We start from the raw sequence: 249,485 nt of genomic DNA on the forward strand, positions 1-249,485 counted from the left end.
AAAAAAGAAAATTGAAAGGAGGAGGAAAACTTATAATTATTTCTGATGTTATGAGTGTCTTTCAGAAAAACCCAAGGAGCAAACTAGTAGAAGTCAGGAAAATGGGTAATTATAAAAGAACCACAAATAGTAAAATACCGCAGAACATGAACTTAGATCCAATTAGAGCCCGTGGTTCTCAAATTTTAACCTACATCTTCAGGGAGGACTTTTAAATGAAGATTCTGGGGTTCCCAGCCAGGATTTTCTAATTCAAGAGCTTGGGGTTGTGATCCAAGAATCGATATTAAAAACAAGCCTCCAGTTGATCCTAACATCAGTGGTCTGCAGGCCACTGATTTAAGAAATTCTGTTTTAATCTTTCATACCAGTCTCCTCCAACTTGATGCTTCTTAATCTTTAGGGGTGTTTTAAATACCTGTGAGAATTATGTGAAACTATGGGCACTCCCCCACCCAATCCACCTGCACACTAAGGAATGAAAGAAAAGCCTCTCACTGCAAAGGATTATTTAAAGGATGGGTTTTCACAGGGCTTTGCTAGAATAGGGGACTTGAGCTAAAATACTGGGTTACAGTTGCTCAAATTTTGAAAGACAATTAGGAGAAATTCTGCAGGGCAGTGAAGTGTAAACAGAGAACTAGCCCACAGTGGTGGAAGTGAAGTCTATCTGTGTAGACCAATCTGGGTCCTCAGGAAGCAACTTTTTCCACCTTTTTTCTCCAACAACGTCCCCCACCACCACCATTTACAATCACAACCACAATATCTCTGTCCCATCTCGTACCTTGCCACTCACTATCTTCCAAAGCTTTATGCTCCTAGAGGCACGTTTAGCTTGTAAGCAGAAAGACCAGGAGGAGGAAGTGACAAATACAACAGGAAATCTTAGGGGACAGAAAGTGAGGGGAAAAAATTTGAACTTTATCTTAAAAATAATGGGCAATATTTAAATGATGGGGCAGATTGGAGAGTAATATGACAAAAGGAGTTTTCATGTCAATATAATGTCTTTTTAAATGAGTGAAGGGACATTTGCATGTTTTTATGATTATTACTTGGGACTTCCTTCACAAAATCTCACAGTTGACTGAACACTCCCCTCTGACCTCTCCCTCCTCTGGGACCAACTCAGGTTTAATTTAAGCTTTTGTTTCTATCTCTGCCTTTGACAGCTGAGAGATTAGCAGGGACTTGGCTAATTAGTATTTAACTGTTCGCTAATGTTCCAGTGAGTTTGTCGATCACAATCTAGTTTAAAATGGATTCAAAGTTTTCAAAATCTTGAAAAAGGATGCTGTGTCAGAACTGATTCAATTTAAGGATTAAAGGATTAAAGCAAGAATCAGATCTACCTTTATCATCTTTTCAGTCACATTCCCTCACAAAACGATATTTTGAGTTGGAAATATGCCCCAGTCTTCCTTAGATGCAGGGCTATGGAATGGGAGTAAGGAGTGAATTGAAGGGTCTCCATGAAGACATGGGCTCTTTTGGATCTCTGTTTAAAGTAACCCTCCTGGGACATGCTCCCACAGGCTTCCCGGGTAGCTTAGGAGACACACCCAGAGATAAGCCTCATTATGTGCTGTTTATCCCCTGAAGTTTACTAAAACATACCATTCAACTTGATTGCCTTTTATTCATTCAGGCAGTCCGACATTCAAAAATACTGGTGTGTGTGTGTGTGTGTGTGTGTGTGTGTGTGTGTGTGTGTGTGCCAGGCAGTGAACTAGTACTGAGAATACAGAGATGGAAGCTGATATTTTAGAGGGGAGTCAGATATGTAAACAAATACCACGCTAAATACCACACACAAAAATAAACCAAAATGGATTAAAGAGCTAAATGTGAGACCTGAAACAACAAAAATCCTAGAAGAGAACACAGGCGGTAAATTTTCAGACATTGGCCACAGCAACATTTTTCCAGATATGTCTCCTCACACAAGGGAAACAAAAGCAAAAATAAACTCTTGGGACTACATCAAAACGAAAAGCTTTTGCACAGCAAAGGAAATCATCAACAAAACAAAAAAGCAACCTATTGAATGGGAGGAGATATTTGCAAATGATGTATCTGACAAGGGGTTTCGATCCAAAATAGAAAAGGAACAGATACAACTCAACACTGAAAAACAAAACAAAACAAAACAAAAAATGTATTAAAGCATGGGCAGAGAACCTGAATAGACATTTTTCCACAGAAGACATACAGATGGCCAGCAGATGCATGAAAAGATACTCAACATCACTGATCATCCGGGAAATACAAATCAAAACCACAATGACATATCACCTTACACCAGTCAGAATGGCTAAAATCAAAAAGACAAAAAATAACAAGTGTTGGCAAGGTGGAGAAAAAGGAATCCTCACGCACTGTTGGTGGGAACACAAACTGGTCCAGCTACTCTGGAAAACAGTATAGAGGTTCCTCAAAAAGTTAAAAATAGAACTACCACATGATCCAGTAATCCCACCACTGGGTATTTACCCAAAGAAAATGAAAACACTAACTCAAAAAAAAATATATGCCTCTCTATGTTTATTGCAGCATTATTCATAATAGCCAAGATATGGAAGCAACCTATGTGGCCATTGATAGATGAATAAGTAAGGAAGACATGCTACACACAAACATAGGAATATTACGCAGCCAATAAAAAGGATGAGATAGTGCCATTTGTGCCAACATGAAGAGACCTAGAGGATATTATGCTAAGTGAAATAAGTCAGACTGAGAAAGATAAATACCATGTATTTTACAATTTTTTACAACCAATGTGGAATCTAAAAAGAAACAAAGACAAATGAACAAACGAAAAGCAGAATCAGGCCTATAAATACAAGAAACACACTGATGGTTGCCAGAGGGGAGCGTGGGTGAGACTTGGGCAAAACAGGCTTCTAGTCATGGGAATAAAAGTCACGGCACAGGGAATATAGTCAATAGTATTATAATAGCAGTGTATGATGACAGATGGCAGTATGCTTGTGCAAAGCAGAGCACAACATAAGAGAGAGGTTGATTCACTATGTTTGTTGCACACCTCAAACTAATGTAACGTTGTGTGTCAACTATACTCAAAAACGTTTTTGAACCAATTACCAAGCTGTATGCACCACAATGTCTTACTAAGGTACATCAGGGAGAAACAGGAACACGGAAGGAAGACCTATTTCATGAGAGCTGTTTAGGAAAACTTCGGAGGAGAAAGTATCTTCAGTGGGTCTTAAAGGGTAGGTGGGTATTTTCTTTTTTTTTTTAATTTTTTTTTTCAACGTTTATTTATTTTTGGGACAGAGAGAGACAGAGCATGAACGGGGGAGGGGCAGAGAGAGAGGGAGACACAGAATCGGAAACAGGCTCCAGGCTCTGAGCCATCAGCCCAGAGCCTGACGTGGGGCTCAAACTCACTGACCGCAAGATCGTGACCTGGCTGAAGTCAGACGCTTAACCGACTGCGCCACCCAGGCGCCCCCTTTTTTTTTTTTTAAGGTGGGTATTTTCAAAAGGAAAAGTAGGGGCCGATAATTCGAGGCAGAGGGTATAGCATTTTCAAAAGCATATAAAACAAAATGTAAGACTCAAGAGATAAGAATAGTTAGATCATGGGTGTTTTGTACACCATGCTAAGGAATTTAGATTTTTATTTTGTTAGAGCAAGATGCTCTAATGTCAAAACATGCCACTTAAGTAGCTGTGTGATCCTAGTTAATTACCTAAGCTTTCTGAAACTTAAGGCCTCATCTGAAAGAGGGGCAACCAAACGTCCAAGTGCCAGCACAGTGTTTCACGTAGGGGAGGTGATTGTATCCTATTGCAATTAAAAGTAACTCAAAATAGATGTTTACATCTCTTCTGCATAAAAGTCCAGAGGTAGGCATTCTAGAACTGATACTGCAGCACTGCGGCCTTCAGGGACAAAGGCTCCATTACCTTAGAATATGGATTCTGTCTTCAGGATCTCCTCACACCCAAGGTGGTTATCAGAGCTCCACTCGTGTCTGAGCAGCAAGAAGAAGGAAGAACCTCCCAGCGAGATCAGCTTCAAGCTTTAAGCAGTGTTCCTGGAAGCCCCACAAGACCCATCCACTTTCATCATACCAGCTTTCATGTGGCTATATCTTGCTTCGGGAAGCCTGGAATATGGAGACTTGGTGGGGGAGGGACAAATTTTCATATGAAATAAAACTATGGTTTTTGCTGTTTAGAAAGAAAGGGAGAATGGATGTTGAGTAGCCCCTAAAGGTCACTGCCGTGGTGCTCAACACGTCTTGGTTTTATTCCATCTTTGACAAGTCAACACAGTATAAAAGGAAAAAAGTGAAGTCAAACACACTTGGGTTCATTCCCTAGATCTGCCACTCATTCACCATATAAACTTGGGAAGTCACTTTTGACACTCTGGGCTTCAGGTTTAACACCTATAAAAGAAAGCAGTAGTGCTAACCTCCCAGGTGATAGAATACTGGACACATGCAGGGTACTCAGCAGATCAAGATTCTTCCCCTCCATGTCTCTCTTACAAATCTGGCAGAAGTGTGGGGCATCATGCCTAAGTACAGCATGTTAGTCAGCTGTGCACTTGTGTCCTTGGGAGAAAAACACCAGAATCAGAATCTTATGAGTGAGCCAAAACCAAAGTCAGATGGAGAGTCCAGGTTCAGGATCTAAAGGGGAAGCCAGAGAAGGAGGCTCAAGGTGTAAGTCAAGAGAATGCAAACCAGAGAAACAAAAGCACAGTGACAGAGTACAGGAGACAGAATCTAGAGACATTCCTGCCTTTGGAGAAACAGGATGCGATATTCCACAGGGTGAGAAACTCTCATTTTGAAATATTAAGGGGCACTGTTAAGTAATAGCTTATATTAACTAAAGCCTAGAGCCTGTGTGGAATGGACCTGATATTAAACGTAATTCTTAGGTTCATGATCTGTCCCTGGTAAGCTCCCAGAAGATGGCTGAGTGACCCAAACACAAAAGCGTCTAATAGTGGCATCTAGGGACTGGTGACTTTGAAGAAGTCTGTAAGCAACATGGAAAATCAGCAATTTACTTCACGAAGTTCTTAGTCCCTGTTATTTGGTTGCAAGAAACAGAAGCCTACACAAAGTAACTCCAATAAAAGGAAAGTTTATGGAAAGAATACAATGGCAATCTCATGACCATCTAAGATCAGAATGGACTTGGATGGTCTCTTTGGGAACCCATGCGGCCTGGGCCTTATCAGCTAGGAAGGAGGCTGCTGCTCTGTCCCTCACTTCCTGCCTCTCTCGGCAAATTGCCCTTTTCTGCTTATGCATAACCTATGAACTCTCTCTTAACCTTAACTGTATGCAGCATTTCATTGCCGTGGTGATGACTCAGGCTCCGACTCCACAAACCTTTTCAGTTCAAAGGTCTGCCTCTTACAGCTACTATTTCCGAGTCTGTTAAATTCTAGAGGTTGAAAGTCTTCTTAGTTCAATGGAACCTAAGAACTGTTCCCCTGAAGTTGATGTCCACTTCGAGTCTAATGAACTGTGGCTACAGGGTTGCCTAGCTCTGTGGACAACCAAGTCTTCACCTGTTCTCCTAAATTCATGATACGTGTGAACAAGAGTAAGCTCAAGACTTAAAGCTGTAGTTGCATAGGTAAGATGTGCCTCCTGGTATGAAACCTTACCTCAACAATCAGTATCGCCACCCCTCCGTTGCTGCTACCCTGCCACAATGACCCCTTTCAACATTACAACCCCCTACCACGATCACCACTATAGCTGCTGCTACCATCTGTCAAAAACCTAGGCTGGGAAACAAGAATTTCACTGTGAATAACCTACTCTGGCAGAGAGAGGAGGTAGAAGTGTGATTGGTGCCTACGAATTTCCCAATCACATCAATCCAATAATTCTCAATAATTATCTAGTCCTGAAAACTTACTGATCTTCTATATACAATGATCTAAAATGTGTCTGATCCTCCATATTCAATCAGTCATTAAGTACTAGAGGTTCTTATTCTTAATCTGCCCACATCTCTTCCTACTTTTCCATTCCTGCTGCCGTCATCCATCATTTCACAAATGGGTGATTACTGCTATTTCTTAACTGGCCCTCTGCCTCCAGTCTATCTCCCCTCCGAAGCATATTTCATGTGCTGCCAAATGAATCTTTGTAAAATATTGATTTCATTGCTTTTCTCCTCTGTTCACAAAAGCCAAAGTTTTCCACAAAGAACTAAAAGCTCTCAATCCAGATTACTTTTCACATCTTGTTTCCTGTGACCCTCCCCCTGAAACACTAGGATTGTTAGGCTAAGGTACTAATTTTTAAACCTAACATGGCTATGCCCATCTCCACTCTGCCACTCACATGTGTCCTCTAGGTGATCTGCAACAATCATCTGTTTCTATACAAATTTGACTTACTTTTCAAAACTGGGCTTAAATCAAACATCTTCCATGGAATTTAAGACTCCTCTAACATTAAGGGACTCAGCTTCAAGATGACAGACTAAATCCACATGTTAGACTCTCCATCTCCCGAGCTGTCAGAAAGATGAGAGTAAGGCAACAAAAAGGCACAAGTAAGCCTATAACAGCAAATGACTAGAAAGTTACTCATCAACAGACAAGAGATCATAACAAATTTCCAGATGATAGAAGGTAGATGCAGAAGCATCAGTGGCTTGAAGCAAAACGGGGGAAACAGCAGCATTGAGGAAGCTGTGGAATCCAAAAGCAGCAGAGCCATAGAACCTCTTGACTCAGAGTGAACACATATGAGAGAAATAAAAAGCAGGTCTAAAAATAAGTGAAACGACTATATACAAAATAGTAAATACCTCCATCCTTATACAAAGCTCAAGCAGGCAAGCATTTACCCCCAGCCAAAAAAACATGGGCATTTTTAAGGTAGGAAGGAAGGGAATAAAGGAGGGAAAGAAGGAAGGGAAGAAGGAAAGGGAGAAGAAAAGGAAAGGAGAGGGAGGGAAGAAAAAGAAAATAAAGAAGTTACAATATACCTGGAGTGAAGTAAGGCAACTACCGAAGGTGTGAATGCCTAAACGTAAAGAAGTCTTCATCCTGGTTTTTGGAGGGCCTTCAGAATAATAGTTCTCTACCTGCTCATGTTAGAGATGGCTGCCAAGAACAAGCCCACACCAATGTACAGAGAATTCCTGATTTATCTTCCTAGTCCACACTCTTTTTTTTTTAGTCCACACTCTTAAATATCAACAAACATTATAAGGTATCAGACACTTTAGGAAAAACAGCAGTTTGAAAGAGAAAGTCCAAGAGAACTCGAACGTGAACATAATTCAAGTTCAGTGATTTAAAAAAAAATCTAATTAATAGGCTCAGTGAGATTTGAGGAGCTATTTAATCCACAAATCCAGAAACAGGAATCTATGCTCTTGAGACCAATATTGCGCTGTATGATAGCTAACTTGAATTTAAATAAGATAATTAAAAAAGAAATAGGAAACTATACAAAGGAATTGTCAGGGTACAAGAAAGTAGTTTCAAAAATTAAAAATATGATAGGTGATATAAAAATGCAATAGAAGCATTGAGGGAGAAGTCTAGAAAATCTGTCAGAGCATAAAAGTAAAGTGGCCAAGGGATGAAAAATATGAGCAATAAAGATAAGAGACATAGAGTATCAGGCCAGGAGATCCAACATCCCATTAAGAGAAGTGCAAAATAAAAGACAACAAATAAATGCAGAGAAAGCAATTATTAATGAAAAAAGAAAACCAGCACTTTACAAAGCTAAAGATAGAAGTAAATTTCAGATTGAAAAGATCTACAAAATACAAAATTGAATGAATGAAAAAACCCACCCCTAACATACCATTGTCAAAAATAACTATCTTTATTTATAAAGTCATATAGGACTATGCAACTTTTGAAATATATATATATATATACACACACACACACACACACACACACACATATAACATATAACATAATACATATATTATATACATATATTATATATTATATGTATACAAATTTAGTATTTATAATATTCATATATAAATATGTAGTATTTATAGTCTATGACTCTGTCAAAGTTCTACTAAGTTTGACAACTTTGAGCTCCCTCTCTGAATCTGCAAAATACTCATAGGAACTGGTCACCTCTCTGAGTTTCCTTCCTCCAGCATCTAGCTCTGGAATTCTCCACTGAAGCATTCAACTATTTTTTGAAAACATCTTGCCTAGGGGCGCCTGGCTGGCTCAGTTGGTTGAGCATTGGACTTCGGTTTAGGTCATGATCTTGCAGTTTGTGAGTTTGAGCCCTGCGTTGGGCTCTGTGCTGACAGCTCAGAGCCTGGAGCCTGCTTCAGATTCTATGTCTCCCTCTCTCTGCCCCTTCCCCACTCATGCTCTGTCTCTCTCTCTCTCTCTGTCTCTCAAAAATGAATAAACGTTAAAAAAAAAATTAAGGAAAAAATCTTGCCTAGTTTTTATCTAGATGTCCTCAGTGAAAAGGTCATTCTAAATCTAGATTGTCATTATTACAAGCAGAGCACCTCCATATTATCCAATTTTTCAACCGTACACTTGCATTATTTTGATTTAAATCAACAACAAACAAAATGGGGAATAGATTTACAAAATCACAATCTCTGTGGACAAAGGCCTAGAAATTTACCTTTTTAAAACAAACATCCTAAGTGACCTTTGTATATAATAAAATTTGAGAAGCACTTTCTTAAACCATCATTATCCACTGGTAGCTAAACACTGTTTGCTTCTCAGATAAATGAGCTGGGAGTAGAGCTGCAAAAGTGGCTTGGGTCACAAGAGACAGTTAGTTTGGGGGTGTGATCAGGGGCCCAGACTCTTATCAGGAAAAATGGAGATGGGGTGGGGGTGAAGGGTCAAGATGAAAGCTCTGGTCAGGAGGAAAGACTGAGTGTCTAGCAAGCGTATGGATGTGTGTACTTCTGTGTAGAGAGAAAAGGCTGCGTTTGTGGGGAAGCACCTCAAAAGACCCAAGTCTACGGAAAGGAATGAGGTCCTTTCCCTAGGGGAATGAAATCTGCTCCCTGCTGCACTTAATACACAAGTGTGAAAGGCAGAGTTTGTATAGTAGTGTACTCTGAAAAGACAGATTAGTCCCCTGCAGGTAGCCATAATTCCTTATGTGTATATTTATTCAGTGGTTCCAATAAAATTTCCATGACAAGTTAACACAGATTAGATCCCAGTTAATGACAGTAACTCAGAACTCACAGATGGGACACTGTAACAATGAGGTTTGGCAGGGAGTGGGAAGCACCCCAAAATAAGACAAAAATAAGCACATATCCATAATAAGTGTTGGATGCCTTAATGAACAGAACAGAGGGTGGCATTTTTTTTTTGCTGACAGCCCCCAGAACAAAGCCCAAGACTGCTGAGGTGGAAATGGCTACTCATTCACTGCTTCTTGGGCTGTGTGCCATATCTGGAGCTAGCCCATCAGTTCTCCTGCCCTTTTTCTTGAAGAAATAAAAACCATAAACAAGGATTCCGGCTCTCTCCTGCATGTTTGTTTTTGCTATGACTCTCTGGGAGACTGGCTGAGAAAGACAGGACATTGTTGGACAATCACTCAGAAGCATATCATTGCTCTGACTTGGCTTATTCCTACCGCTCGGGATGGGGGAGAAGAGGGACGAACTGGTTTTGATGTTGTGTCTAGCAGGAATTAGGTGCAATCACCCTTGGCTTTGTTTTTTTCTTTTCTTTTCCTTTTTCACCATTATATATAGGGAAGAGGTATGGAGATAGGATAAATATCTGTCGTAAAAATCCTATTGAAATTTTTACCTTATATTTTTCATGCGTTGACAAATGCATTCTCATGCCCAGAGACTGAGAGAGAAGGAAGTTTCTCAGCCTGTCACACAGCCTCTGGTCTGCCCCCGCAGCTTACTTGCAAACTTGCACAGCCCTCGTGGGACGTAGAAGGTAAGGGACACAAGACCGTACCTGATTTCACTAATACTCTATGGTGCAAAATTCTGGGCTGAGGGTTGGAACACCTGAACCGCTGTGTCTCTTTACCTCCCTTCTTTAATTAGCTAATACGCCTATTTTGTATAACTACAGAGAATTGTGGGGATATCCTAAAGCAGTGTCTTAACCTCTCTCCAAAAGGTTGGCTAAGAGAAACATTTTTTTTTTAAGAACGAATCCATGAAGAATCTGCACTGTATTTATTCTTTTGAATATTCTTGATCTTTGAATTAAGTCATCTCATTAAAGAAAGCATTTGAGCATTACTATGTAGCACTCTTGCCCCCCCCCCCATCCCTATAGAACCACTCTTACTGAAGTATCCTTTGGTGTGCAACGTCATAGGCTCAGCCTATAATGAGGAGAAGGTGTCAAAATTGGCATCAAGTGTGGTGTGGTCTCTCCTTCAAGGATGGTGTTCATTAAGCAACACCGCATTCATTTCAGAAGAAAAAAAATTTTTTTGCCGGTCTTAGTTTCAGGAGTAGCATATGCTAAATTGTTTTATTGTCCTGTTACTAATGTTGAACTAACTAATCTAGTTTCCATTTTCATGTTGGTTACCAGAAAGCTGAGGTCTAAATTTGAGGTAGCGCAGCATAGAGGATAAAAGCAGAGACTTCTGGAACTAGACCGCTGAATGAGAACTGTGGCTCCACCAACAGTGCTCTTCATCAGCCATAAATGGAAAGGATTATAAAACAAACCTCATAGGATTGTTACCAAGAACAGTGACTGGTATATATTATAGTTTGTTAACAAAATACATTCTTCAATATGCAGCTTTGTGTTAACCTCGTTAATAGTTCTGTTGTATGCCCTTATCTTTGTTTTTATCCTTCTTCTTTGTCACCTAATTTCACCGTTCCAATAGCTAATATGCCATTATGAAATGCAGTGATTTTTAAAAAGAATTTCTTTATTTTTGGATCTTTAAGTTGTTAGTAATGTTTCTCTATATTTTATTGCAGTTGGCATCTTTGTACATAATACCTTTATATTTCTGGTAATTTCCTTGGAGTAGAATGCTCAGAATTGGGATCACTGTGTCAAAACGTATGAATGCATTTTTAAGGCTTTTGATTAGTATTGCCAAAGTGATTTCCAAAAAAGTTGTATTCATTTATTATTGTTCTATCTACGATAAATAAAAGTGTTGATTTTGTCTTATTGCCATCAATATCAAGAATTATCTTTAGAAAATAATATGAAATCAGAAGCTATTTTAAAATGAGTCTTTCTCAGGGTGCCTGGGTGGCTCAGTCGGTTAAGTGTCCCACTTCAGCTCAGGACATGATCTTGAAGTTCCTGGGTTCTAGCCTCACGTCAGGCTCTGTGCTGACAGCTCAGAGCCTGGAGCCTGCTTCAGATCCTGTGTCTCCCCCTCTCTCTGCCAACCCCCTCATGCCCTGTCTCTCTCAAAAATCAATGAACTTAAAAAAAAAAATGAGCCTTTCTTCTAGTGTGATCAATGTTAGTCCCCAACTTCGGAAATTCCAAAGATCCAAGGGATTCAGAACTTTCTTTTTCTCACCTAAGAAGATACGTATAATTCAAGAATACTAGCAAAGGGCTAAAAACTCAAAGGCAATGTTATCAATTGTCATTTATATGTTATAGTTTATATAACTTTCATGTGCTGCTATTTTCTGATAACATTAGTATATTAGCATTTTCCCAGATTACTACAAGGATTTGGAAAAAAAAAATAATTGGTGTTAATGATATAATATTTTACTAGGTGAATATATCACATTTCCCTTAGTCATTCCCATGTTGCTGGTCATTAAAACTTACCCAAGGTTTCATTTTTATATATAATGCTGCAGCAGATGTCTTTGTGCATAAAGCTCTTCCATAATCTAGATGCTTTTCCTCAGACCAGATTGCCAGAAGTAGAATTATTGGGATAAAACATGAATGCTTTCAGGCTCTTGAGTCATCATCAAATTGTGCAAAGATCGTTTGAAAAACATTCTTAGAAACATAAAATCTGTGGTCTGGGGAAAAGGAAGGCTGTGTTTTCATTTTTTTAAGAGGAAAGCATTCCTACAGAGGTAAATTTACAGTGAAGCTAATGAAACACGTCCCGCAGAGCTCCCCGCTTGCACAGTCTCCTTCCTACGCCTTAGACGATCACCAGTAATGTGCTCATATGGTCCTATGTTACTTGATTGTTTTTGAAGTTGCCAAAGTAAGACATTTTAACCCAATTTGCAAGACTGCTGTCTCTTTCCACTCCATCTTCTACTTCATTACACCTCCCATCCGGTTGGTGGTTTTGAAATGTCATGGTCATTTTGGGGATATGCCCAAGAGGAAGTTGAGTACTTAATTTTGTTTTTGTAATATTATATAATTTTTTCCCAAAGACAGCCGTTAAAAATTGTACAAGCTTTCAAGCCTCACAAAACCTGCATTTGGCCCTGTATTTCTACTTAAGATAGGCAAGTTGAAAAGTGCCAGTATCCATGTACTAAACCCAATGGAGTTCACATCAAGCAGAGCTGGTTTTGAGAAAAGCCAAGAGCTGTGCTCTGGGCCAACTCTTGGATGCAAGAGCAGGATAAAAGCTCTGAAAACTGTATTTGTTGAAAGCTGGCTTTCCTGGACAGATGGAAAAGAAGTCTGCCAGTGGCTGGGCCTTTGAGAGGAAGAAAAAGGCTCCATCAAGATCCTGGCTCTGGATTCCAGGGACAGGATCTGAATTCCTTTCATCTGGGTGGTTGTGTTTACAGTCCCTGGCACCATTCCAGTGGTCAGCCTAAAGGCAGGGCTCGTCATGGCACCATTCCGGGGCTAGGGCTCAGTGGCATCGAGAGTGCCAAACAGAGATTAGAGAATTGCCCTAGAGGTGGCTGGGATGGTCAAGACCCAAGGTATGGTCCACTGGCATGCACCAATTACATCTTTCAGGCCTTGATTAGGGAAAGGGAGTGAAGAAGAGACAGAAAACTTAACATTCTCATACATAACTCTATCCCCTATACAAAGTCATTTGTTTTCCCTTTGCTTTCATAGGACAGTAGATATGGGAATGAAGACAGATTGAGGAAGAAAAATGATGATGGGAGGGACATCTAAGGTATCTTGGAGGTGGAAGACAAGGAAGAGGTACGTAAAACAAACCAAAGGGCAAGCATATGCCCTTGATTGGGGGCGGGGGGGGGGGGCGTCTCAATTCTTAATGTTCCCTCATATTGTCTTGATTTGGGGCTTTGAACTGATGGAACAGGCCTCTCTCCTTCTCAAAGCCCCATCTTTGCTATTGAAAGAAGGGCCATTGAAGAGAGAAGGCAGGAACTGAATTTGAGAGGGAAAGGGAGGAAGGGGACTCAGAAAACTGAGGGCCTGAGAAAGAGATCACAGGCTTAGAGAGTGCAGGTACAAAGCCACAACTTCTAGTTCTTGAATTTTGATTCATACATGAAAGCAAAAAGAGACTTCAAGTCTTGTAAGTGAGAACTTTGCATACATAATAATAATCAATCAACACGCTAAAGCCTTCTGGAGGCTGATTTCAAACCTCCACTGGAGAGCAGTCTCCCTTGTCCCCAGCAGCCTGCTCTGCCCGTGCCTCCAGAAGCTGGACTACAACATTCCACCGCCACGTGGAAGGGAGACTCCAATCCAGACTTGAAGGATGCTACATCTTTCCTGGTCCGTGGAATGTAATTACCATTAAGGTTGAAAAACGAGGGTGATGAACAGTAGTGGCAGGTTTTTTCAAGTTTACATAAACACTGGCTGCAGGGAGATGGCTGGGACATTGGAATCAAAGCATCCTTGTCACATCAGTGCTTTAAATCTCTAAGCAACTCCTTGAAGATCATCTGGCCTCTGTGAACATGGCAGCTGATAAAAGGCCCCCCTAAGCTCACTTCTTATCTGCTCCCACAAGCACAGACTGCCCTAAAGCAGCATCCTAGGGAACCCAGCCACCCAATGGTGCTGCGAAGTGCCTTCAAACCACAAGACAGGGGCAGGCTTTGGTGCAGTTCTGGTAGGTGTACTGGGTTCAGGAAGGCTTCCAGACTATGGAGTTGTCCCAGAGTAAATCACACGTCAGTCCCCTCCTAGGCCACATTTATTACATCTGGTCAAATGAACTCCTACCAAAAAAGCTACTAACAAGAAGCAAGAGGGCTACAGCCTGCTTGAGGAGAGTGAGGAGACAGACGAGGAATCTATCTGTGTCCTTTATCTTAAAGATCAGGAGATCTGTGACTTGAACAAAAGCAAAAACTGGGCCCAAGAGGTTTTCCCTAGGTCTTGTCCACCAAGGAATTCTCTGAAGTCCTTTCATTTTTGAACGGTAAATATGGTTGTGATCCCAGCATCCTCTGTGGGCCTTGTTTGGCGGCTCAGCTCTCTGACACTACTTTTGAGTATGATGTTAAATCATGAAGATAAACATGAAAGAGGAGGAGGAGTTTCTTAGCCTCAAGTCAGCAAGCAACCAATGACCAGTAGCCATGTGGATAGTTCAAGTGAGTGATTTCAGCCAGCTAATCCAATTTTCCCTCAATTAAAGGCCATTTCAGAAAAAACAACCAATATAAATTGCATAGTATAGTGCCAAGCATGTCATAGTCCATCAATAAATGTTGGTTCCCATTTAACACCTGCCCTGCATTTCTTCACTGTGCACGGTTCATGAATCATCTATGCTGAAAGGAAGGTATGACATATCGAAAAGCTGGGTCAAGATGCAAGGTTTTACTCCAGCTATCAAGATCTCTATTATTAGATCAGTTACTCAAATTAACCTTGGGAAAATTTCTAAAAATGAGAAAAAGTAAAAATCAGATGTAATTTCTTCACAATGGTGTGGTGCCTATTATTCCTAATAAAGGAACCTGAAAAGTTTCTGATGACACTAGCAAGTAGAGTATAGATGGTATGATATTTGTCCTTGAATCTGAGATTACAGCTTGACAGATTCTATCTTTGTGCTCTGATATCCACCCTTGGCTTTGAGATATTATATCTACGATCACGTAAGAAGCCTCACTTTGGCCATGTTCTTATCCTCTTTAAGAACCACACCAAAGCCATACCAATTGTGAAGACTGCAAACACTGTTAAGCAAAACAACCATTCTAATTTAATCTACTAAGTTAATAAAAAAGCAATGATCATAAAAACAACTTTGAACTGTTTTGTCTAGTCAAAGTGGACAAGCATTGGGGTGCCTGGGTGGCTCAGTGGGTTGAGCAACCGACTTTGGCTCGGGTCATGATCTCATATTTGTGAGTAGTTCCAGATTGATTCCTGAGTTCCAGCCCCACATGGGGCTTGCTGCTGTCAGCACAGAGCCCACTTCTTCCCAGAGCCTGCTTTGGATCCTCTGCCCACCCCCTGCCCTGCCCCTGCTCACTCACACGTGAGTGCATGCTCTCTATCAAAAAGAAATAAACATTAAAAAAGCAGACAAGCATTGATTCATTTTTCATTTACTGATTTATTGATTTAATACATTCTAGGAATTATTTTAGCTCTTGGACACAGAGATAAATAAGACAAAATCTCTAACCCACTGTCTCCCACAAACACACACACATACATACATAGGATTCTATAGTCAGAAGAGGATACGTTCCTATAGGGAATGACTCACAATACCAATCTGATAAATAGCTTAGCAGAGATCTGCCCAAAGTGCTCCAAGATCACAGGAAAAAGGGTTGTCAAGACACCCAATCAAGGAAGGCTTTACCAAAGAGGTGAGCTTTCTGCTGGTCCTTAAAGCAATCAATCTGGTTTGCATGTCTAAACACACACTCAAGTAGCCAACCAAGCTGACCCAGACCTGCCATCCAGAGGGAAGCTCACCTCTTAGTGTCATGAGAATGTGATGGCAAAATGAGAGCAAAGGAAATCAGAGAAAATGTATTGTCATTTTAAAGGTACCCTCTAAGGTGCACTGCTGACTGTACCTCTCTTGCAAATACATCGAAAAGAAAGAAAAACTTATTGGTAAATAGAGGAAAGGATAGATATGAGATAAAGCAAACAGAGTTCAATGTAACTGTCAAAATTAAGTGAGTAGATGGGTGTTTGCTGTACAATTCTCTCAACCTCTCTCTGTGTTAAAAATGGTCATATTTTAATGCTAGGGAAAAATCAGCTGGTATAAATTTTCTTGAATGGTATGTGCAGTTTTAGATTTTACTTATATTTCATTAGTTGTCCACTGCCATGTTAAGTAGTCTATGAAAAAAAAATTTTTAAGGGCTTTATTCTACCTCGTTCTCTTGGAATCCCGTCAAGAGTGGATTAGCGATTTCATTTAGAAACTAAGAGATAATTTAAATTAGAATCTACATACCAGTGACAGTTTCCATTTAATTAGCCTATAGAACTTTAACTGTGAATTAAAAGCAGGTGAAGACTTCTATTTCAATAGGGCAAGCTAAGCACACACATTTGTCTCTTCCCTCTGCCAAAATCTGTTTTAAGTGACACTAAGTATATAATTTAAAAATAAGTTTATAACAACCTGGAAAACAAGAAAGGATACTACCAGTAGACTGTACGTTTTGGAAAATTTCTAGAAGTTAAAAAACTGCTCAGATCTGAAGCATCTGGATGGTTCCATCGGTTAAGCATCTGACTCTAGATTTTGGCTCAGGTCATGATCTCAAGAACCGTGACACAGAGTCCACATCAGTCTCTGCACTGACAGTGCGAAGCCTGCTTGACATTCCCTTTCTCCCCCTCTCTCTGCGCCTTCCTTGCTGATGCCCTCTCTAAATAAATAAATAAATAAATAAATAAATAAATAAATAAATAAACTTTAAAAAAATATTAAAAAAAAAAACCTAATAGAATCAAATGATAGTGAAGCCAGAGTAGAACAAACCATAACACAAAACAGGCAGGGGTGGGGGGGTGGGAGAGGGGGAAGGCTGCTGCAGAAAAGAAAGCTGTTCTTCCCCAAATAGATCTTCAATCTTCAAACTCAGAGAATATAAATGCAGAACTAGAGGAGACCCCGGCCACAGTGCAATTCACAGGTCAATTAAGTAAGGAAGTGCTTGCTGAGCCCCTGGGTCTGTTGTCCCCATCCACCCCTGCAAATGAACAGAGAGGCTCCTTATAGTGTTTGCCTCCAGGACAAGGCCTTGAGAACACTTCCTATGGTGGCAAATCCCTCTTTGGGGGCCAGGAGGACAGGGTGTCCTAACATTTTTGAGTTTGAAAAGAGAGAAAAGTGGAACAGAACTCTTAAGTTCTAGTCCTACATAATGACCATGCAGGGAAACATGAGTATGGAATAAAGGCAGCTCTTCCAGAAATGAAAACACTGAAGTATTCTAGTAGCGGGGTAAAGGCTTCCTCACCTTGGCAAGCGTATGGGGCTCCAATGTGCCTTCGTCCTCTACCCTCAAAGAGATACATGCCCATCACCAGGCCTGATCTACAGTTATCCCTTTTAGTTAGGGAGAAACCTATTATGGAAACAGATATGCACAAAAAAGGAAATCTCACCAACTTTAAATACTCATCATCCAACATTTCATTGATAAATATAAATGAGCTATTAAAGATCACCAAACATTTGAGAAAGGCAGGAGTGACAGAGAGCAAAGACAGACAAGCAGAATGATCGATTTTGAAGAAAATAAAAGATATGGAAAAATGGAAGAGAAATTTTAAAATTCTAACTAGCATCCTCTAAAACTTTCAGGAGGATTCATGAACCAAGAACTAGAACTAGGTGCTATTTTTAAGGTAGAAGTCAAACATATGAAGCAATTACTCAAAAGAAACGCTAAAAATTGAAGCAATTAAAATGGACTACCCAAAGGCCGAATTAGAGATGTGGAATATAAAGCAAAGAAATGTCCCATAAAACAGAACAATAAACAAAGAAATGAAAAATATGACACAAAAGACTTGGGGGATATTTTTAGAAGCTCCAGCATCCACTTAGTAGAAAAGAAAGAGAAAACATACTGGAGAAGAGAGAAACAAGAAAAGAAATAACAGAGGATAATTTTATTTACATGAACAAAGATTTGGGACTTCACTATTGACCATTGAGCAAAAATAATTAATAAAGATGCTTATCTAGACATCTTAGACAATCTGTTAACTCATTTTAAAATGAAAGGAATGAATTACTTACAAAGAAACTAGCATTTGAGCAATGTCCCACTTCTGTCTTACAACACAGAATGCTAGAAGACAACAGCATTATCACTAATGTGTAAGGCAAAACAAAATAAATGTACTTTCATTTTTCAAAAAATTTATGCAAGGAAATTCTTCAGCAAGACAAAAAGTAAAATTACCAAAGAGGAAGCTGTGAAATGAAAAGTTTGGTGATAAGTAAAAACAATTTAAAATACAAGGCTAAAGGATTGTATTGTGGTTATGATCTTGATGCCATTGTTTTAAAATATTGCAGCAAAATATGAAACAAAAGTGAGCAGTCTTGAACTAAAATGAAATATAATTTCAACTAAATATAAATTTGTGGTGGCAGATAAGGAAAGTAAAATAAGCATATCTGTATAGAAAACCATATGTGTATTTATTTATGCATCAATAAATGTGAAAGTGTAATATTTATTAATAACTTTTCCAAGGGTAAGAATGGACATTCACCTTTACTGTTTAGACTTCCATGCTAATGGAATTTTTACAGCAATTTTGGGTTCCTTTTAGAATTTAAGAAAATAATAAATACATTTCTAAAGATGTTCATTAAAAATTTAAGAACAATCACTGGGGTCATAGAATAATGCTCACCAAAGAAGCTATGTAGATGACAAGCATATGAAAAGATGTCATATCATATGTCATTAGTAAAATGCAAATTAAAACAAGAATGACATATCACTACACACCTATTTAAATGGCCACAAGTCAAAATACTGACATAACCAAATGTTGGCAAGGATGTGGAACATCAGGAACTCCGCAGGGAATGCAAAATGGTACAGTCACTTTGGAAAACAGTTTGGCAGTCTCTTAAAAACCTGAATATACTTCTATATGATCCAGTAGTCATGCTTCCTGGAATTTACCCAAATGAGGTTAAAACTGTGTTCACACAAAAACGCACACAGATGTTTATAGCAGCTTTATTCATAATGGCCGAAACTTAGAAGAGACCAATATATCTTTCAGTAGGTGAAAGGATAAATAAACTGTGGTACATCCAGACAATGGAATATTATTCAGTGCTAGAAAGAAATGAGCTATTAAGTCATGAAAAGACATTGAGAAAGCTTAAATGTATATTACTAAGTAAAAGAAGTCAACCTGAAAAGGCTACATACTGTATGATTCCAATTACATAACATTTTGGAAAAGGTGAAATTATGGAGACAGAAAAAAAATACCAGTGTTTGCCAGGGAAGAAGGAAGAAGAAAACAAAATTGAAACTATAAACTACTTAAATAAATGGTAATGAAATAAATGAATGGTAATGAAAACAGTACACTTTGATATCTTTAAAATGTGACCAAAGAGTATTCCGAGAAAAATTAACAGCCTGAAAATAAAGAAACCAAGCAGTCAATGAATGAGGCTAAAAAAAACTAAATAAGGAAGAGAGTAATTAAAATTAAGAACATAAATTAATAAATTATAAAACAAACTACCCGAGAATAGATAATTATAAAATCAAAGGCTCTTATTTTAAAGGTCAATTAGAAAGTTAAAGTTCTCTGAGAAAGACAAGTACTAAATGATTTCACTTATCTATGGAATCTAAAAAAACCTCAAACTTATAGATACTGAGAACAGATTCGTGGTTGTCAGAGGTGGAGGGTGGAGGCAGTATGTGAAATAGGTGAAAGTAGTTAAAAAGTACAAACGTCCAGTTATAAAATATATAAGTCCTGGGGATGCGATGTATAGCATGGTGATTATTATAATAATACTGTATTCTATATTTAAAAGTTGCTAAGAGAGTAAATCTTAAAAGTCCCCATCACAACAACAACAAAAAATTGTGATAATGTATGATGAAGGAGGTCAACTGAACTTGTGGTAATCATTTTGCAATAAATTCATATATCAAATCATTATGTTACACATCTAAAACTAACAAAATGTTATATATCAATTATATTGGACTTTTAAATAATTAATTTACAAAGTTAAAATTCTGGTGTCTGATCAGTAAGGAGAAAGAAAGAGAATATAAATAGGAAGGTAGTTAAATTTATTAGTAAATACTATAAACAAATCTGTGAAAATATAAATTACCAAAATTGTAATTTTTGGAGATTGGGGAGCACTAGATAATGCACAAATGTAAGAGCAACTAAAAAGCGTATTGATTTGGGACAGAGAAGAGACCAAAGAGTTTTTTTTAAACAGGAGTTACAATTGCCAACCTAGAATATACAAAGACCAATTAAAAAGTTATTAGAATTAAAACAAAATTTTAAGTAGCTGACTAGATATAAGAAAAAAAGTGAAAAAATTAATAGCTTTCCTACACACCAATTCAAAACTGTAATATTAAAAAATGTTTCTTCGATACCAGAATCACACAAAGACATTAAGACCAATATCTCCCATAAACATGTTGCAAAAACTGTCAAAAAAACATTAACAAATCAAATCTAGTAATACAAAAACAGGATATATAGCACGACCAAGTGACGTTCTTCCTGTGAATAGCAAGTCTGGGAAAACCAACTTTTGAAACCAATCAGTGTGATTCATTATATTAACAGATTAAATAAGAAAAACCATATGATCATATCAACAGAGGCCAAAAAAAGCATTGGACAGAATTCAACATTCATTTATAATAAAAACTCTCAGTAAACTAGAAATAGAAAAGAATTTCCTCAACTTGGAAAAGAGAGTCTACAAAAATCCTGCAATTAACAGTATACTTAGTGATGAAAAACTGAATGCTTTCTCCCAAAACTATGAAACAAAGCAGAATATCAACTTTCACCATTCTTATTCAACATAATACTGGAAGGCTCAGCCAGCTTCATAAGGCAAGAAAAAGAAATAAAGACATACAGTTTGGAAAGGAAGAAAGAAAACTTTCCCTATCTCATAACATGATTGCTTATGTTGAAAATCCCAAGGATTCTCTGAAAAAAAAAAAAATACTAGAACTAATTGAGTTTATTAGCAAGGTTGCAGAATACAAGATCAAAAAACAAAAACCAGTCATATTTCTATAGCAGTGAATGCATGAAAACTAAAATTAAAAACACAATGTCATGTACAATCACTCCAAAAATGAAGTACTTAGAAATAAATCTTTTAAAAACAATGTACAGGATATACATGCTGAAAATTACAAAAAATTGATGAAAGAAATTGAAGATCTAAATAGATATACCATTTTCATGGATTAGAAGACTTAATACAGTGAAGATATTTCTCCCCAAATTGATTCATAGGTTTAATGCAATTCCTACCAAAAATCCCAGCAAAATTTCTGTAGTATAGACAAACTTATTCTAAATTTTATATGAAAATACGAAGGAACTAAAACAGCTAAAACAATTTTGGAAAAGAAGAAAAAAGTAGGAGAAATTCCACTTCATACACTTACTACATAGCTACAGTAACCAATAGTGTCCCCTTATTAAAGTTATTTTGAGAATTATAAAAGATTACATATGTTAAAAGAATTTAGATATCTTGCACATGGTAAGTGCAAGATAAGTGAGCATATGTGAGCTATTACTCAAACATTTTATGTATCAGGAAGTGCCATTTAAATAAAATAAAATGGCCACAGTCATACAGATAATAAGTATTGGAGCAAGAATCTGGACAGGATCCCACTGATTCTAAGACCCAGGTGACTTACCACTGTACTATAAACATCCTCAGAAAGAAATTACCTTTCCACAAGCCACTCCAACCTTCCCACTTGAATCTTATTTGTCTATGGATGATAATGCTCTGAGGTCTCTTCAAATATCCCAATTTACAAATAGAATCGTCTATGGCCCCAATTGGTCCTGCCTATTCAAGTCACTTTTTTATATTAGTTTTTTTCCCTGCTAGGAAGTCAATCCAATGGTAATCCTTGACTCCTTCAGTAATGGGACTCTGATAGATATTTAAGGATCCAAAAGTCCCATTCTGTAAAACATAAAATGCCTTGTCCCCTTCCTATAAATGATTCATCACAAGTATTATCCCAACAAGCCTATGATCGATAGGAACATCTTCATTTGTGTGTAAATGACACCGTCTTCTCGGGCCAGTGCTTTCTCTCACTCCTACACCTGCAGAGACTAAAAGAGATTAAGTGGGTCTTCTCAATACATCCCATGAAATATTGATTAAAGGTCTAGTTGAAATAAGTGTATTAATGTAGACTTAAAGCACTCAAGTGAGTAAGAACACCCCAAGGGGAAACATTTCTACAGAGCAAGTGAGACAAAAATTGGATACTTTGGAAATGGTGAGAATGTTCCTGGGTATACAGATCCTTTTTGCAATGTCACACAGCAAAGTAGGACTTTTATCAAATGATCCCAGTGATAAAAGCCTGGCCCTTGGAGAAGAGCTAAGATGGGAGAGGGGAGGGGGAGTTAAATATGAAACAAACAAGCAAGCAATGACATTATAAATTATTTCTCATCAAACTCACTTAAAATCAGGAAACTTTTTTACTCTCTTTTTATTTAATCTCCTTCCCATTCCCCACCCCCATACAAATAGAAGCAAGCCATAAATGCCTCTAATTCACTGCCTATGTTTAGTTTCTTTGGGGAAAATCATCTCAGACGTAGCTTTTTCCTGTTTGGGGGTACACTTAATTTCTTTTTTAGAATCCAGGGAGACCATTCATATGTCTTTTACTTAGAAATTATAGATTCAGTGGATGTAAGAGCTGAAAGAGGTCTTCTAGACCTTCCAATCCTTTCCATTTTCAAATGGGAAAACCAAGATCTATACAGGTACAAAAGACTTATCTAGAGACTCACAGTTTGGTAGCACCAGAATCATGCCATCAGATTTTCCAATCTGGGACAGAGTGGGGGAAATGTCATCCTTCAGAAGGACAATCTCCTGAGATAAACACCAAAAGTAAAAATACTCCGCACCCACATCACAGCTCCAACTCTGCCCAGAAGGTTGAGAATCTGCACATGGCCACTTTGCTTCCAGTCACCAGGGATCAGAGAAGGAACGGAACACCCCTCAGGGCATCCTGGATGTCAGTACAATCAGCCCTGGCATTTGTCGTGTGTAAGGAGCCAGGGTGGATGGGGCTGAACTGGCTGGCCAGGCAGCTTGCCCCTGCCTCCCACCCCATGTGCTCCATCAGATAACAGGACTCTGAGAAACAAAAAAGGAAAGCTTCACAGGACCTTTTCTTATGACTTGTTTGGGTACCATCCAGAGACACAGAAAGGAGTTTCTCAGTCTGTAGTTACAAACAAGTCTTACTGTCTACAACTCCAATGCCAAGCTGCTAAATTGGGTCTAATTTTTTTTTAAACAAATTTAGCCATATTGCTCTATTCTAATACCTCTCATTACATAAATAGATGGGGTACTCCAATTAATAGATGAAGATTATCAGACTGGAGTTAAGGAAAAAAAAAAACTAGATATGGCTTACAAGATGAACACATAATATATAAGGAACAAAGAGGGTAGAAGGTAAAAACCAATTATATATACCATAAATAACATTTTTACGTAGTCTATGAAAACAACAACAAAACGAAAGCTGGTATGACCATATTATGATTAAACTAGGTTGACTTCAGGTCAAAAAAGTTACTATAGGTTAAAAAAACCACTATATAATGATAAAGATTTGGTCCACCAACATTGTATTTGGCTTCAAAACATCTAAAGAGAAATTTTGACAGATCTAAAAGGAGAAATAGACAAATCCACAAGCATCTTCTGTATCCTTAGTGACAGACAAAGATCGGGAAAAACATGGAAGAGAAGACATTAGCAACATGATTTTGTACCTCAACCAACTGACAAATGTAGAACATGGCCAAACACACATCTTTCAAGCACAAATGGAATGTAACAAGAAGCGGAGGGCAATGTATACTAGCTCATAAAGAATATCACATCAAATTTCAAGTGACTGAAATCATGTGGAGAATGATCTCTAATAACAATGAAATAAACCAAAAAATTAAAAAATACCCATATGTTTGGAAATGCGAAATCATACGGGAATGAGACATTAAGTTTAACTATACTGCTAACAACAGCAACAACAACAACAAAACTACATTTAAAAATGTGTATGTTACAGGGGCGCCTGGGTGGCTTGGTCAGTTAGGCGTCCGACTTCGGCTCAGGTCATGATCTCACAGTCCGTGAGTTCGAGCCCCGCGTCGGGCTCTGTGCTGACAGCTCAGAGCCTGGAGCCTGTTTCAGATTCTGTGTCTCCCTCTCTCTCTGCCCCTCCCCTGTTCATGCTCTGTCTCTCTCTCTCTCAAAAATAAATAAACGTTAAAAAAAATTAAAAAATAAATAAATAAATAAATGTTAAAAAAAATTTTTTTAAAATAAAAATGTGTATGTTACAGCCAAAAGAGTTTCTAAAGAGGAAAATCATAGCCTTAAAATGAATATATTAGAAAATAAGAGAGACTCTCTTGTTTTCTCGGTCAGTTCTGCCAATTGATTTCTTTTTTTAAAAAGTGTGTTTATTTAAGTAATCTCTACACCCAATGTAGGGCTTGAAATCACAACCCTGAGATCAAGAGTCACATGTTCTATCGACTGAGCCAGCCAGGAGCCTCCTGATTTCTTGATCAATTTTAATAGTCTTTTTCAAAAAACCAAACTCTTGGTTTTGTTGATCTGCTATATTGTATCTTTGTTTTCTATTTTATTAATTTGTTCTCAACTTTCTTTCTTTCCTCCTACTTTATCTAAGTTTATTTTGCTGTTCTTTTTCTAACTTTTTCAAAGAGATGTTTGTTTAGGTCAAATTGCTTCCTAATCCCTCCTGAAAATTATGCTGTAGTCTTCAAAGGAAGCCAATCTGGGAACTAAACAACATGTCAGTTGGTCAACACAAGTTGAAGGTGTTCATTAAGAATGTTATTCTTTTCAAAAATTTCTATTTTTCTAAGAAAGTTAAAAATAAGTGATACAAAAAGACTAACAGTAAAGTATCCTTCCTCACAGTCTGAAAAAAAATTAAGTCCATCAGAAAGAAATAACATGCACCAAAAAACCACACAAGAAATGTCACTAAAAAGTTGAATATTCCCAAGTAGGAAACAGAATTCACCCTTTCTGGCACAGATGGGTATATCCATGAGTCTACTATAGTGGCTAGAAGTAGCTACCACATTCTGTCCACCTCCACAAAAACATGAAAATAAGATGATCTGGAGCTCATCTGTGGATTTATGGAGACAAGCCATCCATACAGCTAAATATGACTTCAATGTTCAATCAACAGGCCAGAGAATCAAGTGGAAAATTCCCCAACTATAGCCTTCTTAGTCATTTTCTAAGTTAATGATAAGAATAAAAGAAATCACTAAAAGCAGACGAGACCATTTTCCCCAAGCAGACTTAGTCATTTCCCTTGATTCCTGAGAAGTTTCCAGCACAGCTCATTGCAGTTTGGACAATTCCTTAACCATCCATCAGCTGTATCTAAAATAATAAAAATGGTAGAGAAACTGAGAACTCTTAAGTGTGACCATACCCATGCCTGTCACTTCAGCTTTGCAAAAGTTAAACTTCTCTTCTCCTGGAAGGTATTCAATAAGAAAAACATTCCTTGTGGTCTGGAGGTGATTTCTGCCTAAACAATGATATATAACTGACAGTACAGACAGGATATTAGAAGTCCTGTTTTCAGCTTTGTCACCACCAAAGTACACCAGCAGTGTATTAGGATAATTTCACCAGCTTCTATAACAACTCCCAAAATGTTAGTAGTCTGATGCTATCGTTCTCACCCATGTCATGGTCCAATCAGGTGTCCAGTGTTCAATGTAATATTTTAGGGATGCCAGTTCTTTTCATCCTGTTGTGCTTCCATTTTGGGGGTTTCCTGAGTCGCTCACCAGACCCTTTGCATTCACCTAATGAGTGAGAGAAGGGGATTGTGCCCGGCTTAGAATGGTACACATCACTTGTGCCCACATCTCATGTGTAGCAACATAACTCTCTAATATAATCACAGGTATTGTAAATACAACCAGAGTAATGAGACAGATGAGCACCTAGGCAGTCTGCCCTAGTAAGGAAGCACATCATTCAAGCTCTCTGGCACTCACTTTATAATGATACATAAAATGAGGTAGTGGAACAATAGAATCTCTAAGTTCACACTTGGTTCTGGCAGTCTGTAGTTCTCAAATAGGAGAATATCTCTAGCTTGGGTTCGCAGACATGGTCTGCTCATAAGAGAAGAAGGTATTTAACCACTCTGCTATTATCTGAGACTTTCCTTCCACTTCTTGATATGACATTTGTCTTTAGCACTTCCAGTAATGTCCAAAAAAGTAAGGGAATGCATGTGATAAAGCTGACTGAGCTATCAACAGCAAATCAGGGACCCTTCTAGCCCTAATGTTCTATAATCCATTGTGTCATGCTCCTTATTTAGCAAAAAAGTTGTCCAAGAATCCATGGGGCTGGAAAAACTGTATGGTTTCGTAGCAGTTCTTTCACACAGGCTGAGCTACATGGTTATTGCTATGGTCGTAAGATAGATTAAGAGGCTAATGATGTTAGTGGCTTTAATATGTGTGTGTTTTTCTCAAACTCTCCGAAGTCTGATTTTCTCTCTGGTTGAGAAACATTGCTGACATGGGCCTAAATTAATAATCTGTCCTTGATGTGTATCTGACTATTGCTGTCAAGATTTGAATAAGCATTGAAGTCAATAATAAATTTGAAACAACTGGTTAACTACCAAATAAATCAGCCCAATATCATTTCCTTTGGTTTCTTATGTTCTTTATTTTGTTTTACATTATCAAGATTAGATAGAGCATATCAGTCCTGATGATGTTTTCCACTTTACTTCATCATAACAATTAGTCCGGCTCTGTTGTTTAAATATTCTAAAAGTCAATTTGAGAAAAGATTTAGATAAAATACTACATTTTTCAAGTAGGATCTTATGACAAGAAACAGGTAAGTGTATTTTTTATTAGAGATCAAATGTGGTATCTTCACAGAGAGAACTATAACTGAGTATCAGAAAAAGAATCTACATGTCATTATTTAATTAAGTAGGGTTGTTAAAGAATAATTTGCAAAAATAATTGCTAATACATCTTTTTTAAATACTATTTTCATTATCTTATTTTGCAGTTTGCCCTTAAATAAACAACTCTTTCTATAATATTTGTTTTTCCTATAACTAATGTATATAAACTGAGATTTACATCACTGAATTTTCTTTAGGATACCCTCCCTGCAGATTGACCATATTTCTGTCAAATTCTATGCATGCATTACTGAATTTCTAATAGATTAACAATTGCCTGATATCACCTTGAAACAGAGCTGGGCAATTTGATTATGTAAGGGAACTAAAGCATCCTGATATAATTTGGAAAAGTTTTCAATAGCACAAATCTATTTTAAATGTTTTTGTAATATATGCATCTAATTACAGTCAGCTATAAGTCAGTAATTATATTCAGCTGAAATTCTCAAATCAATCAATGCATCATACTATATATATCATGGCCAAGTTACCACTACCATAAGAATGTAAGAGTAATTTTATCAATGAACATAACTTATTAAATTAATAATTCAAAGACTAAAAGATCATGATTCTCTTCATAGAAGCCAAAAAGGATCTTAAGAGTCAATAGCACTTTCTATTAAATAATCTCTGAAAACTATAAATAAACAGAAGATATTTCCTTAACATAGTAAAAGACAACTTGCTTGGATCAATAGCCAACCTGAAATTAAGGGTTAAACATTATAGTGTTTGCATTATAGTCAAAAGCAAGCCAAGGATTCCCATTATCACTACTATTATTCAACATTGTACAGTGACTTTTTGCTAAAGAAATGGGACAAGAAAAATAAAAGAACTAAGTTTAAATATTAGAAATGAAGAGAAGAATATCAAGCAGGAGAACATCAACCCAGTTAATACCATCTCCTTTCCATTTCTCCCTGGAGTTAGCACTGCCTCCCTGGATCGGTGGTTTGTTTAAGTCATACATCTAACCACTCATCTCTGAAGATTTTATACTTGGGATTTTAATGTTTGCTTGTTTCTTTTTTTAAGTCACTAGGTATTGGAGTTGGAAAGGAAAGAGATGAGGTAGTTGGGCCTGAGTTGCCCAAAGTGGATCCTTTGGACTACTGGCAGTAATGAGTATGATGTGGAAATGGAGTTTTGTAGCTAAACAAGGTGGGTGAATTCTATATAAAACAGGACTTATTTTTCCTGCAAGACTCCTCAGAATTTCCAAGTGCAGCTCTGTGTTATGAATATACAGGAAGACGTATAGCACATAGTGTTCCCCAAAGTACCTGACCATGGAGACCCTCCTTGCCCTTTTCCTGAGAAGTGTCTCAGGGGAATCAAGGGTCCATAAAACAGATTTTGGCAAACAGTCTTCCAGGCTTATCCCCTCATTTCACAGATGAGAAATCTGATGCCCAGAAGAGGAAGTGACTTGTTGAAGGAGATGCAGGGACTCCCTAGCCAGGCAGGAACTAAAAGCCATGTTTCCTCCCTGCCCTCTCCTAATTCCTGCCTCTCTGTTTGAGATGCTCCTGTAACTGCTTTCTCTCCACCCCCTGACCAGTATGGTTAGATGCTACATTAGTTTGCTAGGGCTAATGTAACAAAATACCCCAGGAGGGTGGCTTCAACACCAGAGATGAGGTTCTGAGGCTAGACGTCTGAGATCAAGGCATCAGCAGGTTTGGTCTCTTCTGAGGCCTCTCTCCTTGGCTTGCCCACGGCCATCATCTCACTGTGCCCTTACATGGTTTTACCTCTCTGTGTGCACATGCCTGTGGCCACTCTGCTCTTCTTATAAGAACACCAGTCATATTGGATAAGGACCAAACTATTTGACCTTCTTGTACCTTAACTACCTCTTTAAAGGCTCTACCTGCAGATGCTGTCACATCTGAGTACTGAGTTAGGACCTCAACATATGAACTTGGGGAGGACACAAGCCATAACAGCCATAACAGATGCCATTCTCTATGCAGTGCCCTGTGGTTCTCAGTCATAGCTACATCTCATTGGGTATGGTAGACAAATTTGGTATGTGTCTCCCCTCTCATCTGTGGACAATTTGAAACAGGAATTGTGTTTGTATTACTATCAAATAGTATAGCTCCTAGAACACTCTAGATGCTTAGTGAATATTGTTGAGTAGATGAATTACGAGGTCGGAGGACCCAACTCTAAGCCTGTGCTCTACGACTTACCAGAAGTACAATTGCTGAGACAAATTGAGATAATAAGCACCTCCCATGGTTTTGGTGAGAATTCAATAAAATATGTCCCTGGCATAGTGCCTAGCATATGAAAAGAGCTCCGTAAATGTTAATTGAATCTGAGGTTGTATCTTCTTCCCAGATATCTATAAAAAAGTAATTAATGACAGTGATTGCAAATGCTTAGTGATTAAATTGCTTTATAAAAACAATAATAATGAGGCATGCTAATCTAGGCCACACAGATACATAAAGAATTTGCCATCAACAACAATAATCCACAAATTTTGTCTCACAGGTTGAAGCCAATTTCAAATCTAAGTAATTAAAGCCTTTAGCCAAGGACTCTGTTTCCTCCTGGCATGGCATGGAAGACATCATGTGACACCGTCTTGGGCAAATTAATGAACAAAAAAAGTGGCTTCTGGGGATGGAATGATGGGTCTGTTGCATTTTTGTCCGGGCATTCTAGGGCTAGGTGGTACAGTTGGCCAAGAACATTTTAAAACTTTGATGTTCCTCAAGGAAAAGATTCTGCTCTAGTTATAGTCAAAGAGACATTTTTTAGATCAAAGTTAGGCCGCAACAAAAATCTGCAGAGGCATAGAAATTTATTTCCCCCACGTATGAGTTAGTAATTGTCCCAGTAATGCTGCATAACAAACTGACCAATGCTGCTCAGACCTCCTGCTGTGGGGAGTAGAACCGATTAATGGCCCCAGTTGTTGCCCTTCTGGATCCACCCCCAAGTCAGTGAGGCCACATTTCCAATGAAGAGCACAGTGGGGGCACTAATGCAGATCCACTCCTTCCAGAGTGGACTCAAGGACTCCTCATCAGGCTAGCCAGAACTTCCTGAGCCCTCTGTTGCAGCTTGGGGCCCTACCCACTCACTCTTTCCTTCCTTCTTTGTTATACAGAGGTCAGTCCTGCGTCTCAGTCTGAAGGATCTCCCTGCCTTCTCTGTCTCTTTCCTCTTTATCCTTCAATAGCATTTCATCTAACAAATCTCCTGTACATCTATTTCCGTCTTGGCATCTGCTCCTCAGAGGATATGAACTAACACACATCCCAAAGTTTAATCACTTAAAACAATGAGCATTTCTTTTTTGCTCAGAAGACCACAGGTTGGTTGGGTGGTATTGCTGGCCTGAGTCTTGCTAGGTTGACCTCGCTGGGCTTGCTCATGCATCACAGTCAGGGGGTGAGTCAGCTGGGCCCGAAACAATCTAAGATGACTTCAACTGGGATGCTTTAGCCTTATTTCACGTCATCTCTCACCCTCGCTCTTGTGCATGTGGCGGTCTCTCAAGAGATACGGTGTAAGTGCTCAGGCCTCTTAAGATCTGGGGTTGGAACTAACATCAACTTCCTTCTGCTGCATTCAATTGGTCAACACAAGTCAAAAAGCCAGCCCAGATTTAAGATGGAAAAACAGACTCCACCTCTGTAGAAGGAACAGTCTAAAGGCCACAGCTATAGGGAGGGGTAAAGAATTGCAACCATTCTTGCAATCAATCTCTCACACCCCATTTACCAGCATTATCCCCAAACACATTGCCATATATGGGCCAATCGCTGTCTTGGCCTTTGGAGAACAATCCAAGCAGACTTGGCTAATAACTATCTGTGGTCCCTTCACCTGGGCTTAGTTTCCCATCACAGAGTCTGGCACTATCCTGGCACTATCCTGGACAAAATTTCCAGCTGGAGTGAGCCATGTTAATTGATAAATGCAGCTTTTGGAAGGAGCTCCTAGTGGTCCAGTCTTCCTAGTGGGGAACTTGAAAAGGTTTACTCTAAGTGAAACAAGGAGTCTCTTTCCCGTCTGTTCCCTGTCACCCCGCATCAGTTTCAGGTCAGGAATGCTAAAAGAAAACAGGGCATGTAAGCATTTGAACTCAACCTTACTTTCCTGAGGAGCAAACTGTCAATTAGGACCAGGACCTGCATCAAAAAAGAGCAACCCAGCATGAAGTCCGTCTAATTAGTCATATGAACAGAGAGCTTCCCCTCCGCTTCCTCTAGAACATACGCTTGTCAGATCTTATAAGGGAAGTCTTACTCCCTGACAGGCTATTGAAAGGGGATTGGGTACAGGTAGCTTCACGTTAATACCATGAGTGCCCCTGTCCAGGCCACAAAACATTCTTCTGAAAATTACTTTTAGATTTCTTTTTGGCCTCGTGAGCTGCAAATTAATTTGTGAAGTGAGGCTTTTAATTATGCCTCGGAGATCGACCTATAAGGAAAACCGAACACACTGTCTCTGGTTCAAAACCCCGACCTTTTTTTAATACCTTGTCTCGTGTTAATGGGAAACTGAGCAAGATGAAGAATTCAGGGTGAAAGCTGGACATGGTCTGCTAATCCTGGGAACTGGGCTGTTTAGACTTCTGTACTTTATACTTTTTTTTCCCCTTAAAAAGTTTGTGTGCCACCGAAGGTCACTGGGCCTGTCATCAGAAAAGATTAGAGAAGACATCCACACTGCACCTTGATCCAGCCATTGCAGAAACGACTTTCCTACTTTTGAGGGTTTGGCCAGACCCAGACCTCGAGGAAGACAAGCCTGCCTGGGTATGATATCTTGTTACTGCCTGGATTCGCACAGTGGGTTGGCCTGACTTTCCACTGTGGGTCTGCATTTTATTTCAAGTGTCAGCTTTTTGGGCAAGTCACATCTCTGCATGTGGCTCCTGGCCCAATCTCATTGTGACCACATGACTATTAATGTGATTTGAATCACTTATTTTCTGTTTGGAGCTCATGCCCATATGTATAAAACAATTCTTTCTACTGTGGCCACTGGCATACAAGCATGCTTTTATTTTCTCTTTCAGCTGTTGGACAAAGATGCACATGGCATGTCTCATAGTATGGAGCATGAGAGGTGGAACATAAGCTCTGCTTCTTCTGACCGCGCCCCCCTCCCCCCTTCAGATTCCCAACTCTCTTTCCCCTGAGAAAAAAAGAAAGAAAAAACTCTTGTTTTATCAATTCTAGCTGGCTTTATTACTTAGCTGGGTTGTAAACTCCTACCCACACTTCGAGACCTTCTCTAGGAAGCCTTCGCAGGCAACGTTCCCACAACACTTGTCCCACGCCTCTGGTAGGGATTACCTCACTGTGGCCATTCCCTTTCATGCCTAACTCACCTCTGTGTCCTTGGAAACAGAGCCTCTGTTGAGCCGCCCGGCCGTTGAGCCCAGACACCCTGAGGCTCACTATACCTTTGCCCCAGCAAGGAAGAGAGGGAAACCACTACATACAGATGAGACTTAATCATTACCACGGCAGAACGGAAATCATATACTCTGAAGCTTTTCCACAGAACTGCCCGGCATTTGGTAAAAGGTAGGCCACGTGGGCCTGCCCAAAGAAGATGAGTTACCAAGTCTGAAAGGCTCTCATCAGAAGGTAGCCTGGCTGCTGATACCCCTTAGAGTAGCATTCAAATGGAGCTCCAGGGGTGCCTGGGTGACTCAGTCGGTTGAGTGTCTGACTCTTGATTTCAGCTCAGGTCATGATCCCAGGGCTGTGGGCTCGATCCCCACATTGGGCTCTGTGCTGACAGCAGGGAGACTGCTTGGGATTCTGTCTCCCTCCGTCTCTGCCCCTCCCTAGCTCATACTGTCTCTCTCTCTCTCTCAAAATAAATAAATAAATAAACTTAAAAAAAAAAAAAAAGGAACTCCAGGGTACCAGCATGGCTTTCTACTTCCAACCCTGATGCTTCAGCTGCCCCAGAAGAACGATCCACCTTGGGGAGGGAACTTCTCAAGGATCTGGTTCACACCTGCTGCTCCCATTTCTTGGACACTCAGCCTCACTCTCAGCCCTGTGATCTGGCCTCAGCCCCACCTACTTGCACAAACCAGTCTCAGAAGTCCACCAATTACCAACCTAAAATCCAATGACCCTTTTCTCTGATGTAGTTACTGCTACCGGACCCCCTTTACTATCTTGAAGTGTGTCCTTCCTCTGATAGCAACTCCCTCTGTGGGAGCAGCTCTGTGGTTTCAGTTTTCATCTCTTTGGGAATGCCTGCTGTGCCGCCTTTTCTGTAAAATATTTCTGTGTAGGATGTGTATATGCATGTGAGTTAAGCTTAGTCTACACCCTGGACACTGGTTCACTAGCAGGTGAAGAGCCCTAATCAGGAATCCATACCACTGTGTGTGCATGTGTGACCAGCACTTTTAACATTGTTATTTAAATCTGCATTACAGGGAGTGTTATTCGGTACAAGGGCTGTTAAAAAACATGTTTAATCAGTGAAAAGAGTGGCAAACGTGATACAAGTCTGGCTAGAGAGATTTTATGGGCTCTGCCCTTACAGAAAGAGGTACAGTTAGCTCTCTGGCTGACCCTCAGCTTACCACTGTGCTCACCCTGTGCCCATCCCCCCACCACAAACACCTAATGGGTGACTCTGTTGCCTCATATGACCAATAGATTGTTTTCTCCTGGCATCAGAATATCATTGCATCTATCACATGAAGAACCTTTCAGGCAGGGCACTTGTCAGAGGGCCGGAGGACAGAGCAGGACTCTTCCAAGCTTGCAGGAACATGTTGCATAGCTGTTGCATATAAGTGTGAGAGAAGTGAGCCCTTTACATAACGATTAATGCCTAGAGGTTATTCCAAAACACTAACAACTGCTATCACTACTCCTGTTTACATCACTTTGCTTCATTCCCACTCCGGCTGTGGGTCATTTGCACACAGATGTTCTAATAATCACAAACTCACAAACTCTGAAACCAAACTCACCATCATCTATTCCCTGACTTTCATGTCTCTGTACATGTCATTCTTCAATCCAAGGAGATATAAACACTGTGAATCATCTGGGACTTGTACCTTGCCACCTTCCCTCTCCCTTCCAAACCTCACCCACTCTCCGCAAAGACATCTTTATAACCAATGACTCTCAAGGCCTGTTGGCCCTTCTTTAGAAATTTCTTTATCATCTATCCCTTGTGTGACCCCAAGACCTTACATCTAGACCACCAACAGCTACTGTGTGTCCCATCCACTATGCCTGCTCTGTCTCTCCCTCTTTTCACCACCACTGGGTTGTCTTAAAGCTTGCAAGGTCCCCAACTCACCTTCCCTACAGAATAAATCTCTATATGAGAGACTCCCCCTCCTCGATTTGTCCTCACCCTGACTCTTTAACCTTGTAGTAGTGATATGACTCTTTTTCTCTGGAATTTCTATAAATCCTACTCATCCATGATTTCCAACTGGATCCAAGTAGGACCTCCCAGCCTGCTCTGAACTCCTGCAATTTAATCACATTCTAATCTGATAGTGCTAGGTGTTCAATCATACATCCTCCAAGGGCAGGCGCCAAGTCCTAGACTTCTTTGCATCCTCAGGTGCCCAGCACATTCATAATTTATTGATTATTTACCCAGAAAACACGCTGGTACTTGAGATTTGATTTTATATAATTCATGTAATTCCAGATTCATATAATTCATATTCATATAAATATGATTCTTCAAAAACTGGCACTGTACAACTCTAAATTATCTGGAGGGCATGTCTTAAAGAGTAACAATTTCCATACTCTAAGGCTGCTAACGTTTTCCTCTCTTATTAATAAGTCACTGTGATTCACCTGACAGAAAGAGATGAGATGGAGTCATCTCATAGTGATAGGAGTCTTGTGGCCAACCTGTCACCATGAACTCAAGAGATAAGCATTTGCCAGAGAACTTCTTTAGCACTAATTGGCAGCATTTGTGGCATTGCACTGACTATGCTAAGAGGGCATTTTCCCAGGGAATGTTGAATAAAGGGATGGGAAAAATCATGATGTCAGCAACTCATTCTGAAGCACAGCTAGCGTGCTTCAGAATAAATACTATAGATAATATCTATAAAGCCAAGTGGACAATAATAAACTATTTTAGATAGGGGGAAAATATTACGTCTAATAAACGAATAGTATAATCCAAAATTATCTGATTGAATGATATTATAATAATTATTGCCATTATTAATGGCTATCACTTATTGAGCATCTATGGGGTGTCAAGGTACTTTATATATATTTTGGAATTTTACTCATTACCACAGTTCTGTGAGATGTGTTTTATTATCCTCATTGTATAGGTAAGACAGCTGAAGTTCAGAGACGTTAAGTAACTTAGTCACAAAGATTCTACACCCAGCAAGAAATGGAACCCAGCCCTCTATTGTATCTGATATCATATTCTTTTGAATATGTTGTTCATCATTGCTAATTAATGCATTTTTTAAATTATAGTATGAAGATATATTGAATATGAGGGTGGTCTAGTGAGAGCATTCATTGCCCTATTGATTAATAAGGTTGATTCATACCAGCAAATTATATCATCACTCAACATGAGCTTGTTTTACAAAATACCTTTCTTGACCACAAGAGTTGATTTAATTACTTATTTGCCATGACCATGGGTATATCATTTATTTATCATGACAACGATATTAAACAAAACCTATCAGTCTGTCTTAGATCATACAAAAATCATAGTTTTTTTCTTATTTAATTCACTATTTTTAAAATATAATTTATTGTCAGATTGGTTTCCATACAATACCCAGTGCTCATCCCAACAAGTGCCCTCCTCCAAGCCCATCACCTGCTTTCCCCTCTCCCCCACCCCCCATCAACCCTTAGTTTGTTTTCGGTCCTTAAAAGTCTCTTATGGTTTGCCTCCCTCCCTCTCTGTAACTTTTTTTCCCCCTTACTCTCCCCCATGACCTTCTGTTAAGTTTCTCAAGATCTATATATGAGTGAAAACATATGGTATCTGTCTTTCTCTGCCTGACTTATTTCACTTAGCATAATACCTTCCAGTTCCATCCACGTTGCTGCAAATGGCCAGATGTCATTCTTTCTCATTGCCAAGTAGTATATATAAGCCACATCTTCTTTATCCATTCATCAGTTGATGGACATTTAAGCTCTTTCTATAATTTGGCTATTGTTGAGAGTGCTGCTATAAACATTGGGGTACATGTGCCCCTATGCATCAGCACTCCTGTATCCCTTGGGTAGATTCCTAGCAGTGCTATTGCTGGGTCATAGGGTAGTTCTATTTTTTTTTTATTTTTTTAATGTTTATTTATTTCTGAGATAGAGAGAGACAGAACATGAGTGGAGGAGGGGCAGAGAGAGAGGGGGACAGAGAATCCGAAGCAGGCTCCAGGCTCTGAGCTGTCAGCACAGAGCCTGACACGGGGCTCGAACCCACAGACCACGAGATCATGACCTGAGCTGAAGCCGGAGGCTCAAGCGACTGAGCCACCCACTTGCCCCAGGTAGTTCTATTTTTAATTACAAAAATAATGGTTTACAAGTCATGTGAAAATAATAAGTCCCTTATTTAATAATTATATCGTTTTCAATGTATTCATACTTACTGTTGGTTATAGGGAGAGGGCTGGATCTACAGTAGACTCACTATATTAGCAAGACTTGTCTTTGATATTTTTTAAATGCTTTTTTTGGAAATACAATACACATATGATATAGTACATATACCATATGTGTACAGCTCAATTAATTTTACATGATTACACCCTCGTGTAATTGTTCCTCAAATCAACACATAGAACATTTCTAGTACTTCAGAAGCATTTCTCGTGTCCTTTCCCAACCCATTAGTACACCCCCTCTCCCACCCAAGGAACTCCTAGGTAGACTAGTATTGCCATAAGAACAAGAGGAGACTTTTGCCTAACTTTTCATCAAAAACTACAGATGCCATAAGATAAGGGAATGACATCTTGAAAGTGATCAGTGAAAAAACTAGTGAAAATAACTTTCAAAAATAATGAAACTGTCAGAGCCACAAAGACACTAACGTGAACTGTGGCCACATTGAAAGTGGGATCCCAGATGGGGTACTAAACAGAAAAAGGACATTAGATAAAAAGGAAACCTGGATAAGACTTCAGTTTATAATAATGTATCATTAATAATGGTGATGATGTATCAATGTTTGTTAATTATTTATAACAAATGTACCGTACTAATATAAGATGTTGACAATATGTGAAACTTTGTGCAGTATATTTGGGAACTCTGTGCTGTCTATGCAATATTTCTGTAAGTCTAAAAACTTTTCTGACGACTGGAGTTAGGAAAATTAAATAAAGATGAAATAAAGACATTTCAGACACAAACACAAGCTAAGAAAAGTTATTGTCGCCAGAACTGAGCTCCAAAAAAATGCCAAAGCAAGTTCTTTAGACCAAAGGAAAGTAATCTCAGATGAAAGCATAGAACTTCAGAGAAGAAGGAAAAGCACCGGAAAAGGTAAATGTATGGGTAAATTTTCAAAATATTAATTGTTTAAAACAACAATAATGATGTCTTATGGAGTCTATGAAATGTATAAAGTAAAATATATGATAACTGATCATGGTGCTTCTAGGAATGAAATAGTCCGCCTAGCAAAATATTACTTGGTTTATAGTTTCAGAAAAATTGTAAGCTTAGGAGCATAGTTCTGACTTGTGTTGCACAATAAGAGATAAAGAAAGCCATTCACCCAGTTCACAAACCTAAGCCACCTGATAGACCCAGAGCCTTTGATCAGAGGGAAAAACAAGTCCCTTTCCCATTGCCTTAAGTATATACCATTAATCTTCCTCCACACTTTTCCCAAAGGGACCTACAACCATTTAATTAAGTGACAATACACTAGGAAGAGGAAAAAAGTAACTTTTCAGAAGTTATTATGGCACTGGCTTTCAGTTTACATTTCACTGTGATCCACTAGGCATAATAGGAAGTTTATGTAAGTCTAAGGTGGTAAATAGAGCTTGGGACCTGGTCAGTCTTAGAATAGGCCTAGAAAACCTGCTTCCACATCCATGTGTTTATTTCCCAGTAATTGCATATTTGGAAAAGACATTAATACTAGAGAACTAGGAGAATATCTTCACTGGCTCCCTGACTGAAAGTGAGGGATTATATGGTAGGAAGAGCCATGTTGAAGACCCTGGAACTATTCCTTTCTACCAAAATAGTAAACCAAAAGTAATACCACATATTTGGAGGAATTGCAAAGATTAATGCTATCATATAAGACTTGAAAGAAGAAGCAGGGGTGGTGATTCCTATCCTTCTCCATTTTAACCCAGATATAGAATGGCCAGATACAGAATGACTCCATTTACAGAATGACAGGAATTATTGATAAGTTAATAAAGTGGTATATAAATTGCAATTGACGTCTGGAAAAATGTAAGAGTCCCTAGAAACGAATGATTTGACAAATGTTTTTTCTTCTAGATCAATTAGCAAATTCAACCAGAAGCAGTAACTGGTAGGAATAGCAGTGCAGCTTCACTATCTTGCCTCAGGGTTATGTCAACTCTCTTGCTCTTTGTCACAGTATTATCCAGTATATCTCTGATCATTTGGGCATTCCAGAGAACATCATGGTGGCCGACCACATTGAGAACATCATGTTGACTGCACCTGGTGAGTAGTAAGAGCAGGTATCCTGGATGCCTTAGTAAGACACACACATTCTAACAGATAGAAGATAAAACCCATAAAAATTCATGAGCCTGCTGCTTGGTGAAAGACAAGACATTGCTTTGGTGACAATGAAAGGTAAGTTGATTCATGTTGCTTGCTGATAAAATGCTTAGTGGGCCTCTTTATCATTTTGAAAGCAAGAGCCTCCTCACTGGAATTTGCTACTTCAAGTTTTTTACTGAGTTACCTGGAAGACTACTAGTTTTTAGAGGCCCTTTAATTTCTCCAAGTTGTGATGCAAGCTCCTCTGCAACTCTCAGAACTTCTGATTTTGCAGATATAAAAGTGCCTGAAGTGTCTATTGCAAATCAGGATGCTATATGGGCCCTATGGCAAGACATATTAAAAAGATTCTACACAGCCTTCTAAATTTTGGAACATAGCCATATCTCATTCTGCTGATAATTTTCTCCCCTTTGAGAACAGCCTCTGGCTTATTACTGGGCCCTGAACACCTAACTGCAGGACACCAAGTGACTATGCTACAGAGTCACCCACATTAAAACTCAGGTGTCATTTGAGCCATCAAGTCATAAATTAGTGTGGTCACAAAAATTATCCATCATCATCAAGTGGGAATGGTATATATAAATTTGTGCCTTTGCAGGTCTGGAAAGCTCAAGAAAATGCTTGAATATGTAGTTGACTTAGGCTATCTGGGAATTTCTTCCATGTAATACCACCCTTCCCTCAGTCCGTTCTTACAGTCACATGAGGAGTTCCCTATGACCAGTTGTTGAAGGAAGGAAATACTTGGAACTATTTCACATATAAATCTACACGATAAGTTGAAAATTACAGCTGCCACACTAAAGTTCCATTCTAGGGTGGCTTTATATTCAATAAAGAAGGGAAGTCTTAGAAGAGGAGTGAAAAAATCTTTAAGCAGTACATCTGGTTGTCCACTTTGCCTGGAAGGAGAGATGTCCTAAGGCATGGTGAATCTACTCTTACTCATAGGCAGTATCTAAGTTTCCCAGCTGATCAAAGGCTTGGGGAAAAAAATGAGGCTGACTGCAAGAAAGTATGTGGAATAGGTAGGTTAACTTCCTAGAATGACAACAGAGTGTGAAGATATTTGAGTCTCCTGTGAATGCTCTTCAAAGGGCCTCCATGACAAAGACTCAATATTCGGTGAAAAAGGTGGCGTGTTCAGTGAATGAAAGTCATCCTCTTTCCTCAGCTACCAGAGTGCTTGCTTGCTCAGTGGGCCCATATGCAAAATTGCCACGGGCCCATGTACAAAATGGCCATGGTGGTACAAGGAGAGACAATTCATGAGACTTACCTTCATCCAATCTGATCTGGATACTCCATGGATTCACCTTCTCTTCCCACATTGCTTCTGCCAAAACCACCACCCGTGGAATTACAAAATGCTTAATTCACTATTACAATTCTAACCAAGGAACTCACTTCATAGTGAGAAAAATCTAGGAATGGAATCACTCTCATAGAAGTTATTGATCTTACAATATAATCAGCACTCAGAAGCATCTGGCCTGATAGAATGGCAGGATGGCTTACTGCAGATTCAGCTACAGCACTAATTGGGAGATAAACACCCTGCAAGACTGTACTGTATTCATTTTTATTGCTGCTGCAGAAAAATCACCACAAACTTAATGGCTTCAACAATGCAAATTTATCATCTCATAGTTCTGTAAGTAAGAAGTCTGACATAGGTCTCACTGGTGTTATGTCTTTGGTAGGACAGCCTTTCTTTCTGTAGACTCTGGGTAAGATCAATCCCCTTGCCCTTGTCTAGCTTTTGGATGCTGTCTGCATTTCTTGGCTCATGGTTCCCCTCCTCTTTATTCAAAACTATTAAAAGAGTCCTTCTCACATATCATTACTCTGATCTTGCTTTTATCATCACATCTGCTCCTCTGATTCTCTTCCATGCTCTCTTCTACTTTTAAGGATTCTTGGGCCTATTGGGCCCACATAGATAATTCAGGATATTCTCCCTAATTTAAGATCAGCTTAGTAGCAACTTTAATTCCATCCACAATGTTAATTCTACTTTGCTATGTAGGCTAACATATTCATATATTCCAGGGATTAAGAGATGGGCATCTTTGGGAGGAGGGGTGGCATTATTCTGTCTACCACAGATGTTATCCTGCAGGATGTAATACATACTCTGAAGCACAATCAATATATGGTGCTGTTTCTCCAATCCTCCATAATACAGAGGTCAAGATATGAAGAAATGGAAGTAGGAGTGGCCCCTTTACACTTAATAACCCTCTTGAAGAATACTCACTTCCCGATCCCAAGACCTTGGGCTATGATTATTTAGAAGCCTTGGTTCCCAAGGGATGAAGCTTCCACTAGGAGACACAATGTTTCTACTTAATCTGCTTCTGAATCTATGCTGCTCAAGGCATTGAGCCAACAGAAAAAGAAGGAGGTAGGATGCTGGTTGAAGAGTCAGATTCTAATTACCAAGGAGAAGTTGGGTTGCTGCTACATAATAGGGGTATAGAGAATTTCTTTAGAACTGAAATTCACTGGGACACTTCTTATTTGTTCTATATATGTTTAATGGAAGGCTACAACAGTTCAATAAGGATAATAAATAATACTAAGACCTCAGGAACTTTGAGTGAAACTTTGGATCTTCCCACCAAAAAAAAAAAGAAAAGAAAAAAAAATCCCTGACTAGCTGAGGTGCCAGCTGAGGTCAAAGAGAACGTGAAATGGTGGTAGATGAAGAAAGTGATAAATACTAACATGGCTTCCAGTTACAGAATGAGGTCTGTAGTAACAATGTATGTTTTATTGCTCTATATATTCACAAAATTATAATGTAATTAACATAATACTATATAATATTATATAGCTGTACAGACACACAGTGATTTCTTTTCCTTCTGCCTTCTGCTTCTATTATTTGAGTAGGGAATTTGGTGGCTCTTTATTTATAGATTACCAGACCGTAGGGAGCCATATCTGATCCTAAAGGGGATAATTGTATTACCTGACAATTCCAGATTTTGAAATGGGTAGATATGGACTTTGACATGACTGATGGAACTTTGTGTCTCCCCATAATAGGAGGGTGAGTCTTCATCTATGTGAATGATAGACACGTGAAGTTGATATTGTTTGGGAAATAAACATGGGTAGGAATGTGATAACAGATACTGAATAGCAAAAAAAGGTGGACTGCGTTTTTTGACTGTTTGCTCTCAGATCCATTCCCCACCCTTCCCCTGCTCTGTTTCACAAGGGGATGACTCTAACAAAGTATATTTCCAAGGGTTTCCAAGGTTAGCCAATGGTGGGACTGGCAGATAAATAAGGCCAGCAGAGGGGGCAGAGCCAAAGCATTTATCCCAGTTTCTCTCCACTGAGGGTAGCAACTCCAGAAATAGCTGCTTCTCCTCTAGCCATGTTGCTTTTATTGTTCTAGTCCCTGGCACATGACTCTGGTTTCTTCAGTCACAGGGACGATAGCAGCTTCTCAGTGTTGCTCATTTGAGTTGCCTCCCCACTTTCTGTTTGGCTTTTCAGCTCTCTCAATCTCTGTGACTGGGTTCCCATCTTAAATTCCCTCTACTGAGCCATCCAGCATGGGCTGTTTTCCTGAAAGAGCCTGACTAAACCATGTTGCTTCTCAGAGGTTCCTCTTCTCCTTATGCTACACAGTTGCCTCAACTGTGTGCTATGATTTGTCAAGGGCAACATCAACTCAAAAATACACTTCATTAGGTTAAATTACCATATAGGGACGTTTTGCCTTTCAAATCCTTACCAAAGCTGAGCTAATGAGAAAGGGAATGTGTGCCCAACAGGCTTTCTTTTTCTTGGTCAAGTTCTCTGAAGTTAAGAGAAGTCCTCCTGACATCTCTGCCTCTTTCTCTCCCTGTTAGAACCTGTATCAGTTATCTATTGCTGCATAACAAATTACCCCAAAACAGCATCTTAAAAAAAACAAACACTTATTATTTCACACTGCATCCCTAGGTGGGGAATTTGATAGCAGCTTGTCTGGATGTTAGAGGCTGGCTACCACAGAATGACTTATGATCAGTCATTAAGAAAGATTAGCTTCCTTCTCTTTTGGATACTTTATACTTAATTTTTACTCAGAAAGCTGAGGCTAGCCAGGAAAAGAGGAAAATGGAACATGATTTAATGTTAAAATGGTCATGTAAATGTTGTTAGTTTCAATAAACCTAGCTCAACCTCTCAAAATACCTTTTGTTAGGATTTATAATTTTCAAAGGGGAATTTTATATCCTTTATTTCACTTGTGCCTCACAAAATTACCGTGAACTTTACCACAATTAACTGAAAGAAAGAAAAATACTGTGAGGAATGTGAAGTAGACATCTTCCTCTACCTTTCATAGATGAAAAAGTCTGAGCCTTGCTGGCCTGCTGAGGTTACTCAAGAGTTGGGAGAATTCGGTTTTCGGACTTCTAGTCTGGCAGGCTCTTTATTACACGTTGCTACTTTATCTTTGAAACGTAAACCAATTCCAAATTCATTTGGGTTTTGTTTTAAAGCAGCACTTTGGGTAGGCCCCCAGTAGTAATTTTTACTGGTGGAAAATCACTAACGTCAAATAAGACTCGTAATTGGCCTTATGGATTTTTTTTCCAAAGCAATAGTTAAAGTGGTTATCTCCCTCTTAAGAGAGACAGTCTGTGTACTTAGCAAATCCACATAATTTATTCTAAGAGGTCTGAGGGGATTTTCATTTTCAGGTTTCTTTTACTCTGTAGCCTTTTAGGCAAGGAGACTAATCATTCTGCATCGAGGTGAGCATCAAGTCAGGAATGGAGGGTTCTCTGTACTCACAGGCTCCAACGCTGATAAGTTAGTCGTATGGATTTTGGGGTTATTGTTATTATTATTTATTTGTTTATTTATTTTTTGGTGGGAGAATACTGCTTTTCTCCACCACCACGGCTTAGTTAAATAAGAGTTTAACTATTTAAGAGCATTTAAGATAGCCCTTCCAAAAATCATGATTTTTCACTTTCATCCCCTTGATTTTCTCTTTTTCTAAGAAATTCTGCTAATTTTTTTTTAAATGTTTTAGTTATTTTTGAGAGAGAGTATGTGTAAGCAGGGGAAGGGCAGAGAGAGAGGGTGACAGAGGATCTGAGGTAGGCTCACAGCAGCAGGGCTCCATGTGGGGGCTCGAACTCATGAACGGTGAGATGGTGACCTGAGCCAAGGTCAGATGCTCAATGGACTGAGCCACCCAGACACCTCAGAAATTTTGCTAATTTAAATAAAAATAAAAACACCCCTCAGGATCCAATGTGAAGCAACCCAAACTGAAGTTAATAATGGATTAGTAGTTCCCCAAGATGCCCTAGGCTTCTCTGCAGCCTTTAAATGCAATGTTCTCCTCCACCCATGTCCTCATTTCCCATTGTCCTATCCCTCCCCTTTAAGAAGCAGACAGTACTGACAGGCCTGGCTTGTATGACCACATGCGCAGATTGAATTATAAAGCTGGCTTTGAGTCATTAACAAGTATGAAACAGAAGAAAACAAGTAGTGCTTTTCCATCCATGTGACCCACACAGTGTCATAAACGCTGTTTGAACAGTGTGTTTGACACATCACATATCACAACGCTGATTCCCCACTCGGTTTGGGGCCAGAGTGTTCTATTTCCACAGCTGCTCGGTCTCATCCTTCAAGGCCCCTATGTTGGCTGCTCCTTGCTGTCTAGGACCAGAGTCTGATTCACATTCTGTAAACCCCAAATCCCACGTCTAGTAAAGTTCTCTATTCTCTTCTTTCTCCACTAATATAATAGCTGCATAGTTTTGGAAGTTTAATTCTTTAGAAGTTAGTAAAGTTGGAAATAAAATAAAAAATTCATGATGGATACACACCAAAGAAAGGAAAGAAGGGAGGGAAGAAGGAAAGAGGTCAATAAAGAAAGTGCTTAATGGGGTTTTATAGAAAGTTTGCCTTACTACTACATGAAAAATAGATAAAAACCCAATCCTTGTTCTTTAAACCTATCTGAGCATTAATAGATCTCGCAGGTCATAAATGCATATCCTGAAATGGGAAAAATGGAAGGGCTTTGCTAACAATTAATATGCCTAAGTCACTGCCTTCATGTGAAATCAAGACATGGTAAGGAGAGTTAACGCCCTGGAGATTAACCAACAAATAAATAATCCTTATGCTATAATAATTAGATAATTAATGACACTTAAAAAAATATAGTATTAATCCATCATTGGACAAAAAGCCACCCACCTGTGCCCTGAAGCCCATTGTTTGGCTAATACCCAGCCCTCAATGAATTTGTCATTGAATCTCTGTTAAGGCATCTGTATCAGTGGTTCTCAAAAAAAATCACAGATTAAATATCTGCTTATTTAATATGCAGATTCCCATCCCCCAGCAAAGAAGCTTCTCATTCAACAAGTGGGGGTAGGCCAGAGGGGACTTCCTCTCAGGTTTCTGATACAGGATATCCAAGAATGACTGAAAAATTCTCCAAATGTGGTCCACCTCTGAACTTATTGAAATGCAGAATGTCTGGACTCGCCAGACTTACAGAATCAAAATCCGCATGTCCACAAGATCCCCAGGTGCTTTGTATGCAAAGTACAGCTTGAGAAGTACCATTCCAGACTAAGGGTCAGCAAACTTTTTCTGTAAAGGACCAACTAGTAAATATTTTAGGCTTTGTAGGCCATGTGGTCTCTGTCACAGCTACTCTGCTCTGTCGCTGTACTGCAAAAGCAGCCAATAAAACAGGGGTCTGCAAATTATGGCCAATGTGCCAAATCTAGCCAGTTACCTGTTTTTACACAGCCTGCCAGCCAAGCATGGTCTTTACATTTTTAAGTGGTTGAAAAAAAATATCAAAGGAAGAATAATATTTTGTGACATGTAAAAATTATGTGACGTTCAAATTTCAGTGTTCATAAATAAAATTTTAATCAGAACATAGCCACATTCATATGTTTACATATTGCCTATGGTTGTTATTACGTTACAATGACAGAGTTGAATAATTGTGATGGAGACCATATGGCCTGCAAGCCTAAATGTTTACTATCTGGCCCTTTACAGAAAAAGTTTGCCAACTCTAGCAATAAAACTTTATTTGTGGACACTGAAATTTGAATTCGTATCATTTCCACATGTCACAAAATATTATTATTCTTTTGGGTTTTTTTTTCCACAACCATTTGAAAATGTAAAAGCCATTCTTAGTTCTTGGGATGTACAAAAACAGGCAACATCTGAAGCAACCTGTGTTCTGCAAAGCTTCATTTGGGAAACAGAATCCAGGTTTCCTGAAAAGAACAAAAATCTTCTCAAGCAAAGATTCCCAAGCTCTACTGTGACGGATACTAATCCCACTTCTCCTTAATGAATTCACCTCTTTGCTGCTCTCAGTTACATGGTTTGAGACGGCTTCCACTATCCCCAGATTCCAGGGCTAGACCCCTGATTTGGCTAAGCCAATCAGGGTACCCCATCCTTTGATCATGATTCAAGGGACATGATCCTAAGCCAGGTCCAACGAACGTAAAGACATTTCCTGGGTTCATTTCCCTATAGGTGCTACTGAAAGAGAGAGACCCTAATGGGTGCAAACAAATCAGAACGTAGCCATGAGACCTGCTGATAGACATCTTGTGACCCCAGGAGAAAGCCTGCCTAAAAATAGCACTAACAGCAGGAAGCCAGAGATGAGAAATGTAGATTTTCTGTGAGCCTTGGATCATACTTCATCAGAAGCTGTATCTAAACTGTACACGTGGGGGGGTAAGAAGTTCCCTTTATTGTTAAACTAGATTGATAAGGATTTCCCATTGTTGGAAACATAGAATCTCTTTTTTAAATTTGTTTATTTAAATTCAAGTTAGTTAACATACAGTGTAGAATTGGTTTCAGGAGTAGAACCCAGTGATTCATCACTTATGTATAACACCCAGTGCTCATCCCAACATGTGCCCTCCTTAATGCCCATCACCCATTTAGCCCATCTCCCCAACCACCTCCCCTCCAGTAACCCTAGTTTGTTCCCTGTATTTAAGAGTCTCTTATGGTTTGCCTCCCTCTCTATTTTTATCTTATTTTTCCTTCCCTTCCCCTATGTTCATCTGTTTTATTTCTTAAATTCCACATATGAAACGTAAGATCTTAATTGATACACACAGGACTTCAACCCCCTTTACTTAAAATTTTGTTTCCAATACTTGCATTCTATCTGGTCATATGTATATCCGGACCTCTCCCCCCCTTCCCCAACAAAGAGCAAACCAATCCTGAAGGTCGGTCAACCTTAAAATCCAGAGATGACTGTTGTGCAACCCAGACAGCAAGGAACTCTTTTGGAAGTCAAATCTTTGATGTCAAGGGCAAGACTCCAAATTATCTTCCCTTCTCATACTGTAACTGCAGAATTCAGGTGCAATATTTAGAGAAGTTGTGTGGTCTTTGTGATCACCACCGAACAGCCCAATATGTCTGGGCCACGACTCAGAGAATGTAGTGGCATAAATTAGGAAACCAATGATAGATAATGAGAAGGCCTTCCTACTCCTAAGGAGGGCTCCTGTCAAAGGGGTCAGCATTAATGCAAAGGCAGGCAACCTGGGTCCAAAGATATGGCCAGCAGCGTGACTTTGGACACGTCACTTCCTGACCCAGCTTCAATTTTCAATTTCCTCATCCATAAATAGGGAAAGAGGGGGGACTTTAGGGACTATGCTTGTCTTTTCAAACATTCTAAAATGTCTTGGTTCCTGCTGTGCTAATCTCAGCTAAAGACCTCACCTCTAGCTATGCCCTGTCTGTGATGTGTCTGTGTGGTGGGGTGGGACTTGCTGGTGGCTTTTCTTTTTTGCAAGTTGCACAGAGTCAGTCAGTCATGCTTTTCCAGTATTCACCTTTGAAAGAAAACAACAGATGTGTCAGAACCAGAAGCCACCCTTTCTGATTAAGAGTGGTGGGAAATTATAAAAGTTACAGGTTTCAATGTGGGACTTTTTGATTATTCACAGATGGCTTCTCAGAAGAGGTGAGAAGTCCTTGTTTCTCTTTTGCTCTGGTTGAATCTAAAGCTAGATATGGCCAATAGGAGGACTGGAGCGCTATGAAGAGGGCTAGAAGTTCAGAAGCTTCTAGGAGCGCTTGGTTCAGAAGCATATTCATCCCCCCCTCCCCCAGACAGGCACCAGCGGCCCTAAGTCCAGTCACTCCGGGTGGAGCCAAGAAATACACAAACATCTTAAGTGCTTTGGACGCAGGTAGACTTTGAACCACATACTGCAAAATATCACTGTCCGAAGAAATGGTTTTTTTTTTTTTTTCAAAATGCTTAAACAATTGTTGTAATTAACTCTTATTTTTTTAATACTTCCAAATAATTTGGCTCATTAGAGCATCACAAAAGTCTGAGAAGTAGACAGTATTTATTACAAAATAAAATTCATGAAATTTATTTTATAATGACATGATGTGTCCCAAAGCACCTCCCACAGGCTTTGACATATATTAGGTCTCACTAAATGTTGGTTATACAATATAACTAACGGTTGTACAAGACAGTATAAGAAGCATGCAATCATTTTTAATAAAAGAGTAACTGTGGCTCAAAGGAGAAGAGACTGACAAGAAGTCATCCTGAGGAGTAAAGGCCCTCAGACTCCTACCAGGTATTGTAGCCTCTACCCCTGGGTGCCTCCTTAGAAGCAGCAAACACCGTGAGTTTGCTGTTTGTTTTCCTCCAGACTCATTGAGTTCCTATCCTCTTTGAAGCGTTTTTAGAATTGTAGAAGAGTAGAGACTAAAAGTACTGGGAGATGGTGACATAGGAGCCTTGGAGAAAAGCAGACAAGAATTCAAACCTATCACACCACCTATGGGCAGTGTGATTTATATAGTAAGTTACATAACTTCTCTTAGTTTCCTCATCTGTAAAATGGGGAGGATCAAATGAGATAATACAGGTAAGGTGCTTAGGATATTGCCAGCATACAAGCACTTGAAATAACTTAACCGTTATTATGAGCCATGTGTTTACATGCCAGACGGAAAAAGTCAATCCAAACGCAAGACTAGGCTTTGGGGGAAGCAGGAGAGCTGGGGCCAGCGCTGGCTGAAGTGGAGCACAGTCCTTAAGGATTGGGCTGTGTGCCCAAACACATCCCACTTAAGAACCATTTATAAACATTCACTACTTAGAAGGTCACTTTAATAATTAGTCTCGCTTTGCTAATTACACTTTACTGATTAGAAACTACCCTTGACAATACTGGGTTTGCTCCCAAGTGCTAATTTTTTTAGCAGCCATCTGAAAATAATAGTGCCTGATTTGCTGTCTGCCTTTTATCTTAAATGGACAGTGTCAATAGGGCATTGTGATGGGAATGCAAAGAGGAAACTCTGGAGGCTAGAAGGCACTGTTGAGTGATTCACACTCCCTTTCCCTCGCATTTCCAGCCTGACGTTCAGCTCTGAACGTGAGTCGAGTTGCCTGTTTGTAGAGAGATTTAGTTTAAGAAAGAGAAAGGAAAAGAGAGAGACAGAAAGGAAGGGAGGGAATACGGAAGGAAAGAAGGAAGGACGACTGTGGTTTGCAAAATCATTTGCTAATAACAAATAAATGACCTGTGCTTGAGGAGAGCCTACTCTGCTCAGCATTCTGTATGCACCCTTCATTTATGTGCGGAACAGTGCCACAGTGCAAGTGCTAGTGTTTCTTCCATTTCATAGCTAAGGCAAAGGAGGCACAGAGACAGCAAGCAGAATGCCCAAAGTCACACAGGTTAGCCAGTGGCAGAGATGAACCTGGAACACCAGTTAGGCGTGAATAAAATCAGCAAATCGGTAAGCAATCTTGGACTTCTTTGAAACATTCAACCTCACTTCCTCTCTTCCTCTCCTTTTTAAAATTTTTGTTTATTTGGGGGCGCCGAGGTGGCTCAGTCAGTTAGGCATCAGAGTTCGGCTCAGGTCATGATCTCACAGTTTCGAGCCCCGCGTCGGGCTCTGTGCTGACAGCTCAGAGCCCGGAGCCTGCTTCAGGCTCCCTCTCTGTCCCTCCCTCTCTGTGTCCTCCCTCTCTGCCCCTCCCCCGCTCATGCTGGCTCTCTCTCTCTGTGGCTGTCTCTCAAAAATAAACACTAAAAATTTTTAAAAATATTTATTTATTTATTTATTTATTTATTTATTTATTTATAGGCAGATAGCAGGGGGGGAAGGTAGAGAGAGAGAGAGAGAAACAGAGAGAATCCCAAGCAGGCGCCACGCGCAGCGCGGAGACCCACGCGGGGCTCGATCCTACCAGGCTGGGATCATAACCCGAGCCAAAATCAAGAAAGTCTGACTCGATCGCTGGGCCACCCAGGCGCCCCGCTTCCGTTCCTTTTTAGTGAAGAAAAAAAAGGGGGGGGGGTAGGCTTTTTAAAAAGGCTGACCTATTTCTAGTGTCATAACAGCAGTGACTATTTGTGCGTACCACGTCGTCCACATAAACACTTGAGACGCATCATCTTAGTCCATCTCCGGACAGCTAATTTTCGCGACTACCTTGGGCGAAGTAGCTTTCCGAACCTATTTCACAGAAGAGAAACCGAGGTTCAGGGAAGTGCAGCGATTTGCCCCAACGTCAGAGCTAGTAAGGGTCGAGTTGGGAGCTGGGGAATAAAACCCGTCAGCCTGAGAAGGGCTGGGGAGAGACCGCCCAAGCCGCTGCCAGACCCCGCGCCTCGGCCTCGCTCTAAGCGCCCCAGAACTCCCGCAGCGGCGGCCCGACCGGCGGCGATCTGGGGGCCCAGCCCCCACCCTGCCCTGCGCTAATGGGGGTAAAGCTCCGCCGGCGCCATCCTGCAAGCCGGGTCTGATAATAGCCCTGATTAAATAGCGGGGCAGCCAAGGGAAGGCCCCCGCCGCCGCCAGCGCCACCGTCACCGCCACCGCGCAGATTAAGCGGGGACCCGCAGTGGCGGGGGCTCTAACGGGGACGTCTGTGTCCCAGTCCCCGGAACCGCGGCGGTCCGAGCCGAGGGCGCAGTCCCGGGCCTCGGGTCCTGGCTGGGAAGCGCGTGTGTGGGACTACGGCCCGAGCGCCGCCAGAGCCGAAGTGGGTCTGGGTCAGCCGTTCACAGGGACCCGACGGCGTCGCCCTGGGAGGATTCTTTAGGAGTTAGAGTCCACTTCCAGAGTCCCCAAGTGGTGGAACTCACTAATTAACACCGGGCGTACGTTGTCCCCTTTACTCTGACGTGCCTTGGCCTCTCCTAGCGGAGGTCTGGGACTGACGACCGTCACAAAGGGTGGGGTGGGTTGAAGGAAGAAAACCAGGACATCCCAGACTCGAGAAGCGGGAGTGCGCCTCGCTGGCCCCTTCGCCCCGCGCGCGTCCGCGCTGCTCGGCTGCAGAAAGTACCCGCTTCCTGCCATCACATCACCCTCAGTGGGGTCGCTGCTCCCAGTGAGCTCAGCCAACGCCTGGCTCTGTGCGAACCTCTGCCACTAAGGACAATCCAGACAGCCCAGCTCACACCGCCGGCAAATGACAAACCTGGCTTCGCACCTCCAAAAGTTGGCAGTCTACCTCCAAAAGTTGGGGTATGAGGGCGGTCAGCCTGCACAGTCTCCAGCCAAGTGGTGCGTGATCTCCCAGCCGGCCACGCCTCCATCTCTACCCCGGCCACCCCGCCCACCGCCACCCAGCCTCCGACTCTGCGGTCTCCGCGGAACCTACAGATTTACTCGGTAATTGCCCCCAGAAAAAGAAAATTACAAAGGCCGTCTGGTCCCGAGGTCCACGTGCGACGCCGAAAGACCTTTACTTGGCCTGCCTTCCGCTCTGCGCGCCTCGAGGGTGGACGGTGGTCACGCCAGTCACATCTGCCCTTGTTTGGAGGAACAAAGTTCCTCGTCGCGTCTGGCGGACAACAAAGACTTGCACGTGTTCCCGGGCCCCGGGGGTGCTATTTACAAATAGACCAGGAAAACTGAGCCCTCCCTTCGGAACTGCCTCTGCTTCCAGAACCGGAAACCAACCAAGTTAGTGATAGAATTCGATATGCGATGGAGGTTAAGATTGAGGAGCGATTGGGTCACACAGCCCAGGGTCGTCTACTGCTCCACCATGAAACTATCCGTGTGCCCTTGAACAAGTGAGTTAGCCTTTCTGGACTCATTTTCTGCAACTTTAAAACGCGCACGATTATGCTACCCGACTGATGGTGTCAACATTATAGGTTTCTTGAGAAGCCTGGCACATATCAAATTCACGATAGAAGCTCTTTGTAATGCACTGAAAAACTAGCTTCCAGGATTTGAATGCAAAACGCCTTCAAACTAGGTGAGTTAACGGAAGACTGCAGCGGAGAGGCCAACGGTGGGCCTCCAGCCTTTCTAGTGAGGGTGTTCACAGCAGAGAGGCTGAGTGTCCGAGCATCTGAAGGGATGCTTTCCACTTGGCAGGCGGCATATGGGTTTCTGTTCCACCATAGGACTCCTGAGTGAGACGTAGAGCCTCTACAGACCCCCGCGAGAAAGCTGTTTCTTACATTCGTTGTGTGCAGGGTGGAAACTGGGGCTCTTGAACACTCTTCCTGATCAGAGTTGATTTACATCATCCCTAAATTGAAGAGGAGGCTTTTCCCAAGTTCCAGAGATGTCAAATAGTAATGCCTATGAAGTCCTTTGCCCTCACACGGACATTATACCATTTAATCCTTGCAAAAACTCTCCATGTAGATGTTCCCATCAGGAACTATATCTTTAAAATGTGGAAAAGGATTCAGCATGGCTTGCTCCAAAGCAGTGTTTCTAATGTCAGACCTCAACACTTTTCTTCTGCCAGGACTTTTATTAAAGTTATTTATTCTGCCTTATTTTATTAACATTAAGCCATATGCCCCTTTATTTTATGAGCTCAGTGTTGACGAGAATGTAGTGTATATTCTTCATGTTGGTGCTTTTTTTAAACACATCTCTAGCTGGACTTTGAAACCTGGAGGGACAGGGATGGTATGCAAACTGTCCAACACTAACCTCACCCCAACAAGCTGTGCCTGGTCCAGAATGAATGAATGCCTACAGATAGATTGGATTAGCTATCTCTGCTCCTTGCTGCCTCAAGTCTTCATCACAATTTCTATTTCTTCTGGTTTTTATATACTTCTTATTGGTGTCTCCCACCAGACTGCATGAGGAAGGAATTAGGGTTCTAATCACTGGTCAATTCCTGGAACCTAGCACAGTACCCAGTCCAGAGTAAGTACCAGGTAATATGGGATGAATGAACAAACACTCTGCATTCTTCATCTTGTGTTAGATGCATACATCTTTGCTCCCTTACATAATATATGCTTCAAGTCTTCTGAAGCATGCTCACATGGGAATAGGAACGCAGATCTTACTGGGTGTATTTTGCCCTCCGTAAGGAATAAGATGAGTTTAATCAATGGCTTCTGGGGTAACTTGTAGTGGGAGCTGGCAGCGGAGACATTGGAGGACTACTTCCTGTCTGTGTCTTCCCCACCTCGGTCTCCCAAACCTCCTGAAAAAAGAGCAGATAGACTGTCACCAAACAGCTAGCTCTGGTTCCTGAAGAGGGAAGGCAGGAAGTGCTCCAGCAATCACCAGAAGGGACAGGGAGCGGTTGGTTGCTGGAAGCCTGGATCGTCTGAAATGTGGCAATTGCTTTAAGTTTAATTAGGTGACATCTCCAAAACTGACGCTACTTTGCCAGAGGAAGGGCGCTGGCAAGCTGTAGTTGCTCTTCTGTGGAAGTTGTCTCATTTAGGTTTGGGTATGTTTTTTAAACACCTAAGAAGCCTAAGCTCAGGAAGCCCTCCTTCGAGCCACCTGTCTGGCTGTCCCCGCAGGGCCCATGAGTCCGCCTGGGCAGACGTGGGCACCAGGCCAACAGGACCTTCATCCTGAAGCAGGGGACTGTCCTCTGTCCGCTTTTCTCCTGCTGCTGGGAGTTTCCGCTTAATCAGTCCGGAGTGTACCGTAATGGCAGGAGCGACGCTTTTCCAGCTAGAGATTTGCCTCGGAATCCCCGTTGTACCGCTTACATCAGTGTAACTTGGCTCAAATTCTTAACCTTCTTGACAAAGCTGGGACTAGGGTGAAAGCCCCAAATTTAAGTGTCGACAAAAGTCTCAGTAATCGAGAAACAATATTTTAATGCAGTAATTTAAGAAGTCAAAATTCATGCAAAAATTCACGATGCACGAAATATCTTAGTTTTAAATAGAGACAGGATCGGTCTTCAGCCAGGCGGTTGGGAGCGGGAACACCGTGACCGCGCAGGAACAGCATTGGCGGAGGAAGGCGGGGGGCGCGCGTGGAGGGAGAGAAAGGAGGATGGAGGGGCGGAGGGAGAGTGCGTCTGGATGCCTCGCCCCCGCGGCGTCAGGAGAAATCTTTCTATGCTGTTCTTAGGGTCACCTTGCGAGTTTTGCACCCAACTGTGGCTCACGGGTTCTTCTCTGGTCAGGGGGAGGCCTGAGGGGCGCCAAGGGCCTTTCAACCCTGCAGTCGCGAGCTCACGAGGGAAGACCTGGGAAGCGAGTGGTCTCGGGAAGGAGCCGGAGGGCCGCGGCCCCAGGGGAGCATCCTGTGAGGGGTCTCTGAGGCCCCACGCCTGACCTCTGGCCCCCGGCGAGGGGAGCCGATTAGTGGAAACCGGGGTGGGGGAGGCCTGCGGAGCGCAAGAGCGGGGGGCACCCACCGCTGCAGGCCTCCGCTAGCCTGGGCCTGGCTGGGTAACGTCGCAGTACGGCGGGCCCCGGCCCCAAAGGACCTTTCCCTTCACCACCTGAGGACACGGGCCCTGGAAATGGGTGTGGCCCTCCCTAGGCCCGCAAAATATCTCTTTCCTTAGTCTCACAGCCGGTCTCAAGTGTGCAGTCCCGGGCCAAAAGCGCACGCACGCACACCACCCGGGACCATCAGATGACAACCTCCGGCCGCACCCCTCGAGGAGCCTTGCCCGTAAAGCCTGAGCTGGGCGAATGCGCCTCGAGCGCCAGGCCCAGGGGCCTCCGGGTGGGCCCGAAAGCCTGGAGGCTTGAGGCCCGGGCTAGGGGGCGCTTCAGGGGGATCACTCGGGTTCAGGAAAACTTAACCCCACCGGGGTGTGCGTTTGTGCGGTGGCCCCGGGAAAGGCTCAGGCTCGCACCCCTGCAGCCCGGCGGTCAAAATCCGAGGCCTCGCCGCGCGCTCCCTACCCGGCGCGGGGACGCGCGCTGCTCTCTCCCCGGGGAGGTGCTTCAGGGGCCTCCCGAGCGGCTGCGGCCGCCCTCCCTACGCTGCTTTGGGACTTTTCTGTTGGGCAAACCGAGTTTAGGAATCCAAAGGCACCATTACTGTCGCTTTTGAAGCATTTTAAAGCAGAGAGAGCGGAAAGGAGCATGGGAACAGGGATTTGGGGCCAAGTCCGCGAGTAGCTCTGCCCGGGTGCCCAGAAGCACGTCTCCTTTCTCACCTTCTCTCCCGCTGTCACCCTCGGGTGCACGGCGGCGCTCTCGGTCTGGCACCCGGTCCCACAGCCCTCGCTCAGCTCTCGCTCCTGGTGTTGGCGGCGGGTGACCAAGACCAGCCGGGAACCGGTCCCTGCTGCGGTCCGCGGAGGGTTCTGCGTTAGCATTCGTTACGCGAAGGACCGTTGGCCAAAACGCGGGAATCTGATTACTCCCTAGGCTGTTTTCTGGGACCACTAACTTTTGAGTTCCGGAGACGACAAATGAGAATTTGAAAGGGTGGCGTGCACGAAGAGACATCTTCCAGTTCTCCAAACTCCGTAGAACCGAACTCCGACGTATAATCAAAACGTTTCATTCTCAGGCTCCAAAATTTAACGGGATGTAAGGAATGGTCCATTATCACCATGTGACTCCTCTCCCCTGTGCACATTCCAACTATCTATACAGTTAACTCGGCGAGACTATGAGATAGATACATCTCTAAGATCGCGAAGTTGTAGTTCAAAATTTAGACATAACAAAATTCTGTACTTATGTTTTACGTGCTTTGGTGTTACTGTTAAGGTTAGCTGTGGTTTAGGAGCTTTACACAGATTATCTCATTAATCCACGGGGCCATCTTCCAGGTAGGAATACATTATTGGCCCTGTTTTAATGAAGACGGTGAAACTGAGGCTTCGAGAGGCTTAAACAACACCTCCACAAAGTCTCAGGGGTAGCAAAGGCTAAAGTCAAGATTCAAAGCCTTCTCCAGGTCCGATTGCACGTTCCAGTATCCCAAAGCAGCTCCCGCGCGCCTGTCGTCGGCCTGAGCAGGGCCTGGAGAGAAGCGTTCCGAATTAACATATTGCTTTGTTCCACCCCCTTCGGCGGCTTTACCTGTTAACCCGCTCTAACACTGAGGTTTTGAAGGGACCTCAGAACTTCAGCGCTCTCCGCTTCGGGATGGCTTTAAATCACCCTTTGATAGCGTCTCTCTGCCAAAGCACCGGTTCTCGGTTTTTATAGCACCATATTGATTTGCAAAGGCAATAAATCTAAGAGAAGGGACAGCATCCCCCCCCCCACCTCCGATAATTATGTTGTAGTATACATTTTACTGCCACGGTTTCAACACCATCAAGATGCATCGCTTGTTAGGGATCCCCAAACGGCCCACCTCTCGCGCCCGGGTTTGTTTAAAGTGGCCTTTTCAGCTCCTCAGGTTTGCCCGCTGTCTCCCGCGCGCTCACTTGGCCTTCTTGGCTTTTTGTTTTACGTTTAATACGAGGACTAGTCGGAGTTCCCTGCCTACGAGAGACCCAGAACTGGGCTTCGGCGTGGCCGTGGCAATTGAGAAAAAAAAAAAGTGGAAGCTGATTGGAGGCAAGTCAGCTTTCCCCTCGCTGGGCCAATTAAAAAAAAAAAAAAGGCCCTGTCATGAAATTTATTAAATTTATTAAAATTCCATTCTAAACCATTAGGATAATTAAGAAAAGAAACGGGGTTTCCTCTGTGTAGAAAAGTAATGGCAACTTTTAAAAATTGAGGTATAATTCCATAATAAGTGTTTGAAAACCAAACGTAGCCAACAAGATCTTTGCCACCCATTTGAAGCATATAATAAGTTCTAGACTGACCATGACATCACCCCCTGCGCCAATAAAAAGTTAAAAACAAAGAAAAACCCTCTCGTCAGAAATCTTCCCTTCTGAGACAGGGAAGGAACCCCTTTGCTCCTTACGTTTAAGAGGGAAATGTCACTGGTGCACTGAGATGGGATATATGCCGGGGGGGGGGGGGGGGGGGGGGGGGGGGGCGAAGTGGCCTTCAACAGCAACCACGAAAGGTCTGGGTTGTTCAAAACAGTCAAAGACTAAAGCCTTAAAAGTGAAAACTGATCCTTAGGCACACCCGGTGGCTTAGCCTCTATTCTTACTGAGGTTTCATCCGAGAGCCTTTTGCTCTCAGCTGGCGTTAGCTCTAGGATCGATCTCCCCTGAACAGCCCGGCCACAGCTGCAGGGCCAGGGTGTGACCAAACCGGTGGCCCGGAGTGCGGGTCCTGCGCATAGGTCTGCCTCTAGCCGGCGGGGCAGACTGGAAACGAGATGGTCCCCTCCATGCCAGACCTTGTGTTTCCCTCTCAAAAGCAAGTGGAGATACACTACTCACGGTGCAAACCCCTTCCAGCAATAAAACCTATGATTTTACGAATTTCCCCAAATATCTGCACAAATACACTTTGTACACGAAGACGGATATCAGAATGCGTTTCTTACCACCTGCATGCAGCACCATGTTAGAAACTATTGATACACGTTGGCAAGAGTGGCTTAAATCACGACTCCCCCAAATGTCATCATTTCATAAAAGTTCTCAACCTTTGACTTTTTTTCCACTGTAAGTTTATTTCAGGACGGCAGCGGGTGCAGTGAAGGGAGAAAAAGGTTGGTGGGAAATGGAAGATGTTTTCTTTTTCTTTAAAATTGTAAGACCCACCAAGAGGCTCCTAATCGCCAGACCGGCTGGCTGGAAAGGAGCGCAAATATTTACATGTACAGCTTGAGTGTGTGTGTCAGCCTGAGTTTACACGGCTCCTAGTGAAGCGGATTACCCTGCGAATTCGGAGAATTTGAGTTATTCAAGCTGAACAAGGCCAACAGGACGACCCCCATAAGGCCGTGGGAAGTCCTTGGTCGCAGCCCAGTTTGCGAAGGCAGATTCCTGTCTACCAAGTTCAAGCACTGTAGATCTCTCACTCTCCCACTGCGTGTCGCCCGGTCCCCGCAGGGTGCACGCCCGGGCCCCCGCGCCGGCCCCGCACCTTCCCTTGGGTGGAGGTTCCACTCCCCAGAGTCCCTTACGGGAACAGGAACAGCGCGTAAGTGGCGCACTGGTGTGCAGCGGGAGCCGTGGTTCTGAGAGCAGCAGCCTTTGCTAAATGTCCCCATCCCTCTCTCAGCATATCTTTTGCAGGGCTGTGTATCTCCAGTCCCACTGTCAAGCAGACAGATTTTGGAGCCCAACGAGTGAGGGCACCCAGCCCTGGGAACTGCCCAGAGAGAATAGGACCTGGCCCGTACGTGGTGGCTCTGTGGCGCGGGTTTCCGCTCTACTTAAAGCTTCCCAACTTTCTTTTGGAACTTTGAGCACGCTCAAGAAAAAGAACGGAAGAAGCAGGAACTCCCCCAGGCTACTTCTGGTCTAGGTTCCCGCACTGGGCCACTCTCGGGATCTCGCGTCCTAGCCGCTTCAAAAATACCCCCTCCCAACCGCGCGCAAGTCCCTTCCGCCCTGGGACTTCGAGACCAGGCTAGGCGAGTCCGCGGCAGCTCGGTGGTGGCACTTTTTCCGAACGGGTGCCAGGGTCGCGGCTGGCTGCTGCGCGAGGCCGAGCGGGCACCGCGCCCGGGGCGCGCCCTCCCTGCCCAGCCCGCTGCCCCGCCCCCGGCGGCGGAATCAGGAAGCGGTGACGTGAGGCGGCGCTGACTGGCTGCGGGCCGCTGGGATAGCTGCCGCCAGCAAATTAAGGCGCAGGGCTGCGAGCGCCCGGGCGCAGTGTCCTCCGCGCCGCGCTGTGCTCCGCACGCTGGCGCCGGTGCTGTCCGGCGTCCGCCCCCTCGCTGCGGAGTTCCACCCGTAGCCTCCTTCCTGCAGCTTGGGCCGCTCCGGCTGTCCCCAGCGCGTGGACGGAGGAAGGACGCACAGGGGTGCCGCGAGACCCCCGGGTTTTGCGCGCCCGATGCTCATCTCCAGCTTCCGGCGGCGCAGCCTGTGGTCCTGCGGAGCGCCCCAGGGTTCGCGCACCCGGTGGAGCCCGAGGCTGGTCCTCTCCTGTCCTCTCCGGCTAGTGGGAAGTCTCTGCGGCTGGAGGGCTTTGCAGTGAGGGACAGAGGCCAGTGGGGAGCTCTTGTCCGGTTGGGGCTGACTCATCTGGAGTTCCCGACTCCGCTGAGATTGCAATTGGAAACTTTGCGCTCTGTGTTGGTTTTTGTCTCCCTTGGGGAAGCTGGACGGCAGTTCGGCAGGCCCCGTGCGTGGCCAGGACCGCACACTGGGGGCCATGGAGTTCACGGCGTCGCCCAAGCCACAGCTCTCCTCCCGGGCCAACGCCTTCTCCATCGCCGCGCTCATGTCGAGCGGCGGCTCTAAGGAGAAGGAAGCCGCCGAGAACACCATCAAACCACTTGGTAAGTCGGGCTGCCCGACTGTCCGCCTAGGGCAGGAGCGGGCCGCCGCGCATCTGTCTGTCCCTCCGTCCCCTGCCTGCGGGAGGCTTGAGAGGGTGGCCGCCTTTCCCTGCTCTAGGCAGCTTCTGATCTTCAGGCCACCGGCCCCACGGGCCGGGGTCGGGAGATTCTTTTCTTTGGGGGCTTCACAGACAACCGGTTTCCCATCTAGGATGCGTGCTAGCCACTGTCTCTACCTATTCGTCTAGAATCCCCAGGGCAAGTCGTACTTGTGCAGGAGAGTGTGTAACTTTGTTGGGACCAAAACAATCAGAGATAAATAATTAACCCCTTTTAAGACTCAACAGAATTTACCATGCGTGTAACACCTGCGTGTGCATTTGATCCCGAGGAGACTCTTAGCGACTTAACAAGAAACTAGTTAGATTTTGTTTTTCCTTTGACTTGAATAAACAGAATTAACTCCTTAAAGCCACTGCCATATGCTGTAGAAGAAGCCAGTTGTCCCCCCATGAACCGTTTTCTTCACCGAAGCTCCGAACTTATCGGTGAGACATCATTTTGTAACCGCCATCACTTTCAGTGGAGGTTGGCAAAAACATTAGCCAGTAACCATTTTCCAAATTCCTCAACTTTTAGCTATACTGTTTATTTAACAACCTTTACCATTTATAGAAGACACTAGTTTTGGAGTAAAGGGAAAATAGGGATTATGTTCCCCTCAGCACAAGTGAACTGTGTGGGAAAGAGACTGCTGGACTTGAGTATTTCAAAGTCCCTTTACAATTAACAGAGAAAGAAGTGTTCTCATCACCTCTTGGGTCCCCAGGAAAAAATTATTTTACATCCTGATCATCTGATAGCCCGAAAATGGTGAGAAACATCAAATAGCAAACTTAGGGTAATATATTTTTTGACTCTCCCCTGTGTTTTTTCTTTCTTTCTCCCTGTCCTTTCCAACACTTTAACATCCCACATCTGAAACAGCAATCCTAGTATGAAAGACAAAGGGTTAAAGATGAAAAATAAGAGGGCTGGGCAAAAAGAAAAGAAAGCTAAAATCCCCAGAGCAACTTAGAACCAAGGAAAAGGAAACAGGAAGATCTCCAGAAAATATAATGTCAAAAAGTCTCCCCTCCAAGGTTTCACTCACTTTCCCTGGTTCTTCTCATCCGCCTGAAATCTGCCAAAAAAAAAAGAGGAAACAACCAATGAAACAAACCCAAACTGTTTGCAGACATATTAACCACCAATTTCAAAGTTATTTTGGTGGGACAGCCCAACATTATCCACTCCTATTTCGAAGGCCTCTGAATTCTTTATGAACTCCCTCATCACAGTTCGGTAGCTAGCAGGGAAAGAGCCCTTCGGGTTAATATTCCTGTCAGAATTACAGACAGCAGACTGGGAAACATGCCATTTTCAGTTCCACTGTCATTTCAGTATTGCTTTCTTTTCTATTTCTTTTCCTGAGAAAACTCGCTTTCTATCTCAATTCTAAAGTATATAGCCACCACCTTCTCCCCCACCGCAAATACACAGTCTGTAAAATGAACCTCTTTCCCCTGGGCTTATGAGACGGGCTCTGAAAGACCCAGAAGGCATTCTTGTCCTTTCCAGGGGCTAGTAGTTCAACAGTGCAATTAGTGACTTTAAGCTGAGGACTCCCGCAAGAGAAACACCTAGAGGTTCTGTTACAGAGAATATGGTACTTTGGATGGAGAGGTGTGAGGTGTGGAAGCAATTGTGGGGCAGGGACTCAAAAGTGTATCAGGATTGAGCATTTAAACACGTAAAATCTATTTAGAAGAGCTGCCTTCCTTAAACCACTAGAGCATTTTTTCAGATCTTTTTTATTGAGGTACCCTTGACACATAACATTGTGTTGCAGAAATTCGGTATCATTTTCTTCTTCCTCCACTTTCCCACCCTGGCTGTCCTTAGTCTGGGGCTTAGGGAGTCTACCTTTTCCAATTGTCAGAAAAATAAGAAAATTTCTGAAGCTACGTGTTAATTCTCTATAAAGACATCAGGTGAATGTGTTTCTGAAAATATTTGTTGAAAATAAGATTTTGCCCTGGCGTACTTTTCATTCTTTGAACTTGAAAATTTAAGGCCAAGATACTTAATTTGATTATTCTTAATTTAAAATGTTACAGTGAGTTGGATTATTATTGTAAGAGAAGAAAAGGTAAAAATTCCCTGCTTCCTGCTTGCCTGCCCTAAGCCAAGGAGAAATATGGGAAATAAAATGCTTTATGTGATACATAACATATACATGACTATATCTACATTTAGAACTTGTTTCAATTCCTTGGCACTTAGAACAGTGTTGTTTAGAGATCAGTTTCACATTACAGATTCAAGTAGTTTCTTTTTTAAGGGATACAAGATAATTGGGACAATTACAAAAGTCCCCCTGTATTCCATCAAAGTGACTGGTGTAGTCCTAGGCCCTTATCAGCTGTGGAGTAGAATGTTTGGTTCATAGGCAGCGGTATTCCAGCCTGATGGTGGATGGTGTTCTTCCTACTTTAAATACTCTGCTAGCCTGGGTTGAGGGTTGTTTCCCTCACTTCCAGGACCTTTTTGAGAGAAAGGGAGAAAAATACACACACTGCCCTCAAGACAGTTTTTCACACCTGTTCCCAAAATGGCCTAGCGAGCCCACTTTTGTGATTTAATAAGCTATATGTTAGAGTCTTTCGTAAGATCTCAGGCTGGGAGGGATATTGTAAAATTGCCCTGATATTAAAGCCTAGCACACTGAGAGCCAGGCAGAGAAGTGAAGCGACTTGAGTTTTTCCTTTTAACCGCATCCCCACTTTTCTTCCCTTCCCTTCCCCCTTTCCTTTTTTCTTGTGGAGAGAGAGCTCAGGACGGAAGGGAAAGCTTCTCTCAAAGTAAGGAAGATGCTGACCTCTTCGTTCCCTTTGGTCTCGCTGGAGAAAAGTCTCTCCTGGTTGTCAAAGAGGCAGGACTGGCAGGAGATCCCACAAGCTACAACGTCTAGAACTTGACAGGGATAACAGTAGGAATACTTGCTTTTCATCTTTCATGATCACCTCCTTTCCCTTTATGCACTCCTTACATTTGTAGTCCCCAAAGTGGCTTTCATAATGTTAGTAACAAGCCACAGTTCTAGAACTCATTTGGTTCGGTAAGCAAGCGCTGGGTATGTCATTCCATGAGAATTTATATAGTGATGGGTTATCACGGCCTTCTTGGAGTTTCTGAACTTCACTTTTCCAGAGTCGAGTCCAGTACCAATTTGGGTTGCGCTGTTCTCCTTCCTGTGTCTTTGCTTGACAGCATTAGCTGTCATTCTCCATTCTCTTTGCCTGCAGAACAATTTGTTGAGAAGTCCTCCTGTGCCCAGCCCCTGGGTGAACTGACCAGCCTGGATGCTCACGGGGAGTTTGCCGGTGGCGGCAGCAGTGGCAGCCCCTCCTCCTCCTCTCTGTGTACTGAGCCACTGATCCCCACCACCCCCATCATCCCCAGTGAGGAAATGGCCAAAATTGCCTGCAGCCTGGAGACGAAGGAGCTCTGGGACAAATTCCACGAGCTGGGAACAGAGATGATCATCACCAAGTCGGGCAGGTAGCGATCCGTGGTGGCGGTGGGGCGCTTGGTGTGTAAGGGGTACAGGGATGACAGTGGCGCCCCGGGTGGCCTCAGGTATTCGCTGGAGCTGGGTGAAACCCCACTGGTCCAGAGCACCGAGAGGAAGCTTCCCTTAAGGAGGACTTCTTTCTATCAACTTGCTTTTGGAAAGAGCTGCGAGACAGACTTCTGAGCATTTATTTTCTTTCTCAGGATCTGGCCATGGAAAACCCCATGGTGGCCGTGGCCTTGATGAGAGGGATGTGGGGACCAGTGATCTGCCATCTGGGAGGGCTTTGGGGTGGGGAGTTGGCATCTGGAGGGAAGCAGGAATCTTGCTGGGGGTGTAGGGCAGGCTGCTGGGTGCTTCGAGGGAGGCAAGTAGCTTCCCTTTTATTGGCCTCAATTTGCAAAAGCTGCCAGTTCCCATTAAAAACTAAAATTAAAACCTGCACAGAGGAATGAAATTTGAAACTCACACTGTGTAGGATGGAGTGCTGGTGCGGCAGGCCCCCTTGGTGCCTTAGTGGGGCAGGCACGGGGTAGTGCATGGGGGTGCAGGTGGCTCCCCAGGCCTGGGACAAAGACTCTAAAGGTCAGTGGCCTGCAGCCCTGGTCACTCCAGCTCTGTAGACTCTGGGAAATACCCGCAGGGTCTCCCGAACCCAACCTGCCCCAGATTTCTGTGGCTGAACCGAGTTTTCTCCCTGCAACCCTAGAGGGTTGGGAGACTGGGTCTGCTCCAGAGACTTTGGTCTGGGGGAGTCTGACACGTTTGATAATACAGCATACGATTTTCCCTACTCGAAGACCTTCCAGTATTAAAAAGCAAAACAAAACTTTTCACGTAGCAAAGGGGACTCCTATGATGGTGACACCTAAAATTATGTAGGTGTGGGAGAAGGAGGGTCTCAGTACTCAAGTGTCTGTGGAAACAAAAAGGGTGTGGGGGTCAGTGGGGAGGGAGTAGGACCTCACCCTTTTATTCAGTGACTCATTAGCCTCCAGGAAGGAGCTCCAGCGAATTCTCTTTGTCTCCTTGTGTCAGGAGGATGTTTCCCACCATTCGAGTATCCTTTTCTGGCGTGGATCCTGAGGCCAAGTACATAGTCCTGATGGACATCGTCCCCGTGGACAACAAGAGGTACCGCTACGCCTACCACCGGTCTTCCTGGCTGGTGGCTGGCAAGGCAGACCCACCACTGCCAGCCAGGTTTGTGCCTCCAGATTTTCGGGCAGAGCAAATGCAGTGCGTATGAACCCTGAGAGCAGAATGTGTCTGGCTGGTTGAATTTTAAGCAGTTCTGTTTTTACAGTGGTGAGCTCTGGTAGAGAGCATTCCCAACCCAGAGGACTGACTACAAAATATCTGAGAAAGGCAGAGTTTGTGCACAGACGGAAAGTCGTCTTTAATTGTTTCTTCTTTTGTAATTCATTTTCAAGCTTTCCTAATTTCAGTTAGAATATTCATTAGAGATCCAGACCTATTTCATATGGCACCCATCATTTCTAGTTGGCTACTTAACACCAGACTGAAAAAACCTACTGCTGAAGTGGTTGCCCTAACATCCTTTTGAGAAGAGTGCATTTTAGTAAAGTGGTTGTTTGTAGTAAGTACTTCTTAGTAATATGGTAACATTTGCACACAATAAACATCATTTTGGTGAAATGCATTCGTTTTTGACCAGTAAGGGACTCAGAAATTTTAAGTAAGAAAAGCAAACTCTTTTTTACCCCTTCTCCATAATAAGTTCAGTGGGTGGATGTAATTCAACAACAGGTTAATATTATTTTATGCAAAATGTTACTCAATACGTTAGGGATCATATATGTTTATTTTTGTGCTGTTCATTGGTAATGTTTTTGAAGGAGAACTCTGTTTAAAAAATCACATGCTGCTTTTTATTGTTGCTGCTTTGCCCAAATTAGCCTTCTAAGGGGGGGGAAAAGCATATATTAGCTTATGCAAATAGTAATAGCTGAAGTTATAGGAATCTAACTGAATACTTTAATACAAGCAAAGGATATTAGCGGACTTTACAGTTAGGGTTCTAAAGCCAAGCCTCGCTGATTTTAAGTTGTTTTATGATTACCTAATTTTTGTAGTTTGTTGGAAGTTCCTATCAGAATGAATAATTTATTTACATGTATAGACTTAGGAACTCTGAAGTTTGGTTGATTCTTTGTAAGTATCTAGTCTGGAGTTTTAATCAAGGCACAGAATCAACACAATTTACACATACTAGTTCAGATAGAATATTAAGCTTACTTAGTCACTGATCACATTATTGAGCTTACGGTATGCTAAATACACTGGAGAAAAGATTAAAAGAAGCCTCTCAGACTTTTCCATTCCCACAGAAGACTAGGAAGGACATCTTCCCAACCCTTCCAAATCAGTATATTAAATAACATACTAAATAGCAGGCCTAAGACATTTTACAAAAATGTTACACCCATTTTTTTTTAAATAGAGCAAGATTCACTGTCTTATAGTTGGTACTAAAATTATTATATTAATTTTCTTTACTATTTATCATTAAAGAGCTGATTCTTACTACTCTCAAGCTTACTTCCACACTTTACAAAATCTTTTTAAATGAGACAGAGAGAGAGAGAGTTTTAGCAGTATTCTAACCATTTTTACAATCAAATCTTCTTTTTTTTCTCTCCCCAAAGTCTTTCCTCTAAGAAGTTAATCCCTCTTATTTAGCATCTGTTTTCTTCCTATCTGAAGGTATGAGGAGCTGGTGCAGGCCAGCAGGACTTTGGAAATATGACATGCCTTGTTTATGTTACTAATCTGTTCTGGTTGGAGAAGGAAAGCACGTACCAATACACTATCTTAACTGAAGCATGTTTAAGCTATTGCTGGAATTTTAAGTCCTGGGGGACTTGAGAGAGGAGGGGCTTCCTGTATGCTTTTTTTCATTCATCTTCAGTATATTTATACTGATATTAAATAAAAGTGTTTGGTGTGTTATAGGATGAAATATTCTACCAATTTTAAGCAAATATTCTTTATTATTATTAAAACAAATAGTGCTGTGTTGAATAACTCCGTAAGGGAAAGGTGAGGAACATGGGAGGTGATAATTTTTGTATTAATGGTAGAAGTTCCTTGTGGTTCTTATTCCTTGAAACATATTGTTTCAGACCAAAGTTTACCAGTCAGTTGTTCCTAACCAGAAGAAATAATACTGGACAGTATCATTTGATCTCCACAATGGCAAGATATATACATTATCTAAAGTAACGTTATCTTTTCTTTTTTTAAAAAATAATGTCATATTTTCATATAGGACCTTTTGTTGTCTTTAAAGCAATTGATATTTAAATAAGTTAGTCTTTATTATTGTGAAGACCCATGTTGAATTGATAAAGAAGGAACATTTCATGAACTTCTAGGACTTTAAATATTTTTGAACCTTTTTTGGTGGGGTAGGTAGGATGTGGTGCTGGCCAGTAAAACAACTTCATATAGTGATAGCCTTGGAGGGGTATACTTGAAACGTTATGATGGTTGTATCATTAAGGAATATACTTCGATTGAAAGGCATTTTTAAACACTCCTCCAAAACCAACAGACAGACAAACATACACTGAAAGCCTTTAAAGTTCTTATATGGGTCTAGTAAGAATTTCTAGTGCTGTTAGTCTTTTTTGTGCTTTGCTTCTGGCGGGCTTTCACATTTCAGTACGGCTACCTAATTCTTCTGTTCTTAGTCCTGTTTGTGACAAAGCATGGCATAGACTTCTGGTTTCGTTTCGTTTCTTTTCTTTTCTTTTCTTTTCTTTTCTTTTCTTTTCTTTTCTTTTCTTTTCTTTTCTTTTCTTTTCTTTTCTTTTCTTTCTTTCTTTCTTTCTTTCTTTCTTTCTTTCTTTCTTTCAAAGAAACTGCAAGGAAATGTTTTGTGATTTTTTTTCCCCACTGATGTTGCCCCGACCATAATATTTATGTTTGATTAAAGATATAAAGATCCTATATAAAATTGAGATATAAATAGCCTGTTAAATGGATAAAGGGATTTGTCCTATTAAATCAGGGATACTTCCTTTTCTTTCTTGAGTTCTGTATCTCCCCTGACTTCAGACTAGCTTATATCCAGTGGATACCAGAATTTGAATTTACAAAGAGTTATACTTTGTGTAATACTTTGCAGATAGAACAAATGGCCTACATCTAACTGTGAGTTTTCTTGCACGTAGAAGCTGATAAATGATAAATACGTGGTAATTACATTTTTTCCCATCAAAGCTTCCCCCCCCCTTTAAGTTGTATATGAATAAACACATTGAATAATATGAGGTTTACCCAGCTTTTTTTCACTCTCATCTAGTGGGCACTTAACTAGATAAAAGTCATAGTATTTAAGGTACTAGAAGAAATAACAGACTGTGATCTGTGAACTATTAAAAGTTAGGCAGTCCGCTGTAGTAAAATTACTTTGTCTTATATTTATAAACTTCTGCATCATCTTCAAGTTTAAATGAATGTGTTCTCTAGAATTGTTTTGTCTTTTGTGTTCTTTATCCCTTCATTGTTCTTGTTACTTTTAGCAGTATTTACACTAGGAACTTGTTACACAATTAGTATAAGCTTGTCTCTCTTTTGCAAATACCCACAACAGTAATAAGATTTTATATTTTACAGAAACAGACCAGTAGTTGATTAGATAGATAGAAAAATATTTGCCTTTTAAAAATGGCTTGCTGAACAGACAATAGAAAATATATTAGGTAAAACCCCTTTTAGATCACTGGTACATAAAGAAACACGTTTAGATGTTTTAGATTTATTTTGATGTTGTTGTATTATTAAATTTTAGATTATGTGGGGCAAATAAAATTCACCAACATGAAGTTTTTGCATTCCTTTAGAATCAGAGTATTTTATGACCCACAGAGAACAGATTTTAAAAATATATTAAAGATTAACAAAATCTCTCATAATTTTCTTAGGCTGTATGTACACCCAGATTCTCCTTTTACTGGTGAGCAGCTACTCAAGCAGATGGTGTCTTTTGAAAAGGTGAAACTCACCAACAATGAACTAGATCAGCATGGCCATGTAAGTACAGTGCCTTGGATTATGTGGATTCCCTGGGATGGAATGGAGGAGTCCCTCAAAACTTCCTCCCTCTAAATCTCTTCCTCCCCTCCCTCTCCCCATCCCATCCTCCATATGTGAGTCATTCATTGAAAACATCCATTTGTTCTTCAGGGAATTTTGTTTCCTCTTCTTAAGACATCACTTACAGGGATGCCGTGTGCCATTTCTATGCAAGAGAGTCAGGGACCTATGGCATTATGAATGTCCTAAGACTGCACCAACCAAACAAAGGCAATGTGCATTCTGGATGCTACTGTAGCCCATTCTTGGGTTAAACGTCTAGTTTCTGTCAGTGGTATGTTAGATGACACAGCATAGGGGGAATAGGACGGACATCTCCCTTGGGGGTTTCCCAAAGTGTGTTTATAGACCATGTTCATGGGAGATACAATAGGACAAAAGGGTTTTATGCCCAAATAAATTTGAGGAAGTGCTCTTTACTCATCATACACCCCTGCTGTAGAGAGTCTTAGGAATATTAAGGCACAGAGAAGTCTTGAAATGAAAAACAAAACATTTGATCTTATAAGGAGTTCATCAAAATATGGAAAAAGAGAAATTGGAATTCTGGGCTCATATCAGTAATTAATAGCACAAATAGCCATTGACGCAGCGCTTTACACATTTGGTAAGACTACTTTGTAAGGAATTGTGATGTTAGTCCATGCTCTTAAATAAAGATTGACATAAAAATTGTTTTAGATTTTATGCTAAGAAAACTTTAGACTTGCATACTTCTTTTTGATAAGAATACTGGGTTTTTTGGTTTTGCTTCAATTGCCAGAAAGCACATTGGTATTTCATTGGTTGCTTCCCTGGGCTTAGATATTCTATCATTGTTCTCTCTCTTACCCCTTTATTAAGGCTCTTGTTACTTCAGGTTTTAGTTTTTATTGGATCTATGCACTTTAGAAGTTTCAGAACTTTTCTCAGAAAGGATGGTTATAAGTAGATATATATTAGAGAGTTTTAGACATGGTTTCAAATTGGAAAATCAATTTCCAATGAAATTGGAAGCAAACAAATCACTTCAGACATTGCCACCATCCATTCGCCCACAAGAGACTTTGTTTATCATGACCAAATCAGAGTAACCGGGTACTCATGACTCTGCTGTTGGGATGTTGCAAGTAGGTTAATAGGTTTCTGTTATTTTATGTATTGGAAAAGATAATTGACTTTTGTCTTTAAGACTGTTGGGATAACTGTCCTTTTCTGTTTTTTTAAAAAAGATGTTTTCATTGATGGATTTTTTTTCAGGTTAAAAATGATGAGTATCTGAGAGACATTTTCTGTAGGCCAGATCATTCTTAATGTCATTCATATTAAAGTTTCTTGGACTCCACTGAAATCTTTGCAGGGAGAAATGAAATTTTTAATGGTTCTGATATTTTCCATATGTGAAGCTTTGAGAAGCACTGTTTGAGTCTTTCCAGAACGACTTGAGAATTCATTTTGAAATCACCTGTCCAGAATTAATATGTTCTCCTTTTAATACCAACTTCATGGGTGGGAATAACACCAAGCTGGATTTCAGGAGCTCTGGGTTCTAGTCTGATTATGCCAAGATTAGACCTTGACAAATTGTTTAGTCTTAGATGATTGTTAATATCCATTTTAGCTTTAAAGTTTTATTATTTAATGTAACCCCTTATCACCATAAATAGTGTGTTCTGAAAACTACAAGGCAAGATTTTTAGATCCTGTGTAGTTTAGCCAAGTTCTTTGAATTAGTCCGGAAGAAGCCCTTCTTACAGATGCATTTTTAGTTTTATAACAGGAAAATTTTTTACTTCAGGGAATTTAGTTCTTCAGTGAAGCAAAGTTCACATTTCTTTTAGTGTTCCTTAACCCAATGAGATCTTGAGCGGATAGTCAAGGAGCCCTGGCTCTGAGATTCAGTCTGAGGTTGGACCCTCTCCAGCACCTTTTCCCGAAGGAAATTGACCTAGGGATGGTGTAAGTATGGGAGAAGGGACATTATTTAAAGCTTAGGGCTTTGTCCTTTGTGTATGAGTGTGTGTGTGTGTGTGTGTGTGAGAGAGAGAGAGATAGAGAAAGAGAGAGAGAATGTGTGAAAATTATTTGTAACTTCTTATTACAACACATAATGAATGCCCAGCGTTTTTCTTATATCAGTTTTAAGAGTATACTTTTGTCACTTTGAATTTATTCCAGTTTTTTGTTTTGTTTTGTTTTGAGTTTATTCCAGTTTTATGAGTGAGCGTAAATATCTTAAACTCCTTGGAATAAATGTATTATATAAAGAGATGACTTTTTTAAAGTCTATTTCAATTCATTTGGAGCTCTCCTTTGTTTTAGTTATTCCTCTTCAGGTTTGGGATCATAAAAGGATGGCATGTTCAAAATTCAATGCCAGTTAATGCCCTGTAATTTAAAAAAAAATTTTTTTTTTTTAAACGTTTATTTATTTTTGAGACAGAGAGAGACAGAGCATGAATGGGGGAGGGTCAGAGAGAGAGAGGGAGACACAGAATCCGAAACAGGCTCCAGGCTCCGAGCGGTCAGCACAGAGCCCGACGCGGGGCTTGAAGTCACAAACCACGAGATCATGACCTGAGCCGAAGTCGGACGCTTAACCGACTGAGCCACCCAGGCGCCCCAATGCCCTCTAACTTTAAGTTGGCTTATATCTCAGCACAGAGATTGATTCTATATTAGTTATCCCACAGTGACTAGTATTTAACTCTGCTAAAGTAAACCAGCAAAAATACTCATCTACCACACCCATGTTAGTCTAGAAGATGCATCAACACTGCCATTGACCACACTCCTGCCACACTATTTATCACATGCCGCCCAGGAAAGTCAGGCTCTCTGCTAGGCCCTTGGGGTGAAGGGCATACAGTGTGAGCACTGTTATCCTAGGAAGGACATGCCCAATTTTGCAGATTTAGGTAGCTGTCTGAGCGGCAGTGGGGAAGATGTAGAAAATCCTTTATATATGAAAGTGAATTTTGTTGCTCGGATTTCATAATGGCAAATCATTATATTTTGTTTAAAACATTCGTGAGAAATACTGCCTTGTTAATCAAGGTAGACTTATGATTTCTAAGTATTGGGCAACTTTTACTAGCTATAAAACAGAAGATGGTCATCACTGTCATTCATGTTTGGTTCATAACAGTGAGTCAGGAATCAACAAAATTGTCAGAAATACTACTACGACTACTAAGGTTTACTGAGCACTTCCTATTTGCTGCGCAACTTATGAGAGTTAACATCATCTTATCCTCACCACAACCTTGTGAGATTAATAAGTTTTTGTATTTGAGAAAACAAAGTTGGAGAGGCGAGATCATTTGGCCCAAGATGAAGGAGCTAGAAAATAACAGTTTCTGCACTCTAAGATCTAATGTCACCTAGCCTTTCTTAATTCTTTTTATTCCTCTCTACTACATAAATAACAATCTGTCTTCCTGGAATATATAAGTTCTTACTTTAGAAAATTTAGACATACATCCTCAGTCTAACCAGACCAACAAAATATATTTTAAAGACTTGATTAAAAAAACAAACAAACAAATAAACTTATCCTTCAGATGATTTTCCCCGCATCAGTTTAGAAAGGACCCTTGAAGCAACTTGTATTATTTACACTTGTTTTGGTAAAATGTGATTTCACAACTATGTTTCTGCAGCATCCTGTGAAAATGATTTGCCTTAAGAATGGAAACGGTGGGGTTGTCTGGGTGCCTCAGTTAATTAAGCATCTGACTTTGACTCAGGTCATGATCTCAGGGTTCGTGGGTCCAAGCCCCGTGTCAGGTTCTGTGCTGACAGCTCAGAGCCTGGAGCCTGCTTCCAATTCTATGTCTCCCTCTCTCTCTGCCCCTCCCCTGCTCATGCTCTGTCTCTGTCTCTCAAAAATAAATCAACATTAAAAAAAAAAAAAAAGAGAGTGGAAAGAGTGGCTTCTACTCTTAAAACTTAAATTCAAAACTGTAGATTTTATGGTTCTTTCTTTGCCTCATTGCAATTTGGCCTGTTTTGCAATATAAATACTTAATATTCAGTACTTCCCATCTCTTTGTTGTAGATAATTTTGAACTCCATGCACAAGTACCAGCCGCGGGTGCACATCATTAAGAAGAAAGACCACACAGCCTCGTTGCTCAATCTGAAGTCTGAAGAATTCAGAACATTCATCTTTCCAGAGACCGTTTTCACAGCAGTCACTGCCTACCAGAACCAACTGGTGAGTTTGGCATTCACCATTTATTTCCTAAATAAGGTAAAGATTTAGGAGCTGCTTTCATTTTCGTGGAGAGAAATGAAATCCCAGAACTCAATATCGAAGTTGACTTTGGTGAATGCTATGGAGTATCAGCCCCAGGACCTCTAAGCGTGTTGAGTGACCATGGCTCAAAGTTATGATGGTCTGTATTATACCATCTTGTCTAGAATCTTTATATTCTTGGTCAGGTTGTTCACTGCCCACTCTCCCCCACTAAACCTGCCCTATCTGCCTTCTCAAATTTTGTTCTTGAGAAAATCACCTGCTTTCTTTTTCTCCTTCTGGTAAAGCCTCATGATATATATATATATCATTATACAAAGCCTCATGATATATATATATATCATATCTCATGATATATATATATCATATCTCATGATATATATATATCATATCTATATAGCTATTTCTTCATAAAATTTAGAGGTTCAGTTTTTTTGCTAAACTAACACACATATTCCAGCCAACTATCCAAACTACTGATATTTTAGACATTTTGTGAAGCTTATTTAGTGTAATTTAAGGTTAATTCTAGTCGAATGATCTCTTTAGATAATAAACTGGAGCATGTAAACAGTATATATTTAATTAACGTCAAGACATCTAATTTATAATATTGAGTTTTATACCTTTTACTCTTGGGTATATGTCACATTTCAAGCTTATGTATTTCTTCATCTATAAGGTTTAGTCCAACTCAATAAGTAATTATCAAAGTCTTAACTAAGGGCTAGGTACTGTTAGATACATTCCCGTATATTTTCTTCTTTTTTGGTCAATGTAACTTTGAAGGCTGGGGGTAATAGGAACATTCTGTAGTGAGGAAGCTGAAGCTAAGAGAGGATAAGAAACTTTTCCACAGTCACAAAGGACCAAAAGTAGAATTCCTTTTGTTCTAAAAGGAACTCATTAAGTTTACTTGACAAATTTGGTTGTTTGTGGCCTCTCTAAGGTCTTTGTATCTTGCTTTTATTTGATTAGTTTCAAGATAACCAGGACTATTGCTTTCCTCTTGTTTTGATGTTGTTATATTTTGGGTGCTGAGTGAATGAGTATTTGTAAGGTGTGCCTGGTAGATGGCTCAGAGTCCAGAGTGGGATGGTCAGCCAGAGGAGGTATGGTATTAAGTCTCTCAGGCAAGAGCTGGGAGCCCGGGGAGCCCTACACAAATGAGGAAATGGGAGCCCAGAGAAGGGATGTGAGCAAAAGGCAGGAGTGGATGTGTGTCTGTAAGACATAAGCACCTATAATTTCTCTGTGACTTGGAGTAGACATCACTTCACCACTGTGACTGCCATTTTCCTTACCTGTAAACTGGGGCTAAGAACTACCCAGAACATCTTGACCATTGCTGTGAGGATCAAATGAGGTACTGTGTGTAAACATGCCTTGGAAATGGTAAGGCACTCTATAAATAAGGCATGTGGTTACTATTGGACTGTATCTGGAGTGTGCAAAGAGGATCTGTCACCTTTGGGATTTTAACACATTAGTGGCATGACCTGAGCCAAAGTCAGACGCTTTAACCGACTGAGACACCCAGGCGCCCCTTTTTAAATTTTTTTTTTAATGTTTTTATTTGTTTTAGAAGGAGAGAGAGAACATAAGCGGGGGAGAAGCAGAGAGAGAGGGAGACATAGAATTTGAAGCAGGCTCCATGCTCTAAGCTGTCAGCACAGAGCCCGATATGGGGCTTGAACTCACGAACTGTGAGATCATGACCTGAGCTGGAGTCAGATGCTTAACCAATTGAGCCACCCAGGCACCCCTTTTTTCTATTTTTTTTTTTAATGTTTTTATTTATTTTTGAAGGAGAGAGAGACAGAGCATGAGCAGGGGAGAAGCAGAGAGAGAGGGAGACATAGAATTTGAAGCAGGATCGGTTATCTCTTAAAGGTAACAACACGAGAGTAGATACTTTCAGAGAATGCCCAAGCTAAAGAGTTGGGTATAGAATGACGCCTACGGAGGTCTACAACTTTTAGTACTGTTTCTCTGAGAATCTGAAACACTGTCACCAATGATACTAGGTTTTATTTGAGGACACATGTAATACGGATATCATAGATTTGGAAAACATTCCTGAAACATTCATTTTACACACATTGAATTTGTAGCATTTGTACTATAAAACATTAGATTTGTACTACTACAAGAAACCCATTGATGTTTGAGAATCAAATAGAGACTTGTCATGTGAAAACTTCATTGCTTTTATCAGAATTCTCTGTAAAGAAAACCAAAGCAAGAATAGGTAAATTGTGGGCTTTTAGTGACATTTACAGCTGGGAAAATTGAGACGTGGGATTAAATAATTCATCCAAGGTGACCTTACTGCTCCCACCACAGATTTAAATCCAAGGGGTTAGACTCAAAGGTCAGTGTTCTTAACCTCTAAGCTTTAGGTGCCCGGTGTCCCCAAGAAAGCAGAACTTTATCTCCTCTCAGCTTGTGACCCTCATGGACTCGGAGACATCCTTTTGAGATGATTTCAACTCTTTATGTTAATTTTTAAAATTTCTTTTCAGGAAGTTCTCACTACTTACCTGCTGCGTGCAGGGCACTGTTCACTCTGTAGAGCAGCTAGTGTAATGGCATAGTAATCATCCTAAACTAGCAGCTAATAGGAGCCAGACACTTTAATGACACTCTCTCATTTAATTGTTTTCCACTGAACTTCCTATTTAGAAAAATTTTCAAATACTCAACAGTGATGTTTACCCAAAGAATACAAAAATACTAATTCAAAGGGATACATGCACCCTGATGTTTGTAGCAGCATTGTCTACAATAGCCATATTAATGGAAACAGCCCAAGTGTCCATTGACTAATGAATGGATAAAGAAGATGTTATATGTGTGTGTATATCTATATATACACATATACATTCTTTACCCATTCATCAGTCGATGAATATATATGTATAAAATGGAATAAAAAGAATGAAAAGAATGAAACTTTGCCATTTGTAATGACATGGATGGAACTAGAGACTACTATGCTAAGTGAAAGAAGTCAGTCAAAGACAAATACATACTATTCCACTCATGTATGGAATTTAAGAAACAACAAAAACCAAGAGAGACCAACCAAGAAACAGATTCTTTTTTTTTTTTATTAAAAAAATTTGTTTAATGTTTTTATTGATTTTTGAGACAGAGAGAGAGCATGAGCAGGGGTAAGGGCAGAGAGAGAGGGACACCCAGAATCTGAAGCAGGCTCCAGGCTCTGAGTTGTCAGCATAGAACCCGACACGGGGCTCGAACTCATGGAGTGTGAGATCATGACCTGAGCTGAAGTCGGACGCCCAGCCAACTGAGCCACTCAGGCGCCCCAAAACATTGATTCTTAATTATAGAGAACAAACTGGGTGGTTACCTGAGGGGAGGTGGGTCAGGATCTGAGTTAAATGGGTGATGGGGCTTAAGGAGTGCACTTGCTGTGATGAGCCCCGGGTATTGTATGGAAATGTTGAATTACTATATCATACACTTGAAACTAATATTATACTGTATGTTAATTAAAAAAAAGACTAAAAAACCCCCAAATATCCAAAAGTTAAATAAATGGCAAAATGAACCTCATGTATTCTGCACCCAGATTCAGCACTTAACATTTTGCTAAATTTGCTGGACCTCGCCTGCCCTGTTTCTCTGTATGTACTTTCCTCCTCCCTTCATTCATTTGAAACTAAGTTGAATACGTCATGATACTTTCCCTGTAAATACTTCTACAAGTATATACTGACAATAAGAATATTATTTTTGTAAGCACAGTATCTTTATCACAGCTGAGAAAATTAATAAGAATTATTCCTTAACATCTTCTAAAATTCAGTTCATACTAAAATTTCCAGGATGGACCAACAAATTTATAATTTGTTATAAAAATTTATAATTTTTCATTTACCCCCTCTGAACTAGGATCCAACTACAGTTCATGGTTTGGGTTTATTAGTTTTAATTTAAATTAAAAAAATCTCTTTTTTTCTCAGTATCTCATTTAATTCTGACACTCGTCTCCTGGAGAAGACCCCATGAGACCCATTTTGTAGATGAAAAAAACTGAGGTTCTCCTTTTTGTTGGCATTGCAAGCCCAAGGAAATGACCATTGACAGTGTTAAGGTTTGGACAATGAATTTGTAAAATTCATTGAAATAGACTAAGATACTAATAAACACACATCCTGACAGTAGTTTTTCATCTTGCAAATGTTTATTTCTAATTGAGATTATAAGTGGGCTTAAAATCCATTCACCAGTTCCTAGCTATCATTCACTGCATCATTAAGTATAAATATTAATGTGATTAGTATATCACTTCATTGCTAAATAACCTTTAATAGAAGTGATTAAATTCAGAACTAATTTTTTCAATAGATCCTGCTGTGTCTGAGTTTATTTCTTTACATGTACTGCTAAACCATAATTCCCATGCCATGTATATATTTGAAATTCAGGTAATAGTGGAAGATTTTAATTTGGTATACTAATAAGCCAGTTTTGTAAATGGTTCATAAACCTCACAAGACCAATCAAAATTCATGTGTTCAATAAACACATGTGGGATGAATAAATCAGTCTGGGGGTTAATGTTTTCCTTAGTCTTAAGCAATTTTCTAAAGTTATCCTTGATTCTTTCTCAAGCCTCCCCACATCTACTGCATTTTCACAGCTATACCATGCTTGTGTACTATTTTCCTACAGGAGATATACAATAAAGTAAATATATAGGAAATAAACATGTACTTAGGATAAGTATTAGAATTTTTTGTGCACAAAGAATAGAAAGAAGAGAGAGATTTAAAAGTTCACACTGAGGCTCACCTTTGTATCTCTTTAGATAGCACTGTTATTTTTATATCTATTAAAAGTGAAATCAGTTTTCAACAGAATTTGTGAAAAAGCTTCTCCGGTATTGTGGCTGGTAGTTTCATTTGCAAGTAATGAAAATGGGACATTTTTTTGTTGTGTTTTTTTTTCTCTAGTTTTTGTGAGGAAATGATTGCATTTCCTTACGTTATTAGATAAAACCTAAATACATTACACTTTCAACAAACTATTTTATAATTTAAGATTTAAAGGTCATACATTGTTTTTGAGCAGGCAGACCATTGCTGTAGAGTTGAAGTGTAGGTCAGGTTTCATTTTTAAAATGCCTTTGGACAGATCTTTTCCTGATAGTTGGAGAAATGGTCTCTGAGGGCCAGCTGGATTCAGAGTCCAGTGATATCACATGGAGTAGTAACCACTGGGAAAGGTCCCCTTCTCCTTGGTGCAGCTGGCTGTGTCAAAATCTGCTCTTCAGTTCTGCATACATTTATTATCTATAGATAAAGGAGATGTTAAAAGAGTGAATTTTTCTTGGTTAAGATATGCATTATGTTTGGGGTGTCCGAGGGACGTATTCGGGTAAGCGTTCAACCCTTGATCTCAGCTCAGGTTTTGATCTCAGGGTCATGAGTTCAAGCCACGTAATAGGCTCTGCACTGGGCAAGAATCCGACTTACAAAAAAAGAAATGTATTCTATTAAGATAACAGGTGAAGAAACAGCAGTATATTCTGGCCTGAAGTAGTCAGCGATTTGCATAAATGCAGGCACCCACCAGACCGCAGGAAGCCTGCCCTTTAATGCTTTTCCTCACGATGTTGCTGCTTTTAAAATTTGTTTTTGAACTATAAACTATACCTGTAGTTTCATTTTATTTCTAATGTATTATGTTTGATCACTAATTTGGGACCCTTTTGTAGTATTGCCCTCGACACGGATGATATTGTTCAACAGTGTTGCATGTCGTGGCAGGGATTCTGTGTTAGAGAACAAATGAAATGATGTCCAGCTTAGATCACCGTCTGTAACTCAAGTCCTTTCTCTAATCAGTTCTTGGATGGTATAACTTTTTCAGTTATCACAAATTTCACAAAGGGGTATACAACTCTATCTTCAGAAATAAATGTCTTTCGATGTAACTACTAGTTTTTATTGGAATATCCATGGAATAAAATCTATGCGTGACCTTTTAAAAATGCATGATTACCTAGAATGCTAAAATCTTGCTATTTAAAAATTATTTTATTTTAAAATTAGAAAACAAAATGAAATGCTATTTGTGTCAATCCAAGAAGAGTTTTGCTAGCCCATCACTGGCAAAAAGATGAAATCGTATTTCTGATTGCTTGTTCTTGAAGCAAACTTCAACAGACATTTCTGGGGTCTTATTGTTAACACCCCAGCAAACTCAGAGACCAGTGATACCCACTGTGGACACGGTGGATGCATTAGGAAATTTAACTCCTAGTCCTTGTGCTGCTAATCAGGTCTTAATAAAACCTGTTCAGGATTGTAGTGGTAATCTAGGGCCCCCATACAATTTTAGTATCATCGATTCAGCTTTTTTCCTTCTGACTTCCAAAAGCAGTTATTTTCCCTGAAATTCGATAAAATGGTCTATAGAGAAAAGTAAATAGCTGGTTATTGTCTTGAGCTCCTTTTCTAATTAGCACACTAAAGTCAAATCGTTGCTATAACCAACTGGTAAATCTAGGTGTATGAGAGTGCCTTGTACTATTCTTGAATCTTTCCTGTACTTTTGAAATCCTATCAAAATGTGAAGAGAAAAAGCTACCATTGATCTGCCTGGGGATTATGAAAGAGGAAGTGAAAAGATGTTGGAACTAGAAAATTCTGGGGTGCCTGGGTGGCTCAGTTGGTTAAGCTTATGACTTCAGCTCAGGTCATGATCTCACGGTTCTTGAGTTTGAGCCCCGCATCAGGCTATCCGCACAGAACCTGCTTTGGATCCTCTGTCCCCTTCTCTCTCTGCCCCTCCCCTCCTCGTGCTCTCTCTCTCTCAAAAATAAATAAACATTAAAATAAAATAAAATAAAATAAAATAAAATAAAATAAAATAAAATAAAATTCTAATACTGAAAGAAAATCCCAAAGAAATCTGAACACCTGTTGAATGTGATTCACTTCTTCAGAGTCATGGCAGTAATATGAGATATGGTGACGTATCACTCGAACAACACACACATACTGAGAGTATTTATTCTCTACGACAGTCATCACGTTCTGAGCCACTAGTCTTTACCTTTTGAAAATAATGAAGAAGAGCGAATATGATTTTTAAAATCCTTTACAGGGACAAAGCAGATCAACAGCCTTTTAATCATTATGCCAGATAGATCATACTTTCTATTAGTTTGTGAAGATTCAAACAAAGCTTGGTAGTCACATTTGGAATGGTTGTTAAAGAACTTCTTTCAAAATTAGCTTTTCCATCAGATATCTGCCATTGTCTCTGTAAAACTTTATTCACTTTAAAAATTTATTCATTAGGTTATAGGACTTGAGTCTGAAGGAAGCCTTTACTGTCCGACCTCACAGTTTTGGTTTGAAATTTTCATCTGGGTTTGGTTCACCCTTAACATCACTAGCACTTCAGTGACTATGATGCCACCATCTTTAGTGGCCTGTAAGTCACTGTCTGTTCTGGGAAGCTATGTATCCCTCTGCTTTGTGCCTTGGAATTTTAAGCTCCGTTAGGGCAGGGACCATGTGTTCTTCAGTTTTGCACGATCCAACATTTAGCATAGTACAGGATAGGTAATCGGTCCTCATTAAAGATGTGCTGATGAATGATTGTGAAAGCATTTTCATGAACTATAAGGCACTTTGGAAATAGAAAGCGTTTTAACTTACAATTATTCAGTAGAAAGAGACATAGCTCCTATCTGAGGATTTAAAACTCTTGTTGGTGTTTTTAGAACATAGGAGTTGCTTGTGCTTTAGAGGATGTTTACAGTTTATTTCAAACAAATAAAAAATTTCTCCTTCATCCTGAAAATTGACCTTCAAAATTAAATCCTGGGGCATCTGGGTCATTCAGTCAGTTAAGCATCCGACTTCAGCTCAGGTCACGATCTCATGGTTTGTGCGTTCCAGCCCTGCATTGGGTGAGCTCGAGCCCCACTTCAGGGTGAGCCCCACTTCTCCCTCTCTCTCTTTCTCTCTCCCTGCCCCTTGTGAGATTCTCTCTCTCCTCTCTTTCTCTCTCTGCCCTTTGCTCACTTGCCCCCCCCCAAACAAAAATAAAATAAACAAACAAAAGCCCAAACCTAAATCCTACTCTGAAAGAAGGACTGACACAGACTTGACCCTTGAGAAATCCATGGCTATGGAAGTGGTGGTGGAGAGGTAGAGAAGGTTCTGTATGAACCCTGGGTGGCCATCAACCAGGCAACCTCAGAGGTCCTGGCTATTTCTTTATATGCAAACTTAAATTAGCTGTTGTTATTCACTAAGAACAGTTTTCTTATTTCCTTCCTTATTTACCAATGTCCATTAACTAAGCTGAAAAGGAAATCAGTAATTTTTTTTTGGCTGCACTAGAGTGAAAAGGCTAAAAATGAACATTTGTGAGATATTGTCGAGTACTCTTAAGACTTAATAGTATCCAGTGATCAATCTTATATCCTGCCAGTGTTCACGGCAGAGTAGTGCAGTCTCTGAATAGGATAGCGCAGGAAGTTCTAGTTTACGTGAGGCAAACAGCTTCTTTGCAGCTTGTACATTGGTTAGTTCATATTTAGAAAACTCAAAATGGAAAAAAATGCCTTTCTTCTGTAATGAAAAAAAGCAATTCTTTAGGTGTTATTTAAAATGAACAGCGGCTACACTCTGATCAGAGGAATAGTTGCATTTTGGCATAAGAGTATTTCAGGTTATTTTGATTGTTTAGTGCTTACAAGGAGGATGTGCCTCAATTGTAACTTTTTCTTCAGGTTAAGACTGTTCTGTGCATTTCTCTCTAAAGATTTACATGGGTTCTTGTTTTGATACCAATGGCCTATGACTCTGTTTAAAGGTGTCTGTGGTTCTAATTCAGATATCTATTAGCCGTGTCCTGGTCCTCCTGGGTTCTTTTCGGCTCTAATCATGAATTTTACAAGTCAGGTATCTTTTAATCGGTGTTTCTTTAATTTTTTTGCTTCTTAACCTGATGTCTATTTCTTTAGATGGACAAGTACATATGATTTAATGGATCTTTTTACATTAATATTAATACTGTGGGAATTATGACTAGGACATTGTAGGTACTCAGGACTTCAGACTATGATTCTTATTAGGGAATTTTTTTTTTTCCTGTGTAAGCACGGAGTCTATAAATAGCATTGTACGGGAGGATAACAAAAGACTGATTCTAATTTGGTCAGATGGAAAGGGGAGCAGGGGTAAATTATACTCTGAAAGCTTTATATCATGTATTTATGTCATGGATTTCAATCTAGTATTGAACATGAAGCTATTATTGGCCATTTTATCTTTGCATCCATTGTGGTATATGTATGTGCCTATAGGATTCACAAATGATGCTGCCAACTCAGCATGAGGCAACATTCTTGTTTCTATTCCCCATCACCCACCAGTGCTGGCCTAGACAGCTCCCTCACTCACTGCCCTCTTCAGTACTTCACAGTGCAGCCACAGTGTTCACAAAGCTCCACCCCCACCATTTGTCTCTATACGTTGACCTTCAGCCTGTTCTCCAGGACCAGCGGGTCTCCAAATCCCTCCTCTCTGAGGCCTTCCCTGATCAGGTGTCCCACTCCGCTGTGATCCATCCCTCCTGCGAACTTCTCTGTCACTTTCCACCCTTCCCACGGTCCTGAGAGACGTTAAGTTTTCTTGGGGTGGCATGGAAAATGAACAAACTCAAACCTCGGAAATGATACTGTCTTGTTGCCCATTCATTCCTTTCCAGATAACCAAGCTGAAAATAGATAGCAACCCTTTTGCCAAAGGATTCCGGGACTCCTCCAGGCTCACTGACATTGAGAGGTAATGAGAATTTTCTGTTTACTTTTTTGTCCAGATAAGATAAAAAAAAAAAAAAGAGCGAGTTTGTAGGAACACACTCCTTTCAACGCCAAAGAACCATAACCTTGCTGTAGATAGTCTCCGATTCGCCACCCCACTTCCCCTCCCACCTATAAACCCTTAGATATGCAGCTGCTTAAGCTTTGACAGCTGCTATGTCTGCATCTGCTCTGTGCTATTTCCAAGGAAGTGTTTTTTTTGGTTGGGACATTTACTCAACTGTAAAAAATAGGGTTTCTTCATTATCAACGACTCAATCCTTTTGATGATACTAAGCTTCATGTCTCGAGTGGCAATCTATAGAGAAATGGAATTTTGATAGCCTTTGCCTTCTGAAGTGGACATATTTGCTAGCATGAAGAATATGAGTAGTTTGGAATGTCGAAGCAAGGAGATCTAATTTAATTCAAGGCACATATTTTACCTATGGTGTAGACTGTGTCTATGTTGTAGGAGAGACATCAGATCTCAGGACCTTTAAGAAGACAAGTGACAATCGTGTGCCTGTAACTTCACTTTTTACTTAATTGAAATGGTTCACACATTGCGAGGCCATCTATGTGATGAGTAATGACTATAATGAGATCCATAGCTTGCCCATAGGAATGTCAAAAAAATGTGTGTTTTTCATAGGGAAAAGATTTTTCAACCTGATTATTTGTAACTCTTACACCTACTATGTAACTTTCTGTACTTCTTTTTTTTTTTGTATGAGAACATTTAAGTTCTCCTCTCTTTGCAGATTTCACTTATACAAAAAGTGTTATCAACTCTAGTAACCATGTTACACATTAGATCTTTAGACCTTTTTTATCTTCTGAACTTATTCTTTTATGTGGCCTGAAGTCTTTGACAGGTGGTGTACCCTCACCACCAGCCTTTAGGTTTAATTTACCTCCAAATCTTTGTGCGATTTCCCTACTAACTGCTACACGTCTCTGTCACACCCTGTGTTACCTACCACATGGTCACGTCTCCTGACCTCCTCACTTCTTTCCAACCTGTCCTGGCAATTACAGATGAAGAACTAATTACACATTTTAACAACATCTTTCTGATCCTTCCCTCAGCCTTCCCAAGTGGCAGAGCATGGGGGGTGGGTGGTTTTGAGTTGGAGAAACAGATATAGAGACTCAGTGGGGAGGTGGAGAAGCCAGCAGGATAGGCTGAAAATGGGGCAGGTGCTATGGGATTTGAGTAAAAGAGAGACATTAAGTGGTTGGGGAGCTTGACAAGTGGCTGTGGGTGCTGAGATCAGGGAAAGAAAATTGAGCTTGTGGTTGAAAATCCATTGCATGGGCGCCTGGGTGGCTCAGTCAGTTAAGCGTCCGACTTCGGCTCAGGTCATGATCTCGCGGTCCGTGAGTTCACGCCCCGCGTTGGGCTCTGTGCTGACAGCTCAGAGCCTGGAGCCTGCTTCGGATTCTGTGTCTCCCTCTCTCTCTGCCCCTCCCCCACTCATTCTCGCTCTCTCTCTCTCTCTCTCTCTCCCTGTCAAAAATAAATAAACATTAAAAACATTTTTTTAAAAAAGAAAAGAAAAGAAAATCCATTGCAAACTGCAGAGAGACTCCAAGTGGGTAGCTCTCTAATTAGGTGGGACAAAGGCAAGCAGATAGGCCTTGAGACTGAAGTCAGTGAGAATGTAGCATCAGCAGTGTGGGTGACAAATGAGTCCATTTGCAAAGGCTGCTCTCATTCAAGCGTGACCTTTTTCATTTGTTTCTGGAACGCCAGAGGCACTGATGCAAAGGAGATGTGTACAGGTGGAATCATAAGGGAACTTGTCTGTTTAAGTCAGGTAGCAGGTAAGAATAAAGACAGTGGCTCAGTGGGGCCGTAGTGGTGTGTTTTTGTAGTGTGTGCCCTATCTTCTGTCTCAAATCAAAGGATGGGTATAATATACTGGGGGACAAACTCATCAGTTAGACTCCCAGCTCTGCCTTTTACTGGCACAGTGATCCTGGAGAAGTCTCCTAGCCTCTGAGTCTGTTTCCTATGGGAACAATAACCCTGCTCACTTCATAGGTTTGTTATGAGAACCAAGTAAGATAACATTTATGAAATACCTTATAAATATAAAAATATGAAATAATTATATTATTTTTTTTTTGCCCCATCTAAGTGTACTTTAGTAGTCTTAATAAACTACTCCTAGAGTAAAAATAGCCTCTTAGTTGCACGTGCGCTCACGAGATGTGAGTCCCCAGACTGACTGCCCTTTAGAACAGCAGATTTAATAATACATGCAGGCACATTTTCCACTTATTGAATAAGCATCCTGATGTGGGGAGCAGTCACATGAACGTGAAGCTGAGTAGCTTTCAATGGTCTGAGAGCAAAAAGAGCATCTTCTGTGACCAGCTGAAAGTTTGCAAGATGACCTAACTAGTGTGAAATTGGCCAAGGTTTTGGATTTCATTTCCAGGTATTTAAGTCTGAATTTTCCCTAAACAGCCTTTGGGGATGGGTCAAATCAGATCAATTGATCTTTAGAGACCTAAAGAAATTAAATTAGTCTGGAGTCAGTTACTGCACTAAACCATCTAGTAATTGAATTGCTCCTTGTAACTGATTGAAAACAGCCCTATCTGTAACAATAGAGGAGACTTTTCTTTATAAGAGATCTGAGAGAAAAACACATCTTTTTATGACATGATGACAGAAATTGCACTTTTCTAACCTAATTGAATATGATGTTATAAATATGTGATCTTAATTATTTTAAGTTTCCTGTTCTAGATTTACAACTACTATATGGGACACCCAAACAAAAATGCCTTTGGGACTGGATCTGTTTGCTATATACCTCTATTATAATATTATTTCTTCTACGGTTGCATATGCTTTTGGGATACTGTATAAGGCATTACGGTTTTCTTGCTCTCATTTTACTAGGTTCCGGTCAGATACTTGAATGTCTAACATGCTTCACATGTAGCGTTACTCCTCAGTGACAGCATCTCCCTCATTTCTAAAAGGAAACCCACCTCATTAGCAAAAGTAGAAAGTATTTTCATTGGATACTTTGCACAGCTTAGAAGCAAACCAAAGCCCAAAGGGATTTCTTATTTTTTTATTTTTTTAAATGTGTATTTATTTTTGAGAGAGAGAGAGACTGAGCGTGAGCAGAGGAGGAGCAGAGAGAGAGGGAGACACAGAATCCAAAGCCTGGAGCCCCTGAGCTGTCAGCATAGAGCTTGACGTGGGGCTCGAACTCATAAGCCATGAGATCATGACCTGAGTAGAAGTTGGATACTTAACCAACTGAGCCACCCAGGTGCCCTAGGGATTTCTTCATATAACCACATTCATAGTTATTTAGTTCAGGGAAAGAAATACCTGCTGGTCTGTCAGATAATAATAAACAATCTGTCAAGCTGATGTTTTCTTTGGGGGGGGCACTTTGTACAGTAAGTGAAAGCACAGTGTTACCTCTGAGAAAGGAAAAATAACTGGGAGGGTTACTAATTGATTTCTTCAAAATTAAGTTTCTTTTATTAGTTTTTTTTTTCAAAGTTCATGCTCATTGCAGAAAAATACTAACAAGAAAAAAAAGCATAAATACGTAACAAATCCCATTCGCTCATTGGTAATACTGCTAACAAAAATTTATATATTCTTCCAGGTACTTTCCTATGCATTTACTTCCTTTAAAGTTTACATACATACTGTTTTTAATCATTTCCCCTTAATATCAATAGATGTTTGTCTGTAGTATACTTTTCAATAGCTGCCTAATTTTCCACTGTGTATGATCATTTATTTGACCAATCCTATATATTGGTTACTTACATTTCCCACTTTTTATTATTATAAACAGGGCCAGGAAGAAAATACATATCTTTACCCATATTCTTCATTATTATCATAGGATAAATCCTAACAAATGAAAATACTGGGTCTAAGTTTTAATCATACTTTTAATTGTTAAAAATTTGGGAAAAACCTAAATATTCAATAATAGAAAAATAGTTTAATGAATGTTTATAGTCATGCAATGGAAAAACTTTTAAAAATTGTGGTAACATTGCAACCTAAAGTTTGCCATTTTAATCATTTTTGAGTATAGAATTCAGTGGCATTACGTATATTCACAGTGTTGTGCAACCATCACCATTATACATTTCCAGAATGTTTCCATCATCCCAAACAGAAAGTCTGTACTCATTCACTAGTAGCTCCCCATTGGTCCTCCCTCAGCCCCTGGTAATATCTGTTCTACTTTCTGTCTCTGTGAATTTGCTTAGTTTAGGTACCTCAGAAAAAGGGAAAGATACACGTTTTTAACGCTTTTCATACATACTGCCAAATTTCCCTCAAGAATGATTGTCCATGTCATGGTCAAGAGTGCCCATTTCTTGTACCTTTGTCAAACATAATCACTGTCTTTTCATCTTTGCCAATTTGATAGGTGAAAGTTTGTCCTTTCTTTTGTAAGTTGGCCTGTTTGTCGTTAACCCTCTCTTTTTTCTTTTGTATTGTTCATTTTTTCTCTTACTGATCTATACAAGCTACTTATGTAATAGTATTTTTAGTATTTTATATATAATATTTAGTATGTATTAGTATTTTTATTGTTTATGTATACTGGACCCATTTTACCAGTTTGAAATTAGCTTTTTAAATGTTTTTGATAAATAGAGTATTTTATCACCAGTCTGTTTTTCTTTTACTTTATGATTTCTATTAAGAGGCCCCCTACTTCAGAATTATATAAATATGTAAATGTTCAACTACAGACTTCTGTCACCTTACGGCTTTCTATTTTTTCACTTAAAAGGTCATGCAGTATTTATTTTGGTGTAAGATATAAAATAGACATGTGTACTGTACATTTTTTATAAGTGGTTCCAATACATGTATTTACTAACATATTCCTTTCCCACTTATTTATAATTCCCCCTATCATATATTAAATTCTTACCTGTAGTAGTTTTTATAGTCTCTTTATCAAACTTCCAGTATTGCATTGTTTTAATGTTTATAAATTGATAAAATATATAAAAACTGATACTTAGATATCTGGTATGACAAACTCCAAACGTTTTTACTTGTTATTTTCAAATTTTCTTGCTATTCTTTGACATTTATGCTTCCAGTCTTTGGAATCATTTTGTCAGAACTTCCCCCAAAAAAAGTCATTGGAAATTTGACCGGGCTTATGTTCCATTTATATAATAAGTTGGAGGAGAAAATTGGTATCTTTACAGTATTGGGACTTCCTTCTGGGCATATGTCATATGTTTGTCCTTTTACTAGAATGTCTTTTTATGTTCCTTAGAAGTTTTGAGATTTTCAAGTTTGTAAGTCCCAACCATATTTTCTTAGGCCCCAAATTTTCTTAGGCACACAGCTAAGTCTACTAGAGCTACACTGTCCTATTTCACCAATGGCCCTTGACCATAGATGGCTTGACCATTGATGGTCACCATAGGTGACGTCAAGTGAGGACTTGAAATGTGGCTATTCCCATTGAGATGTGCTGTCAGAACAAACAAACAAACAAACAAACAAACAAACCCCATGATGTTGAAGGCTCCTTGAAAAAAGAATGAAAATATCTCAAAAGTTGTTTTAAAATATTGTTAGATGTTAAAATAATATTTTGGGGGTGCCTGGGTGGCTCAGTCAGTTAAGCATCTGACTCTTGATTTTGGCTCAGGTCATGATCTCACAGTTTGTGAGTTCAAGCCCCATGTCGGGCTCCATGCTGATAGCTTGAAGACTGCTTGGGATTTTCTCTCTCTCTCTCTCTCTCTCTCTCTCTCTCTCTATTTCTCTCTTCTTCCCTTCCCCTGCTTGTGCTTGTTCTCTCTCTCTCTCTCTCTCTCTCTTTCAAAATAAACTTTTAAAAATGATACTTTGGACATATTAAACATATTAAAATTGATTTTGCCTATTTTTTTTTAATGTGACAACTAGACTATTTAAAATTACATATATGGCTCACACTACCTTTGTACTGGATGGCACTGCACCAGAGAGATTTTTGGGAAGAGAGAGCTTGCTTTTGAAAGTAGAATTTTTAATTAGAATCTACCTAGTATAGTCTGTAAAAAGCTATCGATTCCTATCCGTGTTGGGCATACTGCCATTTTGATGAAACTTAAAAAAGAGTTTTAATAATTTTTCCTTTTAGTCTCTTGAGTTTTCTACTCAGATTGCTGTATAATTTGCAAAAAAAAATGATAATTTTATCTTTTTTCTTTCTTATAGCTATACTTTTAAAAATGTCTTTTCCTTGTTTTACTACACTAAAATTTCCAAGACCCTATTGAAAAGTAATGATTGTAGTTGGCATTATTCTCTTGTTCTTGACTTGTTTAGCAATGCCTCAAATGTTTGATCATCATATATGGTTTTCATTGGCAGTGGGTTTCAGATGGATATTCTTTATCATGTTGAGGCAATACCTTTCTATGCCTAAATAATTTTTTGTTATCCTGAATATTAAATGGATTTATATTTAATAATCTTTTAACATCTGAGACAATTTTAATTATTTTTCTACTTAAAAAAATTTTTTTAATGTTCTTATTTATTTTTGAGACAGAGAGAGACAGAGCATCAGCAGGGGAGGGGCAGAGAGAGAGGGAGACACAGAATCTGAAGCAGGCTCCAGGCTCTGAGCTGTCAGCACAGAGCTCAACGTGGGGCTTGAACTCATGGACTGTGAGATCATGACTTGAGCTGAAGTCGGATGCTTAACCGACTGAGCCACCCAGTCACCCCTATTTTTCTACTTTTAAATAATAATATGAATAATTATAGTCCTGTTGTCTATGTGGAGCTATCAGTTTATTTCTGGAATAAATCCTGTCTGGATTTTATCTGGTTTTCTTGTAATCCGTTGCTGGATTTAATTTACTCCTATTTTCTTTAAGACATTTTATCAATTTTTGTAACAGAGATTTAACTTTGTTTCTTCTTCCCTTTTCTGTCAGTTTTTGGTATCAGGTTTCTGCTAGTTTGTTCAAATGAATTGAAATATGTTCCTTTTGAGTCTGGATCAGTTTAAAAATGCAAGGAAGTTTTATAGTCTTGAAGTACTCTTATGGGGAAGACTTGTTTGACTAGTTAAGTTCCATAGTTTATCAGAAATATATATTAATTTCTATCCCATTTAATGCTTTTTGTCTTGGATTCTACTATGCCTATTCTTACATTGCTGTACTTTTTAAGTTTTTGCTTTCTTTTATTTGCCTTTTAGTTTTTAAAAATCTTTGTCACTATAGCAATATACTCCCTCTCTCTTGCATCATCAAGTATCCTGACATTTGACAGTCATCTCTAGATCCCATTTGTCTCTTGAATTACTGATGTTTTCAATTTCCTGCTCCTTATAATAAAGCTCCTTATGAGTTGTGTCTATTCTCTTCCCTTTGTCTTTCCTACCCTGCCTTTCAGGCTTTCCCCCTCTTCTCCACTAGTCCACCCTTGTCCAGGTCACCGGTGACCTCTCCATCGCTAAATCCAACGGACAGTCTCAGTCATCATCTTCCTTGTCCTGTCAGTCAGGTTTGACACTTGTTCATTCTCTCCTACTTTCCTCTTGGCTTCTAAGACCTCTCACTCTTCTGGTTTTTATTCTACTCCATTGGCCATTCTTTCTCCACCCCCCGGTTGGTTCTTCCTCTTGTCCTCCATCTTTAGACAGTGATATGTTCCAGGCCTTCATCCTGGGACCTCTCTTTCTCAATCTGCACTTCTTTCCTGGGTAAATTGACCTGATTTCATGATATTATATGCTGATCACTATTAAATGTACATCTCTGGTTCTGTCCTCTCAGATTCAAAGATCTGACTGGCTATTTCTTTTACTCTTCCCTCTCCCCATAAAGGGCTTCTCAGATTTCACACATCTGAGACAGGATGCCCAGTCATTGTCTCCCACACCTGCTCTTCCCTTACTCTTCCCATCTCAGCTGTGGGCAACCACATCCTTCCACGGCTCTGGCCAAAAGGCTGGCAGTCATCCTTGGCTCCTCTTTTTCTTTCTCTTCCCACATCCAAACAGTCAGCTAATCTTTCAAACTATGTCTGGAGGAGTCCAACTGCTTCCTTACCATCTCCACTGCTACCACCCTTATCTGAGACACTATCATCTCTTTACTAGATTATTACACTAATTTTCTCATTGATCTTTCTACCTCTACTCTTACTGCCTTTAGGTCAATTTCTAGTACACCAGTCAGAATGGTGTACTTTCACTGTCGAGGAAGGGGAATTGGACCATATCACTCTTGCTCAGAGCTCTCCAGTGACTCACCTTCTCAGTGATAGTAAAATCCCAGTCCAGACATGGCTTGAGAGTTCTTATGGAATCTGGCCCTGACCTTCTCAGTTCTGTCTCTGAACTCATGTACCTTCTTCCTCTTGGTCACTTTTCTCTAAGCATGCCCAGGCCTCCGCCTGGAATGTGCTGCCCCCAAATCTGAATGGGTCTGAGGCTTTGTCTTTTGTTTCCTACTATATCCCTAGGTCCTAGAACAGTGGCCGGTACATAGTATATACTCACATATATGTTGAGTAAATAATGATGTTGTCTTTTTAAAAATAACAAGAGTATCTGTATTTTTTAAAAAATTTTGTCTGAAGGTCTTTGTGTTTTAGTAGAAAAATGTAATCCCTCTTCAGTATCGTAATAATTGATATGTTTGATTAATTTGATATGTTTGATATTTCTGCTCACTGTTTAATTCGGCTATTTGCTTTACATTTTATTTTCTCTTCCTTTGTTATATGTATCACCTTACCCCCACCCACCCCTTTTATTATAGCTGAACTTCCACAGTCAGGCAGTGGGCTATATACTTTACACACTTGATTTTAGTCACTTGTCAAAATAAACCTATAATAAAGAACCATTGTCATCCCTATTTGGTAGATGAGATAGCGGAAGTTTGGAGAGATCGGTACTTTATTCACACAATTTGTGAGTTGAGCTTCGCACCCACCATAGTTTCTATGAAACCAAAGTCTTTGCTCTAGTGTTAACTGTATTTCTTTTTAATAATTATGCTTTCAAATTCTAAAAGACATAATTGTAAAATTGACATTTCTGTTATTGTCAGAAGCTATATACTTTCTTTTCTTGTAAAATAGGAGATATTTAGTATATGATTTTTCTTTGTACTACCCCTCCCCCTCCATCCATAATTGTGGTTTACATGATCTGGGATGTTTTTTTAATGTTTTATTTATTTTTGAGAGAGAGAGAGAGTGTGCACAAGCGGGGGAGGGACAGAGAGATGAGGACAGAAGATCTGAAGCAAGCTATGCTCTGAGAGCAGCAAGCCTCATGCAGGGCTCAAATTCACAAACTACAAGATCATTACCTAAGCCAAAGTCGGATGCTCAAACAACTGAACTACCCAGGCGCCCCTGATCTGGGGTTTTAAATCCAGATTTTTTTCATGTATCTTCTTTATCTTTTTCAAAAGTTTTTTTGTTAAGGGTGACAGTACATCAACTATAGTCATTTAAATTGAATTCGAGTCATTTCACTGTTTATTGTTCATTTCTGTAGTCTTTCCAATTATTGGAATCATGTTCTGACTTTATTCCCAGTTGTTGGTAAACGTTGAGTAATTGGCTGGGAAAGGATGTGTGCATCCTTTGCTTTATGAGTTCTTGTTTATCCCAGAGGATCTGCCAGCGTTATGGTAGCAGTCTTTCCCCCCAGACCCTTTCAACTGTCCTTTGCCATCTGGCTTTTAAATACTGTGGAATAAAGGCTGGTGCCACTGCCTCCCCTTTGTTGGAAACTTACCTTTTTTCTCTCTGTCTGGATAAAATGCTTTTAGAATATTTTCTTTGAAACTCAGAAACTGGCCAGTATTTGTCTGATTGTAGATTTGTAAAAATTAGTGTTTCCTCTATAAATAAACCCTTTAAATTGAAAACTCAGGTCGTTTTTCAGCCCAGGCAGACTGTCTTCTCATTCTTCTTTATCTCCTCTTCTTGCTTCTAAGTGGCCTGCTCTATTCAGACCCTCCAAGGCTCCTATTATATGTACATTAGTTCCATCTCCCAAATCTGTTCCCTGTTTCTCTTATTAATTAATAATTTTCATCTCCTTAACTTTTTTACTCTGACGTTGGGAGAATTTCTTATATAAGGTTTCTCATTTGTTTGATTTTGTTTCCTGCAGCATCCAGTGTTCTGTGTTCTGAGTTCTTTTAGGATGTGGTTATTGTTTCTTTGACATTCTGAGTATACTTACACATCCCGATGGTTTCCTTTTCATGCCCGTTAGTGCTTGTTTTGTTTTGTTAGTGCTTAAATCTTGCTGAAAATTTGAAAATATATATTAGACACTAAAATATTTCTTCCTGTTTCTTGAAACAAGTCTGTTTCAGAAGAGAGCACTTGTTCTGCTTTTATCTTTTATTTATTTTTTTAAGTTTATTTATTTATTTTGAGAGAGAGAGAACACGAGCATGAGCAGGGGAGGTCAGAGAGAGAGGGTGACAGAGAGAGAGAATCCCAAGCAGGCTCTGCACCATCAGCACAGAGCCCGACGCACGGCTCTATCCCATACACCCTGAGATCGTGACCTGTGCTGAAATCAAGAGTCAGATGTTTAACTGACTGAGCCATCCAGGTGCCCCTTGTCCTGTTTTTAAAATTAGTTTTCTTCTTTTGAAATGCCGAATGTTTTGTTAATGTCCAATTACTTTTCCCCAGCTCATCTACAGAATGGGATATCTGATTGCTTAGTGTTAGGGAGTTGAGATTAATTTTGAATAAAAGCATGTGGATCTTTGTTAAATCTTTCAGGTACAGACCCAAGAATAGGGTGATAATTTAAATTTTTTATAATATTTCCACCGTGGAAGTATAATTATTCTGTTTGGGGTACGGAGTTGTGGCAGGTGGATTGGGGGGGGAGGGAATGTAGGAAAGGGAGTTTTCACCATGCAGTGACTGAGCTCCCCTCTCAGTCTGCCTCAGCGGCTAGAAGTTAGCACCTCCTCCAACCAGCCCGGCAGAGCAGCCTTGCAGCCCTCCTCCAGAGTCAGAGTGAGCAGAGCCAGCCACGGCCATGGGCCCACGGCGTTCAGTGTACCATAACCACCCCGGGTTAGCTGAGAGCCTCGCTCTGAGATTCCTTAGTCCTAGCCTCCAGAGCGCGAGAACCCGCTCCTTGTCAGCTGTTCACAGACCTGGCTTTATCATTCATCTCTGCTGCTCCAAGGTGGGGTTTAGGTGAAGCTCTGACTGAGGACTTCCCTTTATTCCCTCCCCAGCTAGCTTGCCAGTGATGACTGACACGCTGCTTGGTGCTTCCCTCACTCCTCTCCTGTTTGTGGCTAAACCGTGCATTTGGCATTCTACCTGATTTCCTGTTTTCTCAGTCATGTCAGTGGGGCAGAGAATTAAATACATAGGCTTATCTCACCTTATTCATTCAGGATGCATACTGAAAGTCTCTATAAAATAAGTTTAAAATCCCCTGGCACTGAATACAACTTTCAAACACACGAAATTTGGACAGAAGCCCAGAAGGAATCAGGCCTTTTCGCTCAGAGCTCAAAGCCACTGTATTAATTTAGATGAGGAAGGAAACTTCAGGAAAGTCGCAAATCTGATATTCTGGGAATTGAGGGAAGTTTCATCTGCATCAAGCCACAGAGCAGCCAGTGTTTTGGCAGCTTTGCTAAAGAGGCTCATATTTTGTGGACAATTTCTGTGTCTTTCGTGATGACTTACAGTTTCAAAAAGAAAGTGATGTTTGGTCCTAACACAGCTCTCAGCTTGCTTGTAGACCGTCTGAGGCAGTAAGGTGTTCATTAGAAGCGGTGCAGGGTCAGTGGGGCCTATCTCTCATCAGGTAAGCGGCTTAGAGCAGGGGTTGGCAAACAGCTATCTGCCACCTGTTTGGGAGAGGCCGCAAGGTAAGAATGGTCTTTACCTTTTTCAGCGGTTGAAAAAATTAGAAAAAAAATACTTCGTGATATGCAAAAGAATATGAAATTAAGTCTTGTTGTCTATAAATCAAGTTTTACTGGAGGAAAATCACATTTTTCTGTTCATGTATTGCATGTGGCTGCTTTCATGCTACAGTGACCGAGCTGGGTATATCTGACAGAGACCATAAAGCATGTGAAGCTTTAAACATTTACTGTTTGGCTTTTTTAGAAAAAGTCTGAGGATTCCCGGCTTAGAGCTTTAAGGGGCGGTGGAAATATTAGCAGTGGGGAAAACTCCTACCCAGCAATTTTATATCCAAAGGATGATCTTTCCTCTCTGTGGGTTGAAATGAAGAAACTCAGAATTTCATTTTGAGCCTGTTGACAAAACTGGCAAGATCTCATCTCTGCCAACACCTTATCCTTCCTGTCTTTGCGGTGGTGGTTGAGACGTGCTCGCAGGGGCATTTTAGCAGGTGCAGTTCAAGCCAGAAGAAAGATGACAGAGTAGGGTAACCAAGTAACAGCCTGGATATGCATACTTTCTAAGAATTTCTGCAGATTTCAATCACCTATGGTATTGTTGCCCATTTTCTAATTTTGTACCTTAGCTATGATGAAGAATTGGAAAATAGGCTGTGATTTTTTTTTTTTTTTTTTTTCTCTCCAAGCACCAGAAACTTTCAGGGCCTTTAGAGAACAGTATAAAAGGCTTTTGGGAAAGCAGGTGTTAGAAAGACTCCTAACACATCCTCATCCAGTTTATTGTTAGGGAATTAGAAAATATTTTTTTGAATATTTTTCAGATCACATTTTAAAATGGCAAAATGATGTATTTGAAATGTGTAAGAATCAGGTACTCAAACTTCAAATAAGTAAAATGTGAGCCTCCACCTTTCCACTTATGCTTTCAGTTTGAAGGGTGTGTGCACACACGTGGGCATTAAAGATAAAATCATAGAGCGCCTGGATGGCTGTCGGTTAAGCACCCGACTTCGGCTCAGGTCATGATCTCACAGTTTGTGGGCTTGAGCCCCACATCAGGCTCTGTGCTGACAGTGGGGAGCCTGGAGCCTGCTTCAGATTCTGTGTCTTCCCTCTCTGTCTGCCCCTCCCTCACTCACACTCTGTCTCTCGAAAATGAATGAATGTTAAAAAAAAAAAAAATCCACCATGAGTTCAAACAAATACTTTCCATTTAAATTCAGGGTAATAAGGCTTTAGTTAACTTCTTTGACCTTACACCTGTATCTTTTCTCTCATGCGGAGAATCCAGTTCTCACTAATGAGGGAAACGATAGACTGTTCTGTCATTACTCGTGTGCTTTATCTCACAGTGTGTAGATATACAGTGATCTCACAATACACATATCACATACCTCCAACAACATGGCACCTAAAAATAGCTAAAATTCTGGTTGTGGTTCTTTGTGTCCTTAGTGTAGATTCTACTAGGGTGTTTGTTTTTAGCTTGTTTGTTTAGTTTCTTTTCCATGTTTACTACTAGAGTATTTTGAAGTCACTTGGAATCATTCCTCTATGTAGTTATGCTTACTACCCAATGATACACATTTAGGTTCGTTTGTTTTATTGTATTTTCTGGGTTTTTTTTTTAATTAAAAATGTAATTTTCTTACACGATTACTTAGTAAATGATTTACGTAGTTTCAAGACAGATCTACAGAATGTGGCTTATTCAGAGGTGTCAAGATTCTATCCTATCCTTTCCACCCTATTTCCTCTTTCTATAAGTAACCATTAAAAAAAAAAAGCACTGTTTTTTGTGTTTTTTACTATAAGAAGATACATATTTATATTTTTTCCTCTTTTTCTTTTTTGTTTAAAGTTTATATATTTATTTTGAGAGAGAGAGAGAAAGGGAAGGGCAGGGAGAGAGGGAGAGACAGAATCCCAAGCAGGCTCTGCCCTGTCAGTGCAGAACCTGACCCAGGGCTTGACCTCAGGAACCGTGAGATCATGACCTGAGCCGAAACTAAGAGTCAGATGCTTGGGGCGCCTGGGTGGCTTGGTCGGTTAAGCGTCTGACTTCAGCTCAGGTCATGATCTTACGGTCCGTGAGTTCGAGCCCCGCGTTGGGCTCTGTGCTGACAGCTCAGAGCCTGGAGCCTGTTTCAGATTCTGTGTCTCCCTCTCTCTCTCTGCCCCTCCCCTGTTCATGCTCTGTCTCTCTCTGTCTCAAAAATAAATAAAAACGTTAAAAAAAAAATTTAAAAGAGTCAGACGCTTAACTGACTAAGCCACCCAGGTGCCCTGACTTCCTTCTTTTCTTAAATATTAACATACTCTACACATTTTCTACCTCTATACTATGTGAGTATAAAATATATATGTGATATACATATTAATACATTGGAGTTCAGTTCAGTTGTATTGCTTTGTTATATTTAAATAGATAAATAAGGCTTTTATGTGAATAATCTTTTACTATGTGGTCTATTTTATTAGCAACCTTTCTTTTTTATAATTTTTTGATAACTATGAAGGTTTGTACTCTTATCTTGTCTTCCTGTACACTAATATTTTAAAAAAATTCCTAGTCTCCCCTTTCTAATTTTCTCTAGGTCCCCTACTGTAAGCAGTACTGAAATTAACTAGTAACTTATTTTTTCCCCTCATTTTCTCTATTTTTAAGCATTGGAAGTAATATTCCTTTAATCTCAGTTAATAAATAATTAAAACCTTATTCTACTTAGCATCTTCCCTCCCCATCCTCCTCCCATTCTTGAGAATTATACTTGATTTACCTTGTCAGAGTATATATTCATTACATAATGTATTCTTTTTTATTTATTTATTAAAGATTTTTAAAATTTATTTTTATTTTTAAAATTTTTTAAAGTTTATTTTTGAGAGAGAGAGAGAACGAGCAGGGGAGGAGCAGAAAGCGAAGGAGACACAGAATCTGAAGTAGGCTCCAGGCCCTGAGCTGTCAGCACAGAGCCCAGTGCAGGGCTTGCACTCACAAACCATGAGATCATGACCTGGGCTGAAGTCAGATGCTTAACCGACTGAGCCACCCAGTCACCCCCATATTCTTTTTTATGGCTTAATCTTAGTTCTTCAAGTAAATATAGATTTAATGCCCACTGATACATTTTATATCAGTGTTTCCCAGTCATTTTGATTGTCTGAGGCTCTTTTTTCCTAGTAGATTCCTCTAGAAAGGCTCGTGGGGCCAATATTCCTTGTCTTTTGCATGCACATTACAGTGTGTGGCCTTTATTTGTGAAAGTCGGTTTGATTTGGTAGATAATCCTTGCCTCACATTTCTTTCCTGTCATATCTTAATTATGCTGTTATTGTCTCCTGATATAAAATGTCACTTTCACACTCTGATGGCCATCTAATATTCCTGTCCATTTAAATGACTTAGTCTTTTTTTCTGGAATGACCAAAAGATCTCCTTCTTTTTCCTTTGTTGTTAATTGTCCTTGATCAAAAGACAGAGAGGCATCCCTACTTCCCAGAAGAGGTTATCTGGACTTGTTGTGTCCCTGTTTCCTTCACTCATAGATGTTGTTAAGGAACAGAAAGAAGGTGGTATTAGTCCTTTGAAACTTTACTCATTTGCTCCTCTTGTACTTCATGCTTCCTTATAGGGAGTAGTTGTTGGTGTATAATCCAAGACTCTCCCTACACTGAATTCTTGTAAGCTTCTCGGTGGAATCATTTTTGAATTAAAAGTGGTGCTGATAACTGTAGAGTCAGAGAGGTGGCAATCCGCGGGTGAAGTGAAATGTGAGGACTGTGTCTACATCCTGGGTCCCCTCCAGACAGCTGGCACTCACACCGTTTTGATGGACTCAGTGGTAGAACGGAATGGATGTCATGCTCAGTACTCTTTCCAGATGTCCGATAGTAGAAGTATTTCTTTAAAAATCCTCTGCTACCTTTGAATTTTGGATGTAATAGTTATCTTTTTCTTGAGGGTTGGTCTAGAGCAAGACTAATGCAGTATACTTTTGTGCAATTAGTTCATGTTTCCTCTCTGTCTTCACTTTCCCCTACTTAGGATATCTGCTGGTATGTGGGCTTTCTTCTAAGCATTTGGGCTAGCTTTGGAAAAAAGAAAACTGTAACAGTCAGGGCTCCTGCAGTCAGGCATTTTGGAAGTGGTTACTTCAGCCTAATAGCTGTTACCCAGATAGCCAACAACGTAAGTTCTCATATCACTCTCATATCCTATCTTTAGAGAACACCAACAGAATAGATTTAGGCAAAGGAGAGAAATATGTATATTGGGAGGACGGGACTATACTAGCTAAGAAAATAAATAGATTAAACTTCAGCTGAGTTGAATAGAGAATTGGTTATGGCTCATAAAGTTTGCTAATTCCCTTAATCTTTCACGAGTACAACTATCCCTGAGTCTTATGGACACTCTTAAAAGGCACACTCCAGAGTGTCTGTGATGAAGTAAAACTGAAACAGAATTTTAATGAAGCCTGCTAAAACAAAACAAATCCAAAAAACCCTCCTTGGATATTGACGGCAGCGGCATATCAAGATACTTGCAAATAAACATGCTAAAAATAGTAAATGGCAAAAGCTAATAACAATAGTCTCTGCCCTTTGGATCTGCCCCTGCTCCCAGCGACCTTCACCGTTCCCCTGGGGCCCACTTTCTGTCACAGGAGCCACAGAGCAGGCCAGGGCTTCTGCAGTAGGGGAGGACAGAGGACCTCTGTATCACCTCTGCATAGAGGGACAGGCCCCAGGAATATGACGTTGCTCAGAATGAAGAGACAGAAATCAAAGAGTTAAAAATTGAATTTTATCTCTGAGACTGTTGAGCAACATATGATACTCCAATCTTGTATAAATGAAAATGACTTTATTTTTAATTATTGGTATATAGTTCATTCTTTCTTAAACACAGAATAAAACATGAGAAAAATATTTTAAATTGTATTCATACCTGTGTGCCATGACATTTTGCAGTTGAACTTCCAAAAAAACCACCTTAAACCTAGCTTTCTAGGAAGTATGTATTTTGGGGCTGGAACGATTTGGGGAACCATCCAATTAATCTGTCATTACACCAACGAAGCGACGAGGGCCCAGAGCCTGCAAGTGATTTGCTCAGGTCACACAGTTAGTTAGTAGAAGATCTGGGGTTAGAACCCAGGGTTCTTTAGAACTAATGGACTTTTTCAAAATGGCTGTTTTTAATTCATAAATTGTTAGAGCCATATGAATCTTAGAGATCATCTAATCCAGCCTCCTCGTTCCCTACGACCCCCTCATTTTGTAGAAGGAATCAAAGCCCAGATACAGATGAGGAATCTGATCACACAGCTTCATAGGAAAGAAACAGTTAAATGATTTCACTCAAATGTGGAATTTAAGAAACACAACAGATGATCTTAGGGGAAGGGAAGGAAAAAGAAGATAAAAACAGGGAGGCAAACTATAAGAGACTCTTAAATACGGAAAACAAACTGAGGGTTGCTGGGAGGTGGGTGGGGGGATGGGCTAAATTTGTGATGGGCATTAAGGAGAGCACTTGTTGGGATGAGCACTGGGTGTTATACATAAGTGATGAATCACTGGGTTCTATTCCTGAAGCCAAGACTACACTTGTATGTGAACTCACTTGAATTTAAGACAAACAAAAAAGTCATCTCCAATGAGGAGACTTAGTATAAGAGCCTGAATGCATAAAAGGAAAGCGATTTTCTTTGGTGACTGGATTAAAGTCTGCTTTCAAATAAAATCTCTTAGTTGAATAAAGTAAAATAATCTGTTGACAACAACCTCAAAAAGGAAGGGATGGGGGTGCCTGGGTGGCTCAGTCGGTTGAGCGTCTGACTTCGGCTCAGGTCATGATCTCACAGCTTGTGAGTTCGAGCCCGCATCAGGCTCTGTGCTGACAGCTCAGAGCCTGGAGCCTGCTTCGAGTTCTGTGTCTCCCTCTCTCTCTGCCCCTAACCCACTCGCATTCTGTCTCTGTCTCTCTCAAAAATAAATAAACATTAAAAAATTAAAAAAAAAAAGGGATGGCTTTTAACAGAATTAATTTTTTTCAACTTATAGTTACCACAGAATTCCTTTAACTATCAAGCGGTGTTTCTGTCCTTAAAACGTTAACTCATTTATCCACAGTTTCTAAGAGAAAGCATTCTTTTATAAAGCAGTGTTAAACAAACCGGTGACTCAGGTAGTTAGAGTCGCAGAGTTATTCACAATTGGCATTTAGCTGTGAATTGTCCTCGTTTTTTACCTGCTTGTAATTTTGTATCTCTGTATGAAGGATATTTGTTCCCTGCCTCACAATTTACTAATGTTTATTTAGAGGCTGAGTGATCTGTACTTTGCTTGAGACCTTTCTTCTGGTTGTCACAGCCGTAAGACTTAGAAACTAAGCATAATAGTTTTGGGGGTTTTTTCATTGGTCCAGTTTACTTACTTAAGTTGCTAATGATGATATAAAAACAGAAATGCATATTACCACTGAAAAGAAAAACCAGTAGGATTAAGTGAAATAAATAATAATAAACTGGAGTCTAAAAGCTTTTTAAAAAATTAAAGTTATTTTGTTTTTCCAAAATGGATTGTATTATACATTTCAGTTCTCAAATTAAAATTAATGATTTATAATACATCTTAAATTATATTATGTAAAGTTCTCATTTATTAAGTACTTTGTGGAAGCTATAGATATTGATGATATATTGTCTTCCAGTAATTTATAACATTATCTGCATAAACCTTTGGGAAAATCTTTGTGACAAGGACTTATTTACAAAGGCTCAGGAAGATGATATAAGCTTGAACAAATTGAGGAGCAAGAACAACTTTAAATATTTTATTTCTTAGAGATTAGAATTGATTTTAGTGGACTTGACATTTTCTCCCTAAACATAGTTTTTTTCCAGGTGTGTATTTAGGAGAGAAAGTTAGAATATAAATTGAAATAATATTTAATTTTCTCCCTGACATGTATAGTGTAGGATGGCTTCAATGAAGCATGGCAAGTTATAGCTACTGGAAGTCCTAACTTCACCTAAAATGATTATGACTCTGTAACCAGCTTTAGGAACACACAATCTTGATACCCAATAATAACAACAAGATTTATTTTTATCTGTAAACATTTATTGAATGCTTATTATATCCCAGGTACCAATATAAGTTCTCTATGTGTATTAAATCACTGAATCTTAATAATAACCTTAAGAGCTAGACCATATTAATATTCTCATTTTACAGATGAGGAAACTGAGTTGTGGAGAAGTGAAGTAATTTGCCCACAAGCACACAACTAGCAAGTGGCGGAGCTAGGATTCAAGCTAAGCAGGTTCCCACCAAGCATACTTGTAACCACCACATTAGGGCAGTGGTTCTCTAGGTATGGTCTCTGGGTCAGCAGCCATAGCCATCTTCTCAGTGTGTCCTCACATGACTGAAAAGCAGAAAGCCACAGAAAGCCCTACCTCCTAATTCCATCAAATTGGGAGTTAAGATGTCAACAGGTGAATTTTCGGGGGGACACAGACATTCAGTTCTTAATACACACTAAAATTTGAGAACCACTGCCTAGATTAAGTATTATTCTCTCTTTGTTCAAGGGCCAATGGTGCAGTAGTAGAGATCGTCATGCAAGCACATGATTGTGATCAATCTAGAAAGTACAGTAAAAGAAGAATATATTAAGTATAGTGGTGGTGCAAAGGAGAATGTGAGGGAAAAAGGAAGGTTTTGCTTTTTGAACCTTGAGAAATTTGCACTCTAGTTTCAGAGGTAGATGATGGGCAGTCAGTTCCAATACTCATAGAGTGTTTTGGTTTTGCTTGTTTGGGGTTTGAACAAACAGTGACTTCAGACAGGTCCAAACATTTTGGCAGGATATCAACATCATCATTGTAGTTACCCTTTATCTTGCCCACCTTCTGGCTATGATAGTGCCTCTCACATGTATATTATTCTTGGGATTGATGGTTACATTATAGTCAAAAGAGATCTTTTAGAGATACCTAAAGTAATAATGTATTTCTCTTACCTAGAAAAATAATTTAATGTTAGATTTTTAGAAAGGCCGGTAATAATACTTCAGTAAAGGTACCCATTTTATTTATCTACTAGATCCAAAGGAAGCCTACTAAAGTTACAGTCTCTTTCTTTAGGCTATAAGAGAACTGAGCATTACAAGACACTCATAGCTTGTGATATCTAAATCACTTAACCCATTAGGTGAGTCATCCCTTATTTTTCAGGGTACAGTATTTTAGAAGTCCTTGCAATAGGGCTTCTAGGCCTAAACAGGTTCTTTGCACTTTTCATTCTGCTAGAAACAGGGATTAGACATAAAGAATGGGGGCTGTCTACTCTTTGTAACATCTTCGAAGAGATGGCCCTGATATTGCACCACTGTTTTCAATCACTTAAAAGGCAATAATTCAATTATGGCACCCTTTATATAAGACCTGCCATTGCTTTCATTCACTTCCAGGCCTGACACAAGTAAATCACTTCGATAAAATCCTTTTTTCTTCTCCCTCCTAGGGATGAAAATAAGTAATGATACTAGTGATCTACCAAGGACAAAGTGAATATAATGTTCTTCTTATAGAAAAGCAAGGAATTTTAAAAGGCAGTGACTCATTATGTTATTTGGGAAATGATTTATCAGGTTGTGTATGTGAAAGATGTTTAAGTGATTTTATGCAAGGATATTTTTAGAGAAACAAATACTGCATTTTGTTTTTGAATTTAAATGCTTGGATAGAACAGCTTATATGCATAGGATGGGGAGAGGAATATACCTCAGAGATATACCATCCATAATGGGCCTATTGATGGCCATTCCTTTTAACTACACAAAGAGAAAATGTTTTCTAGGGTATTTGAAGCAAGTTCCTTGGTGAAAATAACTACCTATGTTCATTTTAAATATTAACTGTATGACACATGGCTCAGACTAAAAGGACATCCGCTTGAATGTATGTTATACTTTTAATTTTAAGGATTGCTAAGCTTACTTGACTATTTTCTTAATGACCCAGGTTACCCCAAAAGACAGTAACTCTCTAATATTGTAGTAAAATAAGTCCTTGAGTAAGTGACATCTGCTGTTAAGGTTGTGGGGGTCCAACGTTACCAGAGTGTGGACATATAAAAGTTAAAATATGTGACAGTTGGGAAATTGGTTAATTAGGGTCCCTGTCCTGCCAAATTATCCTTTTCTATTAACTTCTGCATTTAATATATTTACTGGTGCCTCTTAGTACATTTTTAAAAATAGGTTACACTTTTAAACAAGCAATATGGACTCACTTAAGCTTAACATTTTATCTTTTATGATAGGTATAATTTTATAGAAGAACTTCAGATAGAGGCGTCGGGGTGGCTCAGTGTGTTAAGCATCAGACATCAGTTCAGGTCATGATCTCACGGTTTGTGGGTTCGAGCTCCACGTCGGGCTGTGTGCTGACAGCTCAGAGCCTGAAACCTGTTTCAGATTCTGTGTCTTCCTCTCTCTCTGTTCCTCCCCTGGTTGCACTCTGTCTCTCAAAAATAAATAAAACATTAATTTTTTTTTAAATACTGCAAATAACACTCTAGTCAAGTTCTCTGCTGACTTTAATATTCTGTCAACAAGAAGAACCCTCTAATTTGGATCTCATTGCTCTGAATTAAGATGATTCAGATGGGTAGATAAATTGGAGAAAAATATAATCTAAGAAAATAAAATATTTTACCTGCTTTAGGTATACTTTTATAGGTTACTACGTACGTCCTATGTGCCAGACACCGTTTTGGCCAGTGCAAATACCTTATCATATTTAATCCCCATAGTTACCATTCTTAGCACTAGTCCCTGCTTTATTCTTCCATAGCACTATTATCATTATCTAATGTGCTTCATATTTTTCTTAATGTCTCTCTCTCTCTCTCCTCTTGAGCCTCCTTCCCTGTTAGGGATTTTTTATGTTTGCTTACTGCTATAGAAAAGTGCCTTGTTCATAATAGGTACTCGATAAATATTTTTTGGCTGGATGAGTGACCCTGTAAGGCTAGTATTCCTCTCAATTTACAGATGAAGAGAGGTTAAGAAAGTAACAAAACTAGAATGTAAAAATAGTTCTAGGTGGTCCACCTACTCATCTCTCCATTCATCCATTTGATAAATGATTTTAAAGCCCATGACATTTCCAATATACTACTCTCTACCTTCAGTGCATTTACTATATTAAAAAATCAGCATGTTAATGACAATTTTTATCAATTCATTATAGTAAATCTACCAAGTATTGATGTTAGTTCGGCAGTTCTTTTTGTTCATTGGTAGGGTAGTATTTTCATGATATTTTTATAATTTCTATTAATTTTGAGTAAACAATACATATGCCCAAAGTTCAAACGGTACAGAGGAGTATATGGCAAAAAGCATCCATCACATACCACTCCTCTGTTCCTGAACTTGTGTGCCCATTGGAGTCACTTGGGGAGCTTTGACAATTACTGTAGTCTGGGTCCCACCCCAAGAGATTGTGGCTTACTTAGTCTGTGTGTGTGGCCTGGGATTTGGAATTTTCAGAAGATCCCCAGGAGGGACTTTGCTTCAGGTAAAGTAGCAAGTATACTCTCTTGCCTTAAATAACTAAGAAACACATGAAATATATGAAACATTTTTTATGACATTGGACATTAGGCAACAAAAGACAGTAATCCCCAAGGGATGGGAATTAAATGAGGTAAGCCTTATGATGGCACCAGCTTTCTAGTCTAAGAGAGTATCTAGGTCATGGCACAAGGATGGAGAATACAGGCAGAGCTTGGCAGATTTCCTAAGGTTAGCAGTAGGAGCTTAGAGTCTGATAAGACTAAAACATTGAGAATCCACAGGATAGATTATAGGATAGGAGAACTGCAGAGATCTTCAGGGGATCCTTTGGGATCCCTCTTGAGTGTTCAGCTGAGATCTGATTAGCATATGCATCTGAGGAAACTACCAGAGGCTGGGAGTAGAAAATCTGAAAAGGCACTGTTGGTGGGAATGCAAACTAGCGCAGCCACTCTGGAAAACAGTGTAGGGGTTCGTCAAAAAAAAATTAAAAAATAGAACTACCCTACAACTCAGCAATAGCACTACTAGGAATTTACCCAAGGGATACAGGAGTGCTGATTCATAGGGGCACATGTACCCCAATGTTTATAGCAGCACTCTCAACAATAAATAGCCAGCACTATAAATAGCCAATTTATAAAAGAGCCTAAATGTCCATCAACTGATGAATGGATAAAGAAGATGTGGTTTATACATACAATAGAATACTACCTGGAAATGAGAAAGAATGAAATCATGCCATTTGCGGAAACATGGATGGAACTGGAGTAGTATTATGCTGAGTGAAATAAGTCAGTCAGAGAGGACAGATATCATATGTTTTCACTCATATGTGGATCTTGAGAAACTTAACAGAAGACCATGAGAGAAGGGAAGGGGAAAAAAATAGTTACAGAGAGGGAGGGAGGGAGGCAAACCACAGGAGATTCTTAAATACAGAGAGATAACAAACTGAGGGTGAAGGGGGGGGGATAGGGAAAATGGGTGATGGGCATTGAGGAGGGCACTTGTTGGGATGAGCACTGGGTGTTGTATGTAAGCCAATTTGACAATAAATTATATTAAAAAGAAAAAAAATACTTGAAAAGATTAGAGGAAACACTGCCTAGTATTTATACAAGGGTGGGAATAGCATCTAACGGATGGACTAGAAAACCTTGTGATTTGCAGGGCATTTGATAGAATTCTCAGAAAGGTTTTGCGTCAGTAGTGAGGAAAATTTAATCCTAGACTAAACAGTGTTCCAGTCTTCCCTCAGATATCTTGAAAGCAAGACCCAAAAGGATCAAATTATTTCCGAGTAACTTAATTATATTCCAGAACAAAACTCAGTAATATTTATAGAAATACAAAAACACCCAGCACCCAACAAGATAAAATTCATAGTCTGGCATCCAATAAAAAATTATCAGAAATGCAAGGAAATATGCAAGGAAAATATGACCAATAATGTGGTTATAAATTTATCAGTTGAAAATAAAACTGACACAAATATTATAATTACTAGACAAAGACATTAAAACAATTATTATAACTATTTTATATATTCAAAAAACTAAATACAGACATGGAAGATGTCCAAGAGATTCAAATCAAAATTCTAAAGATGAAAACTACAATGTATCTAATGTATAAAATGTATTAATCCCACTGGATGGGATTAATGACACAGTAGACATTGCAGATGAAAAGACTGGTAAACTTGAAGACACAGCAATAGAAACAATCCAAAATTAAATGTAGAGAACAAAGAGAAACTTTTAAAAATGAAGAATATCAGTGAGTTGTGGGAAAACTTTAAGCAGTCTAATATATGCATAATTGGAGGCCCTGAAAGGTAGATGGGAGTTGAGGCATAGGAGAAGAATTATGTTTAAGAAATAATAACCAGAATTTTTCCAAGTTTAATGAGAATTTAATGACAACTGGAAACACCATCCAAAGAAGCCCAACAAACTCAATCTCAAAAACTTGAAGAAATAACATGAGGGAGGGCACATCATAATCACATTGCTCAGAAGTGTGATGAAGAGATAAAAATTGAAAGCAAGCCAGGGAATTAAAGACGTATTACATTAAAGACATATTACATTAAACATAAGGTGAGAGTAGATTTCTTGTCAGACAACAAAGTAAATGAGATGGTAGATCACCATTTTTGACGTATGTGTCAACCTAGAATTTTACACTCTGCAAAAATAACTTAAAAAAAAAAGAATAAAATGAAGACATTTTTCAGGTATACAAAACCTGAAAGAATTCACCATCATCAAACTGTACTACAGATATGTTAAAATAAGTTCTTCAGGTAGAAGGAAGATTAGGTGTCAATCTGGATCAATACAGAGAAATGAAGAGCAGTGGGAATGGTGACTATAAGGATAAGTAGATTAATTTTTCCTATATTATTTACATCTTTTAAAAAATAACTGTTTAAATTAACCATAATAATATAATGTAGGATTTATGTAAAAGTAAAAGGTTTGACAAGAATGGCACAAAAGATGGAGAAATGGAAATATATTATTGTAAGTCTTACAGTGTACTTCAAGTTGCCTAGAAGATTGTAGTAAAAAATATTTACTATAAGTACTAAATCAACCACTAAAATAACAAAAGTAAGTTATAGCTAATAAACCAACAAAGGAGATGAAATGAAATAATAAGAAACAACCTAAAAGAAGGCAAAAAAAAAAAAAAAGGAAAAGGTAAATAGCATATGAGAAGGTAGGATGCAAATAGGTGATAAAGATGATAGACTTCAACCTAAACATATTTATAATCACATTAAATATAAATGCACTAAATATCTCAATTAAAAGGGAGAGATTGTCAGTTTGGATTAAAAAGCAAAATCCAAATATATGCTGCCATATAAAAAATGTGCTTTATATATAAAGACACAAGTTGAAAGTAAAGCAATGGAAAGAATATACCTATATTAACACCAATCAAAAGAAAACTGGAGTGACTACATCAGTATCACAGATTTCAGAGCAAAGAATTTACCGTGGATAAATTAGATCATTTCATACTGATGTAGGCATACCACATTTTATTGCATGTCACTTTATTGTGATTTGTGAATACTGCATTTTTTGCAAGTTGAAGATTCAAGACTTCAGTGGAGGAAGTAATTACTAATGTGGTGGAAATAGCAAAAGGACTAGATTTAGAAGTGGGGCCTGAGGATATGACTGAATTGCTGCAATCTCATGATAAAACTTTAACAGATGAGAGGTGCTTCTTATGAATGATCAGAGAAAGTGGTTTCTTGAAATGGAATTTACTTCTGCTGAAGATGCTGTGAAGATTGTTGAAATGACAACAAAGGATTCAGAATATTATAAACTTAGTTGATAAAGCATCAGTAAGGGTTTGAGAGTATTGATTCCAATTTTGAAATAAATTCCACCATGGGTACAATGCTATCAAATAGCATCACATGCTACAGAGAAATCATTTGTGAAAGGAGGAGTCAATCTATGTGGCAAACTTCACTGTTGCCTTATTTTAAGAAATTGTCATAATCATGCCAACCTTTAGCAACCACCACCCTGAAAAGCAAAAAGATTGGCTTGCTGAAAGCTCAGATGATGGTTAGCATTTTTAAAAAATGAAATATTTTTTAGTTAAGGTATATATATTACTTTCTTTAGACATAATGCTATTGCACACTTGATAGACTACAGTGTAGTGTAAACATAACTTTTATATGCACTAGGAAACCAAAAAATTCATTTGACTTTATTGCAGTATTTGCCTTATTGTGGGTGTTCTGGAACTGAGTCTACAGCATCTCAGAGCTACGCCTGTAAAGGTTTTAATTCATGGGGAAAACATGCAATCCTACATATTTATGTGCCTAAGAGACCTTCAAAGTACGGTACATGAAGCAAAACTGATAGAATTGTAAGGAGAAATAGAATAATACACAATTATAGTTGTAGATTTCACTGTCCCTCTTTCAAAAACTGGCAGAATGAGTAGACAGAAAATAGGTAAAGATACAGATGATTTGAGCAATTTTGTTAACCACCTTGACCCAAGTGACATTTATAAAATGCTCCATTCTCTATCAGCAGAATATACTTTCTTTTCAAGTGCACACAGAGCATTTACGAAGATAGGCCATACTCTGTGCCACAAAAAAGAGGGTCCCAATAAATTTAAAGGCATTCAAGTCACCATACAAAGTATGTTCTCTGACCACAATGGAATTTTATTAGAAAGAAATAGCAGAAAGATAACTAGAAGATTCCCAAACATTTGGAAACTAAATAACATATGTCTAAATAACCCAAGGATCATGGGAGATATCAAAAAGGAAATTAGAAAATATCTTGAGCTGGGCCTCCTGGGTGGCTCAGTCGGTTAAATGTTTGAGTTGGGCTCAGGTCATGATCTCGCACCTTGGGAGTTTGAGCTGCACATTGTGCATGCTCTGTGCTGACAGCTTAGAGCCTAGAGCCTGCTTCAAATTCTGTGTCTCCCTCTCACTCTCTCTGCCCGCGCTCCCCACGTCCCTGCTCAGGCTTTCTCTTTCACTCTCTAAAGTAAACATATTTAAAAAATTAAAAAAAAAAAGAAAATGTCTTGAAATGAATGAAAATGAAAATACAGCCCACAAAACCTTGTAGGATGCTGCTAAAACAGGAAATTTATAGGCTACATTCCCACTTTAGAAGTGAACAAAGGTCTCAAATCAATGACTTCAGCTTCCATCTCAAGGAACTAGGAAAAGAAGAGCAAATTGAACCCAAAGTAAGTGGAAGACAGGAAATAATAAATATCCGAGTAGAAATAAGTGAAATAGAAAACAGGAAAACAATAGAGAAAATCAGTGAGACCCAAAGCAAAGAAGATTAATAAAACTGATGATCCTGGAGCCAAACTGATTATGAAACAAAGGGAGAAAACACAAATTACCATTGTCAGGAATAAGAGGAGTAACATCACTACAGATTCTACGGATACCAGAAGGAGGGATAAAAAAGCAATATTATGAACACTTATAAGTTCAATAATTTAGATGAGATGGACAAATTCTTTGAAGACAAAAACTACCAAAACTCATTCAAGAAGAAACAGATAATCTGATGGTTTTGAATTTGTAACTAAAAATATTTCTGCAAAGAAAAAAAGAGATGTGAAAGCATATGTCCTTTTTAAAAAAAAGTACACAGGAATATGGGTAGCAGCTTCATGTGTAACAGTCAGCGATTGGAAACAAGGCAAATATAGATCAAAAGGTGAATAGGTAAACTATAGTATACACTATGGCTTGGAAAACAGAATGCTACTCAGAATAAGAATGAACCATTGATATATGCTCCTAAATGACGAATCTCAAAGTAATTATGTTGAGTGGAAAGAAGCCAGATAAAAAAAGAAACATGAGATATGATTTCATTTTATATGATTTTAGAAAATGCAAACTAATCTGTAGGGACAGAAGTCATATTAGTGGTTACCTTGGCAAAACTTGTTGGGATGGGGACCAGGGAGCATGAGGCGCATGAGGAAACTTTTGTAGGTGTTAGGTAGTTTATCTTACTTGTAGTAGTGGTATCATGGTCACATCAGCTTGAAGTGGTCAAATTGTACACTTTAAATATGTGCCACTTGTTGTATATTATACCTCAATGTAATTTTTCTTTTTTAAGAGCTCCACGTGTCTCAAATGGATTTGTGACAAGTTTGAAAATCAAGACAAAGTTGGGAATCATTGCTCCAGTCCCTCAGGTCCCTGGTTCCACCCTACAGAGATGACCTATTCTAGGCAGTTTCCTGTTCTGAAACTGGAACATTCTGGAAATATTGTTTCCATATATTATATATATATAGGCATATGCAAACATATATATTCCCCGTTTTAAATTCACAAATGGTGGGGTGCCTGGGTGGCTCAGTCGATGAAGCATCCAACTCTTAATTTAGGCTCAGGTCATGATCTCATGGTTCATGGGTTTGAGCCCCACATTGGGGTCCATGCTGGCAGTGTGGAGCCTGCTTGGGATTCTCTCTCACTCTCTCTCTTTGTCCCTCCCCTGCTCATGCATGCTCTCTCTCACTGATTCTCTCTCAAAATAAATAAATTAATTAAAAAAAATTAAATTCACAAATGGTAGCATACTTTATACATTTTTTCTGTAGTTAACTTTTTCACTTACTATATCTTGGAGTTCATTCCATTGCAATAAATATGGAATGGTTTCACTTTTTAAAATATCTGTATGTGAATCTATTGGGTATAGATCCCAGTCATTGTGACTGCCTGAGGTTGGTACTATATGCTTATTTTAAAACTTTTTGGAAACAAAGATGTAACTGGATAGTTGCTATAATTAACTTTTCTTTTAGGCTTGCTTTTAAATCCTCATTTGCAAGCTACATAATATGACAAAACGCTTTCATGAAACTCTGAGTATAGAAGTTTTTTAGAAGGCCAAATTCACTATAAGGCAATATTTTTTTTAGCAGTAAAGTCTGTATATCTATGTGAAATGTTGACAAGTACTACATTTTGAAAGTTATTATGACATTCTATTTGCTTTCCTTGTCCCCTCAATGTGAAATTTGGTGTTTGATTTATTCTTAATTCAACACAATTTCTCCGATTTTCTAATTCTTTTTTTGTCCTTTGATGGTTAATGCAGTGTTGGTCTTTAGGCTACAGCTATTCTGGAGTTGTATACTGTGTAAGCTACCTGTTATGAACTTCCATTTCCGGAGAAAAATTCTTGGGTTAAATTCTTTTTTTATTTAAAAATTTTTTAAATGTTTATTTATTTTTGAGAGAGAGAGACAGAGAGAGAGAGACAGAGCATGAGCAGGGGAGGGGCAAAGAGAGAGGGAGACATAGAATCTGAAGCAGGCTCCAGGCTCTGAGCTGTTATTAGCACAGAGCCCAACATGACACTTGAACTCATGAACTGCTAGATCATGACCTGAGCTGAAGTCAATTCTCAACCGACTGAGCCACCCAGGAGCCCCTCTTTGGCTAAATTCTTGCTGACTTTTTTTTTTTTTTTTAACAGCAGCAAGTGCAGCAAGTCAAATGGGTCAATACCAAAATAATTCTTGCTTTTAAAATTAATTGCATTCTTTAGTTGATAGACTGTGTTTCAACAGGAAGACTACTTTCAAAGTCAATAGACCAATTTACTTGGGGGCCTCAATTTCCTAATGGCCATTTTATGTGTCCTTCACAGGTTTTCTATAATTTTCCATCTTAAAGAAACAGGAATCTCAAATAGTCCATTATCCAAACTACCCATATTGTCATATAATCTATGTACTTACTAGATTTATTAGTGAGTATTGAGTCTTTTCATGACTAATGATATTCTGAACTTCTGGCCAGCATTTCATCAGATGTTGAATAAGTGCAGTTCATATCAGTTGAGTATTTGTTTTATATTCATTAGCCGATGAAGTCAGAGATTCATTGCAACTCCTCATAGGAAATTCACTCATTTTTCATTCATTAAACTCTACATTCCTATGGTCTGGTGTCATAGGTTCTTGTTCACCTCTTTGTCCTTCATCTTATAGAATTTCAGGGGATTGTTCCTATCCTATGCAGTTATTGTTGCTTGTATTTATATGCCTGATGTCATGTTTCCAAGCAGTCTACAGTGGCACAAACACACGTTTTGAATGTCGTCTTTCTTGAAGCGGGGGGTCTTTTGGCTGAGAAGATAGTTTTACTGACTAGTAAATTATCTTTAAGACCCGTCTCCATCTCTGAGTACTTTTTAGTTTATTTAGGATCTGTTATTCTCTAACCTAGGGAAAGTGTGGAGAGCCTGATCCAAAAGCATTCCTATGCCCGCTCACCCATCCGTACCTATGGAGGAGAAGATGATGTGCTGGGGGATGAGGTTCAGACAACACAGAATCGAGGTAAGACAGCTTCTGGGCTACGTAACTGCTGGGAGCAAGAGCACCCAGAATGAGGAAGAGGCAGGTAGGTGATGAGACTCCTAGTCCTTAGCGTGCAGTCTGCCCCAAAAGTATTTCAGGAGTCTCTTGAGGAAGGGGCAGCCCTGGAGCCTGATTTTCATACAGGTCATTATTTTGCCTCTGACTCTTTTTGTTCATTTGTTTAATTTTTTTAATGTTTATTTATTTTTGAGAGAGACAGACAGAGTGTGAGCGGGGGAGGGGCAGACAGCAAGGGAGACACAGCATCTGAAGCAGGCTCCAGGCTCTGAGCTGTCAACACAGAGCCGGACGCAGGGCTCGAACTCAAGAACTGCGAGATCAGGACCTGAGCCAAAGTCAGACGCTTAACCGTCTGAGCCACCCAGGGGCCCCTGCCTCTGAGTCTTAAGTGATTGTTCTGCCTGATGGTTTCCTGTGGTTTGTTTTCTAGTGAAAGGACACCCAGCCTCTGAGTCAGGGCTCAGGAGTTATTTGTCTGTGATCTACCACCAAAGAGCTATTAGACTTTGGGGGCAATCCTTTAGTCTTACTGAACCTCAATTTTATCATCCGAAAATCAGGGACTATATCTGTTCCACTTATAAGAGGTTCCAGGAATATCTTATTAGGACCAATGACTAAAGTGGAAAACCCTTTTAAAAAGAAAATTTTCCTAGTGAAGGGCATTATGTAGAGGCAGTGGCCCCAGCGGTGACAGTAGGGGAGTACTGAAAAGTTCCTCTGTCCCAAAGACTCACAGAGGAGCCGTCTGCATCTGCGAGTCCAGAGAAGACTAACCAGACGGTGCTTCACGCTGAGCATAGGGATGTTCGTGTGAGGAGAGAGCCCTTTGTCATATTTTTATGTCCTTTCTATGGAATAGCGTAATCTGTCAAAACATAGGACACCTCTTATAACTAAATCCAAATGAACTACTGGTAACTATACAGCTGGCAAATCCAGCGTCAACTTTTGTTTAAATTTGTGGATGCTGTGATGTAGGAAAAATTATTCTTGGAACTAGAAAAAGAAGCTAGAAAAAGAAAAACATTCTTGTGGGTTTTCACAAGGCCTTTAGAAACCAAGTAGCTTTGTTGGGGCTCATATGTCCAGCCTTCCTTATAGGGATGCTATAGAGTTTAGGACAGGTACCAGCTATTTGTAGCTCCTTTTGTTTTTTAAAAATTTTTTTAGTTTATTTTGAGAGAGAGAGAGTCAAAGAGAAAAGGAGAGAGAGAATCCCAAGCAGGTTCCACGCTGTCAGTGCAGAGCCCAACGTGGGGCTTGATGTCACAAACTGTGAGATCATGACCTGAGCCCAAATCAAGAGTTAGACACTTAACCAACTGAGCCACCCAGGTACCCTCTGAGCTCCTTTAAAGGGAATCCAGTTATTCCTTTCAGGCAGAATACTTGTATTTTGACCATTCTCCAGGAGCATACAGGCCATCTAATGAGTTAAGTCTTTTTCTATTTAGTAAATTCTCTCTTCCTTATAGTATAAATGGTATCTTCTTATCTGGAAAGGTAGTTCTGACTCATGGTTGATGTGTTTATCTTTTTAAATTGCAGATCTATTATATATTCTAAAAAAATAAATCAATCTGCACAGATAACGTAATTCTTGATTTGCACACTGAAATAGAGTTTCTAGTCTGATGAGTGGTTTTTTGTTTCAGGGTCGGCCTTTACGACATCTGATAATTTGTCCCTCAGCTCCTGGGTCTCTTCTTCTTCCACTTTTCCTGGATTTCAGCATCCCCAGTCCCTCGCTGCTCTCGGCACCAGCACAGCATCCATAGCGACACCCATTCCTCACCCTATACAGGGCTCTTTGCCACCGTACAGCCGACTTGGGGTGCCTCTGACCCCGTCGGCCATTGCTGGCTCCATGCAGGGGAGCGGCCCGACATTCCCCTCCTTCCACATGCCCCGGTATCATCACTACTTTCAGCAGGGGCCTTATGCTGCTATCCAAGGACTGCGCCATTCCTCCGCGGTGATGACACCATTTGTATGACTCTTCTAAACCTAGGAGAATCCAGATCCAGAATGTGCAAATGGGTATGAAATGTGGGAGAGGGTGGGGTGGGTGGGATGTGGGGTGTGGAGCAGGGGCTCTCCAGGAGACATGGGACCTATTAAAGAGGAGAGCTGGACTCACAATAAAGCCTACTGCTGAGGGAATGCACCACAGACCAGGACTCATGTGTAGCTCGGAGAAAGCTCTTGGGTTCAAGAGAGAATCAGTGTCAAGTTCTTAGCCAGCCTAAGTCCTACAACCAATAGGATACTAACTTACCCAGAAAATTGAATAACGCAAGGCAGAGGAATCTGAAGGTGCATTATACCTAGCAGTTAAAAATGCTGTGTCAGCGCAGTAATGTATAAAATCAATGTGTAGAGGTTATCTTTCTGCTTTCCACAGGTTTAAAGAATCTTCAAAGAGGCAATATGTATAACATACCGACCATAATGCATAATGACTAACTTAAGTCCATTTCTCTCTGAGGAAAATGAGAGCCAACAGAGAAATATTTGTAGTGCTGAAGCTTAAGCATGTTTAGTTTTCCTTTGTATTAGTCTGCTGGGTAAAGGGCTGAGATAATGCTAACGCATCCTATTTTGTGGATGAATAGATGGTAATGACCTTACAAAGCTCTTTTTGTAACACTGAAGGGCCAGTATCTGACAAACTCTTTCTCAGTCTTGTCTTTTTCTTCCTAATTCTCTTTCTTGCAATGACTTGCCATTTACATAGAAAAAACCTATATACAATTTTGAAGCAAGAGGCTCTATTTTGTGTTACATTACACAATTGAGGTTATATTTTTCTGGGCTGCATTCTAAGTGCACTGCTGACTCATTCACTGGGGAACACTTCTAAAGCCTCTACATGATGACACGGGAGGCTTTCTCTCAATCTGCAGTACCAAGATGGTTGCCCTGTCCTGAAAGGAATTTCTCTGCCATGGGTACCAAAGGCCCCTTTAGTTTTACTTCAGCTTTGGGAGACCTTATGGATGGTAAAACACACCGGGCCAAATTCTCATTTTTGGTAAATCTGCTTTGTTATTAGATTAGCTGTTACCACTGATTGACAAAGATTTATGAATGACCATTCTGAATGCCCGTATAGCCACCACTTAACCTATGTTCATGAAGCATTATGAGTCATACAAATGATTTGTCCTTCTTTCTTACTGTTCTGTTCAGTGACTCCGTTATCATTTTCCTAGTCCGTTATATGAAATTGTATGTCAACTCAATGACTCTCTGACTGAAACACTGGCAGTGTTTATAAGTCAATCCAAAGTATTTATTCACTTTGAGTTCTTATTGTTTTCTTAAACCTTCCTTTAATGTTTAATAATTAACTATATTTTAATTATATATAATCTCTATATTTAGGGGGCAACATGTATCTAAGCATTTGAAGTCAGGGTAGTATTTGGCATTTTGCAACTTTAATAAAGTTTATAGTCCTTCAACTTTATAATGCTTTCTAGCTGTAAGATATAACCTGTCTTCTTTAGAAAACTCTCCACAACTCTATTTTATCCTAATTAAATTTTGTATCTACTTTGTTCTGACTGCAAAAGTATTAAATCTGTTAAAAGAGATGGGAAATATCACTGCTGAGAGTAGAGAGGGGGGTAAATGCAATATACTTATCAGAGTGCATGGGGTTTTATTTAGTTATTTTGTTAGGCTTTTCCATATCAAATGCCTTTCTTGGGCATTTCTAGTCTATGAAACAAGGCATAATGGCATAGCCTGTCTATGTGATGCCATTGTTGTTGGACTTTGCAATTGTTTTTCTCCACTGTGTCCCGTAGTTTACTTATGGAGAAGCATGGACTGTGCTCCCCAAGCCTCTCAAAGTCCTATGGCAGACACTGTAGGCTAATTTCTAACTTCTTGCATGTTATGCTATAGTATCCACAGGTAGTTTGTTTTCAAACACAGCACAGATGTGCATTTATTTAAAAAAAAAAACAGCTATAAGTAATGTTTAAGTATCCATAGAGCTTAGGATAGGGATTTGATACTTAATAGTTGGCCTGCTGCCAGTGCTCCATTTACTACACAGTACTGCTGCTTAAAGCAGGAATAACAAAACTAGATGCTATTTAACATGATGCTACTCGATATTCTGGTAAATTACTGGTCTACTACAGTGAATCTGTATCTGAGTTTTCTTTTCAATGAGAATGAAAGCATCATTTTAATACTATTTAGACATTTTTCCCAACTGACATATCTTAAAGTAGGTTTGTTTTTGTAATATGGCTTTACTTCAGTATTTCCTGACTTCATAACTTTATTTGGTAATTATGCAATATAAAACTAAAAATAAGTAGTGTGCTTAGAGAAAAGCAAAGACTGAGATACCAAAGCATGCTTTTGGGAAATAACACCTGAAATTCTCAATTGGATTTTTTTTAAAGTATTTGGCATTATTTGAAAGAGGAAGAAAAAGCACAAGTGACATGGAACTTAACCTGTGATCAAAGTCACCCTAACCGTGAGAACCAAGGGTAGAAATTTACCCCAACCCCAGGGTCTTTCTAAACTATTCTGGTTGCTGATTCTTACTGAACTCCTCAGGTATTTAAGATTTTAAAGTCTAATTCTACCAAAAGTAATTGCAAGAACTAGATAGTTAGTGGGAAAGCCAATCGAGTAATTAAGAGCATGAGTTGCAGACCATTTGTAATAAATGTAGGGTCCCCCCCCTGCCCCCGCCAGGTATATCACAGTATCAAAAAGCATGACTAATGTGCAGTGCTGCTACAAAGAGGCCCTTCCGGAACTGCTTTGTCTAACCTGAAAGAATTAATTTATAACTCCGTAGGTTCTGCGTATGTGATTTGTTTTTAGAACACTTATCAATAATGTGGAGTAAGTTCAATTATTTGTTTTACTTAACAAGTCTTCCCCCTCCTTTGCCGACCCTTAGCGGTATGTAAGTAAAATCTCTCCATCTTGTGTCTAACATATCACAAATTATTAGGTTATAAGGTCTGCATTAATGAATTTAGGTTGTACCGCTGGTTTGAGTTTATAACGAAGGTTTGTTGTTATTCCTAGCAGGTGGGCACAGAATGGGAGATATTAAGAAGATACTGAGAAAAACCCTGTGTCGGGCTATACTATAGAAGTTACATTAACTTCTGGGGTATTCCAAGGTCTCCCCCCTCCCTCACTCTCATCCACATCTCTGTCACTGTGCTTCTCTAGCCACAACATCTCCTGCCCCCCCCATGCAAAAAAAATAAAAAGGACACTCTCCAAAAGGCCAAGAAAAAGAATTTTTAGAAGAAAAGATCACCATTCCCAGACCTATGAATTTTTCAGAGAGATGTTGGGATATTTAATCCATTTCTGAACTTCATGTTAGCTTTTCAGGCATCTTGCTTATATTTAAGCTGAACCATATTGAGAAAAATGAGCTTCAAGAAGGACTTTACCACTCCATTAAATATGCAGTCAAGCTTAGCCATGACTCAGCAACTAATGTTCAAAAAATTCAGTTATGTAATGTGCCAGGGTCACATGCTGCAAGGAAAACAATATTTTTACTCAATCTTCCATTGACTAAGTAAGGAAACTGTTTTTGTTATTAAACATGTATGGAATTGATAATTATTAGAAACAAAACAATATTATACTGTAAATCTAGACTGGAAAGAAATAAAGCACTGGACAGAAAGATTTTCAGCTGGCTCCTTTAGGCAGCTTGGGTGGAGGATGGATTTTACATGTTTTTATATTATTTCAGAATGCAAGGATTTTATTTTAAACAGGCAAAGAGAAGCTTACAAATTCTTAAACGTTTAGAAAACCATAAAATAATTTCTTCACTACTATTCCATGCCAGTTATAAAATATTCTAATACTTATCTTTCTTTGGCATGCTTAAATATGCAAAGTTTCATTTATAAATATTGGTAGGCAAATAATCCATAAGTATTTTCTCACTCTTCTTTCTCTATCCCTTCCTCAATTCCAATCCCCTTCCCTGATAATAAGAAAATAAAAACATTGGTAAAATAATACATCTGGACAAAAAATACAGTTTGGTATTTTACTTCTGAGACATTAAAATACGTGTTTAGTTGTGGTTTTTTTCCTTATTTTCAGAAACCTAAAAAAACCCTTTTATTTCCTAGAGGATAAAATTGGATATAGCCTCTTTAGTAGACTCTATCACAGTTATATCGTTTGCTGTGTCCATTTGCTTTAATGAATTGCGTGAGAACAGTCACTGTAATGAAGTGTGTGTGTTGGGGGTGGGGGGAAGGGCATGGGAAATGTTTTATGAAAAAAGAAGTTATAAGCCTAATACTATGAAGTAACACCTAACGAAGTTCTTTTTAAGTGCAATATATTTATTTCTGCTAGAAATGTATTATCAACATTATGTAATATTTGAAGCATTACATGTTATTTGTAAACAGCTTAAAATTATATATTACCCAAAATTGTACAGAAGTACAAATGTGTGGATATTAATTTCTTTCATTAAAAATGGTGTGTTTTGATATATATGCACACATTTACACCTTTAATTATCTTACACACTTTGCTTTGTGACTTTTGGTACCTGTTTCCTCACCTTGAAAAACAACAACAAAAAAAAGGATTAGGTAAGAGTAGGGGTCATAGCTGGCCACTCCCAGTCCAGACACAGCCAACTGGATTACTGTACAGGGTTTGGGTTTTGTCTTTAATTGTATTTGGAAGCCTTTAGAGAAAACAGCGCTCGTAAGTCCCCACTGGTTCCTATTCTCCTACACCTAGTCCCCTCACTCATTTACTCCACCTGATGAAATCTTAAAATTACAGGACTTTGCACCTCTCTGTATGGGATGATACTGAAGACTCCATAAAGCTTAAAGATCTACCTCTCATTCTAGCCATAAACTCTTGGATGTGCTGTAATGATATTACAGAAGGCAGGTTGATACAAAATAAGATTAGCCAAATTCAAAGTCTTAATCCTTCCACATGACATTTGACATTATCATACCTTGTGCTTCAGGGTATTTGACATTATCATACCTTGTGCTTTCAGAAGTCTGCTCTATTATACTTAATTTTTTGTACATGCCAAATGCCAACCTTTTAAGAATCTTTTATTTGGAATAATTCCAGGTTTACCGAAAAGTTGCAAGGATAATATAAAGAAATGCTGTATATTCTTTACCCAGATTCACCCATTGTTAATGTTTTGCCCCATTTGATTTACAATTAGCATTTACATTGAGTAGTATATGCCCCCCCCACCCAAGCACATGCAATATATACAATTTATTTTCCTCCATTTGAGAGTAGGTTTCACATATCATGCCCCACTATCCCTATGTAATTCAAAGTGCACATCCTAAAACCAAGAAGATTCCATTAAATATCTACAGAAGAGTTAGCAATTTCAGGAAATTTCATGGTGATATAATACTGTGACCTACCATCTGTACTCCGGTTTTGTTAAATGACCAACCCAGTGATGTCCTTTGTAGCATATTTCTTCCTTCAGTACAGATCCAGTTCAGGGTTACATATTGCATGGAGTTATCCTGTTTCTTCAGTCTCCTTTAAGCTGGTACAGCTCTGCAACCTTTCTGTGTCTTTCATGGCAAAGAATTCTTATTTTTCAATGTTTTATAATTTATTACTATTCTTAGTTATCTTGATGCTCAATTCACCCCGGATTTGGTCATCAGGAGCCCCTTAAGCTGGTCCCTATGTCCTTATGACATGCCCTACTTGATTTTTTTTTTTTTTTTTTTTTTTTTAGCACTTCAGTTTCTGGCATAACACGTTGTCCTGGGCTCATCTCATACCTTTTCTGGAACCAGCCATTTCTCCAAGGAGCCCAGATTCCTTTTAGTTGGGGAATATATTAGAAACCAAGATCTGGGTACCAGATATGTACCATATGGGATACGTTTGTTTCTAGGTTCTCTCAGCCAGCAGAGTTGGGAATGCATATATGTGTATAAGCACACACATGTGTGTGTGTGTGTGTGTGTGTGTGTGTGTGTACAGCACGTATTAGAAATCATGAGTCTGTGCTGCTATCTCCAATTCCAGTACACTCCCACAGGGGCTTTTTCTTTTGCTTAGCCCCATTCCCTATCTGCATGTACCTTCTCCCTGGTTCCCAACATCAACATGCTTATTTACTCAATTCAACCATAAACCCCAAATAACTTCATCTTGCTTCACCCATAAAACTGCAATAAACAAACCTTTTAAAAAAGAGTTCAGAGGTTGTTTGCAGTTGGTCCCCTTCTACCCACTCCTTGACCAAGGGAACACAGTCAAATCACATGTTTAGCCATTAGATTAGTTCCTTCTTCATCTTCCTATATGGTTATGTTATTCATTCACAATACAACTGGGTTCACTTGTTCAGTTCCTTACTGTTTTGTTTTTGTGGGTTTTTAAAAATAATAAATGTATTTATTTAATTTATTTTTTGAAGTAAGCTCTACACCTAACATGGGGCTTGAACTCATAAGCCTGAGATAAAGAGTTGCATGCTCTACCTGCTAAGCCAGCCAGCTGCTTTTAATTTTAAAGAAGGATTTTCTTTCCTTCTCATTCTTACTAATCTTTTTAAAAAAACATACATTAACATGCTTCAAACAAAAACCTCATAGAACTAATAAAAAATCATATCTAGGTTGTGGGATGCAAGGTTAATAAGTAAATTGCTCTCCCATATATCAGCAATGAACAATCTAAATTTGAAATTAAAAATACAACACCATTTATATCAGCACCCAAAAAGGGGAAAAAATACTTCGGTGTAAATACAATATATACAAGATCTATATGAGGAAAACTATAAAACTCTGATGAAAGAAATCAAAGAAGATATCAATAAATGGAGAGGGATTCCATGTCTGAGGGTAGGTAGACTCAATATTGCCAAGATGTCAGTTCTTTTCCACTTCTGTAAAGTCAATACAGTCCCAATCAAAATCCCAGCAAGTTTTATGGCTGTCGACAAACTGATTCTAAAGTTTATATGCAAAGGCAAGAGTCCCAGAATAGTCAACGAAATACTGAAGAAGAACAAAGTTGGAGGCTGACTTCAAAACTTACTATAAAGCTAAAGTAATCAAGTCAGTATGGTGAAATAGTAGGCAAGTAGATTAACAAAACAATAGTCCAGAAAATAAACCTTGCACTTTGGTGTTGGGAAAATGGTGCACTGGTTTGGAAAATAGTCTGGCAGTTCATCAACAGGTTAAACACAGAGTTAGCATATGGCCTAGGAATTCCACTCCTAGGCATACACCTAGAAGAAATGAAAACATATGTCCACACAAAAACTTGTACATGAATATTCATAGCATCATTTTTAATAATAGCCAAGAAGTGGAAACCATCCAAATGTTTATCAACTAGTGAATGGATAAAATTTGGCATATCTAGGCAATGGAGTATGTAGCTATAGACAGAAATGAAGTACTGATAAATGCTACAGCATGGACGAATCTTGAAAACATGGTAAAAGAACCAGACACAAAGAACCATGTATTGTATGATTCCACTTATATAAAATATCCAGCATAGGGAGAGTCATAGAGATATAAGACAGACTAGTGGTTGCCAGGGCTGGAAGGTAGGAGGAATGAGAATTACTGCCAATGGATATGGAGGTCTCTTTTGAGGGTAGTGAAAACATGGAATGAGTGGTCATGGTTGCACATCCTAGTGAATATACTAAAGTCACTGAATTCTACCCTTTAAAAGAATGTCTTTTATGGTGTTTGAATTATAGCTCACCGTTATTTTAAAACATGAAAGAAAAAGCTATGCAGTGAATCTTTTTATTTCCAGTCTTTAGTGCCCAACTTGTCAACTTTGAGGACTTCCAGGGGAATAAATCTTATGTACTTGTGAGTTGACTGTGCCATCTAGAATCTTCTCCCTGCCTCATTTTTTTTTAATCTGTAAAAGGAAGATGATACTGCCTATTTTTTAGCCTTGTACAGCCTTAGGCTCTCCATTCTTATTTATTTTTACCCCCTCCTTTTTTTTTAAATTTTCCTAGGAAGAATCATAGCTATTTCTTTGGACTCCCTGGGGAGTGGGGGGAGGGAGGGACGATGATATAAATAATTCCCTCTCCACTCTGAGCCTTGATGTGGTAATAATTGGTACCTTTTATAGAACATTTGCTATATCTATGCACTTCATATACATTATCTGACTTAATATTTGCAACAGCTCTCTGAAGTAGGAGCTAGTGTTATTTCCATTTGAGGTACGAAAAACCTGAGGCGGAGAGAAATTAAGTTCTCAGAACCTACCTCAGTGAGATAGGCAGGATTCACATCCTGTCTGTACTCATAACTGAGACATTGTGCTAACCCCACAAATACTTCTAAATTTTAAGAAAAAAACTTAAAGCGTGCACATTGCCTTTACTGAACCCATATACACACAACCTTAATCAAGAAACATAAAAGCTGCATGATCCAACAAATTTTCTCATAGTGGATTATATAATTGTCACTGATAAGTGTCTCAAGAAGAGTTTCAGATTATGGCAAAGAACAGGAGGGAATTTTAGAGTTCCACATTCATCTTTTGGGGATGGGTCAATGTCTACGTGAAAGCAGGACTCTGTTGCCCAAAGCAAGAGACTGGTGGTCTTGATGTAAACACTTAGTACTCACTTAGGGACACTTTTCCTTCTCCCTTAAACTCTGGTTCCAAGTTAGTTCTTCTAGAGCACAGAAATAATTAGAAAATAGAAACAATGAAGCCCACCGTACTGAAAGACTAGAGGGCAAGTGGAGTCAGGGAGGAACAAGAAAAGACCAGGGATGGAGCAGGGGCCAGGTTGGGGCTGGGCTGAACAGGTTAGAGAGAGATAGGCTTAGCTCATTTGGGTTGGCAGTGAAGTGTAGCATCTGGAGTACAGGATGGGGATAAACTGTGGAGTAGATAGACTGCAGAGATGAAGACCCTCAGGGCAGAATCCAAACATAGCTGGACACAAAGGAGAGAAGGGAAGTGTTGGTACAAGGCACTATATGACTCAACAGATACATTTTTCTAGCTACTTAAGTATATGTGCAAATAGTAACCAGAATCAAATAAAAGAATGTAATAAGGCCATGTAGTCCAAAGTCTTTATTCCATAGTTGGGGAAATAAAAGCTAGAGAAGTAAAGTAAATGGTCCAAAACATACTGGGCTCAGTGCAGTGATATTTCTAGACCACTGTGTCATAATCAAAGTTAAATCTTACATCAATCTAAAATATTATGTGAAATAAAACATAGCACACAGATGCCTTATGCAGCATTGCTGTTTTGCTATGTTTTGCATTTAATCTGCCCACACATATGCTACAATTCACACTTTAATATATTCTAAGACTTCTGGTTATTAATATTGAATGTAGTAATTCTTATAATAGTTACTTTGGTGGTAAATAAAAATAATCTCAGTATATTGGAGTTTTCACATGGAACTACCATCATTAGTTTCATGGAAAAATAGATTTTGGGGGAGGGTGGTGTATGTATGTATGTATATATGTACGTATGTATGTGGTATACATATATTGGTTAAGTCATTTAACAGTGATTACTGAGTACTTTTTTGTTCAAATCAGTGTGTATATACTATGCAATTAGGCAGTGTCTTCACGTGGCCTGGGGGTGGGTGAAGGAATTCATGGATTCCCCCCCCCCCCTTCCTTTGAATGAAATACACCTATATAAGGCTATTCAAGGTCGAAGAGATCTCATTTCATCTACTATAAGCCTGGGTAACAACTGACCAGAGTATGGGTGGCAGAAGGAGCTCCAGTTTTGTTTTTGTATTTTGTTTTATTTTTTATTTGAGAGAGAGCGTGAAGCTAGGAAAGGGGCAGAGGGAGAGAAAGAGAGAGAATCTTCATCATGGAGCCTGACATGGGGTTCGATCCCACGACTCTGGGATCATGACCTGAGCTGAAATCAATTGAGCCACCCAGATGCCCTTAGGAGCTCCAGTTTTAAAAGGAGAATACGCCCCTCGTGGACAAAGAAAATAGACTAGAACTCCCAGAAATTCCAACTTATCACAGGTACCTTTCTCATTTGGATGAAATGGCAGCATTATGCAAAGCATTACACACATTATTTACATTCAAGCTGTATGGTTCACTGACACCTGGTGACTTTCCATTTTCTCCTATGAAGGAGCACTTGCATCCAACTAGAATTTAAGCAGGCTCTATAAAGTAATTCAGTAGCAGTAAATATACTATCTAAAAATGAATCAATCCAAGATATGTAACAGTTTTAGACTGAAGTAGTTGTTTTATAAAATACACATATACAAAAGCATTTCTTTTAGTGGAGGCAACTTGCTGAAATTTGAAAAGATCTTTTAACATATAAAAACAGACCAATTAGAAAATACACAGCCACCAAGAAGCACATACCTATGGTTATCCTATATTTTGGAGACAAAAATAGAGATACATGATTAAACAAAAATATTTTTTTCATCTTTATAAATTTATAGGAGGTCCTGCGAAAATATAAAAAATGAATCCCATTTGGTTCAGCTTTTTAAAACTTGTTAATTGAAATGAATAAAATTACTACATCAAATGGTTCTAAAAGAATATTGGATATGTGGTTCAATTACAGGTGATGTCATTATGAGATCCTAAAAACTTTGCTACCATCTTTGGGGCTAACTCATGGTAATAAACTAGAGATACACACTTTAATGCCAATTCCAACTCCTTGTACCATCAGAGGGGAAAAAAGTACTTTAATGAGTAAGAAACTGAAACAACACTGATACAAACCCATCCTTATGCAGAAGAGCATCAATTACAGTGGAATTAGTATGTTAAATTATCAAATTATAGTGGAAATTTTAACCTTTTCAAAATGATGTTGTCAGAACTACCTCTACCTCTGTCTTTCCTGGTCGATATAACCAAGCTAAATACAGAAGTCCACTTAGCTATGCACTTCAATTTACATCTGTGTATTCATGCAAAGTTAAAGCATTTAAGTTTGTGGGGTGCCTGGGTGGCTCTGTTGATCATCTGACTCTTGCTTTTGGCTCAGGTCATGAGACCAAAGTCGTGAGATGGTGCCCCTGTCTGGCTCTGCTCGGGAGTGTGGAGCCTGCTTAGGATTCTCTCTCTCTCGCCCCTCTACCCCACTCGTGAGTGCGCGCTCTCTCCCTCTCTCTCTCTCTCTCTAAAATAAAAAAACAAAAACAAAAATAAAACACTTAAATTTGATTAAAAAGTTACTTGAATCAATATAAGTAAAGTCATTATTATTTGGAAAACCAAATGTTGGCCATGATGACTATCTTAATTATTTGAAATATGAAATATGCAACATAATTATTTTTATATGGAATTACATTTGTAATTTCCCTACATTTCATATTTAGTAGATGGATTTATTATAAAACTGATTTTTTAAAATAAATTTAAAAAATACCTAAATTTTAAAAATTCTGATTTACAAGTCATTATTGCCATCTGCTGGTTATTTTGATTCATTGCATTTGGGGGATAAAAATTACCAATTGCTTTACTAAGATACTAAGAGAAAACAGATGAGTTTTACATATAGATTAATTAGAAACCTTTACGTAAAACAAATAATTTGCTAAATTATGAGGCATCTTCATATTAAATAGGATAAATAATTCAAGAATATATTGTATTCTATCAAATTACAATGTGCTATTTTAATTGTCAGTTCATCATAGAATAAATATCAAACATGCTGGTTTAAGTTATTATAATAATAAGTATGTAGTTAAAATACAACTCAAATAACTGTTGAAAACAGTAGGTAAAACAAGTGACTGCTGTTGGAAGTTATAGAAAGGTGAAAATGTGCCATGATTCTATTCAACTGAATAAAACTAAGTGCCATGGTTTCCCTCACATACACAAATCTATTCCTCTTCTTAGTAAGAGAATGCATAATTATTTAGGCAACTGTCTCTCGGTTTTTTGAATTAACTAATGAACCTAAAACTCATATTACTGTTTAATAATATGACTACACAGAAATATAATTTAATGAAAAAGAATCCAGGTTAGCAAATATTAATGGTAAGTAACACTTACCAGTATACTTTTAATATGATGCATCTAGAGCAAGATCTAGGAACATTTATTTATTTATTTTTAATGTTTATTTATTTTTGAGAGAGAGAAAGAGACAGCCTGAGTGGGGGAGGGGCAGAGAGAGAGGGAGACACAGAATCTGAAGCAGGCTCCAGGCTTGAGCTGTCAGCACAGAGCCCCCATGCGGGGCTCAAACTCACAAACTGCAAGATCATGAGCTGAGCTGAAGTCGGACACTTGACTGACTGAGCCACCCAGGAGCCCCCAGGAATATTTTTTTAAATTAAGAATGTACTATGTTTTACATGCTTTAACATTTGTCAGATGAGAGCACAAATATTAGAGTGGCTAAGCTTCTAGCTCAAGGTCATACCACAGTAATCTTCCATATATGAGCCCACTATGTAAAAGATTTAAAATGGAGCCTGGCATATAGTTAATTGTATGCATTTACTGTATGCCTAAATCATATATATCCTGCTTCTTATACCTTTTTTTATAAAATTTTAAAAATGTTTTATTTATTTTTGAGACAGAGAGAGACAGAGTGTGAGCAGGGGAGGGGAAGAGAGAGAGCGAGACACAGAATCCAAAGCAGGATCCAGGCTCTGCGCTGTCAGCCACAGCCCTCTAACTCACAAACCAGGAGATCATGACTTGAGCTGAAGTCAGACACTTAACTGGCTGAGCCACCCAGGGGCCCCTGCTTCTTATACCTTAAACACTATATCTTGAGTATTTTTCTATATTGTTAAATATTCATTCCAATGACTTTAGTCAATTTAGGAATGTTTCACTGCATGAGTATTCTATCATTTGCTATTTGATGTTTAGGTTATTTCTAATTTTCACTGATAGAAGAAATAATACAATGATAATTCTTATAAAAATTATGTTTTAAATGGTAAAAGTGACCAGATTTACACTTTCAAGAGCTAAACCAAGGGTAAGAATATGCTTTATTCTGTTAGTACACTGAGTGATCCAAAAGGCAACTGGAAACTCCAGGAAACAAATTAACAAATTGGCCAAAAAGTGTCACATAGGAAATAGGAAATAGGCGAAAGAAACTGAAGGGTAGGAAACAAAAATCAGAAAGTTCAGAATTGTACAAGAGAATGACACTGAAAATGACATCTGGTCAACATTCCAGTAGCATCCACTCCTTCCTTCCCACAAAAATGCCCACCCTCATGAAAAACAGAAACATAAATCATATAAAGTCACTTAAATGAATAATCTATTAACAAGGACCCTCAAATTATCTTAAAAATATTCAACTACATATAGCTCAACAGCAATACATCTATTAAAATAACAGACAGTTGAAGGATAGGTAGATCCATTGAGCAATCACGATTTTTTTTTAAAAGCACACATAGTCATATTAATTTCAGGTAAAGTAGGTATAAAGTTCATCCAACTTGAAATGTCTGTGGGAAAAAATAAATTTCCCAAATTGACTACAGAAGAAGTAGACAATGTAAATAGACCAATAATCATGAAGGAGACTGAAAGATTAAAGGAAGAAAAAAGGCTTCCAACCAGATGTTGTAATATAGACAAAAAGGTACGAATCCACCCAGTTCATTTTATAAATCTAATATAACTCTACTAAAAAATAATCATAGAATTTCACTTACTGTTCTCAAAAAATATTAAAATACATAAAAATAAGGTATTTTGAGTTTGCATATTTATTCAATAACATATTTTTATCAACCACCTATAAATACTTTTCATTTTAAACTCAATATTGGACAATTTACTAGGTATTACAACTTGGGCAAATTACTATATCCTTGATCCTCAGTTTTCTAATTTGTACAAAGTTATTGTATGAATTAAATGAGGAAATATTTTAAGCACCAAACACAGTGCCAGGAATGTAGAAATGTTCTTTGAAAAAAACTTACAAGACAACAAGTTAATAACAGTACTTACTGAATTTAAATAAGTGACAAGAGGAATACTATGGTCAGTAGTTGCTTTAGACCTTCAGAGAAGGGGGAATTCATGTGGGCTGGGGCTTGGAAGGTGACAGAATTCAGATTTGCAGGGAGAAATGGATGAAAAAGCTAGGGGATACTTTCTGGTATGAGCAAAGGGATAGATAGTTATAGAGTCTCATGCTCCGGACCTTACTCAAAATTACTGGAAAGTTTGTGTCCAGGAAAGTGGGAAATTAAAGTTGAAAAGGCAGATGGGGGCCGATTATTGAAGGCACTGATGAGTAAGCCAAGAAGTTTACATTTCATTTGTGGGCTATGGGAACCATGAACTTTTTTTTTTTTTTTTTGGGGGGGGAGAGAGAGAGAGAGAGAGAGAAAGAGAGAGAGAGACTGCACTCATGTAAGCAGAGGAGAGGGGTGGGGGGTGGGGAGAGAGAATCTTAAACAGGCTTCATATTCAGCGCTGAGGCCCACGCAGGGCTCTATCCCATGATCCTGGGATCATGACCTGAGCAGAAATCAAGAGTCAGACGCTTAACTGAGCCACCTAGACGCCCCTACCATGAACATTTTTGAGAGATGTTGCATCAGGAAAATTAATCTGGCCAAAATGAGCCATAGATTTGATGGGGGAGGTGGGGATTAGGGAGTTCAATCTGATCCATCATAAAACAGATGGGAAGTGAAGAATGTGTGGACTCCAAAGATGCCAAAGGACATGGAAAATGACAATGAATCATGTCCATCTTTGCCAGACGCTGTGGCATCGTGTTTGGCTATGTGGTGACTGTAGGGCTGGGTAGGGTCTGGTTTAGCAAGGTGAGAGCGCTGAGGACAATGATTCTATGCCCAAGGAATTCTGTCTTAGCAACAATTATTAGTTGGGACACACACTTCCACTTGTGAAAATTAATAGAAGGAAATCTCATTTCAAACGGAGTCTAAAGGCCAGAAGGGGGAGCTACCACACTGTACCACTGGAGGTCAATTACAGACCGCAACAAAAGACGCATCAATAAGAAAGAATCATCAATTCCAAGTCCTAACAGAGAAAGAGGTACATTGTATCTCCCACAAAAACATCGGTAAACAGCAAGTCCGCTAATGAGAAATCCTCATGCACTCTTAACGTTCAAAATAACCCCTCCCAACTGTCTCCTAATAAGTTCTCTGTTGCATTCACCTCTGGTTTTGCCTATAGCTTTCATTTCTCTGATATTCCTAAATCAGCACCCCCCCCCCTTTTTTTTGGCTGATAAAACAACTTTAAATTTCAAGGTCCACATACTTCAACAATGGATTCATAAATGCCGCCCTCCAAGGGTAACCGCGGTGTTACTGAACTCATGCCAACCTGAGGCCTTGAGGCTCAGCCTGCTCTGCCACATGTTGCCTATGGCCTTCGACCAATCCCTCTCTGTAGGAGGCATTTAATGTCCAATGCAAGGTGTGCGTAGGAGGGGAGGAGAGATGTTCCCAAAAGTGCCTTCCCTCCCTCTCTTTCTATGGTTCTTTCTTTCAACTAAACTCTCTTTCCCTTTTAATTACTTCCAGACGCACAAGCTTTTGGTTGAAATAACAAAGCTAACCCTGAACAGGAAAATAATAATAATAATAATAATAATAATAATAATAATAATAATTAAATAGGAATTCCTCCTACTTCCCCGCCAGCAGGACCATGGAGCCAAGGTGTGCGCAGGGGCGGCCAGCGTCCCAGGACGCGCGCAGGGATTTGAGTGGGGCAGTGAGCCTGTGCTGCGCGCGGGGCTGGTTAGGGGGGCAAGGGGTGCTCCTGGGGGATGCACGGGATGCAGGGCGCAGGGGCTGCGCGCGTCGGATGCGCGAGGGGACCGTGCGTGGTGCGCGTGGAGGGCGCGCGCGGGGCCGGGGCTGTCTGGGCCTCAGGCCCCTCCCTCCCGGTTTCCCGGTCGCCATGACGACCGGGCGGCCCTCAACGGCGGCGGGGGCTGGTCGTTGAGGCCGCGACCCGAGCCAGGCCCCAGCGGACCTCGCCCGACTGGGCTGGGCCCGCGCCAGCCAGAGACCCAGCTCCAGCTGAACAGGGACTATGAGAAAATGGTCGGGCAAACCAGGAGAAAGCTCAAAGAAGCGGCTTCAGAGCCGGTGCAGTCCTCGCGCTCCGTGCAGTCCCGGCGGCGGCGCCGGGCCACCGGAGCCGGGGAGCCGGAGATGGAGGAGCCGCAGGCGGAGACGGAAAAGCGGCAGCCGCCTTTGCCTGTAGGCGGGGGGAACCTGCCGGGGGGCTCCCGGGATTACTCGCCGCGGAGGACCCGAAACGTGAAAGCGCAAAATTGCATGCAAATGGAAGTGGTCGCCAAGACCCTTCTTCTCGGCCGCTTCCAGTTCCTCAGCTGTTTGCTGGAGCAGCTCCGGGAGAAGGTGCTGCAGTTTCGGAGACGACAGGTCAACAGCAGGACCTCCTTCGGCATAGGTGAGCAGAGGGGGGCGGGGGCGCCGGTGGCAAGGCCGGGAGGGCCTCTGAGCCCGGGTTTGAAGCGGTTTGGCCGAGTCTTCAAGATCAGTTTAACAAACAAGCTTAGCAGTTCTAATGACAAGGTCCAGCTCTGGAAGATCGCTGAAGAATTCCAGCCCCCCTGGTTCTTCTTTTAAAACAAGAGTCCCGGGTTTGGGGGGGGGGCATCGTGGTCACCCCCTGTGCCACCACCAAAAGGTCGTTTTAATCAGGGCAGCCATTTATCACGGGTTCTAAAAACGATAGGCTACTTCTTGGGGCACCCATGTTCCTCTTGTACCTTAAAGCAAAATAAAGTGTTGGTTTAATTAGCTGAGAACCTTTAATAGTTTACTTCCATCTTGCTGTAGAAATTCACTGCTTGGATTTGGGGGATTTTTTTTTTAAGGCACTTGAAAGATTGTTTATTTACATTCTTCATTTTCTGTAGTTTAAGAGTTAATTTAAATGTTGCCGTTTCAGTAAAATCAGATTTGAGCCTAGTCCTCGTTCAGATGGGCTACTGATGTAGGTTGAAACATGGAGAAATGTCTGCTAATGTAAGTTGTTGTGATTTCTTTTAGTCATAAGCTGACTGCTGATGTTAGAGAAGAATGGGTCTCCACATGTGGGGTATTAACAAATACGAGAGGAATAATAGATGGGAATTCACACTTACATTTTATCAGATGTGTAGTTGTGGCAGCACATACATCCCACATCCAGAATCAGCGTGGACACCACGCTGTTTCACCAACCCCAACACCAGCTCCTGAGCACCCATGTCTGGCACACCGAGGGCATTCCCTGAGTGCTGGGTGAAGTAAGGACTGAATATATTAAGTGCTAGGAGAGTTCAGAAGAGGAAACTAACACTTTAAGATGGGAAGTGGGAAATAAGGTCAGCAAAGACTTTTAGGAAAAGGTGGGATTAGAATTGTGATTCAAAAGTTAACATCTGGCTGTGTGAGGCAGAGGACAGCAAGTATTAGAGGCCCGAGGAATGGCATAATTGAAGTGGAGGGAGTAAGAAAATATAAAGGTGAAGTAAGACTGCAAAGGAAGGTGACAAAAGTGGGAAGTAAGTTCACAAGGTGGGCTGGGACGAGCAGTGGAGAGTCTAACCCAAAACTTGGGTTAAGGAATTTGAACTTCATTCTGTGGAAGCAACTGATGGATTCTTTAAGGAAAGAAAAACAAAACCAACTTTTTTTTAAGGAGATGAAATGCCCGTCATATAAAATTAACCATTTTAAAGTGAACAATTCTGTGGATACATTCACAGTGTTAGCCTTGAATAATTTTAAAATCGAGTGACATGATTAACATGGTAGTGGTTTGTAAAATGGACCCATGACGGATGGAGAAGAGCAGAAAAACATGATTGGAATACCAGAATCAAGGCAACAGTGGTCTTAGCAAGGGTGGCAACAGCAGGACTGGAGAGGGGAGGGGAGGGGAGGGGAGGGGAGGGGAGGACAGAGGTGAGAGTCCATGGAAGCATATTGTGAGCGCTGGGTAGGTGGTGAGGTAGATGAGGTGGGAGGACAGGGAGAGAGAAAGTTCAGCAATGAGGATTATAGATTTGGGAATTATCCATGTAGAAGTGAGCTGAAACTTGAGGATTGAGATTCCCATGAGAGAAAAGTGGGCAAAGCAGAGATACTTGAGAAAACCCCTTCTACTTAGTTTTCAGAGAGGAGAGGAAAAGGAAAAGCCAGATATGCATATAAAAACAGAGGCCAGAAAAACTGGAAGAGTTGGTGTAATAAAAGATGAAGCAATCTAAGAATCTGGTCAGATGCTAGAGAGAGGTTTGAAAAGCATAAGAATTTAAAGAGGCCATTGGTCATTAAAGAAAAAAAAAAAAAGACCAGGAACATAGAAACATAAAAGAAAGATGTTGTGCAAGAATCTTGGCAGCAAATGGGGTTATGGGTGGGGGAGAGAATCTGTCATAGTTTGAAGTGAAGTGCTGTTAGATCAACCAAAGTGTTTTAGGGCTTAGGAGAATTGAAGGCTGAAGGGAAAGATCAAGGGGAGAGGGTGAGATTCAGGTTCCAAGAGAGGAAGTAGTTGAAGTCTTGGAATCTTTGAGAAGAGTGGAATTAGAGGCACAAATTTGAGAAGCTAACTGGAAAAGAGAGAGATCCTTCCTTTGCTGAGATAGATGGTAGAGAATAGCAAAGCAAGGATTAGTATATACAGAAATGTTAAAGTGGGTATAAAAGAAGTTAGGAGTGCTTGTATCAGATGATCTCCGTTTCAGTGAAATATGAGGCTAGGTCACTTTCAGAGGTGAGATTGACAGGATACAGGGATCAGGAGACATGCTTTTTATCACAGCTTTGGAAGGGACTGTGATAAGCACTTCATGCGTTTAGAATATTGGCTTCATTACACCTTATCATTTTATCAGGTGTGGAATGTGGGGTAAAGGGAAGGAATGAGAGGCATAAGAATATTTTGAAGATTTTTGGAAAGCTAGATGGCTCAAGTAGGATATTTGATCTTTTCCCTTTCCTTAAACACCATTTTTAAGAGTTTTTGCCACTATATGTAATTGCCTAGAGAGTGAGAGAGAGATTATAAATATAAGTTGAATGAGGTAGTATGTGTTTATCTTAAGGCTAATGAAACCTTATCAAAGGGGCATCTGCTTTAAGTTGAGAGAGCAGGTATAGGTTTAATTTCAGAGTGGTTCACAGTATATTACATATGAGCTAGAAAGAGCTAACATATGTAATAAATATATATTTAAAAATTTTTTTAACGTTTCTTTATTTTTGAGAGAGGGAGACAGAGTGTAAGTGGGGGGTGGGGCAGAGAGAGAGGGAGACACAGAATCTGAAGCAGGCTCCAGGCTCGGAGCTGTCAGCACAGAGCCCGATGTGGAGCTCTAACTCACAAGCCGTGGGATCATGACCTGAGCTAAAGTCAGATGCTCAACCGACTGAGCCACCCAGGCGCCCCTGTACTTTTTCTATAAAGAGCCAGGCAGTAAATATTTCAGGCTTCACAGGTCACGTACAGTCTCCATTGCCTGTTCTTCTTCCATATCTGTACAACCCTTGACAACCCTTTAAAAATGTAACAAGCATTTTTAGCTTGTGGACAGTACAAAAACAGACCAAGGGCTATAGTTGCTGATCATGTAAAATCAAGTAAATCTTCTGAGAAGTATTAAAGAGTGGTTGGGACCAGATGGTTAGGAACATGGAGAACAAGAGCTGGAGAAGCATGGCTGGGAATTTTTTTCAAAATTGCAATTTATTATTATTACTTAATTTTTTATCGACTTAATTTATTTTGTTAGTCCAGGTGAGTAATTTCTTGAATTTTTAAGAGGCTCAAATTTGTGGTTTGCTAAAATGATTTGCCAGGCATATTTGGGACAACCATAAGAAATATTATTATAAAATCTTGGAGAGGAGACAGGACATTAGGAATAGCTGAGTGAATTCACTCCTCTGTGATAGTAACAAAAGTACTTGGAAAATTGTCAGAATCAATTTTTCAAAATTTTACAAAAATAACCAAAGGGTTACAGTACTCTAGAGAACAGGTATTCAAAAAACGACTGCAATTCTGTAAGAACAGCAGAGTTTGTGGCGTTTTGTTTAGGCCTCATCCCGTGCCCCTTCCCCAGCTCTGTTGTATCCTTGAAAACAAGCAGTGTTCCAGCCACCAGAGGAGTCATTGTTTGACCTGTCTCCATACCCACAGGAGTGTCACTGTTTGACCTGTCTCCACGCCCTCTGTTAAAGCCTCATTCATAGGGCGCAGACAGGGCAGCTCTAGATGGGTCTCCCAGGCCAGGTGTCTGGGAGCAATCAAAGCTCCATATATAGGGGCTTTCAGGTGTGCTGCTGAGGAAGGCATTTCCTGCATTTAACAATCTTCTGATGAGCTCGAGGGAAAGTGGTCTACGGTGGCTCCTGTAGGCTAGATTCAATTCTGAAAGGATTGAGCTGAGCATAGTGTATATGTGTGCTTGTTTTAAAAATTTTATTGTAAAGAAATAGAGAATAAGAGGGAGAAGAGAGAATAAACTGAAAATCACAAAGAAGCACAAAATCAGTAATTTCATCACTCTTTTGCAATTTATGTGAATGAGATCTAGTCTTCCAAATCTTCCTTTGCTCCTCGGCCCTCCCTTGCAGAGGTGAGAACTATTCATAATTTGTTCTATGTCTGTTTGTAAATTTTTCCTATTTTATACAGATGGAATTATTTAGCCATCTTGCTAAATATGTGTGCTGTCTTAAGGCATAGAAGGGAATGCATTTGAAGTACTTGTTTTAAGGGTATATTACGATAAAGCAGCTTTTAATAACTTTTTTGTTTGTTTTTCCAGCTGCCTTTGTGGGAGTTTTGCACTGGTAAGATTAGTTGCAGTTTTAAATGAATAAAAACATTTGGATTCAAAATTGACATTGCTGTTTGCATACAAACAATAAGACAATAACCGCTTGCTATGTGTATATAATATCTGTGTACCAGTTTACACATATTTGTTATTTTAAAAAAAAATGTGAAGCAGCATTTACAAAATAGATGCATTAAAGGAATAGTACTTATGAATTAAAATATTTTTGTGTTACCCAAGGATTCACCACTATATTTCTTAAATATCTAGCTTTCTACTGTATTATGCATGTTTATTTCATCTAAAAAAAATTCCCTTATCTTACAGTAAATGTGTGTTGTTAGTGACATAAACATAAGTTTTAAACATAAAACATAAACATAGTGACTAAAACATAAGTTTTAGTAACACTTGTCAGCTGGAAATCAGGTAGAAATGAAACTAAAGATGCTACTGTGGTATTACAGAATTAAATGAGCACGCACATGTACCTTATTTTACACAAGTGACCTGTCTATAAAAACTATATGTAATTTAATATTTTTCCTCTGATGTATTTTCATTTCTATAAGAGCTCAGGAATTTTTACTCTTAGGAAGAGTGGGATCTGCCTCACATATTTTCAGGGCTGTTCTGGCCATTTAGTTTGCAGGGAGATTTTGATTTTAGAACTAAGGCTGTAATGGTAAGAAACATTTCCTATAGCTAGTGTTACCCTGGCATATGTATGTCTTACATGTAAATCAAGGTACGTGAAGACAGGGTTGATATATAGAAGTTTGCTTTCTGTGTGTTTGGAAAGCATCTACTCGGTAAGTTAAGGATAGCAGAATTGCTATTTATTATCACATGTGCTCCTATTTTCACTACACAGCTGTTTTCTTGCGTCTCACTAATAAAATATCTTGACATACAGTTCTGTGTCTCTTTGGCACCTGAAAGTTGATCCCTTTTATAGTATTTATTTTAAAACTGCTTTAATCTAAATTTATTTTTTTTAATTCTGCATGCTTTTTGATAGTTACAGAGGCATTTCTCCAACCTGTTACATTAGAATCACTTGTGAAACTTAAACAGAAACTTGCCTCTGTTCTGATTTAGAGACCTGGAGTGGAAGAAGGGTGGTGCAGAGAGGGAGTTTTAGATATACAACTGTGGCTAAGGAATTTCACCTCTGTACACACTGAATTATAAATGCCTAAAAATATACAAATTATTAAGCAAATTGTAAAATTATCTCATTTATTACAGAACTTTATTTTTTTCATGGTTTTTGTACTTTAATACTTTAGTAATGGTTTTGAAATGTTCTTATTAGAATATGGTGCATCATTTTTTTTTTCTAGGATGCATTTAGTAACACTTTTTGAAAATGATCGTCATTTTTCTCACCTCTCATCTTTAGAACGGGAGATGACTTTTCGTACTGAAATGGTTAGTTTCTTATAAATTAATTTGTAGTTTAAGAATAGTAAGACTATAAGGTGGAAATATATTAGGAACTGAAATGAATTTTTGTTGAATGCACTGTTTCTCGAGCTACAACTTAGGTTTAATATTTAAATAGAAAATGTTTTAGGATTCTTTTACTTATGTCATTACCCTACTCTTCTAATGCACACTTCTTTTAAAGATAGTAAAGATCACTCAGAAGAGCTGGGGAAGAAGGAAAACAAAGACAACATTTAAGAAGCGATATAGGCGTGCCAAATGTTACCAGAAATTTCTTATCCTCACCACCGGTTCATTTCCAGAACTTTTTTTATTATTCCAAACAGAAACTATACCCATTAAAAACACCAACTTCCCATGCCCCTCTCCCCAAGCCCCTCATAATCTCGTTCTACTTTCTGTCCTTGCAGATTTATCTGCATACAATTTTTACCTCACCCACTGCTTTTTGAATCTCACCCCAATAGCCTCCTTAAACCTTTGAAGAATTGGATACATTTAGCATATTTGTGGCATTTAAATTTTTAACATACATACTATTTCCAAAGGGAGGATATAAAATACTATTAAATGAATTGTGTAGCTGTGGGTAGGGTGTGGGCTTTGATGACAATAACTGGATTCAGATAGCAGGTCTGTGCTTCGTTGTCTGACGGCTTGTCAGTCAGCCTCTCAGATTCTCGGTAATCTCATCTGTCATCTAGAAATAATTCCAGCTTTACAGGATTTTATGGAATATGAAGGGAGATCATGAATGAAGCACATAACACAGTACCAGGCATAAAAATAACAGCTGTTGTTAACAAAAACTTATTTTTATATTTTTCTATTTCTCTAAGTATAAGACTTACGCATATTAAATATTCTTTCATTGTAGTGTTGTCTTGCCCTCCTAAGGAGAAAGGAGCAATCCTTATATGAACTCCTATTTTAGCAACCAAAACTATGGGGAAATGCTCTTTCAGACATCAGCTGAAACAGAACTTCAATCTAGTAGCCTCTAGCATTGCTTGATCTGTTAATAACAAAGTTTTATGAGGCAGGAATGAGTGTGGAGTTGAAAATTATTTTTAATGCTTTTGGAAGCATGTACTACAAGCAACGTGGCCCTTTATTTGCTTTTAGATTTTAGGAAGAAAAGCAGGAAATTGGTGAGGAAAGTAATATTAAACAGCATGCTTTTGTTAATCTCTGAATTTTAACTAAACAGCACTTTTGCTGGCCTGATAAAGTCCTTATTTCCTATGCTAGCATAATACGCTCAGATAATCCCCTTTTCAGGACTGCGTTTGTGTCATGAACAGTGGTCAGTTGACATTTAGTTAGCTTTCACTTTGTGCAGAGCCGTTAGATGGAGCTAGGAAGTAAGTTGCAAGCCTGAATCATGTCTCATCTTTGCTTGTGACCATTGTATGTTGTTAAGAGGTGGAAAAAAGCATATGCAAAGTTGCACAAGGAGATGAAGCCTTCTCTGTTTATGCCAGAATTCATCAGATTTCAGCCTCTAGGAATCTCATAATGTGGGGGCAAAATCAGGCTTGCTGGAATTACAAATATATTGTATTCCTGTTTTTGTTTTTTTAACGTTTATTTGTTTTTGAGACAGAGACAGAGCATGAACAGGGGAGGCGCAGAGAGAGAGGGAGACACAGAATCTGAAACAGGCGCCAGGCTCTGAGCGGTCAGCACAGAGCCCGACGTGGGGCTCGAACTCACAGACCGTGAGATCATGACCTGAGCCAAAGTCGGACGCTTAACCGACTGAACCACCCAGGCGCCCCTGTATTCCTGTTTTCAACCATAGTCAGAAAAATTCCTTGCAACATTTAACCACCCCTCCACCTGTTTTTCAAGCATAGAGAAAATATGAAAGAATAGCACAGTGACAACCTGAAAATGCATGTCTTTTTTTTGAGCCCAAGAATGCAGTAGCAAGGAGAAATTAGGAAGTTTTACTATTGACTTTTTCCTTTTATTCAGAAGAAATTGTTCTAAAAACTTTCATATTTAATTATATCAATAATTTATACTTTTTAAAGGGACTTTATTATTCCTACTTCAAGACCATTATTGAAGCACCTTCATTTTTGGAAGGACTGTGGATGATTATGAATGATAGGCTCACTGAATATCCCCTTGTAATTAATACAGTGAAACGCTTCCATCTTTATCCAGAGGTGAGTACTATTTGGGAGAAAATATTTGTAAATGATCCTTTTTTTATCAGATAAAAATAGTAAGTAAGCACAATGATGTCATAAAAGGAAGGAGACCTTTAAGGCTTGTTGACTGTGTGTCCTTATAGTTGAGCAGAGAATCAAAAATTCCTCTTCTAAATTTTAAAGACTTCAGAAACTAAGCTGACATAAACTCAAAGAAATGAACGTTCGTGTGGAAGTAATGACCAGCATACTTAGAGGAGCCAAATGGGAAGGAGTCAAGATGTGTCTAAATGGGGATAGTCTGTTGGCTTTTGAGACCCTGCAAATGGGCAATACTGGTCTCGTGAAGGGACACTGAAAGTCATGAGCACTAACAGCGACCTTGGAGTTACCTTAATAAAGCAAGATTTATTTAGTTACATAGTCAGAGGTCTATGAATATCTTCTAATGCTTAGCCTAAAAGAGTATGGATTTTCTAGTCTGCAGATTCTAGAAATTGGAAAAACGACAACAAAAAATTAGTTCAATTTTTGAACTCTTAAGATAAATGCTAATTTAATGTCATGGTATGCACTACTTTTGAGTTATCTCAGAATCCAGCACGTTTGTTAAAAATTAGTGCTTTTTAAGCCTATTTCATATTGTATAGCTTTAAAAAATTATTATTCCTTTGATTTTGAAATGTTGAAAATTACAGAAATTTAGGGAAAAGAAGTGAATGTGTGATCAACCACTTAGAATAAATAAATGCTATTCTTTTGTAATTTTTGATTCAGGTATGTTAAAGCATTATAAATACAGTTAGAGTCATCTTTGTTTTGCTTCCCAGTCTGGTTTGCTCCTTCACCCCTCCCACAAGCATCCACTACATGAGTATAATGTGTGTGCCCATCATTCCTGATTTTCAAGGATTGCTTCATGTGTTTTTATAAATCCATACAAAGGCTGTCACACTGAGTAAAGCACTCTACAGCTTTTTCCTCACATTATATTTTTGAACCCTGTGTATGTGTATATTTTTTCTTTAATTTTAACCATTTTATTAATTGCAAAATTATTTGTCCATTTTCCTCTTTGTGGATATTTAATTGTTTCCATTTTTTTAAATAGTCCCAAAGTATATATTCTTGTATATTCATAGTATATGTTCTCTAATTGTGTATAGGCGCAAGATTTTTTGGTAGGATATGTTCTAGAAGTAGAATTACTGTGTTATAGAGTATGTGTTTAGTCAACTTCATCAGATACTGCTAAATTGCTCTCTGGAGTAAATGCAGCAATTCACACTGCTGTGTAGGAGTATGTACTTTTCCTCTATCCTTACTAGATTTCAGTTTATCAGAATTTCTGATTTTGCTCTTCTAATTGCTGTGATATGCTGTTTATTTTAATTTGGACTTGTGGAGCTAAGAATATTTTCATGTTTAATAGTCATTTGGGTTTTTTCTTTGTCACCACTTGATGGATGTTTTCTTATTGCTTTTTTGGCAAAATTTATATATGTTGTAGAGTAATCCTTAGTAATATGCGTTATACATATATTCTCTCTGGCTATTTTTTATTTAATCAGTTTTGCTGAGGTATAACTTACATGCAATAAAATACATTCATTTTTGAGTGTACAGTTCTTTGAGTTAAACGTTTGACAAATGTGTAAAACTGTGTAGCCACCACAATTGAATTCTGAAACATTTTCATAATTCCAAAAAGTTCCTGTGTGCTCCTTTGTGCTCCCCCCACTGAGTTGTCTCATCAGAGGAGCAGTGAGATGGAACATCCTTACTTTGTTCCTGATCTTAGTGGGAAAGCTTCAAGCTTCTCCTCAGTAAGTATAATTTTAGCTGTAGTTTTTTTGTAGATATTCTTGATCAAGTTAAGGAATTCCCTGTATTCATAGTTTACTGAGAGTTTTTTTTTAAAATCTTGAATAGTTGTTAAATTTTGTCAATTGCTTTTTCTGCATCTATTGATATAATCTTGTAATTTTTCTTCTTTAGCCTGTTGATATGTTGGATTATATTAATTCAGTTTCAAATGTTGAGCCAGCTTTACATACTGGCAGTAAATCTCACTTGGTCTGGGTATATAAATCTTGTTATACATTGTTGGATTTGATAAGCTGATTTTTTTTTTTTTTTTGAGGATTTTTGCATCTATGTTCATGAAAAATGTTGTTTGTAGTGTAGTTTTTTTTGTAATATCTTTTTCTGGTTACCAAACCAAAAATGCTGGCCTCAACAAATGAGTTCATAAGCGTTCCCTCTGCTGTATCTTCTGGAGGAAATTCTAGAGAACTAGTATACTTTATTCCTTAAATGTTCGGTAGAATTCAGTAGTAAACCCATCTGGGCCTGATGCGTTCTGATTTGGAAGGTTATTATCGTTAAATTTGTTTAATAGATATAGTCCTATTCAGATTGTCTATTTCTTCTTGTGTGAGTTTTGGCAACATTGTGTCTTTTAAGAAATTGTCTCATCTAGATTGTGAAATTTATGGACAAAGGGTTGCTCATTACTTTATTATTTGCTGAATGTCAATGGGATCTGTAGTGATGTCCTCTCTTTCCTTTCTGATATTAGTAATTTGTGTCTTCCCTTTTTTTTCTCAGTTAACCTGGCTAGAGACTTATCAATTTTATTGATGTTCTGTTAGATGCACGCATGGTGAGGATTATGTCATGTGGAATTGACCCCTTTATTATAATGTAATACCACTCTCCACCCGTGACAACTTTTTTATGGTAAAGTCTGCTCTGTTTGGGATTAGTATAGCTACTCCCACTTTCCTTTAATTAGTGTTAGCATAGTATATCTTACTCCATTTATTTTTAATATATAGGTGTCTTTATTTTTAAAGTTGGGTTTTTTTTTTTTTTTAATAATATATGGTTGTGGGGCACCTGGCTGGCTCAGTCAGTAGATCATCTGGCTTTTAATCCCAGGACCATGAGTTGAAGCCCCACTTTGGGTGTTAAGCCTACTTAAAAACAAAAACAAAACCCACGTATGATTGGGTCTTGTTTTCTGATCCTTTCTGACAGTCTCTGTCTGTTGATTGGTACATTTAGATCATTGACATTCAAAGTAATAATTGATAAACTGGGACTGATATCTACTATGTTTCTTGCTGTTTTCTATTTGTTGCCTTTGTTCTTTTTACTATTTTGACCAGCAGTCTTTCTGTGCCTTTTGTGGTTCTAATTGAACTTTTATATTATTACATTTTCTCTCCTTTTTTAGGGTATGAGTTATAATTCTTTTTTTTTTTTTTTTTTTTTTTACTTTTTTTGGTTGCCATAGAGTTTACAGTACACATTTATGACTAATCCAAGACCACTTTCAAATAACATTAAATCACTTCCACGGTACTGCCAGTACCTTATAATAACAAAATAATGGTAATTCCTCCCTTCCAACCCCTGAAAAATTTCTGTCATTCATGTCACCTATACATAAGCTTACATGCATTCATAATGATACATAATTGAATACATTGTTGCTATTACTATTTTGAACAAAATTTATATATGTTAGATCAATTAAGAATAATAAAAAGGAAACTTTTTATCTTCACTTTTCTTATTTTGATCCTCTTTTTTTTTTCCTTATGTAGATTCAATGTCTGATCTATATCTTTTTCTATCCCCTCTAAAGAACTTTTTTACAAAGTTCCTCAATTTTTGTTTGTCTTAGAAAGTCTTTATTTCTCCTTCACTTTTAAAGGATATTTTCACATGATACAGAATCCCAAGTTGGGTTTCTTTTTCTCCCAGCACTTTAAACATTATCAGTCCAGTTTCCTCATGTTTGAATGGTTTCTGAGGAGAAGTCAGATGTAATTCTTAGCTGTACTCCTGTGTAAGTAAGATGTGTTTTTTCTTCTCGCTTCTTTCAGAATTTTTCCTTTGTCTTCGATTTTCTGTAGTTTAAATACCATATGTGTAGATTTTTTTCTTTTTTCTTTTTTTTTTTTTTTTGGCATTTATCATGCTTGGTGTTCTCTGAGCTTCCTGGATCTGTGGTCTGACATCAATTTGAGGGAATTCTTTTCTTTTTTATGTTTATTTATTTTGAGAGAGAGAGGGAGAGGGAGAGAGAGAGAGAGCACACAAGCAGGGGAGAGGAAGTGAGAGAGGGATAGAGAGAATCCCAAGCAGGCTCCGCACTGTCAGCACAGAGCCAGACATGGGGCTTGATCTCATGAACCTGTGAGATCATGACCTGAGCTGAAACCAAGAGTCATACACTTAGCCTACTGAGCCAACCAGGTGCCCATGACTTTAATTGGAAGGAATTCTGAGCCATTTCAAATATTTCTTCTTTTCCCTTCTCCCTTCTCCTTCTGGTATTCCCATTATATGTAGGTACACCTTTTGTTGTTGTCCCACGGTTCTTGAATATTCCAGGATGTTTTTTTTTTGTTATTTTTTTGTTTTGTTTTGTCTTTTTTTATTTTTGCTTTTCAGTTTTGAAGTTTCTATTGAAATATATTCAAGCTCAGGGATTCTTTCCTCATCCATGTCCAGTCTACTAATAAGCCTATCAAAGGCATTCTTGATTTCTGTTATTTATTTATTTATTTATTTATTTATTCATTCATTCATTCATTCATACATACATACATACATACATACATACCTCTAGCAATTGTTTTTGGTTCTTTCTTAGGATTTCTCTTTCTGATTACATTACCCATCTGTTCTTGCATGCTATTTACTTTATCCATTAGAACCTTTAGCATATTAATAATAGTTGGTCTAAATTTCCCAATTTGATAATTACAACATCCCTGCTATGTCAGGTTCTGACGCTGTTCTGTTTCTTCAAACTTGTTTTTGGCTTTTAGTATGGCTTGTAATTGTTTCTTAATAGCTGGTCCTGGGTGAAAGAACCACTGTCAATAAGCTTCCAGTAGCATGGTGATAAGAGGCATTCTATAATCCTATTAGTAGGTGTCAGTCTTTTATGAACCTGTGCCTCTGGGCTGTAAACTTCACAAGTGCTTCTCAGGTTTTTTCCTCCCACTTAGGTGCAACAAGATGGCTAGATAGGGCTGAAATTTGGTATTTCCCCACTTCCCTGTGTGTTGGGCTCTGATAAAACCCTAGCAGGTTAGGCTCTAGTAAAATAATTTCTCCTAAGACAGGCTTTGTTAAGAAAAACACAGTGCTCTAGTCCTTTTTCCACTCCCCCTGCCAGAAGTGGGAGGGTATTTTTCTCTGATACTCACTGTAAGAACCTGTTGAGCTCATAGAAGTAAAACTCATAAATATCTGGCACTTCCCTATTACTGGGTCTCCCTGGGGTTTGTGATTCTCAGACTTGTCTACCCTGTGCCTCCAGCAATTTATCAATTATAGTTTAGTTTTTCCTACTCTCCAACTGGTTCCCATGGAGGTTTTTGCTCATGGGTTTCTGTTCCACTAAGTTGTGATTCTCTCAATTTACCTGTCATTTTCAAATTTGGGGAGCAGGAGTTTGCCTTGTGACCTAACCTCTCTTATGGATCTAAGAATTACTGAACTTTTAGTTTGTTCAACTTTTTACTCATTAGGATGAAGTTGCAACTTATGAGCTTCTTAGATGCTGGACTTGGAAACTTTGTATTTCATTTTTATTCAATTTAATATATATATATTTATTTCCCTTGAGACTTTCTGTTTGATCCATGGATTTTTTAGAAGTGGGTTTTTTAGTTTCCAAGTGTTGGGAGATTTCCTTTTTATCTTCCTGTTACTCTTGTGGCTTAAATTCGTTGTGTTTAGAAAACACTTTGTATCATTTTGATTCTTTTAAATTTGTTGAGGTTTTATGGCCCAGAATATGGGCCTCTTGATATATATTCTGTAGGCACTTGAAAAAAGTATGTATTACATTATTCTTGGGTGAAGTGTTTTATAAATGTTAATTAGATGCTGTTGGATGATGGTGGTGGTGATATTTTCTCAGTGCTTGCTGATTTTCTGTCCAGCGTCTATCCATTGTTGAGAGAGGAATGCTGAAGTCTTCAACTATAATTGTGGATTCATCTATTTCTCCTTTTAGGTCTGTCAGTTCTTCTTCATATATTTTACAGCAATGTGTGAAGTGCATAGGCATTTAGGATTGCTGTCTTTTTGTTGGATTTTTATTATTATATAATAATCCTACCCCCTTCACTTATAAATTGCTCTGAAGCCTACTTTTCCTGATACTAACATAGTTACTTTTTTTTTTGATTAATGTGTACATGGTCTCTTTTTTCATCCTTCTACTTTCAGTCTGCCTTTCTCATTATATTTGTCTTTTTTTTTTTAATTTTTTTTTCAACGTTTTTTATTTATTTTTGGGACAGAGAGAGACAGAGCATGAACGGGGGAGGGGCAGAGAGAGAGGGAGACACAGAATCGGAAGCGGGCTCCAGGCTCTGAGCCATCAGCCCAGAGCCCGACGCGGGGCTCGAACTCGTGGACCGCGATATCGTGACCTGAGCCGAAGTCGGACGCTTAACCGGCTGCGCCACCCAGGCGCCCCTTTTCTCATTATATTTGAAGTGAGTTTCTTGTAGATAGTTGAGTTATGTTTTTTAATTGTCAATCTCACGTTTTTTTAATTATTGTATTTTACCACTTATATTTAATGTAATTATTAATTTGTTTCAGCTTGAGTCTGTTATTTTTTGTTTTCTGTTTGTCCTTGGGTTTTCATTTCTCTGTTTTCTTTTTTTTTGTCTTCCTTTGGGTTATTTGAAGATTTAAAAATTATATTTTGATTTGTCTATACTTCTTGAATATATCTCCTTATGTAGCTTTTTTAGTGGTTGTTGTAGATATTACATATATGTAACTTATTACAGTCTATTGCTGTTATCATTTTACTAGTTCAAATAGTGCATAAAACTTACCCCCTTTTACATCTCTCTACCCTTCTCCCTTTATAACATCATCATCTTAAATAATTCCTCTACATCCATTTAAAACTACATCAGACAGTACTATGATGTTTGTTTTAGCCTTCAAACTTTTTTTTTTTTTATTTGAGAAGGGAAATCTATTTTATTTTAGTCATTAAAAAAAAATCCCTCCTTGGACAGCTGGGTGGCTCAGTCAGTTAAGCATCTGACTTTGGTTCAGGTCATGACCTCACAGTTCATGGGTTCAAGCCCTGCACTGGGCTCTGTGCTGACAACTCAGAGCCTGGAGCCTGCTTCAGATTCTGTTTTTCCCTCTCTCTTCCCCTCCCCTGTGCTCCTTGTCTCTGTCTGTCTGTCTGTCTCTCTCTCTCTCTCTCTCTCTCTCTCAAAAATAAATAAACATTAACAAATTAAAAAAAAAAATCCTTCCTTCTTGATGTTCTAAGATGCCTTCTTTTAGGGTAAGTCTGCTAGCAACATATTTTCCTAGTTTGTTGTTTTGTTTTTTTTTGTTGTTGTTGTTCCATCCCTCATGTCCAACTCCCTTTAATTCTTAAAGGCTGTATTTTGCTGGTTATAGGATTCTAGGTTGACAGTTTTTTCTTTCAGCATTTGGTAAAGGTGCCACTTCATTCTGGCCCTTCATGGTTTCTGATGAGAAATCTGTCATCAGTTGAATTTTTTTTTTCCTTTAGGTAAGATTTTGTTTTCTTACTCGTTGCTTTCAATGTTTTTCTTTTTCAGTTTTCACAAGTGTTCAAAAGTGTGATGTGCTTGGTGAGGATTTCTTTGGTTTTATACTATTTTTTGTTTGCTCAGCTTTGGTTTCCTCTTTTCTCTTTTCAAAACTTCAGTGATAAAAAATGTTAGATTTTTTGTAATAGTCCAAGAGGTGCATAGATAACCTTATTTTTTTCAGTCTGTTTTTTTTTTCTGTTATTCAGATTGAGCAATTTCTATTGTTCTGCTAGTTCACGGATTATTCTCATCTATCCCCCTCATTCTCCTGTTAAGTTCATCCATTGAGTTTTAATTTTGGTTATTGTATTTTTCAGTTCTGAAATTTTTTTGTTTGTTTCATATCTTCTATTTTTTTGCTAAAACTTTCAGTTTCTTGACTAAGACTTTTCTGTGTTTTTATTTGTTTCAAGTACATTCATAATTGACTCATTGGAGTCATCTTGTTACTGCCAAATGGGTATGGAAGTCCATATTCTTCCCCTGGCCTCTGTTAAACCCAAGGTGGGGGTACTCTTCATTGCCATTGAAGGGATCAGAATCTGACTAACTCTGTGATCTCTATAGACACCATAATGTGGATGGCTTTGTTACCCCTGGGTGGTAATGAAAGCCCTGACTCTTCACTAGGCCTCCTCTGACATTACCCCACTGAGAAAGGAAAGGGTTAAGTTATTTCTGGTTAGGGTAGAATTCCAGGCTCCCTACATGGTCTATACTGACACCATGAAGATAGAGAGCTTCCTAGTTGGTTTTCTCCTATAACATCCCAGTGGGTAAGTTGGGGTGACTTGTTAAAGCCTAAAGAAGGTTGAAGTCTCTGTTCTCAATTTGACCTTTGTTGGTAGGAGTGGGACCACATGTTTTTATTATTGTTGTTTTCTGTGGTTTTTGGTTGAGAGAGATTATTGTCTATAAAATTTTTATGTATTCCTGGGCCTCTGCTTTCCTGGTCCTTTAGCTAGAGAGAGAAGGCTTTTGTTGGTCTTTTTTTTTTTTTTTTAATCAAATTTATTACCACGTGTATTCAAGTACTATGACCAAGGCTATGAGAATAGATTGGCTGTGTTTGCAACTTGTTTGCAAAAGCCATTCAAGGAGTTAGGTTCACACATTCTCATTTTGACTCGAGAATATAGCTTTGCATATTACCTAGAAAGACGCCATGCATAAGCAAAGGTCATGATTTTTAAAAAGTACTACATCTCCTTTCTCCTCATTTATTTTTTATTTTTATTTTTCAATATATGAAGTTTATTGTCAAATTGGTTTCCATACAACACCCAGTGCTCATCCCAAAAGGTGCCCTCCTCAATACCCATCACCCACCCTCCCCTCCATCCCACCCCCCCATCAACCCTCAGTTTGTTCTCAGTTTTTAAAAGTCTTGGGGCACCTGGGTGGCTCAGTCGGTTGAGCGTCCGACTTCAGCCCGGGTCACAATCTCATGGTCTGTGAGTTCGAGCCCCGCGTCGGGCTCTGGGCTGATGGCTCAGAGTCAGGAGCCTGCTTCTGATTCTGTGTCTCCCTCTCTCTCTGCCCCTCCCCCGTTCATGCTCTGTCTCTCTCTGTCTCAAAAATAAATAAACGTTAAAAAAAAAAAATTTTAAAGTCTCTTATGCTTTTGCTCTCTCCCACTCTAACCTCCTTTTTTTTTTCCTTCCCCTCCCCCATGGGTTTCTGTTAAGTTTCTCAGGATCCACATAAGAGTGAAACCATATGGTATCTGTCTTTCTCTGAATGGCTTATTTTACTTAGCATAACACTCTCCAGTTCCATCCATGTTGCTACAAAGGGCCATATTTCATTCTTTCTCATTGCCACATAGTCCTCCATCGTGTATATAAACCACAATTTCTTTATCCATTCATCCGTTGATGGACATTTAGGCTCTTTCCATAATTTGGCTACTGTTGAGAGTGCTGCTATCAGCATTGGGGTACAAGTGCCCCTATGCATCAGCACTCCTGTATTCCTTGAGTAAATTCCTAGCAGTGCTATTGCTAGGTCATAGGGTAGGTCTATTTTTAATTTTTTGAGGAACCTCCACACTGTTTTCCAGAGTGGCTGCACCAATTTGCATTCCCACCAACAGTGCAAGAGGGTTCCTGTTTCTCCACATCCTCTCCAGCATCTATAGTCTCCTGATTTGTTCATTTTGGCCACTCTGACTGGTGTGAGGTGATATCTGAGTGTGGTTTTGATTTGTATTTCCTGTTGGTCTTTTTTGTGTCTGCGCCCATTGGTGTTTCTGTTGCCAGGATCTTTAACACCAATTCTGAGAAAATGAGGCAAAAAGAAAGTCCCAGAAACTCATCACCATTTTGTGCCTTAGGTCGGTCCTAAGATCCCTGGCTAGCTTGCCTTTTCTCTACCTTTCAAAGTTTTCTTACATTTGATTTATATAATTCCCAAGAGCTTTAGTCTCACTTAGAGAAATAGGAGAAAGTACATCTACTCCATCTTTCCCCAAACAGAAATTCATAGTGTTTAAACATTTATATGTTGTTTTTTCATTTTGGTTCTGTTCAAGTTCTTTTTTAATTTCCAATATGGTTTTTCCTTTGACCCATCGTATATTTGGTATTGTGTTGTTTAATTTTGGTTTCTAGATTTATTTTTCTTTCCTTTTCTTTTCTCTTCTTTCTTTCCTTCTTTCTTTCTTCTTTTCTTTTTTGATTTCTGTAAGTACTTCTCAATGTCATTTGCAGTAGTAACAATTGTATAGTATGGACCTGCCTGAGATCTAAGATGAAAGAAGCAGTTTTCTGTACCAGCTTTGTCTATTTCCCAGCTAACCCTTCAGAGACACTCTTCTGTTCTTACTTCTGTGATTATCTGTGTAACTATAGCATGAATGCAAAAATCAAAAGACAACCTATTTCTTGAATCTTCCACTTTAGTTGATGTTGACTTACTCTGTGTGTAGGATGAGGATTTAGTTTACTACACTAGCTCCCTTTCTCCTAGCGTTTATACTTATTTTTACTTTTTTGGTTATTTTTAGAACTTTATATAGTAAAATCTCTGTTTCTTGTTTCCTTAATTTCCAACAGTATGGTCTCTTAGCTAATTTTTTTTCTTTTCACTTGTTCAGAGATACTTATTGAATAATTAGCAGTTTTCAGTTTCCTTGATGTTATGAAAGAGTAATCATGATAATGTAAACTTGATAGCATTATAAGGGACGAGGCAACAAGGAGTCATTCAATCTCATTTCCCGTTGCGTAGATACAATGTGGAGATCTGGATTTGCATGCAACCTTCTCTAGTACTGCAGTGTTGAAGTGGACTTCCATACTTTTTGCGTTCATCAGGGGATTAATTTCTAACCTACAGCTGAAAGTGTTAAGTGTGGAACAATATGTTTTAAAAAGGCAAAGCATTTAATGCTTAACTGTATGCCAGTGTGTAATTTCTCATCTCCCATCACTCTTACAAGATGGTTATCACTAATGTCCTTTTAGAGATGAGGTGTGTGAGGTTCAGAGGTTGAAGGGTTGGTTACTTCAGACTATCAAAACCATAACTTACAGAGTCAGAATTTGAGTTTAATTCTGACTTCAAAGCAATGCTTCCCTATTATATCAAGCTACCTTCCAGAAAGGAGTATAATTCTAGATTTAGCACATGCATTTAATGTAATAAAGTTTTTGTACATGGGTGATAAATACACAAGAATATATAACTTTTTGCATAAGGCCAGTTTTATACAAGTAAGTGATAAAACAGTAAATCTATACTTTTCGTATATGGAAAGATGTTTATTATGTTTGGTGATGCATATTACATTAGCATCTTAGATAATATATAATCCTGAATCACTTTAGCTCTGTGTGTGTTTTTGTATACCAAGGGGGAAACTGGAGGGATGATCACCAAAATACTAAAAATAGATCTAGGTGGTTTTCACTTTCACTTTAAACTCTTTATTTATTTATTTATTTATTTATTTTCCCAATGATCTTGTATTATTCCCAAATCTATAAAATTATTTTTTTTAAATCTCCCAACCATGAGCATTTTGTTGTAATTTTCTGTTGTTGTCCTTTTCCCTTGTCTTTAAACTTCACCAAAGTGGATTGCAGATTGGGAAGAATTAGTTAATTAAATCTGCTTGGTTTAAGTTTTGTTTTGTTTTTTTAATTTTTTTTTATTTTTGAGAGAGAGACAGAGACAGAGACAGAGTGTGAGCAGGGGAGGGGCAAAGAAAGAGGGAGACACAGAATCTGAAGCAGGCTTCAGGCTCTGAACTGTCAGCACAGAGCCTGATGTGGGGCTTGAACCCACAAACTGTGAGATCATGACCTAAGCCAAAGTTGGACACTTAACCAACTGAGCCACTGCTTGGTTAAAGTTTTAATGGGCACAGGAGCTATTATCCCATATGCAGTTGGTTTTATATTTTGTAGACTATGAAGAAAATAAATTCAGTAAATGAAATGTTATGAAATATTCCCGTAAATCATTGTATTTTGCTATTAATAAACACCATATTTTAATTATGTACTATTATACTTGATTTTACAGCTACTGTTATTTATGTTGTAGAATTGATTACAAGAACATATTACAGAGATATTGATCATAACATACATTTTTGTAGATGTGCATTAATTAGTAATATACAACTTTAGTTTATTGTGTGTATATATATAATTTTAAAAGGACTGTTTTCCCCGTGAAATGATTTAAATAAATTTGTCAAAAGTTTATAATGTCAAAGGAAGCCATCATAAAGTGGTATTTTGGAAAAAGTTTTCTTATGAAGATATTTTTCTCCATCATCTCTTTTTGTTTTTGTCTTTGTAGGTGATTATAGCCTTCTGGTATCGTATATTTGTGGGAATAATGAGTTTATTTGGGCTAGAAGCTAAGACCTGCTGGAATGTCACCAGAGTAGAACCTTTAAATGAAGTTCAAAGTTGTGAAGGCATGTTTCTTCCTAAATGCTGCCATGTTGTCATTAATATTTACAAAAATGTTTTATAGAGTTGTGACTCATTTTAAGAATTATAAATTACTGTGATTGATTTGTTTTCTTTAAAACACTGTAGAGCTGATTAAAAGAGTATAAATAGAATAAAAAGATTTAAAAAAAGTTTTGGGGTAGTTTAAATGTATAAAATTGGGGGATGTAGAGTAAACAGTCAAATATCTACCTGTAATAGTTCATGTAAAAATTTGGTTATGCATACATACATAAAAATCAAATATGTAATTAATAGATTGCTTTAGAAATACTGTTTCTTATATTCTCACAGTTCATGAATAGTTCTACTTGAACTCTCCGTATACATCTTCATTAGCACCTTTGTCAAAGAACCCCATTTGGAATCCTGGGTTTCCCAGGATCTATAATTGTCACTTCTATTTGAGATATTTGTCGTTTAGCACTTTTAAACTCTAAGAACTTTATTCAAAGTCACATATATCTACTTGCATAATATTTGCATTTTTTATTTCTTCATATTCTCTACAACATGACTACTTAACTGTATTTTATAAATATATTTTTTAGATTTCTTTATATAACATTTATTTCTTAGAATGTTCGCTAAATCTGTATTTCTGTATTTTCCTTACATTTTTCTAATTTTCTCAGCTGATCTTTGTAGCATTTAAAATAGCATTGATAGGGGATAGTTGAGGGGCGATTAGACTTTTTTTGTACAAAGTAATCAAGAAAATGTTTCATAAAATGAGAAACTTTGTAATGACTCAGCTTAGAAGTTAACATTTTTTTCTGAAGGATGGGGAAAAATTGCCATATATATGTGTGTGTGTATATATGACACACATATATATACACACACACACATATATGATGTTTATTAAGTTGCCACTAAGTGATAGGTTATTGTTTGCACTTAGAACCCAGATGAGCCAGGTAGGCATAGACCTTACCCTCATAGAGTTTACACGTAAGAGGGGTGTTAGTGGTTACAACTGTGATGGATATTGTAAATAAGAAAATAAGGTTGCTGAGTTTAGGAGTAAAGGAGAAGTGTTTCAAGATTAGGAACCAGAATATTCAGAAGTCCTGAGGCAAGAGAGAACTGAAAGAAGGCTAGACTTTTGGGAGCAGAGAGAGAAAGAAGAAAAAATGGTGTGAAGTGATGCTAGGAATGTAAGGAAGGGTCAGAAAACAAAAGGCCACATGCTGGTTAAGGATTTTGTACTTTGTACTTTATTCATTGAAGAATGTTAGCAGATTAACATTTTAAAAACATTATTTTGACAGTTATATGGAAAATATATTAGTAAAGGACAAAAGTGGGTTTAGTGAGACCAGGAGGAGACTATTAAGCTCTTAGCAAGTGATTGCGGTTGTGTGTGTGTGTGGGGGGGGAGATAACTGGAAAATGCAGAGATTTGTGGGATATTGGAAGTAGAATTGACAAGATTGGGTAATCGATTGATGGGGGAGGGGAAAGTGAGTGAAGTCCTGTTAACATTGGTTTCTGGCTTAAGTGATAGTTTCTTTGAATGGAAAAAAAACTTTTAAAAGTAGCAGGTTTGGGGTACCTGGGTGGCTCAGTCAGGTAAGCTTCTGACTTCAGCTTAGGTCATGATCTCATAGTTCGTGAGTTCAAGCCCTACATCAGGCTTTGTGCTGACAGCTCAGAGCCTAGAGCCTGCTTCAGATTCTGTGTCTCCCTCTCTCTCTGACCCTCCTCCACTCATGCTCTCCCTTTCTTTCTCTCAAAAATAAATAAACATTGAGAAGATGTTTTAAGGAGCAGGTTTGAATTGCTACATTAGTTTGAGATACCTAGGAGACCTGAAAGTGGGGAGGTCAAGTGGCTACCTGCCTGGATACATATAGGAAGAAGAAAGTTGCAAAAAGAACGTCGCAAAGGATAAAAATAATGCAGTAGGTCTTCTCCTGTAATACATCAAGTGACTTTACAGAGAATTCTAGATACTGAACAATAGCAACATCACTTTAACAAAATAATACACCACCAACTAATCATTGCAGTATAATAATACTTCATTAGGGCAAAGTATAAATGTAACTACAATAAAGTATATAATTCAAATGTAATAATACGTGATATAAGGGGAAGGTACTTATGTAACTATTAAGTAGAGCAGCAATCTGAAAAGCAAATGTTTTCAGCAAGTTCTGAACCCTGAATCCAAGGCACTGAGACAGTTATGCCCAATTGCCTTATAGTCATTTATTCATGAAGTACTAATAATCTGTGTCTTTTTTAAAGGATTGGGAGACCCTGCTTGCTTTTATGTTGCTGTGATTTTTATTTTAAATGGAGTAATGATGGGATTGTTCTTCATATATGGTGCATACCTGAGGTAAGATTACTGTGTTAGATCTTTCAGTGGACCTATAAAGACTGGCTGACATTTTCTGATTAAATGAAAAGGATAATTATGAGATTAATTGATTAATAGTATGAAATTTTATACATTAATTTTATTTTTTTCAGAAACTTAGTTAATATCACGCAACCAGAAACTAAAGCTGTCGCTTAAAGGCCTCTCTTTTATCCTTCTGGGTTTTGTTTTTGGGTTTTTTTTGTTTTTTTTTTTTAAGACTAAGATTCCTTAACAAAGCCTTTAGTGAGAATACCACCAGGCCATATGTGAACTTATTATAACATTAGAGGAATCTTTGGTTGGCATTAGTGACTGATTATTTCTAATTTTAATGTCTGTACATGTGAAATTAAGAAAGTATAAAAGAAAACATATATCACTATGGCAGACACTTAATATTTGATAGCCTATGTTTCTTGTTAATGGTACCACAATTTGGTTTCGGGTAGCAGTGTGTCCAGTCTCAGGTGATAGGTTGATTATGATAATCATGCAATCTGCTTCCCACTCTCCATTGCTTCCTGGGATGGCCATATGAGTTAGTTTTTTCATCGAAAAATACGATGAAATCAGTCTTGTTTATACTTAGGAAAGCATTTGTCTTTCTGACAAGGATAGATTTCAGCTGTCTTTTCTCTGTCTTCTGCTTTTAAACTTTAGGGTGATGCTTGGAGTTGCTGCAGTCACCTTGTGACCAAGAGGGAAAGGCCACAAATATAGCACCTAAGTCTGCTCTAACATCCTTGTGCTGGGTGAACCAATGCCAGCAGACACTTATCTTTCATTTTTTTAATTGAATGATATCAGCCACTTTTGTTAGGTTTTATTTCTTACAGCAAAATATATTCCTTACTGATCAGCAGCTTTCTTTATAATGTTATTCTTGAATTTAAAGTTGAAAATCTAGGGGCACCTGGGTGGCTCAGTCGGTTGGGTGTCTGACTTCAGCTCAGATCATTATCTCACGATTCGTGAGTTCGAGCCCTGTGTCGGGCTCTGTGCTGACAGCTGGGAACCTGGAGCCTGCTTTGGATTCTGTGTCTCCCTCTCTCTCTGCCCCACCCCTGCTAATGTTCTGTCTCTGTCTCTCAAAAATGAATAAACCTTAAAAAAAATAAAGTTAAAAATGCAAAAGACCTAAAGAAATGCAAAAGACCTAAAATAGTGGAGACATTCTTGAAGAAGATAGGGGGACTTGCTTTAGTAATCATTTCTGTATTATACATCTGATGTAAATAAGGTAATGTGATTGTGGTATGGGGGTAGGCAGGTAGAACAGTGGAGTAAAGCAGGTCTCAGAAACACTTGGCCCATTTAAAGACACTTGATGTATGCTGAGAGTGGATATTGTCCATCAGTAGGTAAGGACCAGCTTCTCAACACATGGTCCTGGAATCACTGGAAGATCATTAAGGAACAAAGAGAAGTTGAAACTGTACGAAAATTAAATCCTAGTTAGAGTAAAAACTCAAATATGAAAGAAAAAAATATAAAATGCTTAGAATGAATATCAGTAACTTGGGATAAGAAAAGATTTCTTTAAACAAGGAACAAAAGTTTAGCCATGAAGAAGAAAACTAATAAATTTGATGGGAAGAATTAAATTCCTCAAGGCATTATAGAATGAAAAGATAATCCACAAACTGGGAAAAGATATTACAAAGCATATAACCAACATTGTATCCAGACTTTGCAATCACATGGCACTGCAGGTGCCAGGAATACAAAAGAACCTCTGTCCTTTTAGAATTTATATTCTAGAGAGGAGACAAGACTAAGAAGACAGACAACCCAATAGAAAAGTGCACAGAGTATTTATGATCAGACATATATGAGAAGAATTCCACATTGCCAATAAACATATGTAAAGTTGACTACCATAATTACTTATCAGAAAAATACAGATTTTATCCGCAAGGATATTTCACATCTACTAGATTGGCAAAAGGAACTTTTTTCTGTGGCAAGTGGACATACAAATTAGTACAACTATTTTGGAAAAACTGTGTGCATTAATTTAGTAAAGTTGAAAGTGTAGATACTTTCTAACTCTGCAATTCCAATTTAAAGTATATACACCTTTAAATACAGGGAACAAACTTGGTGTTTGCCACGGAGGAGGGGAATGGGGAATGAGCAAAATAGATAAAGGAGAATGGGAGATACAGGCTTCCAGTTATGGAATGAGTAAGTCACAGGGAGAAAAGGCACAGTATTGGGAATATAGTTAATGGTATTGTAATAGTGTTGTATGGTGACAGATGGTAGCTACATCTGTGAGCATATCATAATGTATAGAGATGTTGCATCATGTTGTATACCTGAAACTAACATAATTGTGTGCCAATTATACTATGTACACCAGAAAGTATGTATTGCAGGTGACACCAGCAGTGTTGTTTGTAAGAGCTGCAAGCTGAAAACAACTCTATCTATGAACAGAGAAATGTACCCATTACAGTTTATTAATAGCGAACTACTACACAACATTGAGAATGAATGAACTGTAGCTATACACATCAACATGGATTATTCTTACAAATAGAATGTTGAATGAATCAAGGCAAGCACAGAATTAAAGAAAGGCTGCATACTTCCATTTGTATACAGTTTAAAAACAGATTAAAGTAAATCATAGTATGTGTATAGATGTGGTTATATTAATACTCACAAAAATCAGGATAGTGGCTTTTGAAGGGGTGTCAGGTAGGGACCCAAGGCGTGATCAATTTTCTATTTCAATGATATATAGTGGTTGAAAGGATGTTCACTTTATATTCTAGAAACTAGAAAATTTTATGTATGTTTTAATATATGTGTTTTAGGAAAATATAAGCTCATCAATATTTTGATGGAAAAGAATTATTTTTAGATTATGTTGGCAGCTTTAAAATGTCCTATTTTTGAAATTATTCATATTACTCTTTTTTTATATGGAAAATGTTATACAAGACTAAAACTTTTTAAAGTTAATATTTTCCCCTGGGAGAAGTACCCAAGAGGTGATAGTCTTCTCTGAATTGTTTACACAGTTCAGGAATATCAAATACATTATTCGGCTCCAGTCTTTAAAAAAAGGATATATAGATAAAACAAATGTTGGCTACAAAAGTGTTTACCCCCAAATCAAGAGCACACTGTATATACACTGTATGTCAGCTAACTTGACAATAAAGTATAAGTTAGCTGACATACAGTGTATGTATATATATGTATATGTGTGTGTGTGTGTATATATATATAGCATCACCAATATTGTGACGAGAGCAGAAACAATGGCATATGAGAAACAAAGAAATAGGAAGCAGGGGTAAATTTATATTTCTTACCCTGGCTACCCTCGCCGTTGGCAGTAACTTGGAATGTAGCTATTCCATTTCTGTTCTTTTGGTGGTTAATAATAAAACAGTAACATGCTTATCTGACTTTATCAAGTCTAAAATTAATTGAGATATTTCCCCTTCTTACAATACAAGGAATTTGAGGACACTTTGCTTCAAAGCAGCCCCTCATATCTTACAATTATTATTGTAGTTTAGTGCTACTATTTCCCCTCCATAGCAGTCACTGTTATCGCCATTTGTGTTGTTGAATCTTGCTCACATTTATATCCACATGGTCCTACTTTCTGTATGCTTCAGTCTTCTGCCTCTCACAGGTTCCTCCTCGCAATTTCTTTCTTTTCAAAGGCATTCTTTGAATTTTCTTTCGTGAAAATCTGTTGATGGTAAATCACTTCCTATTAGCTTTCCTCTGCTTGTTGTTTTGAGCTCATTTCGTTAGTTCTTCAGTCATTCATGTGATATTGTCTTCCAAGTGTGAAGCCATGGATACAGTGATGACAATGTACAAAGAAAAGGCAACTTTAAGAAACGGTTCATAATCTTTGATGATTATCAGCCATCTGGGATCTAAGTTTTGCATTTTGCACTGCTGTTTCTTTGGGACTCAACAAAAGAATGTTTGTAGTAGTTTAGATAGTTCAGAGTTACTGCTAAGTGAAACTTTTGGGCTCTTGTCTTCATCTCCCAGTCACTGAAATCCAATTTCAAAAACAAAACCTGGCCTCCATTGAGAAAATTCAAAGAATGCAGTATAGACTTTGAAATGCTGGCCTGTAAAAAACTTTTATGTTCACATGTATTTTGTTTAGAAAATATTTTAAATACAATAAATTATAAAATTCTGATTTCTTTATATGTATACTTTGTATGCTTGTACACTCAAGATTAAAATATTAACTACATGGGTACTTTTGAAATCGTTACTATCATTTTATATGGTTCAGTACTGTGGTGTCTTAAATATGACCTTAAATTGTAAGAGATAATTTTGTGAGAAACTCACTATATTTTGCATGAATTATGAATGTATACTCTTTTTTTTAACAGTGGGACTCAACTTGGAGGTCTAATTACAGTATTATGCTACTTTTTCAACCATGGAGAGGTTTGTTTTCTAGAAAATAATTTTTAAGAAATAGAAGGGGCTGTATAGGAACAAGGAAATACATTCATCAAAACAATATATAATTGCATGTTACTTAGGACTTCGCAATATTTTAAAGAACCTTATGTTGTAAGTTGTTATTTTAATCATGTTAATCCACATTTTTACATAATTAGAATTCATGATGTGAAGTATCTTGCTTGGTTTTTAGTATACCTACATTTTGTAGAAAAAGCAAATACTCTATTTTGTTGAAAAAGCAAATACTGTACTTGTTGAGTTCAGGCACTTGATAAACATCTCATTTACTCATACCACAGTTTTTTGGAAGGTAGCTGTTCTCCTCACGGTAGAAGTTGTGAAATTGTAATTTAGGCTGGTTGTTACTTATGCAAGATTTCACAGTCAGTACCTGGTGAAGCTGGGTTTCCCATTCTCCATCTGTCTTGCTCTAATACCTTGTTTCTGTTATTACATCAGGCTGCCTTTTTCAGTTACACAAAATGCTGAATTCAAAGTAGAAATGTACTAACTCAGTCCAATGGGGTATAGTCTACCTACAAAGAGCTCATAGAAACTTATTTAGAGTATGATAGATTCATTCAACAAAATACTGAGTACATGACCTATGCCAGATTCTGTTCGATGCTGAGGATGTGGCAGTGAAAAGTGAGAGAATATGACTGCTAGCTTTTGGAAGCAAAATATGTAATATGTTTGGCATGGGTTACATAGGGTTGAAGTTTCTGTTACTACTGGGAAAGGCAAACACTTGGTGAATTTTAGAAAACTAGTTAGACAAGGGAATCATAAAAATTATACATAAATATCTTAAATGTATAAACTTAAACGAATACATTGTCATTCACCAGGTGTTAATATAAAGGCAAGAACTTTTCTTTGAGTATGCCAAACTTTCTTAAACATACCATAATTAATCTTCCAAAGTTTATAGTTTTGGTTTCTTAGAATAGGAGTAATAAGAGTTTATAAGAGTTATGATTTTCTCTAGAATTTTAGAATTCTTGACATAGAACTTTTATAATATTCTCACTCGTGTCTTAGAAATGATTAGTTTTAAAGCCTGTACAAAATGTTAATACTTTCATTTATGCATCACATTAGTGATTTAAAAATACTTCCAGTTGTTTTTCGAAATTTGCAGTTAACTCTTTTAAAGGTATATTTCACAGATTCAGAGACCATCTTAATTATTTGTACTGTGTGTCTGTACTCATTAAACTTGTTATGTGTAAACTCTCTTGGTGCTTGTGCATGCCCTAGGTGACGTTTGGTTAAATATTTTTCTGGGCCACAGCCCTGGGATGCCAGGATCATTAGTGCAGAGCTAGAATGTGGATCTGGTTGTCAGTCCCAGAATCCTCACCACTCCTATGCCTGTCATCTTGTTTGTCCTTCAGGTTTTCTTATATTTGGCATGATACATCTTTCACTTGCTTCTGGACTTGCTAGTTAATGGCTCTCTACCTAATGCCTGTATGCCCATTAAGTGAGCTCCAAAAACTGAGAAGCTATCCCAGCTATTCAGAAATCAATGAGTCTGGTATTAAAAGTATTAAAACCAGCCTACCCATGATTTTTAGGTTAATAATGTTTACTGTAATGGAACATAAAGCAAAGTAAGCATTTTATTGATTTCAGGCTACCCGTGTAATGTGGACACCACCTCTCCGGGAAAGTTTCTCATATCCATTTCTTGTACTTCAGATGTGCATTTTAACTTTGATTCTCAGGTAATTTTTGTTTATAAACAAATCTAAATAAATTATGTAAGCTTTCTTAAAATATGCTTCAACTTATTAAGTTATAATTGTCGAATTTAGTTTTCCTTTTATTTTTAGTTACTTTAAAATTAAATTGAGTATCTAGTTGAGAAAATAATCTAAAATTACGCAAATGATTGCTTTCCACTTGAGTCTAGACTACAGATTTTTGGTAATCTAGATTCCTAGTAGAGAGATGGTTTCTTTTTATATTTTTGAAGTGATTTTAGTCTGACCAGTCAGGGGTTTCCTGGAATGAAATGTGTTAACTCCAACATTAGGATTATACCCGTGAGTGCATGTATTATACACTCTGTACTTTAGCCAAGAGTCATTTTTGTTTGGTAAATATAACTGAGTACTTAGTGAATATATTTTGTGATAATATAACAAAACAATAGGAACATTTAAAGTTTTGCTTTTGAAAATTTATATAACATAGTGTAAGGATTTATCAAAATCCAGTATACCCTTTATAAAAAAGAACGGCTACAATTTTATGATTTACACAAAATGTTGTATGTTTCTTTTTCATATTCTAAAAGATACTAACACTATCTGTGGTAAAAGGTTTTGGTTACTGATATTTCATAATTGCAGACTGGACAATTTAAAACTTCAGTGTGCAGTAGTTTATAACTGCATTCCAGGATTCTCTTTAAGTCATCATTTTAATTTTTTTCTTTAAATTTTTCTCATTGTTAATTTATTACTTCACCAGCTTGTACACTTTTCCTCCATTGCTTTTTGAAATATAAAAATGGTGGTATATAAAACTGTTGCTGCTAATATAGGCTAAGTATCTTGAGCTATGCAGGGTCAGTTCATGTTCTGTTTTCTGACCACATTGCTGGAGTATTAAATTTCTTATGTCATGCACAGTGAAAGGAAAATAAACTTTTATGTTTAAAGTATTTTATTTACTGGTAAACTAGATACAGTATTTAAACTGCTAATTTAGATTGTTTTGTACTAAGCATTTTTATAACAGGTATTTTAAGTTCTTTTTAATGAGTTTTTAAATTTGACTATATTTTGTTGCCTTAGATCAAAGGTAAGGAGTCATTAGATTTCATCATTTTGCAGTTAGCTTTTCTGTTTAGTGATAGGCTTAACTTTGGTGGTAAAACTTACTGGTATTAATTCTCTCTATTAAGGACCTCGAACAATAGTAGAAGGCATTTTATTGCACTCTGTCTTTCCAATGTTGCTTTTATGCTTCCCTGGCAGTTTGCTCAGTTTATACTTTTTACTCAGGTAAGATGATTTCAAACTAATTTAAGTCGAATGCAAGATGTACTTGGTTGCTTTTATAGAAGTTTTAAAATGTCATGATGTTATTGCTCTAATAGTCTTCTAAAATATGGAATAATTATAGTTCTACATTCTATTAATGTATTGGTTTAGTTAGGCAGATATTAATGATCAACACGCAAAAGACCTTTTCCTATTTAAGTCACAATTTTTCTTGTTTATTTTTGAGATGATCTCTATAAATTTGCCTGTAGATTTTCCTTTTATCTTAGGAATCATTTTGGATGCCAAGCTACCCAACATGGTAAGGGCCAATCCTATTCTTCATGGTAGGGGGTATCTGCTTCTAATCTAGTTTACTGTTGGCTGTTTTGTCTGAAGAGCAGAATCGTACTGGACAGCGCTTCTCAGAGCTTCAATCGTGGTATTATTTGAGTGAATTTGAGGCCATGTCCTGCCATTAAGTAACTAACGGCAAGAAACTGAGCTGGAAAAGCAGAGAGTAAAAGGTCAATTTTGATGAAATTTCATGATACCCAAAGTTTCCATCAGAGCTCCTTTCTACCTAACTAACTAGCACTGATAATAATAACGTTCTCTATTGCCGATAAGAAATTGTACCAAGAAGACTGGTGCTGCCCATTATCTACAAGGAATGAAATGATAATCTCAGCTTAATTGGTGCTACATGTTTAAAGTATTCTCTGTGCTTTACTTCCTTAGAGTTGGCCCTTCCAGGTTGTAACACAGAGAATCTGTGGTTTCCATTATGTGCACGTGCCAGCATAGATTTCTAATGTGCCTCACTTCCTCGCAAGCACATGTATTAATCCACTGGTGCTGATGAGACTGCTTAAGTAGCTGTTTGGGTAATTTTGATGTCGCTTTAATGATTTTTGATCCATTCAAAAGATGTGCTAGGCTTTTCTTTCTTTCTTTTCTTTTTTCTTTCATTATTGAGATACAACTGATGAGCAATAATTTATAAGTTTAAAGTGTACAGTGTGTTGCCACCTACTCACTTTAAGGCCAGTGTCTGCAGAATCATGATGAAACCTTCGTCTGGGGGCAAGAAAAGAAGCCCGTTGTCTACATTTTCACAACAGAATGTCGACTCTGTTGCTTGTATCTAATGAGAGGGCTCTCTTTTCAACCAGAAATTCAAACAGCAACATTTCAGCAACTGAGCAGAATTTTCGCCCCTTCAGTGTTTCTCTTAGCCACAGCTTATTTGTGATACTTAGTAAGTGTGGTCCAGACTTGTATATCCTAATGATACTGGTCTCTGAGAGTAAAGAAAGGGAGACTAACATACGCCAGATTTCAGTTTCACAGTTTATCATTTAATCCTCAAGGAGTCCAGTCAGATGGGTATTATAGATAAAAAGAGGCTCAAAGATTAAATTCAAATCAAGTCTATCCAACTGCAAAGCTCCAGCATTTTCCAGTTCATTTTTGTTGCATGTCTAAGGCCTTTGAACTCTTCTCTGTTGAAGGCTGCACACTTGGCTATATTATCTTACTTCCTTGCTAAAACGCCTTCAGCTTTCATGCAGCAGTAATAAAAGAAATATGCATTTGAAGAACATTTCTGTACCTTTTGTGAAACTATAATTAATTGAGTATACTCTATTATCTAATTGCTTTTCTATATAAGTACCTATATGACACATTTTTCATAATTAGTGTCAAGATTAATTTTCCTCACAAGGTGAATTTATGAACTTCCTTTTAACCACTGTATCATATTAAATGAGCTGGACTCAAAAGGAGACCGGCAGAAAGCAACTACATTTTTTCTCCTACTGCCTCTTAAAACCTTCATTCTAGACTTGTTTCTCCCCCATATTTAGATGAAATTTTAGGAGGTTCCATACCTATTCCTTTCCTTTTCATTTTGAAGAAGTTTCATTTCAGTAAAAAAAAAAAAAAATCTTTAAAATCTTGTGTTTTCTGACCACAAAACATGATATATATCCACTTAACTAGTTCTTGGTTAATTTTCCTTAATAATGTTACATAGATTTTTAGAGACTTACAGATCTTTCATTAGATTTATTCCCAGGTATTTTCTATTTTTGATGCATTTTAAAAGATTGGGTATTTTATATTTGTTAGGTATATAGTTCTACATATGTTAATTAGGCAAAGTTTCTTAATTATGGTATTCAATTTTTTTTGTTATCTACTATTTTTGTTTGCTTATTTCAGTTACTAGAGGGGGAATGTGTTAAAATCTACTTTAACAGTCAATCAATATCTATTCTTTAAATATGTTGATGTAATATTATGATATGCACAGTTGTTAAATATTCCTTTTAGTTTTTATTTTTTTAATATCAAATTTGTTTCAAATTGGTTTCCATACAACACCCAGTGCTCATCCCAAAAGGTGCCCTCCTCAATACCCATTACCCACCCTCCCCTCCCTTCCACCCCCCATCTACCCTCAGTTTGTTCTCAGTTTTTAAGAGTCTCTTATGCTTTGGCTCTCTCCCTCTCTAACCTTTTTTTTTTTTTTCCTTCCCCTCCCCCCTGGACTTCTGTTAAGTTTCTCAGGATCCACATAAGAGTGAAAACATATGGTATCTGTCTTTCTCTGTATGACTTATTTCACTTAGCATAATATTCCTTTTATTTTTATGTAATGTGCCTTCAAATTATTTTTTTTTTAATTTTTTAATGTTTAGGGGCACCTGGGTGGCTCAGTCGGTTAAGCGTCCGACTTCAGCTCAGGTCACGATCTCACGGTCCGTGAGTTTGAGCCCCGCGTCGGGCTCTGGGCTGATGGCTCGGAGCCTGGAGCCTGCTTCCGATTCTGTGTCTCCCTCTCTCTCTGCCCCTGCCTCGTTCATGCTCTGTCTCTCTCTGTCTCAAAAATAAATAAAAAAAAAAGTTAAAAAAAAATAAATTTTTTAATGTTTAGTTTTGAGAGAGAGACAGAGACAGAGCACAAGTGGGGGAGAGGAAGAGGGAGAGGGAGACACAGAATCCAAAGCAGGCTCCAAGCTCTGAGGTGTCATCACAGAACTCACATGCCATGAGATCATGACCTGAGCCGAAGTCAGACGCTTAACTGACTGAGCCACCCAGGCACCCCTGTGTCTTAAAAAATTTTAAGTGTATCTGTGTGTGGTAAGAACACTTAACATAAGATATCCCATCCTCACAAATTTGTTAAGTGTAGATAGAATACAGTATTGTTATCTATAGGCTCAGTGTTGTACAGATCTCTAGAGTTTATTGATATGTCATAACTGAAACTTTATATGCATTGATTAGCAACTTTCCATTTCTTCCCCCCCCCCACCCCCACCTAGCCTCTGGCTATCACTATTCTATTCTTTGCTTCCATGGGTCTGTCTATTCTAAATACCTCATATAAGTGGAATCATGCAGTATTTGACCTTCTATGACTAGCTTATTTCACTTAGCATAATGAAATTATGAATTATCCTCATTCATATTGTGCCATATTACAGGATTTACATCTTTTTTAAGACTTATGATATTCCATTTTATGTGTATGACACATTTTTAATCCATTTATCCATTGATTGTCATTTAGGTTATTTCCACATTTAGGATATTATGAATAGTGCTACAGTGAGCACGGGAGTGCTCATATCTCTTCAAGATTCTGTTTTCAATACTTTTTTGTTTGTTTTTGTTTTTATCTTGTTTTATTTTTATTTTTTTTAATTTGCATCCAAATTAGCATATAGTGCAACAATGATTTCAGGAGTAGATTCCTTAGCACCCCTTACCCATTTAGCCTATCCCCCCTCCCACACCCCCTCCAGGAACCCTCAGTTTGTTCTCCATATTTATGAGTCTCTTCTGTTTTGTCCCCCTCCCTGTTTTTATATTACTTGTGTTTCCCTTCCCTTATGTTCATCTGTTTTGTCTCTTAAAGTCCTCATATGAGTGAAGTCATATGATTTTTTTTCTTTCTCTGAGTAATTTCACTTAGCATAATACCCTCCAGTTCCATCCACGTAGTTGCAAGTGGCAAGATTTCATTCTTTTTCATTGCCGAGTAATACTTCATTGTATATATATATACCACGCCTTCTTTATCCATTCATCCATCGATGGACATTTGGGCTCTTTCCATACTTTGGCTATTGTTGACAGTGCTGCTATACACATGGGGGTGCATGTGCCCCTTTGAAACAGCACCCCTGTATCCCGTGGATAAATGCCTAGTAGTTCAATTGCTGGGTCGTAAGGTAGTTCTATTTTTAGTTTTTTGAGGAACCTCCATACTGTTTTCCAGAATGGCTGCCCCAGCTTGCATTCCCACCAACAATGCAAAAGAGATCCTCTTTCTCCACATCCTCGCCAACATCTGTTGTTGCCTGAGTTGTTAATGTTAGCCATTCTGACAGGTGTAAGGTGATACCTCCTTGTGGTTTTGATTTGTATTTCCCTGATGATGAGTGATGTTGAGCATTTTTTCATGTGTCAGTTGGCCAGCTGGATGTCTTCTTTGGAGAAGTGTCTGTTCATATCTTTTGCCTATTTCTTCACTGGATTTTTTGTTTTTTGGGTGTTGAGTTTGGTAAGTTCTTTATAGATTTTGGATACTAACCCTTTATCTGATATGTCATTTGCAAATATCTTCCCCCATTCTGTCGGTTGCCTTTTAGTTTTGCTGATTGTTTCCTTTGCTGTGCAGAAGCTTTTTATTTTGATGAGGTCCCAGTAGTTCAATTTTGCTTTTGTTTCCCTTGCCTCCGGAGGCGTGTTGAGTAAGAAGTTGCTGCGGGCAAGATCAAAAAGGTTTTTGCCTGCTTTCTCCTCAAGGATTTTGATGGCTTCCTGTCTTACATTTAGGTCTTTCACCATTTTGAGTTTATTTTTGTGTATGGTGTAAGAAAGTGGTCCAGGTTCATTCTTCTGCATGTCGCTGTCCAGTTTTCCCAGCACCACTTGCTGAAGAGACTGTCTTGGATATTCTTTTCTGCTTTGTCAAAAATTAGTTAGCCATATGTTTGTGGGTCCATTTCTGGGTTCTCTATTCTATTCCATTGATCTGAGTGTCTGTTCTTATGCCAGTAACATACTGTCTTGATTACAGTTTTGTAGTAGAGCTTGAAGTCTGGGATTATGATGCCTCCTGCTTTGGTTTTCTTTTTCAAGATTGCTTTGGCTATTCGGGGTCTTTTCTGGTTTCATACAAATTTTAGGATTCTTTGTTCTAGCTCTGTGAAGAATGCTGGTATTGTTTTGATAGGGATTGCATCGAATATGTAGATTGCTTTGGATTGTATCGACATTTTAACAATATTTGTTCTTCCTATCCAGGAGCATGGAATCTTTTTCCATTTTTTGGTGTCTTCTTCAATTTCTTTCATAAGCTTTCTGTAGTTTTCAATGTATAGATTTTTTTATCTCCTTGGTTAGATTTATTCCTAGGTATTTTATGGGTTTTGGTGCAACTGTAAATGGGATCGATTCCTTGATTTCTCTTTCTCTCACTTCATTATTGGTGTATAGGAATGCAACTGATTTCTGTGCGTTGATTTTATATCCTGCAACTTTGCTGAATTCATGAATCAATTATAGCAGTTTTTGGTGGAATCTTTTGGGTTTTCCATATAGAGTATCATGTCATCTGCAAAGAGTGAAAGTTTGACCTCCTCCTGGCTGATTTGGATGCCTTTTACTTCTTTGTGTTGTCTGATTGAAGAGGCTAAGACTTCCAATACTATGTCAAATAACAGTGGTGAGAGTGGACATCCCTGTCTTGTTCCTGACCTTATCCTTCTGTCCCTACTTTCTTGAGGGTTTTTATCAAGAAAGGATGCTGTATTTTGTCCAGTGCTTTCTCTGCATTTATTGAGAGGATCATATGGTTCTTGTCCTTTCTTTTATTGATGTGATGAATCACATTAATTGTTTTGCAGATATTGAACCAGCCCTGCATCCCAGGTATAAATCCCACTTAGTCATGGTGAATAATTTTTTTAATGTATTGTTGGATCTGGTTGGCTAATATATTATTGAGGATTTTTGCATCCATGTTCATCAGGGAAATTGGTCTGTAGTTCTCCTTTTTAGGGTGGTCTCTGTCTGGTTTTGTAATCAAGGTAATGCTGGCTTCATAGAAAGAGTTTGGAAGTTTTCTTTCCATTTCTATTTGTTGGAACAGCTTCAAGAGAATAGGTGTTAATTCTTCCTTAAATGTTTGGTAGATAGAATTCCCCTGGAAAGCCATCTGGCCCTGGACTCTTGTTTTTTGGGAGATTTTTGATTACTAATTCGATTTCCTTACTGGTTATGGGTCTGTTCAAATTTTCTATTTCTTCCTGTTTCAGTTTTGGTAGTGTATATGTTTCTAGGAATTTGTCCATTTCTTCCAGATTGCCCATTTTATTGGCCTATAATTGCTCATAATCTTCTCTTATTATTGTGTTTATTTCTGTTTTGTTGGTTGTGATCTGTCCACTTTCTTTCTTGATTTTATTTATTTGGGTCCTTTTTCTTTTTGATCAAACTGGCTAGTGGTTTGTCAATTTTGTTAATTCTTTCAAAGAACCAGCTTCTAGTTTCATTAATCTGTTCTGTTTTCTTGGTTTCGATAGCATTAATTTCTGCTCTAATCTTTATTATTTCCTGTCTTCTGCTGGTTTTGGGTCTTATTTGCTGTTCTTTTTCGAGCTCCTTAAGGCATAAGATTAAGTTGTGTATCTGAGATCTTTCTTCCTTCTTTAGGAAGGCCTGGATTGCTATATACTTTCCTCTTATGACTGCCTTTGCTACATGCCAGAGGTTTTGGGTTGTAGTGTTATCATTTTCATTCGCTTCCATATACTTTTTAATTTCATCTTTTAACTTCTTGGTTTGCCCATTCATTCTTTAGTAGGATGTTCTTCAGTGTCCAAGTATTTGTTACCTTTCCAAATTTTTTTTTGTGGTTGATTTCGAGTTTCATAGCATTGTGGTCTGAAAATATGCACGGTATGATCTCAATCTTTTTGTACTTACTTAGGGCTGATCTGTGTCCCAGTATATGTTCTATTCTGGAGAACGTTACATGGGCATTGGAGAAGAATGTATATTCTGTTGCGTTAGGATGGAATGTTCTGAATATATCTGTTAAGTCCACCTGGTCCAGTGTGTCATTCAAAACCATATTTTCCTTTTTTGATTAGATGACCTGCCCACTGCTGTGAGTGGGTTGTTGAAGTCTCCAACCCTTTGCAAGAGGGTCTCACCGAGCAATGGCCGAATGCCAGCTGCACCCAGGAACGCTTGCAGGACCCTGCTGCTGCCAATGCCCTGAGGCTGCGGCCAGGTGCCAGCCTGCCCCAGAAAAAAGTTCATGAGATAGTGTAGCAGGCAGCGTTTCAGGGATTATGGAAAATCACACCACACATCTGGCACCAGGCTTCAACCTTAATGACCTTGTTCCAGCACCAGCGAATGTGGTTTTCTGGGGTCTGCTGGGACCAGGTGGCTTCAACAGTCTCCACCAAATGTCCTTCCAGCAGTGGAACCGCTTTTCCCCGTGTGGTCTGGGAACCTCCCGGACCCCACTCAGTTCCTGGGGATTCGCCCTTCCCACCAGAGCACTGCCAGTATTGAGCTGTGGAGTTGCAGACTTTGCACTCCCCTTGTTTACAGTCTTAATGGAATTTAAACCTTCTCCTTTCTCCTTTCTCTCTTTTTAGTTTAGTCCCTGCGGCTATTTCCAATTTTCCACTTTCCCTCCAGCTGCTTTTGGGGAGGGGTGCTTTTCCCATATACTTCCCCGCCCCCCACTCCCCCACCCCAGTCTCCATCCTCTCTCCGCTCACAAAAGCACCCTCCTCCCTGCACCTTCTTGCTCCCTAAGTTCACTTCTCTACGCCATTTACCTGCTGAATTCCTCCAGTCAGTTTTCTAGGTGTGTAGGATGGTTTAGTGTTGTTCTGGCTGTGTCTCATGGATGCGAGACATACAAAAAACTTCCATGCTGTTCTGCCATCTTGGCTCCTCCCTGTTTTCAATTCTTTAAGATAAATACCTAGAAGTGTGATTGCTGGATTATATGATAATTCTATTTTTTATTTGTTGAGGAACCTTCATACAGTTTTCCATAGCAGCCATACAATTTTGCATATGTATCAACTGTGTGAACTGTGTGAAAGAGTTCCCTTTTTTCCGTATCCTCATTAATACTTGTTGCCTGGTTGTTGATAATAACCATCCTAATGGGTGTGAGATAACATACCATTGTGGTTTTCATTTGTATTTCCCTGATAATTAGTGACATTGAGCATTTTTTTGTATATATATTATCCATTTGCATATCTTTGGGTAAATACCTGTTCAAGCCTTTGCCCATTTTTTAATAGCATTATTAGTTTTTCCCTAGAGTATTAGGAGGTTTTGTTTAGTAGTAAGTATTTTGGATATTAACCTTTTGTCAGATATATGGTCTGCAAATATTTTCTCCCATTCTATAGATTGCCTTTTTACTTTGTTGATTGTTTCCTTTGCTGTGCAGAAGCTTTTTAGTTTGATGCAATGTTACTTGTCTATACATCTGATAAGAGATGAACATAAAAAGATAAGAGATAATTAGTGTTGGAGAGGATGTAGTAGAAATGGAGTGAATGCTTATGCTCTGTTGGTGTAAATTTAAATTGGTGCAACCACTATGGAAGAGTTTGGAGGCTCTCCATGTAATTAAAAATAGAGCTATTATATGATCCAGCAATTCCATTTCTAGGTGTACATCCAAAGGAAATGAAAAGAGATTATCCAAGAGATATTTAAATTTCCATGTTTGTTACAGCATTATTCACAATAGCCAAGATGTGGAAACAACCTAAGTGACTTTCAACACATGAATGGATAAAGAAGATGGGATACACACACACACACACACACACACACACACACACACACACACACACAGTGGAATATTCTGCTATGAGAAAGAAGAAAATCCTGCCATTTGTGCCAACATAGATGGACCTTGAGGGCCTTGTGCTAAGTGAGATATGTCAGGCAGAGAACAACAAATACTGTATGATACCATTTATATGTGGAAACAAAAACAGCCAAGCTAGTAGAGTTGAATGGTGGTTACCAGTATGTGAGGGTGGGAGATAGGGAGATATTGTTCAAAGAACACAAACTTGCAATTGGAAGATGAATGAATTTGGGAGATCTAATACACAGTAGAGTGATTACAATTAACAATATTGTTTTATATACTTGAAAGTTGCCAGGAGAGTAGATCTTAAATATTCTTACTACAAAAATGACATGGGAATTTGGTGACATAATGGAGGGAGATATTAGCTAACACTGAAGTGCTAATCCTGTTATAATATATAGGTATGTCAAATCAACATGTTATACACCTTAAACTTACATAATGTTGTGAGTTAGTTACATCTTAATAAATCTGGAAAAAATAGGGGGTTCCTTAGTAGAGATTCTAACCATAATAAAAAGGGTAAAATTCTTAAGTCTAGTTAAGTTCTGATTATCCATTACCTGGTATATTGCTTGGAACTACATTCCACCTGTCTTATCTCTTCTGGGGGAGGAGGTGGGTAGTAAGGTATTTAGGCTGAGAGAACAAGAAATGACAAAGGGTTTGACAGTAAGATATTAGCCTCAAACTCCCAAATTCTGGACAGTTGATTTATAGAATAAACTTGTAATAATTTATGCATTCTTGAACTGTGAGTTTTGATGGTCGCCTTCTGTTTTATGAGGCACTTGATAATGTGTTGAAAAGAGGTTTGCTGAGCTATTTGTATCCTTGCCTTTTTTTCCACACCACCAAGTAAGTACCTTTAGGGTGGAGATAGCATTGGTACTCTAGTATCCATTGATAGGATTTAAATTTATAGGATTGTCTCTAAAAAAAACAAACAAACTTGTATTTGAAGCTCTAAGTAGCTAAGGTATGACAAAGCACTGGAAAACTGTATTCAGGTAAATTGTTTAGTACTTGAAAGTATTACCATCTTCAGCTTTGTTTAACACAAACATCTCCTTGGCACTCTTGAATGAATTACTCATTGTTTCTGTGTTTACAAATTTTTTTGAAATTGTACATACAATGAACTCCTAACCTCTTTACTACTGAGTGTTAAATTGCATGGGACTTTTCTGTTCAAAGGCCCAAACTAAAGAATTCCTGGGCTCAGTCATAATAATGACGGTGAATACCATCCTCTAAAATATAAGCAATGGTAATACTGTACTTTGCAGTAGAGTTCTGCAATCTTTAATTGAATAAAGTATAACCAAAATAAAATGTCAAGTAGTTGGAATCATAGAGCACGTTGCCTTTTCACCCTAGCTCCTTTCACTTAGCAATATGCATTTAAGTTTCTCCATGTCTTTTCATGACTGGATAGCTCATTTTTTTTATACTGCTGAATGATATTTCATTGTACAGATTTACACAGTTTGTTTATCCATTCACCTTTTGAAGGACATTGTGGTTGCTTCCAGTCTTGGGTGATTCTAGAAACATTTGTGTGAATTTTGTATGCATATAAGAATGTAACACAATTGGGTACATACTCAGGAGTGTGATTGGTGGATTGTATTGTAAGACTATGTTTAGGTTTGTAAGAAATTGCCAGTTTTATCAGGTTTTTGGATTTCAGCCATTCTTATAGGTGCGTAGCAGTATGTCCTTATTGCTTTAATTTACAGTTACCATTTTTATATGTGCTTATTTGCCATCTGTATATATTATTTGATAAGGTAATTGTTTGGATCTTTTGCCCATTTTTAAACTGGGTTGTTCTCTGGGGCGCCTGGGTGGCTCAGTCAGTTGAGTGTCCCGACTTCAAGTCAGATCATGATCTCACGGTCCCTTGAGTTCGAGCCCCATATTGGGCTCTGTGCTGACAGCTCAGAGCCTGGAGTCTGCTTTGGATTCTGTGTCTCTCTCAAAAATAGATAAACGTTAAAAAAAAAAAAAATTAAAAAAAAAATAAATTGGGTTTTCTTATTTCTGAATTTTAAGAGTTCTAAATATATTTTGCATACCAGACTTTTATCAACGTGGGTTTTGCAAAGATTTTGTCACAGTCTCTTCCTTGTTTTTTAATTTTGTTAATGGTGTCTTTGCAGAACTGAGGTTTTTAATTTTAAGAATGTTCAATTTATGAATTTTTTTCATGGGCCATGCTTTTGGTTTTACGTCTAAAAACTCATTCTCAAATAAAGTCACCTAGATTTTCTCCTTATGTTATCTTTTGGATGTTTTATAGTCTGCGTTTTAAATTTAGGCCTAAGATCCATTTTTTTTTTTAATGTTTATTTATTGTGAGACAGAGACAGAGTGTGAGCAGGGGAGGGGTAGAGAGAGGGAGACACAGAGTCTGAAGCAGGATCCAGGCTCTGAGCTGTCAGCACAGAGCCCAATGCAGGGCTCAAACTCAAAAACCGTGAGATCATGACCTGAGCCGAAGTTGGACCCTTAACCGACTGAGCCACCCAGGCACCCCCGCTATGATCCATTTTGAGTTAATTTTTTTGGAGAGATGTAAGGTCTAGGTCTAGGTTCATTTTTGTGTGTGTGCATGGACGTCCAAGTCTTCCAGCCCCATTTGTTGACAAGACTATCATTTCCCTACTGAATTATCTTTGCTTCTTTGTCAAGCTTCAGTTGCCTATAATTGCATAGATCTGTCTCTGGGCTTTCTATTTTATTGCATTGATTAATTTGTCTGTTATTTTTCCAATATCATGCTGTCTTGATTACTGCAACTTTATAGTAAGTCTTAAAGTCAGTTAGTGTCCAGATTTTTAAAGAATTTTTCTCTTTGCCTTCGGTTTCGAGCAGTTTTGACCATGATATGCCAAGTGTGGTCAAGTTTTTGTTTGTTTTAATTTATCCCTTGTTGGGGATTTGTAATACTTTATAAATCGATGCTTGATTTTTTCTGTAAATGTTTGGAACTTCTCCGATATAATCTCTTTAAATAGTTTTTATTTCATTCCTATATCCTCTTCTGAGATATAAAGTAGAATATGTTAGACCTTTACACTGTATGTTCTGTATCTATTATATTCTTTCATATATTTTTCATCCCTTTGTCATTCTTTTTTGTAAATGTTTTCTTCTGACCTACCTTCGAATTTATCACTTCTTTGGTTGTATTTAACCTGCTTTTAAATCCATCTTTCTTGGGGCACCTGCGTGGCTCAGTTGGTTGAGCGGCCGACTTCGGCTCAGGTCATGATCTCGCAGTCCGTGAGTTCGAGCCCCGTGTCAGGCTCTGTGCTGACAGCTCAGAGCCTGGAGCCTGTTTCAGATTCTGTGTCTCCCTCTCTCTGACCCTCCCCTGTTCATGCTCTGTCTCTCCCTGTCTCAAAAATAAATAAAAATGTTAAAAAAATAAATAAATCCATCTTTCTTAATATTGATTATTTTAATATTTATATTACACATAAATTTATGTAATATTTATGTAATAAATTTATTTACATATTTATGTAATAAATTTATATATTTCAATTTGTATTATGGCTTTTAGAACTCTCTTGGAAATTTGAAAAATTTTTAAAGTTTGTTTATTTTGAGAGAGAGAGAGAGAGAGAGCACGAGTGGGAGAGGAGCAGAGAGAGAGAATCCCAAGCAGCCTCCACGCTGTCAGCACAGAGCCGATGTGGGGCTCTAACCCACAAACTGTGAGATCCTGACCTGAGCTTTTAAGTCAGATGCTTAACCAAGTGAGCCACCCATGCACCCCAGGAAGTCTCAATTTTATCTGTTATTTCCTTCCACATATCAAAAAGAAAATCTATTTCTGATGATGCCAGACATGTTTTTGAGTAGTTTACAAGCTGAGTGGTTTTTACATTTTTAAAGTGTCATTAAAGAAAAAAAAATAGACGAAGAATATACAACAGAGACTGTACATGGCCCACAAAGCATAACACATTTACTAGCTGCTTTTTACGTAAAAAGTTCACTGACCCATAAAGTAGATTCTTTATATATCTGTTTCTGTTATCCTAGTGATAATAGATATCTCCTATATCTGGTTGGTTTTGATGTGGTATTGGATATTGTACATGAACAATCACAGAGTTACTTTGGGACTAGGTTGATATTAACTTCTTCCAGAGAAGATTGAAATTTGTTCACTAGGCAGATAAAGGCACTACCAATCTTCAGTCACCCTCATACAATGAGAGAATGAGCTGATTCAAAGGTGGACTTCCATCTTTCTGAGGGCTGCTTGACTTCTGCTTCTCTCTTATATCCCAAAGCAAAGCTTGGGGACTTAGTGAGGATCTCGTTCTTTGTGTCCCCTGAGTACTGAGTCCATTGAGATCTTTTAACTACCTCTATTAGAATCTGCTTCTGTTGGAATTGGCAGCTACGTCTGGGATAAAAGCAACCCAAAATGTCACACTCATCACTAGGTTTCCATCTCTTCTCTAGTTTTAACTTCCTAATTCTTTTTTGCTTTGTTAATGATGTGTGGCTTTCATACAGGTTTTGAAATATTTTTTCTAGCTATTCTAGTTCTTAGTGTTGGTTCAAATTATTTTGATTATCATTATTGGAAATAAACTCTTATATTTACTTATAGGTAGTGAAGTGTTTGTTTTCTGCTTGGTTTCACTTCTGCTTTTTTGCTATTTTTATTTCAGATAGCTTCATTATTTCCCATGTATGTTGTGGGGTACATTGAGCCAAACAAATTTCAGAAGATCATTTATATGAACATGGTAATATTTTTAACATTTATAAGTCAAATATTAAAATAAGATTTCAGGGTTGATAAAACAGAACTGACTCTATTTTATGGGGGTACCTCCTCCAAGTAGTATTTAATGTATATGATGTTGATATTATCCAGAAGGAAAGATTATACTATTATATATCTACATCTATAACATCAGATAGATTACACTCTATCAACTAGACTATAGATATTTTATGTTCTGTGAAACTTTAAACATTTTTAATGTTTTATTTATTATTATCATTACTTTTGAAACTGCCTTTTCTCCCTGAGATCTGAGATTTTTAGCACTTTGCATTAATATGACCCTGTAAATTTTATGTTTTTGCATTTTTAAAATCTTACTTTCTAAATACGTATATATATATACTTCAGCTAAGAAAATAAAATATGGCCTTGTTAGTTATGGAAATCTTCAAGTAGTCCAACAAAAATAAGAGTAGAAAATTAATACTTACTTTCTTACTATATTCTTTCTATATTCTTACTATAGTCTTTCTTACTATATTATTCCATCATTGAATCAATAGAAACAATAGTGTTTTTTCTGTTTTCTTTATAGCAAGTAGCAAATAGAGAAATAAAATGAAATTCTCCTGTATATAATTTATGGTGTTGAAAATATTTAAAACCTATCAGTGTGTTGAAATTCTATTATCATTTGACCAAGATCTACTTATGTATTTATCAATCTTATTTATGCATATAACATTTGTATTAGAAGTGACTATGCCTGTAGACAAAGTATGCATCATGCTGTTTATCTAGTCACAATAAAACAGATGTTTCTTTTCCTCAATTTTCAGATTTCAGTTCTCCTTTGTTTTGTGTTGATGTTTGGAAATCCAATGTATTTATCTTCTTATTATTCATCATCTTTGTTAATGACATGGGTAAGTGTTTGCTAAGCTCCTGAAGATTTGTTTTTACCTGTCAAATAGTAGGTTTACCCATGTGATATAAGCTTAGGAGAATAAATAGTGCCCTTTCCGAATTATTGCTCACATGAAAAACTGTTTCCCAAATAATGCTTTCTGTCTATCTTATCCTTGAAAAATGAATACAATCCAAAATTTACCTCTTTAAGGCAATGCCCAAGTAAATATTTTAAAAACAATCATAAGCTAATAAGACTTACTTTAAAAATATGCCATCTATGATAAAAATTAGTTATTTCTTTCTATGTCAGTTTAGTACACTAGTTATTGCAGTGACACTGCCGTTGCCCAAAGCATTTTTGAACTCCTCTGAAATGCCTACACAGACACAGATGGTGGCACATTCTTTTGAATATCCTCAATGGTGGCAAATCTTCATCTTTCAAGGGTGGATTTAATTTTTGGAAATGACCAAAGTCTTGTGAACAAGGTGGGTGATTAGATCTTGGGTAATATAGATCTTGATCAAAATATGGTGTGACAATAAAGTAATTAGACTGATTTTCTTGCACCATAAATTATCTCTGGAAAAAAATTTATCTCTGAAGGCAGTTTAGAAAGAGGAGTTTCAGACTGTTTTAAGCAATGGCAACATGATGAGAATAATGCATGTGACTTACTTTCATGGGATAACACTCATTTGGATTATGTATTTGGAAGGGTGGTTCAGTAAATTCGTTTTATTACTTTAGAGTCACACTTCTAATATTCATGAGCCAGAGCATGGAGTGTTTTCCTCCACTGGAATGTTATTGGGGTATTCTCTTTTTGTAATGATTAGAAATGATACGAACCACAGTAATACCAAAATGTGGCACTTTTCCACATATGGTACATAGATGGGCTCTTGGGATTTCCCCTATATTTTAATATTTTGGTCCCCAGCCTCTTTTTCCCCCCAAATAAGTAATCCCTACTTTTTCTCTCTCCCCAAAAACCTTTCAGCATTTTGTCAAATTTTGTCAGTATTACTGACAAGTAAATTACTTTACAAGTAAAGTATTTTTACTTGTAAAATACACAAGTAAAAAATTGTAAAATATACTTGTAAAATATTGTCAAATATACAAGTAAAATATTGTAAAAAAAAAGTATTTTTACTTGTATTACTTTACAAGTTAAGTACTTGTAATCATCTACCCCTTTTTACGAAAGCATTTTGTTTTGAAATATAGCACACGTGTAGAAAACTACGTAAAACAAATGTTTTACGTACTTAGTACTGACTAGTAGTGATAAATACTGATTAATGAACTGTTATTTGACAAAGTAACTTAAGCTGCCGTCAAGTCAAAATTAGAACTTGTCTAACCATTCTCGAAGCCCTCTGTGTGTCCTGCCCAATTATAACTCCCTTGCACTGCTCTAAAGCAGGAATAGCTGTCTTGATTATGGTAATTACTCCTAGCTTTCATTTATAGTTTCATCAATTAATTTTCTATTTTTACCTACAGCTTTTCTATATATCTTCCTTGTTTTGTTTCCAAGAAATTTATTTGTTAAGAATTCAGGTCATTGAACGCAGCACAGGAAGGTGCTGTGGTCTAGGTTTTGCTCTTTGAATCCTCATTGGGTGATTTTACATCTTCCTTTGCCTTCTTTATTTATAATACAGTTTATCCTCGAACAGTGCAAGGACTAGGGATGTTAAATCCCCATGCAATTAAAAATCCACATATAATTTTGATTCCCCAAAAACTTAACTACTGGTAACTAATGTTGACTGGAAGCCTTGCTGATAACATAAGTAGTCAATTAACACGTATTTTGTATGTTATGTGTCTTATGTACTGTATTCTTAAAGTAAGCTCTAGAGGAAAGAAAATGTTATTAAGGAAATCATAGGAAGAGAGAATACATTTACAGTACTGTACTGTACTTACCAAAAAAATTTAAGTTGACACATGCAGTTCAAACCTGTGTTGTTTCAGGGTCAACTGTATATTAATAATTAGGTCTAAAACTTGGACAGGTTCAGATTTGATTCCTTTGGCAAGTCCATAGTATTGTTTTTTTAGCAGGAGGCACATAATATCTGGTGCCTCTCTTTTTATGGCGGCAGCCATCAATGCTTAGTACCAGATCCACTAATTAAATAGGGATTGCAAAATGGTGATATATCAGTCCCTCACTTACAGTTCATATAGGAAAATAAAGTACATGTCCAAAGGAGGGAAGTTGGGAGGAGGTAGAAAAATATTTGAAGAAATAATGGCCAAAACTTTTCCAATTTGATGAAAATTACCAACTGAGATACAAAAAATCTTGTTGAATCTCAGTACAAGAAACTGAGAGAAAGCTAAATAAGGCACATGATAATCAAATTGCTCAAATTTAGTGATAAAGAGAAAATCTTAAGAACAGCCAGAGAAATAAGACCTATTAAATGTAGAAGAACAGAGGGTAAGGATGTCAAAAGATTTTTCATAAGAAAAATAATGCAAGCAGTAAGATAGTCAAGCAACATCTTTATAAAATACTTAAAGAAAAAAAAAAACATTGGGAATTTGTAATTATATACCCAGCAAATATATCCTTCAAAATGAACACAAAGACTTTATGACCAGCACATTTTCACTAAAATAAATGTTGAAGGGGGTCCTTCACATGGAAGAAATGATATATTAGATGTCAGTCTGGCTCTACACAAATGAAGGGCACATGCAATAGTAGCTAAAGGTAAATATGTAAGGTTTTCCTGACATTTTTAAAAATATTTATTTATTTTGAGAGAAAGAGAGAGAGAATGTGTACGTGTAGGGGAGGGGCAGAGAAGGAGAGAGAGAATCCCAGGCAGGCTCTGTGCTCTCAGCATAGAGCCCTTGTGGGGCTTGATCTCGTGAACCCATAAGATCATGACCTAATGTGAGATCGTGTCCTGAGCTGAAATCAAGAGTTGGACACTTAACCGACTGAGCCACCCAGGTGCCCCCCTGCCATTTTTAACCACATTGTTGGACTTTGGGGGCATCATGCTCTGTGAAATAAGATAAATACTATCTTTCAATTTGTGTCTTTAGTTTCTTTCAGCAATGTTTTGTAGTTTTCAATGTATTAAGTCTTTTACCTGTTTGAGTTTATTCTTAATACTTTTTTCCAGAGGCTATTACAATTACAAATGGGATTATTTTCTTAATTTCCTTTTCAGAGTTTTCATTTTAGTGTGTAGAAATACAAAACATATTTTTGCATATTGATTGTGTGTTGTGCTTCTTTGCAGAATTTATTTATTCCAAGTGTGTGTGTGTTTTCTATGTAGAAAATCACATCATCTGCAAACAGAGATCGTTTTACATCTTCCTTTCCAATTTTTTATGCCTTTTATTTCCTTTTCTTGCTTAATTGCTGTAGCTAGGACTTCCAGTACTATGTTGAATAGAAATGGTGAAAGTTGGCAACCTTGCCTTCTTCCTGATGTTAAAGTAAAAGCTTACAGTTTTTCACCACTCAGTATGATGTTAGCTGTGGGATTTTCAAATATTGCCTTTATTGTGTTGAGGTAATCTCCCTCTATTCCTAGTTTGTTGAGAGTTTTTATCATGATAGGACACTAATTTTTTTCAAGTGCTTTCCCTACATCTATTGAGATGATCTTGTGATTTTTAATCCCTCATTCTGTTAATGTAGCATGTTACATTAACTGATTTGCATATGTTTAACCATCCTAGCATTGCAAGATCTCATTTAATCATGGTGAATGGTCCTCTTAATGTGTGCTGTTAAATGTGGTTTGCTTGTATTTTGTTAAGAATTTTTCCATTTGTGTTCATCAGGGATATTGGTCTGTCAGTTTTCTCAGTGTCCTTGCCTGGCTTTGGTATCAGGGTCATGCTGGCCTTAAGAAATATGTTTGGAAGTGTCCCTCCTCTGCAGTTTTTGAAACAGTTTGAGAAGAATTGACATTAATTTTTCTTTAAATGTTTGGTAGGATTCATCAATAAAGCCATCTGGTCTTTGATTTTTTTCTTTGTTGTGAGGTTTTTGATTATTTGTTCAATATTCTTACTAATTATAGGTATGCTTAGAGTTTCTGTTTCTGTATGATTCTGTCTTGGTAGATTGTTTGCTTCTAGGAATGTGTGTCTTCTATGTAATCAATTTGTTACTATCTAACTGTTCACAGTAGTCTCTTATAATCTATTTTGCTTGAGTTTAGTTATTTCAGATGGGAGAGTATGTGTGATTCCTGTTATATCAACTTGACCAGAAGCAGTAGTTCCATCCCGATTGATTTTAATTACTTACTTTATTTTGGGGGTGAAATATTATCATGTTTCTAAGAATAAGAAATATATAAAAAGTTGTACTCAGAAAATGTCACTCCCTCTCATTCCCTCTACCTTTTCTCTCCAGTTTTCTTTTCACCTTGGTCCTGCCTTTCCTGTAAGATATCTCATTGGTTTTCTGGTTTTCCCATTTAGTTGTTTTTTCTTTTTTACACTAATAAATATTTTATATATATATGTATATTTATTTATCATATCTCCTCTTACTTACATGAAAGGTAGAATACTTAGATAGTCTTCTTCACTTTGGTTTATCAGCCTATTGTATATATCATGCAACAACCTATCCTGGATACAATTCCATATAATGTCATAGAGATCTTCTTCATTCTTTATATAGTTTCATAGTACTACACTGGGTATGTTCCGTAGATAATTCAAATACTGTCCAATGTCTGGGCATCTAGGTTGTTTCCTATATTTTGCACTTACAAACAGGTTGCAGTGTATAATTTGGTCCATTTATATTTTCTGTTGTTGGAAGCTCAGGAATCCTGGCTCACCTTGAGCTAACTAGATGCTGCAAAATCCTACTCCAAATCTAAGTAACACACAGGCCTAAGATTTCGGTTTCTTATAGGAAGCTTTTTCTTCCAAACTCAAATACCCCAAACTTTTTCACCCCAAACTCAAATACCTTGTGAGCTTGTAGCAATGGCAGGAGGAGTATTCCTAGTCCTTGAGTATCTTTGTCAGTTTGGGTTGCTATAGTAAAAATACTATAGACAGAAATTTATTTTTCACAGTTCTAGAGGCTAGGAAGTCCAAGATATCAGCCAATTTGTTTCTTGGTGTGGGCTCTCTTCTTGATTTACAGATGCCTTCACTATATTCTCACATGGTCAAGAGACAGGCATCTCTCCCATGTCTCTTCTTATAAAAGCACTAGTCCCGGGGCACCTGGGTGGCTCAGTTGGTTGAGCGTCTGACTTCGGCTCAGGTCATGATCTCACAGTTTGTGGGTTCAAGCCCCACATCAGGCCCTTTGCTGACCGTTTGCTCGGAGCCTGGAGCCTGCTTCGGATTCTGTGTCTCCCTCTCTCTCTGCCCCTTCCCCGCTCACACTTTGTCTCACTCTGTTTATCAAAAATAAATAAATGTAAAAAAATTTTTAAAAAATAGTAGCACTAGTCCCATTCATGAGGGCTCTGCCATCATGGTCTAATTACCTCCCAAAGGTTTCATCTGTTACGTCAGAGTGAGGATTAGGGTTTCAGCACATGCATTTGGTGGGGGACATAAACATTTAGTTGATAACACTGAAGGGTATGATTTTTGAGGACCCCAGCTTTATACATGTCTCAAGTCCAATTTCTTACCTTCCATAGCCCCAGGCCTTTTCTTCTTTTGATGTAAGCCCATTGTTGCAACTTTATTCTGCAGTCCTTCTTGAAGACTACCCTAAGTTTTCTCCTACATGTTTGTTTTTTAAAGTCATCTGCTTTCTCTGGCATCTGGAAAACTCATTTTCTTTCTTATAAGTTCAGTTAGGTATGTTTTTAATATTTTGTTTTTATTTTTATTTCATCCCACTACAATATTCAACCCACACAGCACAGTGCCTGGCGTCCAGCACCCACAGTCACTCTAGAGCACTTCTCCTTAGTCCCCTTCATCTAAATAAATTTCCAGTTCTACCAGCATCTGTTTTTCCACAACTGTGTGCTTCCCACCCCCAGGTACCTCTTAACTGTTTGTTTGAGACAGAAGGAGTGAGAGAAAGCATGCAAATGGGGAGAAGGAGAGAGAGAGAGAAGACAGAGGATCCTAATCAGGCTCTGTGCTGACAGCAGACAGCCTAATGCGAGGCTCACACTCACAAACCGTGAGATCATGACCTGAGCCAAAGTCAGATGCTTAAATGACTGAGCCACCCAAGCATGCCCAGTTAGCCATTTTTTAAAAATTTAAAAATATTTTATTTAGGAATTTGGGGAGGAAGGATTTTCATGTTATTTTAGACCACTAATTTTGCTGGGCGACTTAACATATATCCTTGCATGGACACACCTCCCACAAACAACCCACACCCTCAGAGGAGTAACCTGCACAAGGCATCACAGCTAATTCAGTGAGGAATTAACTTGCTTCTAGAAGCAACTTGCTGGTACATAAAGCATTGAGCTGTCACTAAAAGGAAATCTGCCATGTCCAAATTTTGAAAAATCAACAATTAAGAAGGAAAATGACTGGTGATAGCCAAGATGGAAGGGGGTGGCTGGGTAATTTTTAAAATGTATCAGTCATATAAAATGTCAATTTTATTTAATTGTTTAATTTTATATCATGTGCATTTTAGGTGATAATTCTAAAGAGAAATCAAATTCAAAGATTGGGAGTGTCTGAACTCAACTTTTGGGTAAGATTCAACATTTTTTACCATTTCTTCGAACTTTTTATTTCTATAAACTGAATACAGACAGTATACTTTAAAACTCGAATGACTTATAGTCAATAAATCTTATAAATACCTACTAATATGGGGCAAGAAATAGTCCTTAGTGACATCTACAAGTCATTGTCAGAAACGAGTTCATGTATTTCAGTACCACTCTCACGCCTCCCTTCCTTTACTTTTCACCCTGCTATATATACCCTTACTGCCTTGCTTTGTAAAAAAAAATTTTTTGCCTTGAGTTTCTCCCTTTAAATTTACTAACCTTCTCTTCAAAATAACTCAGCCTGTAGTCCTGCCCCTACTTTCTGTTTTTCTTTTCTCTACATCTGTCTATCATCTATCTGTTCTTCTGCTTCCCATGTTAGACTATTATTTTTGTCCCTGTCACATTTTCCCTACAGTCTCCCAGCCCCTTCTTATATCAACTCAGACACCACCTAATCTTCTTTTGACTTCTTCCCACACATGCAAATGGATGGCCCACGTTAATTCTATGTTTGTGTGTTTTGTTTCCAAGTAAACTCAGTATGCTGTTGGGTAGACACTACAATTACTAATTCTCGTAATATTGGACAGGTGACACTCCTTTTTTATCTCTTGATCTTTGATGTAGATGTACACCTATGAAAAAGTAAAACCTGCCATATTGAAGAACTATGTGATTACATATGATATATTAATAGGGGAAAGCTGGAGAAGTTATGGTAAGATAAGGTAGATTTCTACTCAGAATGCAAAAGGACAAAGTGTATTGAGTTGCCAGTCACTCGCTACTGAAGGCTTTCTCTAATGGTGAAAATACAGAAATATTTGTGCACTTGAATTAGTGGATGATATGACTCTTCTAATATATGATTTTTCTAGTTCACAAAAATTAGCAGTTTTTTCCAAGATGAAGCCAGGAAATTGATGGAAAACTCAAAGATCTTCATTTAATAACTGAACTCAAAGTCAAAATTTCTATTACAAACTGTTGAAAAATGGCAACAAACAGAATAGCATCCATGGACATTTAGGAAATTCTGCCAAAGCTGTACTGAGATTTATTCTCTTCTTTTCAGTTTTAGACTGGAAAGAGTAAAAATTAAGCTTTCAAGTCAAGAATTCAAAGAAACAAACATCTAAGGAGAAAAAAGTTGAGATATAATTAATGTTCAAAACATTTATTTTTTAAAGCTGACAGAATTGATGTCAGTCTTTTGCAAAGGGGAGAAATAAATTTTAGTTATCTAAACAATACAAAGGATATTCTGGCCTTTTATGGCTTTTTCCCCATAAAAGGCAAAAAGGAAAAGCAAAGATATTTTGTTAACTAACACTTTTTCTTGCAACCCCCTTCCTCCCAAAAAAACTTGGCGTTTTACTATTCCAAGTAATTCTTTCATACCTGTGGAATAAAGATTATATTGCATATCTTACTCCATATGGTATTTAGAAGCCAAGGTCTGAATGCTGAGTGTTCTCATTGCTACACTGTTTCCTTGCTTCTAGACCCATACTTCTAGACCGATATAGATACATATGCATACATACATCTAATATTTGTATCATTGAAATTCCACAAGGAGAGGTAAAAGAGAGTGGGGCTGAAAAATTTTGAATATGTAATGGCTGAAGACTTTCCAAATTTGGTAAAAGACATGAATCTACAGAGTCAAGAAATGGAGTGAATCCCCAGTAGGATAAGCCCAACAATATCCATGCCAAGACACATCATAATTAAATTTCTGAAAACTAAAGACAAAAAATCTGAAAAGCAGGCAGAGAGAAATGACATGTTGCCTATAGGGCAAAACTGATTCAGATTACATTAGCCTGAAACTATGGGGCCAGAAGGAGATGGCGTAACATTTGTCAAATGCTGAAAGAATTGTCAACTGCAAATTAAATGTCCAGGGATAGTGTCTTTTAGGAGTGTAGGGGAAATAAAAGACATTCTCAGATGAAGGAAAACTAAGAGAATTTGTTGCTAGCAGAGCAACCCTTAAAGAATAGTAAATGGAAGTTCTTGAGGCAGAAACTAAATGACCAGAAGGAATCTTAGAACATCAGGAAGAAATTAAAAAAAAAAAAAAAAAAAAAGAAAGAAAAAGAAAATGGATACATAAAGGAGTAAACGTAATATACTATTCTTGTGTTTTTCTTTTCATGTGTTTCCTCTTGGCTTATTATTTATCTAGATGTTTGAATCAAATTTTAATTAATTTATTTTTTCTCTCATTTTTATTGATATGAGTTTTTGAGGCCATGGATTTTCTTCTGATCATTGTTTTACATGACTTTCTTCATTCCTAATATGTAGTTTTCATTATCATATTTGAAAAATAAATTTTTGTTTCTCTTTCACTTAAGACCTGTTTTAATAGTAAGTTTGTTAATTTCCAGGAGGGAAGGACCTTTTTTTCTTCTAACTTTGTTATTAATTTCTAGTTTTATTACATCACGATGATAGAAGACATTTTTAGTTTGTGGACCTACTGGGTGCTTTCTCTGTGACCTAATGGATGATCATTTTTTTGTGAATATTTTATGTGTGCTTGATGAAGGTGTATCCTTTATTAGCAAGACATATTTTGATAAATTTATCCACGAAATTTATTTTTAAATGTTTTGGTCTTTTATATCTTTATGTATTATTTGCCCACTGACCTCTCTTGTATTGAAAAAGTGTATTTAAGTCTTTTAATATTAATTAGTGTGTTTTTGTTTCTCCTTGAAGATCCAGTAACTTCTGTTTTATAAGGATGGTTGCAATACATAGATATTCATACTTAATTATATTTTCTTCATGAATTGTGTCTTTTAGTGTCAAAATAATTTCTATATCTAATGCTTTTTGGTGTGAAACTTAGTGATGACAGGATTATAAGCTTTAGTTTCTTATTAGCTTTGGTACATTTTTGCCGCTGTTTCATTGTCACGTTTTTTAATCTGTTTCAGTACATCTTTGTATAGCACAGGTCAAACACCGCTTTGTGAGAATTTGAAGAGTTTTATTTATGTTGTAAATGTTATATTATTTTTTGTATTTACAATTTCTCTACATATTTCATTACACATTTCTCTTTCATTTTTAACTTCCTATATTCAGGAAAGTTGTTCCCTCAATTATTGCATACTTGAAACTGTTTTTCTGTAATCTTTATACCTGAATGACAGATGGACTAGATATAAAGTTCTTGGTTCCGACTTTCTTGAGTGTCTTGAAAATGCTTCTACACCGTTTTATTGCTTTTATGTTTCTTTTAATATGCATGGTGCAAGCCAAATTTTCTTGCCCTTCTAAGTTATGTGCTGAGAACTGTTACGGACTTTTCTTCCTTTTTAAGTTTTACTAGGCTATGTCTCGAGGTAGTTTACCATACTGGTCAATTTTCCCAATTCCTGGTGGGTCCTTTCCACATGTAAGTCCAGGTCTTTTATTTCTAGGAAGTTTTCTTGGATTGTAGTTTGAATACTAGTGTGAATTCATTGCTCAGTTTTTCTTTTTCAGGGACTCCAATTACAAACATGTTGCCTGTCTTCTGTTTCTACTACTTTCTATGATTCTTTTATTTCCTTGTTTAATCTCATTTTTATTCTTTTGTGGGTGGTTTTTTTTTTACGGTCTTCAGTGCTTTTTTTGAATTTTTATTTAAATCTCTGCTCCTTTAGTTACCTTGAGATTGTCTTCATTTTTCAATGGTTTCCCTCTTTTCTTCCATTTCTTTTTCTATATTTAATAAGTACTCTCAATTTTTTTCTGGTTTTGTCCATTTATGTTCTTAGTTTTAAAAAAATTATGTCTCTGAATGCTTATTTGAGCTTACTTAATTCAGCGTTTAATTCTGCACTGTAGTTTTTTCTGCTTTGTAAGATTTTTATCATTCATTTGAATGGATATCAGCAGCTGAAATGTTTGACTCTCAGTTTTGTTACCTTCTTATAGAAGCTCTATTATAGATAATATAGACATCTTTCATCTAATTAGTTTGTGTTCAGAGCAGGTATTTTCTAATCCAGGTGCAGCCTTTTGTCAATGTAACAAAATCTGGTTTTATCAATTACTAACTTCCTTCCTTCATCTTTCAGTGACAGTAGTGATTGTCTTTTGTTTGGTCCTTATTTATTTTTCTGGATACTTGATTAACCTTTCTTCCTTATTTCCTTATCCACACATTCTTCAGAGGGTTTCTCTCTTTCTTTTCCCTTCCTCTCTTTCCAGAAGTAATGCCTTTCTGAGGTCAGTTCTTCTCATACTGAGCCCTTTAAGTCCCCGCTCTGTAGCTCATTCTCCAGTCTCCTGGCTCTTCTCACATGTAAGGTGGACTTTCTCTCCCTCCGGTTATTTCAGTTCATTTTAGGACTCCTCACCTCCCTCTCTCCTCTTCTGCATGATTTTGAGACTCCCCTCATTCTCTGCAAAGGCTTAGATCAGGAACTTGAGGTTTAAGTTTGCTGTATATGTTGTTTCTTTCTATTTACAGGTAATTTGAAGTTTGTACTGTTACCTGTTTTTTATATTTGTGATTGCATTGTCCTACTTGTTGGATGAGTGTGGAGAGATTTGGATTTAGTCTGCTATAATTTTCCTCAGGCTACCTAGAAGTCCACATCTGTGCTTTTTCTAATCAAGGTTAGCCAAAAAATAAACAAAACGACAGAAACCCCCACGTGAGTTTTAGTTTCTATTTCTCTCTTTAAAATGAAAGCTTAAGTTTTGAAATTTTCCTTTCTTGAGGAAGGACTCATATAATTCTATTTCCAAAAGAGTGGTAGAAGAATATTTTATAATTTAATCCTATTTTTGAAAAAAGGACTTTTCTGCTAGGAAATAATATTTGGAGCCAAACATATAACTCCTTTCTTCACAGAAATTGACAATAAATAACTTGAAAAATACTCTTTTAGAATTTGTAGAACTCTAGTGTTGTTATGTAGTTTATACCAATGTCATCTGTTTCAATTCTTGCCTTTAAACATAATTTTCTAAAGGAGCAACCTTTTTTTAGACCACATCACTAATATAGTTTTCCATACCATGATTAAAATTTCCCATACCGCTTGTGGATATGATTGAATTTTGTAGCTGGGTAACTTACGATTTTTAGTGCCTGACTTCTGTCTCTTTCTTTCTTTCACTTACTTTCTAGCTGATTCAAGGCTTTGCCTGGTTGTGTGGAACAATTATTTTGAAATTTCTGACATCTAAAATGTTAGGTGTTTCTGATCATGTAAGTACTTTCTAGTTAAAGCATAAAACTTCCTATGAATATGTAGCTGGATGAAAACTTTAAAACCATCTATTTTTACCTCTTTAGTTTATAGAGAGTAAGTGCCTTTTCAAGGTCCTGGAGTTAGTTATTGGCAGACTCAGTAATAAAACCCTACAGTTAAGTGATCTTTTCAACCCACTAAGAAAAAACTATCAATGAATGCTAACCTAGCCATCCAGAAAAAAAAAAAAGAATAATATCTTAAGTAGTTATGTGTTTATATTTCATTAAAATACGAATTGGGGCACCTGGCTAGCTCAGTCAGTAGAGCATGTGACTCTTGATGTTGGGGTTGTGGGTTCAAGCCCCATGTTGCGTATGGAGATTACTTAAAAAATAAACTCCTAAACAAATAACCTCATTTATTTAAATAATAAGTTACTCATTTATTGAAAATGTTAACATATGAGCAGTCTGTACTCAGCTTTGAAATATAATAGTCAAAATCTTAATGTAGTTTTATTTATGTATAGTTAATAGACTAAAATTAAGATATGACTTGATATTTTTAAAGCTTTTCTTGTTATGTAAAAGGAAAGTGGTAAATGTTAAAAATCCTCTATCTTTTCATCTTCTAGAAAATATATGGACCTATCCCTCATGTGTGGTGTGTGTGTGTTTTAAAGCCAGTGTCTTACATAATAGCCCTTGTCAAAGCTTAAGTCCCTACTTAGCTAATCAGTTTAAGGGACAGAAAACAATGCAGAAACTTACTTTTGATTCTTACTTTCTGTTTGGATATGAGCATACATGAGCAAATCACACAGTAACCTACTCTGAAACGTACTTCATCTCATACTATCTAATTAGAACCCTGTCTAATGCTGAAATTTCTTCATCTTTAACAACAGATTATGGTCCTTAGTCTCTAAAAGGTCAAGTGCTATCACTCTCCAGTAGAATTGAGCTAGCATACATGTTCAAGTTAAATAAAATTTCAAAGTATATGGATTTATCTGCCATTTATTGGTAGCTCTGTATGGTGATTTATTAGGTTTATTTGTTGCTGCTGTTCTCTGGTATGTCTGATATACTCCTTTTTTCTTTTCCTTTTTATTCTGTAGGGCTAAACATTTTATGGTGAACTTTATTGAGGCCTCCTAAGTCATCTATTTGTTAAGTTGGTCTATGGGTTTCTTTTCTGCCTTGCTCCACGTTGTCACCCAACTCATTACAAATCTTACACATACACACCTATCCCCCCCCCCCCCGTACTCTTAAGTTGCTTCGTGTGTGTGACACTTGTGCGAAAGACTTGCAATGAAAGTGGTTTAGTTAAATTATTAGTCATCATGCCCAGTCAAAATTAGAAAAATGAAGTCAATTCTAAATTATCCTTGCTACTGGTAGATAGGGGGAACCATAAATAAATGAAAACCACAGATAATTATTACACTTGATATAAAATAATTTCATTTCTGTAAAATAATTTGAATTAAGGTTTATATACCAAATATTTTCTCTTTTCTGGCCTTCTGAGAATGCAGTGGAAAAACAATTGTCTCACTGACAGTGGGTAATAAATAACTGAAAATAAGAGTTCTACATTGAGTTTGGTTGGTGATGTTTATTTCAGAGGCCTTGGAGATCAAGTAACTAAATCAAAGTCGTGTGTGTAGTTGTTATAATTCTTATGATGAATAGCTGTTATGTTTAATGGCTTGACTATATGCCTGAAAAATTCAAGAAACACCAAAAATTGTAATCAGTGTATGCAACTTTGTGAAAATGACAACACATAGGAAATTTATTCATGTTTTTCACTGTGTGGTAAAAAGGGTTAATGTGAGACTGTTTTCTTCTTGAGAAATGATTATAAAATCTCATGATTAACTACATGGTGGTTTCTGCCCAGCTATTGTTGATCTTAACTCACTCTTTATATTATCATGTCTGCTTATTTTTTCTGACCTCTTTCTGCTTTTCATTCTTTTGATATTTCTCTTTGTTTTCAGTTTTCTTCATAATTCAGTATATAATAATGTATTGTTCACTGAATTTTTTGTTTGTTTTCTTTGAGGGCCGTCCATGTACCTTGGATTTATCTGCTCTGTAGACTTTGTTAATATTACAACAAATCAGTTATTATTGACCATAATTATTAGTGTAATTTTAATTTCTTTTACTTTATTTTCTTCCCAGATTCGCCTGAGTGACCTTATAGCAGCCAGAATCTTAAGGTATACAGATTTTGATACCTTAATTTACACCTGTGCTCCTGAATTTGACTTCATGGAAAAAGCGGTATGAACAGTTTTCTTTGTTTTTTTTCCTTCTCTACAGGTATGATGGTCTTTTGCTCTTAAGTTTTCCTTTTAGTCTGAAGCTCAAATTTTTTATTCAGAGACAACCAACTTTATCATTTTTTTACTATAATTTTTACTAATCATAAGCATTCCTTACCGGTTTTTTTTATGTGTAAAATGAGTAAACAGTGACCCCTATCTTAAAGAGTTCTTGATGATGGTTGAATGAGATAATCCAGGAAGAGTGCCTACCATACTATTTGATCCACAGTGAATTACTATTAGTACAGTTCAATTACTTTTAATAGTGTATGTCACTTAGAAGTATGGGACCACTCACGAAAAATAAATCTAAGTTCTTGTTTTGGTTTTTAAAAACTTTAGTTATGTTTCATTTAATACATCAAATATTATAAAAATCTTTAACAAAATGGTGCCGAGAAAGATATACTATTAATCATACATTATTCTCTTATCTATCCAACCAGTCATACATTTACTCAAAAACTATTATGAGCACTAATTATCTGTGAGGCTGTTGGCTGCAAAGAGGAAAATGGCTTGGCTTCTGCCTTCAAGAAAGTATTTAATTTAGTGACATGGTAAATCACTCTGACCACATTAATGGGTCATGAGAATTATTTAGCTGCTAATGTCATTTCAGTACTTATTCATATTTACAGTAAGTATGTAGGCTGACTTTCTTCCTTGTTCGCTCTAGTTTCACCAGTGAAAATAATGGAACTTTGCAACCCAGGAAATGATAATATAGGGCCTGGGGATCAGTAAACACAAAATTTAAAAATTAATATTATATAAATAAAGGAAAGATAAAACCAAAAGAAGGAGAAAAATAATATATAGCTAATTTTTGTTTTAATAGTTTTTACCGTTAAAACCTTTGGTACATTTGTATAACTTTTTATAATTTTCATTCTTGTATTAGAAGATGAAGGTTGATAAATATACATAATATTAACGGCAAAAACATTTTTACCTTTATGAAATTTCATTGTGACGTAAGTTTTTACTCACTTAATATAAAATTTAATAAATGACTTTTGAACAATTTGCTTTATTTCAGACTCCATTGAGATACACAAAGACATTATTGCTTCCAGTTGTTATGTTGATTACTTATTTTATCTTTAAAAAGGTATATTTAAAAATTTGTTATCATTTGCTTTTGGGTTCAAGATAAGGGCTATAATAGAATTGTAGTTCAGATTTCCATCTTATCAGAATTCCATCTTATTTTTAGGATGAACCCTTCCCCCATAAAACAGATTTCTTACTCAGATCTTTATCTAGTATTATGTGGGTTTTAGAAAGCCTCATTAGAAGAGATATTCTTATTTATTCTTTCAAAAGAAATTTGTCAGTTACCTACTATGTACCATGAACTATATTCACATTGTCAGTCCACTAGAACAAATAAAACAGGCCTGCTTCTATCTTGGAACTTACATTCTTGGTGGGTGTGGGTGCGGGGTGGGGCATTAAGCAAATAATCACACAATAACTAAAGAATTACAATTGTTATAGGTGCTGTGAAAGGAAGATGACAGTTTGGTAGCTTTTAAATATAAAGCACATTCAAGGAAGTCTTAATCCGCTTTAAGACCTTCACAGAAGAAATTCTACACACATTCTTTAAAAAGTCATTGTGTGTTCACTGTTTTCCCAACAAAAGAAAACATTATTAATGATAGAAGAAATAATATTCTAAAATACCTGTGACAGATTTTCTTGGTCTTGAAGTGGTATATCTGAAACCCTAAAGAACCTGGGTCTTAGTTTTTTGCAATTTTGAACCATCTTTATGATACTGTTTACAAGTCGTCTTAAGTCAGTATTGTTAATGCCCAGAATTCGTGATCCCAAAAGACCACCAGGGAGCCAAGTCTGATGTAAAAGCAAAGGAGCCTTTATTCTTGCTAGCTCCAGCTCAATCCCCTACCTGCACCGAGGACGCAGTGGTGAGATACCGGGGAGAGAAGAGAGAGTTTCAAAAAGACAAAGGTTTTATTGGGGCCTAGGGGCAGTTGGTGAGGTAATGGCTATGGCCTCAGCCGATTGGCTGGGGAAGGGTCCTGGGGAAGGGTCCGAGTCCTGTTAGGCAGGTGAGGGGGAGGTTACTCAAGGGGAGGAGGTGTGGTCAAGGTGAAGGACACAGAACAAGATGGAGTCGGCCGGCGTAGGCCCGCCCTTTCAAGTATGTATTTATCATAGACTTTTAAATAGATAGCAGGAGCATCTCTCTGCCACCATACCAGGGGTGGCCCTGATCCAACTAGTTTTCTATGTGTAAAGTCACGGTGCATACCTTGTGTGTGTGGTTGCAGTTCCCACATTTTCTCATTCCCGTGTTTTCATGTAAAATGTGAACAATTTATGAGAAGCCTCTGTCTCTACCTTGATCTCTGTTGTTTCTCCCTTGACCCAGTTCCCTAGGGACCACTTGGAAAGAGGCTAGAGGTAATGAGAAGGAATGGGTAAACTAGAGCAGTGTCCCCTGGGCTCTGCCTAGCTCTCCACTAGCCTGTTTCCATTCCATCATGGCAAACGGTGGTATTCTTCCAAGGCTACACTTAAAGGGGTAATGCAGGAATTAACTCTTCAGTGAAGAGACAGCTGGCATCCGAGAAGATGAGAGCTAGATCTACTATTACTATTTTTTAAAATTAAGATCCAAGACTCATAAACATAGTACTCACCCCCAGACATACCACAGCTCAAATGCATGTGCATTAGCATGTTCTCTCTCTCTTTCTTTCTCTCTCTTTGTCTCTTTCTCTCTCTCTCTCTCTTTCTCTCTCTCTCTCTCTCTCTCTCTCTCTCTCTCACACACACACACACACACACACACACACACACACACACACACACCCATCTCTGCAGCTTAACTCCTTTCTGCCTCCAGGTAAACCTCTCATCTTTATTTGTCCCATTGTGGTTTCTTTTTCACCTCAAGGATATTTCTGATCTAAATTTACATTTTCACTTGTGTGAAGTCACTTCTGGAAGAAAGAAAGAAGGCATATATAGTATGATTTTTCTGTGACACTACAGAATCTTAAACTCCCCTAAGTGCATATATTCTATCAACTATACCACCAAATAGGCTTCGTGCTTGCCTAAGTGACTAGAATCTCATTTATGTCACTTGAAACATTCATCCATAAAAAATGTTCTTGAACAAATGAGAGAAGTTAAAGATTCTAAACTTAGATTTAATTTTAAATTAGAGTTCAAATTTCACTCTATTTTTTTTCATTGTTTATTTCTAAGTTGTAAAGCGCATATCCTTCACAGTTTAAAATTTTAAGTTCCCCATAAGGTTTTTGTCTTACTGTTTAAGTTGCATAGGATTGTAGCTAAAGCCTCCTTGGCCCAATTTAGCCCCCACCTTCCCCTTCACTCCTCCTGCTCTCCTCCCTCCCTCAGCATCTTGTGGTACATTGTCAGAGGTGCTCACTGGCCTTCCCAGTGCTCACTCGTGGCTGAGATCAGGGAAGCAGATATGCCATAATAATTTTATAATAATCTGGAGTTTCAGTGAAGCAGGAGTATGGACTGCAGTGTGTGGAGCATGGAGGGAGGTGGGTAGGGGTGGGGGAGAGTTTCCCACTTTGCGTGGAAGGTTAAGATCCTCTCTGAAAGTACGTGGGAGAAGCAGCCTCCTTTATAGAAACTAATTCCCCACTTTCAGCCCACCTCCCTCCCAGTAAAATACAAACTTAAACTCTAGTAAAGAGTTGTCCACATGTAAGGGCTTAGAATTTTAATGTTGAAATGGACCTTAAAGATTTATCTCAACAGCGGGGGTGCCTGGGGAGCTCAGTCGGTTAAGCGGCAGACTTTGGCTCAGGTCGTGGTCTCATGGTTCATGAGTTTGAACCCTGCATTGGGCTCTTCTGCTGTAAGGAGCCCACTTTGGATCCTCTGTCCCCCTCTCTCTCTGCCCTCCCTGTCCCTACTCCCCCACCCACCCCCTTGTGCACTCTCCCTCTCTCTCTCAAAAATGAATAAACATTTTTTTAAAAAAGATTTACTCCGGGGCGCCTGGGTGGCTCAGTCGGTTAAGTGGCCGACTTCGGCTCAGGTCATGATCTCGCGGTCTGTGAGTTCGAGCCCCACGTCGGGCTCTGTGCTGACAGCCCAGAGCCCAGAGCCTGGAGCCCATTTCAGATTCTGTGTCTCCCTCTTTCTGACCCTCCCCTGTTCATGCTCTGTCTCTCCCTGTCTCAAAAATAAATAAAACGTTAAAAAAAAAAAAAAAAAAGATTTACTCCAACAATCCTTTCTTTTTTTTAATAGCAGAGGAACTTAGAATGGCAAGAAAATATTTGCCTGGGGCAAAGATGGGATTAAAGTGTTTCTGAGAACTCACGTTAACAATTAAGATACTTTTTCCTTGTGGGGGTGTTTACGTTAATGAACTGGAGCATTTTAAATGTCACATAATTCCTTAGAAAAGTTTATTCTATTCACAGGCTACTCGTGATATTTTATGTGTCTTATCTGCAAACACCTATCAAAGGTAATTATAATTGTTTTTAAATCATACTGTCTTCAGTTACTAAATACTGTAATATCAAATGAATGTATATTAAATCAGCATTTTGATTAAGAAAGACATGAACCAATCTTAGGTGTTCTCTTAAAAGACTGAATATATTATTCTTAGAGATTTCTTTTATGTGTTTGGACTTGTTTTGGAGATACTTATATTTGAATTAATTTAAAGTTTAAATCAAGTTAAACTTTAATATATGGCTAGAATTTAAAGTCCATAAACAGAAGTAAGCTAAAGTTTTATTTGGGCAGGTTTTTTTTGACTTTCAGAGAAAACATAATTATTTGTTTTTCTGCATAATCATGAAATAGTTTATTCTCCATTTATTGTAAAGCCATTTGCTGTATCACTTTTTTTTTTTTTTGGTGGTTTTAGTGAAGTCACTAGAATTATGGCATAAACATATGTGAGTAAAATAACTCAGATCACACATTGCAAAACATATGTGAGTAAAATAACTCAAATCACACATTGCTACCAGACATGAGAAGTAGATTGTGAAGAAAATTTCCTTCTGAGGAATATCTTAAGTTAAATTTTATACTTATAGCTGTATCATTAAATTTGATGTATTTAATGAAATTTATTTTTAGGACAGTTTTAGATTTACGGAATATTTGTGAAGTTAGTACAGAGAGTTTCCATGAGCTCCATACCCCATGCTTATATTTTCAGTAAAGCATTTCATATGGTTGCTAGAAGAGCTAAACAGAACCCTATGTTTGAAATGGTTAAATCTTATTTGTTGAAATCCAAATCGAGGCGCTTAATAGACCCATGTTCTGGGTCTTAAATCTTAATAGACTTTGTTCTGGTCAGGTAGAGACCAGGCAAATATGCCTTGATGCAGTAAAAAGAATGTTTTTAGAGCCATGGGAACTATTCACATAAAGAATATATGATGGCACCCGGGATATTTAATTGGATAATAGAGGATTGAGAAGTACTTTGTGACTGTCTTCAAATATTTGAGAGGGTACAGTGTGGAAGAGGACAGACTTGAGGGGACCAAAGGGTGGAAGATATTTAGCTCAAAGGAAGGAGGTGATTACAGTCCTGAAAGTGACAGCCTTGTGTGTGTGTATGGGCAGAGGAGTTTTTTAAATTACAAAAATAATACATGTGTACAGTAATACATTCAGATGAAATAATATTTCAAGAAAAGAGGAAATGTTTCCCTCCCTTAGAGCTACTACTCATTGGTGCTGATCGCAAATGGCTTCATATGTATCATTCTAGAAAACACTGCCAAAAACACAATAGTTTTATAAAAAATAGAATCAATATTGTTATGTAACTTTTTATTTTTATTTAACAGCTTATCTTGGGTATCTGCCTAGATCTTCCTCATACTTTGTAGTGGTCTCCACATTTTATTGTTCCTCATAGGAGTGATTACCAAGTACTTAGCTAGTCCCTCATCAATGAGCGTTAAGATTTTATTTATCTTTTTGTCATAACAACAAGTGCTAAGAGTAATGAACATTTCTGTACATATTTCTTTGCATACTTATTTTAATATTTAGAATATTTAGTATTAGAATATTTGAAATGGGACTTTTGAACCGTAATTTATAAATGTTTATAATTTGATAAATCCTGAGAACTCATGATGGGAGTGTCCATTTCTCTGTATCTCCATGAACACCAGTGTTATCAAACTGAACTTTTTCTCACAGGTAAAAAAAGAAAAAAAAAAAAAAAGGTGGGGGGAAGCAGGGGGGCTCATTTTATTTTATCCGTCTTTACCAGGGAAGTTTTACATCTTTCAAATGTCTGGTGTATTTGTATCTCTTGACCATTTGAAAATTGATTTGTAGGGTATTTTAATTTATATTATAGACAGTAACCTTTTGCCTATTACATGTATAACATTTCTTCTAGGATGTCAATTTATAGTTTATTAATGGTCTTTGCTTTATAGAAGTTTAGAATTTCTGTACAGTCACAACTATACATTTTCTGTGTTAATTTCCTTAGAAACACCCACATCAAAATCATTATATTACTTCCTCATATTTTCTTTCATAATGTTTATTTTTTGCCAAGTAATAAGTATATATTTAAAGTGTACAACACAATGACTTGATGTACATATATATTGCGAAGTGATCACCACAATCAAGTTGATTAATACATCTAACACCTATATCACCTCTCAGTTACCTTTTTGTATATGAGAATGCTTAAGATCCTTCCTTACTCTCAGCAAACTTTAAGTATACAATACAGTATTATTAACTATAGTCACTATTCTGTACATTCTTTTCTCAGAAATTTTTCATCTTACAACTAAAAGTTTGTATTTTTTGATGAACATCACCCGCGTCAGCCCCCACCCCACAGCCTCTGGCAACCACCATTCTACTCTGTTTCTGAATTTACTTTTTTTTTTTCTTTTTTAGACTCCACGTATATGTGATACCATAAAGGATTTGTCTTTCTTTGACCTATGTCACCTAGCTTAATGCCCTCCTGGTTCATCCATGTTGTCATAAATGGCAGAATTCCCTTTTTTTTTTTTAAGACTGAATAATATTCCCTTGCTTGTATATACCACATATTCTTTATCCATGTGTTCAGTGACATCACTTCAGCTGCTTCTATATCTTGGCTATTATGAATAATGCTGCCATGAACATGGAAGTGCAGATATCTCTTCAAAATATGGATTTTGATTCCTTTGGATATGTTCCCAGGGGTACAGTTCTCTTTTTAGTTTTTTGAGGAGCCTCCAATACCGCTTTCCATAATGACTGTACCAGTTTACATTCCCACCAACTGTACACAGGGTTTCCCTTTTCTCTGTGTCCTCATCAACACGTATCTTTTGTCTTTGATTATAGCCATTCCAATAGTAGTGAGGTGATATCTCGTTGTGGTTTGGAATTGTATTTCCTGGATGATTAATGAAATTGAGCACATTTGCATTTTTCCTGTTCTCCTTCAGAAAAAAATGTCTCTTCAGGTCTTTTGCCCATGTTTAAATCAGGTTATTTATTTATTTATCGCCATTGGGTTGTATGAGTTCCTTATTTACTTCAGCTATTAACTCCTTATCAGATACACAGTTTGCAAATATTTTCACCCCTTTCATAGGTTGCCTTTTCATTTTGTTGATGGTTTCCTTTGCTGTGCAGAAACATTTTAGTTGATGTGGTCCCACTGGTTTATTTTTGCTTTTGTTGATGGTGCTTTTGGTGTCAGACTCAAAAACTCATTGTGAAGATCGATGTCAAGGAGGTTTCTCCCTGTTTTTTCTCATAGGAGTTTTATGGTTTGAAGTATTACATTTAAGCTTTTCATCCATTTCAACTTAATTTTTGTGAGTGGTACAAAGTAGGAGTTTAATTTCATTCTTTTACATGTGAATATCCAGTTTTCTAAGCATCATTTATTGAAGACACTATCCTTTTCCCATTGTGTGTTAGTGCCCTTATCAAAGATAAATTGACCATATACACATAAGTTTGTTTGGGGACTCTATATTCTGTTTCATTGGTCCATGTATCCACTTTTATGCCTGTACCATACTGTTTTGATTACTATACTTTTGTGATATAGTTTGAAGTGAATAACTATAATACCTGCAGCTTCATTCTGCTTTCCCAAGATTATCTTGGAAATTCAGGGTCTTGTGTTGTTCCATATGAAATTTGGGATCATTCTTTCTGTATCTGTGAAAAATGTCATTGGAATTTTGATTGGGATTGCTTTGAATCTGTAGATTGCTTTGGGTAGTATGGATATTTTAACATTAATTCTTCCAAACCAAGAACATAGGATATCTTTCTATTTGTGTAGTCTTCAGTTTCTTTCATCAGTGTCTTACAGTCGTCAGTGTAGAGGTCTCTCCTTGGTGAAATGTACTCCTTCCTAAGTGCTTTATTGTTTTTGATGCTATTATAAATGAGATTGCTTTCTAAATTACCCGTTCAGATAGCTCACTGTGATTGTGTGGAAATGCAACTGATTTTTATATGTTAACTTTGTATTCCACAAATTTACTGAATTCATTTATTAGTTTTAACAGTTTTTTGGTGGGGTCTTTAGGGTTTTCTGTACGTAAGATCACATCATCTGCAAACAGTTTTACTTCTCCCTTTCTTATTTCTTTTATTTATTTTTCTTGCCTAATTGCTCTGGTTAGGACTTCCAATACAGTGCTGGAGGGAAATAGAGTGGGCACCCGTGTCTTGTTCCTCGTATTTGTGGGAAAGTTTTTGAGGTTTTCAACATTGAGTATGAAGTTAGCTGTGTGCCTTTTTTTTTTTTAATTTAATTTAATTTTATTTTATTTTTTTTTCAACGTTTATTTATTTTTGGGACAGAGAGAGACAGAGCATGAACGGGGGAGGGGCAGAGAGAGAGGGAGACACAGAATTGGAAACAGGCTCCAGGCTCTGAGCCATCAGCCCAGAGCCTGACGCGGGGCTCGAACTCATGGACCGCGAGATCGTGACCTGGCTGAAGTCAGACGCTTAACCCACTGCGCCACCCAGGCGCCCTGTGTGTGCCTTTATTGTGTTGAGGTACATTCCTTTTGTACCTAATTTGTTGAGAATTTTTATCATGGAGGGGTTTCGAATTTTGTCAAATGCTTTTTCTGTGTCTGTTGAGATAATCAGATGGTTTTTATTCTTCATTCTCTTAAAGTGGCACATCAAATTTATTGATTTGTATGTATTGTACTATCCTAGCATTGCAAAGATAAATCCCACCTACTCATGGTGTGTGGTCCTTTTAATATGATGTTGAAATAGGTTTCTGGTATTTGTTGAAGTTTTTTGCATCTATGTTCATCAGGGATATTGGCCTACAATATTCTTTTCTTTTATCATCCTTGTCTTGCTTCAGTATGAGGGTAATGCCAGCCTTATAAAATGAGATTGGGAGTGTTCCTTCCTCTTAAATTTGTTGGAAGAATTTGAGAAGGATTAAATAAGGATTAATCCTTATTTAAATGTTTGGTAGAATTCTCCAGTGTAGCCTTCTGGCCCTCCACTTCTTTTTGTGGGGAGATTTTTGGTTACTTATTCAGTCTTCTTACTAGTTTTAAGTCTATTCAGATTTTCTATTGCTTTGTAATTCAGTCTTTGTAGGTTGTATGTTTCTAGGAATATGTTTCTTTGAGATGTCCAATTTGTCGGTGTATAATTGTTCATAGTAGTCTCTTACGATCCTTTGTATTTTTGTGGTATCAATTTTAATGTCCCCACTTTCATTTGTGATTTTATTTATTTAAATCTTCTCTGTTTTTTTTAGTCTTACTAAAGGTTTATTAATTTTGTTTATCTTTTCAAAAAAAACTAGCTCTTAGTTTTATTGATGTTTTCTATTGTTTCTTGTCTCTTATTTCATTTATTTCTATTATGATCTTTGTTATTTCTTTCCTTTCGGTAATGTTGGGCTTCATTTGTTCTTCTACTTCCTTGAGGTATATAATTGTTTATTTGAAATATTTTTTTCTTAATATAGGCATTTACCAGGATAAGCTCCCCTCTTAGAACTGCTTTTGCTTCATTCCATGTTTTGGTATGTTGTGTTTTTATTTCATTTGTTTCAAGATATTTTTTATTTTCTTTTGATTTCTTCTTTGATCCATCGATTGTTCAGGATTAGGTTGTTTAATTTCCATGTATTTATGAATTTTCTTTCTTTCCTACTATTATTGATTTTCTAATGTCATACTATTGTGGTCAGAAAAGATACTTGTTATGATTTTAGTCTTCTTAAATTTATTGACCTGTTTTGTGACCTAACATAGGATCTATCCTAGAGAATGTTCTGTGTGCATCTGAGGAGAATGTGTATTCTACTGCTGTTGATGAAATGCTCTGTATATATTTGTTAGGTCCATTTGGTCTAAAGTGTAGTTCAAGTCCAATATTTACTCACTGATTTTCTGTCTGGATGATCCATCCATTGTTGAAATTGGTATTGAAATCCTCTACTGTTTTGCATTGCTTTCTCATTCTCCTCTCTGATCTATTTATATTTGCTTAATTTATTTAGGTGTTTTGATGTTGGATGCATATAGATTTATAGATATAGATGTATATATATATATATATATACACACACATATGTATAGATGTATATATATATATATATACACATATGTATAGATATATATGTATATCACATATATATGTATATATACAGGCATATATATATACACACATATATATGTATGCATATATATGATGCTTATATAGTATGCATATGTATGTATGATATGTATGCATATATATATTATATATATATATTATATATATGATATATAGAGTTACCCCTGCTTTCTTTTTATTTCCATCTGAGTGGAATATCTTTTCTCATCCCTTCACTTTCACTTTATGTGTGTCCATAAAGCTAAAATGAGTTTCTTTTTTAAAAAATTTTTTATTTAAATTATCTGTACACCTCATGTGGGACTTGAACTCACAACCCCAAGATCAAGAATCACATGCTCTTACAACCATTTTACATATATGCATCTACATTTATAAATCTATATGCATCCAACAGCAAAACACCTAAATAAATTAAATTATGTATAATTTGTTTAGCCACTCTCTTTGGGTTGGAGAATTAAATTCATTTACATTTAAAATAATTGTTGATAGATAAGGACTTCTTTTGCCACCTAGATGCTTTCTGTTTCATAGTTCCTTTCTTCTCATGCTGTCTTCCTTTTCCATACTGGTATGCTTTGTTTCCTTTCTCTTAATCTTTTGTGTATCTACTGTAGTTGTTTGCTTTATGGTTCTCATGAGGCTTATTACATAATACATCTTGTAAGTGTCTCTTTTAAGCCAATAAAAACTTAACTTCAATCACATACAAAATCTCAGCTTTTTTCTTTCACTTCCCCTTTTTATCCTTTTGATGTCACAATTTAGATCTTTCTGTGTGGTATCCATTAACAAATTATTACGGCTCTATTTATTTTTAAATACTTTTGTCTTTTTACCTTTATGCTAGAGTTAAGTGATTATATACCACTATTACAACATTAGAGTATTCCTAATTTGTGTAGTTAACTTTCCAGTGAGTTTCATATTTTCATATATGTTTAGGTTACTAATTAGCATTCTTTCATTGTGGCATAAATAACTTCCTTTAGCATTTTTTTAAGGCAAGTCTAGTGGTGATGAACTCACTCAGCTTTTGTTTGTCTGAGAAAGTTATTTCATTTTATCTGAGGGATAGCATTGCTGGGTAAAGTATTCTTAGTTGGAAGATTTTTTTTAGATTTCTTATTTTTGAGAGAGAGGGAGGGGGAGAAAGAGAATTCTAAGCAGACTCTGCGCCAGCAGCAGAGAACCCAGCATGGGCTTGGTCTCACCATGAGATCGTGACCTGAGCTGAAATCAAGTCAGGCGCTTAACCACCTGAGCCACCCAGATGCCCTGCTTTGTTGGCAGATTTTTTAGTGTGAGCATTTTGAATATAACATCTTATCCTCTCCTGACCTGCAAGGTTTCTGCTGAGAAATCTGCTAATGGCCTTAGGGGGGTTCCCTTTTATGAGATAATTACTGCTTTGACAGTTTATTCTTTGTCTTTCGTTTTGACAATTTCATTATGATGGGTCTAGTGAATTTGGGGGGAGGGGTTAATTTGTATTGGTACCTGGAGCCTCATGTGCTTGGATATCTAGATCTCTCCAGATTTGGCAAGTTTTCAGCTGATCTTTATTTTTTTTTTTTTAATTTTTTTTTTTAACGTTTATTTATTTTTTGAGACAGAGAGAGACAGAGCATGAACGGGGGAGGGTCAGAGAGAGGGAGACACAGAATCTGAAACAGGCTCCAGGCTCTGAGCTGTCAGCACAGAGCCCAACGCGGGGCTCGAACTCATGGACCGCGAGATCGTGACCTGAGCTGAAGTCGGACGCTTAACCGACTGAGCCACCCAGGCGCCCCTCAGCTGATCTTTAAATAAGATTCCTGTCCTTTCTCTTCTCCTTGTTGGACTGCCATAATATAAATATTGTTTCTTCTGATGGTGTTCCATAATTCACATAAACGTTCTTCACTCATTTTCATTCTTTTTTTTTTTCTCTTCTCACTGGTAATTTCAAATTAATCACTGTTCAAGTTCCCATGTTTTTGCTTCTGCTTGATCAGGTATGGTATTGATGCTGTATATTGCATTTTTCATTTAATTTATTGTATTTTTTGGCTCTAGAATTTGTTTGGTTCTTTTTATAGTTTCTAGCTGTTGAACTTGTTTTATTCATGTATTGTTTTCCTAATTTTATTTAGTTGTCTGCACTCTCTGTAGTTCACTGATCTTTCTTAAAACAATTATTTTGAATTCTTTGGCAATTCATAGATCTCCATTTCTGTGGGGTCAGTTACTGGAAAATTATTGTGTTCCTTTGACTGTGTTATACTTCCGTGATTTTTCATTTCTTGTAGCCTTGCCTTGATCTCTTCAATTTCATGGAGCAATCACCTCTTTCAGATTTTAGGGTCTGGTTTGGTGAGGAAAGACCTTTACCTGCAGGTGGGTGCAAGGAGCCAGGTAAGGTGTGCTGTTTCCATTCTTGGGGAAGGCTCAACACTGTAGTATTTGTGCAGCTCTATCAGCTGAGGTTAGCGTCAGTGAAGATTGCAGGCGTCTTCAATGACCAAGGCTGTGGATGTCTGTAATGGTGGTGATCTGCTGGGATCTGCAGTGGTGAAACTTCTGGGGACCACTTGATCTTTTCTCCCATGGTGCACGTTGTGGTCAAGGTATCTTGACCACCGGTATCTCCTTTGGCACTGGGTTTGTCTTGTGGGTGCCCTTGTGGTCGTGGTGGCAGTGGTGTTTGATGCGTGGGTGACCATGGGACAGCTGTGTTCCTGGGGATTGGAACTCGTGTGCTTGCAGAGCAATGGCGGCTCTGGGCTCCAGCAGTTCTGGCTAGCCCCCTGTAGTGGTGAATCTGGTTCCTAAGATGTGAGTGTACGTGGAGCAGGCACAATTCGGGGACTGCAGCCTGGGCATTCATGGAGAAACAATGGCTTCAGGGTGCGGGGCACTGGCTGGCTCACGTTGGTGACAATTTGCAGGACACGGATGTGCATCAAATGACCGTAAGGCTGGGGTCTGGAGTGCAGGCACTCATAAAGCAACAGTGGGTCTGGGGTTCTGGCTAGCCTGCAGCAGCATTGGTTTCACACCTGAGGCATTGGTGTTTGCAGAGCAGCCACAGAGGTCTGAAATGCTGGCGTACGCAGAGTGGCCATGTCTCTCTACCTGATACGCACAGGGCTTGTGTGAGGGCTTGTGCGGGACGGCAGCCCTGCCTCCAGAGCGGTGCAATGGCAGCTCCTGCTGGGAGCGGTGCCACAGTGTTTTCCTCCCAAGGGTTTCTGAGTGCTTTCTTGTTTGAAAAATACCTTTACTTAGCCCTCACATTAAGTTGATGGTTTGTTTAATAGGTATTCCTGGAATTTTTTTCAGCATTTTGTAGATGTTGCTTTATCGTTTTCTAGCATTGAGCATTACAGATGAGAATTTTTTTAAGTTTGTTTATTTTAAGAGAGAGAGTGCGAGAGAGTGCATAGGCTGGGGAGGGGCAGAAAGGAAGAGAGAGAATCCCAAGCAGACTCCATGCTGTCAGCACACAGCCTGAGCCAGGGCTCAAACCCATGAACGGTGAGATCATGACCTGAGCCAAAATCAAGAGTTGGACGCTCAACCAACTGAGCCCCTACACATGAGAAATTTTATATAAAGTTTTGCTCTCTGGAAATTTATAGAGTTTTAAGATATGCATGTGCATATGTACGTGTGGCTGTGTGTGTACTTTATATGTTTGTTAACTTGTAGGACATTTAAATTTGAACATTCACATCTTTCTTTACCTCAGAGAATTGTAGGGTCTCTTCATCTTGTGCTTAGCCTCTCTTTTTTGAAAATCTGTTGTTGCTTTTTATCAATTTAATTTCTTTAATTTTTATCTATTAATTTTTCTGTTTGCAGATTTGGTTGTATATTCACATTTTAAATTAGCTACTAGATTTATTCACATCAGTGGCTATTCTCAAGGCCTCTCCTCTGCACAAGGCAATTCAACAGAATGCTGTTGTGCCCAGATTTCAGGACCAGTGGGAAGCCACACCCCCTGGCCCCTCCCTCCACTGAGCAAGTCAGGAAGGGGCCTCAATGGAAGCAGAGTAATTTGGTGATTGCAATGCTTTCCTGACAAGCCTTCCCCTGACCAGCCTTTAAAAATAAAAAATAAAAAGTAAAAAAAATCTCTGGATCTGTGTGTGCCCTTGAACTTCCCTTACTTCGTACTTTCTTACTTAAACTGTGTAACTTTTCTCTCCAAACCCAAATCCATATTAGAAGAAGGCCTCTCTGCATGTAAAACTGAAGTCTCCAGTCTTCTCAGTGGAACAATGAAATAGTTCTGTACCTGTTGTGTGAGTCTAACATGCAGCCTAAGAGGAGAAGGGCAATGTTTACACTGTTAATGCCCTGTGTTCCCTGCACAGTGCCTAGAGCTCAGTAGGTACACCATACAAATCTTGTAAACTTTTAGACATAAGCTTTTCTGGAAATAAAAATATTTATATGCTTTACCCAATAATGTTTATTCTAGAAATTTATCCTAAGGAAGTATTCAGGGATGCTCAGGGTTTTATGTACAAGGATGTTCATGGTACTTACAGTTGTCAAAAATGAAAGTAACTCAAAAGTCCAGCAGTACTTATCTAAAACAATATATATGCTTGTCATGGTTGAATATTTAATATAAATTCTTTTTTAAAAATTCACACAGAGGTACAATCTCCTGCAATCAGTAAACCTATTTTATCTTAACCAAAGCATGGCTTTTTTATATACCTTAAATAGGATAACTGTCAATCCTGCCTTCATATTGCTGTAAATTTTAGTGATATTGTCTAACATTTTTATTTTTTTTATTCATGTTACTGAATAGTTTAAAGAGAATCAAATTTATTGATCAAATATTGATTCAAAAATTTATTGAATCAAATTTATTGATTATGCAGTTTATTTTTATGTAATCATAGTGGACATTCAATAAATACAGAATGTTTTTTATTCCAGAAAACAGCTCCTTGAACATGGTGAGGTAAGGCTTTCATTTTAATCTCTGCTGTATTTGTGTGTTAAATTCTAGTTCAAGGGTAATTCACAAAGGTACTGCCTTGCACTGTCAGTCATGCTTCTGTGGTTCAGCACTGGTAATACATTTTGTCAATCCTTCCCATGCTTCCGTCTGCTCTTTTGAACAGTAGGAAGGATTTGAAAACCAGAAGGCTCATTGACGACCACGGAGCATAATTAAATTACCTTCATTAATTCATTCATTCTTTTATCCGTTCAATAATAAAAGCATTAAATTCCTAGCCCACTGAGCCTATAGCTCTAGTCAGCTAGAGCCTATCCAGGTGGATACCCGTGGCCCTGTGACTGGTGGCCTGCTGCCACACATGGACTTGATGGTCAGTCAGCTACAATCTTAGCAGTGTTCCCGGACACAGAAGGTGGAATAGCAATGTTTCTGCCCTCAAATGTGTATAGTTTTTCAACAGACATGATGCAAACAAGACAACATTTTATATGGTGCTAAATTATTTTGTGGCATATGAAGAGAAAGCTCATCAGGGGCTAGAAATAAGATTTCCTAAGTATTAGCACTTTGAGTCTTAAGGGTAAGGTCAAATTTACAAGAGAGGGCAATTGAATTTGAACCTAATGAAAACAGCCTATAATGATAATGAATATTTTATAGTAGTTACTATGTGCCATGTACTGTGCTGTTTAATTCTCATAATATTATTCCCACTTCGCAAATAAGAAAATTATGTTAATTAGATGATAGTAGCTTTTACGGAGACAAACACTAACATTTCAGTAACTTAACTCAGTAGAAGTTTAATTGTTTGCTGACATAAAGTTAAAACTAGGAGTTCCTGGTTAGCAGGTGGCCCTCCAACAGGCAGTGATTGAGGAACCCAGATTCCTTCCATTTATAGCTCTGCCATCTTCAGCGTGTGGCTTCTGGGGCCCATGTACTTGTCTGCCTCATGTCAGCACAGGAGAAGGAACAGGGAAGAGCCTGCACTGGAGGATCGATGCGCTTGTCTGCATTGAATCAGCAAAGGAGAAAGAAGAGGGAAGAGGGTGCTCTGGAGGTTTTGTAAGGGCTAGGCCTGGAAATGGAAATGTGAACTTCCTGCCTGCAGCTGGAACTCAGGCATGCGGCCACGCCTGACTGCCGGGGAGCTTGGGAAATGAAGTCTAGCTGCCTGTCTGAGAAGAAAAGCAAAGAGGTCTGGGCCACGGAGTGAAGACCTAAAGAAATTAAATAGCTTTTGTCAGGTCTACAGCTATTTGTTACTAAAGCTTGCATTTGAACACTAGCAGTCCGTCTCCAATGCCCTCAAAGTAGTAGTCAGCCCTTACTGCTTCCTCTGTGCATGGCATTTTGGGGAAGTGATTTATGTCTCTTTATAACTTAATTCTCACAACAACCCATTGAGGTAAGTACTATTATTTTGTATATCTTACAGGTGAAAGAGAACTGAGGCATGGAGAAGTTGAGTAACTTAGGGTCGCAAAGCTGAAATGACCTTAGCTTTGTGGAACCAAGGGCCATGAACCCAGGCCATGTAGCAGCAGAGTCCGGGCTGTTAATCGTTCACCACATGCTACCACCTAACGTGAGCTGCTCTTACGCAAGTCAGCCATGTCACACTGTCCACTTTACTTAGTGGCGCACATTCATACTTCATATTTTATCATACTGTATTTAAAACCCACCTTGGGGCACCTGGATGGCTCAGTCCATTAAGCATCTGACTCTTGGTTTCGGCTCAGGTCATGCATGATCTCACAGCTCATAGGTTTGAGCCCCACATTGGGCTCCACGCTGTTGCCGCTTGGGTTTCTTGCTCACTCCCTCTCTCTCCACCCCTCCCCTACTCGCTCTCTCAAAATAGATAAATAAACTTAAATAGCAAAATAAAAAAAATAAAATCCACCTCTTTTTAGAAACACAGTATTCCTTAATTTTCTGCCCTCATTTTTCACATTTCTTTTGCTTTCTTCTTGTCTTTCATTTCTCCATTTATCTTTTTTTTACCCATTTTAATTTTTTCTGTTAACTCTGTATACTAATCCGCTCAATCTTTATTATGTGCACCTGTACACCAGGTCTGTGCATTCATGGAATTTAATGTATAGTGGAGGAAGACAAGCAACGTGAACACCTCATTATATGTGCCATGACGGAGGAAGTAGATAGACCAGTAGTGCAGAAGAAGTGATTAAATCTGTGTGGAGGAGATAGGGGTAGTTAGGGAAAGATTTTATTAATGACCTTAGAGGAGGAGTTTTCCAAGGTCAAAGCATGTGCGTGTATAAGGAAGCCATAAAGTAGTAAGTTATGTTCAGAGCTGCAGGCAAATCTGTATTGCTGATGCATGGAGAAGGCAAGAAGTAGCAGGAAACGACCCAGGTTCAGACTCTGGTGATTTTGTATGCAAAGACACTGGACTGTCTCCTGGACTTTATTGTTTAGGAGAGGTGGTATAGTCAGATCTGAGTTGTAGATACTTTCGCCCTGTTGGCAGTAGAGAGGATAGCTTTTTATTTATTTATTTATTTTTTAACGTTTATTTATTTTTGAGACAGAGAGAGACAGAGCATGAACGGGGGAGGGTCAGAGAGAGGGAGACACAGAATCTGAAACAGGCTCCAGGCTCTGAGCAGTCAGCACAGAGCCCGATGCGGGGCTCGAACTCACATAAGAGAGGATAGCTTTTTAAAAGGCAATCAGAAGTCAAGCAGCCTAAAAGACAGTGATAGCAAATCTGTTAATTTTTTTAAACTAAAGAGAGTATATTCCTTGCTTTGTGCCAACCCTCTGAATCCGGGGCAGTCCACAACCTTCACCTCATTAAATAAATCCCTGGGTTACCTCTGTAGTGTCATGATAATTGGCAATCTTTGTTAGATGAAAGGATTCTGTGGTGGTTTTTTCCTCCCAATTTAATGTATTTATCTGTATTTTATTTATTTCATAAGTTGGTTTCTTTTAACCAATTTTTCTATTTTATGGGCTTAGAAATTGGTGGAGTACCTAGTAATTCGCAGGAAAGAAAAAGAGGGGAAAGAGTTAGAAACAATATTTATTGCCAGAATGTTATAGTATCAATGAGGAGCTACTGTGAAGATAGGCGAGGGAGGGATAACACTGAGGGTGTTCAATCCTGAATATTCTTTTGACCCACTCATACCTCCTTTTGTCCATGATGGCCAGTCCTATATCAGCCTTCACTCTTTTCCCAATCCCTAACCAATTTCATTAGCTTATATTTGATTCTTTATATTTTAAGTACGTTGAGTTTGTGTTTTTTATCATAAGTAAAGTTTTTCTACAGCCAGCCAGAGAGTTTTTTGTGACATACAGCTGAAGCTGTCTGAACCAATATAGAGGTATCCTATTGAAGGAGTGAAGTAATACAGAATTGGGGGGAGAATTACTTCTTTTGAAGAAATGGATTGAGTGATATATGTTGGGGTCTGTACAAGTCTGTGTCCATGGATTAACAGAACCATGTGGTTGATAGTGTATTGTTTGGAGAGGAAGTATAGTGGTTAAAGACACAGACCTAGGATCTGGCTGGCCTCACATCCTTGTTCTTCCATTTACTGGCTTTGTGATCTTAGCCAAGTTACTTTACATCTTTTTGGGAACAACCAAAACAACAGCAGTAATAACAGCACTTAGCTCATGTGGTGGCTATGGGATTAAATGAGTTCCATGTAAGATACTTAGAATAATGCCTAGTATAAGTTAAACGCTGTGTAAATTCCCACTTTTAAATTTGTGTGACTTTTGGACCTTTTGTTTGCCCTCTGTTACCTGTGCCAGTGAAGGGCATCCCTACCATGTTCTCAAGACATTTTTACATTGTTGTGGGAGGTAGTTTTGACCAGGACAATCTGCCACTTGGACTGGCCTTCTGTACTTAGTCTTTGTTTTCTTTGTGCTTGGTAGCTGCTACTTCACACTTTACCCAGTTGGCTCACTTACTCCAAAGATGGGTAGTGAACAGTTTGCTGGGCTTCTCTTCTTTCCTTGTTTCCAGCCTCTAAAAGATGTTGTGAGGATTTTCCTAGTTTTTTATGTGGACAGAAGTACTAACGAATTGACAACACTGTACATATAGTACAGATTTTTGGACTGTACTTTTTTTTTTTTAAGTTTATTTATTTTGAGAGAGAGAAAGAGCCGGGGGAGGGGCGGAGAGAGGGATGGCCCCATACCCCCAGCACAAAGCCGGATGAAGAGCTTGAACTCACAAACTGTGAGATCATGATCTGAGCCAAGATCAAGAGTCAGATGCTTAACTGACTAAGCCACCCAGGCACACCTGAACTGTACTTTTTAATTTTTTTAACATTTATCGTTTTTGAAAGACAGAGCATGAGTCAGGGAGGGGCACAGAGAGAGAGAGACAGAGAATCTGAAGCAGGCTCCAGGCCCTGAGCTGTTAGCACAAAACCTGATGTGGGGCTCAAACCCACAAACCATAAGATCATGAACTGAGCCAGTCAGATACTTTACCAACTGAGACACCCAGGTGCCTCCTGAATTGTACTTTTTGACTGTAACCTTCTGTCTTCCGTTTGGTAGTTAAAAAGAAAGCTATTTGATAGTTTAGAAGGTCAAATAACTGGCAAGAGAGCTCCATAGAAAGTCAGTAGCCTGTGAGTAGAAGAGTGGTTGGAGCGTGTGGATGACAATAAAAAATAGACATAAGTGGTGCCATTTGGGAAGGCTGTTCTATGTCATGCACCCACAAAAAGCAGTATGCAGGGAAGATAAGGAAATGGTAGGGATCTTTCAGGTCTCCCCATGAAAACAAAGTCCTTTCAGCCTTTAGATGATAGAGGAAAGTCAAGAAGAATTATTACTTTGGATTTAATTTTGGTCACATGAGAAGTTGGTCCTAAGAAGAAATGATGGAAAAATAAAGTAGAAGTGATGGGATTTAGCAGAGACCATGATAGTGTCATCTGTGGCTGAGAATAACCAAAGGAAGGCATATTGGGAGAAGTCATGTGTACTTGCATTAATTAGACCATGTCTATGGTAGTCTATTTCTAGATGCCACATTTTAACAAAAACATGGGTAGTCTGTACCATGTCCAGAGCAAGGGAACCAGAATTGTGGCAATACAGAACAGTGATCCAAGTTTCTGAATATTTAGCTTAAAAATAGAAATCTTTCTAAGGGTAAAGGTGGGGTTAGTGCAAAGTCATGATTACAGTATTTGGATAATAGAGAACTGTCATGTGTGAATGGGTTTAGACTAATTTTGTGTAGTTGCAGACATGTGGAATTTACTGGAGACACTGGTTCAGTTTTAGGAAAGATTTTCTAACATTTTCAGCTATCCATAATTATAACAGGCACTCCCTTTGGCATATTCCTTTTCAGGAATTAGTGAATACCCAGTTCTTAGATTTATAGAAGAGATCTCTATTTTGGATAGATGATTAAAGAAGATGGCCCCTGTAATCTACCAATCTGTGATTTAATGGTCCTAAACAAAAGGACCTATTCGGGTATGAAATACGTTGATGTCTTTTGTTCTCTCCACATCATGTCCATGATTTTGTCCAAAGAGGAGTTTGACTAAAGAAAAATGAAGGGGGCACCTGGGTGGCTCAGTTGGTTGAGCAGTGGACTTGAGCGTGGGTCATGACCTCATGGTTTGTGAGTTCAAGCCCTGTATTCGGTGCTGTACTGTCAGTACTGAGTATCTTCAGATCCTCTTTCCCTCCACCCCTCTCTGCCCCTCCTCACTGGCACTTCCTGTCAAAAATAATTTTTAAAAAATTTAAAAATAAATAATTTAACCAAAAAAAATGAAGGATTGATTTTTTTTTTTAATGTTAAGTTTTGAGAGACAGTGTGAGTAGGGGAGGGGCAGAAAGAGAGTGGGATAGAGAATTTGAAGCATGCTCCACCCTGACAACAGTGAGCCCTATGTGGGGCTTGAAATCACTACTGGAGCCAAAGTCGGACTCTCAACCTACTGAGCCACCGAAGTGCTCCTGAAGGGTTGATTTTGAAATAAGTCTTCCACGTTCCAGCTTTGGGTTGAAGAATTATGAAAAAATTAGCAAATTCCATTTTTAAACATCTTTACTGAAAAAGGAAAAAAATACAGCTTTGGGCACAGTTTTGCATTCTGTTTTGTATATAAATTATGTATTTCTAAATATAAAAATATCATTTTAAAAATTTTAGAAAGTTCAGGAAAATCCCCATTCAGGAATAACCTCTGTTCACTTTTTAGGTATATATTTTTATAGCCTTCCTCCCTACCCCCCCATGCGTGTGTGTATGTGTGTGTGGGGGTATATATATGTATATACATATATATATACATATATACATATGCATATGTATATATATATACATATATACATATATATATACATATATAGATATATATGTATATATCTATACATATATATACATATATATATACCCCCACACATATATATGTGTGTGTGTGATATATACATATATACATATATGTACATATGTACATATACATACATATATACATATGCACACATATATACATATATATGTATATGTATACATATATATACATATATGTGTGTATACATATATGTACACATACATACACATGAATGTTTTTCACAAAACTAATATTTTGTACGTACATAATTTTATACACACTGAAACTTCTCCATGCCATTATATAATTTTCTAATATGTAATCTTTAATGGCTCTATACATGTGGTAAATGTGGTGATTTACTTCTCTATATTGGTCACATAGATTGTTTCTATTTTTGCTGCTAAAAATTCACTTCAGTGATCGTCTTTGTAGAAGCATTTTTTGTCTTGATTATTCCCTTAGGTTAGAATGGAAATTTAACTCAGGGGGGTTGGCTCCTTAGTAGTGTCTTGATAAATATTGCCAAATTACAGAAATGTACCAATTAATTATTTCAGTGTATGTTTCGTGGCATCTTCTCTAACACTCAGCATTGATTTAATATTTTTCAATTTTATAGATGAGGCTATCTTTAATATTTAATTTGAAAATTAGAACATGAATATTCAGTTTCCACTTTCGGTTGCATTGTTTTTCTAGTGAAGAATCGGTTGATATTTTATGAATATGTCTGTTAGAAAAGTTTTGTCTAAAACCTCTGCTCAGTAGGACCCCATCTTAATAAAAATGGGGAGTCCTAATCAGTACAAATATTGATATATGTAATTCCACTACCTTAACAAAATTGTTTTGCTATGTGACTGAATGACACACAAGTTTGTGAAGCACTGCATGTTTGTATGTGTCTGTGGCTCACTCCTTCACCTTTTGTGGGTCTTGTTCAAATACCACCTCTCCCATGAGGCCCACCCTGATGATCCCACTTGCAGTCTCAACTGCTCCCACCTGGGGCCTCGCTCCATGCCGTGTCCTCCCCGTCTCCTTTCCTTGGTCCAGTCTCTTCTCCACTGAACTTACCACTTTCTAATAGACTCTGTAATGGATCCATTTAGTTGCTATGACCATGTTTGTTTCTCCTTAATAAATGTTCTAAAATGTAAGCCTCCCAAGGGCAGCAGTGCCTCACTGTTGTTTGGTTCACTGCTGTATCCAGAGCCCCCAGAACAGTACCTGGCATATAATAGGCATTTGATAAATCTTGTTGAATGAATTAATAAATATTAACAGACTTATAACTCAAAAGATCCTTATCCTAGCAAATGATAATAGTTTTAATATATTTTATATTTATTTAAAAATATATAAAGTGAAATTGTCATTTTTTTTTTTGTTTTTACAGCTGATTTTTCACACATTGCAACTGTTAGCGTTCAGTGTCCTTGCCATTTTAATTATGAGGCTGAAGTTGTTTCTAACACCTCACATGTGTGTTGTAGCTTCCTTGGTGTGCTCTCGACGGGTAAGGCATTCATCCTTGTGTAACTGTACTGTAGTAACTATAGTAACAGCAGGGTAGTTGCCATGGCTTTGCTGAGTAATCCAAAACATAAGAAAACTTGCTTTAAATTATTTAAAATGTTATTTCATGATTAACTCTGAATAACAAAAGCAACTTTGAGTAGCTTTGAAAATTATTCTTAGATTTTAACCAATACTTTTATGACAACTGAGGAGGCACACTTTCCCCTCTGTTAGTATTCTGTCCACAGACATAGTTTTTTAGAGTTCAGGTCTGTGCAAGAGTTTCTTGACGCATCAAAACTGTCCTCAAATGTTCTAATACTAGAGTAGATACAGGTGAATTTCTCTAGTATTGTCCCGTTTGGCTCCAAGGACCCCTAGGGAAAGTTGTCAGTTTGGGAGTTCTGTTACCATTATATACAAAGTAGCTAGAATTTGGGGATCAGTGCACTTCTAGAAACATCTTACTTAGCTTTGATGATAAGAGTCTTGTCTTAGAATATCATAATGCTTATTTTTCCAGGAGGAATATGTGTTTCTACTAGTGGGGTTTCCATAGATGACCGCCCCCCTCCCCGCCCCATGAAAGGCAGATGTTACAGGATTTAGTTCGAGGATGTTCCATTATTTTGTGATTTACTGATCTTAATCCTTGGTGGTAAATCAGTACTAGAAGGGTAAGGTGTATTTCTGCCTTAATTCTTTTGAGAGGAAAGAAAGTTCCATTTTTAGTGGCCCTGTAATTCCAAAATATTTACTATGTGTAAACAATAGGTGATGGCAGTTCTGTATATTATTAGTGCATTGATCATATCAAATGGTAACCCACCTTGGTTAAAGTAGCAAGGTGAGAGTTTCTTATTGCCCTATAGCACTCTTCATATAAGAATTAAAAATAACTGGTTTCTTTCATTTCAGCTCTTCGGCTGGGTTTTTTGCAGAGTTCGCTTTGAGAATGTTATCTTTGGCATTCTAGTAGTGATGTCAATACAGGGTTGTGCAAACCTCCATAATCAATGGAGCATAATGGGAGAATTTAATAATTTGCCTCAGGAAGAACTGATACAATGGATCAAATACAATACGAGACCAGGTATGTAGCTGTCTAGTTATATGTATAGTTAGTAACATACACACATTTAAAAATACACACACATGGTGACACTTATACACTCACAGATTTCGAGCATGCTAATTGCAGCATCCACCAAATCAAACCCTTTCAAAAAACAATTGTGTGCCCTCTTTAAATGCCTCCTAGATAACTCAGGAATTTTAATTAACATGGGGAATTAATGATTGTTCACAGTTATATATTATAACTCTGAGATCATTATTGTATTTTAACTCTACCAATGACAAATAAAAGAAATCTTTAATAACAAAATTCCACACCTAGTTACAGGCCATTGGAAAAGGTACTTCTGACCATGGGAATGTCAACAGCACTCCTTCTCCACTTCAGTCAGTGCTGCCTGTCTGATCCAACTCTGTAAAACCAGTTGCGCACAAGAAGAGTTAAAATCTCAGATACTCTTTTTTCTTCACTAAATCATTTCAAGGAGTTGAGTATAAATCCTACTTTTAAATACTCTAAAATATCATTTTTAGCTTACCTTTTTTTCTTCCTATCTTTATCCAGAACCACCTCAAGCAAAGTTATTTATTTCATGTTGAAAAACCTTTCCAGAGAATAAGTGTTTTCTACGGTATTTTCTATAACTAATCTATAATCTTGTCCCAAACTATTTTTGGTATTTAGTAATTTTTTCTGGCACTAGTTGTTCACTATGGCTTCTTTAAATTCATCCTGTGACTCCTTGGGTCAGTTTCCTCTTATCATTTATTTGACAGTTGCCATTTTACTAATTAGGCATCATTTAAGTAAGTTTTACAAGCTTCAGCTCAGATAGTTGGTTTGCAGAGGTGACAGTACCTAAATTGCCGATAGCTGCCAGGACGATTTAATCAGAATTTTTAAATTAATCCTTTTGTGAATTTTCCCTATAGGAGTACCAAGTGTAGGCACTCCCTTTACTCTCCCTTATCCCTTCCCAGTTAGATATTTTTCCCAAGCTTTGCCGGGTACCTACTTTCTCAATCTTGAAGTGTGTCTTTCATTGTTCCAGTGTTCATCTTGGGTTCCTGGCAGAGAGGACCTACCTTTGGCAACTTCTTCTAAGATAACTCTCACAGACTCCCACCTCAGTTTTAGCTGTCTCTTCTTTGATCTTCTTATAAGTCTTTTTTTCATCCTCGTATTATGAGTTCTTTTATGGTTACCACATGTGTATTAAAATCAGCATGATGCTCTATAGTATGGGTGAGACTAGTGCTTACGTTCAGGTCCCCCATGTAGGGTTGTATAGTTTGTGCACTGCATAAAAGTGCTCAGTTGAGAGGACAAGTGAGAACTGAAATCCAGCCCATGGTCTAATCACCAAGTCATGTATTAGTGAGACTCTGTCAAGTCAGAAGGGATCTTTTTTCTAATATGGTCAGTCGAGTATGTGTGGAAACTTCAGTATACATATAGGAAAATATCATATTCTTTCCCCCACCGTGTTCATATTTATCTCACCACCTCGAGTGAAGAGTATATAGAGCATTTCTCCCCATCTCTGCCACAGATCGTTTCTCTTCAGTGATTACAGCTCTTGCTGAACAGGCCTGCCTCGTGTCCTCCTGATAACTGTGGCCCTGGGCTTTGGGTCCCTCTAGCCCAGGTTTTCTCCACCTTGACACTATTGATGTTAGGGAGTGTCCTGTGCATCACAGAGTTTTAGCAGCATCCCTTCCTCCTACCCACTAGTTGCCAGTAGCACCTCTGTCCCGCACAGCGAACCAACCAAAAATGTCTCCGGAAGTTGACCACATGTGTCTCTCGGAAACAAAATCATCTCTGGTTGAGAACCACTGCTCTGGCCTAAGAGCTTTCCATCATTAATTATTGAATCTTGTGATAATAAATACACATTTCTATATTGGTTGACTTAAATATTTGCAAATTTAATTCCTGTGTAGAGATTTTCATTTGACGTTACATTTAGAATACTTACTATATTTGCAAGCGAACAGTTATTTACAGTAGACCTGAATGACCTGTCTTGTTCTTATTAGTGATTTTATTATACTGATTAAAAATGATAATAACCTTCAAAATTATGTAATAATGTATTATACAACAGTGCCAGGAGGTCAGCATTTGGTCTTTTTGTCTTCCAAGAAACTACAGTTCACAGCCCATGAAGGTCATTTTAAAAGATGTAGCATGAGACTTGCCCTTTGTAACAGTCTCTCAGTTCTTAACATTTCAGATTATCAGGACGAGATATGAAATTTTTGTAGTATCATCTTTACCTTGAGCTTGACCATGGCAGGAGGCTGTAGTGAAGCAGCTAAGAGGGTGGGCTCGGACACTGCCGAGGTGTGTGGTCTTGGGCCGGTCACTCTCCCCTGTGATGTCTGTTTCCTCATTTACAAAACAAGAATAACCTATAGCCCACTTTATGGAGTTGTGCGAGCTAGATTTTTTAATCCTAGTAAAAATATTTCACACAGTTCCTCGCGCAGAGATAACAAAGTTGGTTCCTATTATAGTCGACAATATTGAGCAAAGAATAAGAACAGTGCCAGTGATGATTATTTAAATGTATTTTGTATTCTTAATTTGAGTTCAAATATTATAGATGAAAAAGAACCTTTGTTCTCTTTAAAATATGGCATTAAGGAATATATTCTTGCTTTCCAGATGCTGTTTTTGCCGGTGCCATGCCTACAATGGCCAGTGTCAAGCTGTCTACCCTTCACCCCATTGTGAATCATCCGCATTATGAGGATGCAGACTTGAGGTTGGCAACTGATTGAAATGTTTCAACTAGACACGCTTACAACTTATATCAGCTCTTAGAAATAGGGAAGGTTTTATACACATGCATATGTTCTCATCTTCATACTCATGATGGTAGTTGAAAAATGTGTAATAACCATCCAGAAAGTATAATTATGTGCCTGTTGACTCTAAAGGATGTTTAATAAACCTCTGAAAAAAGGAAAAAGGTTAATTTTTCTCAGAGTGAAGATGTCACATGACTAGCCTGCATGTGTGTCTCTGTTGAAGTAGAACTGCTAAGTACTAGTCATGGCAGATGGGATGGGTCCGGCCCATGGGCGTAGTTGGCTAGCCCTTGCTCTGGACTCCACAAGCCCCTCTGCCTGATTTAAGAAACCATTCTTCCTCTTATTGGTGGTCTATACCCAGTTTTTTTTAAAAACAAAAAAAAATATATGAAATTTGCTATATACTATATGCACTTATGAACATTTAGGGTGTTTTTTTTGTTAGCCAGTTATGAGAACTCAGGTTTTTACTGAGGTGTGAAAGTTTTGTTTTCCTTCAATAACTGACTTTAAAAATTATTTTAATCATTTTAGTAATTGTCAGGGTAATCTTTTCCTGTTAATGCATCTTTGGCCTATTGTTAGAGGTAACATTTTAAATTATTTAAAGTTTTATGTCTGGTTGTGGACATTGGACATCCCATATGCTTGAGATTTTAAGAAATTCCCAATGCATAAATGATAATTGTTCAGGATTTCATAAAAACACCTGTTTAAGGCCAAATCATCTTTCGTACCAAATTTTGGTAAATCACCCAGTTTCTCACACTTCCATTAAGATATTTTCTCTACCTGACTGTTACACTAGATGTCCTCTATCTCAATGTTGGATTGGCTACATTTCAACTTCAATTCAGATGCTTTTCAGAGCTTCTACAGATGAAATTATCTGTTGAAACGTTTCCACTCGTTCAGCCTCTATCTGAATGTGTTCCATGAGCAGATTAATTATTTTATGCATTATACAAAGCAAATTTTTTATCCTGAACTATTATCCTGCTACCCAGCTCTAGACTCTAAACCAGTTTATATCTGCCCGTTCCAGTAAGCACTAACAAGCAGTATATACAAAATTCCAACCACTGTAAGGTTTAGCACATGCACAATTAAGTAGGAATGTGGAAACTGCTATCCAAAAATAATCTATGCTATCCCCAAAACATTCATGCTGCTTGAGGTCAAATATATGAATGCTCTATACAGTGAGTATTAAGATTTTGATTTGCTAGCAAAATTTCTCTAGTCTATTCTAATTTATTTTAAAACATTTAACTTGTGTTTTGAATGTAAAGGGCCCGGACAAAAATAGTTTATTCCACATATAGTCGAAAATCTGCAGAAGAAGTGAGAGATAAATTGTTGGCGTTACATGTGAATTATTACGTCTTGGAAGAGGCATGGTGTGTTGTGAGAACTAAGTGAGTATGAGCCCTGTGCTATACAATATGGAATATTTTTAAGCCACAACTGTTTTACTTTATTATAGTAGTTGTGATTCTTTAAGAATTTTTATTCTAAACAAATTCCACTGAAATACTATTGTGGGAGGGGTGCCTGGGGGGCTTAGTCAGTTAAGCGTGTAACAGTTGACTTCTACTCAGGTCATGATCTCATGGTTCTTGGGATCAAGCCCCATGACAGTTTGGAGCCTGCTTCCGATTCTCTCTTTCCCGCTCTCTCTGCCCCTCTCCTGCTCGCTCGCTCTCTCTCTCTTTCTCTCAAAATAAATAAACTTAAAAAAAAAAAAACAACACTATTGCATTTAAAATCATTTCATGTAGAAAAGTAAATATCATTTAAAAACTATAGTGTGTTTTAGCTTCCAGATTTTTTCATTTAAATTTAGCATCTTAATGTAGCTTTCTTTCATAGTGTTTGAAATTCTTAATGATAATTTTTATTAGATGTGTGAAATAAAGATTTGAATTTACAGCAATAGAGACAGTAGCATTCTGTTATTACAAGTGGATAACATTAAATTTATAAGACTTATGAAAAAAGTTTCAGGTAACTCAAGAGAAAAGAGTAAAAAAACATTCTTAAGTATAGTTTCTAGAAATGACAAAATTCTAATAGGTTATCTTGAGGCCTTTTTTAGATTCCTTGACTTAAGAGGTTCTTTGCCGTATTAGGCCTAACAAATAAGAATTTTCATTTCTCCTGTAGGTAATTAGGAATTCAACTATAGAACATTTTTGAAGAGCTAGGTTCACAAGTTTAGTAGCTAATTTTTTATCCAGTTTTAATATCTAATAAATATATCTAGGAAGAAATGGCATCTTGTAAAAGAAGCAGAAACATAATATATGTGTACATCCATTAATTTAAAATTTAATAAGACAAAGTAGACTTCAGGACAAGGCATATTACCACAGATAAAGATGGACATTTTATAATGTCAAAAGAATTAGTTCATCATCAAAAATATGTAACAGTTCTAAAATGTATGCATCTAGGGGCGCCTGGGTGGCTCAGTCGGTTGAGTGTCCGACTTCGGCTCAGGTCATGATCTCGCGGTCCGTGGGTTCGAGCCCCGCATCGGGCTCTGTGCTGACAGCTCAGAGCCTGGAGCCTGTTTCAGATTCTGTGTCTCCCTCTTTCTCTGACCCTTCCCTGTTCATGCTCTCTCTCTCTCTCTCTCTCTCTCTCTGTCTCAAAAATAAATAAATATTAAAAAAAATTAAAATGTATGCATCTAAACAGAGCTTCAAAGTGCACAAAATAGAAATATGCATAATTAAAAGAAAAAATAAGCAAATTTTTAATCATAGCTGGAAATGTTAACTTTCTCTACTAAGAAAATTAGATAAAAAGAGTGTAAGGATTGAAAGATAGAAACAACAAAAAGTATCAAATAGCCTGACCTAATTGACTCTTATAGAACAGTACAGGAAGATATATTCTGCAGAATACACATTCTTTTAAAGGGCACATGGAATTTTCATCAAGAGAAAACACATGCTGGGCCATAAAAATGGCTTCAATATGTTTAAAAGATTTGAAGTCCTACAGAATTAAGTTAGAAATTAATAATTAGAAATCTAAATATAGATATCTAGTCAATCCATACATATTTGGAAATAAGGCAGTAAACTTATGGATAACTTACGGATCAAAGAAAAAATGCAGAGAAAATTTTAAAACAGTATTTTTTTTTCTTGAATGCAAAAACAGGTGTTTTCAACAATGTTGCTGATCTAACTGGATATCTGTATCAAAGAAAAAGTGAACCATGACCCATACTACCCCATACACAAAAATTAACTTGACATGGATTGCAGAACTAAATGTAAAAGTTAAAATTAAAAGATTTCTTGGAACACAGATCACTAACCATTATTAAAAAATGAATAAATCGTTCACATCAAAATTGAAATCTTTTCCTCAAAAGATATTGTTAGGAAAATGAAAAGCCAAGCCATAGACTGGGAGACAATATTTGCAGAGCATGTATCTGATGAAGGAGACACATATTTTGTGTATGAAGAAATTTTATAAAATAATACATTTATAGCACAATTGAAAATGGACAAAAGACTTGGACAGACATAATTCACGAAAGAAAATATGTGAATAGTAAGTACATGAAAAGATGCTCAATATTGTCAGTGTTCAGGGACATGCAAATTAAAACCACAGTGGGATACCGTAACATATACTGTAGAACAGATAAAATCTTAACGAAAGTACCAAATATTGGCAAGGATGCTAGAAATCTCCCACATTGCCAATGGGAGTAAAAATGATACAACCACTTTGAAGAAGTATTTGGAGGCTTCTTATAAAAATTTAAGCATATCTCTGGCCTATTACTCAGCAATTCTACTCCTTGGAATTTAAACAAGGGACATGAAAATATCCATAGAGGATGTTATAGGAGCTTTATTCATAATATCTCAAACTGGAAACAACCCAAATATCAAGAGAAAAATGAATACACAAGCTGTAGTATGTTCATACACTGGAATGCTACTCAGCAATGAAAAGGAACAAACTACTGAAATGTAAAAAGGATGAATCTCAAAAACATACTGAGTGAAAGACGCCAAACACAGAAGAGCACCTACTATGAGATTCCATTTTATCAAGTTGAAAATATGCAAAACTCATGGGAATAAAAACCAGAATAGCAGTTGGTTATGGTGGAGCAGGGGGTGGAGGTGGTGGTGGGAATACTCTGTAAAGGGATTCAAGAACTTTTTTTCTTTTTCCTAGAAGAATGACAGTGTTCATTATCTTGATTGACATGTTTTTTATATGGGTGGATGCATTTGTCAAAGCTCATGGAGCTGTACACTGAGATCTGTGTGTTTTTACTTATGTAATTATGTAAACAACTTACTCTAAATATACAAGTAAATATTTATGCAAAGAAGAACTCTTCTAAAATTCTGGTACTTAGAAAAATATTTTTACAGCTATCACTAATAGCCTTCTGAGAACGGAAGGAATAAGTTGTAAAGAAGGAATAGCACATTTTCTCTCAAGGCAATCTTTTTACAAAATTGGCTGCTTTTGCTTTTCTTCACAACTCTGTTCTATTAAGTATCACATACTCCTTACCTGAAAGCCCTAAGGCTGTGTGACATTTAAGGAAAATAATGAAAAGTGCGAATTGGATTTTCTAGTTTGGGCAAACTGGATTTAGGAGTTATTAGTCTGTCTAAGGCCCTAAGAAATTGAACATAAGACCCATAAGAAACCAGTTTTGGAAGGAGTTCAGTTAATATTGGCAGGAAAAGGTTGAGTTAATGCTCGCAGATATTACAGTTATAAGAATCGGGTGAAAACACAGGTACTCTTCACTTTGCATGGTACTATATTAGGTGAAACTTGAGCATGTCAAAGCTGTGTTCTTGCTTTGCATGGTTCCATGGAGCTCAGCGTCATGTTAACTGATGTGTATTGGAACTGTGTCCTCTAAGAGTTACCATGGCACTACTCAAAGCAAGGACATAGTTCCAATATGCAGATGCTTCAGTTAACAGGATGCATGCAAAGTTGGGTTTAATGGTATTAAAAACAACTATTTGAAGTCTCTAGAAAGTGACACAAAAGCAGGGAGAAACTTGAGAAAAATTTGCTCTTGAAGAACTTCTCTGAATTTGTGACCTTCAAACCTAAATCAAACAACGTTTAGTAATCACAAATAAGAATGTGACTGAACACTCAAATCAAAAGGCAGAGATTAGTAGTAGACTGAATACAAAAGCAAAATCCAACTATGTGCTGCCCGTTAAGACATGCATTTTAAGTACAAATACATGTATAGATTGAAAGAAAAGGGATGGAATTGTTATCACGTAACACATAAAAGCTGTAGTGAATATAAATATCTAGAATATTCTAGAAAAGGCAAAACTATATTGCAGAAAGAAGATCAGTGTTTGCCTGGGCTAAGTTTGGGCGAGAGCACTGACTGCAGAAGGGCTCAAGGGAACTTGTTTCAGTGCTGGGGATTTTCTGTATTACGATTATGGTGGTGCTTACACACCTATACATATTTGCCCATATTTATCAAACTTTACTCATAAAATGGGTACATTTTATTGTATATAAATTGTATACAATATAGCTATTGAAAAATAAAAGTCAATTTGGGGTGCCCGGGTGGCTCAGTCTGTTAAGCATCCAGCTCTTGACTTTGGCTCAGATTATAGTATCACGGTTCATGAGTTCAAGCCCCACATCAGGCTCTGTGCTGACAGCACAGGACCTGCTTGGGATTCTGTCTCTCTCTCTCTTTCTCTCTCTCTCTCTCTCTCTCTCACTCTCTCCCCCCCCCCCACTCATGTGCTCTGTTTTTCTCTCTTTCAAAATAAATAAACTTAACAATTTTTTTTAAAAGTCAATTTCGTCTGACTTCTTCCCTTTACTGACTCTCATGTGGGGTTATTCTCTAGTGGGAAATATTATCCCAAGCAGTTGAATCATAGAGCCACCCCAAATAGGAAAGGGTTGAAGAAAACAAATCTGGCAAAAGAGCTTTCTTTCCTCACCTTGGACTATATGTTTTCATGGTAATCTAAGTTAGATTAAGCTAAAAAATATGAAATTCATCAGGAATCAGATTAGCTCTCCTTTAATTTGTCTCCTACTACTCATGGCCCTTATGCTTGGATGGTGACACCACTTTGAAAATATATCTATTTATATTTCATTTTGAAAATAAATTTTTAAATATGTATTTCTGAATGTATATTGGACCTTTATTGGTAGGCTTAATAATATACTGATTATTTGCTTAAGTGGAACAGGAAAATGCAGCATAATTTCATTTTTATCTCTAAATGTTGAACTGATATTTTTTTTAAATGATGCTTTAAAACCTTTATTAAATAAATTAGTCTCTAACAAACTTGGAGCTACTTTATAATTTACCTATTTCCCCTGTATCTGAATGCATTTTTAATATAGGTATATATGTGCCTTTTTTTTTTTTTTTTTTTTTTTTTAGGCCTGGGTGCAGTATGCTGGAAATTTGGGATGTGGAAGACCCTTCCAATACAGCTAATCCTCCCTTATGTAGCGTCTTGCTCACGGACCCGAGGCCCTACTTCACCACAGTATTTCAAAATAGTATGTACAGAGTATTAAAGGTTAACTGACAACGAGACTACCTATCACACTGTGATGCAAGGAGGTGTGTAGAAAACCATCACTTTGGCTTATTTACATTAAAAGAAAATCACAAGCTTTAATAAGGGATCCTTAAAAAGATGATAAAAATATTTTAGTTATTCTGATTACTAAAAGGTAAATTGTTTCATTGTTTTCCATTGAATGTCAGCCTTATTAAGCTTGTTATTTAAAGGACGAAATCATCTCATTGTGCAGAAACGAATGTCCATCTTAAAGTTTTAAAGAAAAATACATGTAAAAGAACAATGAGATTTAATAAATCAAGGGGAGATGTAAGTCCTTTTGCATCCAACTAGGTGAATTATTTCAGATTTTCTCTGGTACCAGCATGTACCAGCTGAAACTCTTTAAACCACTTAGAATATACTAATGCAGTTTCTGAAAGACACTTCCATAAAATCCTGATTCTGATCACAACTTCTTTACCTCCATGAGGAAATTTGTGTGTAACCACGTGTCTGTTAAGGTTGTTTTTGCTTTTACTAACCCTCAGGAAAGATCTTTATTAGCTTTTAATATTTTTTTTATCATTTCAGTTTAAATATTTTTAATAACAACCTATTTTATAATGTTTTGTATCTCTTGAAATTTATTTACCCAACCAGATAGGTATTTTCTATTGATTAGTTCCCAACCTAAGTTCAACAGGTTATTAATCTATCTTTATAATCCAGTGGTTTTTCTTTTAACATCCAGATAAAATAAAAATTGCTATGGTACATGACCAACTTTTGGGGTTAAACATAATCAGAAAAGAAAATTTAGTTAAATTTGTCATATGAGATTTTAAGATTCTAGATCCCGAATGAAGCAAAGGCATTTTCATCTTGACAGCCCTGTAGCTCATTGGACATAGTCTTTCTTTCCGATTACTATCTTTCCAATCGCCATCTTTTGTAATAACAAATTTCTAAATCCTCATTTATGTTTGGGTTTAGATGAGGGCATTGATGTTTTTATAAATCTTCTCCTCCAATATAAAACCTATGCAACAACAGTGCTTTGGCAGTGGGAAATAGTTATCTTGAAGATGTTGCCAAAGACTGTCTGTGCTTGATAGTAAATATGCCACATCTGTAGTATTTTAGTATCTATCTATCTGCTTTAAGTTAAAGATACTGCTGATAAAGATACTGCTTTATCAGTATTTTCAAGTAACTGGAGCCTAGGTATGAGACAAAAAAGAAAAGGGAGACTTAACACCTAACATTCGTAAAAATTAAAATACGTTTTGGATGATGTTTTCATAGGAAATATTTTTCAAACTTTGGGAGAACTTTTTTAAAAGAAGAGCTGTATTACCTAATAACATATTTTATACAAGTGTACTTACATGTATTTATTATTTTCAACTTGTATAGTTGTCAGATATTTTAACACAGGATGCAGAGCAGCTAAGAAAGTAAAACATTTTACTATTCTAGCATTTTCAAATAAGTTTTCGGTGTGTAGGGCAAAGAAGGAAAAGAGACATAGCACCTGACATTCATAAAATTAAAGTAACACATTTTTGATATTGGCATAAAAATATTTTTAAAGAAGCTGGTAGAATTCAACAACCAAAACAGGGAAGAACAATATTAACTAATTAAATGTTTCATGCAAATATAATGTATTGATATGGATTTGTGTTACTTTCATGTACTATATATTTTTAAGAATTAAAAAAGCCCTTGAAGATCCTCTGTGTGTTTTCTATCTTTTCTCATCCTTTACTAAGCATACATTTTGACCTTGAAATAAATCTGGTATGAAGGTACAAATCATAGGTTCCTAAATTTATTAACCATGTTTACATTGGCAATGATCTTTCTTAGCCATTTAAAAACAATTCTGCATCGTCTCACACAGAAGTCGGGGTATTGTGAAGGAAATAGCGTGGGCTTTGTAACCAGATAGGTCTAATTTTAAACCCTGGCATTTGTTTTTACTGGGTATATCACCTACCGTCCATTCAAAAGGTATTTATTGAGCCCTTACTATATGCCAGGCACTGTGCTAATTAAGCTTGGCCATGTCACATGACTATGAACTTCAGTTTCTTCACCTGTAAGTCGGACTCTGTAAATCAGTTCTGTAAATGAGAGCCCAAACTACCCACTCAGTAGCATCATTATGAGATAATGTAAGATAATGTAGTAAAGTGTTTGGCACTTACAGATGTGCACTCAAAAATGTTCCATTGCTCCTTCTCCCCGTTCACCAAATAACCAGCTTAGCAATATCAAGTTACATGGTTGGTTATTTCATCTCAACATTTCAAAGAGTTCTACCTTTATTTTCTGTCAATAAAGAGGAATACTGGGCTATGCCTTACTTTTGTACAAATAATGCTATTGGCCTCTCACCTGCATATACTGAATCGTTTATATCTTTGAAATGTGAACACTGTGCATGAACACTGTGGGTTGAGTCATGGGTAGATTTTCCCCAATGCAATGAAGTGTTTCCCTTAGTTTCCGATGATCATATTTATGCACATGCATTTGAAACTACGGCTAGAAGTGAGTTTCACACAAGCTACGGCAATCCTCCCCGTCTTCCATGTCTCCATCTTCTGATTACAGCATCAGTGACTGCTGTGTCTTCTACTCTTTTGCCGCTAACAGATGCCGCATCAAAAAGCATGGAGTACTTTTCATGTTAATTTTAATAATAAAAATTGTATTTCACTTGATAGGTGTCTATTATACAAGCAATGCAAACTCAGAATTTTAATTTTGAATAAAGATACTTGAAAGAAGGGGGGAAATACTCAACAAACTCAATTGTGTCATTGTTTTCTTCCAACTTTACTATCAGGGATGCACATTTTGCTTGTTTTCTTCTTTTAACATAATTTAAACACTTTTATGTTTTCTTCTTTATGCAATACATAGGGAAGTATTTTACAGAGACTATTTTCATAGTACTATATAATACCCCGTGTGTGTGTGTGTGTGTGTGTGTGTGTGTGTAGAGACCATGTATATAAATATGTCTCTTAAGCATTGTCAAGCTATTTCCACTCTTGCTACTTCATGTATGTATATATGTAGAACAGCACTACAGTGAATATCCTAGTACCTTAAGATTTTTTAATTTTCAAATTATTTCCGTAGGATAGATTCCATAAAGTTAAGTTTCAGCCAAGAAATGTGGATACTCTTAAAGTCTACAATGCAGTTTGCCTCAAATTACCTTTGCAAAAGGATTATATACACCACCAGAAGTTAGTGTGCTAATTTGTGACACCTGAAATGTTATTCATTATTATTTTAATTCACACTAATTCCCTGGTTTCTGAGGTTGGGTACCTATTCATGTTTGTTAAATGGTTGCATTTCCCTTTGTGTATCACCTCTTTATATTCATCCACATTTATATGTGTCCAGCTCAGCACTGAGATTGTACGGTACTGGTTTTTAGTGAGTTTTTAGTTTTTCACTGTTTAGTAATGTTGATGAAGATGCCATATGAGTTAGTATATTCTTACTACTGTGTAGGCTGGAGACCATGCGTCAACTGTCTAAAATAGTTTATCATTTGTACCATATTCAGTATGTCATATTTAACATTAAATATCAAGTTTTAAAATCTCAGTGCCTCAGCTGTTTAAATAAAGATGCAGTGATCATCATTTCATGGTTCGATACTATAAACTTTTTATGTTTATGTCTGAAATTTCTTTTACATTTAAAAAAATTTAATGTTTATTTTTAAATGTTTATTTATGGTAAAGAATGTTTTATTATTCAGAGCGTGAATGGGGGAGGGGCATAGAGAAAGAGGGAGACACAGAATCTGAAGCAGGCTCCAGGCTCTGGGCTGTCAGCACAGAGCCTGACGCGGAGCTCGAACTCAGGAACTGTCAGATCATGACCTGAGCATAAGTCGGACGCTCAACTGACTGAGCCACCCAGGTGCCCCTATGACCGAAATTTCTTAAACCATTATTGTTAACCTAAACTGGGTTGCTTTTTGTAGGATACAGAAATTAGTAAATTTCCAACAGTTTTTGGCCTCATGTGAATTAGTGGAGTTTTATGTCCAGTAAAAACTCCCTATATTTTTAGTCGTTAAAAAGTATATTCTCTGGAGCTCCTTTCATATTCTTTGATAAATCCTTTGAGTCTCCTCAAAAGAGGTGGGGTAAGAGATAAGGGAGAAAAAAAATCCTTTTGAAAATTCTTCTTAACAATGAGAAACAAAAGGAAAATTTGAAAAGAACAGGTAAGTATATAACTTCATGCATAAAAATAAAATTTATATGGATCAAGAACTTAAATGAAAAAGGCAGAACATTAAAACTTTTAGAAGAATATAGGAAAATACAAATTAAAACCTCATGACAGGGGTGCCTGGGTGACTCAGTCAATTAAGCCTCCGACTTCGGCTCAGGTCATGATCTCACAGCTCTTGAGTTCGAACCTTGCGTTGGGCTCTGTGCTGACAGATCAGAGCCTGGAGCCTGCTTCAGATTCTGGGTCTCCCTCTCTCTCTGCCCCACCCCTGCTTGCACTCTCTGCCTCTCAAAAATGAATAAACGTTAAAACACACACACACGACAAAATGTGCAAGTCTAATAATAATCAGTGAAAACAAGGAGCAACAAAATTGTTGCTCACAAAATTGTAGTAGGGAGGATAAATTGGTACAGCTATCTTGGAAAATAATGTTTTATTACCTAGTAAATTTGAGAGGGTGTAGTCCCTGCAACCAACAATCACCCTAAAGAAATGTTTGTACCAATACGCCAGGGAAAACAATTACAAGAATATATATGGAGGCGTTATTTGTACCTCAGGAGAATAAAGGCTGAAAACAACCCAAAGGGCCACCAGTAGAGCAGATAATGAAGAAGCCCATACAATGGAATATTGTACAGAAGTGAAAATGATCCATTCATGTATCAGCAGGACTCAATTTTAAATATGTTAAAAATAAAAAACTTGAGTTATCAAAGATGGGTGTGTGTATAAATATATAGGCCACTTCACTTTTTTTTAAGTTAAAAGGGGGGGGGGGCTGTGCTAGCATATCAGTGGTTCTTAAACCTCAGATTGTCTTTCAGTGGCCCCAGGGTGCCTCAGCAAGCATCACGAGTTGTTCTGATGACCATAGTCTAGCCAGCCAAACAAAACTTCAGACTGTAGATTTTCTTGAGCTTCCATTTGTGTGATTTCTTTCTTCAAATAGCAGATGACGTGACAGTGCCTTTATTGAACACCACAAACTTGGTAGAATTTTTTATAGAAATTTGATTTTTTTAAAAATGTTTCCTATGAAAGTAATTTACGTGCATTAAGGGAAAGTTGGAAAACCCTGAATAGTATTGACAAAGGAGTATAACTTCTTAAAAATTACCACATCACGGTTCATTGGACTTTGAGGAAAGACATCATTCATAGAAATTGTATTACAATTCATAATAATGAGCAATAATGTGACTTCTTCGTGGTCTTAAAATAGCCTCCACACGACAAGAACTCTGTTTTTGCTACCCAACACAGTATATGTGATGGCCTGTGTCTATTAAACACCCGTGTTCTATAATACACAAGAAAATTACAAATTAAATTTGTTTTTATTTATTTTTAAGGCCAAGATTTTTATTACTCAACTGTAAGTAGTACATTGCTTAGGACTTCAAATTAGGCTCCCTGTTTCTCTTGAATTGTGGTAAATTGCTTCTTCATCTTTTCTGGCGGTTAACTATCAAAATTAGAAAAAATACACAATGTACCTACTTAACATTAATACATCCATTAAGAGATTTTGTTGTTTTTTTTTTCCCAAGAGAGCAAAATTTCTAGCCTGGGTTTCAGTAATATTGAACAGAAGACATTGCTTTTCTTTGAAATGAGGTCTAATCAAGCATTTTTTTTTAAGTTTATTTTTGAGAGAGAGAGCAAGCAGGGGAGGGTCAAAGAGAGAGAATCCCATGCAGGCTCTGCACTGTTAATGCAGAGCCTGATATGGGGTTCGAACTCACAAACCATGAGATCATTGACCTGAGCCGAAATCAAGAATCAGATGCTTAACTGATGGAGACATCCAGGCGCCCTGGTCTAATCAAGTATTAACATTTGATACTTAATACTCTTTGAATGCCTTACAGTTCTCAGATTCCTGTTTTTCTATTGAAAAACTACAGTCTGCTGTGTGGATACAGTGTGCAAGTCTGTCCACATCCCCTTTAAAGGAACTATCTTCAAAGAGCTTAGAAGCTTGTGTGTGATAACCACTCTGTGACCAATGCCCTGGTCGCACGATAGAAGGGACGCCTGAGCAGACCATGTCACTTCACATAAGACTTTTCTAGTACAGGTGCTCCTCGATCTGTATCCTAAAGGGAAGGTAGGAAGTAACCAGCTAAATGGACAGGGGAAGGGGGGAGGCACTTTCCGGGTAGGGGGAGCAGCATGCACAAGAGCCCAGAACCATTGAGGCAGATGACTCAGTCCAGGAATTGTGTTGTGGCTCAATGGCAGCATGTGCTTGTTGAAGTACTTACTAGAAACTGGAGAGACAGGCAAGCAGGTCATGAAAGCAGTGGGGTTTAAAGGAAGATATGCCTCTGGAGCGGGACGACCACACACGCGCCCTTACTCTCCAATCCGATAACTCTGGCCTCCATTTCTTTGTAAGTTGTTCATAAGGCTTTCCTTCCAGAATTGTGAGGATCAAACAAGGTATTCCATGTGGAAGTGCATTATAAAGTAGTCCACATGCGATCCATTTTAATACTTCTAAAGACATGGAGTCAACTCTGAATTGGATGTTAACAAAAGGAAGCTCTGAAAGGTAGTAATAATCCAAAAGAGCAAACAACAAGATCATTTTTATTTGACTTTGAATTATGTTAGAGGGGCTTTTGCAGAAACTGGGTTATTATGCTTGGCTGAGATTAAAATTCATTTGTATCCTTTGAACCCATATAGACAATGGCCTTTATTTGAAAATCTTCATAGAAGGGGGAAAATTCCATAGAAGAGCCACAGCTAACTCATCTATAGATACTGAGCTTATTCAAATGAAGCTGCAAAGCCCCTTCCTGGAATATACTGAATTGAACCAGGCCCAAGGACACAGGAACTAAAGTCTATACAAATTTAGCACCTCAGCCATCGGAAAAAACAAACAAACAAAAACCTGTTCCCGAGGCCTCATCAGGGAGATCTAAGGAATACAAAGGGGATCTTAACAAGGTCCCCTTTTTAGCTGGGACCGTGTGGCTGTCACAAAGGCACACCACCCTTAGGATATTCCTCCAAAGAAGAACGTACTATTCAACTGCAGGAGGACAGTTAACTGATGGCCTCCGGTTACAGCACCTGCAGCCGCAGCTTGTGGCATGGCCATCAAGCAGTGGCCACACTCTTCTGGGCTGTCCCAAGCTAATGACAGCATGGTGGGAACTAGGGCCTGGTTGTTTCTACCCAGTGCTGGACTCCTCGGAACGGCAACCTTTTCTCTGAAGCTCCTCACTGAGTAAGCCAAGACCCGGGCAGGTCTCCCTGGCAGTCCCTTGCCCCTCCTCTCCTGGGTATCAGATGGACCTCACAGCCCGCGGGCTGCCGCACCCAGTCCTACCTCCTCCCACAGCCATGACCCCTTCCGTCAAGCCCCATGCCCTCCTTTCTCCATCTCGGCTTCTATTTGTTGGAGAACCTGAGCTAACCTGGGTAGATTGCTGGCCCCGATCATAGCAAAGCAAGTTGGGACTTTTGTGTCTGTCTGTCGGGTTGTCTGCGTGATTTCTGCCATTCTCTGTGTATGTGGGGGCTTACAAATAGAGAAAACCTGACTGCGGAAAACCTACTTTCACTCCTTCACCCACCCATGCTAGTTTCCCATGAATTTTCTGGACTACTCAGAGATGATGCCACCAAGGAAATTCCTCTCCTTTTAGAACCTTACCGGAGTCCCCAAGGTAATCCCTAGGAGGCTATCCCACAGCAGCTACTGTCAAGAGAGGGGACTGTATGCCTTGAGATGACCATCTTTTCTCACAGTTCTGGACCCTTGTCAAATTTCAGAGTTCCCCAAATGGAGAAAAGTCCTTTGAGAACAGAAGAGGCCAGGCATTTAAACCGTTAATAGTACATTCACACTGTACAATTATATGAAGCATTAAATGCTGAAATTTGGTCATAAAACTAACTAGCCAAGTTCAGCTATTTTAAATGAAGAGTTGGGCTTTGTTAGACTCTTTCCAATATTGTGAAAAGCAAAACTAATCTGAAATACAGACTTGTTTACTCCCCACACTTACCAAAATGGTTTACTGTATTATGAAAACTGGATTAATTTTTTTAATAAATAGGAAGAGCCACTAAAAAAGGAGGGCGCAAAATGTTCATTTTGTATATACTTAGTGCCATCTGCTGGCAGTGACATATTATAACATTTGTCATGAAATAACCTATAAAAATTGTAAAGCCGCTGGTTTGCATTTGTTTTAATAGAAAGTGGGAGAAATCCAAGGACAAACAGAACTCGAAGACACGAACTACACTTTTTTTTTTTTTTTTGGAACAGAATAGGCTCTTCTTTGTTTTACCCACTCTATCTGCACTGTGTCCTCCATTTAGCTCCCTCCCTTCGTGTCTCAGGAGCTTCTCTTGGCTTCGGCCCTGCCTCCCTGTCCAAGATCACTGACACAGCCAACATCACGTTTCAGTCCAGTAATAATGAACCGCTGGAAATCTCCAGCCTCTCTTTGTCCCATCCGGCCTCCCATCCTCCCTTCAATCTATCAACTTCTCACCTGCCCTCCTACTTCCTCGTGAGGCTGATCCTTCTAGTCTCTGCCCAGAAGTCCCCTCCTCTTGGAAACTGGTCCTGCCCAGCTCCTCCGTGGTTTGCTCACGGCACTCCACTTGCCATGTCGTTTGTTTAAAAATTGTCAGTTTGTGGGCACCTGGGTGGCTGAGACTCTTAAGCATCTGACTCTTGAGTTGGGCTCAGGTCATGATCTCATGATGTGGCTCTCTCTGCCCCTCCCCTACTCATACACATGCTCTCTCTCTCTCTCTCAAATAATAAATAAACCTAAAAAATTGTTTGCCTTCAGGAGTCCCTTACTGAGCTCTGCACTACTTAAATACAGGATTTGTGTCTTACTTATTTCTGTGTTCCTGCACAGTACCTGGCACATACTAGATACTCAGTAAATATTGCATGAAGGAATAATATAGAACATGGTTAGGATATAGGGAAAAAAAATAAAGATAGGGTGCTTGGTAATCCCTTTGGGTCATTTTTTTTTCCTGTTTTCTGTCTCTACTACATGGGTAAATCATCCAAAAATGGATCAAGATATTCTTAATTTATTTTCTAGGTATCCAGCACTGGATCTGGGTGTTCTGAGGAACAACTACAAAATAGTAGTATGTAGATTAAGACTGGGTTGGAATCCCTGCACTCTCACTTACTAGCTGGGCAATTCATTTAAATGTTCACACGTTTTCTCATATGCAATATGGAGATATGAAACTGTATCCCTCAAAATGGTCTTTGGAAGTAAAAATTGAGGTAATACCATAAAGCATATAAAATAGAGTAAGCGCCCAGCAGGTCGCTTGCTGTTCTTTTTGTCATTGTTCCTGCTAAAATCAGATCAGCACAGGGCATCCGCTGACTGGGTGGGGTTTCTATTCACCACTCAATACTTTGCTTATTCTTCAGGGACCGTCTGTCCTCTCTGGAGTCTACTTTCAACACTTCACTATGCCAATTTGGGAAGCTTTACTATTGTGTTGTTTCTCTGATGAGGGCTAACTTATATCTTTAATTTTAAGAAGCCATTATGCTAGGGGTGCCTGAGTGGCTCAATCGTTAAGCGTCCGACTTCAGCTCAGGTCATGATCTCGCGGATCGTGGGTTCGAGCCCCACGTCGGACTCTGTGCTGACAGCTTGGAGCCTGGAGCCTGCTTCGGATTCTGTGTCTCCCTCTCTCTCTGCTCCTCCCCCACTCACACTCCGTCTCTGTCTCAAAAATAAATAAAACATTGAAAAAAGAAATTTTTTTTTTGAAAAAAAATCCATTATGCCAGACACAGAAGATGAACACCGTCTAAATAAATGACTATAGCTTCACCGGCAAAATAGCAGGTTGCTATAGTATAGTGGCATTTTAAGTTTTCAAATAACTTTGAATTTACTCAGGTGGTCTTTACCTCCAGGCATAAAATAAGAAACACAACAACACCAGGCCTCCAGAGTTTGCTTCTGACAAATTTCTCACCAGCAAAGGCAAAGCAAATTGAAAAAGATGAATAACAGCTTCTCAATTGGAAACAAATCTAAATACCATCATGGGAGTTGATGTGCTGTGCACAAATTTCACCTAATGTCACAGCCTCGTTGAGTGGAGGATGAGGGAAGGTGGCTGTTTGTGTTTACTCTTGGAAGGACTTTGTTAAATGCTTCTGCAAATTTCTGTTTTCTCGGCAGGGGAATTTGTCTTGAGAGAGTCAGAAACCAAAAAGGTAACCAGAGGCAAAGGTTCATGGCTTGATTCTTTAATAAGTGAGTATGTTGCTCCTTTTCCTACCTCCTATTCCTGATGCCTGAAACAGGGTGAGAAGGGGAGGGACGGTGAAGAGAGAAGATGTAGAGGGAAATAGAAGGAAGTGGCGGCTGACACAGTAATTCTCCGGGTTGCGCCATGTTGGAACCGGTTTCCAGAACGTTTTATTCACACAATTGGGTAGAGGCATGGACATGGACATTTCCAGTAGGAAACTTGGGTTATGAGACCAATCTCTCAGATCATCCACATAGGTTGGAGAGTCAGTCTAACTGGACCCAGATTTTCTACACTCTGTTCCCTGTACTGACCATGCCTTTTACTTACCATAACAGGTGATTTTTCTCTGGGCATTTTTCTACTACGACGACCTGAGAAAAAGAAACTTAAGCTTCAATTTCAGAATATTTTAGCTGATGCCACTTTCTCATCCAAGGTGGTTTATAATTACGGATTCACATACACTCCTATGAAATAACATATTCTATGTGTAATACTTCCATACTTTTAAATCTCCTGACACACATACAGAAGCCCACACTCATACTCAGCATGTCCACAGTATGCCAGAAGCAGGGCCATACAGAAGCAGGAGGTAGAAAGAGGCCCTCCATGAAGAGACTTTTTGTCAACATCACTCCCTCCTGCAGGCAAATTAATATAGGCACCACAGTAAAGGCAAGAAATTTGGTGTTATAACAAGTTTCTCAACTGAGTCTATGGATACGTCAGACATTAGACTATTGTCTAATGAGAGTAGAGTATACAAGGACTTTCTACAAAGTCACCTATTTTGTTTCCCAGATCAGGAAAACAGGCAAGGATGAAACCACTTCCTGTTTTAGGTCTCCACTCTACTGATAATGACTCCCATTGCAGAATTGACAACATTTTGGTGCCTTTATTCTCCACTTTCTTTCATTTTCCTCAGGGGTACAAAACGTGCCTTAGTAAGAAAGCAGTTTCTTTGCATGCCCAAGACCAGGTCAATACCTGGCTTCTCATAAGTACTTGGCACACGTTTCCAGAATGAATTTATCTATACAAACAGACCTCACATGCATGGTTCCCATGGAGAACCAGAACTGGGCAGATAAGGGAAATCAATGGGGGTCTGGAAGTGAAAAGGAAAAAGCAACTGAATGTATTACAGTATCGCGCTGATGTAGTCCATTCTTTCAGGGCACATGTCTATCTTTCCTGTTTGTTGCTACTTCTCTCCTGAAGAGCAGAACACCTCTCTTTCAGGCAACTCACTCCAATTTAGATGATTTCTAAGGGCCTTTCGGCTCTAAAAAGCCCATGATCTGTGTATGACTCATTGGCACTGACACTTTTCCTTCAGGAGGAGGAGAGAAAAGATGCAGTTAAAAGCCCACAAAAATGTCAAAATGACTGAAGCTTTTGGATTCGGGTGGGAAATATGCGAGCCCCGGAGTTCTGGAAAGGTCTATCTCCGCGAGACATTGTAGGAGATAAATGAAATAATGAAGGTATTTATTGTTGAAAGACAAAAGCGAAAATGGGGAGCAAATAGACTGTCTAGCAGCATATGCCTCATTCGAAAAGTTTCAATGTTTTTTCAAGGTAGCTCCAGAAGCTGAAATTGGTGATTTCTTAATAACACGTTTTGAGTGTTTATCTAATTTGTTTGTGAGAAAGAGAGAAAGGCAAGCAGGGAAGGGGCACCGAGAAGGAAAGAGAGAGAGAGAGAGGGAGAGAGAATCTTAAGCAGGCTCTGTGCTGTCAGCACAGAGCCTGATGTGGGACTCAAACTCAGGAACCACGGGATCATGACCTGAACTGAAATCAAGAGTTGGAAGCTTAACTGACTGAGCCACGCAGGCACCCTTCTTTATAACACATTTTGACCCTGCATTCAGTCCAGTTTAACCCAGTCGAGTGCTTTGTGAATACTTCTTACATGGCTGGTGATGGACAGAGTAGCAGTAAAGACCTATCAGCAATGATTTTGGTGTTCTCTATTTTGATGCTTTGACATCTGGGCCCTTGCTGACCCAGGAGGACGGCCTCTCTCGGGGGTTAGCTAATTCCCAGAGACAGCAAACAACCACAAGCACACCTTTCATATGCAAACTCACCAATCCATAGCCCACACCCCCAACTGCCTGTTTGATGTGCTCTCACATTCCAGGCCATCCTCCACCTGCCCTAGTCACCAGGGCCAGATACCAGGCAACTAGGGGCACCCCCTATGTCCCAGAACTTGCTAGAATTATTTAAATTAAGCAATTCTAAACTTATTTCCATTTGCTTGCCTATTTATTCCCACAAAAACCACAAGAAAGCCATGTACCCCCATTTCCCACCACTTTCCTCTGCCTCCTCATTGGCCTTGGCATTTCCCCATGCGGTGTGGCATGCGTGCCCCCTCTTCTCGGACACTGGTGACCTTTCTTCATGAAAGTCATTGCCATGTCTGCGTGTCTTGCCACACGTGATTAGAACAAATCCCGAAGGCCAAAATCCAGGACACTGACCACCAGGTGGTGAAGGCAATGAGGAACAAGGAAGAGCTAGCTGAGAATAAAGGCATGGGCACTCCTGCAAGTGAAAAATACGATAAATACCCTGCTGTTAAAGGACTCGGATTGCAAAGCTCATCTCAAGAACCGTCTCAAAAACGACTGACCAAGCAAATTACCCAGCTCTTCTCATCCCAGACTTTCTCCGGGTTGCTGGAGGCTGTGGGAGTGCAAGGCTGGGCTGAACTTGGGGGTGGGGAGCCAGTCTCCACTGGGCCAACAGCGGGAGGGAAAGGGAAGGAGGCACAGGGGTCCCCTGAGAACCCAGGATCTCCCACCCACAGCAGGACCCGGTTCTTTCCATTCCCACCCATGGGAAGCTAATTGGTGGGGAGCTGCGGAGACCTTCGCTGAGTCCCGCAGCTCTCTGCCCTGCAGTGGGCTCACTGGCGAAGGAGAGGATCCTGCTTCCTCTGGAGGCGGTTCAGCTTTCTGCTCTCCAGACTACTGAGAATCCCTGCTAGATCTGCTCCTGGGCTGGATTCGCGCGAAGCAGAAGTCTGTGGCCCAGGCCTTTGAAGCATTTTCTGTTTACTGGCGCCCTTTCGCTGGAATTTAAAATTCTCCGGAGGAAATCAAATTCCCATCTGAAGCAATTTGGTGACAGCGCGAGGTGTGTGTGTGATTCAGTGTAGTTCCTGAGGGTGTGGAGCTGTTCCCAGAGATGTGATAAATGTAGCATTCAGCCAGACAGGGCAGGTGCTCAATTTAGAACATGTAGGTGAATGGCTGATGTGACATCTTGCTGATACCTCTCGGATGCAAAGTTCCCCCAAGTAAGTAAAAGCCTTGGAAAATAACGTGAAATTGCCTTGACTGTACTCATACGCCAGGAGAATGTAAACGCTTTTTTTTTTTTTTTTAACTAAAAAAAATATGTTTAAGGCTTTTGTTCCACCATAGAATGGAAACCGACAGGGCAGGGCAGGAGCGCAGTGGTATCGGTGAAGCATGGCATGCCATGCATTTGGTTATTGATGCAGTCAGAGATACAGAGGAAGTGAGAAAACGTATTCTTACATGATGTCTTGATGCAAAAGTTAAAAAAAAATGAGTGATATTGAGCTGTCTGCTATGCAGCTGAGGGGAACTGAAATCAGAACTGCCATTATGAGCCTGGGTTGACTCAGATTCGCCCTTTCGATTTCTTCACAGTGAATAATAATTGTAGGCTGAATAGAAGGACATGTGCGAGCGCCTGGGTGGCTCAGTCGGTTAAGGTCAAGCGTCTGACCCTTGATCTCCGCTCAGGTCACGATCTCATGGTTTGTGAGATCGAGTCCTGCGTCAGGCTCTGCACTGACAGTGTGAAGACTGCTTGAGATGCTCTCTCTCTCCCTCTCTCTGCCCCTCTCCCACTCATGCTCACACTCTCGCGCTCGCTCTCAAAATAAATAAATAAACTTAAAAAAAAAAAAAAAGACATCTGACTTTCCCGTGCTTTAGTTTACCTGTCTCTGAAGTAGAGAAGATTCAGAGGGACCTCTCCCACCAGCTCCAGGGTGCTCATGTTTGTGAAGTGTTGACCTTTTCAGGCATAAGAGACTGTAATTACAGGATCATTCTCAGAGATGTGTGATGTATTATTATTAGCAGACGTGTTTAACGCGACCAGAAAAATACCACTCATTGGCGTCACTCATGCCAAGAATCTGGAAGTCAATTTCAAGGCAGCGTCAGACAATTAAAAATATTTTTAAAATCCCATTCCCGCTATGTGCCAGAGACTGGAAGGAGCTCAGAAGGCAGATATAAATTCTCTGCCCTCAAGGAACCTCGAGGAGGAAATAGACATACAAACCAACAAATACTAAGTATCACAGGTAATGACTGTAGTAGCAGTAGGGTATGTCTCCAGAATGGGAACATAAAATTGTGACACTGGATTATTGTGATTCCTGAAAGGTGGAAGCTACCAATATGCAAATAAGTCACATGTGGACCAAGAGGCCCTACTCCCCTGACGAAGCAAATCAGATTCCCTCAAAGTCCCTGGAATCCCCACATACCTGGCAGTTCTAAAAGCCTTCCCAAAGAGGGAAGGACAGGGAGATGCAAGTCGTATATAGAATTCACCAACTGTTGGATGTTGAATATGACTGAGACTGGCCAAGATGAAGTGAGCCCACAGCAGCCTCTCTCTCACACAAACTGTAGCTAAAAACCAATGCAACATACCCCAACTCCTTAAGGAATCTGAAAAGTAAACAGGGGAAGGTAGGTTGGAGAGGAAAAACAAAAATGTAAGTAGTACCAGTATTGTGGTATTTGGGGTCGTTTTTCCTCTTTCATCACACGACTTTGACAGGATAGTGGCCCCCGTTATGGAGTGTCACACAGGCAGACGTTAGAACCCTGAGAAAAAACTCCTTTCTTGACCATAGCAGGAAAAGCGGACCCCTAGGAGCTGGGAAGTATGGCACACATCAACTTTTTTCCTTTTTTCCCTCCTACCTCTAACACAAGAGTGGCCCCAGTCTGGAACTTCTTTGCAGTGCTATGGGCCTGAGCCTTAAAGCACTGAAGAAAAACTAGTTTCTCTTGTCAGAGGAATCTGGCAGAAGGGCTCCCAGTGCTCCAAAGAGTATAGTAGAAGTCCCCACTGTTGTTTTCTCTCTTTTTTTCCTCACCATTTTGCCCAGAATATGGCACCAGTCATGTGGAATTGCGTGACAGCGTGGTTTGAATAAATTCTAAGAGGAACTCATTTCTACGGCCAGAAGAACCAGGAACAAGTGTCCCTGGGAGCCTGAGGGCATGAGGGAAATCTTGGAGAAGTCAGAACTAGAGAAGAGAAAGCTCCAATCCTGTGTACAAAACTAACACAAGGTCTGGGCTAGCGACGAGGCTGCATGTGCATGAAACAGACCCATAAGCAACATAGCCACCACTTTGAGATCTGACCTGATGGTGAAATCACAGTCCCACACGACTGGTGACCTGTGCTGTGTCGGCTGATTAACTGCTAAAGCAAGCAAACAAAATCAACATTCTCTAGATTTATAACTGGAGAAAAAAAAAAAAATCCAATAATCGCCAGAGGATTTTGACGGGACCCAGAGTCTCACAACATCATATCAAATTGTTTAGAATATAATCTCAAGTTAGTTAGCAAAGAATCAGGAAAATGTGACCAGTTCTCAAGGGAAAACCTATCAACAGATGCCAATCCACTCCAAAATGGCAAAATGCATATTCTTTGAAAGTGCTTATATAGGCCACGTTCTGAGACTTTAAATAAACCTTAGAATTTTTTAGATAATTGAAAGCATACCAAGTATGTTCACAATAACATGTATGATCATAACAGAACTAGAGAAAAAATAAAAACAGAAAGATATCTAGTATATATCCAAACATTTGGAAATTAAACAAGGCTGGTTATCTAGTGGAAAGAAGTTTCAAGGTAAATAAATTTTATTTTATTTTACTTTTTATTTTTTTTTAACACTTATTTATTTTTGAGAGAGAGAGACAGAGCACAAGCGGGGCAGGGGCAGAAAGAGAGAGAGACACACACAGAATCTGAAGCAGGCTCTGAGCTGTCAGCACAGAGCTCGACGTGGGGCTCGAACTCACAAACCGTGAGATCATGACCTGAGCTGAAGTCGGACACTTAACCTACTGCACCATCCAGGCACCCTGGTAAATAAAATATTTTAAAAGAATAACAATGAAAATACAGCTATGACAAGGATAGGAAGCACTTAGAGGGAAAAAAATAGCATGAAATGTTCGTATTAAAAAGAAAGTCTCAAATCAGTAACCTGAGCTTCCACATTAAGAAACTAGAAAAGAATCAACTAAACCCAAAATAAGTAGAATGGAGGAAATAATAAAGATAAGAGCAAAAATCAGTGAAAGAGAAACCAGAGAAGGGAGAGAGAGAGGGAGAGAGGGAGCAACAGCTAGCAGTATCAGGAATGAAAGAGTGGATGTCATTAGGAGGAGGAACACCAGGAGCCCCTTGTCCCTGGGGCACCTGGGACCCTGGGAGAAACTGGAGGTTCACTGGAGGAGATTATCAGGACCCCGACCTCATGTTGAAGAAACACACTCAAGGAGGGGCTACGGATAGTTACTGAGACCTAAAAACAGTGTCAGAATAATGAATGGGTAGAGCCAGGGCCTGGGGCCAACTCAGAGGCCATGCAGGAGAAGCGTGGTGGCCAGAACTGTGTTGTAGCTAAACTCTCTGTCCTGTTCAGCCGAGCTCTTGAGGGAGTTCTAATATCTCTCATGACACCATGAGGTGCGACTGTTAACGAGCAAAGATTCCCTCAGGAGACGTGGAGACCGAGAGTCTCTGAGAAGCATGGCCTTCTGATTTGGCCGGAGCTGGGTTGGAGGCCAGGACAAAGTAAGCTTCTGTCACCCCTTTCTCTAAAGGGGGGATCCTAGTGCAGCTAGGAGAGAAGGCGGCTGACACAATGCCCGGCAGATAGCAGGTGTTCACCGCACACCGGTTTCTTCTCACCCACCTGGAGGCCATGCTACCTGAGTCCGTTTGTCAGAATTGTCACTTTGGGACAGAAAGCACCAAGTCCCAGCAGAACCCGGCAACACCTGTGGCAGCCACTGTGGCCAGTCCCTTGAGGAGGATGAGACGCTGGAGTGGTGCTCCACAGAACAGCCTTAAAGTGGGGGCCCTGAGCCTAAGAGACCGTGGACTGGCGGGCGGCCCTGAATAGCCTGTTTGCAGGGGGAAGAGCCTCCCAGAGGAGGACACGGGCAGGGGCCCCTATGGGGCTGACTCTTTGTAGAGAGCTGACAGACCCCCAGGGGAGAAGACCTCCCAAGAGAAGGGGCCGCGGGCGGGGTGGGGGGGGGGGTAACAAGCTGAGCCTGATAACAGGGCCTTCCTTGCTGAAGGAAGTGGGGGTTCTGAGCTCAGGGTCCCAGACCCCTGTCCCAGCCCAGGCTCTGGGATGCACCTTTCCTACTGAGAGGAAAGACACTACTTTTTTTTTTTTTTTTTTGAATAGTAGTTTTGTCTTTAAATTCTAACATAGGGCATTCCCTGCTTGGCATTCTTCCAACAGCCAGTCACACAGAGCTGGTCCTTCGGTCCCCGCAGCCAATTGTCACAGGCCACAGCACAGCTTTGCTCTCTCGTCATCAGCATGGGTGGCAGGCAGAGAGGCTGTGCCTCCATCAGGAGTGGCTTCCCAAGCTGTGACAGCCCTGAAGACAGGGCACTCTGGTGACGGGCAGGGCATCTGCAGGCCTGCAGGGCACAGCAGCAGGCTGGTTCCTGCACACCAGTGACACACGTTCTGGAGAGTCCTAGAACTACCTGCGGGAGCTTATAGGTGGAGGAGGTGTGAAGGTCCTGCACGAGGTGGCCAGACAACCAGTGAGTGAAACTCAAATTGTCCTGGTAATTTGACCTCATTTTTCCCTGCCTGGTGGAGAAACCTTGGAAAGATAAGGCAAGAGTAGTAATGATCAGTAATTACCATCCGTTGAGCCACCGTCTTGGTCCAGAACTATGCTTAAATGTTCTAAACATATTATTTACTCCTCATCACAACCCTGAAAGTCTCCCTCCTTCTTCCCCTCCTCCTCCTCCTTCTTCCTTACTATGCAGAAATACCTTGATTAAAGAAAACTACGCAGAAATAAAAATTTGGAAATGAATCTTTTAACTGGGCTTTGATTTTACAGCAGGCAAAAAACCAAGCTGGTTCTCATTTAAAAAAAAGATTTAATAAAGTCAATACTCGATAAATATTTGTCGATTTAATTCATGAAACATATAAATGTTAAATGAAAATATACATGCTCCCAAAATGAAAAAGATGACTTTTTTTTCTTTTTTTTTTTTCCTAGCACACAGTACCACAGCACTGCAGCTCCATTCTCGTGGAATTTTCTTTGATGTAAGTGGCGCCCCCTGCAAGACAGTCCCAGGACACTAGGTGAGGGCCGGCCACCCAGCAGCCCTGAGTTCATTACAAGTGAAAATGATTTTTGTATATTTTATGCTTTTTTTTTTTTTAACCAATCTCTTTGGAAGAAGCAGATGAAAATTTACAATTTTAACAGAGGATGTTTATTTTAGAACAGAGAAGCTAGATTAAAAGATCAGCTGGGGCCCAGAACACACATATTTTTCCTGTAGATCCAGCCAAATGTGAGACCAGGGACTGGGCGTAATTCATCTGAGCCAAGCAACTCTCTGCAGGCAGGTTGTATGGCACCCACCTACCTTTGCAACACTGCCTGCCTTCAAACGCAAACACAGCCAGCCAACTCCTCCGAGAAGGATGGGAGGGAAAGCCAAGCTTGGCAGCCGGCTTGGCACCTCTAAGTGCCAGAAGCCACCTGCACACAGCATGGTGTAGAGGAATAGCCATAGTGCCCTGGAGCCATTTCCTTCTAGAAACCAGCTGTGGTGGGGCTCACCTCCTGCAGGGAAGAGCTTTTGCAAGGGTGAGGTGGAAGGAGGAGGCCTAGACTGGGAGGGCTTGGGCGGTACCTGGTTCTTCTCTGGTCCCCCAGGGCCCACTGCTGTCTGCTTAATACCGCATTGAACGGAATGCATGGATTCTAGCCCCAGCTCCACTGGGAGGTTTCTGAGTGATTCTGGGAAGTTGCTTCTCTTGGAGCCTGCTGTACAACAAACCACTCCAAACTTAGTAGCAGGAAATGAAAATAAGCATTTATTATCTTTCGTTGTTTGGGTGTTGATAGGGCCCCACTAGGTAGTTTTGGGTCCTTCTCCAATTATCATTACACAGTGGCTGGGCTATAGTTCTCTCGAAGGCCTTTCCATTCACATGTCTGCTGTCTGACCTGGGGAGACCTGAATGTCTGGGGCTTCTTGGACACCCCTCCCTGTCAGAGTGTGTTCCCTCCATGTGGACCCTCCAGCATGGTGGCTTCAGGGAAGGTGGACTTCTTACACAAGGGGATGAGTCCTAGGAGAGAGGCAAGTGGAAGTCAGTTGCCTTTTGTGACCCAGCCTCAGGTCACACAGTGACCTGTTCGCCACATTGTTTTTCTGGAGGCATTTGAAAGTCCTGCTCATGTTTCCAGGGGAGGGGAATATAAATCCCTCTTCTTGATGGGAAGAATGTCAAAGAATTTACAGAGGTGCTTTGAAACCTCCGCAGAGCCTCAGTTTCTCTACATGTTAAATGAAATAATATTTCTTGGGATAGATCTTTGGGCGGGGGAACGGGAGAATAAATGGGGCTAATGCAGATGAACTTGTGGCAAAAGTGAGGGCACTGTCCAAATGCAAGAGATGGTATTACTAATTTTCAAATTGGACTATATTATAATATTTCAAAGGCTAAAAAGCAAGCATAGTTTTCTCATTGACATTCTTTTCTTCAATAAACAGATCATCTAAGCTGAAATAATTTCTCCCATAGGATCAACCACAAAGCCATTTTGAATGAAAGAGAAATATAGCCTGTAAGCATTTGTGCTTTCTCCTGAATTTGCCCTTGATCAAAATAAGGTTGCCCACCATTGCTATGCATCTTGTTAACCCCATTGCCAAGCTCAATGTCTTGCAAAAGCTGCGGCTGAGTGTGAATGTTTATAATGCAAAGAATTTAGGAGTGCCTGGATGGCTCAGTCGGCTGAGCGTCCAACTTTGGTTCAGGTCATGATCTCCTGGTTTGTGAGTTTGAGCCCTGCATCGGGCTCTGAGCTGTCAGCACAGCTGCTTTGGATTCTGTGTCTCCCTCTCTCTCTGCCCCTCTCCAACTTTCGCTTGCTTTCTCTCTCTCTCTGTCAAAAATAAATAAACATGAAAAAAATTTAAAAAAATGAATTGTCATTGGCCTATTTATCATGAAATACACTTATTATTTTTACTCCACCTATAGCAGTAAGATAAGTAAAAACTTTTCCTTTGATGCAGGCAGGCTGGGTTCAAGGACCCAGGGGGTGTCCCACAGGACCAGCCAAGAGGGTCTTTGGCTTCCGGTAGGATGAAACTCCAACGCAAGCTGGAAAAAGTGAAAGCAGAGTTTATTGAATAGCATGAATGACAAGACAGAGAACAGCAGACAGAGTGTCTGGGGGACTAGAAAGGAAAGGACATTTGAGTCTCACTTTTGCTTGGGGTTAGAGTTTTATACTGAAAAGGGGTCTCAGGTATGCGTTCCTCCAGGTGAACAATAGGTGTTACTCCGTAGGGGCACTGAGGCCAGCAGCAGCCCAGGTTTATTTGAAGCGCATGTCCTGGAACATGTTTGGGATCCAGCTCTTCTGAGATGTTCTCAGGTGTTTGGGGCCCGGGACCAAAGTCAGAGAATGATTAACTTCCCTGCTTCCCCTTTGACGTGGGAACATAGCTTCTTTGGCTTATTCAGAAGCAAAATCCAGAGCGTGAGTAAACGGGGCCCGGCAGAAAAACAGCAGCAACATGGCCATTCTAAAATGGAGTCTGTTCAACTTTCCTACCTCACCTTCACCCATCTCAATTGCCATATGAATAACAATTCACTCACTTATTAGTTAGAACTCTTGGTTATAAGCATTTTTTAAAAATGTGAGTGAGCAGGCTTAACAGAAAAAGGAACTAGGTGCCTTCAGCGCTGTTCAGTGTTGTAATGTCAGAATATGGCCGGCCCTCAGGCAGGGGCAGCAAGCAGCTACTGGTAGGAAGCAGGGTTCTTCAGGATCCCTTCACTCATCCACTTTCACTCTCTCTGGCTCTCTCTCTCTCTCTCTCTCTCTGTGTCTCTCCCTGTCTTTGTCTCTCTCTCGTTCCCTCTCTCTCCCTCCCACCCCTTCTCATGCTGTCTGTTGCATTCCACTCTTTCCACAGATTGATTTTTTTCTACTTCTCAGCTGACATGACAAGCAGAAGGTGGCTGCTCCGTCATGTTCTATTTTGAGTCCTTCATTCAGCAGACTTGTCCAAACTAAATTAGACAAAATTCTCGGGAGAGATGATACGCTCGGCCCTGTGTGGGTCAGCGTCCGTTCATCTGGGGTGAAGGGACCAGTCCACAGTACAGCTGCAAGCTCCCAGGTGTAGGTGGGGGAGGGGAGGACTGGCGGGCAGGGACTAAGGGATGCACTTGGAAATGGAGGGACACTCCGGAGGGTAGCTACCGCCACTTATTTACTTACACATCTTCAGACGTAAGGGCAGGACTCTGTTTTATTCACTAGTTTCGTGTCTGTATCAAGCACGCTGCCCATCCCATAGTAAATACTCAGTGCAGGCTGGATTTATGAATGACAGTTTTTACCATCACATTTAGTAAATAACAAAACCTTGGGTCATGGGGACAGCCTTTGAGAACCTTGTGATAATTAGCACATGAAATGGGACTGTCTCTTTTACGTCTACCTGGATCATTTGAAATGTACCCAGAGGCGTGTGCTAGTGTGTGAAAAGAAACTTCTCCAATATAATTTCTTCTTTTTGATCAAATGCGTTTTTAGGTGGGATTCTTCCTGTTTGTAATTAATGGCATAAAGAAGAAGTGCATAGTGATCAAGGGGAGTCTTGAGGACGTAGTATTTGGATAGATAGATACTTTTTAGGCTCAGAGTCTAAATAATGCTAATATGGATTGAATACAAGCAATGGATGCTTCAGAGTCTGTGGGCTAGTGATCCACTAGGGCTTTACAAAATCTATTCATTTGAAATGGAAAAGAAAATGATCTGGAGGTGGGTTACTGGGAAAAGACTGAAGGCGGGAAGAAAACATTGAGTGAAAATCTAGCATTCAAGCTAGCTCTTCTCGACGGGAATAAACATTATACACCAGTCTCATCTTAATCAAAGCACCACAGGTTTTTGAGCAAAAAGGGACTTAGGGGAGCATATATTTTTTCCTTCTGTAGTAATATTAATTGACTTGACCAAAGTCACCTGGCTGACCTGAAGCGTCAAGGGACCCAAATGTCCAAGCATGCGGATGTCCTGGGAGAAGTGGCTCTTTCTTCCCCCCAGAGCCTGTCATTTGCCGTTTCAACGGGGAGAATTCTCGGCCAGCAGTGATTTAATCTTATGCAATAAGTGCTGTGGCTTCTGGGACTTCTGTCCTGTAGTCTTGGCAGGCAGCAGGATGCCCTGAAGCTTATCTCTGCAGCTCAACTCCAACACTGTGATATTTGCTCTTTCTGCCAGCTGCTTTTCTTGCCCACTTTTCCAGAAAGGCACTAAGCTGGGAAGTCTGACACAAACTGCCGATGTCTAGTTTTATGCATCTTCCAGCTACCTTTTCCAACTCAGTCACATAAATATCTTTCCATTTAGGTCTATTCACCAGGCTGCTGCTTTCCAAAATGGTGGTGTTGCAACCCCCTGGGTGTTGCAATGGGTTGTCAGCAGTAGGGCAAATCATTGCTTACTAAAAATAGAGTCCCGAGGTCTGCAGAGGACTCGCTTTTCAATATATAAATTAAAGAGAACTCAAGTTAATCCCTGTGATGTGTCACACTCAGTCACCCTGAACATACTTTCTCATGAAAGCCCGTAATTGTTGGATGGGTATGCATAGCCTTTATTTGCAAGGAAGCCATTTTTAGCTCACAACTCATGGTGTCTGTCTTTCATGAATGCTCCACCCACAAGATAGTACAGAGTGCAGGATCAGGCAGAGTGGCCCCATTACTCCTAACTATCTGTCTGACCTTGAGCCAGTCACAGCCTCTCTGTATTTTCCCTCTAGTAAGTTGGAGGGAATATGCACCTTATTGGTTGCTGTGAGTATTAAATAGTGTGTATTAAAGACACAGAACAGTGCCCAGGACCTGGTAAAGGCTGGTTTTATAGTAGCTGTTACTATTTATTTCTGTGGGTATTTTCTGAGGGTTTTCCTTGATGTTTTACCAGTTGTTTTGGGCATAAAGAACAAATACATCATTACTGTGTTGAATAATGCCCACACATAAATATATAGGGTGCCTCCACCTGGATTTCTTTTGTTTTCAAGATACTTAAAATTCCATTGCCCTCTTCCTTGGCTAACACCAGAAATATATCTTGGGCTTGGGTAGCTCCAGGAAAAACGAGATTTGGCACAAGCTGCTGTTCTCCGAGATATTTCACAACTCTCTTCACGGGCTCCTCATACTTGCACCTTGATTCATTTCTCCTTCCCTACAGCCATCCCTTTTCAGCTCTTTCTGTTTCTGCCTAGTCCGGGGAGCGTGGGAAAGAGGAGATTCCTGCTCAGGTTTTCCAAGCTGTAGCAAAGCTGGATCCGGGCCAGGGGGAGGAACAGGAGTCTAGGAGGCAAATCCCTGGCCTTTCAGGCTGAAGCTCCAAACTGTTTTCCAACCAATGCTGGGCACTTGTGCACTGTGGGTTAAGTTGGCATCTGTGACCTGATTGAAGTGTTGGAGAGGCCACAAGAGAGAGACTCAAATAGAGAGCGCTATGGACGAAGGTCTGTCTCTGATGTGTAAAAGCCACTTTTGAATTTGAAAGGAGTGACATCCTACATTCCTTGCTACCTCATTGTTTTTTCCTTTTACTATATGGACCCTACATAAGATAAATTAATATACTGTATGCTAAAAGTCTATCATATAACCAAGGAATATGAATAAAG

General features: G+C 38.6%; 2 protein-coding genes across 2 annotated transcripts; both read left to right on the plus strand.

Moving 5' to 3' along the window:
* The first annotated feature begins 59,330 nt into the window (after positions 1-59,330).
* TBX20 (T-box transcription factor 20) lies at positions 59,331-119,451 on the plus strand. Its single transcript, XM_027075253.2, has 8 exons — positions 59,331-59,594; positions 62,942-63,197; positions 64,249-64,413; positions 68,163-68,271; positions 72,374-72,532; positions 82,340-82,416; positions 112,760-112,872; positions 114,573-119,451. Exons 1-8 carry the CDS (start codon positions 59,468-59,470, stop codon positions 114,911-114,913), a joined length of 1,347 nt encoding a protein of 448 aa, XP_026931054.1. The 5' UTR covers positions 59,331-59,467; the 3' UTR covers positions 114,914-119,451.
* Positions 119,452-130,907: 11,456 nt separating this feature from the next.
* Positions 130,908-225,990, plus strand: DPY19L2 (dpy-19 like 2). Its single transcript, XM_015065059.3, has 22 exons — positions 130,908-131,436; positions 135,815-135,839; positions 137,173-137,260; positions 139,318-139,455; positions 151,884-152,004; positions 154,298-154,391; positions 158,807-158,864; positions 160,527-160,618; positions 161,806-161,905; positions 175,538-175,615; positions 176,439-176,525; positions 183,156-183,215; positions 188,387-188,467; positions 190,652-190,753; positions 191,840-191,911; positions 195,252-195,298; positions 206,413-206,437; positions 214,220-214,339; positions 215,260-215,434; positions 218,093-218,192; positions 219,534-219,659; positions 224,699-225,990. Exons 1-22 carry the CDS (start codon positions 131,061-131,063, stop codon positions 224,847-224,849), a joined length of 2,316 nt encoding a protein of 771 aa, XP_014920545.2. The 5' UTR covers positions 130,908-131,060; the 3' UTR covers positions 224,850-225,990.
* The last annotated feature ends 23,495 nt before the right edge of the window (positions 225,991-249,485 follow it).

The sequence above is a fragment of the Acinonyx jubatus genome, chromosome A2, assembly GCF_027475565.1.
Source record: "Acinonyx jubatus isolate Ajub_Pintada_27869175 chromosome A2, VMU_Ajub_asm_v1.0, whole genome shotgun sequence".
Lineage (NCBI taxonomy): Eukaryota > Metazoa > Chordata > Mammalia > Carnivora > Felidae > Acinonyx > Acinonyx jubatus.

What these genes read in the sequence shown, in the direction of transcription:
- TBX20 (XM_027075253.2), top strand. Translation starts at nt 59,468, where the DNA reads ATGGAGTTCACGGCGTCGCCCAAGCCACAGCTCTCCTCCCGGGCCAAC. An exon ending in ATCATCACCAAGTCGGGCAG is followed by an intron (nt 63,198 to 64,248) that starts GTAGCGATCCGT and finishes TCCTTGTGTCAG; the next exon opens with GAGGATGTTTCCCACCATTC. An exon ending in TCAGACAACACAGAATCGAG is followed by an intron (nt 112,873 to 114,572) that starts GTAAGACAGCTT and finishes TTTTTGTTTCAG; the next exon opens with GGTCGGCCTTTACGACATCT.
- DPY19L2 (XM_015065059.3), top strand. Translation starts at nt 131,061, where the DNA reads ATGGTCGGGCAAACCAGGAGAAAGCTCAAAGAAGCGGCTTCAGAGCCG. An exon ending in ATATATGGTGCATACCTGAG is followed by an intron (nt 154,392 to 158,806) that starts GTAAGATTACTG and finishes TTTTTTTAACAG; the next exon opens with TGGGACTCAACTTGGAGGTC. An exon ending in TGTTAGGTGTTTCTGATCAT is followed by an intron (nt 188,468 to 190,651) that starts GTAAGTACTTTC and finishes TTTTCTTCCCAG; the next exon opens with ATTCGCCTGAGTGACCTTAT.